General features: G+C 39.9%; 1 protein-coding gene across 6 annotated transcripts; it reads left to right on the plus strand.

Annotated features, from left to right (window-relative positions):
• Positions 1-35098: 35098 nt before the first annotated feature.
• lrrc4ca (leucine rich repeat containing 4C, genome duplicate a) lies at positions 35099-227599 on the plus strand. Of its 6 annotated transcripts, XM_074632285.1 has the most exons (5): positions 35099-35914; positions 98980-99056; positions 156463-156635; positions 204308-204381; positions 224431-227599. In XM_074632285.1, the coding sequence occupies exon 5, from the start codon at positions 224482-224484 to the stop codon at positions 226420-226422; it is 1941 nt and encodes a 646-aa protein (XP_074488386.1). In that variant the 5' UTR covers positions 35099-35914; positions 98980-99056; positions 156463-156635; positions 204308-204381; positions 224431-224481; the 3' UTR covers positions 226423-227599. The 6 variants fall into 6 exon arrangements, with proteins under 6 accessions (XP_074488386.1, XP_074488389.1, XP_074488387.1 ...); XM_074632288.1 differs by lacking the exon at positions 156463-156635; XM_074632286.1 differs by lacking the exon at positions 98980-99056.
• Positions 227600-288358: the final 60759 nt, after the last annotated feature.

Here is a 288358-nt window from a genome sequence, read left to right on the forward strand (position 1 = left end):
CACCATGCTGTGTATGTATTCTCTGTTTCCCTGAAAGTCTTCACTCCTCTGTGAAGCACCGTGGCCTGTGCGTGCCCTCCCAGCAGGTGGGCATGTGTCCTGCCTCTGTTATCTCTGTAGTTATTCATGGCAGCAGGTGCTCCCTCTGACATTTGTGGGACGGGTCTTCAGCCTTTGTCTCCCAAGCCCTCGGGGAGTGCAGCCACCATGACTTTACTGCACCTGAACCCCTGTATACGGCATATGCATTGGTCCATTACTCTCCCACCCTTCCCCCTGGTGTCCCCGCACCAGTGCAGGACACTGATTATGTAAACTGGAGGCCAGGACGATTAGCATGCAGAGAAGCATAGGAGCTCCTTCTGTATTTTCATATGAAAGAAACTTTCTGGAACAAAGTTCAACATCAGAGTGGTAGATTAATGTAATTTCTGCTTTGATGTTTATGCTCAGCATTCCTTAGAGACAAACTGGGCGGTGGTGGAAGAAGGGGCTCCAGAGACGAGCGCTATATGATTTATACCACCACTTAGTACGGCATTTCATTAATACAGCACAACTGACTTGGGACTTTTTGTCCAGACTTTTACCATTAAATAGACACATTGTTTCATATTGCACACCTGTGCATCCAAACCAAGTATAGGAGGGAGTTCTTTTATGTAATGTGCATTATTACTCATAATAATAAAAGAACATTTATACGCACATAGGAATCCCATGAATCCCTTTATGCGTATGCATCACTCTGCCGATGTATGCATGTTTAAGACTAAATGCTTTGATCAGAAGTGCGGTGAGTCATAGTTTATTCAACAGCTGCATACTGCACTTAAAGTGCTCCTTGAATGAACAGTTATTTGGTCAATGCAACAACATCCCTACAGGAGTTGTACTGTTATTGTTCTAACCAATTTACCAAGGTAATTACCTAATTTTAACCTATTTAGAAAGTACTACATGCAAATTAAGAAAAAGCACAGCCAACGTTTCCAATGCAGTCTAATTTTCTACGCACTGCTCTTGCTTTTACTACATCTTTTTTGAATCAGTGTTTGAGTTAGTCAACAATCCACAAATTGTAACACGTAACTTATAAAAACTAAAAACAAATTTTATATCCAAATTTTGTGTGAAACTGTTTTGATATAGGGATTATTAGAATATATTGAGGAGTCCATTTTAAGATTATGATGACTAAAAGTATTTTTCTATAAAAGGCTTTTATTGGGTCCTTCTTCATACGAAGAGACTATTATTGGGTCTTTCGTCCTATGGTGCTCTAACACTTTTCAATGCAATCAGTGCCTTCAGTTGAGCTCTTTGATACCTCAGTGAAATCAGCTGAGGCATCAAGGAGCCTTTGGTATGGCTCTTGTCATAAAGAAGTCATGTGTTGATGGCCTGCAGGGACCAGAATATTAAACTGATTCATGTACTGGTTGAAAGACTCATGCTGATTCCACATCAAATCAAGAGCATCACATGAAAATACCATGCAAAATATGGTATTTGATGTTGTGTTACATAACCGTCTCAAAGCACCTTTAACTGTGAATACTCTTTTTCTGTAACAGCATCTGAATGATATAAAAAAAACAACTTTAATGAGATAAACTAGAAGTGTGAATCTTCACTGGCCTGACGAGTCGATTACGATTCACCTGCCAACGATTCTCGATGCATCTCAATGCATTGCATCCTCAATTTTCATACATAAATATTACATGAACATTACAAAAACAAATTATAAATCCCTCTGCCTTGCATTACAAGCAGGGGTGAAAGTAGTAGTAGTAGTTCTTGTCGGTACTACTAGGCTAGCCCAACCTTCATCGCTTGATATTGTTCTCCCCCCACCCGCAGCTTCATGCATCCCTGAACGCACGATTCAATGCCTGTTTTGTTTAGAAAGAAATTAGAAACACCTGACATCATGTATAGCAAATTATTTATTTAAATTGAGAAAATGCTGCAGAATAATTTGTAACTGTTGACAAAACTTTTCAAGTTTTAAGTTGTTGTTCCGACTTAAGGGGGTATTAATTGTACCAGTCGGGAACTCGTATTTCCGGTTATTTGGACACCACATGAATGCTGCACATATGGCCTATCTCTCAGTGTTAAAGAAAGTGAAACATCATTACCACATGTCAACAAATCAAACTGTGATTAGGGATAATTGATACACCACACAGTTGTACCGGCAGGGAAGCCTACAGTAGTGCACAGATGTCGTTTCCATGGCTGCCACGCATAGCGCAGGATGCTTACTTGCGGAGCACTTGTCTGCATGAGGAGCGCAGTCAGACCTCGTGAATCCAAGCGAGTACGTAGGCTGAGTGTCACTCCCTGTCTGAAAAGACCTTTAATGCGTGTTCAAACAAACAGACAAACCAAACCGAAGTCATAACCTCCTTGGCGGAGGTAACTAACTGTATGTTGACCTAATGTTAGCAGATGTGCACTTCCAGAATGCCTATGGCATGTTACACTGCATGAATTAGCCCACTGCTTACTCATAGCTCCTCTACTCTTACTTGATTTAAGTCACTGCATCTCCCGACAGAACAACACTATGGTTGAATTTCAGTCTGCATGCACGTTTTGTCAGCCTAACATTGTTGAAACGGAGCGGCTAATATTGGTAGTGAAAGTAGAAAGTCTAGAAAGTAACCCGCAAATTGCGAAATCTGATCTGAGATCTAAAAAGAGACTCGCTGCCCAAAGACCCATGCTAACCTTAACTATTCGAGATCAATGCCTAACCTTAACTATTCAAGATCAATGCCTAACCTTAACTATTAGAGGTCAATTCCTAACCTTAACTATTAGAGGTCAATGCCTAACCTTAACGATTAGAGATCAATGCCTAACCTTAACTATTCCAGATCGATGCCTAACCTTAACTATTCCAGATCGATGCCTAACCTTAACTATAAGAGGTCAATGCCTAACCTTAACTATTAGAGATCAATGCCTAACCTTAACTATGAGAGGTCAATGCCTAACCTTAACTATTAGAGATCAATGCCTAACCTTAACTATGAGAGGTCAATGCCTAACCTTAACTATTCCAGATCGATGCCTAACCTTAACTATAAGAGGTCAATGCCTAACCTTAACTATTAGAGGTCAATGCCTAACCTTAACTATTAGAGATCAATGCCTAACCTTAACTATTCCAGATCGTTCGATGCCTAACCTTAACTATAAGAGGTCAATGCCTAACCTTAACTATTAGAGATCAATGCCTAACCTTAACTATTCCAGATCGTTCGATGCCTAACCTTAACTATAAGAGGTCAATGCCTAACCTTAACTATTAGAGGTCAATGCCTAACCTTAACTATTAGAGATCAATGCCTAACCTTAACTATGAGAGGTCAATGCCTAACCTTAACTATTAGAGATCAATGCCTAACCTTAACTATGAGAGGTCAATGCCTAACCTTAACTATTAGAGATCAATGTCTAACCTTAACCATCTCACAAGAGTTTTCCCAACTTCTGGGTTCCCTTCTAGACACTATGAAAGTGCCGAGTGCTGTCTTTCTCTCTCTCTCTCTCTCTCTCACCAACAGAGAGGAGAGGACTGGAGAGGAGTGGAGAGGAGAGGAGAGAAAAAAGTGCGTCAGTAAATGACAGCAAAACACAGTTCTCTCACTGAGCTGAAATGAAACCAAACTCCCAATTATCTTCTGTCACTGCATTGATGCAGAATCTTTCATGTCCACATCACGATGCATCTTAGAATCAAGAAATGTCCACACCTGTAAGATTAATTACCATCTTCTTATATGAGAAAATATTGCTAATTCTGGGCTGTATATGGAACTGGAAACTGGAACATCATTTACATTATACCCAGGCAAACACTAAAGGTTTGATCCTGGTCACTGCTCATGAGCTAAGCTGTCAAACAAAAGGAATAATCACTGTATCGTTTTTTAAGTTGATCTGGCAAACTTCCTAGCAAAGAGTTGCTTATTTACACATCCAGTAGTTTCTGGATTGGGGAAATGTTAGTCCAGTATTGCTCTGTTTTTAGTCTCCACCTAGTCTTGATGAAAATATGTCTCTTTGGCTGCTAAATGCTCCGCTATGTTGACCAGCTAGTCGCAAAGTTTGCCAGTTTCAGCTTTTTTTGCTGAAAACAGCTACCTGCTTCTGCTGAAGTTGATACTCTGAGAGCGGTGACAGTGAATCAAAACAGTGAAGTTGCGGTCCGGACAGCTAAACAATGATCTGCAACTTTGCTGCTCTGTAAAGCCGAGGGGAGCTGCAGATTCGGGAGATAAATCTGTGTAGGTTCATCACTACGATCGACCGTTTTCACATTGTCACATTGTCATTCAGTGAATTGTTATTATAAAAACATCTACTGTATTATAGCCACTTAGAAACTATAGCTACATTATTCACATCAGTGTCCCAATATACATACTGTCAATGCATGCAACAATGGAATAAAAAATGCTTATTAAATGAAAACTTTTACAGGAACAGAAAAAAAATAACTTTAATACATTCGATTCAGTTGTTGCGTGTTAATCTATGTATTGTTAGATGTGTCTTTTTTGACACTTAAAGTAGTTTCTTTAGAGAAACTGCCTCTGTGAAATGAAATGTGGTAAACTGATACCTGCCTATGACTGATAAACTATTTGAACCCATAAACTGTAAGACTGCTATAACAACATTCGGATCCCTGTAAAGATAGTATAGTCACTTCCCGCAGAATCTGAACACAAAACCGGAAAAGGACCAGCCAATGAAGGCTTCACTCTCTCTTGCAGCTTAACTCAGCTTCTTTTCAAACTAACTTATAGTCCTTATCAGCTCTATGCCACCTTCCATCCCTCTTATTCTTTCCCATATCCCTCTTCTCTCTTCCGCTGATCCAGCACCTCAGCACCCCCCCCCCCCACCTCTCGCTCTGCCCGTTCACCTCCATCCCTCCATACCCTGTCCCTCCATCCATGCCAGCTTCTCTGACACCATGCATTACTCTAGCAGCAATGGGCACTGCTGTTGGACGGTTTCCCAGCGCCGGACGTCCTCCAAGGGGAGAGTCAGTGTGTCACAGCAGATTAATGCCTTGCTCGCTGACTGATCAACTCCCGCTGGTCTGGAACCTGAGTGTACTGTGGCGTGGCCCAGATAGGGAGGTGATGCTTTCCCCGACTCATTGCCACTCAGGTGGTCTGGCTCGGGAAACTGTGATCTATACATTTAATCTTCCAGACAGTGTCACGACGGAGCAGCATGATGCTGTTGTGGAAAAAGGCTTTGACAGGCCTCTGCGAGCGGGGGGGAGTAGTGAGTCGGGAGGTAATCAAGCTAAGTGGCTGTTTATGAAGAAAGAAAACGGTGAGGTCACTACTCGTGTGATTTAACTGCAAACGCAACATAAACATTGTGTATGAGCGACTTCTTTTAAAGAAATATATCCTGCCTTTAAGCTCTGTCCTATTTTTATGTGCATGCCTGTCTCACTGTATGAGCAATATGCCTGCATATTTGAAACAATTCATTTTTTATGGCGGCGCTAAGGGGTTTAAGAGAGAGAGGAGAAAGAGAGAGACACACACACACTGAGACATAGATATATGTTTCACCATTCATTAACTCATTAACTCAGCATTATCAACCTGTCTGTCCCATTTAGGATATCATTTCGAAATACAGAAAAATGAACACCTGTGCACGTTTCAATCACTTGTGTGAAATTACCACCTTAGCAGTCCTGTCTCTTCAAGCCCCCTTATTAACCGTAAGAGGAAATGACATGGAAAACATGAAAATCCTCATATCTAAAAAGCTGCTGCAATAATAAAATAATAGGGGGTCATCTATAATCGTCCCTCACCTCAAGATGATGATGTCTTTTCAAACTCAATTACACATTAGCAGGACAATTTCTTCCTTTATCTATCACACTTCATCAACCGGGGCTTGGCTGCGTACTCTATCCTCCTCATTAGCAATCACTCCATCACTCACTAATAATGGCCTATCAACACTGTCGCAATGACCAAAGTTACAGCAGGGGAGAGTGAAATATTAACTTATGATGTTAACCCGGGGTCGTGTTTCAATATTGTAGAATTAGATCAGATTTAGTCACATATCACCATAAATCAAACACAAAAGAGACTTTAAAGCAAAGTAGTTCAAAAAGAGGATAAAAAAAGAAAACATGACATTTTAAAGGCAAGGGGCGATTGGAAGTGTTACAGCAGCCAGGACTCAAGTATTACTGAAAAAAAGGTCACTTCTGAGCATAAGAATGTCAATAAAAAGAATCATTTAAAAGTGGTTTAACACACAGAAACGGCGCAATGACGGGGAAAAAAGGAAATAAACAGGACCCGAGGCAGGCACCTTGGTTTGTGTGCCTCACCATTAGCATAAATGGATGCTGACTGCCTGCAGTCAGGACCAATACACTATCTATAAGGGCTCATTTCTCTCAAATTTACTTTGCCGCCGGTGTGACGGACGGTCGCTAGTCCTAGCAGCCTAAATCAGTTCACTTTCAAATACCTCTTCAGGCGTGCCCGCCGTAGCCAGAGGTGCATGCAATGAGTGTCACATCCCCACCCCCTCTTGTCCTCTCCCATTACCCTCACAGATGCCATGGCAAATGGCTGGCTCGAGGTTACGGGATGCGGGTCTGCTGTTTTATATTCTTGTCAGGATAGTGGGGTATTGGGAGTATTCGTTCAATACAAAGGCCACGTGAGGAAAATGTTTTCTTTGGCTGGTGTAATGACGATTTTAAAATGAGGTGAGAACTATTATCTGTCTCTCTCTGAAACACAGACACTCATGTCGTCCACGTCCACATCTGCCAAGAAAGCACTTAAGCAAAACTGGCATGGTGAGTTTTGATACTACTTGATTATCACTTTGCATAAGTATTGCGTTTTGTACTTAAGGCCCACAACCAATGTCAAATAGACACTTGAGAATCAACAGCCATTACTACGTCTCCTCACGTAAATCTAGTTTTCATCACACCACCGATCTGTCCTAACAGGACGCACCTGTTTTAGAGCAACTTACTGTAATCTGTGCCCTTGATTCGTTCTATGATGGTACAGTAAAATGTGACACCGTCTTGCCGTCGCGCCGTTTTCTTCCACCGACTCATTATCTCTCTGACGAAGTACATATATTTTCTAGCAGATTGGTCTGATGCTCAATAATGCAAATGAGTTCTTTAATCTCAGCCTCCCTTAAACTGATAATTAAATAAATGATTTATAGTTGCATGAGAGGCAATAACACTTTGCATGCAAAATATCACCTGATTGGTCGGATGTGATGTGTTTCCTCAATAGTTTCTATCAAACGGATAAGATTTGAAGCTGCCCTCTATAATTGGATTGAGTTCTGCATCGCAGAGTAGACGTGTGTTTGTTGCTTTCAAATTTTAAAGGGATAGTTTGGGTGTTTTGAAGTGGGGTTGTGTGAGGTACTTATCCATAGTCAGTGTATTACCTACAGTAGATGACAGTCGGCACGCCCCCAGCTTGGAGAAGCAGAATGGAGTTACCGCACGAAAGCTATCTTTAGGATATTTTCACCCGCTTTACCTTGCTGTCAGACAGCCCTTTCTGACGGGGAACTGAAACCGTTATGTCATGTATGCTCTTGCCGAAGCCACCAGACTCCATTGAAAAAAACTATAGTTTATCCTCGCATAGCACGGGGGCTGCTCGTCTACCGCTGCCTTGATCGGTTAGTTTGTTTATGTTATTGTGTGACTTTGGTGAATCCGACCTAACCACAGTCACACAGTAGCACAAACAAACTAACCGATCGAGGCAGCAGTAGACCAGCCACCCCTGTGTTATGCAAGGCAAAATTACCGATTTTTTATTTCAATGGAGTCTAGTTGTTTTGGCGAGAGCATAGACAACTGCTTCAGTTCTTCGTCGGAAACATAGGCTGTATAGCTGTATCACGGCAAGATAAATAAGCAAAAATATTATAGCGTACACTTAAAACTGATATTAATTTCTTTAGGTGAGCCTTTTTTTTAGGTGGCTAAAATACATTTTGCTTCCGTGCGGTAACTCCTGTCTGCTTTTCCAAGCTGACCGTCATCTACTGTAGGTAATACATTGACTATGGATAAATACCTCAACTTCGAAACACCCGAACTATCCTCTGAACAGCAAAATTTGTTTTTTTATTCTTGCTTTACACACACACACACACACACACACACACACACTCTTACCACTACTACTGCATCATGGATCTCCCAAACAGGGAGTTGTCTACTGTTTGAGCTCACCTTGTACTCCATTACGAGGTCGAGGCCCTGCACCTGCTTTTCCAGGTGTGAAGAAAGACCCCGATGATGCACTCTTAATGACTTGCCAGAAGGAGAGGGCACTCCATGCAGCTGCATACTTTACAGCCACGTAAAGGCTGGTCATTACCATCCATCTTTGTATCTGTCAGGATTTAGAGAGCATGCTTGCTGTTAGGCTTTCCTTGTAGAGAAGAGATGTGTAATGAACAAAAAAAAAAGTGCGTTGATCACTGAACATGAGTAATGTCGTCTATGTCCATATGGCCTAAGCTCCAATGAGGCGTGACACGCGGATAAAAATCAATCAATCAGAAATGTTGAAGAATGTGCTGCATGTGTATAGCGTATTAAAATGTTGGTAACCAGTCACTGTATGCAGCAAGGGTCATCTCTGCGGAAGAGTAATTGCTGGATTCTTCCTACCAGACTATGGAAAACAACATTATTGCCAGCCAGTCTTATGCAGATGAGCCCATAAAAAATGCTGCATACAGGCTCGTCATGATTTAGCACCACCGGTGCTACAGGTGCTCCTGCATCAGATATTATACTTTTCAACTGAGTGATACATCAACATGTTAGATTATTATTTATTGTTTGGATCAAAGCATTTTAAAGTGCTCGTGGCACACTCCCCAGGTGTAGACGATGCCAATGAAAATGCCCAGCTCTTCCATCAGTGTTTCTAGACTGTAGGATCAGTTGTGAACAGACTTTCCTCACTGCAACATATGTTCAGTCCGTCCTTCATTCCAGTCGCTGTGGATCTGTTGAACACCCCCTGCCTGACCTTCATGTCCTTTCTGTTCGACTTATCAGCGAACAAAATTTGCTCCGGGCCTGAGACGCCACAGCTTTTCTAAAAGACTGCAGCTATACTAATCCCAAGCAGAAAATCAATTCATGAATTAATTGTTGAGCATGTCTTGCAGATCAATCTTTCACTATTACCACAGCGAGGGAACACTGGAGGCAGCATGTCTATTCGTATCTGCCAGCAGCGAAATTGGAAGGGTTTTAACCTGTTCTCAACTATGGACTAAATCTAATGCTGCTATGATTTGGGTGGCATTTATGTGATATGTGATATGTACTGTAATATCATATATGTACATATCTAATGGGCCTGGTAAAGTTGTTGCGATGGTATCCCATAATGCTCCAAATTTAAGCTAAATTTTTGCTGGAAAAACTGGCATGTTTTGTGTTGTTCATTTATTTCCAATAATAATGATATACATATATTTGCATAAAGCAAGCATATTTGCCCACTCCCATGTTGATAGGAGTATTAAGTACTTGACAAATCTCCCTTTAAGGTACATTTTGAACAGATAAAAATGTCTGATTAATTTGCAATTATTGCTGATTTAGTGTGGACAATCATACGATTAATTGTGATTAAATATTTTCATAGATTGACAGACCTTATATCTATACATACAGCTAGGGTTTCAATTTTTGTTATTTATTTCATTTACATGTTCAATTAAAATAATAATCAAACGTTACTCCACTTGGGCCCAAGCTTATTTTTAACAGTAAAAAAAGGAAGATTAATTAATGATTAAATAAAGGAGTAAAATAAGAAAATTTAAAGCCAGCAACCCTGTGTGTATCAGTCTTTTCTTACCGAGGATAATGTTCCTGTCAGCCTTGCATCGATAGCAGGATTGTGCTTAGCCACAACTTGAAGGTTACATACTCTCTATAATGGGCCAAGTGGGTTCAGAAAAACCTGCTATTCTGTGTCTCTTCAATCCCTTTGTACATCTTTTCACTCTTAAAAGCACATTCAAACGCAAATTTACACGCTCCAGAAACTTCCTGAAACATGTTGTCGAGAGGGTTGTTTTTCCTCAGAGGAAGGAGTTGTACAGTAGATCGGTATATAGTATATATGTGAGAGCTATCCTGCAATCCAGACAGAAAAAAAGCTAAATACTCATCCAAATTAGATATTTCTAATGTAAGTATTTACACATCATGTTTGCCTAAAGAGATGCTAAATTTAATTTTGTCGTTTTGCAGTGTTTTCTTTCTTTAAAAGTTAAATAAAAACCCTCTAAATCATGCAGAAAAAATGCCCTTCTTCTTTTCAAAGTAGAACAATATGTCATTACATTTTGCATTTTAAAGGGGACCTATCATAATGTTTTGCTTTTTTCCCTTTCCTTTAGTGTATTATATATTTTTTTATGGATGTAAAAGTCTGGAAGGTTACAAAGCCCAAAGTCCACACCAAAGGGAGTAACACTCCCCCACAGAAACACTGCTCTTGAACTGCCTGAAACACCTTTCCTTCCATAACGTGGTGATGTCACCAAGTAACACATTTGCATAATACCTGCCTAGCGGCTAGTTTGGCACGCCCTTAAACAAAGCTAGTTAGAGCAGAGCTGGAGCGGAGTGCGAAGAGTTTGGTTCGGTTGACCAATCACAACAGGAGAGCTCAAACAGAGCGTTTCAGACAGAGGGTGAAAAGAGGTGCTGCAGCACAGCCAGTATGAGACAAATAAAGCATTATTTTGAACATTAAAGTAAACTTGTTCTAGTAGAAATCCAAAATGTAAGTATGCACCTGAAAATAAGCATAATAGTTCATCTTTAAAGTTGAAACTACTTCAGCACAATGCTGTTTTCTGATACAGATTTAACTATTTTCTTTTAACTGTCTGTTTTGGTTGGAGATGCATTGACCAATATGCATGGAACTGTGTATATTTTAGTTTCTCTATGTAAAATGTACTTTGGTAAAGCTGCAATTTCTTTGATGCAAGAACTGCGATGTGCACATTCTAATCTATGTTTTTGCCCCGGGATTAGGCTGGAGAAACTGACAAACACTTCAATCTCCCATTTTGAGAGAAGCCATTAACATTGTCTGCCCTACTTTATGGCGATATAAGAGAGAACAAGACCGTGGCATTTCAGAATCTTCTGACATAGTTGTTTTTCTTAATCTTTTTGTTAAGAAACAACATCTTTTGATCATCAACATGCAGGTCAAGAGTTTGGCCTGCATGTAGCCCTGCTCATAGTTACCACAGGGCAGCAGCTTTAAGTTTATAGCAGAAACACTGATCTAACCAACCACAAGCTCTCTCTATTCATCTGTCATTCACACAGCGAGGTCAAAGGATACTTTCTCCTTTCCCAACATATTCCCCTTCCTCTGCTCTGACCTTCAACCCTCCTCTCTCTGTATCACTGTTCACTTGTCTACTTCTCTGACACTCCCAATCTCCTCACACTGCTCATCTCTCCATTTGCACCCTGACCCGTTCTCTTCAGCCCGAGCTCATCTCTGGTGACAGCACCCGATTGACATTAATGACACTACAGAATAGAAAGGTTAATTAAGACCAACTGTTCCCTGCCCATTCCTCAGCACCATCTGCTGTGCAGCTCCAGTCAAACGGATACAGACTCAGAGCTGAACTGACACCGTAACGAGACAAATACTGAAGTGAGGAAATGTTTATTTATTGAGTATCTGCAGATTTTCCAGATCACTTGTAGTACTGTAAACCCCTTTCATAATTACACATAGCGACTATTAATTTTTTCAAACACATACTCGAATTTACAATTTTTTTTTCATAACTTTCTTTTCTTATACAGTTAAAGTTACTAGTTGGTATAAGATAGATACCACCATGAAACTTCCCCAGTTGATTATTTATATTAAGGCAATTATTTTTTGTATCAAATGTTTTCTGAAATGTTATGTTTTAAGGAACAGTGTGTAACATTTCAGGGGATCTATTAGCAGAAATTAAATATAATATTCATAACTATGTTTTCATTAGTGTATAATCACCTGCAACTAAGAATTGTTGTTTTCGTTATGAGCCCTTCATATGTACATAGGGAGCGTGTCCTCTTCACAGAGTCCGCCATTTCCTACAGAAGCCCAGAATGGACAAACCAAACACTGGCTCTATAGAGAGACTTTCACATTTTTACTTTACCTGAAGGCCACTGTAGTTCTCTGACATGCTTGTGAAACTGCGGTAACGTAAAAGCGGAGGGGAACTCAGTTGGTTGCAATCTGCAACCACACCAATAGATGCCGCCAAATCCTACACACTGTAACTTTAAATATGCAAATGAGACATTATCTTATGAAATATGCTTTAATTTGCATAAATTTCGAGGACATTGGATAAAGCCAGGTTCAAAATTATTGTTTCATTTTGTTGACATATTGGAGTCAGAGGTTTTTCTGAGGGATTTTTGGATATCTCCTTTTACCACTTCTTAAATCAGAAAATACTGTCGACGGGCATAAAAAAAATCCATTTTTGCCATGTTTTTAGCAATAAAATGTGATATAAATCAGGCTATGAATGATATATGAACAAATCCCTCTGTAAAAACCTTCAGAAGATAGATTGGAGTGAAACTGGGAAGTTTAGTGTATGTAACTGCTACTGAAGTGGAGATTTACTGGCTGAGAAAAACTTCACTTTTAGAAAACGGCCTTTAAAGATATGGATTGTAAAATCCATACGTTGTGCAAGACACTACAGGTGGACAGGGTAACAAAATATAATTAATAGATATCACCATAAACGTCCTTAGTTGATTACTTACATTAAGACAATTATTTTTATGTTTTCTGAATTGTTTCTCAATCCAATGCTAACTTTTGGAGAATTTCAGAGAAAATCTAGAGACACAAATTGAAAGTATGTAGTAAAATAAACACCTAAATGTGTATTTTGGATTTTTCTTCTTCTGAAAGAAGACATGTTATTGAAGCAAAATAGCCAAAAATCTCAAAATTGACCAGTGCATGAAAAACTATATTTTTGCCTGAGGTGTCCCCCCTTAACGCCATACGTCTTTTGAAAATTACATGCACATTTCTTGTTAAATTCACTATAATTTTACAATATGTATCAGGCTGATTTTGCCACTATATTATGACCTGACAGTTGCATTTTGAATGTGCATGATGTGTTCCAGTAGTAGGAACTGACAGCATCTTTTTCAATTACTCTATATAGCACACTGGTGAAACTGGCCCTATGGTGAGGCAGGAATGTGCACATTACTGATAACCTTGAGGAATATATGAGAGAAACCATTAACTTTAATACAAATCTACTATAGATCAAAGCTTTGTCTATTTGACAAGGAAAGTCATTTACTGCAAGCGAGTAATGTTGACCTTTTTCTAGCTGTAAAGATGAAGGTATTAAAATGGACAAAACGTGTTTGTTACTTAATTTGTGACAAAATATAAATTGCAGTTGGAAGTGAGTAAATATTTGCTGATTCTCTGTCATGACTAAGTAGCTGTCAGGTTACTCAAAGCAGTCCAAACAAGGCTGCAGGTTGCAAAACCTCAGCAAGCTTAGAAGCAACTAAGGTTGCAGTAAAACACATAAACAAAGTGATGACAAACATCTAAAAATTAAGACTGGAGGGGATTTCAAACTCTCTTTATCTTCGCTTTCATTTCCCTCTGTCTTTATCTCCATTGGGATGCTCAGCTTTGATCTTTGAACCTGTAAAATTCACACGCAGAGGCGCTCTTGACAGTAAGAGAAGAGGCAAGTGTTGTGCAAAGGCAAAGTGAGGGGGTGAGTGGAGGATTAGTTATGCAGAACATGGACGTCAAGGGCAGAGGAGGCAGATACAGCTGGAGGCAGCCTATCTGAGAATATGGAACTGCTCCTCAACTGAACAACAATGTTCCAAATGATGAAATGATAGAGCGAACACTTGTAAATGCATCAGGAACAATTCTAGCCCACAGTACATCACAGCTGTGGACATGTTGGAGGCATCTTTTTTGGTCTGTATCAGGGTTCAGAGAAAAGTGCTTTAAAACTTAGAAGGGCACTCAGAGAACGCAGACCTCCACTAGGGCCAAATGCCCTATCTCGCAATGTGAACAGAAGTGAAAAATGATTTCTGTATTAGAAGCTATGATTACTACACACACAGATGGAGCATGACTTCATTCTCTGCTCAGGTAGAAATTACTCCTCTATATCTTTACATAGCAAATATTTGTTTGCTGCTATATTAATGCTCTGATTATCAAATTTTAGCCTTTTAATAAAGCCATTAGTCACAACCTATTTTAAAGGATGCGTTATGAGAGAGTGGTACCAAACATATTTTTTAAGGTTTATCCAAAATACACAAATGAAAGAGTTACTGCTCCAGTGGTGTCATAGTAACACGCAGGACGTACAACAGAATAGGCATGTGATTGGCCACAGCTGGGCGATCACTCAAGAGAACTGCTCTGTGCAGTGGATTGTCAGAGTTGTACTAACAAAATTCAGAAATAAACTTTGTTAAAAAAAAAAGTACGGCTCTACCACTCACACGGATGGTGAAATAAGTCAGCTGCATTTCATTTCAGCTGGTGATTTCCCTGCGTGGAGAAAATGACTGGACTCTTTTTTTAGTTTTTGCTTGCTGTGCTTATATGGATGGTTAAAGTCAACCAGCACATGCTCTATTTAAATTCAGTAGTTATAATTGAACAACAAAAATGAAAAGTCACATTCTTTATCTTGTTCTGCCCCTGAATGCACCCACCTTCAACCAAACAAAAGTCTGTATCCACCCAGAATAGCGTACATCTTCAATAAAGGTCACATTCAAATGACACATTCTGTCAATTCAGTCGGTTGGCTTTTGGCAGCAACTGAGGCATACAGTATAACCGGAAAATCCATTCAGCATGCTGTGCCAGAGAATGCCGCAATGATCACCATAGAGAAGCATCATTGCATGCCTATTCTGCCATGCCTCCACATTGTTTCTTATCCTTTCTTTCTTATTGCCTGAGGATTAAGTGATGCCTTATACCCCATGCCAAGGCCTTTCTCCAAACAAACCATTCACAAACAGAAAAGGCAATCAGGCAAATGCAGTTAGCATACAAAGAGAACTGAATGCACGGTTGTAGACGGTGAAAAGACATTTAAGACTCACTGCGCTTGTTAGAGCGATCCAGGGCATGAATATTCATTTACCCAATTTTCCTACTGTGTGTGTTTTATTCATTTTTCATATTATGTTTGTGTTTTGCCAGACACAATGGAAACACTGCATCTTATTGTCCCACTCTCCTTTTTCGGTGTCATGATTCTATGCGCATTTGGATCTAACATGCACATAAATATTGCACAGTCATGACCTCGACTCCAAATAACATCAACCGGTTTTTCAAGCTTTCTAGCAGCTTTAAAAACAGCAATGCAGTCAGGTTAGAGATCACCCTGTTGTTGTTGTTATTGCTGCTCAAAACTCCAGTAGGAAGGTTTACCACTGTGATGCACTTCCCCAGGTGGGAGATGATGCACCGGTTCTACTATCTCTGAATGCCAGTTGCTGGTATAATGAATGAGGATGTTCTGCAGACGCTCATTGATGCTTCCCTGAGAACAGTCCTCTGATGACTCCCACTGAATTCATTAAGGTAACAAGTGAATCAAATGGAAATGCAGCTGCATTTTTCTTTTATTTTCATCTCATTGTTGCCTCCCTTTTAGATCAGAAATTCTGTTTAACTCACTGCGTCTCCTGGTTTGAGTAATGGCCCAGACACACCAAGCCGACATCAAAGAACTAGCAGCAATGACGGCCGACTTTTGCGTCTGTCTCGCGTCACATTTCTCTTGGCCGACAAGTTGCATTTGAAAACACTGCAAAGACTACAGCCGATGGCCAGTTAGCACGTACGCTCTGAGCCTGCGTGAGAGGAAATAACTCTCCACACCAGCAGGTTGGCAGTAGTCTGTATTCATCATTCAAAAAGGGAAACCAGAAGTCCTATGACAGCAGATATACAAGCCGTAGTTATGATATGTACATGAAATAAAGCAGCGTTTTCTGACCATTTCACTCTCACTCACCACTTAGCTTCATTCCAGATGGCCATGTTGTTGTGAAAATATCCGTCTTGGCTTTACTGATTGGCTTGCCTCCCTCACTTCCGTTTTACTTCTCGTGTACCGATTTGCTTGAGCTGAACAGCCAATCTGAGTGAGTTCACTCCCCGACGGGCTCCGCCTCCGATTCAACATGCTGAATTTGCCGAAAAGCCCCCGACACAGGCAGACTAGGGCTGACGGTGTGAGACCAAAACCAGCAAAAACTAGGCCAACAGACGCTCACCAACGGCCCCAAACTGTCTGATGGCCGACCGACAGCTTGGTGTGTCAGGGCCTTTAACCCGCAGTAGGCAGCAGTATATTTTTGGCATCATTGGGCAAAAATTCCATAATAACCTTTCAGCATATTATAATTCAAGTGTTCTGAGAGATAACTAGACTTCTGCACCTCCTCATGGCTCTGTTTTCAACGGAGGCAGCTGTAAATCACTCGCGAACTCCAATCAAATGGTCAAACTAGGCAGCGCTGATCAAATATGAATCAATATTATGTTACTGTAATGCCTATTTCTCGCCTCAAATGCTTTCAGAAACATCTTGTAGTGTACTGTTTAGCTGTAAAATGAGAAATTTTGCTCCGGCTGGTGGGCGGTGCTTGGTATTTCCCCAACTGATCTGAACATGGCATGAGAAATAGGCATTACAGCAACAGAATATTGATTCATATTTGATCAAGGATGCCTAGTTTGTCCGTTTGATCGGACTTTACGAGTGTGAGACATCAGCTGGACGGCAGGCTCCAGGTCAGCTCTGATTGGTTGTTTTCCTCCGGTCTGTGAAATCTTGCAGATGCCATTAGGAGCACCGGAGGACACCAGAGGAACTTGACTTTTTTCAGATTACCTGTTTCATGCACTACTGTCAGGATATAGTGACCATTTCATAGAAATAACTTTTTTAATCAAATTTGCTCCAATTATACCCACTGCAGCTTTAATACAAACCTGCCACCAGTGTCACCATGGTTTTATTCTGACATTCGTATTAATATAAAGGTTATTCAGTCGCTGATAAAAACTCACTTTTTCCTGAAACATAGACATATCTATAACTAACACAGCGTATTTCACCTCACATGGCAGCCGGCTGCTGCAACACAATTTAAAGCAAAAAGAAGGATGAAAATACTGTGTTGGTTATCAGTAGGTGAAGTTGACATATGTGATGAAAAGAGCCTTTACAAATACACGAGGTTAGAGACACTGGGAGAGAGGTGCCATGTTGAAAATTCATGAGACACCCATCCTGCTATCACAAATGTTCCCCTTGCCCATCCATCCTGCATGCACGCTGTTAGATTATAGAATGGCTTTTATTCTTGCGTTTGTCCATTGACACACGCAAAACACACTCAATCACATATCAAATCCACAGACCGCCACCCCCGGGGGTTTGTGTATTGAGTTGATTGTTGCTAAGCACAGTGGTCATTAGGCGGTCAAACCTCCCACCATCTAGGCAGATAAAAGCTCAGCCATAACCGTCAGACCCATTAACATTCTCTCCTCAGTGTGCTCTCCTAGTGTCTTGTTGGCTTTAATTCATTGTCTTACCTTGATAAACTTGAATTGATTTTAGCGAACCATCTGTGTGGCCGCCCTTTCCAAAGACACATCTTTTAATGTTAACGTCTACAATTCTTTAACTATCACCTGCAGTGAAGTATATAAGACACTGACACGGGAGGGGATGAAAAAAAGACGTAAATGAAGCTAAAATACCAGACTGGCTTTCCTGCAACTAATCCAACAGAATATAAGAATTGAACAGAAATGTATATCTGATAGCCACGGGGCACCAGCAAGGCCTTGGCACCAGACTTGCTTTTGTAGTTGTACACAGTCACTGTCGGCCCAACAGAGATCTGGAATCTGTTGCATTGACAGTATCTGTCCTTGCTGAAGGCAAGAATACACCAAATCCAGACTGCTCAAAAACTGCCAGCTGAGTGATATTTTGGGTTTGAGCGTTTTACTTTGGAAGCTGGGTGAAATGAAAGCCACTCTTATTTCCTTGATGCTTGTCATTAAGCATTACATCCGTGGGATTGGGAGGAATCTGTAGACACTTCGACTGTATACGTTTCAGCACAACTTGGTCGTTGCTTCGATTATTTAAATATGCACATAATTCTGCAATAGCTGTACAATCAAGGCTCTATTTTTGCAAACCCAGCAGGGGTGCAAAGGCAGTTTTGATGCCTTTGTGAAAGTCCATTTTTTGCCCCAATCCTGCTTCTGCTCACTGATGTCGAGCAATTTTAGCAAGAAAGTGCACTGACTCAGACCACCTCATTTTTACAAATGCAAGGGCACTGAGCAATTTCGTTATGCCTTGAGTTGTTGAACACACACACACGCACACACACACACACACCTCTATAACATCAGATAAACCCTTTTTCTTTCACTTTAATAATTTTTTTTCTGTCACACATTTAAATAAACATCTTACTCTTTCACACATTTAAAGCCAGCAATTCTGGAGAAAGATTGTTGATATTTGAACGCAACACCCAAACAAATACCCCACTCCAGATGATTGTCCCTCTTGCTCCTACTCATAGACCATAAGAAGTGGACATAGTCACCGTGACATCACCCATTGGTTTGTGGACTGCCGTTTTGAAGCCTCAAATTTGGCATTTCGGCCGGTCTGGTTATTTGCAACCAGAAGTGACACGAGAGGATGGAGCTAAGTACAACTGAATGCTGGATAAGACATTTCTAGGCAACCAAAAAGGTTATAATTAACTTTAATGCACTGAAAACACACTGTGAAAGGGTTAAAGTTCTACCACGAAAACACAACTCCCAGACCGGAGAACGGCGTGGTAGCGACCTGTCAATCACAAGGTAGCCGTGCACTAAAGCATTTCCTGCTTTGTGGTCTATTTGACTCTAAATGGGACCATAATTTACGAAATGAACATCATGCTGTATTGAAGAAGACTTGAAACTAGCGATTGAGACCATAAACTCATGTTTACAATGTTTACTGAGGTAATAAATCAAGTGAGAAGTAGGGTCATTTTCTCATAGACTTCTATACAATCAGACTTCTTTTTGCAACCAGAGGAGTTGCACCCTGCTGGCTAGAATGCAGGTTTAAGGCCCTTGCGCATTGGCTTCACTTTTCAGAGGTAGCCCACTTCTCCCACTGCCTTTCTCTTACACTATACACCAATGGCCTTTCCCCTGTCCTGGGCATGAGCATGAATGCCCCATGTAGCTGATTGACGAGCCACTTTATTTGTTTCCCTTATACAGAGCCAGGGTTCTGTATGAACAGCAGTTTTTTTTTCACAGAACAGACAACTAGCGGAGTATATTGCATTATAATTGCTGACTGCACCTTTAAGGCAGAGTCCGTGCTAGCTCAGATTAATGGGTTCTTCTTATATCATCCAAAATATATTGTAGGATGCATGATGTTGTTCCCTTTCAGTTGATTAAACACCTGTAGTCATCATACAGCAGCACGATTAACGTGTGCGTTTCATCTGCAGTCTCTAATTTGAAGGATACACTACGTGTAATTATGCACGGGTCAAACAGCTTAATTAATTAGTCAACTCTTCTGATACAGAACAGAGATTTGACAAAACAGGTGCATGACCTTCTCTGATTTTCTGCTGATCACAATAGTTAAACTGTAACACAGATTTCAAATGCACGCACTGAATCATCAGGAGGGAGGGCAGGAGGAAATGTCCTGAGCTCTGTCAAAGACCTTAAGCCATTTATTTTCAAAGTAAAACCTCAAAAAACATTTTCTGTGGTTGAAAGTTATCTGTCTTGTAAACAGGAGTATTATAGGGGACTGTCAGTTTATTCAATCATGTAAGCAGTAGACCTTGGAAATTCTCGCTTTTTGCGGCATGACTGTGTGCATGTAAACATATCCTCATAAGACAGATGGCAATTTTGTTTATCACATTGGTACCCAAAATACAAAAGAGAAAGTAAAAGTAGAAACACATTCTGGCTTTAGTCCCCCAACTTGCAAGAAGTGTTGGTGTACTAGTGTTGGCAACTCCACCCATTTTCAGTATAGAGCAATGGGAAATTGTTTGCTTAAGCTCGGATTTTGTCCAAAATATTCGCACGCAAATTTATAAAATATAATTTTATGGGTTCTTATGATTGCTTGAACACCCCTGCGAAAAATTTGTGCGGGGACAAAAATATTCGGACAGACCTTCATTTCTGCGGAAATATATGTTTGTCAGAATAATGACCGTTTGTTTTTCAGGGTAACGGACAAATGGGCTTTTTTCGGTCCAATTGGATATTTTTCGGACTATTGGTGTTTCAGAATAACAATAGGCCATAACCTTCTCAACACCCAATAATAAACGACAAACACCACAACGACTACCTCAACAACCAAGTAAAGAACAATATATGGCTTGAGATCGGCATATATTATTGGATACGACTAAGATGGTAAGCTGATATCCAGTATTTATCCTTTTTCTAATGCAAATTTACAATATTTTTCTGGGAGAGAGCGACAGTATAGACAGTATTCAGCTAACATTTTAGAAATGTAAAATCTCCTCCAACGTCAACTAACATTGAGCTCTACTAGGATTCCCAATTTACAGATTCATTCACACTCTGTTCCTATTAAATTAATGTCATACTGAAACAGTATTAAGGCAATGCAATGAAAGTATGCACCACAACCAAGCATTCATAAAAACTGACCAACAATTCAACAGCCTATTTTTTTCTTTTTGTGAAGGAAAATAAAAATCTAACTGAGAAATGTCCTGTCGTAGAAAAGCTCGCCAGGAGGTTAGACACACATAAATAGGCAACGAGCCTCATTAGTGCAAATGTAAATAAATAGTGACAGATGATGCAGGCAGAGAGTTGAAGAGGACCACAGGCCTCTGTGTCATGTAAATATCTGCCTTGGCAAAGCCAAGTCTCACTGAGTTAGTATCAGAATTATCTGATAATTGGAGTGATGGGAAATTTCCCACACAGGCCTGCCCATCTGACATTACTTCTCTGACTTTTCAAGTCCATATTACTACAATATTTGCATGCCTACTATATGCCTTAGACTGCTGAAGCCTGGCATGGCAATCCGGCTCAATTCAAGTGGTTATCCCATAGGTTACAGTCCTTTTAGTATAAAAGTCCCTCTTCCTGAGCCATGACAGAGGATATACTGTATATCTTGGTTGTTGCATTAAAGGTGCTAAATTTGAAATTCAGTGCATTAATATAGCAGCAAACAGCTATTTGCAATGTAAACATATAGGCTAGTGGAGTAGTGTCTACCTGAGCAGAGAATGAAGTCGCTCTATCTCTGTGTGTGTTGTAATCCAAGCTTATCCGTGCTTTATGTACATAGCCGGGCCAGCCATGTATGCTTTTAGTGCATGTGAGCGTGGCCCACTGGCTATCTCACGGTCGCCGCTCTGCACTGCGCTGACAGCTGATAATGCCATGCCAACCCACGGCGTCGTTGCAAAAGCGTCATATCCACCCTCCGTTTCCACCTTAGGTAAACACTGTCGGGCACTGCTAAAGTGTCAGAAAGGAGAAAATGAACTGCACCGTTGTCTCGTCCTCCCCGCGACCGGGAGAGAGCGGTCGACACTCGGCAACTCCGGGAGACGGACCCCCAGTCAGCTGGCACAGCGACTTAAATTCAGCCAGCCCAAACACCAGCGCTGGGAGTCACAGCGGGCTGGTGTAATTCTTGAAAAAAAAGAGAGGGAGAGAGAAACAACACAACCATCTGCCTCAGAGGATGCATCATTTGAAGCCTGGGTCACATCTTCTCAATGAATTAAAGCTATTTGAGACTGTTTATAGTTGTAGAAATATTAGATATTCAGGATTAATTTTGAAGAACTGGGCTGTCTGTCAGTCTTTGTGGGAGCCTCCCCTAGGGAACGCTCCCTCTGTTTTGAAGAAAAGAGGCATATGGGAAGGTTCACATTCCAACATCATCATGTATGCAGTTTGCTCCGCCTCACTGATGGTGTTATGCATCAGGAGTCAGCTTACTGTATGTATTGCAGGTGTGCCGTAATACTCAACAGATCTTTCGCGTCTCACACCGGGATTAGAAGTTGTTTTGATTAAGTAAGGTTTAGCTAACTCAAGGGATAATATTCTACAGATGCCCTTTGCTTACTGCTCAAGATTAGAAGTTGAGTGACTTATGGAACATTACAAACACAGCCATAATTTGTTGGCCTCTTGGGGACATCCCTTAGAGCTGCACTGTGCTAAATCTAATTTACATGGCTCGCCGTTGCCCACAGGACTTTGATTGTCTATGTTTCTCCGTATCAGTTTACCATTACATTTGTTTATTCCACTTCCAGAGAACAATCTCCAGCAGTGTGCAATTTAAAGATCCCAGTGATGTTGTATGCGGCAGAAGGACTACAACATTCAACAACCTCATCTTTAACATGAGTGATGTCTCAGCATGGGGAGCTTTAGCAAAGAAAAGTATTTCAGAGTAAAACGGTGTGTGAATTGTTTCATAAAACACATTGCAGATCGTTGTATTGTTTTAATTTCCTTGAAATCACTGAAAACAGTAAGAGGTCCATCCATCCATCTTCAACCGCTTATCCGGGATCGGGTCGCGGGGGCAACAGCTCCAGCAGGGGACCCCAAACTTCCCTTTCCCGGGCCACATTAACCAGCTCTGACTGGGGGATCCCGAGGCGTTCCCAGGCCAGAGTAGAGATATAATCTCTCCATCTAGTCCTGGGTCTTCCCCGTGGTCTCCTCCCAGCTGGTCGTGCCTGGAACACCTCCCAAGGGAGGCGCCCAGGAGGCATCCGTGCTAGATGCCCGAACCACCTCAACTGGCTCCTTTCGACGCAAAGGAGCAAGGACTCTACTCCGAGTCCCTCACGGATGACTGAGCTTCTTACCCTATCTCTAAGGGAGACGCCAGCCACCCTCCTGAGGAAACCCATTTCGGCCGCTTGCACCCGCGACCTCGTTCTTTCGGTCATGACCCAACCCTCATGACCATAGGTGAGAGTAGGAACGAAGATTGAACGGTAGATCGAGAGCTTTGCCTTCCGGCTCAGCTCTCTTTTCGTCACAACGGTGCGGTAAAGCGAATGCAATACCGCCCCTGCTGCTCCGATTCTCCGACCAATCTCACGTTCCATCGTCCCCTCACTCGCGAACAAGACCCTGAGATACTTAAACTCCTTCACTTGGGGTAAGGACTCATTCCCTACCCGGAGTAGGCAAACCACCGGTTTCCTGCTGAGAACCATGGCCTCAGATTTAGAGGTGCTGATTCTCATCCCGACTGCGTCACACTCGGCTGCGAACCGATCCAGTGAGTGCTGGAGGTCGCAGACCGATGATGCCAACAGGACCACATCATCTGCAAAAAGCAGCGATGAGATCCTCAGCACACCGATCTGCAAACCCTCCTCCACCCGACTACGCCTCGATATCCTGTCCATGAATATCACGAACAGGATTGGTGACAAAGCGCAGCCCTGGCGGAGGCCAACCCCCACCGGAAACGAGTCCGACTTATTGCCGAGGATCCGAACACAGCTCTCGCTTTGGGCGTACAGGGATTAGATGGCCCTGAGAAGTGCCCCCCTCACCCCATACTCCCGCAGCACCCCCCACAGTATCTCCCGGGGGACCCGGTCATATGCCTTCTCCAAGTCCACAAAACACATGTAGACTGGATGGGCATACTCCCAGGCCCCCTCCAGGATCCTTGCGAGAGTGAAAAGCTGGTCCGTTGTTCCACGGCCAGGACGGAATCCGCATTGTTCCTCTTCGATCTGAGGTTCGACTATCGGCCGAACCCTCCTTTCCAGCACCTTGGAGTAGACTTTACCAGGGAGGCTGAGCAGTGTGATACCCCTGTAATTGGCACACACTCTCTGGTCCCCCTTTTTGAAAAGGGGAACCACCACCCCGGTCTGCCACTCCTTAGGCACTGTCACCGACTTCCACGCGGTGTTGAAGAGACGTGTCATCCAAGACAGCCCCTCCCCACCCAGAGCCTTCAGCATTTCTGGGCGGATCTCATCAACCCCCGGGGCTTTGCCACTGTGGAGTTGTTTGACTACCTCAGTGACTTCCACCAGGGTAATTGATGATGGTCCCCCATCAGCTTCCAGCTCTGCCTCTACCATAGAGGGCGTATTGGTCGGATTCAGAAGTTCCTCAAAGTGCTCCTTCCACCGCCCGATTACCTCCTCAGTTGAGGTCAACAGTGTCCCATCCTTACTGTACACAGCTTGGATGGTTCCCCGTTTCCCCCTCCTAAGGTGCCGGATGGTTTTCCAGAAGCACTTTGGTGCCGACCGAAAGTCCTTCTCCATGGCTGCTCCGAACTCCTCCCACACCCGCTGCTTTGCCTCCGTCACGGCAGTGGCTGCTGCTCTTCGGGCCCGTCGGTACCCTGCAACTGCCTCCGGAGACCTCCGAGATAACATATCCCGGAAGGCCTCCTTCTTCAGTCGGACGGCTTCCCTGACCACCGGTGTCCACCACGGTGTTCGAGGATTGCCGCCCCTTGAGGCACCTAAGACCTTAAAACCACAGCTCACCGCCGCAGCTTCAGCAATGGAAGCTTTGAACATCGTCCACTCGGGTTCAATGCCCCCAACCTCCACAGGGATGCCAGAAAAGCTCCGCCGGAGGTGTGAGTTGAAGATCTCTCGGACAGGGGCCTCCTCCAGACGTTCCCAGTTCACCCTCACTACGCGTTTGGGCTTACCAGGTCTGTCCAGAGTCTTCCCCCACCCTCTGACCCAACTCACCACCAGATGGTGATCAGTTGACAGCTCCGCCCCTCTCTTCACCCGAGTGTCCAAAACATGCGGCCTCAGATCAGATGATACGATTACAAAATCGATCATCGACCTTCGGCCTAGGGTGCTCTGGTACCACGTACACTTATGAGCATCCTTATGTTCGAACATGGTGTTCGTTATGGACAATCCATGACTAGCACAGAAGTCCAACAACAAACGACCACTCGGGTTTAGATCAGGGAGGCCGTTCCTCCCAATCACGCCACTCCAGGTGTCTCCATCGTTGCCCACGTGCGCGTTGAAGTCTCCCAGGAGAACTATGGGGACAGTAAGAGGTGAGTAAGTAAAAGGTATTAAGGGACTTTTCATTGATAGGAACTAGGGCTGTCAAATAGTCAATCACGATTAATCACATGATGGTCCATAGTTAATCGTGATTAATCGCAAATTAATTGCACATTTTTTTTATCTGTTCAAAATTAACCTTAAAGGGATATTTTACAAGTATTTAATACTCTTATCTACATGGGAGTGGGCAAATATGCTTGCTTTATGAAAATGTATGTATATATAATTATTGGAAATCAATTAACAACACAAAACAATGACAAATATTGTCCAGAAACCCTCACAGGTACTGCATTTAGCATTAAAAAATCATAACATAAAAATAAATCATCATCATAACAAATCATAACGTGGCAAACTCAAGCTGACTTGACTATGATTTGCCCAAAACTGCATGTGATTATCATAAAGTGGGCATGTCTGTAAAGGGGAGACTCGTGGGTACCCATAGAACCCATCTTCACTCACATATCTTGAGGTCAGAGGTCAAGGTACCCCTTTGAAAATGGCCATGCCAGTTTATTCCTCGACAAAATTTAGCATAAGTTTGGAGCGTTTTTTAACCACCTTAGCGACAAGCTAGTATGACATGGTTGATACCAATGGATTCCTTAGGTTTTTCTAGGTTCATATGATGCCAGTATCTTCACTCTAGCTTTAAAACTGAGCCTGCTACAACCTAAAAATCGCACGTTGCATTAATGCATTAAAGAAATTAGTGGTGTTAAAACTCGTCACATTAACTTTGTCAGCCTTAATAGGAACACAATACCAAATGTAAAATGCACAATAGGTTTACATCACCTTATACCTTCCAATGAAATACACATGTAGTTGAAGCACTCTAGTTTTATCTCCTTAAAATAAACTCACATTTAAAGTGCAGGTCCAATTTACAGCAACACAAATTAAGATTTGGAATATACATTTGATATGATTTATTTGGGCACAATAAAATGTGTGGAACTCCCCAATATCTTCTTGCTTCTCTGTATTTAGAGTATATGGAAAGCACTGATTACCTGTACCTGATTACTGGTTTTTGCATTTCATTTGAAAATGTGTAAACGTGTACGCCCTTGCTCTTCATCCGAAGCCGTTCAACTTCTTTCTTCCCTTCTGTGTTAATGATGTATGAACACACTTGTTTCAACTCATGCATGGTCCCCTTCTGTAATGATTGCCTTGTCTGATATGCTTGTTTATACCCCAGATGTTGGAAATATGGAGCTCAGAGGAGCATATCATTTTAAAACCCAGCTGCATTTTTGATCTTCCCCTAATAGAATGGTTCATCTGCTTTAGGAAACAACATCTGCCACAACTCATATCACAATGAGGTGACAGGTGGTGCCACCTAACATTTTTATTTAGATTTTTTGATTGTCAAGGCCGTGCTTATAATCCATTTATTATAACAGTAAAATGCCTTTATAGACTGGGTTGGTTTAGGATAAGGGCCAAATTGCTGGTGGTTCAATGTCAGCTGTTATTAGAAGCTGTGCAGTTTGGAGGAAGGCTGTGTTGTATTGTTGTGCTGTTTATGGCTTTAGTCTGTATAACTAGCACTGCTGTGCTCGACTAGACCTATCTGGCTACTCATATAAACTGCCCCCTTGTTTTTCCAAGTATTATAGTGATTATAGTGTGTGTTTTCTACTTTATATTCATGTTTATGTGCTGTGGATTCATACTCGTGTATTATTTGAATCCGATTCCAGTGCATTCATGTAGTTTCCAACAACTGGCCTCCATTAACAGCTAAAGAGAGTGCTCATATGCAGACTTTGATTTGTGTATCCAATTCATTTTAGCACACTCCCAAAGAGGCCCAACAAACCATCTTCTGTTTAGATAGACTCTGACCTCTATGCCTCTCAAGTCCAAGCACACCACCAGAGCATATCCATCCATACAGCCCGCCTGGTTGTTAATCTCTGTGTAGAAGACAAGGAGGTTATCATCACATGCCATTTGAAGGGACGGGCCCGCTGGCAAATCCCCACCGAGGGCCTTGTTTCGCTCTGTGCACAATCTCCCTGTCACTTACAGGACACAATATGTGATTAATACATTGTCATGCTGTAGCAGTGTGACAATCTTGATGGCTGCACATCCTGGGTCTTTAGGGCATTTGCTATGTTTGGACAACATCAGGAAGGAAGTGACTTTTTTTTCCCTCTCTAAATGTGTGAGAACCGGCGAAGCAGCAAAAACATTACGTTATGTTCTGTTTTGTACTATTCAACCAAGCTTTTTTATTTGACTGTAATAACTGTGACACGGTCAAATGTTGATTGCACTGAATCCTTGCAAAGCACGGAAATCCTATCCAAGACATAATCCCCAATACTGACCATTAAAAATGGGAAGTAATGAGGGTAATTTGTCTGGATTGCAAGATCTTGTGAAAGGCAGCAGCACTTTAGTGTTAATGATCTTAAAACATCTGGCTCTGCATAAGCATCTAGCTTGATCTGTGCTCCTCCTCTACTGGCAGAAAGAGTCTGGATGTGGTTCCTAAAGAACTGCTCTCTTCTGACCTGAATTCTCCTGCTTCTACAGCAGTGGTGTTAGTGGGCCACATTAGCATTTCCACCATTTCTTTGAACCTCTGATGTAATTAATTTAGAAAATGGGGGGACCACTTAAGGGAAAACGTATGTGTCCTACTAATAAGTAATTAGCACAGGGAGAAAATAAACATTTATTCTGCCTACAAAGGGGTTTTAATCATGCTTTGTCTGATGGTAGCATGCTGAAGAACTGCATTTTTCAGTGCCTAGCATGCTATTTGTAGAATCCTTCAGGGGATATGAAAAATACGATTTTAAAAATAGTGTTGTCTCGTAAAAGATAAAAAGCTGTGAGTGGCAGGTGTCCAAGCTTGACTTGTGTGTTTGTGTGTGTTGATTTCAACTTGACTGACTGTGAATAGCATTGCTTGTGTTGTGGGTGTTAAACCTGAAATGGGCAAATAATGTGAATTCGACAACTTTATTCACAATTACATTACATTCCAGTCCCTGACATTTATTCCATTTCTTTCTTGTGGCAATGGGGCAGTAGCACAGCTCCACTTTCTGTGAGGACATATGTGTAAGAAATGCTTAACAGCAATAAGCCACCCAAGCTATTGTTTGAATACAAACAACTGATGGTTTCTATGATGCCATTGATTGAAGGCACAGGTGTAATTAGCCAGAATAAGTGAAAACACCTGATTAGGGGTGGAACAGTATGTGTAGTCGTCGCGAACCGTTCGGTACAAGATGCCCTGTGACCCAAACAGTCAAAATAGTCTATTAAAATGTACTACTCACACACGCGGAATATTAAAAAAAAAAAAAACATTCTGTGAGTGAGAGTTTTGGAAAGTTTTGGCAGTGCTCCAGTTGTTGTCAGCTGAAGCATGCTAGTCACTTTATCCCAGTTACCCGGGTTAATCAAGCTCACTTGACAACGATTTGTGTCAAACTGTATTCTGTCATTGTTGAACTGAAGTCGGGTATATCTGTTGATACACTTCAAACATTCAATTTATGACAACATCAGTAAGCGGGACGAAAAAAAAAAAAGACTAAATAATAAATAAATTCATACATATATATGAAGTGATCAAGTGGCCGCCTCTCTCTCTCATACTGTGTTAGGTAGGTAAGGTTGCTTGTTTTGGGCTCTTTTGGGGAGGAGAGTTGCTTCTTTTGGGCTTGTTTCTATGGACCTGGTTGCTTGTTTCTCTCGTGAGATCTGGCAACACTGTCAGTCTGTTGTGCCCACCCTGTATAGATGAGCACAAGCTGCAGCCCTATTCAGGAATTATCAACAGGTCAGAGCCTTATGATAGATAACTGACATTTATGTTATTCTTTTTATTGACCATATGCCAGTATTTGAGTACCTTAACTTTTACACTAAGAATTATGACCAATAAGCCACTGTGAATGTTTACGCTTTTAAAATAAATGAAACACATCCAAACCGAAAATGTACCAAACTATGACCCAAAACTGAGATACATACTGAACTGTGAACTTTGTATACCCTCCCACCCCTACACCTGAGTGGGTGTGCAGAGCCTTAAATGTACCGGAAGGAAGCGGCGATACAATTCAGTAAAATAAAGTGCATTTCTATCCAACTGTTTTCACGTGCATATTTAATTTATGTATTCAAAAAAAAAACTTGACTGGAAATGCAGAAAATTCTGAAAAAAAAAAACAAACCTTGAAATAATTTGCACTACATTTAGATGGAAAACTGGCTAATGATGGCTTTGAGCCTCAACTGTGCACTTCGATTGACACCTTCATTAGGACAATATTTCTGCTGCTGAAGAATGGGCCTTCATTTTGATTGTTTAGTTGGTCGCACTTAATGTATAGAAGCTGTTTATCTCAAAATAGAAAAGTATGTTTTGTCCATAGCTATGTTTTTTACCCAAGGAGATACTGATCTCATCCATTCTGTTTGTATTTCTATACACATTGGTGGGAAGACGGGACTTACCAAGGGACAATTATTTTGATTTTGGTGGTGGTCAAGGTCTTAGTTTTCTATTGATGGATGTTTCTTGCCAAAATTATATATGATAAATATATTTCAGAGATTCTAAAGCCTAATTGGATATGAAGCATTGTAGAGTTAAATAGAATTGGTTCAAATGAAAATCTAAATAAACTAAGAACAAATGTCTTTTAGCCAACACCAAGCTGGAGAGATGTTCATATGCATTTGCATGTCGGCTTTCAGTACCATAAAATTGTAATGCCATAGATTCTCAAAGGAAGCTGGGATTATTTTTAGTCAGAGTCAAACTTCAGCTGTGATTCCTTGGAGGGGTTCTGATAAATGTGGGTCCAGGTTGGGTTCAGGAATAAATGTCAAGCTGTAACAGATGTGGTTCAATAATATGAGGCTTACATTTACATTTTACATCTGAACCATTTAGCTGATGTTATTTCCAAGGGTAACTCACAAGGAGTGCAACCGCAAGAAAGTTTTAATTCCTACTTAAAGACCCTATTTCCATAATTTTGAACTCAATAAATCCTTCTCAAGTAAATAATCAACATTATGGAGTAATTGCTGTTGTAAATGTGAAATAGTCAGGACTGACAATGGAAAGAAGAAGCCTCAACCGAAAGAGGTCTGCCGTATCCTTATTTTAAGCATGGAATAATTATTACAGGCAAACAAATAAAGAGATAATAAAAAAGTACAATAACTGTATGCTATATTATTTTCTCTAGAAAAGAAAAGCTTGTGTACATGCACAGAGTAATGAACATTTGGGCACATATTTCAGATGCAGAAAGATCCAAGGAAAGGCAGGAAAGGCAGGAATGGTAAAAATATCAGACCTATTCTGGTAATGATTAGCTGCTGCTTGAGAACTGAACAAAGTTTTCTAATTATAGGTTGAATCTCTCTCTTAACATCTTACATCTCTGTCATGTAAAACAACAGTAGAGATGGAATAGTTAGCAGTATCATCAGTCTCAGAAGAACAGACAAATGGATATAATAAATTGACCAATTACATTGCATCTTTTTAATGATAATTCAAGATAACCTGTAAAATAATCTCTCACAATTTAGCAAATACTAGAAGGTGATTTTTGTTACTGTAACAAAGTAATTTATCTGTGTACTTTTTTGAGCATTTTTAAAAATAAGCAATTTTACATGTACTTAATTATTTTATATGTCAAGTGTTGTACTTTGCTTCTTTTGAAGTCATCCATTTCAGAGTAAAAAACGGAAGTCACGATAAACCGTCTGAGAATTGAGCACAATGCAAAACCGCCATCTGTGTATACCCTTTTTCAAATTTATAAGACACATATAAGTCATATCTTTCTCACTGTTTCATTTAAAATCTGGTCATTGCTTGAGGCAAGAGATTCAAATATACAACATACATATATTCATGACAGGCTCATAAAGCTGTTAAAACAAGACTTGTTTCTGTGTAACACAGCAGTAATCTATTAGAAAATAAAAGACAAAAAAGAACTCAGTCCAAGTAAAACACATGTGAGCTTTAGCTATCATGGAAACAAGATAAGATAATCAAAAGCAAAAATGGTCAGAGATGACGAAATCATCCGTGCCCTCTGGAGATGGAAAATGAAATAGCACATAAACACAGCAGCTGGAGGTTATTCTTAACCTGACTTGGGGTTTCTGACTTCTGTGATCTGTCATTTCTGCTGTGCCCCTATCAGTTTCTCAACTCAGATCTGAAATAGTCCTTTAAGCTTGTTACAGCCATTACACAGGAGCTGCCTTGTAGAGGGTACCACACATGAATGTTAATGTTTGAGCTGAGAGGCACTTACATCCTCCACTGGTATCTTTTTGCATTTGCAGGCTTGGCTAGTTAAAAGATTGAGCCAGTGGGTTTCTTACACGTTATTCATATAGAAAATAAATGAGACAACAGAAAATGGCTATTTCTTATTTATATTCTGTGCTTATTCTGTATTACTTTGATAAAAGTAGGGAATGCAAAGTAGGTAGGGAATAGAAGTTTAGTAAGTACAGGATGAAAAACAAACTGCTGTACAGGATTGTATTGGTTTGACAGCTGGATAACAGCAGCTTATAGCCTGGAATATAGTATTTTCTCTCACAAGATTATTGTACATTTTTCGAATATTTTCAGAACGCTGTGTTTTGTGCACTATCGCAGTATCTGCATGGATAAGGCATTTCCGTGTCTAATGCTGGACTTTTTTTATACTACTAGATCTCATGAGCATTCTTGAATCACAACCTTTCCTAGCGCACACACACCCAGCCAGATAGTTGTTACACAAATGGTTGTTTAACATTTTGAGTGCATCCATCTGTCTGTGATACAGTACGGCAGGACTCAGGCCTCAGAGCAGATCCATCAGACAAGGTAAAGTTAACAGGCACTTTGCTAGATAGTCAGTGAGGCTTGGAGTCTGCAGTGGGTAGGCAGGATAAGGCAAACAAAGCCCAGCAGAATCGGCTGGCAGGCAGAGCAATCATCAAATACTAAGAGCGTGTATTAAACCGGCGCTTAGTCCAATGCTGGAGGTAGTGAACTGCTCAAGGAGTGTGCTATTTTCTCTTCTTTCTCACAGACATGTTCAATTGTCAAGCATAGGTGCAATGGCATTTATGATGTCTGGCATTTAATTTACTTATGCCAATAAACGGCCCGGGTATTGTACATGCTGGCTCACTGGCATGACTTACTGACACTTCTAATGTAAATAAGCAACACATCCATCGTTAATGTTATTTGTCACGCCTGTACTTTCCCTGCTATGACAAGTCAAGAGAGATGCCTGTGGCAAATTAGTTCCAATATTGACATTGATGCCACATTGGTAATTACGACTTGGAATCTTGTATTTTGCCCTGATGTATTTCATTTGGAACTAATACAAAAGTGTCAGCTTGGATATTTAAGGTAACTGCCCTAACTTAAATGCTATTTTTACCTATAATATAATGCCTATCATATAATGATAGATAACTATGCATTCAGGGGCAAATGTTTTTAAGGTGGAAAAAGGCAGTCCTGGTGATGTGATTGACGCGGTGTTCGAAGGAGAGGTGGCTGTCGAAAAAGACTCCAAGGTTGCAGATGTGAGGCGAGGGAGACAGAGTAGAGTTGTCGATGGTGAGGCAGAAGTTCTGAGTGGTCTTGGTGAGGAATTTGCGGCCATCAGCGCTAATAGCGACACACAGTTACAGTGAAATTATTAGCGTCTTCAGAAAGCTGGTGGTAACTGAAGCGCATTTATTAGTGGTGTCACATTTAGATTTTCCATTGAGCATGGCAGCATTGAATGATATTTTTTTCTTTTTTGTCCTCTGCTTCAAATCATGCCATCTTCTTTTACCGTCTGAAGGTGTGCGTTTGAAAACACCAGCAGCACCGACTGGGATATTTAATCCCAAATATGGTTTCTCTCCGTCAGGTTTACATTCCTTGCTTCAAGTTTTGAGGAATTTCTCTGCTCCACGTCAGTCAGGACCTGCAGCTCGCGGTCTAAAAATATATTTTTTCTTTTTCTCTCTACAATTGTTCTGCAATTATCATCTACAGTGGTTATTTGAATAAAAACAAACAATTCACATGATTTGGAAATAAATTATTGTATTTTTATTTAACTATTTGCTTTGATTAGAATATTCTTGGCATGCATAGTTTTAATGATGTATTATAAGCTGCTTAGAGCTAGTGTTAGGAAGTTAAACAGATCATGATCCCCTGTCTATTATCTTATTTGGAAAAACATCTCCTTGAAACAACTTTATTTATTCAAGTTTCTCACTAAAAACTACATTTTACAAGATTACATTAGAACACATAATGATACCGTTGTAATTTACCTTCACCCGATATTCATTTTTACTGAATAGAACTTGGCTACATCATAATGTAAACAAACTGAAACATGATACAGCGTGCGTATGGCATTACGTCACTGTGCATTCGGAACTGTTGGAACGCATCGATAAGAGGAATTGATAGTCACAGACGCATGCGATTCGACAACTAAGAACCGATTATCGATTCACATCCCTAGACCATTTTCCCTTTCCTCCAAAGTGGCAGATGGCCTGAATTTACCCAACCCGCATTTGGAGGTTGCTAATTTCTGACCGTGCTTTATCACATGGGTAATTGCAATCAGACGCAAAGAAATAGTAAATTGCACTCAGCTGCAAAACTTAGCGCAATATCTTTTGTGAATCGTACCTTGAGATGGGGCAGTCAGCGGTTGCAAGTGATACGCAATTTATGAGGCTATCAGCAGCCGCAATACATTTTTTGTGAATTCAGTGTATAAATTACACCTGTTGTTAGTTAGCCTGGCCAACGCTATTGCATGAACGAGTGTCGCAACTATGATTACGTTTCCCACCATTATCATCCATCTCTCATGACATGAACGAGGCATCAGCTCCCTACTTTTGTCAGAACACTGTAAAAGATATGCAGCCACCTTTGCTCTCTGTACTCCGTAACAGAACGTGATGACGTTTCCACTTATTGACACTTCCTTACCATGTATGAAAACTTGTATTATTTAAATTGAAAAGCTTTTTTTAGTTCAAATATGTTTGTTTCCTTTGCTGCATTTTCTTTTATGGAATATGGATTCCTTTCATCCATAGTTTCCAAGTCCATTTCCCAGATTAAATATTAATTGAATGTGGCTTTTCAGTATTTTTTCTGTAACAGGGCTGTGTTGATTTTTTTTTTTTTTTCCAGCAGGGACATCGAAGCCACTATTCCAAAAACTATTGGCACTATGCACAGACCCAGAATCAAACTAGGATTTATCAACAGACACAACATTCTTGTTAATTCCTCTTTCTCTGTTTCTTTTTGATAGAAATAGTCTGCAGTCCAGAGTCACAGCAAACACTCACAGACAGCTCAGTCAACGGGAGGTAAAGCAGATCAGCGAGTCAGGGATCTCGAGATCACATCTACTCCATCCATCCACCTTTTTTTACTTTGGCTTAAAAAAAAAAAAAAATCATCAAATTCAAGGAGCACAATCACGTCTTTAAGGAAGACAGCCTATTTGTATTCTAGGCTCCCGCTCTGTCTCCTCACGTGTGACTGAGTGCAAGTGAGCGAAGAAGAAGAGTGAGCAAGGAGGGAGGAGGGCAGAAAGAGGGAGGGAGTGTGTGAGAGAGAGGAAGGATGAATCTATTGCGTTGCAGCAGAGAACTGTGACAGACCAGGCATTTATTTGAGCAGAGACTGCTGCTGTAGCAGGAAGGACGCAGCAGCAACAGCGGCGGCAGCAGCAGCAGCAGCAGCAGCAGCACAGCTCTATCACTCAGTGCCTCCACCACAGCTGGAGACAAGGTGGACACGAAGAGGCGGAGGCACAGGGAATACACACCAGGAGCACAGCAGCTCTCCAATGCCACCGGCAATACGATTCCTGGAATACTACGTTGGCTTTTCCAGCTTTGCCTTGCAGCACATCAGTTTCCTTTTCCTCCTGATGCCCTTCAGTCCATCTATTTCCCTCTCCTCTGTCTTGATTTGAAGGGGTATTCATGCCAAGGGGAAGCGTGGCTTGATTGAGAATCAGCGTCAGTCTCTCTACAGGTCAGACGTTGGTACCAGCAGAAGACTCAAGAGGCGTTCTGCACATTATGCAAATCTCCTGAGCGATCTCCAGGGGTTTCATCACAGCTCTCTGGCTCATCCACTGGAAAGAAGTCAGAGTTTTATGGCTTTGAGAAATACATATGAGAAGTTGTGCTCCAAATAGGCCTCAGCTTTTCTGTTTTTTTTTTCTTTTCTTTTCCTGTATGGCTATTAAGTTTTTTGGTCAATGTGCGGCGGACCCAAAGACAAGAAAAGCAGAAGAGCAAAAGTAAATTTGCTTTGTAAGAGGAAGAAAACGGAAAAAAAAATATTTTTTGCTTCAGGTCCACTGTTGGTGAATCTTGTGTATTCCTTCCAGAGGGACGCCCAGGACTAAGATGTGAAACGCATTGGTGAGTAATGGAAGTTTCAAACTTTCATACAAACACTTCCTGACCTGTTTCTTGCATTAGCACCTCAGATATCAGTGTAAAACAATTTGTAGAGTGTTATTATCTATTCAAAGCCAGGCATTTATTACCCACTTACACTGGACTACATTATTTTTATTCTATTTTATTTAAACAAATGCTATTTTCTTCTGTCATCCTTGCAGCCCAGGCTGCAGGGATTGATGCACTAATATGATATTGACAGGCTAACTGATGCATGGCAAGGCTTCTCCAACAAAATCAACCTGTTGTAATCTCGTTGCTAAGCTACAGTTCCCTTCTGCGACAGTAATCATGCTACCTGTCAGGAATGACATGATTTACCATGAGTGGACATCAGCATAGTTCATTACTCCGGGTCGGAGAGCTTGTGTTGATCAGTTATGTCCAGATACGTGGAGGAAACGTACATTTAGCTTTTGTCCTTCAGAGTTCTCTGATGTTTGTGTGGCTGAGCACATAAATGTATTCCTACGCTGCCAGAGCCGTGCATGGTGAAGCACACGCAACAGTTCAATATAGAACAGATCAAAGTGTATCTGAGTATCTCAGGTTATTCGCTAAATGCAACACAAGGCATGGGTTATGTATTGATGTTGGTCGTGAAAGGCAAATTGTTTGAACACTTGCTGTGTGAATGCCTGGACCTCTGTGTGAGAGATTAACTGCTTGGGTTACAAAATAAATTACTGCTTGTCCCTTTTAGAGAGATGAACATTGTCTCAGCTGGAAACACAGCCTTTTTTTCCCGTGTTATTGGTTTCATGAAAACCCCATGTGATCCATATCCAGTCTACTCAATGTCAATCACAGGTCGCTGCTCGGTCTTGCCTAACCTAACCTAACTGTATCAATCAATCCTCACTGTAATTACACATTACCAAAATTGTGAAGTACTATGCTGAGAATCAAGTACACCATACACTGGTGGCCTGTTGTCCTAGAGGACTGGAGTACTGGTGGTGGGCGGTTTCTATTTACCGCAATCACACTCCTCTGTCACCCACAAGCCTGTTGAGATAAGAGGGAGCATGGCACACGCATTTAGATTACACCATCATCTGTTTGTATGCAATCAAGGCCTCTGAGATGCTGGACAAGTGCTGTACCCCTGAGAGAGCATGTGGTGATGAGCCATGTGTGCACAACCCTTGATGCCACTTGTGATTCTTGAAGCAGCGAGGTGATGATGAAAGGCTGGTAATTGCCGCTGATTAAGATATTAGAAAAAGCATTCACCCATGCATAATGAAATTATATGCGTCATCAAAATCAGAGCAAACATACTTCAATTAGTCCAATTGATAAAGTCCTTCCATCTAGACGGGATCACTTGAAAAAAGTGAGCCGAATTGGATGCATTCACTCGCCGTTCATTACGAGAGGATGTGTGTCGCATTGTGGTAAACAACGCTATGTCTGCCTGAACTGAATACGGGAATGATTGTGGCAGCGCAGCACAATGTTTTAATTGTCACACATGGGTTGTTATTCTCAGTTTTGCACATCAGCCAGTATGTCTCCAACTGCATACTCTACACACTATGGCAACAATAATACAGGATTGCATAATATTGTTTCTATTTTCTTCTTACGAAACCCAAACTGCACTAAACCGGCAGCCCTATGGGGAGCTGAGCATGCCAGCAGTGAACAATAGACTGTCAGCCATTCTTTTGAAGCTTAATCCAGCACAAATCCCACACCAAAAACATTAGTCTCAGTAGCAAGCATATGTGCCATATAATATTGAACAAGGAAAACAATAGGAACAGCATGAAAAACAAGTGGGAAACAGGAGCACACCGGTGGACCTCTAGGGTGAGCCGCAGCTGGCTTTTACCTATATCTACTGATGTGCGATCATGTTACAACACTGAAAACTACAAAACCAAGTACTTCAAGTACATTTGCTGCAGTAGCAGATCAAATGCTGTGTTTTGCTTTAACTTTTTTATACAGACCTACCGTGAGTAATTTATTCTCTTTTTTTAATCAAGTAAAATGAATGAATCAACCCTCATCAGAATGGTTTTACAAAAGCTTTTTTCAAAGAACAAATGCAATGAAATAAATATTTGAAAACAGATGAAAACAAAATGAGACAAGGACATCTTTAATTTAGAGAATCATACAAGTTAATTACAACTTGAGCCTTATTTTCCATAATTTTTTTTGTTTATGAAATCAATGCAATTGCTGAGTACTGGGAACATGCTACAATTAAAGCCAAAGCGGCAAGAATCACGGTTGTTCAAACATGTTGTAAATAAGTCAACAGTTTAGCAAGATTATCTAAAACGTTTTATTTGGAGATAAAACTGGAAGTTCAAAGTTAGAGAAAAAAAAATACTGGGCGCACAACTATGCCGGGTTCAATAGGTCAGAGTTGAACAGGAAGTCCGTGTGTAGATATTACAGTTTGAATAGTAACTTTATTGTTCGTCATTTTATTTTCTCTTCCACATAAGTTCACATAAGTTGGGGTTTGTTTAAAACAGGGCTTCTAAAAAATCAGTCAAAAAATCGGTCAATCAGTCAACTGATTGAACCAATGAAAAATCCGCAACTGTTTTGACAACTGGTTTTTAGTAGTAGTATTTAGTACTGTAGTAGTAGTTTGTGGTTAAGGTTTTTTTTTTTTTTTTAAGAAAGCAACAATTGCAATAGCTTCTCCACTGTGATGATTTGCTGCGTTTCGTTGTTTTATTTCTTTGGGTTTCAGAATGTTTGTTGGACAAAATAAGCAATTTATTGATATCACCACCTTGGGCAAAATTGAGATGAGCATTTTTCACTATTTTCTGACATTTTATAAACCAAACAATGAATCAAGAAAATTATTGTCGGATTAATCAATACTGAAAATAATCATTAGTTGCAGCCCTAGTTGGAGACATGTATCATCATCTGACTGCAGATGTGTTTTGCCTCATCTGTCTACCTGGAAGCAATGTCTCCACGTTCCTAGGAATGATGACAACTATTAATACAATAGAGTGCTACAGGGATGACGTATTTTTGTAGGCCAACCGGGAAGTTAGCATCGCCCTGGGTTCCCTCGACAAAAAGCCAATGGGATTTTTCCATTAGGTTTTGGATTATAGCAGAAAATAAACTCTAACATTTATGATACTTACATGTTGTAGTATGTTCCGTAAAATAATCTCCACGAATGAACAACACTTTTATGATTTTTGTAGCCTAAATGCAATCGGCAGAACTAAAAAGCTAACGTTCGGCTATAAACAAACTACACCACGGTCCCTATTCCGAAAATATGACACAAGTTCTACTAAAACTTAATCGTTACAAGCACAAGATGTGTGTTCAAATGTGTATGTGGATTCATGTATGTCCTACAGTGGAACTTTTCACTCCCTCTTTGCTTCCAGTGATATATTTATGCTCAAGTATGAAATTGATAATAAGGTGAATTGTGTATCTGTGGTGAGGATGTGTAATAAAATCGGCCAGCAGATTTTTGACCTGAACCTACAAGAGTTTCATGACGTGCAATCCACTTAGTAAGTGTCTCCTCAGACCTAGACTAGTGGATGATTGTGTGTACATCTCAGTGCTTATCTATGCACTGCACCCTCCCTGGTGAACAGTAAAGTGGCAGGTATCGCAGGCTGTCAGGGAGCTGGAGACAGACAGCGCGAAAAGAGAACTGACCTCCTCACTCCTCTTTTCCATGCCTTGCTGATGATGTTGCCCTCGCCAGCTTGGCAGTTGTAGTGTGGAACAGGTGCAGAGAAGTTTGAGGAGTTTACGTCGGAAGCTTTGAATGCCTCTGTCACTGCAAAAGCTGGAGAACGTGACCGTTTATGCACTGATATGTCTTTCTGAGAGTTGTGGACCCTGAGATAAAAGGCTCATCGCAAACACACTGACAGTGACAACTCATGTAATGTCATATTGTAATTCATCAAGTTCAGTATGTAGCTGCACAAAGTCAAACAGCCTGTTTGAGGTTCAGCATACTTGCACCTGCTGTATGTGTGACTGTTTTCTGTCAATGATCAAGGTTAGTAGTGTACATTTTCAAGGGAGGGACCTTTGGACTGGCTGAATATCACTCACAGGCTATGTTACAAATTGCATACTTTAGTTTTACTTTTAGTACATACTGCCACTGCCCTTACAAAGGATGTACTGTTGCATACAGTATGCATACAATTGGGACATACTACTTTGTCATAACTTGAACTTTGACCCTCCTGCTCATATATCCGCCGCGCAGAGGATTGTGGGTCAGAATAGCCAGAAAAGCATGCTGGCTTGCATACTGCAAAATGCGACCGGATGCAGTATAACATCCTGGTATTTTTGGCATACTGCATTTGACATACTATGTATTGGGACATACTAAATCTTTTTCCGGAATACTAAATAGTATGTAAGTGTGTATAATTATTTTACTCTCATCACATATACTGTATGCATTTCCATTATCCAGGCAAACTCTGCACTTCCTTCAATAAATTCAAATAAGTTTAAATTACTGCATCTGTCGACAACAGTGACACGAGGGCACAACCCCAAAACTGGTTACTTCCCCACAACATTAAGTGACGGAGTCCTGCTTGGGAGGAGTAAAGGTTATAAACGCCTCTTTAGCCTTGCTAGTGGTATGGCTCTAGGGATGGCAATGTCGGTGTGTCAGTCGGTCAATTGGTCCACCTCTTTGGTGTAAACTGAAACATCGCCTTGACATTTTGCACAGACATCCATGGTCCTCAGAGGACAAATCTGTATGCCTTTTGGTTATCAACTGACTTTTCCTCTACTACCACCATGGGGTGGGTGAGTGAATTGTTTTGACAAGACAAATTACAGCATTAGTTGTTTGTTCAAATGCATAAAATGACCTACTGTATGCTTATGTTTACCTGACAAAGACCACACGTAGCCAGTGAATTATGACTTTTTTCTGTCAGGAGCAAAATTGGAAGTAGCGTTATGTTGTTTGACTCCTGACGGCGTGTACACGCTGGGAAAGTCAGGAGCGCGTGGCGGCTGCGGAACCTGTTGTTTTTTTATTTTGGCTTCCATGTTAACAGGTTAGAGCCACCACACAGCCCGGCTGCGTGTCATCTTCATCTCTTCTAGAGATTCGAGGTCTCGCCTATTTTTAACGATCTGTTCACAGTAACAGCAGACAGTGAAAGTGATCATTTGATAGTATATTCATCATACCAGCAACATTATTAAGGTTTCATTCTCTGTATCCTTAGAATATGTCACACACGGAAAAAAGTAAAGATTTATTTTTAAATCAGCACTTCCTGCTTTCGTTTTAAGATAAAAGCCCTCAAGCATTTTTTTCTGTGGACAGAATTCCTTCATTTGTTAACACAAGGCTTTTTTCTGAAATATTTGCATGACAGTGTTGTAGAACATGCAGTGACTTGCAGAGCTCCATGAATGAATATACAGTAGTATGAGGTTTGAATTGTGGATTATTACTATTATTTACAAATTACCACACGTTTCTTAACCTTTTCTGTCTAAAATAAATATAAATTACATTTATAATGAAATGAAATGGCCACTTTAAAAATTTCATGCAGTAAATCGTCATTCAGCGGTCAAAAACTTCAGTTTCCCTATAACCCTATGTTAAGTGTGTACGTTTCCTAATCCTAAACATACCCTTTGTTTGTCGTAACCACGACCATTCCTTATTCTTAACCATACTGTAGTGGCCATGTGTAGCTACTGTATGTAGAAAGTCAGAATTAAAAAAAAAAGGTTGGCATTGGAAGTTAAACTTTGTAATTGAAGGTAATGTGTGTTTTTTTAATCTAACTAAAACTCAATGGAAACTTTATTTGGAGAAATACAGTTTACCGGACAGCTATGGATTTACAAGCATGGTTAAACTCAGTGATACGAGCCTCTGAAATCCCATCCCATGATGATGATGTTGATCACCTGCTGCCATCCTCTTGCGGTAAAAATATTTTGTACCAGCAGCATTTTCGTCCCCAAAGCAGCCGCAGAAACCCTGTTGCAACCCTCTAACTCAGTTTTCTTCGACAGAAATAATCTTTTCACATATTGGCCAGATTGTTAATTTGAAATCTAAACCAAATGAGACATGTTTAGAATATTAACCTAATAGGACAGGTCCTCCCTATGCTAATGCAGACAAGCCTGAAAAAGGTCTCTTCCCCAGGCATCCTTTGTACCTGCTGCCATCTGGAGTAGACATTTGAGTGTGTGGGCATGTCAGCACAGGTCAGGTCTTCCCTAATTAGTATTTCATCATAATTACACAGAGACCGCGGACTGACAACTCTATTTAAAATGGTGTAATGCTGCAGGTAGATAGTGAACTGAATCAATGGAAATATCACAGTGGGAGATATCACTTAATGCTGGTAACGGCTCACTCTCTGATGTTAAAGACATTTTTTTAAAAGACAGAAAGAAATACAGTGTGGGTGGTGCAAATGAAACATAATGTGAAAAATGAATATATTATAAGAAACTGTGTCATCAGATACTCAAACCTACAATTTTTGTTTATCTTTTGACAGTAGAGTAGAAGCTCTGGGGATGATGAACGCCTTGAAAAATAAATAAAGTGCAGAGAAACATAGAAATGTCGCTTACGATGGCAATACAATACAAGCTTACTTGACAAGTGTGTTAAGACAGCCAGAATAAGCAAGAGGTGTAGCTAGGCCATCACAATTCCCTATTGCATCAATTCTCCTGTTGATTTAGCAGAAAAACACATCTAATGGGGCTTGTATATGGGAATTGTATTATTTTTGAGTAAATTCTACTGATTTGCATATAGAAACTAAAACAAGTGGCTTACCCACAAGCACACTGAATATTTCTCTTTTAAAAATATGCCAAGCAGTGCCAAGATAGACAATTGTATAAAGGCTGTTCATGAAATTGTATTGGAAAAGCAGGTTCACTTCAACAATCTGATTGTCCGTTGAGTATATTCCCAAAAAAAAAGTGAAAAGGTAGCACATCCCAGATTTCCAAGTGAAGGAGGGCACAATACTCACATTTCACTTGTGTATTTGGCTCACATCACAATAGAGATATGCTTAGGCGTTTCGGCACAGAGCCTTCATCAGAGCGTTGTTGTTTATGAAATATTTGACAATGAATCAGTTAATTATTATTACAATGGGCCGTTGGCAAGGGTAAAAGCGAGCTCAAACTCAGAGAGAAAGTACAAGTGGATCTAATTTTGGTAACCAGAGTTGAGCACAATCCTGGCAGAGTGCGGTACAATCTGGAAAACGGGGCTGAAGCAGGATGAATACATTGTCAGTGGGAGGAATATATTATCAGCAGATGAAGTCGGGGCAGGCTTTCATAGTGTCCAATCACATTAACTCCTCTTATCCCCTTTAAAGGCAGCAGACAGTTTCCTAATGGGAAAGGAGCAGAGGCCAGACCAGCTTCTGGAACAAAGGTGATTTAAGTTAAGTGGCAATGTTTGCTACATGAAGGAAGTTAAAGTTTAAAAAAAATAAACTCGCAAACTTTGATCAAACGGTCAAACTAGGCAGCACTGATTAAATATGAATCAATATTCTGTTACTGTAATGTCTATTTCTCACCTCAAATGTTTTCAGAAACATCTTGTTGTGTACTGTTTAGCTGTAAAATGAGAAAGTTTGTGACCCGTCTGCCATGTTGAAATCAGTTGAGGAAATACCAAGCACCGCCCACCAGCCGGAGCAAACTTTCTCAACACTTGAATTAAAATATGCTGAAAGGTTATTATGCAATTTGCCCAATGATGCCAAAAACATTCTGCCTACTGCAGGTTTAAAGGGAAATTCTGATATTTTAAAATTTGTAAAAGTTTGTAAAATTTAATCAAATTTTGAAAACTGGGTCGAACTGCTCGCTTGCTTTTCCTGAATCTTTACAACGGATGTATGAAGTGCAAAATTAATATAACCCTTATGGCCACAATTATGAGAATACGCTTTAAAAATTCAGTGATTCCCCTTTAAACAAATCCAGATGTGTTGATTTTGAGAAATAAAATAACTTTTTCACACATCTCTTTTAGTAAAATTCACAAATTTTGTTTTTGAATTTTACCAAGCGTGTGTTGAATTGCTTGAATCCATTGTGTATTTTGTAATATTCAAGCTATTTTTTAATTCTAATTTGTACATCTGTTTTTTTAGTGCTTTCATACCTTTATCACAATGCATGCATGTGCAGTTACGGTTGGGTAGAAAATGAAGATTACCAAACCAAAACCAACCCCTCGATATACAACCCATAGTGGTTATATTTTATCACTGCTCGGTGAGATAACAAATGAACCAGAGCCTAATTGGACCAAGTGGTGGCATGCCACTGCGGTATTTACAAAACCTCTGGCAGCCTCTCATCTCCTGGCTTTGGCACAGCTACAGTGGGGAATTACAGCCTGCTCTCTCATCTGCAATGTTAAATATGGCCATATATGTTTAGTTGTAATTAATGTGCCTCATTGTGAATTTGTCCTTAAATTGCAAAATAGGTATCCCTTACCACAGCATATCAGCGCAGCCTCATAAACATACTGTATTTCATCCTCCAAAGGAAAGCAAACACAGGCAATTTTCTAAGAATAAAAATATAAAGCATTGCAGTAGGAGTACAGGCAATAACTTTATATTTTAATGCTGTTGACATAGTAATAACTTCTGAAGTTAATAAATACTGTGATATGTGTTATATTGATACAGCGGCTGAATGTCACAAGCACTGCCAGTTTGTCTTATATGAGGGTCAGACTGCCAGCCAACTGCCACCTGTGTACGGTAAGATATTGTAATGAGGCTCAGAAAGTCATTCATTTCTCAGCAGAGGACTGCTAACAGCTTGAAACATATGGAGGGAAAATCGCAAACCAGTGTTGCTGGCAATTCAGCAGTGATTATTAAGGAACACCTGTTTGGCTGGCTGGCAAGGCGACTCAGGGTCCTGCTGAATAGCAGCAGGCTAATGAAGGTCTTCTCAGCTTAATTGTTTGGGCTATAAATAGTGACGGATAGAGGGATAGAGTGTGGCGCCACTCTCATCCATTTTTTTCTTTTTCGCCATACATTCAGTGAATGCGCTATTAAAGGATTGTTGTTGTGAATAGGGCAGAGGAGGCATTTGTGTAATTGCCAACATTAGCAAGTACAAAAGAGTCATTAACAGTAAACTGTGAAATTAAACTTTGGTGAAAGGATACATTCATAGAGTGAGGGTCGCCTTTTTAAGTATGAAGGAGACCAATGATGTCCAATAAACATTTTAGGTGTAAGGTATGTTAAAATGCTATTATAACCTATGAAATTGCATTTGATTATAAAGGTGAACAGCAGCTTTTAGATTGCAGCGAAGGTCCAACAAAGGTCTTTCTCATTAGCAATTCAAATCATGGGCAAAGCGATTTCTTCTTGCGTTGGCCTATACCAGACCTCACATTGCCTTTATGCTCTGACAGAACCTCATTTTAGGGAAAATCAAATGCAGAACACATCAGTAATTGCAACATTACCCACAACCATATCTCCAAAACGACTATTTGACAGAAGAACTCAATGAGAATAAAGCGGGATCATCTGATTTCCAGTTAAACAGCGTTTGAAGCATTGCCACTGCAGCGTGCGCCCTGCTGTTCAGGGGTCACCTTCATTGATGTTGTTCAAATGAGTTTGGCTGGCAGTGTTTTCCAGGTCAACCCTTTGGAGAGAGAAGGCGGGCTGATAACTTTCACAAGCCTTAAAGTTTCACAGCAAGCATGAAAAGAATGACATCATTCAAATGTTGTTTTGAGGAACCAAACAGGGAACAATAAAGCAAAAATTTGTTTAATGAATTTCTGTTTTGTAGTGCTGTGTTCTGAAAATTGAAATGTTCTTAGATCAAAAGTGCCTTTTCTCGACCAAAATAACTTCAAAAATGACTGTTTATCCTTTGAGATCAAATATTTGCTCAAATAGATATCCCCATTATGAATCCATTAATGTACATCCTTTGTTGACAATGTATTACATACATACAAGAGAGTACAAAGACTAAACACTAATGTTTGAAATATTAGGTGATAAAAAGTATGGATCGGATTCACTGCAACTCAAGCAAAAAAATACAAAGTCCATTAAGGCCTCAGTAGCAAGAGCACGCTAATGTCACCTTACCTGTGCTTGAGCTCAGAAGTGAGGCATCCAGCATGGCTCACAGTATCCGGAGCAAGCACCATTATTATAATATACTGTATGCAGGGTCTGCATTTGGATTGGGGCCAATCGCCCACTGATTCACCAGGAACCTCCACCGGTGTCACACATTACTGCACCACAGAGGAATACACGACCACTTTACTAATCATGGTCATCGTCTGCAGATCCCAGATTCTGCATTCATTTACCAGAAAGCAGAAGAGCTTTTACTTGATGAGGTTTGCATTCAGCACATCCTGTTTTTTACTTTTCCAATCGGTATTAAATGAAATATTTAGCTGTAAAAATGAGAGAGTAGGGCTGTCAATCAATTCAAATGTTTATTCATGATTAATCGCATGATTGTCCATGAATAATCGTGATTAATTGCACATTTCGTATTTGTTCAAATTGTACCTTAAAGGTAGATTTGTCAAGTATTTAATACATTTATCAACATGGGAGTGGGCAAATATGTTTCCTTTATGCAAATGTATGTATATATTTATTATTGGAAATCAATCAACAACACAAAACAATGACATATATTGTCCAGAAACCCTCACAGGTAGTGCATTTAGAATAACAAAATATGCTCAAATCATAACATGGCAAACTGCAGCCCATCAGACAACAACAGCTGTCAGTGTGTCAGTGTGCTGACTTGACTATGACTTACCCCAAACTGCATGTGATTACAATAAAGTGGGCATTTCTGTAAAGGGGAGACTCGTGGGTACCCATAGAACCCATTTTCATTCACATATCTTAAGGTCAGAGGTCAAGGGACCCCTTTGAAAATCACCTTGCCAGTTTTTCACCAATGTATTCCTTAGGTTAACTAGTTTCATATGATGCCAGTATCTTCTCTCTAACCTCTGAAAGACTGATTATGCTAATGTTTTAAAGAAATAGTGGCGTTAGAACGAATTTGCGTTAACGCGTTATTGCATTAACTTTCACAGCCCTAAGAGATAGACATTATATCATTAGATGCTGCATGCAACTCAACTAAATGTGTTGAAAGTAAAACATTAAAGCAGCAGTGGATAGGAGCAAAAATTATTTAAAAAAGTTATTTTTATAAAATGGTCACTATATCCTGACAGGTAATCTGAAAAAAAATCATGTGCCTCTCTGTCTTCTGGTGCTCCTAATGGCATCTGCAAGATTTTACGGACCGGAGAAAAAACAAACAATCAGAGCCGAGCTGGAGCCTGCCGTCTCTGAGGTGCTGTCAATCACTCACAAACGCCGATCAACTGGTCAAACTAGGCAGCGCTGATCAAATATGAATCAATATTCTGTTACGGTAATGCCTATTTCTCTCCTTTAAATGTTTTCAGAAACATCTTGTTGTGTACTGTTTAGCTGTAAAATGAGAAAGTTTGTGACCCAGCAGCCATGTTGAGATCTAATGAGAAAATACCAAGCACCGCCCACCAGCCAGAGCACAGCCAATAGGAAAGCTCAATTGGAACGCTCTGTCTGAAATTACCTGTGATTGGTCAAAGTTTTCTGTCACGGGCTAGGCCTGAAAACAGAGCCATGAGGAGTTGCAGAAGTCTAGTTTTCTCTCAGAGAACTTGAATTACAATATGCTGAAAGGTTATTATGGAATTTTTGCCCAATGATGACAAAAGCAGTCGGCCTACTGAAGCTTTAATATATATATATATATATATATTAAATATATATATATATATATATATATATATTGGACAACTTTGGGACCAGCAAATGGCAAAGCAAAACAATTCAACCAAATAATAAAACTGACAATGATTGAGCATTTTTCAATCAAGTAGGGAATTTAATTAGGCAGAGACAATAAGGTCTACATGGTAATTTGTTTACAGGCATTCTCAAATAATCTGCTGCGATAATTAAGCCACTGCTACAATTACAGTGACTTTTCCCACTGCTTTAATTTACAAAAGCTTAAAAGAATGTTTTATAGGGTGTTACACTCTACTATTAGTGTATTTTATGTTTTAGATATCTATGCTTCCTGAAAAGGTGACACCAGTTGAGAATGAAGACCGTGCGAGAGAAGTCTCTGCTGATCTCGGTCTACTTTTGGTTCCAAAATTAAATTGTATGGCAAACTTAAACAACGGAGGAATAGGGCGAACCGTGCTCCATACATTACTGACTTCAGCCATGGCACTCGCCCGCAAGAACCAATTCCAAATTGATTGTTAAAGAAGACAATGCAGATTGTGAATTCTCTGCAGGATACCTATTTAGGCCAAGCTGGCTGTCTCATCAATTGCCTGAAGCGACTGAGCGAATTTGTGTGAACAATGTCGTAATCCTGGTTGGATTTCTTTTTTTTTTCCTTTCATAGTTTCTCCTCACAATCTCTGTTTCTATGGTGGAAGTGGCATTATGCCACAATTAATTAATTAAGGTGGACTACTGTATATGAATGTGTTATCGGAGGCTAACTGAAATTACGGATTCTCAGTGTCAACATTAGAAGGACAGTAGAAAGTAGACTAGTAATGTTTCTTCCTCAGGCCTAAAGCATATCCGTCCTGGTTCAACTGTGGGCTTCTAATGCCCAGTCTGCAGTTTTAGATCACGTTTTATAGACTGTTGTATTAAAATTCCACTCAAATTTGTGCCTTAAAAGTGGATTAGTGTTATCATATACTGTAACTGCAAGCTTCCCGGTGACCTTTATTTACTGTCTTCATCTCTCCCTCCAAATTTCCTATCACTCTCAACTGTTGATTGTCATATAAACAGTGCTTTAGGCTTTCTGTGAGTCACATCAATGGCCGATACCCAAAACCCAGGTATTGCTATCGGGACTGAAACAGACGGATCAGTGCATCCCTATCTTCTACAACTCCTCATTTTTGCTTTGCCCATTGGAGGTATTAAAAAGCTTAATAGCACCCCCATAATACCCACATTTCCTCCTCAGGTCACTGTTGATGTTTTGAACATATTTTCAAGATACAGTTGGGGAATTGAAGCGACTCCTGCATTATGCACTAAAACAAAACCAAGGAGGAAAAGAATGAGAATGAAATAAAGACTCTTCTCCTGTCACTATTACATCTACTAAAATATGAAACACACACACACACAGACAGTGAAGAACATGACTAAAGGATGCTGTGCCTTCTAATGCTGTTTTGTGTTGGACCTGACCCTGAACATTCTCCTACTATCTTCTTCTCGGGCTTTTGGTTTTGTATTATGCATGCATTTTAAACATGCAGGGCTGTGTGAAGCCAGTCTGCATTCCCTTTGATCTCCCCCTCTCTTTTCCTGTCTCCCGGTGCAAGTGTATTAGTATCCTGTAAGAACAGATACGAGGCATAGCCTACACATACTTTGCCGTGTAAATATGTTATGTGTACAATCTTTGGCGAGAACGGCAATGAACAAGTAACAGCAGCTACATTAGAACATTATTAAAAACACAAAAAAAGAAGTCTTAATTTCAGTCAGTGGTATTTTGAAAAGGTTAATGCTTTTGTGAAATCTAATATTTATTTGCAAAATCTAATATTTGTTTTCAAAGGCTCTGAAGCACTGATTATTACTTTTTTTTGTACACACACGACAATGATAATCATGTAGTTAACTCCTGTGGGAGATCGTTTTCACACCTAAGGAAGCTTTAATCGAGCGATAACAATTTTTCTGTATTTCCCTGTATAGAAATAAGAAAAACAAAATCTGAAATCAGCTCTTTTAGAAGAGATGACTAATAGAGAGCAAATGTGTGTGTGTGTGTGCGTTGGCTGTTACCATGTCAAAAAGATGCTAGCAGGCAGTGGGAGTCGGACTCTGATTTAAAAATGGCCTATGCCTCTTCTTCAAGCCCCCCTGTCAAACGCAAGAGTTTCAAAAGTAACAAGAAGAATAGGGAAGCTAAATATTTCTGGCTTCTGTGTGGGAGAGAATAAATACATGGAAAATTGCAAAGTGTGCCACGGGGTATGTTCTGTCACCCGTGGAGGAGTATGTGATGTTAAGCAAAACGCCTCGGGAAACTCAAAACACCAAACTCCAAACATAAGGGTCCAGAGGACTCACGATTTCTGCCACCACAGGCGTCTCCTAATTCCGATGCAGTAATTAGATTTTTTTTTTTTTATTATTTTATGTTTCAAATATAACTTTAGATACACTTTTTTTTAGGTGTGGATGTCATTCTATTTTTAGGTCCAACAGAAAATGTTGCTTTTTGCAACATTGATGTTACTTATAATTCCTATGACTTCTATTTGTCACAGCATTTTTTAATTATTATGAAAATAATTGAGCAGTCCCTGTTGTTTCCTTCACTCTACACAGCAGTTAATGTTTTATTTCTTATATTTGATACAAGGCGGCAAAACTGAATACAATTTTAAGGAGATTAAAATACTTTATTTTTCAGTGTTTCCGCTAAAATTTGGAGGCATGGAAAATTGAAAAATTTGGAAATTATCATTTTGAGAATTCTAAACTTAAAAGAGAGACCAGTCATAAAAAAAGTATGACAAGGTGACATATCATAAAATAAATCATACATAGGGTTTTTAACTTCCACATATAGATACAGGATAGAATAAGTATGCACTTAAATGGACAAATTAAAGAAAAAAAGAAGGCACAAAGATGTACAGTAAGACATAAAAAAAACAAGGTAGCCTACTATGTGTGATGCAGTATAGATAGCATGTGATATTTATGTCAAATATGTACAGTACAGCAGGAGGAGGCAACAGCTTTGGCTTACAGATGGCGATATAAAAGAAACAAGGTGCTGTAGTATCCTCAGAGATGTCTCTTAAATAAACAGAACAGTGCGGTACAGTATGCACATTTCTCTGCGTGTGCATTATACCTTCGGAGTTATTTCATTTCTCTTCTGTTTACGTGTTAATCTGTCTGAATGCATGTGTTGAGGGAAAGAAACAAGGATGCAGAGGGGGGGGGGGGGGGGGGGGGGGGGGGGAGCAGCACATAGCTGCTAAGGCCTTGACTAATGAAGCTTTAATCTGCACCCATTTCCACACTGAATTTACAGCCAGGCCCACTCCAGGGACTCCGAGGGGTTTCACTAACTCAGCCAAAGACGGCCTCCGTGCATCATCACAAACACACAATGTAAAAATAGAAACACTTAATTTGTTTTTAATAGTTTTTTAGTTTGTTTTAGCGAGCTCTTATGTTTCTAATTTGTTACTAATTGCAAATACTGAGTCATTAGATGTATTGACATCAACTGCAAATGCTGGCCTCGTAGACACATTTCACTAGATGTCATTTTCAGACAACATATAACGAGACACGGAGCACAGTGACTGCATCACCTCGTATCATCACCTTAAGAGCATCCAATTAATTTGGTGTGAATATTTCATTGAGTTGTTGAGATGCCAATTGTAGAGATACGTTGTCTATTCGACATTGGTAAAATTGCACCAAACTGCTCTCAAAAAATATCTATTGGTTGATATTTGTAGCCCACCAAAATCATATTTGTACCAATGCTATCCGTAGGTTTGGCAAAATCAGTTCGTTAAGAGTGTCATGAAAATCATGATTCAATCAGACACATCTGAAAGTGTTTTCTGCCCATCCTATAGCGTTTTAAACACATAAATAAATCTACAGTGGGGAAAATCATGAAGTGCTCCACTGAATTAATTAACTATGTTCGTTTCATTCAAGCCATTAATTAAAGTAGCTAAAGGTTGTTGGAGTGCTGAACTGACAGCATCTCTATTGACTTGAAAAGGTTGCAAGGATCTGCTCCATGTATAAGAGTGGAATAATGCAGAGTTTATTTACACTTAACCATCACCCGCGTCCTTCCTCCTCCTCGTCCTCCTCCTCCATCCTTTCTGTCAGTTATGAATGAGCTGGCGTTTGGGAGTCCTGCCACGGAGAGTAAATCAACTTTCTGTAGGTGTTGTTGGGATCACCCACTGCTTGTTGTCCCTGTACCTGTGCAGTTGTCTTTAGTACTCCAGACAGAGCAAGAGTGATTGTGACATCGCTGCTGTCTGCAGGAAAGACCTCAAGGCCAAGTGATGAACGGTTGCTTAAAGTTTGGCTGGCAAGCTTTCTCTCCGTCCGAGATACCGGGCCTATTTTCTTCCAGTTGAGATAGAACTGTATGACTTTGTGACCTGTACCTATTTTTCACCCCATCCTCTGACATCCCAAATAGAGTAATGTGAGGATGAAACACTCTGTCGTCCGATTCTGCCTCCTGGTCTCCGTCCCTGCTTTCCTGCAAATACGGCAGCAGCCACGTCAGTGCAGAAAACTAAGGCTGACAGCAGGTGTTGTGATACTGACCCAGGTACAGAGGTTCGGTGAGGCCTCATGAATAAACCATCTGACGATTAAGGTGAAAAAAAGCAAACGCTACAACTTGGTTTACCCTTCAACTAAGCCGTTGCAAAAATAATTTGGAGAGCCCAAGCCTACAATTCGGGGAAACAGTTCCTCGACTCAGCAACTGGACCCAAAGGGCACACAGTTTTCTCCTAAGAGGAAACAGGGCCAAACATTGCTCCTACCATCACAGAAGCGCAAGCCCAGCTCTGCACTGTCTAATGGAACTTTGGCGAGCACCACAGACAGTTCCCTCACTGCTGACAGCCCCATCGAAGACGTTGGAGAGCTCCACAACTCATGCTTGAGACAGAGTTATCTTCTAAACTTTGGCAAACACTGTTCATTTTTTATTCATCTTTAACATTGTGTTAACTCACACTACACGATCAATTAACCTTTTTTGTCCATTGGCAAATTCCAACAAAGTTTAGTCAAACACAATTACAGTGTCCTCAATGCTGACCAAAAAAGAAAGAAAAGCAGCATTACTTTGTGCAATTCTATAATGAACAGAGAGTAAGAAGAAAAACATATTTAAAAAAATGGAACCACAGATGTCTGGAAGATGAGGACAATATGGTCTGTGTGTTCTGTAACGATGTGCAGTTTCATATCACAGCAGTGTCTGTCAACGTTTTTAGCCACAACATATAAAATACTGCTGCAATAATATTAACAACAGTGTTTAACGGATCTTTTGTTTAAGCCTTGTGGGAAATCTGACGCTGGAACTGCTTAAACTGCAAGTAAACCAACATTTTTGACATGCCAGAACTCCAACCGATTGTTTGAGAGCCAGATTGTTGACCGTTCAGGTGATTAATCAGTCATCATGACCCCCCTCAAACTGCATGCCAAACGTCAACCCATCTGGCAGAAATTACGCCCAATTTTAAAATTAGTCAGGGCGACCAATTTGGAGCTAAAATGAAATTAAACCATTGAATTAGATTATGACTATTCAATTAATTGCCTACTTTTGTTTTGCACAATAGACACCTTTGTCAATGCATATGTATCATTAAGGTACTGAGACAGTAAAGGTCACTGCTTGCTTAATGCCTCCTTTTCTCTCCCACTAGTTTTGCACAATTATGTGTGAACAGAATTTTCTTCTTACTTTTGTTACACGTGTAACAAAAGTAAGAAGAAAATTGTCTGGTTTTCTAAATTGGTGAAGAAAGATGTAGTCTAACGGTGGACAGTATATCTAGTAGGAAGTGTGGACATGTTCTGTAGGGTGACCCTAATTGTTTGATTGTTTTACGATACAGCCGTGTATTGTGTTAGAGTCATTACAGTGAATGCCCCTTTAAACTTGTAGAGACTGTTAGAAGGAAAAGCCTTTGGGAATTAGAATAATGGGTACACACTTTAACCATATCTCCATGACCTGCTGCAGCTGTAGCTGTACAGATGTTGGTTTAGTGTACAACTATTTGTACAGCCCTTATTGATAGGAGTCGGCGGGTCTGTCATGATTGGCTGAAGCAGTACTGGTGTAAATGTCAATGTGCAGGCGTATTTGGAAAGCTTTCCAGAACCAGAGTTACAATCTGTAACTTTCATTAACAAGCAAACAGCACTCGTTATCTGCTGATTGCACATGTTTACTGGCCTTATTTACTATTCATAATTATCATGAAAAAAAGAAAGATGGTCGACGCAGAGGAATGCATGTTGACAAAGACCGACAATACTTTTTGTGTAATGGGGTATATATTCTCAAAAGTGCGGAGCAAGACTTCAGTAGATATTTCCAACAGAAGCATCAGTCAAGGACCATGCAGTGGTTAATGAAACATCTTTTCAAAAGAAACAAAACAAAACAAAACGTGGATTTCAAACAGTTTTAAATTTGAATCTTCAGACAGTATTGTATGCAGTTCACTCGTAGTGCTTTATAATTTCTGCCCTACTTAAATGCAGAGAACAAATTGTGTGTAAAGCTCTTTATTGAGACAGTGTAGTAATCTAAAACCACACTTTTCAGAAACAAAGCACCACATGGATCAGATGTGTAGTTGAGATCAAAATGAAGGCTAAGTTTGAAGATGGGTGTAGTCCGAGGAAGGACGCTTGAAGTAGGGTGTGTTGGAAGTGGAGAAGGGGCCATTGGTTTAACACTTTACACCCCTGGCCCCGATTTGCGGCTGGTGTGATCCCACTGCAAAATGGTCTCTAATTCTTTTTTTTTCTTTCACTGATCTACTGACTCTCTCATGGATATCCTCTGTCCCCATGGCAATACATTTTGATGACACTGAGCCAGCATCAGTCACTTGCCTCTTCTCTAAAACCTTACTGAGCTGAACAGAGTCCTCCATGTTTCTCCTCGCTCACTCAGTCTATACTAGCTATCTGCCCTGCTCATTATTTTGTACATGGCTTATGTGGTATGGAATTCACCCTTTAATGTTGTCCATTGTCAAGGTCATATAAAGCACACACATTGCTCCGAAGCTACTGAATTTTGAATGAAAACTAAATGGGGCCCACATTGGCAAATGAATGGCATACATTTTGTATTTAACTCCGGCGAGCTTAAAGTCCGTCCTCATTAGAGCTGTCACTTTTCCAAAAAGTGTTTTAAAGGAAAACCAGGCTTATATAGAACATGACAGAGGTATGCAGAGTGTTTGGCTGTGTCTTCCAAATTGCATTCATATTTGCATGCAATTATCAATTTATTTGAACTAATTGTAACAAAATAAACTCGGCTGAAAATTTCAACAACCCCTCTCCCCATGCTTTCATCTCATTAAAGGAAAAAAAGAGTCTTGTAATGGATAATGAGATTGTTTCTATGTCCTCTCTTTGAAATAGTTGTTTTTAATGCAAAGATAGGAATAGGGCTGTATAAGTGAGCCCAGAGCTACCTGTATATGGGTCACCATATTCTGTCTTGACTCTCGTGGCCCCAGTTTCATACAGGCAAGACATAAGGCGTGGCTGTGAAATTCACTTTAAAGATATGCAGCGGTGTTTTTTCTTAACCCACACACATAAAGTATTTCAGCGACTTTCCATTTGCCAAAGCGATGCAGGATTTGTGATGTATGTGCTATCCACTGCACACCAGCTCAGACAAGGTCAGCAGTGAATGCCTGCATGTTTTGGCCTTTTTTGTCCCCCCCACTTCAGTTGTCAGAGACACACCTGCATCCAGAATAACACAGCCCCCATTTTATACGTGCAATGTTTGTTCTGCTTTTATGTATGTTATGTGTTTTAATTATATGCCTCAGGCTTAAATAGCAATTTAAGTCATTGGGTAAGTACTCTTTACCATCTGACCACAAAACCCAATGTGTATTAACAGATTTGTAATGCTACCTTTTGTAAGGTTTCCAAAATACTTTTTTAAATATTCTAGGGCTGTCAAACGATTAACATATTTAATCGCAAATAATCGCATTATTGTCCATAGGAAATCGCGATTAATCGCAAATGAATCTCACATTTTTTGATCTGTCCAAAATGTACCTTAAAGGGAGATTTGCCAAGTATTTATTACTCTTAAACCCTCACAGGTACTGCATTTAGCATAGACAATATGCTCAAATCATAACATGGCAAACTCAAGCCGAACAGGCAACAACAGCTGTCAGAGTGTCAGTGTGCTGACTTGACTTTGACTTGCTCCAAACTGCATGTGATTATCATAAAGTAGGCATGTCTGTAAAGGGGAGACTCGTGGGTACCCATAGAACCCATTTGATCTTGAGATCACCTATGGAGCGTTATTTACGACGAGCTAGTATGACGTGGTTGGTATAATGGATTACTTAGATTTTCCAGTTTCATATGATACCAGTATCTTCACTCTAGCTTTAAAACTGAGCTCGCTATATATTAAAAATCGCAAGTTGTGTTAATGCGTTGAAGACACGAAGAAGTGGCGTTAAAACAAAACGTGTTATTATTGCGTTAACTTTGACAGCTCTAAATGTTACCTTTTTGTAAGATTTCCAAAATACTTTTTAAATCTTTACATGATATGTATCAAGAAATCCCTGCTGTAAAGTATAAAGTCTTTAAGGCAAATGTAACTTCCTTCTATTTCCATTCCTTCCCATTGTCCTGTGATATTCTGTGAGGAGTGAGGCGGGGCACCATTTTCACGCCTGGAAGAGACTGACATGAGCAGTGGACCAGTGGGTGATGTTTGGGGAATGCAGCAGCAATATCCAGCCGGCCGAAATGTCAGCAACAGGCAGCAACACAATACCTCCACATACCGGCGCTGATCCCAGTGGGCAATGTAATAGGGCTGTGACATTTAAAAAACAATACCCGAGAATATCGAGCAACCAAGATGCACTGGTTAGATCTGACGTGTAACCGCGGTCACGCTTGTTTCCTTTTGCCATGCAAAATGCTGCAATATGATGGCACTCTAATTATTGCTGCTATGAGCAAGTTCTCAATTAAAGAAAGACACATTTCTGCCTGGTTTGTGTGTGTTTTGCATAGGGACTAAGAGTTTTTGTTCTCCTGTCCGCCTGTAATAAGACACACAAAAGCGCCATCAACAGTGAAGAATGCTCGTATGACAGTGATGAATGGCTTGTTTAAAAGCATGAATAGCTCTTGACTCCACAGAATACTGGCGTGCCCATATAAGGGCCTTGATCATGTGGCATGTAATTGCTTTGGTGAGAGACAGACATAATTGCAGCTAATTATTTTCAGAGTATTGATGAAAACAAGTGTTTCCTGAACAGAGGGAAGCTACCTTTAAACCACTGTGAGAGGGTGTCCTTGCGGTTATGTTTCAAGCTGGTTGGAGAGCAGCTATTCAGCCACCCTTTGTGTTCAAGAGACAGTGAGTTTGGGGCGTACAATGGAGCACGTGCATTTTTATAATTTTGTTTGGAATATGAGAGAGGCAAGCAAAGCATGAAAACCACGACCGCACATGAATATAACCTGGAGTCGCCATTAGCGCCTTTGCTTTCCCCTGCCAACGTTATTGATGGCAGACAGAATATCTCCAAGGCTTCATGCCCCCATGTGTGACAGAATGAGAGAGACTCTGTTGTCTGTGAGAAAATATGCCCATGTTTATCAGTCAGCCAGCTAGCCACAATAAGAGGCATTCTGTTACACACTGTACGTAATTGGCGTGCAGCAATGCCTCCCTCGTCCCAATTGCCTCCACCTGAACTGTCCCCCCCCCTGTTGTCCCTTTTGACAGACGGGGGCTTGACAGATAGATCACAAAGATGCACAATCATTGCATGGTAGGGACCGGGATGGAGTGCGCCCATTATTCTAAAGCAAAGCTGTCTGGCGGGGCAAGGCCTGCGCGCCACATGGTGCCGTGATAGATGGGGACCATTAATCAAGGCAGGACGGGGGCCTGAGATTGATGTGCAGAAATTCAAATGCTCAAGCAGCATTTGGAAGATTAAGGCTGTGTGGGCAAGGTTAAGAGGCTACCTTTTTCTGTTAGCGGAGAAACAGGTGTGGTGGTGGTGGAGCTGCTGCCCGGCAGCGACACGGGATGGGCCTATAGGGGATGCTCTGCCCTGTAAATGTGCTGCTTTTTAATGCTCTTTTCCCATAAGGCTCTCCTATGTTTCATATTGAATCAGATGTCTTTCATTTGTCATTGTCCCAGTCACTTTCTGTCCTTGGCGTTGATGTCGTCTCAGGAGCAAATGGGATTCCTTTGTGATACCGAGCACTGAAATGAACACAGGGGAATACAAAATGTGTTTTTCACACAAGTGTAAATGCATAACTCTCCTCTACACATTGCGCATGCAGATATGAAATAAAGTGTCTGTCATAGCAGGCAATAGGGGATGTTTATTCATTTTAAAAGATCAAAGAGCAACCAGTTTTAACGTATTCCAAATAGCTTTGTTGAATATTTGATTGTGACCTTTTATGTTGCTTGGTAAAATGCACAGCAACATGCTCAAGCTTTCAAAATGCACTAAAAACGTGTAACCGCCATTTCGAACGAACAGACTAATCATTATTACCCTCATTGCTTCTTATCTTGCGTGCAGTTACAGTACTTCCCTCGCAATTCTCCTTTGCCAACAAAGCATCCTGTTCTAAATAGGCTACAGAAATGGATAATGACTACAGTGAACTTGCTAGAAATAGTCGTTTTGCACCCAGTTTTCCTTAGGTTCATTTGTATCTTAGTGGCAAAATACATTAGTGATAGCGACCTTATCTTGCTAGAATTAACAGTAGTATCTGGTCATTATTCAAACACAAGCGGTAGCAAAGAAATTGCACACAGCAACAAAAAAAAAAGAACTGTCAAAGCTCTTGGTGCTTAATAGAGACCCTTATGAGTGATCACAGCTGTCTTCAGATCATGCAGTTATACCACTTCTGTTTAAGTACGTCTGGCAGTATTACTGTATTTTGGCATTGTTTTTCATTTTTGCATCAATGAGTGGATGATTTTACTATGATAACCATAGTCAGATGGTGGGAATAAGTCTGGTAAGTATATCATTAGCTTGATGGCATGCAGATGGGAACAGAATTAGCCAAATGGCCAAGAAAATATAAAAACAGCAAATTGTACAGAAATACAGTCATAATCATTACAAAAGTCACACAATGTTGAGAATCAGTTGGCATCACAGAAAGGATTGGACAGAGTGAAAATATTAAATGGAAGACAGCACGATAAAAGTGAGAGATTCAAAACAATTTCAATTAGACACTAAGCAAAGCCAAACTCTTATTTCAGTAGGTCTGTTTAAGGAGCTTTTATTACCACTTCAACATCATCAAGAAAGCAAGTGTTCTGTCAGCTTAAAATCAGTTTCAAGTCATGCAGTATTTGGCGGCAAAAGCCACAACAGCACTCTTGCCATTAGAAATTTAGTGAGCAATATTATCAGTAAGGAGGTAAATCCATAAAGGCCTTTAAAGATAAAAATGAACCACTGAATAACGAGTGGGCTGAGCAATTCACCCAACAAGTGCAATAGTGAGTGAAGCTTGAAGCGGCAAGAAACCTTGTTCATTGTGTCTTCATTAACTAAAGTGTCCTCCAGATGTACTAAAACACTAGAGGAACACAAGTGCATTGGAAACGTGGCTGTGACCTTATTCAGTTGTAAAATAAATAAGGGAGAAAAAAGTGTTCAAAATGTTATGAAAACTAAGGCTGTCAATCAATTAAAATATGTAATTGTGATTAATCGCATGGTTGTCCATAGTTAATCTTGATCAATCGTGAATTAATCACACATTTTGTATCTTTTCAAAATGTACCTTAAAGGGAGATTTGTCAAGTATTTAATACTCTTATCAACATGGGAGTGGGCAAATATGATTGCTTTATGCAAATGTATGTATATATTTATTATACCCATAGAACCCAGATTCAGGACAAGGATTTCCTTTGAAAATGGTCATGCCAGTTTTTCCTTGCCAAAATGTTGCGTAACTTTGGAGCGTTATTTAGCCTCGGGCTAGTATGTCAAGGTTTGTACCAATAGATTCCTTTGTTTTTGTTAGTTTTATATGATGCCAGTATCTTCACTCTAGCTTTAAAACTGAGCCCACTACAACCTAGAAATTGCCAGTTGCGTTAATACGTTAAAGAAATTAGTGGCCTAATGAAAACGTTAAAAATAAATATTGTTTTTGCTTTGTCACATAATTTTATATATTTAGCTATTACCCTATTGTAAAGTGTGACCATTGATACGTGTTTTAGTAATAAATAGATTGGCACTCGGAGAGCGCAGACCCCCCCCCCCCCCCTCTCTGTTCACCTTGTGCCATCATATACGTGTATTTTTGTTTATGTTGAGATCACCTGTACGTAGCGGAGCATTGTAAAACACTTCATTCAAACTGGACAGAAACAAAATAAAACTCACCTAAACCGTCATCATTACTCTTTCCAAAAATCACCAAGTGTGCTTTGGTCGAACTCAACCGTAATTTCATAGAGTTTAATGTGAACAAATGCTGATTCTACAGTTGTTCCTCCCCAACCCCTCATCTCTCTGAAGGAAAGAGGCGGGGTCACGCGTCATCAACACGTCATCAGTTACACTGCGAATGTGTTATACCCAGAGGTCTTAATGTTGTGGCTGAACGTAATGCTTAAAAACATTCCTGAATCCGGACCATGATCCGGATCGCCACTAAAATCTAATGGATTGTTCATTGGGCCACACCCCACCCCTCCAAAAAACTTCATTCAAATCAATTGCGGACTTTTCGAGTAATCCTCCAAACGGACAAACAACAAACCAACGGCAGTGAAAACATAACCTCCTTCCCTAGGCCTTCGGCCTTGGTGGAGGTAACTTAGCACAGCATGGTAATATTTATTTCTTGTATAGGGGACATTTTCACTTTTCTTCAAATTGAATTGCAAAAACATACATTATTTACTCTCCTATGAAAGATAAATCCTTTGTTCTCCCTTAAAGCTTGACATAATGCAGGGTCACTTAGTTTGGGTTCCACCAGTGTACCACCGCCGGGCCTACTGTAAATTGACTCCACGCCGAGGCTAAGCATCGTGAAGTCGCATCGTAGCAGTAAATGCTACAACACCTTAAGCCAAGTTCCCGTGTCTCGCCACCTGCTGATTAAGTGAAGGGGGTTAGCCCCGAAGTTAGCGACAACTTTGACCGACGCTCACTTTAGGTGGACTGACCTTTAAGATGGACCAGCTATTATGATTTTAGTGATCGAATTTGCACCTTACTGTTAACTGGTTATATGAATAACACTTATCTTTCACCTGTATTTCTTGCATTTGGTTTTTGTATCTTCCTGATAATCTTTAATGTTTAAATGTTGTTTATAATTTGTTTATTTGCCCTCTATGTGTTTACTGCAACTGCTACACAGCGATTTCCCTCGGGATAATTAAAATAATATCTTCCTTATCTTAATGATGTGACCCCCCCAGTGGATTAGTCGCACTTTCTTGAGATGGGCAACAGTGTTCATCAGTTGTTCCGTATTTCCTTTTGAATGACATGACATTTGTTTAAATTGCTGCTGTTAACATTTGAAGGCTCACTGGTCATATTACTTGATGGTTCAGTTCCTACATGTACACCTTTTTTAAAATTAAAAAAAATGAAAGATTCAGCTAAACAACAAAATGCTCCATAAACATTATGTCTACTTGCTCACAGCTTTGTGTTGCGGAACTGGTAAGACAGCTTTCTGTGCCTTTACTTCAGGCACAGTGAGTCATGCTCAAAAATACCTGCAGCATTTTGTGTTACTGCAAATATAGTACTCCAAAGTTTAGTTTTTTTTTATGTCATCTCAGTCTGCTGCACTATTTTTAGTGCTCCATTATATAAGACATGAGGTGTTGCTGTAGGAGTATGTCCTTGCGACATGGACATGTTTGTCAGAATCCATCTGTGCAGAGCAATTTGACAACCACTTTTCTAAACACTAAGGACATAGGAAGTCGGAACAACCAACATCATACAGTAAAAAGGATTGTGAAACAAAACGATGTGTTCTAACTGCTCTGGAGTAAAAAACAAGCCTCCCTCCATTCTGTTCACCTTTTCTTTTCTGGGACATGAGATACATCCTACAATTATAACCCATGACCTAAAAATGTCTATGTGACTATTTGGATCAAACTATTAATTCAGTGCTATCAGGGTGCCATCAAGGTTGAAGGTGGTCCTTAGAGTAAACAGTGAGTGTATAAGGCGTAATGGAAAGAACAGACGTGGATGTAGTGGATCATTACCAGTGCTTTGAATCAAGAAAACGTACAAGTGTTAAAAGGTGCTGTATGTCGAGGTAGATTCATAAAGTGCTCAGCAAACAGGAGAAAGAAAAGTCTCTTATCGTTGATGGCAATTCTGTATTTTTCACTGTGACCTGCGTTCATCAAACATTATTGCATTCTGTGTGAGTGCCAGCCTCAGTCATATTTAAAGTGTGACATCTCATTTTCTCTGCTACTATCTAACATCATGCATCATCTGACAAATCAGCAGAGATGGCCGTGACCATGGTGTTGCCCCGATAATTTTCTGCTGTCAAATGTGTTATTAACATGTTAGTGACACACATGGACACCACAAATTGAGCACTGAGTGTGTTAACAAATTATTGTTACAAAGGTACATGAAATGAGGTAAAAAATATTAGTGGAACTGACAGTAACATCCAAAAGATGTTATGTTTTGGTTTTGTATGCAGTGCATGATAATACATCATCGTTAATTTGTTGTTTATATTTTGTATTATAAATCAAATCTAAAAAGTAGCCTAACTACTATCTATATATCATTATAAACTATTAACTAAAAAAATATAACTAACTAATACAAACTATTAATAACTAACTAATAAACTGTTCATAAGTGTTAATAACTAACTATTATAAACTATTAATAATGATTAATAACTAACTAATAAACTATTCATAACTAAGTAATATAAACTATTAACTACTGTGTAACTACTATTTATCTACTACTAGCCTATCTACTCAAATTATCAAATAGGCTTATATGTATACGGATAAAAGGTACATATTTCTCTCTGAATTGTTGTGTAGTAGAAATATAAAGTAGCAGAAAATGGAAATACTCATGTAACGTACAAACACTTCAAAGTTGGACTCGAGTAAATGTACTAAGTTACTTTCCACTGCTGCTTAATAATGGCAAATGCTGAAATGCAATATAATCGTTGCACAAGATACAGATACAGGTCATACCAGACGAAGTAAGGATGTAGCAGTAAGACCCCTCAGTGTATTTAGGTGAGTGAGGGTATGTTGTATTACTTATAATGTCACCTTTTTGTTTCTAAGAGGAATATTGTGTTAATAATGACAATGATGCTGTATGTAATACCAACAAAGATCAGGTTTAAAACCTCTATGTCTAATATCATGTCATAATGGCATGTACATCATGTGCTTTTAAGAATCTTAAACATAGGCCTATAGCCAAGGCACATACATATTTTACATAATATGTCTGATTACTGTGATTGTCACAGATTTCACTTAGTGCTGTGGATCACCGCTGCGTGCAGCTATCCTGAGTGCTTACTCATTTACTGCCCTGTTGGTTGCCATCTGAAATTAAAAACCTGACCCACCTTCATTTCATAAAGCTGCTCATTATAACCTTTTCTCGCTGGGAGTATGTTATTAGCAAGTAATTAATTGAAGAGAGGATCTCATCTTGGGGTACATCATGTAATGGGAATATGCTTATGACAAACTTGTTTTAGTTTAGGGTAAATCATTATTGAGAGGTAATGCTAAATATGTCTCCCATTTTTTAATAGGGATTGAATTCCAATGAGACATGCAGTGTACCCCTTGGCTGACATTTCCTGGAATAAGAAACAGGGATACCATGTAGCACATATTGACATGTTGTAAAAAAAAGTGACACATTGTAATTTTCAATTCCATTATTCATGATACAATGAGAACATATGCGCACCTCTAGGAGGTAAAAGTATAAATGTGTTAAATGTACTTCAGGAGACTTTAGCTGTGATTCTCATCTGGGCATCCGGCTAAGGCAAGAAATAATACAGTAGAGGCAATAAAGAACAAGATAACTAGGAGAGACAGCTTGTGAATATGATTCAAACCCAGACCAGGGCCATATCCAAGCAGAAAGCAGTCATCTGGCTTTGACAAAATGAAATACATCAAGAAAGCCCTGAAAAATCCAGCTTTATCATTTTTATATTGTTCCCATGACAAGAAAGACCTTCAGCAACTCTAAACCCATCCACAGAAGCATCATCCCTGGCTATCTTTCCCCCAGGGAAGACTTAAGCCATTAGAGGAGAGGGAGGGAGGGGGAAAGATACTGAGAGCTAGATAGAGGAAGAGGTTATGAAGTGAAAGCAGCCAGCACTTCTGATGAATATTTCCAAAGGGAAAGTGCAAGTAGAGGTACAAACATCCATCTCTCACAAAAACAAGCCTGAGGGGATATGGGAAGGATAATGCTGTATTCACCACAATATTTCATATTTTCTGTTTTTATTCACTGATTCGACAAACTATAATCTTAAACATGGAAATAGGATACAAACAATGTGCTCGGCAAGTCTCCTGGTGTAATCAAATCCTTATGTTATAGATCTTACCATATGTAACCAATTGGATAGAGACCGACCGACCCGATCAAGCAAGCGAACGACCAACTGGCCAGAGCGAGCGCCCGCCTGGATAAAGACTGACCGACAAGATCGAGCGAGCAACTGACTGGATAGAGACCGACCGACTGGACAGACTGAGCGACCAACTAGACAGACCGAGCGACCGACTGGACAGAGCGAGCGACCAACTGGACAGACCGACTGCACTGAGCGACCGACTGCATTGAGTGAGCGACCGACTAGATAGAGACCAACCGACTGGATAGAGACCAACCGACTGGACAGAGCGAGTGACCGACTGGACAGAGCGAGTGACTGACGGGGCTGAGCAAGCGATCGACTGGACAGAGCAACTGACCAACTGGACCAAGCAAGCGACCCACTGAACAGAGCGAGCGACCGGCTGGACTGAGCGACCGAACGACTGGACAGAGCAACCGACCGACTGGACCAAGTGACCAACCGACTCGACAGAGAGACCGACTTGATCGGGATTGACCGACTGGATCAGGCGGGCGAGCAACCAACTGGATCAAGTGACCGTCCGACTTGTCCCGTTTTTAATCAGTGCCAGCATTGCAAAGCAGGATTCTTTTTCAGGGATAGTCAAAAGAACTATCCGTAAATACATTTGTGTGTTAAAGAAAGATGTAAGAGCCAAAACATGATGCTGACATACAGAGGTTATGGTGTAATGCACTTTTAGGAACACTAGGTGGCACTGTATTAATTGATTGACCCAGCCACGGGTATATAGGTAAGGAGGTGTGTTGTTGGCGTCAGGGTTTAGGCCGGAAGGGCAGAGGGTTTTTGACCGCAGGGACGCTGAATTGTTTGCCGTGTTGTTGTTGTTTACTCGTTGCTATGGTAACCAGACTTGCTTCTTTAATACACTATCAAGAATAAATGAACGGTTACTCCAAAACAAATGAGCGGTCTGAGGATCAGTTTGTACAGCACAACAGACAACTAAATGTACCATCTACAGCGAAAAGCGCGTCAGTCCAGGGCTAATCACCTCAGTAGCTACAGTATTGGACTTTAGCTCCTACAAAAGAGTTAAAGAAAAGGAGACATTTTGTGTGGTAGATTTGTGTCTTCGAAACTGTTCTTAACAGCGATGATGGTATTTCTTTTTGCTGGTTTTATTACTGGTTTTAGTGTATAATCTTGTTAACTGATAAATTCAGACTCATGGCGTGTGGATGATTGCCTTGCATGGCCTCTTGTTTCTCAGTGGTAAACAGATAGCATAGACCAGTAACACCGGGCTGCGTGTGGTTATTTATGAATATTCTGAATATGCAGACAAATCTCTTCCCACTTATCTGACTCTGGACAGGACGCACAGACTGACAGCGTACATAACATAATATTATACCGATATATGAGAAAAATATCAAACTCACTTTTGAGTAGCTATAAAAAGAAAGTATGTATACAGTATAACAAACTAATGCTGAGATTGAGATTGAAGCTTTTGATGCACCACGAGGTATACAAGCTTTTATGATTTTACACATTACAAGTACTCACAAATGTACTCAAAGCATTTTCCAAAATGTAGGTCGGAGATGACCTCTTTACAAAGGATGACAGTACATTTAACGGCAGTGTACGTCACTGCACAGGATGAGCGGAAACATCACATAATTAGCCCACACCCTCACATAAATGTGTAAGCCTCGTTGTTGTCTTTCTTTATTATTGTGCTAATAGAGTACACACTTGTCTCTGAACTTGTAGGCGCTGCACTCCGCCACAATCGCTCTCTTTTATGCTATCTGTACCATTACAAGATTTAAAAGGATCCCCATTAGCTGATACCAATGGCACCAGCTAGTCTTCCTGGGGTCCGACATCAAGTACATTACATTGATCACATACAGTACATACTATATACTGTACAATATCATATTTGTGTTACGCTAATAACATTTTTCCAAACATATACATTTCACATTCATTCACATCATCCACAACCATTTAGCCTCAAGGCCCATCATCAGGGAAAAAGAACAAAAAAACATACATGACCAACACTGGACTATCGATCAGCTGTGCAAGTAATGTATTCTTAGATGGTATTTGAATGAGGATTTGGCAGCTATTCCAGTGATTGATGGCACGATAAATGACTGTCTTTTTTAAGGCATTCGATTTTGGGTGAGGTGACATGATTTCAATCAGGAAAGACTCGTATGAATTGAATGATGATTTATTACAAAGTGCACAAATTATGAATAGCACATTCTTTGGCGATTTAGACCCGATGTGAAATAATAAAGGGGAAGTGAAGCTGTAGTAGGATGTAGAAATATTCCCCCCGGGCCTAGACACTGGTGGTGGTGGTGGTGAAGACTGATGCAGATCCGATGAATGAAGTGGAGCAGGATTACTCTGATGTGATGAATCTGGAGGTGATGGGGTGGTGGAGGGTCGCGTCCGTTTGCTGAATGCTGACACTGAAACCGCATAGAGGAGAATGTTTTTTTAAACTTTTGACAGCAGCATGTGATTGGTTGAGGGAGATATGGCAAGCTCTGATTGGTCGCTGAAAAGCGAGACGCCCATAATCAGCTGACATATTAATAGCCCATGAGAGAGAGAGACCCAGAATGAATGAGAATGAATGAGCTTGCACCCCTAGTCTTCCTGTCTGAATTTACGCATAAGCTTCATTTGGCCATACACTGGACCGCTTAAGGACGACAGCCCCAGCTATGTTCTGAAGTAGGCCACTGTTCATCAGGCCTTCCTGTGACCCTGTTGTGCTCTCTCAGCACTATCTAGTTAGTCCAAATTTCTTCTCTTTGTTTCACCATTTTCTGCCCACATGTGTAGAAAGTAAACAATGCAGTATCGCAATGAGAAATGGCAAGCAGGGAGAAAGGGAAGGGATGAGACCTCAGAGACTGTAACCCCCTTGCTCCCTCTCTCTCTCTCTTTCTTTCTCTCTCTCTGAGAACAAGTGGACTGCCAAAGGGAGAGAGGTACCAGAAATTGCTTCTGTTGAATGCACTACGCCTTTATTGCTTCCTGTAATTGCTTCTCTGAGAGTTAACTGGTCTTCTTCTCTTGTCCATTTTTTTACTGTTGAAGGATTGTACCCTGCAAACATGGAACAAACCACGCCTGAGTCATGAATCCCATTTGGAAAACAAGCCAGTGTTGAATGCATGCAACATGACCTGATACAGAGTCTGAATGGGCACGTACAGTACAACCAACCTAGATTATAACATTTAAATGGTATATACTTTTTAGATAGACACACAGATTTCTCTCCAAATCCATCATACTTAATGAGTGTATATCAGTAGTTGTCAGTGCTTAATGTGAATAATACTATAATCCTACTTTCACAGATCCATACATCCTCCTCCCCTGGTCTAATCTCTTACTAGCATATTTTAAAATTTCAAGTGTGCAGCTTTGTGCTTAAGAGAGAATACTAGAGCAGATCAGAATAATATGATGGACTAAGTCTAACAGCTTTTGAAAGATACATGAGGTCATGAGTGTGTACTGGTTTGCGTTCTTTATCGGTGTGTGTCTGCGTGGGTGTGTGTGCGTGGTGTGTTGATGGAGCAAAGCACTAACACTGCGAGGGTTAGAAGTTTAATCCCTATTGGGAGCAACGATGCTAATGATGCATGCGCTCGCTGCATGATGAATGCAATGGAACTTAAACACGGGGCGAGCGTGCAGTGGCATATGTTAAATAGCTAATATAAGAGGAAATAGAGGTAAGCCCTCCAAGAATGGCTTCATCCTTGTCTCCAGGTGTTCAATAAGAAGGTTTTGTAGAACACACTGATATCCAGGGATTAGAGATTACTGTCACTACAGTGGATTTCCTTTGGTTTTGATACCAGAGAGGCAGCAGACTATGACTATATGAGGTCAGAGTAGATATGCAGTAAAAAAAAAAAAAAAAAAAAAAAGGGGTTGAGAGTGTCAGAGCAGGGCTCTGTCACAAAGTGTGTGTTTGAGAAGGCCAAAAAAACGTATCGCCAAAAAAAGGTGCACACAAGCAGATGTAATACTAGTTTTTTAAACAGAATACCAAGCCTGTCTTTGGATATGTGGTAAACTTAGCTGGCTATATTCAGCTCCAGCATGTCTAAATATTAGGGATGCACTGATTTATCGGCCGATATTCGCCTGAACTGAAATGCTAAACTGGGTCGCCAAATACTTGGATAGCCTTTAATCTATAGGCGGCCCACCCAAGTTTATGTGTGAGAACCACTGCTTATGTTTTTCTAATTGCTTTTACATATATATTTAATTTATGTTTCGAAACTAATATTTGTGTAGGGTTGTGTAAGTACTGACACATTCTCATTGAGTAGTTGTATAGCAGCTAAAACGGCTTTTGAAGCAGTTATTGAAAAAAGAAAATCATGTGAAAGAAGGTTAGATTAAAGGTTCTTTTTATGATGAAGATACAGTATCTTTGTTTTCCTGGCACAGAAGGGGAATAAATAACAGCAAATACAAAGTAAACAAAAACTTTGGCCAAATTGTTATTTTAAACATCCGTATCGGCCCACCCACAGTGCATCCCTACTAAATATGTAAATATTTATAATAAAATATATATCATACGATATGTATAAATGTAATACCACCTTATTTAATGTTTAAATAGTTCTCCTCATGTGCATTATATGTATAGTAGCCTGTTCTGAAAAGTAAAAAGGTAAAGTCAGATCAAAATGTTGCTACAGCAAAATCATTCTTGTTGACTCCAAGAGAAGTTTTGAGATTCCGACACTGCACATAACCAAAGCTTACCAATTACAGGAGCCTGTAAAAATATCTGCATGCAATACAATTTTAGTAGACGTGCAGAAAAGAGCCTGATTACAACTGCCTTCTTTCTAATCATATTCTATTCGAATCTGCAATATGATCCCAATTAAAATTTCTATCTTTTGTCTTCTTTGGTGTCAGTCCTTCGGTAGAACCCCGGCATTGTCTGAAAAAGTCTTTAAATGCATCCCTCACAAAGAGTGGAGCTTCCAAAAGTGGTTTATGTAGCTGTGGTGAAGTTGGCTGGGGTTGCATTGTAACAATAGCAAAACAATATCAAAACATTTGTGAAAACATGTCAAATTACTCGCACAGCATAATCAAAGTCGGACAGCCTCACTGCTCAACGTATCAGCTACTCAGCATGCAACAGTTGAGGCTGTTTTTATATTAAAGCAGACATCAATACGGTCTCACAAAACATTTGAGTCTTGAGATTAAAGACATAATTAAAGACAAATGCAGACAATGAAGCTACTACAATAATTATAGCCTGAAGCTGATTTCATCCATATTCTTACAGAGTAAACAGAGTTAGCATTGTCATTCAGATATTTATTCATGTATTTACATGAGAAATAATGCCACACCAGTGCCGAAATCCAAACCTGCGTATATATATCTTATATTAGATCAATGGTTTTTTGATATATCATGTATGAATTAATAATTGTGACCTTTAATTACAGTCCTCTAAATTAACTGGCTATCACGATTTAAGCCTCCCTGGAAGCCATCAGCCGATGCACTTGGCATTAACTTCTGTGTGTGAACTTCCTTTCTGCTTTGCAGCTAAATTAATGACAAAGCAGGTTGGTGCTTATAAGGGCATTTATTAATTTATGTTATTTAGCATTATGCGTTGATTAAATGTCTATAAAATATGCATCACTGTACAACCTTGCACAGCTGTATCTAAATGTATTAAATATATATATATTTAAAAAAAACAGTGAAACAAATATTTCAATGTCAACAATATCTATCAAAGCACTTATCCATATGTATTCATGTTAACTTGAAATGCTAGCTGGCATCAGTCATGCCTAGGTGGTTGCCAAGTAGTTGCCACTAAAGATGTATATACAAAAAAGGACTGGCTGTCTGGAAGGGAAGCAGTGCTAGTATTTCATTATGGAAAAGATGCATTAAAAGTGCTGACACTGTATTTGTCAAGAAGCTATAAGTGGTTGAGGGTTCTTAGCCACTGCATTGTACTGGCATGTGTTATCCCCTACTTGTAATGCAAACACTGTGGCTGGGTTAGGAATAATCCGATCAAATAATGTGCTTTTTAAGCATAATCTGTAATTTTTTATTGAGTTCTCTATTTGTCCCTATGAAACTGAGTTACTATAGCATCTCTGTGGTTAATGGAATTAATTTGAACAATCTGAAGCTGTTAACTCAAGTGAGCATATAACTTGGAATAGGGGTACCATACAGTATATGATTGATAATGTTATCATCTGTTATTGGTCTGTGTAAGCATGTAAAAGAAAATGATCCTACTGTATTTTCTGCATATTAAATACCATTGTATTGTTGTCGTTCACAGATATTTTTCCATAGTTTAGTCGCGTGTCAATCAAGCCACATACAAGTCAGTAGAAAATAGGGCAAACATGCTGAAGCACAAAGGTAGCGTGGAAGGAATTTGTTATCCCCTATTGTATTTGTTGGAGTACCCTGCTGTTCACATAACCTAGTTTTTATATTTAAATTAGAAAATAAGATGATATATGCATCATTTGAATATGTGTGTATTCACAGTAGCCTGACTGTACACTTACATTTTCACAACCAGCAGCACTCATATTATCTCAACCCACACAATGTATGTGCTCACCAAGCCTTTTCCCATCTGCTGCACACTGGCACATACCATAGACTGTATATATGAAGTGGACGTATAATCACCGTGACGTCACCCATTGTTTTGTGGACTGAAAGCCTTGAGTTCAGCATTTTGGCCATCGCCATCTTGGTATTTGTCTGTTGCCATGTTGTTTTTTGCAACCAGAAGTGACACGAGTGGGTGGAGCAAAGTACAACCGAAGGCTGAATAAGATGTTTTTAGGCGACCAAAAAGGTTATAATTTACTTTCATGAACTGAAAACTCACCGTGAAAGGATTAAAGTTCTAAGATGAAAACACGGACAACTCCCAGACCTGACAACGTCGTGGTAGCGACCTGTCAATCAAAAGGTAGCCCCGCCCTAAAGCATACCCTGCTTTATGGTCTATTGGACTCTAAATGGGACCATAATTTACTAAATGAACATCATGCTGTATTGAAGAAGACTTGAAACTAGCGATTGAGACCATAAACTCATGTTTACAATGTTTACTGAGGTAATAAATCAAGTGAGAAGTAGGCTCATTTTCTCATAGACTTCTATAGAATCAGATTTCTTTTTGCAACCAGAGGAGTCGCCCCCTGCTGGCTATTAGAAAGAATGCAAGTTTAAGGCACTTCCGCATTGCCTTCACTTCTGTGACCCGGAGGCAGCCCACTGGCACATAGTAGAGAGTAAAGCAGTAATTGCGTAATTTGGACAAGTGGAAAGTTAACTGTATGTTAGATAGCTTAAGTTGGGGGAGACTCCAGTTTGTTTGTGTGGGCTAACTTTTGGTTTTGTTAATGCACACTTCAGACACTTCATGTCTGACAGTAGACAACCTGAAAGAAAGAAGTTGGGATATTGGTGGGGTTTTGTCAGTGATAGGTTGGTTTGTTTGTGTATAATTTTAGCTGTAAATTGTTCGTGGTAGAACTACTTTTGTTATGAGGGGCTGGTTTGACGACCCTCTCTGCGCAGGCCTCTCCTTCTAGGAGCCTGGTGGGTCGAGTCGGGTCCTCAGAGAGGTTCAGCTCACCTGGTCTGGCTACAGTCTTTTGCTCAATACCAATGTCCACATCAAAGTCGGACTCACTGACTTTGAGGTCTGTTCCTGCAAAGTCTGTGAGGGTTTAGGGCTGTCCCTCTGTCAAATCGTCAAGTGCTTGTGGGCTTCTTCGCAGACATTTTTAGCTCTTTATGCACACTTTCAGTAAGTCCGCATTTTCTGCAGACTTTGCCTGAGGGAAATCCCCACAATTCATAGCTTTGTGATGTTAAACACAGGGCTACCAGGGGAAGCCTGGAGGCGTTAAAGAAAAAAAAGTAAACAAAGAGGACTGCACATGGGTGTTCTGCCTGGCATATTCAATTTACACAGAAACACTGCATTTTCATTAAGGATTTAAGATGGAACATGAAAAACTATAGGCTATATTACAAACCTATTTCATTCATCAGCCATTTTTATTTATTTTGCTTAATGATGCTGTTTTGACAAAAACAAATGAATTGATTATTTGACAATTACCTCTCGTCTCGTAAGGTAAGAGCCTCGAAGACGTTCAAATCAGGCAGTATAAAACGTGAAATACTAACCTGCAATCTGCAGGGTAACGAGAGGTAACGAGATATGTCACCGCAAAGTGCTGTCCCATTTATATTCATACCATTTCAAGCCCTTGCCGCCTCTCACACTCAACTATTTACCAGGTGACGTCAGTTAAGACCCCGAGGGTTCAGGGTTTACGGCCTTAAAGGGGGGGCATTGGGATTGGGCCTCTCTCCCCTGGTTTGGTTTTGTTACATTTACTTTATCCTTTCACTATTTTCAGTTTTAGTTATGTAAAATTAACTTCTTTTTCTCAACTCATGTGTGGTCTCCCCTCCAGTTTGTCCAGCCTTGAGCCAGTTTGTGACAAATTAGCATTGTGGTTTCTAACTCCTGGTTGTAGTTTTGGCAGTGATGGAAAAGCTGTGTCTGTGTGCATGTGTGCACATATGAAACACATGTTCATTTGTATTTTTGTGTTGTGTTGGGATCGAGCAGCCCAGATTGGAAACTGCAGCACCCAAATAGTTTCAGCAGGTGGTGTTTGCACGGCGAATACACCATGTCTCTGAGTTCCACTCCCTGTTTGAATGCCTGGAAGCAGCAATCTCCAACCCAAGTCCTCTTCCTACATGCCTATCATTGTTGCTGTCACTCCTGTAGTTGCCTGTCACTGGCTCCTAATTTATTCATCTTCTTTGCCAGGCACACTGCATTTAATTTGTGATGAAGGAACTGGAGCAGGAGACAAAATGTTCCCATATTATGGTTACATAAAGCTGGACCTTTTTTTGTATAATGTATGTATGAAGTGGAGATGCCTCCTGGCTTTGGAGGCGTTTATCAGCAAAAATAAAAATGAGGATAAATCAGTTGTCTACTGTAAATTGCAACACCTTAGATTACACAAGAAAAGCACTGCAGTGCTCATTATACACACTCTCTTTCTCGTTTGCAGAAATTGTTTGTATAATATGTTGTTTTTTAGTGTTGTAAAATTATTAGGCATAATAGTGAAGGACATAACTTGAAGAAATTAACCTTTATATAGATTTACCATTAGCATTTTCAGAAATTTAGTGACAGGGCTGCTGTTGGTTTTGGTGCTCACAGTATTTGTTTTAATGCTACTACAGTGAGAGCTGATAACCAGACGGACCATTTAAGTATGGATGCTGTCTCATAAGTCAGTCTGCTGACATCAACCATTAGATGCAGTCAGATTATTGATTTTTTAACAGTAGATATATTTATTCTGCTCTTTGTTTCAGCACTATAAATCACATTCCAAATGTGTGCATGTGCATTAGCTTCAACAGCATGGGAGTGTTGTACAGTACATAATACTTGTAGATGTCAGGATTTAGATCAGAAACATTTGTTTAGTTAATTTGCTTGTGCAATAATTGATGTTTAATTTGAGGATAACCGCAAACTCCCCAAATTGGCTGATGATTTAGACAGAAATATAACAATCAAATAACATTTTAAGACAAGATTAAGATCCGCATGTGTGTGAGCATTTTGGTATTTGTGCTCAAGGTTACACAAACCCACACTTCTTTGTTGTTCTACAAAATGGTGTATCAAAAGATGAAAAGAAGAAAAAGATGTCCAATAGACATTAGTGTTGTAAGGAAATGTTTAATATTGCAACATTATGTTTTGTGATACTGTATTGATTCTCAAAAACACTATACATTTTTAATTAATAGTGTCATGCAAAGATGAACTCAGTCAATACTTTATTTCATTTACAAAGAGATGCACCCTCTCAGTAAATGCGCCCTCTCAAAGTAGTGCTATGATGTTGGATGTTATGAGGACTGTGATTCATGCAAATGGAGATCCCACTGTTCTGATTGCATAAGAAAAGCTTGTATACATATGATGGTGTGTTCTTTATATTATGAGAGTTTTCCTAAAATTAGATTAAAAATCGCAATATATCGCCTTGCTTACAGTATCGCAATATATTGAATGGTAAACCCCGGTATGATGATATCATATCGCCAGATTCTTGCCAATACACAACCCTGATAGACATCCATCCTTCTCATGTCTTCCTGCTAAAGCAGTGCCTTTAAATACGTGATGTTTTTGCCTAGGATGACTACAAACCAGGATTGAACCGATGTCTTGTCATGAAGCATTAATTGGAGATACATTTTAAAATCTCCCTCAAAAATAAATGATTAATGCAATTTTGCATTTTGCTTAAAAAACGAATACCTTAAATCAGTGAAAGTTTTTGATCAAAATACTTTTTAAATGTATTTCTTAATTACAAATGTTTTCTATCCAACTCACTGAAATTACCTTGGTCAAATAGAGAGCGCAATGCAGGAGGTATTCCAGGCAAAAAGCTGGTAACCTCATGCATGAATTTACTCTACGTTGTCCTTGCATGTCACCCTAATTGAATCTGCTCATGGAGTGTCACCCATCCTCTCCCAATAAAATATTCAACCCTGCACCCAAATGCTCTCATACATACATTTGAAAATCCCAAAGCATTTGAGGAATCTGTCTTTGATTATGCTTCTTGGTGCGGCGGTGTCTCACATATTTATTGCTCACTACCATTAGAAGCTGCATCAGGAAGGCTTAAGATATTCCCACACAATCCCCAGACACCCGGCGGGGCTGATGCAGCACCTGTCGCCAGGATGAAGTGTGTGCACGTTACTTTGATGGGGAAGATGCCGGCAGTGCAGTGTAGCTCTGCATATAACCATTCAAAAGGCGACACTGCTTAGAGATCCATCCAGAAATACTGATATGCTGTCTATTAGAGTCAGCACATATATATATATATATATATATATATATATATATATACACAGTTTCTTGGCATCCCCTGTCAGCATGGGTATTGCTGTCTCTCCTTTGATGATCACTTACTATCATGAGTGCACACATTATTGGACACATGTAGACTGCTTAGCTGTGCGATTGTTTAAAGTATAAATACAACTGCAACCATCAACTACGTACAACCAAGGGGATTTTAAATGTTTGAGACAATTTATACTATGCTCTTTGAGGTGGCTCCAGATTTCATTTTTGACATCAGAGAACCTGCATGAGTGTTGGGATCCGTCAAGAAATGAGCATACATATTATTTTCTTTTTTCAGTTTGACTTTGCACTTATGTTGTTGTTTTTCTCATTTATGAAATGAAAAAATAGGAATCACCAAAGGGAAACATGTTAATGATAAACATGCGGTTTTAGACTCCAGTTATTTCATTTTGTTTCATTTACCCAGGAAGTTCATCAGTAGAGCACATTTCAAACAGACAAGGGACAACAGATACATAATAAATCCAGTTTACGTAGGAATAGCAATTGCACTCTCGCTTTTAATCAGAGCTTTCTCCCTTTTCTCCCAGAGAGACAAAATCATTAAGCTGTAATGTGTTCTGAAGTTTATTCCATAATGCAAGGACGCAAAATAGGAGAGAGCACATGTGCGGCTAGTTTGGCACGCCCTCAAACAAAGCAAGTTAGAGTAGAGCTGGACCGGAGAGTCCGAAGAGTTTGGTTCCGTTGACCAATCACAACAGTGGGCAAGCTGGCCAATTGGAGCAGACTGGATATTAGCAAAATAGAGTGCTCCAAGGATGACATATCTGTGTAGGCCAACCAGGAAGTTAGCATCGCACTGGGTTCCTTCAACAAAAAGCCAGTGGGATTTTTCCATTGGGTTTTGGATTATTGGATAAAATAAGCTCTGTGGCAAACAAACGTTTGATACTTACAGGTTTTGTTTTGAGAGGTAATCTTCACAAATGAACTCCACTTCTATAATTTTTGTAGCGTAAATGCAATCGCAAGAAGTAAAAAGCGAATGTTGGGCCATAAACGAACAACACCACGGTCGCATGAGTATACACAACGAGGCACTAACGGCGGACGAATCGGTGTGATGACGTTTAGTAGTCTCATTTAGCCACTTGTTAGCAACCACCTTTTCTAAGACACATAAAGGCTTCAATATTCACAAGTGGGGTATGTATCAATGTATTTTATGTCGTAGAACTAAACGTTAAAATCTCTTAAGTTTGTGTTAACCACAGACCTTATTTCAGGCATCTAACTATAAACCCATTCAAAAAACATTTGACTTCCAGTCTAGGGAACCGGAAGTGCTAAAATACTACTTAATTTCCAGGTTTTAGGACTCATTCCTGTAGCACTCTATAGACAGCCTCAGATTCAGCACCACCTGTACTGACATACCTTCATCTTTCAGTGCAGGAATAAACACTTTCCTTGCAAACATATTGACAGTGTCTGTCACATCACTGCACATTTCAGGCCCATTTTCCACTTGATGCAGTATGTCTGCAGTTGGTAAGGGGGCAGTGGGTTAGGCCCTCTCAGCTCTGTGTACTGATGTGCACTAAAAAAAGTTGACAAATGGCTTTTGATGGAGGCAGTGAATGGCGGGCTATATTCCCCCGCTGCTCCCTGGAGTGGCCAAGAGAGCATAGCATTAAGTGAGAGCTGTACATCGCTGTCTACAGACTGCTACAAACACTGAAAACATATGAGTATGAAACAGCACCAAATCTCCCTGAGAAAGATTTATTTTATTCACTGTAACCATAGTCACAGACTGAATAATATTTAGCTGTGGATAAGAGTATTTTTCTTGTGGATTTTCAGCCTTGGGTCACTGTAATTGGTGGCTTGTTCGACTCCTTTCTCTTGCTGTCTGATTTCTCATGGTGGAATACACCAGGACCCCCTCCACAGGCTTGTAAGCCACAATCCTCCCTGAGGTAACTTGGGAGCAGTCAAACAAGTCCAAACATTTGTATACACAAGTCCACTGAGAAAAGGAACAAAACACACTGCATTCATTTGAAATGTTTCAATAATAAGAGAGGTGCATTGTTAGTCTGTTATGTTGTCCTACCAACTCATATCTGCAGCACAAGGGAACACTGGTGAACTATGATTTCTGTGCAATGTTGCATGAGGCAATATAAATGAAAACCTTTTTTTTCTTAATCAGCTTCTTATAATGAGCAAAAGGGGTCCTATGTGACACACAATTGTCCTGCCAAAGTTTGTATTGATTATTTCACATGACAGAGTTGTGTATTTGTGCTTTTCTCTGTGCTCTTCTCATTGGTTTTAAGAGGGTGGGAATTTGAAAAAAAAGGTGATGTCATGTAATTCCATTTGAATCAAAATAAAAAAAATGTATTTGCTCGTTTAAGTGATCTATTGTTAGTTGATGGCTCTTATATTCAACATCCTACATGTATGCATATCAGTCATGTGCATACCTCCAATTATTTTATTCTTTACTCGTGTTTAAAGGAATGTTGTGTAACATTTAGGGGAATCTATTGGCAGAAATTGAATAATATTAATTAGGGATGCACCGATTCCGATACCGGATCGGATATCGGGCCAATACTGACTCAAATAGCTGGATCGGGTATCGGTGACAATGGGGTTGATCTATTCAATTCTGTTTATAAACTGTAAAGATTGTAATACTGGATTTGTAATTCCTGTTTAAGTTTGGACCAATTTGTTGCTGCATTAAAACAGTTTACACTTGAATTGCAATTCCTGTTAATTTTGAAGATTGTTTACCAAGTTTCTGGAGTATGATTTATTATTTTATTACAATGCAGTAAATTCACATCTAGGCTATGTAGCCTATTGATTCAGTGCATTTTTTTTTACGAAGATAGGAAAGCAATTTTTAAGTCAGGATGATGTTGCCTTACACAACAAATACTGATCCCAGTTACTTCCACACAGTGAAGCATACAGCTTATTAATTAAACACTGGTATCGGATCGGTACTCTGTATCGGCCGATACCCAAAGCCCAGGTATCGGTATTGGTATTTGGACTGAAAAAGTCGGATTGGTGCATCCCTAATAATAATTATGTTTTATTTTGTGTTTAATAACCTGAAACTGAGAATTGTTATTTTTTCGTTACCTTAGAATGAGCCGTTTATATCTACATACAGAGCGGGTCCTCTTCACAGAGCCAGCCGCCATGTTTCTTCAGTAGCCCACAATGGACAAACCAAGCACTAGCTCTAGATAAAGCCATTTCATTTGGGTTTTCACATTTTCGCGTCAGTCATCACAGTTATCCTACACGCTTGGCACACGGCAGAAGTTTCATCGTTTGTTGCAAGCTGTTTTTGTATTTTTTCAAGTGACTTTTTAACTGCCAGATAGAATTCAGGCTGTTATGAGTGGTCCTGGTCTGGGTCATAGAGAAATATGAGTGTACCTCATTCCTTTCCACCAACACTTATTCCTCCAGAGTACAACATTTCCCTGCTGCAAAACTCCAAACTCTGACAAAAAAAGTGAGATTTAGCTAAAAGAAAGTGGAAAAATGAATGAATCATTTCACTCTTGGCTCCCTTGGACTACTGTGCAGGACTCAGCAGATGTTTGAGAGAGCAGGGAATACATGGAGCAGTGGACACAGATTGTCCCAACAGTCCGTGGGGGAAGGATAAGCCACAGCTGGTGGGGGGATAAAGGCACCGAGCACAAGGTTTTTGAGGCACCTGTACTGAGGTGGAACACGAGACACACAAGCAATGGACACAGAGGAAGTGTATTCAGCCATTTTAGCGAACCTTACTGAGAATATGGATGAACAGTGGAGAAGGGCATTATGCTGCAGAGATGATTTCACAAGTTTCTATGGATGTTTTCATGTTACGTTTCTGCCAAGAAATTGTCTTCTTATTGGAGTATGTTTTAGCCGAGCAGAATTCAAAATAACCAAAGTCAGGGAAAAACTCCCATCCTTCCAAGATTATAGGGTGTGTCTTGACATAATATTGCAAAGATACATGTTTGATCACATTAAGACTAAACCATTATGAAGACTTGACACTTGATGTGGACTCATGACTGGCTTATGACTCTGAACTAGGGCTGGGCGATTTGGACAAAATCAAATATCATTCGACAGTGGTGGGCCCCATTTGTGTGAAAATAAAGTTGAAAATAGAAAAGAGGAAGACACAGAGATACAAGTGACATCATTATGAAAATGTACAAGAATTACTACCCAGCATGGGTTGGTATTTCTAAGTGGAAGCAGTGACCCTCTCACTTAGATGTTAGAAGCATGTTGTTTAGCAGTATGTCTTTATTCACATGGTTTAAAGTGGCAGTAGGCAGTATATTTTTGGCATCATTGGGCAAAAATTCAATAATAACCTTTCAGCATATTGTAATTCAAGTGTTCTGAGAGATAACTAGACTTCTGCACCTCCTCATGGCTCTGTTTTCGGGCTTAGAAAATCTAGGCCGTGACGGGAGACTTTGACCAATCACAGGTCATGTCATTGAGAGAGCATTCCTATTGGCTGTGCTCCTGTCATGTGACCAGAACTTAGCGTTCCTTCACCAGATTTCAGAGCGGCGTCACAAACTTTCCCATTTTACAGCTAAACAGTAAATTACAAGATGATTCTGAAAACATTTGAGGCGAAAAATAGGCATTAACGTAACATAATATTGATTCATATTTGATCAGCGGCCTAGTTTGTCCGTTTGGTCGGAGCTCGCGAGTGGTTGACAGCCGGCTATCATAGACAGCAGCTGGACAGAGGACCTCAGATCAGCTTGTTTTCCTCCGGTATGTGAAATCTTGCAGATGCCATTAGGAGCAACGGAGGACACATGATTTTTTGTCAGGTTACCTGTTTCATGTACTACTGTCACGATATATCATATTTGCTCCAATCTCGCCTACTTCAGCTTTAAGTGCTCTCTTGCCAATTAAGGAAAAAATAATTGAACACATATAACATGTAATGGAGTGCAGGCTGCTGTGGCTTGTTTAGCCCCTGAGACAGTAAATGTGCTATGTGTTAGACAAGCACTTACTTTTGCATCCAATTTTCTGTGTTTGTATGTACTGTACTGTACGCGTTTGTGTACGTGTGTGTGTGTGTGTGTGTGTGTGTGTGTGTGTGTGTGTGTGTGTTAATAAAAGCAAGTATAGGCCTACATTATTTGATAGTATTATGGCTTGGCATGCTCTTGATTATTCTGAAAATTGTTTTTTAGTGTTCACCATTTATTTGTACTTGTTAGTAGTTCAAGCTTATAAACAGAAATATGAGTTACTGTAGCTTAGGACTGAACCCAGCTGTGCTTCTATATACGGTCCATAAATTCTCACAACAAACACAGGCAACCACTGAAGAGATGCAGGGAGCCAGGTGTCATGTTTCTTTGTAAATTGAAATCATGCAGTAACACCTGCGTTTTGGAGTAAAGCAGGGGAAAAAAATGCACTGCGACAAGCCTAGTGTCGACCTGTGGTCAGTAAAGGTTGAAAACAAGCCGCTTCCTGATGAATGGAGATGAAAATCCCTCATACTTCTTTGTATCCATGATGATGTTTTTATATGTTGTGACATGAAGGTCAGGAACTATACAGTGAAGCCTCGAGTAGCGGCTCGCTCAAGAGAGACAACCGAAGCTACCTGCTTTATGAATATGTTTATGGAGTCCTCTCTCTTTAACGTGATGTATTTCTCACTTTCTCTGCCTCAGACAGAAGTGCTGATATCGCCATTATTAATGTCAGTTTTATGCTTCCATCCTTCGCACCCTCCTTCTGCACTGTCGGCTTAGCTCTTGTGTAATTACGCTAATGGAGACTGACACAGGTGTAACATATCAGCATTCTTAGATGAGCCTCTGCTCACCGCTTGTGATTGCCAAAGCATGTGTCATCACAGGCTCACTCCTTGTGTCCTCCTCCTTATCCCTGCCGGTATGTGAAACCTCTTGTGACCATTCTATAATTATCATAATTATAATTACGTATAATTTCTGTGCCCAAACACTTTTGAAACTATACTCTGCACCCTAGTGTTTTGTAACACTCTTCCACAACATGAATAATTGATTCTTTCTAATTATAGCTCTTTTACATTGGTTTACCTTTAACATCGCTCTTTCTGTCTCAAACCTCTTCCACCTCTGTTTTTTTGCTCAATATTGCATAAAGGTACTACTCCATTTTGAGAGTGCCAGCCTCATCTCTGCATAAATCACGGCTTCTACAACTTTGTTGGAGACTTTCAGCCCAAATTGCGCAGAATTAGATGACATAAAGTGGCTATATTTACCCAGAATGCACCAAGTCATTTATTTCTGCCCACAGAATCACTGCACATTCAGAGGAATTAATGCCTTGTGGGATGTGTTTTTTATTTTTATATGTTTGCAAATTGGGAAATCATTCAAGACTTTAATTAAAATACTGATCTTTAATTACAGGTATCAAAGGAATTGGCAAAGTGAGCTGTTTCCAAATGCTTTAACAAACAAACCACTTCATTCAGTAATAGTTTTTTGTTTACTCAAAATACCGAAAGTGAAATGTCCGTAGCCGTGTAATTTTTGGAGTTTCGGGATTTAAATAAGTAATACTTGCCATTTTATACACATTTAATATCTTTGCCAACACCTGGAAACCAAGTGACTCATCACCACAACTAAGTCCGACATCCAAGTCATCTTATGCTGAGCACGTCCCTCACAGTTGAGCTGGCATTTACAAGAACGTCCAGCTTGTGTATTGCACTTACACTGGACCTCGACAAACAACCAGAGACAGACTGCACACACACACACACACAATACCTCAGCAAGGCACAGTAAAGCGGTGAGAGAGCCGTGCAATGGCGATGACTTTCATTTGCATCGAAATACGACTGCGGCTTTGTTTGCCATCTCCATTCTGTGAGTTGCGATAAGCGCGCATAGCTAACAACAGCAGGATTTAGACGTGCCTCTCCTCTCGCATGGATACCAGGCTTCTCACCTGTTTCTGTGTTTGCTTGTTTGTACGTCTTTGTATGGGAAACATTGTAAAACAAAGAAGAGAAGGCAAAGCAGAGTCATTCTCTGTTTGAAATATTCCATAAACCACAAAAGAGCCTATAGAACCAAGTGTAATACAATTTGTCCTTAAGAGGCATCACACATCTTATATTTTATACGAGTTGGAAAGCTTTAGTCAGTTTTTGAAAATAATAGGATAGGATAGGAGGATAAAAACCCTCAGGATGGGATGTTTTACCCCTGTCATTGATAAGAATTATGCAGTAACTCTGTGATAACACCCTGAGATTTTCTTTGTCCTCCATGAGGATATATTAAGAGAGAGCCTTGCAACACAGAGTTTCCCCCTATTTCTCCAATTAAAAGGGATTATTAAGTAGCAGCGATAAATAACTGGCCTGATTGATTCTGGGTCACCACAGGGGTTTGTTACTTTTTTGGACACCCGTGTTGGCAGTCCTCCTGTACTGATTGCAGAGCAGGGAACAAACAGCAGGCTTATACAGTTTAGTTTCACAGTAAGTGTTCCGAAAGGTCTCGGCTGCATTAAGCATATTAACTAATCCTTTTATATACCTGCATTCAGTCTCAAAATAAAGAGAAAAACGGTGAACAATAGAAGCTGAGAGGAACCCAACAGAGAGTTCTCAAGTGTAAAATCAACGCAAATGTCTTTGTGGAGCCCTTAATAAGTTATAACCCTCTTTATAGTAGTAGAAATGTATAATGATATACTTAAATTAATTTGCTGCACTGCAGATGAAACATATCATAATGTGTGCATATTGAATTGCGATTAATCGCAAATGAATCTCACATTTTGTATCTGTTCAAAATGTACCTTAAAGGGAGATTTGTAAAGTATTAATACTCTTATCATCCTATCAACGTGGGAGTGGGAAAATATGCTTGCTTTATGCAAATATATGTATGTATTTATTATTTTAAATCAATTAACGACAGAAAACAATGACAAATATTGTCCAGAAACCCTCACAGTACTGCATTTAGAAATCATAACATGGCAAACTCAAGCCCAACAGGCAACAACAGCTGTCAGTGTGTCAGTGTGCTGACTTGAGTATGACTTGCCCCAAAACAGCATGTGATTGTCATAAAGTGGGCATGTCTGTAAAGGGAAGACTCGTGGGTACCCATAGAACCCATTTTCATTCACATACCTTGAGGTCAGAGTTCAAGGGACCCTTTGAAAATGGTCCATGCCATTTTTTCCTCGCCAAATTTTAGCCTAAGTTTGCAGGGGTTATTTAACCTCCTCCGCAACAAGCTAGTATGACATGGTTGATACCAATGGATTCAGTAGGTTTTCTAGTTTCATATGATGCCAGCATCTTCATTCTTTAAAAATAAGACCACTACAACCTCTGAAAGATCGACTGCGCTAACGTGTTAAAGAAATTAGTGGCATTAAAATGATTTTGCGCTGACCCCGTTAACGTTGATGCGCTGATTTATATACAGATTATATACGGTATATATATATATGTGAAAGAAACACAGTCAACAGGATCTTCTTAGGCAAGTGCAGGCAGTCTTTGAGCTTAAGGTCCATGTACTCTGCCTCCCTTTATGAGGCACTGAGAGGGTTTTGATTTATGTTTAGTTTGGAAATTACAAGATCAACTATAAAATACCACACACAAGTGTTGTGCAGGATTAGAAAGATTTAGCCCGGGAGATTAATGGGACAAGTTATTAGTGACAATCTCTTCTCACCATAAACAACTTGTAACCACAGTGAAATAAATCTTTATTTTGAAGTAATGTTTGGAGAGTTTGTCTCAGTATGTGGGCACTGTAGGTAAGTTATTTCCAATACTTGTTGCACAAAGTTCTGTTCACCTCTGACATTGAGGAATACTTCAGTCATTTGTGTTGTTGGTTTATTGGACCCTGTCTGCATGTAAAGAAAAATAAAGTGAAAGATGTTTTGCCTCAGGTTTTCTCAGCTTGGTCTTAGTTTTTGCAACATTTGTAACTTCATATATCCCTGTACACAATTGCTCATCATAAAAAAAGGCTCACCTTTATTCTTACAGGTACGGTTATGAATATGACTATTAGATGATTTAGTAGTTAAAATAATATCACTATGAATGTGAAATGATAAAAAAAATGTATCCTCACACAACGGTTCGTATGATATCTTATGAAAAGCTGTTCCTCATTTTTTTGTGTTATCCTATGAATTTCCAACACGTGACACACATGTCAATTTCCTCCCCAATCTTTTCAAAATACACTTCCGTAGGTTTAGGCAACAAAACTAATTAGGTTTAGGAAAATATTGCGGTTTGGGTTAAAATAAAATCGGAAAGTGGCACAACTTAAGTATGGACGTTACGTGACAAAAACTACTTAGTTAGGTTTAGGAAAAGATCACGGTTTGGGTTAAAATAACACCAGGAGTTGCGTAACTTAAGTACGGAAGTTACATGACAAATACATCGCTGACATCGTACGAACACTGGTCTCTTGAAAAGTCTGTTGTTTTTTGACCAACCCATCAACCCCGACCTTCTCCCTACATGGCGTTTATCGCTCTTTATACTTCCTGGGTCACAATTACGTGGCTTGAATAAAAATTGATTTTGTGGGATATATACAAATTATAGTGCATTACTTTTTGTATAGCTACGAACAGCCTGAACATACAACTAACTTTACACTTGTCCAAGGTATGCAAATACTGCTTCACACTCAATGTGCCTATGTGCGACAGATGGGAAAAGGATTGGTGAGCACATGCGTTGTGTGGGGTGAGAGAATATGAGTCCTGCTGGTTGTGAATATATAAGTGTACAGGCAGGCTATTGTAAATACACACATATTCAAACATGCTTTCCATAGGTATATGAGAACAGCCTGAATGGTAGTTCCTCTGATTTTTAGACATAAAACATTCTTGAAATTTCCATCAGTAATTCTGTTCTCTTTATAACTACTGTGACAACAAATCTGTTCTAGCCTAACATCCTCATTCTGAGAGGAAGAAAGATGTGACAATGAAACTGTTTGCATTCATAACACCCAGTTATTAATCCTCATTCTCCCTTGTCGTTTGTCTTTCCCTCAATTACTTCATTTTTCAATTTCTCTTCCAGCTGTTTGCATTATTCCCATTTGTGTCACCAGTGATGTGTTCTTCCCTTTTCTCATTCTCAATCTTATCGCTGCTTTTTAGTCGTCTATTTCGTAATTAAAATGTGTCAATTTTTTTGTTAAACATGAGAGGTTAAAAAGACAGTGAGCAAAAATGATGGCTTACAGTTACTCGAAAGAAAACAGATTCAGATCTGTCTTTTGAGGGTTATACTTTTCAAGAAAGAAGGAAGCAATCCTGTTAAACATCTTTTCTGTTTCAATTTTGGTTAGAAAGACAAAAATATTGGCAGCTAAACATCAGTCCTGTAATTGGGCACTTTATTGTGCACCTAACAACACTACAGGGGACTCAATGAGTGAAATCTGAAGAGGAATTAGGGTTCAGGCAGTACAGCATGTTTATGTAGCTCTTTCTTTGTGGTTCCCTCCAAATCTGCTTAGCGCTGCTGTGTACACAAATGCAATGCGAGGAGCTTTGGCAACTGAATTTAATAGATGCACAGAACAACATATCTTTTCATGAAAGTCACATTTAAATAATCTCCTTTATGCCGCGTGTTGTCTTGATATAATGAACTTCCCTTATCATAGCGAGTGTGATATATACAAGAATGTGAACAGAGAAAACATTGTAAAGAAGGGAGAAAACATGTTTTAGTCTATGTCAGATTGCTTGTGTTTGTTTAGAGGCAATAATCCCTGAGATTCCCACCATCCATCAGTTTTCGTGCACTTAATTGTTCCTTCAGGGTCACGTCGGGGGCCGCAGTCTATCCCAGCATGCACGGAGTGAAAGGAATGGGTTCATACGTGGACAGACACATTTTCACTCATACCTACGGGTAAATTCACAGTGGCAACAACCCGCAATTCACCGGGCTTATATGTTTGGGGACTGTGGGGGGAAACCAGAACAGCCGGAGGAAACTCTCCCCTTTTACAGTAACAATAAGAAAGCCTTAGATGGTGCTTCACTCTTATGATAGAGAAAGAGAAAATACTATTACTATAAAGGGTACTCTTTTCATGTCAACACTCATACGAGAGCAATCTGGTGCTTATCTGACCTTAACAGAGGACGCCACACATTTACTACAATGTGTTCAGTGTCAGAGTCAACACATCAGCACCGTCAAGGACTGATGAGTCACCCAGACTATCTCCAAACTCCCATCAACACTTGGGCTTTTTTATTAGTATGTTACCTAAAATGTGATTTATCGAAGAGGAGGGAGTACTTATATTCTATTATATAGAAATGACTTAGAGGAGCCATTTATATAAAAAAGGATGCAAACATTCTAAAAGGCAATTCAAATGATTAACTGACTGTAATGCAATTTATGGCTTAGGGCATTAAATGAAGAACAATGTCTTGTCACATACAGTCTAAGGAAGATAATCACTGTTTGCTGTTTTGATGATGCTGACAATGTGCTCATTCCTCAACAGCACTGGCAGCATTTTCTTGCAGTGCATGGTAAATTGTCTGGGTTATGCCCAAAAATAAATAAACACATCGCAGCCTATTCCTCCAGTACGGTGTCGAGGCCAATTTAATTACAGGCAGGCTTGTCCACTGGAGCCGAGTGTAGCTCTTACCCCTCGTGTCTGGAGGTGAAGTCTATGGAGAGTTGAGCTCATTTTGGTAGGTACCCCTCGGGAGAGCATGTACTGAAAAAGCTTAGCCCGCACTGTCTTTTAAAAGAAGCCCTAAAACTTTAGCAAATAAACAGTTTTCTTCCCTATAGCGCTGTAGTTGATTGAAGCTTTGATTTCTTCCAGAGGACGTATTGGCCTCCAATAAAAGGATTTCAGAAGATAAAAAATATGGAGGGATCGTAGTTGCAAGCTATTATGTTGTGCTGTGTTACATCTATTTTTGAACATGTCAGATGAACAGGTCAGAGAGGATACATTTGAGGGTCGTAGAAGCAGATAATATTGAAGTAAAAGCTTTAGAAATATTCAAGCATGATCAGTCCAAACAACTTTATCATCATATGCACTGCAGACCACAATAACATGGTCCTTAAAGGGCTCAGGTTGAGGAGAAGATGACTGACAACATAACATCTTTGGCACCTAAACTATGGTTTGACTCCCTGGATCCTCATCAGATCCTTTGTGAAAGCACATGGTCAAGAATGTTATGCCGACATTAGATTGGAATATTAGTGCAATATTGACGTTTCAAATGCTCCGCTCATTGAAAACTCTGATGCATAAATCAAGCACTTCCTAAACTATGAGCTAGAGATGCATCGTCAATCAGCAGCCAATCGAAGCCGGTTGGTTTTCAGCAGTCTCGTATATCTGTTTATTTGCTGGTTACACACACATGTGCTCAGAGTTTTTACAGTAATATAAAAAATCCCTAAAATCTAGGAATAATCGTGATAAATAATTGTGATCTCAATATTGATCAAAACAATCGTCATTAGCATTTTGGCCATAATCGTGCAGCCCTAGCCAACATATCCCGCCGTGTTCTCTCAAAGGTAGAAAACGCCACCATTCAACCAACTCCTTCATTCAATCTGTGAGGAGGGTGGATAAATGTGTATTTCTATGTACAGTATGTAGTTTCTACTCACTTGATGTACAGTATGTGTGTTCTTACTTTGTTTCTCCTTTCAACTTTTATACTGCTTTATATAAGAACAGGCTCATTGATGATAGTAAAGTAGCTCTCTAAGTTTCAACACTCATGACTGAAGGATGACCCCGCTACTAGAAAAAAAAAAAAACATTTTGGAGAGTTCCCAAACACAAAATTGTGTTATAAGCCCATATGAGTAACACCTTGACAGTGTTTAAGTTCTTGCATTGTTCCGGTATTGACTGTAGCGTGAATGATGAGTTTAAGATATTTTCTGAAATAAAACTTTCGTACAACTTTTCCCTAATGTGGTCAGTGTGGGCACAGTAAGAAGAGAGGTAGTTTAAATGTGTAGAATAGAATCAAATGCCTTTATTGTCATTGCACAGAGTACAACAAAATTAAATAGCAATCCTGACGGTGCATACACATATATTAATCAGTAATGCAAAATAAAGAAAAGTAATAACATCTATTTCATAAATAGAAAATGTATATTTGCCATGAACTATAAAAACTAAATAAAAGATGTTGCACTTCAGATATTCATTGCCGAGTTGTAAAAAAAAAAAAAGTTGAGCTCTAGTTTTGGTTCAAATGTCTCTGGAATATTTAATCTTAATTTTTTTATTAAAGAAAGTAAGAGTAAACTTTAATTTGTTCCTTTTGAAATTGCTTTATGTTATATCTTACAACATCTACCATACAGTTGAGTTTTCAGTATTGGATTGCATTTTTATATTTTACAGTTAGAGTACTTTTAAGGTGTCTATAATATTGACAAATGAAAGATAATTTCCCTGCTTATGAATTTTGCTGAATATCAAAAATTTATAACTCAATATCACAAAAACGTTCAGTTCACACATGAAAACTTATAAGGTCACAAATAGCACTAACTTCTGAATTGTATTGTGTAGAGCAGGGGTCTCAAACTCGCGGCCCGCGGGCCAATTGCGGGCCGCAAGACGATATTTTGTGGCCCCCACCTTGATATGAAAGTTTAATGTTAGTGCGGCCCGCAAATTTTTTTTTTTTTTATAAAGTTTTTTATAAAGTTTTTTTTGGGGGCATTTTTTCATTTTTATTGACAGGACAGTGGATAGAGTCTTGGAAAGGGGGGAGAGAGAGAGTGGATGCGGAAAGGGCCACAGGCCGGATTCGAACCCGGGCCGCCGCGGTCAGGACCAAGTCTTGTTACATGGGCGCCCGCTCTACCAACTGAGCTAACCAGGCGCCCTCGGCCCGCGAGTTTTATGTGAATGGCAGTTTGCCGTTGAAGGTCCCTTTGTTGCGCGAGCCCGAGCTGAACGAACCTACCAATCACAGTGGGGTATATGGCTCCCGGGGACGGGCAATCGGCCGGGCTTGATGCAAGCAGAGAAACATTTCACAACAACTGTGGCGGCGCCCGTGTAACATCGCATAAGCTTGATTAAAGCTTGATTTATACTTCTGCGTTGAATCGACGCCGTAGCCTGACGTGCACCTCTCCAGAAATGTAACTACACGTCGCGGCGACGCAGACCGCAACAGCTGTGATTGGTCCAGTCTCTCAGCGATGCTGAGCGGCCAGGACCAAGTTCTACTTCTCTCTGCCTCCATCTTTTCAATGTTTGTTCACACAAATCCACTCAGATATATTTTCTCTTTTCGGCGTTGCAGTAATGTCAGTAGAAGTTCTGTGGTTCAACAGTTATTAGCTCCAACTCCGCTCAGTTTCTGTTTGTAGTACAAGAAGAAGAAGGAAACTCATAGAGACGCCGCCGCCAACTAGCGGTTTGGTGGTGTAATTGCAGAGCAACACAAACACAGCAGGCACAACTTTATTGCGGAGTGACACCAAGTGGAATGAATATATATCTTGTCACACAGCCCCAATCATGTCTTTTTCAAAGCCTGCAGTGAAGAGAAAGGTTGGTGACGAGCACAGACAATTTCAGGAAAAGTGGGAGACGCAATAGAGGCCATGTTCAGAAGAACCGTTCATGTTCTTCAATGTTCCATTAATGTTCAGGACAGTTCATGTTCAGAAGAACCCATTCAAGTTAAAGAACTGTTAATAATGACGTTTGAGAAGATTGTTTTTTTTTTTAACAAAGCTTTTTTTGTGGAATACCTGATGCGGCCCAGCCTCACCCAGACTCTGCCTCCAGCGGCCCCCAGGTAAATTGAGTTTGAGACCACTGGTGTAGAGGGAAGGCTGCAGAGTGTTGAATTGTCACGGTAAGACTCTGTTTGCAGGAGATAGCACACACTGTGTATGTGGTTGTTTGCCTCATTGGTAAACGTACTACATTATCAGGTATTGCAGCAGAGTTATTTTTCACAATATCGATAAGAGGAGATTCGGATGCACAAAAGTGGCACATGGCTACATGATGGTGTAACACTCACGGTCACGGTACTGAGTTGTACAAGATGACCGTATTATCAGTGCATATTTAAATGGACTCCACATATGTATTACTACCATGAGGTTGATTTCATGTTTGACATTGGCAACTGTAAGATTCCAAAGCTACAGAACATCTTCAAAAAGGAACAAAGACAAAACAAACTGAGGAGGCAAAATGCTGGACAGATGGAGATGGATATATGGGTCTTATGTCTTCTATTGTTGAAAAAATAAAAGCTTGTCCATATTTATACAATAATGTGTTATGCCCTGCTCTAGTGTTGACAAATCAATGACCTCCAGCCTTAATTACTTTCCAATCTATAAACAAATCCCTTTTAGTTTATTGCAGCAATGGAATATTGGCATTTGCCCGTGTGACCTAATTGATCACAGGGTTGCAAAAATTTCGCAAAGGCTTCAATAAACAATCACAAAAACATGACTTTTATCGGAGAGATGTGACCTCTTAGCTTGATTAATGACTTCATTAGGATTTGGGGCTTTGGAGATGACAATCCCTTCTAATGTACATCATCATTTTCATCATCTGTTCTGATTAAAGTGAGTGTGTTTACCTAGGAATCATTTGTACAGGGAGGTTTTAAATTGTTTGTTGGGTAGGTAGTGATTTACCTCACCCATGCTGTTCCCAAGATGCAACTAGATTAACTGCCTCCTGAGGTTTATTTAAGCGTCTCATTAAAACCTGTTCTCTGTTATTCCTGTAATGCAGGCTTTTAATTTAGTAAATAATACCTTTGTAGTAGCAGTACAACATCATTTATTCATGGATTTGTGTGAGGTCGCAACTCGGGGTGGCAATTTCTGTCCATCTGCAGAATCTGTTACTGTATCTCCTTAACCTACTGTAGAGATTGTTCCACTTGAACCTGACACGGGTGCACAGAGGTGACTTTGACAGAGATATCTCAGAGGTTGGGGAAGAATTGAGGCTGCAGAGAATGAGATGCCAGCTGCAGATTTACACGCCTCCACTGGCTCACTGCACATCATTAAAGCCAGAGGCCGCTCGCAGTGGCTTCATCTCTGTCCCAGCCCACACAGGCTACATCGGGGCCACACACGCTGATTTATCTCAGCTGTCTTTCTGAACGGCTTTTCCCGCCAAGAGAGAGATGGGGGCTGACGAGATTTACGCATGTATATGAGATGAAATTCATTTTGGGAAGAGCACATGTCTCCTCTGACAGAAAATAACCCTTTTTTTGCTCCCGTCTCCCATCCTCTCCACCACTATGTCTCCAACCATTCCCAGAGTGAGAATCCGTGATGGATGTTCATGTGAACAATGTCTCTAAAAATATCGCAGTCACACGAGCATTAACTCTCTCTGTTCTCCATTTTCCCATGATTTCTCTGCTTGTTCTTAGCATAACATATAATGTGCTGTTGGAGCTCATACGCTTTTGGTTTTTGTTACTTGCATGGTAACTAGCTATTGAGTTTGCATGTCACTTTCATATTCTAGAGCCAATGTGACAACAAATGGAATGAAAACAAAGGTTACATGCTGTAACCCTAGTTTTATGAGCATTTTTCCTGCATTTTCCTATGAATATCTAGCAACACATGTCAATTTCCGCTCGTTACGTGCAGTCTTTTTAAAATAAACTACCGTCTTCACAGGGAACAATGTGGTTAGGTTGAGGCAACAAAACTACTTAGTTTGGTTTAGGCAACTAAACTAGTTAGTTAGGTTTAGGAAAAACATGACTTGGTTAGGATAGGGCAACAAAACTACTTGGTTAAGTTGATGCAACAAAACTAGTTAGTTAGGTTTAGGAAAAGATCGACTTGGTTAGGTTTAAGCAACAAAACTACTTTGATTGGCTTGGTTAGGTTGAAGCCACAAAACTACTTAGTTAGGTTTAGGAAAAAATCAACTAGGTTAGGTTTAAGCAACAAAACTACTTTGTTAGGTTTAGGAAAAGATTGGCTTGGTTAGGTTTAAGACAGAACTTACTTTGTTAGGTTGAGGCAACAAAACTACATAGTTACTGTGTATTACATTTTGTAGGTATAGCTACGAACAGTGTATAACAACAACCTGAACGTGAAACCCTCTTTCACGCTCTTGCACACATTTGTATATACTTAGTAGGCCAGCAGTATCACTCTATCTATGGTACCAGCTGTACACTGTACAGCAATCAGGAGCCAAGTCAGCCCCCGCTCGTTAAGAAAAGCAGAGCTAAGATCCTGTGGGACCTGCTGATCCAGACAGATAAGCAAGTACTGGCCAGCCAAGCAGACATTGTGGTAATGGAGAATGAAAAGAAATCAGTGATTATGGAAGCGGCAGTGTGGATTCAACATCAACAAGAAGGAATTTGAGGAGAAATATCAGGGCTTGAAGGAGGAAACGGTGCACAAGTGCTCCCAGTGGTGGTCAAAGCATTCACAACTCCATTCACAGTTTTATAAATATCACATTTCCTCTACTGTACATACCATTGCTGACCATAAGAGATGCTATCAGAAGTTGAAAGTTACTTTTTTATTGATATTATTCTGTGCAGACAAGGTCTAAAATGACTACACCTTGATGGTAATCTCATGGCGAGGGACATGAATCTTTGCGTTGAGAACACACATCCAGACACACCTGGTTGAAAGTGTATTTTTGGCGAAGTCTGTTGCTGACAACCCAAGGCTTTAAGTCCAATATGAATCACCACCGTACCATGGCAGTCTTCATGAGTCATTGGATTTTTGTGGAACTTTTACACTCGATTTCACTACTTCCTTTTACATTTAAGCCCAAACCTTTCACATTTGTCCCAGACATCTCTACTTCTGTATACACAGCTGCCTCTGTTAAAGTACTTTGTATGGTACACTTTGAAAAAATAAAAGAACTTGGTTCTTGCATATAAATTATTTGCATACAAAGCAAGGGGGCATCATTTAAAAATCAACATTGACTCTGTTCATTCAAGGTATACTTCCATAACTTATTATGTCCTATATCACTGTAAGGCATTTGGCATTTAGGTCCAATTAGGTGGATGATTTGACTCCTCTACACCTGAGGGCCAAACAAACTTAACAATGGTGTGGTAAAAGTTTTATTCTAAAATTAGGCTCAAACATTAAATGATTTTGCAAATTAGTTTATTTTCATTCAGTACATACTTCCCTTAGGTGATGTGAGACAATTTGGAGATCCACGCCGACAACAAACAACTACAATATATCTGTTGAAGCAAATGACATAAATGGAAAAGGCTCCCTGACCATCTATTATTATCAGTTAGATGAGTAACAGCTTTCTAACACTTAACTGAGACTGAAATTATTTTTACTCTGACCCATGGGGAACAGGCTTGGCAATTTGATCTTCAAACTCAAAGCAAAGATAACGAGTGTGGGTGTATTTTTTTAATTTAGCTGTAAATCCCACAGGGTGACCATGAAGCATTATTCCATCATAGAAAGATTGCTATTCTATGGCCATTCTCGTCTCTTGCAGACATACTAATCCATGCATTTGTTTCACATAGACTGGATGACTGAAATTTTCCTTTCTTTTTTTTTTCATAGAGCTCCCTAAAAAAAAACAGTGGCTTTAGTGAATTAAAATTCTGCAGCTACACCAACATACCATACATCTGTTCACACAGTCACATTTTAGGGACTCCCCTCCGCATGTGGGGACAAAGAGCAGATGCCCAAAATGTAAATCATTACATTTTAGGCTTCAGATAAAGGGTTAAGGATTAAGGTTAAGGTTGAGTATCTAATGGTTATGGTTAAGGTCAGGGTAAGTCTCAGGGGAATTAATGTAAGTCAATGCGATGTCCTCCATAGTGATGGAAACAAGTTTTTTTTGTGCATGCATATACATATGCTTGCATATGTGGATGGGTGATATGGAAATGGTTTAAAACATCAGACCGCCAATATGTCATTCAGAGTAGGCTCTCACGACCCTCTTTTGGGGGAAACCAATCCTGTGTCCCTTAAGGACAGTAACATAATAAACAGAAGAAATTGAAACATGTCGCCAAATTTCTACTTTAAACAAACCGGTAATAATGCTATGTTGAAGAGTTGCTGTGTAGTTGGTTGCACCAACAATAAATCTCAAAACGCTGATCTCCGAATATTATTAGACATGTGTATAAAACAAACCATTTGTTCTACAATAAATGAATGCATACAAATTTGTCAAAATTACAATCCAAACACACGTCAAATTGCATTGATATAAATTTATATGGGATCTTCGGTTTTCTATCCCCCAAAAGGGGGCGTGGCCTTGACTTTTTGCAAAGTACCCGTATGTGCCGGTCTGATGTATGGCTAACTACAATGCTGTTGTACAATATATACTGTTTATAATTTTATTTCAAGTATAAAAAGGACAGCAACTCTTAAATCTACCTATAATTTCCAAACACCTAGCACTGTGAGGCAAGTCAATCTTTTTTTCTGTTGTGTGCTTACAAGTTTCATATCATTATCCACTTACATTTAGCCATGCCAAATATTTCATCCTCTAATTGTGTAATTGTTCCCCTAATTGCTGTTACTGAAATTCATCTCATTGTGCTCATTTAGTATCTGGGATGAAATGACAGTAAAATGAACAGCCAGGTAAGCAGAGAGGGGCCAGCTGGCACTGCTTTTATGGCAAGGCTTGCCGGCTCTAATGAAAGACAGTGACACGAGTCAAACGCAAGCACTCATACTTCTGACCTTTTCTTAACCTGCTGATGAATGGGACTTTTTTATGTAAATGCGTACGACACAAATATATTTCCTTGAGAAATAGAGATGGGGTGCTTCATGTGGAATCTAACTTACCAAAAACCTTTCAGAATGAGTGCTGCTTAATTTCATTCTTCATCTGTCAAATTGATTTTGAAGTCTGCTCTATTGGGGAGCAGGGTCGAGTATCGCACCAAATCTCCATCTCCAAAAAGCAAGAGCATGCTTAATGTTACTCCTGCTGACATAACCAATTCAAAAAGAACCGCTTTTGAAACAACTCAGACATTGCTTACTAAACTTACAAAAATGTTTGATCTTGTTGTATTTTACTGGTGATTCATGCAACATGCAGTTATAATTTCATGTGTTACTGAGCTTTAGTTTGATTAACCCTAACTAGTAGATACTCACAGGGTCAGAGTTAATCAGGAACGAATCACAAAGAAAGTGGTCAGTGTGTCAATTTAAAGATATTCACAAATAATAAATGATTCATTAATGCAGCTTATCCATGTACAGTAAGTTCTATAGTAACTCATCATTTCCTACTAAATAGTCCTCAATTTTGACTTATGCTGGCATTGCCACATGTTAGTATATGCTAGCAGTGTGACTCTAGGGAGGGCAATGCCACTCCATCGGTCAATCAGTCGGTACACCACTTTGGTCCAGACTGAAATATCTCAATAACTATTGGATGGATTGGCATGACTTTTGATACAAACACCTTCACTTTTCATGTAGCGCCATTATAGGGTGACCATATTTTCAAATCCCCAAATTGGGACACTTAAGTGTACTGCACGTTCATGCACACGCGTTCACGCGTTAATATGCACGCACCATAGGCGTTTTCATCAGGATGGCTAACTTGGCGCACCTGTGGCGCATTTGAGGACGGAGTGGGATCAGAAAGAAGGCATTATTATAGGGGTGTGCTTCAGACGCTGTGAGAATCATGGCTTATCACATTCATTACTTTCTACCCCCTGTTGCCCGTTGATGCGCTGAAGGAACTGTGTAGAATAATTAATCAAAACAACAGGTTAGATGTTCACATAAGCACAGAGGGTTCTGTGGTTCAAAATTGCACAAAATGCAACCAGCGGATCTGTTGTGTCCGTGTGTAATTTTGGCTGGACAGCGCACAACATCACTCTCTATAGAAACTGCAGCGGTGCGCTGTGCTGGCTCTCTGTACTTATCTCGTGCGCACAAATTAATTAACGAGTGAAACATGATAAACGCCTATTTAAGTATTATATTGCTATTTTAACCGGGACATTTGAGTGTTTTACAGATATTTGTCAGGACTCAGGACACGAGCAACACTTCAATGGCGACTCGCAAACAATGTTACTGGCCATAATGGCCGTTGTGTTGCTTTTGTTGCTCGTAGTGTGAACATAGCTTGATTCTTCGTCTTGATAGTGGTTTGCATGTGATTTGGACTAAAACGGTTTGCTTTTGCAGTCTTTATGCAATAAATGTCCCTGGCCAGAATCAGATCCAGGATGTTATGTGTTACATAGAACTCATTTTGAACCACTACCCTACAGGTAAGCGTATATCGTTTTGTTTTAATCCTTACTTAAGGCAGTACATATAGATACGTATATAAGTACAGCAGATATACTATACAGTTTAACTCGATTCAGTCAATATTCCAATAAACCTAATGTCCTTACTGTCTAATGCAATACTCTGTGGTTACTTAGTGAAAACTGGATCTCATAAGAATTCACTTTGTGGCATGCTTCCACTCAACATGTGTCTATGTCTTTGGTTAAGTGGAGTCAAGTAATTAGTTTAAAATGGGCTCAATTGTCAACTTGGATTTCATCATATGAAATTATGATGGACTATTGGATCGTCAGCTCCAGCACTAACCGATGCAGATTCAGTTTCCTGTACTACTGTGACTGTTTTAATGTTTAATCACCACAGACGTGGACACTTCCTATCTTGCAGGCTACTTGTTCAGCAAGGCTAATCACAATACTGCTGTTTCTACATTAATCACTCACAATTACTCTTGATACAGCTGACAAATGACTTTTTTCCCTTACCGCCATGCAGTGACATTCTGCATTCATGGTTGGATAACACTACTCTCAGGGAAGTGTACCATGCATGCAGTCTCTTCCGAGCCACTTTTTTCCTCATCCCTCAATTTCACTTTATCAACTCAAAGTACAAATTGGGGCTTAGTGGCTTGATGCTAAATTGAAATTCATTGAAGCATTTACATGACATTTAGCAATGGTTGCATAATGCAGGAATAATAAAACATGTCAAACCGAGCAGATTCGCTCTCTGCCTTGTGCTATCTCATCATTAAGCCTACGCATGCACTAGCAAGAACATATTTTCAAACACACTATGTTTGTGTGTGTGTGTGTTTATGTTTTTCAGTGTATGAATACAGTGTGTGTGGGTGGCGATGTCCTTCGGAAAATGTTAGAGCTACTGCGATGCACTGCATGCACATACATGGTGATTTTAATGCAGGGTTACTTGACATTTGAGGAAGTTTGAGTTACTCTAACCGTCCTTGCACAGAGCTGGTCGCCACACGATGACTATCGCTGCAGGATCCAGTTCATTTGTATTCCACAGTGCCTATAAAGACTAGACAGCCTTAATAATTATTGCAGATTCGCAACTGGAGATGGTAATCGAGTGAAAAAAAAAATATTGGCTGGTCTCAAAGGCCTGGGACGTCAATAGTTTCCACTGCATGTCTTTAAACATCCTTATTACTGCCAATTTCCAGCCAGACCAACAACAAAACTATCACTGCCTTGATTGCATCCAGGCTTAATGTGGCCAAAGAGTGCCTAATGTCCATCACATTTCAATTGTACTAAACCAATTTGGCCGTAAGAAGTTTCTGTTGTGTTGTGACAAGTCAGCTCTTTAAATGATCCAGACATGAATGTGTGATGATACATATTAAAGCTACGTTTAGATGTAAACCTCATCCAGTCACACAGGGAACAGCTCACCATATAATCATTGCATAGCCTACAGCTATAACGCATACCCCTCTAATGTGGAGAGGATTTACATATCTGATTTACATATCTATAACATCTCTTTATTACATATCTACATTATAATATGATTTCTATCAAATGTTGTCATTTTATTCAGATTTCTCTATGAAGTATTACCCCTTCTCTGTGGGTTTTTAAATTACATTTAAATCCATTTAAAACAGTTACTGTATCTTACATCAATAGATCACTTGTCCCATACATGTTGGGCCATTATAACCTAAGGAATATTGGATATAACTAATTGGTATTTTACAATGACTTACCAGTGTATCTTTACATGCATTTGTTATAGGACTTTTATTTTTTCTGTGTTTTTGTAGGTCCGTGATTTGGAAGGATCAAATGAAAACTGATTTGGGACTATCAATGACAACCACAACATCTGGCGTTTTGAACAGTGAGTTGATCCATCCAGAATGTGTCTCTACTGTCAGAGGCATCACTCTTTTCTCTTCTATTAAGTGCAGTGGATCTATTTTTATGACATCACATTCATTGATATACGCAATTGTGCTTAATGATCCATTTCCTCAGTCAGTAAAGTCAACCTAAGTACACTGCAGTGTTAAAGGAGCAGTGTGTAGCATCTGGCAGCATTTAGTGGTGAGGTTGCAGATTGCAACCAACTGCAACTTCTGCCAAGCGTGTGGGAGAACTACGGTGGCCGACGCGGAAATCTAGATCTCTATCTAGAGCCAGTGTTTGGTTTGTCCTTTCTGGGCTACTGTAGAAACATGGCGGCCGGCACCATGAAGTGGACCCGCTCCCTATAGATATAAACAGCTCATTCTAAGATAACGAAAACACAACGATTCGTAGCTCCAGGTTATTAAACACTAAAGAAAATATACTTATTAATATTATATTCCATTTCTGCCAACAGATCCCCCAAAATGTGACAAACTGTACCTTTAAGGAGTACTAAAACAATTTAATTATTGAATTAATTATTTCAACTCAAATACTGTAGAGCAGGGCAGAAGCAGTTTTTTTATACTAGGTTCTATTTTTGCATTACACCCACTGTTCAGCTTTTTGCTGCTGACAGCGAGACTTTCCTGAGGAGGCGCAGCATGTTTTTTTTGCTCACCTGCTTTGGTTCGGTATTTTGGTGACTGGTTGTAAATATGTCTGAAATACTATAAACCTTCTCTTGACTGATATATGCAGGAATGTGAAATGTAATTATTGTTACCAATCCCTAACACACCCTCCTACAGAGATTGATAATATATTTTTTCTTTATTCCACCCTGTTACCAAATGCACCCGTTGTGTGCACTGCGCCTGCAGCTTCAAAACTGTATTTTGTGCCCTTTTAAGTTGATTTAGATTATTTAGTGTTGAATAATTAAAGGGTATGATTTGATAAGTCATGTCTGATACAGCCCCTAAACTCATCCCACATTGCTTTTCTCATGTATGGCCACAAAATTGCTAACATTTGCCAGTACGTCCATTCCTTATTTAAAGAGTGCAATTACAAAATACTACAGAAGCATTGCATGTATTACATTTTCCATCAGTTCAACAGACATCTACAGCATTGATTAACATATTATTTTGGGAACAGTTTTGTATTCATCATTCATGAGTCATTTCACCTCCCCTTCAAATGGCCTTCAGAGAATACTGAGATACTGAGTATTTGCCACTCATGAATTGTGAATTTCTCTGTTGTGGTGGTTAACCTACAGAGCGAAACAGAACGTAGTGATAGCAGTTTGTACCATTTCAGAAGTCGGCCGTGGACGAGCACACTCGCGCGCGCACAAACATTCATTCAAAGACTCAAAAAGATGCATAAGAAATAGAAAAATGAAAGGACAAAAGGACACATGAAAAACTTCCGTGAAGTCAAAGCAATTTTCACAAAGTGTTCGCAAGGCTTTTCACAGTCCTTTGTGCTACAATTTATGGAAAATTACTACGCATCAGTACGAGAAAAAAAGACGTGGAGAGGATTTGGAAAGGCAGGTGAAAAACAGAGAGATTAAACCTCATATTTCAGCAAAGCAATCCAAAGCCAATATAAAGGGCTCTCCAAGCAGCACGCCTGCAGAGCAAGCAGGTGTTTGTGCTCTTATCAGGCTGGAGTCATGCCATATCAACACACAGACTTTGAAATATGAGATAACATTGCGCGATAACGAACATTTGATGTTGAAATAGACTGATAGATCCACACCGAGTGAAGCAAAGGAAGAGCCTTCAAATTTGCATGTCACATCCTGGAGATTAGGTTTAAGGCCTTCCAACCACCTGTGATAATTCTGTGCTGAAGATGCTGGAGATTGTTATCTCTGGAAGCGGATGCTGCAAGTAGATTGCTGTATGAATTATTTGGATTGGTATACTTCAATTATACATTACAGCATGTCTGCTTGACAAGTCTCCAGTGGAGTGTCTGTTGCGGATTTTCCTGTTTCCTGAATTGTATAGTTGTGACAGTAAAAGCGACAATATAATTACATTTAAGGGTATCAATTAATGATACTAGCTGTAGTTGTAATGCACTGTCTTCAGATTTTTTATTCTATTTTTTGATTATATATACAATATATATATAGTCCAGAAACCCTCACAGGTACTGCGCATAGCATAAAAAAATATGCCGACATCATAACATGGCAAACTCAAGCCCAACAGCCAAAAACAGCTGCCAGTGTGTCAGTGTGCTGCCTTGACTATGACTTGCCCCAAACTGCAAATGATTATCATAAAATGGGCATGTCTGTAAAGAGGAGACTCGTGGGTACCCATAGAACCCAGCGTTATTTAACCTCCTTTGTGACAAGCTAGTATGACATGGTTGGTTCCAATGGATTCCTTAGGTTTTATAGTTTCATATGATGCCACTCCAGCTTTAAAACTGAGCTCGCTACAACCTACAAATTGCAAGTTGCGTTAATACGTTAAAGAAATTTGCGTTTGTTGTTTTTTTTTTTAAAGTAGGGTCATTTTTGTTATAATAAGCAACTTGGCCTAATTATGTAAAACACTACAGAAATATAAATTTGTTTTTAAAAGCAACTTCAGCTTCAATCTATGTTTGCTAACATGTTTCTTGAGTTACCTTTTGGATAAGATATGTGTGTGTGTGACACACACTGTGCACTGTTTTGTTAATGATATGCACATGTTAAGCATCTTATGAAACAGGAAGTCATATAACATGCTGCTGATTCGAACGGAGGAGGATTCTCTAACTCAATTTAGCTCAATTCTGCAACTGTCATTCCACATCTGTTAGACTCTTTCACTCAGTGTGCCTCCGCCTCCACTCTTGTCTCTGTCTCTCTGACTGTGTGCATGCTGTATGAGTGTGTGTGGAGTAAATTGAGCACTCAAATGCCTAGTTTAGATGAAAGGTGGAGAAAAAGTGAGGCCTTTTTTGTTAAAGAACAAGAAAATGAGAATCAGTGATTCATTACAGCTGTTTGATTTGTGTATCCAACTTTTATTTTTGTAGGTTTGCGCATATGGAAGAGACTTTTGCATGAAGTGCTTTAATTATCAATATATATCAGAGGCACAAAACTTCCAAAAAATGCCTCATATTGTGTATAACATATGCGCACATGAGAGGATCCATCCAGGTGTTTAGTGTGTGTGCATGTGTGTGTGAGTGTTAGCTCTGTTCGCTGCAGCTGGCTCATTGCTGTATGCTCCTCTACACTGAGGCACTCGGACAGACCCCTTCAGCATTAATTACTGCGGCCATTAATCAGACTGGCACAAATAGCTGTGTAATCCCTCCACAATGCAGTTTTCTGGAGGGGGCCACCAGTGTTAATTGGATTTGATTGGATACTGGTATGATGCTGCACACAGAACATCTTAAGGTAATAATTAGAAGATAGATGAATTGGTCCTGGCATTGATCCCATAGCGTAGGCCGCACTGCAGCTCTGAGGGCTGTTTAAATGAAGAGCGTAATAAGAGCAGTACTGACTAAGATGTTATCTTTATTTTACTCAAATATAATATATCAATGGTCTTGATGGTATTTTATACAGATAAATATCTGAAGCGAAATATGTAAAAAGAGGCATAATATAAAATACCACTTATTTCTCGAGGTTTTGAAAGCTTTATTGAAATGCTACTTGTAAGAGCTCTATTATCTGGGCTAAACAGGATCTTTAAGGTTATCTTAATACAACAATAGCAAAATAATGGCACACCTTTAACATTTGTTATTATTAGCGTCTTTCTTGTTGTTCCTCAATGCCCTATCCTTTTTACAGACCTGAATTTAGGGCAGACGTGAGAAGCATTCTACACACAGCATGTTACCAGTGTCTGTGTTATTTCAGACAACCAAACCCAGAAATATTCCTGCACTGACATTGCTCTCTGCATAATATAGTACAGCCTACGCTCACAATTTGAGGTTTTACATTGTGACTGCAAAAATACAAATAAAACATTCTTCAGTTTTGTGAAGCATTTAATTTATATTTAATAAATGCCAAAATGTAACACTTTGGCACTATAATTTATTCTCCCTTCTTATTCTTTTATCTGCTGTTTTTCCCACCTCTCTCATCTCAACCAATTTTCAAATTAAGCATCAATCAGATGTCACTCTGTAAAAGCCCAAGAAGTAATTTTCAAAGAAGGTGTTATAAATAAACCCACTCTAAAACGCAAAAGGACATGTGAACACTTGACACTCAACTTACAAAACAGCTTTTCACATGATTTTGTTAGGCTTTTGTTTGTTTTTTTCATCCATAAGAAAAGACCCAACAAAAAAAGAACACCCACATTTACATATACATAAAAAAAGTTGAACCGTGACACCTTCAGGTGGTGGTAGCTATTTTTTTTTAGCTTTTTCCACTGCATGGTACGGCTGTGCTCGACTCGACTCAACTTACATTTGGTACCAGGTCCTTTTCTCTAGCTGTATTTCCACTATGGACAGTACTCCCTCAGTGTTGGTGGGATTCTCAGCTGATCACCGCGGCACATTAAACTGCTGTGACATCATCTTCAACGAGAATCTCGCTGAATCATTTCAACGGCAACTAAACAGAGAAATATCTGCACTTCGCCAATGTATGGCACGTATATACGGCGTAGTGTACGGCCTAGTGTACGGCCTAGTGTACGGCCTAGTGTACGGCGTAGTGTACGGCGTAGTGTACGGCGTAGTGTACGGCGTAGTGTACGGCGTAGTGTCCAGCGTTGTGTACGTCGTAGTGTACGGCGTAGTGTATGGTCTAGCTATGCGAGCTGCCATTTTTTAAAATCTGGGTCGAGTGAATTAGAAATTGTGGTCGCTTATGATGTCAGCTATTTAAAAATTGTGAATTTGTGCAGGATACCCCGTGTCACGCTTCTGACCAATCAGTGATCTACACTGTTTTAACTCCACCTTCTAGTATAGTCTCAGCTTACTGGGAGCCTTGACCGAGGTGGTACCAAAAATGGAGTGGTTCTTTTGGTACCATCCAATCCAACTTTTGCTAATGGAGTGCAAAAATAACTGAACTGAACTAGATTGCTTGGTTGAAACGTGCCATAAAGGAGACCCTCTTTGTACCACATGTATGCTGGGTTTGGCATTTCTTGAGCCAATCTCAATTGAGTTCGGTCGCTTCGCTGGTTCTCTTGGCTGTGGAGTCAGAGCTCATATTCCCACTGCACATCTCTCTCTGCCTCCTGGCAAAAAGAACAAACCATATAAACGGCTGTGCTTTCCTCCAAGAGGCCACTGTCTAAAGTGTCTTTTTTTACCTTTTGTTAACGTCCTTTCAGTCGGTTGCACTTAGCAGCTGAGGCAGTGAATGGGCAGAGATTGGTTAATTGTTGCTTCACCTCTATTGGAGTCACTGCAGGTTTCCTGAAGGGAGAAAAAGCCAAAAGAGCGGACGAGGTCAGGGACAGGACTGGATTTGTATGGGGGCCCATGTAGTGTACAGTTCTGTTGCAGGCTGATTCCATATAGTATTTGTGTCCAGGGTCATAAGTTCATCACATCTCCTGAAGCCAATTTCTTGTAATCAAATCTAGAATGATGAACAAATTAACTCAACGGTAGTGTTTTGACCTCTACTGTAGTAGCGCTATATGGAGCTGTTATTCTATGAGTGGGTCTTCATTTTGTTCATCCTGTGAACTGCACACGAGGGCGCACATGCAAGCATGTGGGTGACATGATACACAGTCCTGCCAATGGTTTCACACCATTCTACTGATCCACAGGTGGCCAAGATATGCAGCCATACACCAGCAAAGGCAGTGAAGAAGAAGATCGTTAGCTAGTAAGAAATGGATGTAAATGATGCTGGATTTAAAACGCTTAAACATTGGTTTTGGAAATGTTATATGAGGAAGAAAACACATTCAACATCTGATTTTAAAGCTCAGGGATACACATAGTCCATTTTGGTGAGTAAGTACACTGTACTGTATATATAGATGGACGACGCGTCTCCAACAAACTCCACAGAGTCCCTTTAGCACATTAATGTGATGTTGCCTTTAAGGTGCTGTTGGACATATACAAATTATGATATAAACAAGGAGACAAATATGGTAATGTTTTTGACATTGGCAGTCTGGGTTTTTCCTTGGAGGAACCTCAATCTAAGGCATGATACATGCATTACGTTAAATTGAACTCTACAATCAAGTTTAATGTGCTCCCATTTTTAATAGAATACCAGTAAACACATTTTTATTTATTTTATTATTTAATATATTTTTACAGGTTGTGAGTCACTCCCAAGATTCACCCCTTGAGTATTGATTGTTGGTGTCACAGAGCTAATTAGCTTTGCATAGCTGGAGGGAAACTCTTAGAAATTAAGATCACAAAGTTGACATATTTGGGTTTTATACCATGACTGATTAATGTTGAGCTTCACAAACACACGTTAAACATTAAAGTAACACTAAGCCATAGTTTTCACTTGTGTGCTGACGTTTATGTGGCAGCCAGGGCAGTACATTTTTAACAAAGGAGAATAATTACATTTAATCTGTGCGGCTGTAGGTGTGCGTGTTGCACAGCAAAGGGAAAAGTACATCTTGTAAAGTGGTCTATGGCTTAAACTTTAGTGAAGCATTTATGAATATCAGCAACCCCCCAGAGACCACCAGACGATGACTAACACGAACAATCCAAAGTTATTATCATCCAGCAGTCACCTTCACCAGACAACTGAGAACTAAACTTGTATTGCATTCAAGACTGTGCAGCTGCTCTACAGAGCTACTCCGCATGTTAGTTGGGAAAAATGCCACATTTTGTCTCAATAAACTGTTCCAATTAATTCACAGGTTCAGTTTACAGTGTTCTGTTTTCTAACTGTGTGATACTGTTGTTCGTGTTCACAGATGATATTTAGATGATCTTTAACAAAGGGGCTCTGATACATTCTCACATGCAGTGATTTTACTTCCCAAAAGTCAAAATATAAGGCTATTTTTGACTCTCCCTAACACATATATCCTATATATACCAATGAGACAGAATTTCTAATTTCTTATCTAGTTTGCAAGGCAATATAGAGTATTTACAATTGTCCTTGAATTCATTTTCACTGTGAAATGTATATTTTCCTCCAATTCCATCCATAATGTACATAAGAACATCATCTTTGTTTTGTAGCAGGAAAGGCATTAATAGTAGCAAAATACGCTATCCTTTTTCCTGCACCACTAAGTCCCCAGTAGCATCAATCAATGTAGAACTCTTTCTCCAACAAACACACTCCCATTAATGCGTATAAACCAAAGTGAGCACACTGTGCGTTGAAACAGTACCAGACCCAGAGAGCTTTAACCTGCTATTGGTCTCCATCTTTCTCTATTGCTCATATCAATTCATTTTGACTGTTTTTTTTTCTTCAGTGTTGTGCAAGAATGTTTGAAGCACATAAAACACTGGGAACAGCACTCCCAAACATGTACAACAAAGAGGACATTCTGCGGGGAGTTGGGATGAGACTGTCTCTCGGGTCATTCTATTATTACATTGGATTAAACTTGTCTTTTTATTTGTTTGTTCTTGTTTTGTGTTAGGGTCTTTGTGTATGTTTGCTCCACCGAACATACATTATCTATTCTATATACAGCATGCGGATAAAAATGCACAAATGCAGTGACTAATTTCTCAAGCAATCCAGATTAAGGCACCATATGAAAAACCCAGTTCAGCCGTTATCTAAAGCACTCCGTGATGTGGAGTGAGGTTATGAATTCAAAGGCTGAAGGCGCTTCAGTTCTACATCAGATTCACAGAGCTGCCTCTGTAGTCCGTTCTTTCATTGTTTTTTTTTTTCCTGCCACCTCCCCACACCATCACAAAGAGCGGTGCACCTGCCACAACAGACTGATTGAACAAGTAGAGAAGTGTGTTAGAGATGCTGAAGGACATGAGCCTCCTACCCTGCTGCACTATCTCCACGTCCTCTGATAGGTGTCGGTGACTGCCAGCAGCTACTGTAAAATGAGAAAGTTTGCGACCCAGCAGCCATGCTGAGATCAGTTGAGGAAATACCAAGCACCGCCCACCAGCCGGAGCAAATTTTCTCATTTTACAGCTTAACAGTACACTACAAGACGTTTCTGAAAACATTTGAGGCGAGAAATAGGCATTACAGTAACAGAATATTGATTTATATTTGATCAGCGTTGCCTAGTTTGACCATTTGATCAGAGTTTGCGAGTGATTGACAGCTGCTCAGAGACGGCAAGGCTCCAGCTTGGCTCTGATTGGTTGTTTTCCGCCAGTCTGTGAAATCTTGCAGATGCCATTAGGAGCACCGGAGGACACAGAGGCACATGATTTTTTTTTTTTAGATTACCTGTCTCATGTACTATTATCAGGATATAGTGACCGTTTTATAAAAATAACTTGTTTTAATCATATTTGCTCAATTTCTACCTACTACTGCTTTAATACTACTGCTGCATTAAGGTGTATTTTTTATTTTACTGCTCTAGATGTTTAAGGTTGTGCTAATTTGAACTCCGTATACTGTTGGGTAGTTTAAGTCGCTGTCCTGTGAGATCTCTAAAAAGTCAACTTTTCATGAGCTCAAACAAACAGCCCTGTTTTCAGCTTTGTGATGATGCATTTTCCAGCTGATCCAAGAGGGTATTTAAATAGTTTATTTAGCTTAGGAAGTTGGAGCATTTTGTCAACACATAAAGGAACACTTCATCCTTGAGTTTATCACAAACATTCAAAATCAACATGTGAAGATACATGGTTTTCACTGGACAGGAAGGAAGGAAGGAAGGAAAAGTAAGTAAAGCTGTCAGATAAATATAGTGGAGTAAAAAGTACCATATTTCCCTCTTAGATGTAGTGGAGTTGAAGTATATATATAAGTAATTAGCATACAATGCAAATACTCAAGTAAAGTACAAGTAGCTTAAATTTGTAATTAGTACTTGAGTAAATTAACTTAGTTACATTCCACCACTGACTAGCAGCTTTGTATGTTTGAAAGATCTTTTACCTCCCTAATATTGAGCTGCGGATTCGTCCTCTCGAGCCCCTTCCACTCATTCCCCTCACTGCTGTGTTTGTGCCACAAAAGGCAATAAAGAACTTTTCTGAGAACGTCTGAAGTTGCCAGCATTCAGAGTTAAATCTCACGTCCGAGCTATATAGAACAAACAACAATAGTGACATGGCCATTACCAAGGGAGTACCAGTGCCACTCTGCAGCGTGTCTGACAGAGTGATCTGGTGGGCCGTGAGGTGCAACTGTTTGTGAGGGTTACCAGTATAGTTTAGGAGTCAAAGTCCATTATATATATATATATATATATACATTTTATATATATGGACCACTGTTAGTGGTGCCAATACTTAGGCCTATTAATATTATGTTCATAAATTGTTATTATAAATTTAACACTGTGATAAACTGATTGTTTTGTCATAACATAAAGAAAAATATAAATAAATCTGGCTATTTACTTGTTTATTTACAGCTGCAAAAAAACTCCTGTATTTTGAAACCTACATGTTGCCAGGTATGCATTACACAAAATTACAATTCCCCCTAAGAAAATATTTGAAATGTGTTTATTAGAAAAACTCAATGAAGAAGACCAATAACAACAATTTTAGCCTTTTTTTTCCACCAGCTCACCATGTTCTTTTCTCCAATAATTACAGTTTATTTTTAAATGAATTGATTACAATTATGACTTGAGAAAACAAAGTGAAAAAAAAGTTGTTGGCCTTTGAAATGGCGAGACATATTAAAATATGTTATTATTATATATACTTAACTTTTTTTTCTTTTTCAAGCCAACCTCCATGGAGTTGCAAGACTTCGCAAGAACACAAAGTTTGGGTTGTTTTCTTTTTTCTTTAGAAACTGGTATTGACTACGGACCTACTCTATATTGAGGATTTTATTATAGCTTTTATTATAGCTTTTATTAACACGATACCTCCAACTTGAGTAGTTTTCATACTTTCCTCTAAAAGGCTTCAAGATGTTCCTCTGTGTAAATAGCCACCTGGAATAAATAGGCTACAAAACAAATCCCAGTTCTATATGAAGGGTTACACATAAGCCCTGTGAATGACAGGTTAAGTGAATATCTTCTGCAGCGTTTGTCTGAAAAGCAATGAAGGTATTGAGAGGGATTGCAGGCTTTCTGTACTGTATATTGCAGTTTCTTGAAAGTAGGATACAAATGAAGAGGTGAGATCCTCTTTTATTATGAAAGGTTTTAATAGGTTTATACCACAAGCAGTTGCGTACTCCTGTGTATGACATATAAAGGGTTTTTATTTTTCAAGAGTATATTGCTTATAGTCACTGTATATTACTATTAGTGTAAACATAAACAGCCTTATATTCAAGGACTTATTGAGCACTTCCGTTTGCCTTGGAAACTTTTGATTGATTTTAAAGTATGTTTCTAAGATGCCATGCATTTTACTTTATGTAAGAAATAAACAATATTGCTTTAATGGTCTTTAATATTACAGTGCAACATAGGAATCAGGTGTTTATATCCATCACTATCACCGCTCCTCTAAATTTGTCATTTCTACCTGATTCAATTTGCACTTTGATTTGAATACTTTGGCTCCAAATCTTTTTTATATTTCCTTTCTTTTAAACAGCCAGGCCAAACACAGCGTCTGCACCGATCTATGTCGTCTTTGTTAAGTAATGCATTTATCTCTATAATGGGAGCAAAGCTTGAGAAGCAGTGTTGTGCCCAATTTTAATACCAATGGCTCAACCGTTTCGTGAGAAATCCCATGGTTATTCATGATACAGAAATCCAGTCTGATGTTAATCCCATTTGTCAATTGCGCTGTTCGTCCCATTGTCTAAAGACTGCATCGTTCAAAAACCTGCATAAATATACTGCTGCTCTATCTTAGGTGTGATTTACTCTCCCATGTCAGCATTAGATCACCCAGGCCTTGGGGGGATCTGATTGAGGTCTGATTGGTTCTTATCTGAGCATGAAAAGCTTCTTCTACATCCTTATCCTTTCATGTAGGCTACAAGGTTTTGCACAATGAGAGAGACATTAATGTCAAACATTAATTTATGAACTTATTTTATTCAGCATTTTTTTTCCTCCAGTATATTTGTCCTAATGCCATAAACAAATAACTGGAAGTGGAGTGCAATTTGTTGGTTTTACGTAGACTAATATGGGAGTATTTCCTCACATGTGATGCCATTTCTTAGAATTTCAAGAGTGTTATGTGCATATGAGAGCAGTGTGCAGACAGTGTTAGTGATGTTGGTGATGTCAAGGGAGAAATTGCTTTTCTGGGACCCCTGCTGCACTTCAAGGGTCTTGCTCAGGGCTTATGTGATGTCTGTTTTGAGAGGATTGCCTCCTGTTTGCCTGGGATTTGGGGAAATCATTCTGTTTTATAAGAGAATTTTACTTTATGTAATTTATTTACAAAAAAAAAACTAAAATAAATGTGCTCATGGCCCTTACTGTTGCCTAATGTAGGTCATATGATAAATACATCAAGGCTGATTTCAGTGTCTGAATTGGGTAATTATAGTTGACTTTTCAGAGGTTAGCCCAAAGGATTCATATTTTAAAGTGACCCAGGTAAAGATATGGACCTTATTTTCTGCGACACAACCTTAAAGGCTTATTTGAATCTAATTAACCCACATAGACTCGTTTTTGTCTATTTTAGGGGGGGACAGGGGATCTTTAGGGGGAGATGCAGGTCAACGGTATGTCACATAGAAATGGTTTACCTGGAGATTAATTTGAGATGCAGCTCAGCACTGTGTTAGGTTGTTCTAGTCATAAATCATAAATTAGAAAAAGATAATTAATTAATTCAAATAAATTGTAAAAGTTTATAAGGGCTTATAACATTATGATAAAATTATGTGATGGCCAATCCCATGCTCTATTTTGTATCATAAGTTGTTGGAGCAATTTTTGGGTTGATACCATTTGCTACACAAATTTGGTGCTAAATTTAACCATTTTTACTAAGAATAGTATTTTTTGGCGATTGGATGGCGAGCACTTGTTATTGTCAGTCTACCTAGGAAAGCCAACCTTCCTCTGAATGCCCTAGGTCTATAGTTTGTGACTGTTAAGTTTCATGATGCTGTGATTATCCTAGAGGTCACCACAGATTGTTTGATACAGTGAGGTCAAGTTTAAAAAAATGGTCCCATTATATAAAATGGCTGCTATGGGCACTAACATCATTGGGCTCATTGGGTCCACGAGAGTTTCAGCTTTACAGTGATACACAATTTATGTAATACCAAGACTGTTTAGGGACCCCAATATGCAGAATATTTAATACACCATTTCAGAATAGGCAAAAATAACACATGTATACTGCATGCAAAAAAACTGCATGGTTTAGCATTTACTAGCATAAAGTGGGCATGTCTGTAAAGGGGAGACTCGTGGGTACCCATAGAACCCATTTTTATTCATATATCTTGAGGTCTGAGGTCAAGGGACCCCTTTGAAAATGGCCACGACAGTTTTTCCCTCAAAATATTTGGAGCATTAAAGTATGTAGCCCCCTTCACAATAAGAAAGCATGACATGGTTGATACCAATGGATTCCTTAGGTTGTTTAGTTTCATAAGATACCAGTATTGTCACCCTGGCTTTAAAAGTCAGCTACAGGGGGTAATCCATATGCAGCAGTGCAATTTTCTGTTAAGGATGATAGTCTAGTGGCATAGCTTGTGTTTGTTTCTGCTGTCTCCGTGACTGAAGATAAAGCAGTGTAAGAAAAGGCTTGTCTCCCCATTGTGACCCACCACTTAGATGTAAACGTATAACTTGTCTTATCTTAGTTGTCAGCTATTATTGCGATTCTGTAACAGTTAAACAATGGTTTCAATAGGTTTTCTGTTTGTTCGTCTCTCTCCCCGTTACCCTCTCCATGTGTAACATACTTAGCCATCCGAATGGCTTCCCCTGTTCATTTTGATGCTAATCCATAATTCTGTTGGATAAGAAAGGCTCTCTGGAGCCCAGATCAAAGGCTCGGCTGTTCTCAGCAGGGCCCAGGTGTTTAGAAGGCACGGCTAAGGCAGGAAGAACACCCATCTCTTTTTCCCATTAAAAAGAGCAATTATGAAAGCCCCTTCCTAGCTTATGGTAGGATGAAACGGTGATCCTCGTTGTGGTTAAACAAATGAATAATGGAGTGCTGATGTTGAACAAGAACGACAGTTTATCAAGATTTGTCTATAGGTGACTGTGGGCCTTGTATTTGTCAGCCGGGCTCATACTGTAGCTTTCTATTAGTTCCTCATTGCAGAAATGTTTGCATTTTAAGGAGCTGGCAGAAGAGCTATATCAGAGATGTACTCATCCTCCAAGTGATTCACTCCAATCTTCTTCACCTACACTAATACATGCAGGACGAAATTGCCTCATGATGTATTCTTCATGTACACCTCTTTCCATTGCATGTCTGTGACCAGTTTTTAATACCACAGGGTGTATTTGTTGAGCATAGATGCAAATGAAAACATACTCTTTCCCCCTTTTACACTGCTGTAATAGAATTCAAGGTTTATTGGGCCGACATATCCCCAACCCCAACTACTTAAGCTAACTCTGAAACTCCTCTTAGTATGAGCTGTAAATCCCAGACAAGATTTGGTATTATAATGCTACAGATCTCTGCAGAGTTATGGTCTGGGCTGGATTTGTGTCGGGGACATTTAGGATATATTTAAGTTTCTTGTGTCCAAGGTTAATTGTATTTCTAAATCAGCAAATGAGGTATTGTTCTGATATTAGATTTACTGAATGGAATATCCTCAGTATCTCCAATGTTAGATAGGCAGCCCTACCGCAATAGACACCTCAGTGTGGGGAATGTACTAATCTCTAATGTCATCAGTCACTGTCTGAAATATTCTTTTCCCGTAGGATATGGATTAAAATTCACACATTGGTTATCCAGCTTAATTTTCTCAGTAGCACCAGCAGGGTTTTAAATTGTTTTAAATCCACCTAATATGTGTGTGATCCGAGCTCTTCTATCCGTTGACTAATATCGAAAAATCAATTCCGAGCAAGAAAAGGCCCTTTAAAATAATGCATTTCATGAAGGAAATATGCATTTTCACATTACAATTCTTGATTTTTGCATATTGTTTTATGAAACGACGAAAACGACACAGCAGAGATTGTCATCCGCAATCTAAGCAGTTTCACACTGTTAAGTTACAAACATCTTTGCTCAAATTGCTTGTTTGCTCAAATTACTATGGTAGCTGTAGCCTCACAGGGGTACTTATCTCTCCTGGAACTGCATATCTGCACATGATTACAGGTTTCAATCACAGTTTACAGATTCACTACCAAACGTGGAAAAAAAAGGAAGCAAAACCGGCGGCACAGCATAAGAATGTATTTGATTCGTTAGTCCCTTCTTGTTGTTGATTAGACATATACAGTATAAAAGCCCATACACATTCTCACTTTTCTATGTTAGCATGATTATGCCCATAGTCCAATGCAGTGTATGTATTTATCCCAGTATATTTTGAAACAGACGGATCTCATGGGAAGGGGTATACATAGCATGACATTACAAGGATATTTCATGTGTCATGAGAACACATTTTAGCCTTTTTGCGTGTCATTTGTCCGACATGCAACAAAACTACGTAAATGTCCGCAGTTAGGTTTAGGCAACAAAACCACTTACCTAGATTTTGGCAACAAAACCACCAGGAAAAACATCATGCTTGGACTTAAAATAAGTATGTAAACAAAGTAAAATACGTACAGAAACAATGTACCAGAAGTACGGAAAACATGTCACTAAAAAACACACCACAAAAGTCATTAACAGAACTTCAACTCAACAGCACTTTGGGACACAAACACCGGTCTTGAACTCCAGTCTCCTGGTTGAATAAGTACATAAACTAAGTGGTTATGTACGGAAACAACGTAACAGAAGTATGAAAAACGTGTCACAAATGTCACTAAAAAACGTGCCACTAGTGTCATTAATGTAACTTCAACTGTTGAAAGTCCTGTGTTTGTTGGACCCATCCACCTCCCCTCCCACCCACTACAGACTGTCTTTCTCACTTTTAATTTTACGTCACTAGCTCTTAGCATATCATATTTAGTCAATTCAGACAACAGGACATGCAAAAGACACACTAAAAGTAAGAACGGCATTCTTATTGCACGCAAACCACTTGTGAATTACCATGTCATTCATAGGCCATGTAGTAAAGTTCCCATGAACTGGGTTTGATTTACATACACACTATTGGAGTGACATGTTGGGGGGGAACGGATCACATTTGAGAGATTTTTTAATGTTGTTGTGAAACCTACAGTAATATAAGCAGAGGTTTAAGTTCAACAATGATATTGAGATCTGATTGAGGAGGAATTGACAAGGGACCTTTAAAGGTAATATTCTACATTGCCACTGTGTTGGGTACAGCCAACTATAGCTTTTGTTTTTCTATGCTCTAATTCATGTGGCATTAATAATCTGCATTATTACAGGGTGAAAACATATAGTGAGTTGTTGTACTGATCATGCGGAAACATGTATTTGAACACACCAATCATGTATGAGTCATGCTGGTTCATTTCTTTTTCTTATTTTAAGCTTATGTAGCCCTGTATATATAGTAGTCTGGGCTGTCTGTTAATTAAGATAAACTCAGTAGGTAAAAGCAATGTGCAGTGTGTGTACATCCGTATTCTGTGTGATTGACTCTTCCTCTTGGTACAGATCAATAGTGATTTCATAACAGACATACTAAAGCATTGACTTTTTAAAAGTCCAGCTGAAATTAAATTGTATGGGGGTTTTTTCTGCTACGCCATAGATCTTCTTTGTCAATCAGAATCCTGCTTTTTTTTAAGGAAAAAAATCCCTACCCAAAAACGGGTACAATTATATATTTTTGTAATATTTGGTGTTGTGATGGTGCCTTGTGTCTGTCAATATACCAGTGAAATTCCTTTTGTTATGTGTCTATGTAGATGGAGAAGTTCTTTGCAAATAACACATCAAAATATTGAATTTTGAACTGTATTTGCATAAAGCAGTGATTGGCAATGACACGTGTGTTTCTTAATCATCATTAAATGTTAATAATTATCATGAACCTCTGACAGTGTAATGCAATCTGATACAACAGCTGCAGTATGCAACAGATCCTACATTTGTGAAGCTTAAAATGTATGGAGTCAGATCAGTCTCAACATTAATGAATGCACACAGAAGGATTCACAAATGTATTTTGTGACTTTTAAATAAATGACTCTTTTTTCAATATACACAAAAAAGTTACTGTTGCATATATATGTAAAAACAAATCCACATATAAAAAAATAAGGTTCACAAATACATGTCTGATGAACACACAAATATTTCTTGTTTTAAGTAAACGTAATAGAAATCCACAAATATGTGTACTTAAAAGTATTTACAATTCTCTTCAAAAACACATTTGGATGTTGTTACATTTATATACAAATGGTTGAACCTGTATTTACAAACTGACTGTCATGTGTGAACTTCACTGCATTTGTGTGTGTTTTTTTGAGACTCCCCTGACATCGCCCGATCTACAAATGCATTTTTTTTCAACAGAGAATTATCTGTAGCCAATTAGATGTCTCCCTTCTTTTGTAAATTGTGTATTGTAAATTCACATATTTAAAGTCAGTGGTGCACACATGGAAGCTGCAGACAAAAACCATAGGGCATAATTTTGATTCAAATTTAAGGCTCATGGTGCTCTTTTCCGATGTGTTCGCATTATTTAACAGTTTTAGGGGCCATAAAATCTGGTCTACAGCATTGCAATTATCACTATTGAGTCTAATTTAATTTATCCAAATCTCCGTCATCTTTCCCAAATTATTGCTCACCTCAGTCGATCTTATTGCATTCATAGATCTGAGCGCAGCCTATTCGGGAGCTGAAATGACTTTTGGTCTCTCTGAGAAGAAGTGATGAAATGTAACAACATTCCCTTTACTTTTCCCTTCACTTCCCAGTTCCTTGTGCCCTCATCCTTGAAGTCATTATTAATCATCCTCCCCTCCTGTGACTCAAAGAGCTTGAATGCAGATTATCACAATGTGCACATTAGAACAGGACCTTCACTTTTCCACTTATCATGGGACATTTGTTGTGATGACAAACCCTAATGCAATGGAAAAAGGTAATTGTTTCCGTTACAGCAGCTTAAATTAACTATGTCAGGCCTCCATTACGTTTAATTTTGGGGTTCTTTGACTTTATTCCTCTTAGAAAATCCCCTTTGAAAGACACAATACTATCAAGTTTTGCATCAAAAGCAGCGCAAGGGTAAATATTGTAATAAATGAACCAACTGAAAATGGCTCAAGGGAGCTACAGTTTATGATTTTCAAATGATTCATTAGACAGTGATTAGAGTAAATATTTGTATCGTTAACTTTGATATTGGTCATTTACTGTGGGCAACTGATTACAGCTCAGTCATGAAAAAGTACAAGTAAGCCAAAACAGACACCCAAAGGAACACTTATTTATTTTAGGAGTTGAAATAATATTGAAGCAGAAAGTACCTGCGTTTGTTATTTTGTCTAGCTTCTTTTAAAGAGGACCTATTATGCCTTTCCCCTTTCCTTTAGTGTGTTATATTGTTTTTTCGTGCATGTAAAAGGTCTGCAAAGTTACAAACCCCAAAGTCCACGCCAAAGGGAGTTACACTCCACCACAGGAACATTGCTCCTGAACTGCCTGAAATGTTTTGATTGAAGTCCTGCCTTTTCTTCCATAACATTGTGATGTCACCAAGTAAAACATTTGCATAATACCTGCCTAGCTGTTAGTTTGGCACGCCCTCAAACAATGCTAGTTAGAGCAGAGTCCGAAGAGTTTGGTTTGGTTGACCAATTACAACAGAGTGGGCCAGCTTACCAATCAGAGCAGACTGGGCTTTTCGGGAAGGCGGGGCAAGAGCTCAAACAGAGCGTTTCAGACAGAGGGTGAAAAGAGGTGCTGCAGCACAGCCGGTAAGAGAAAAGTAAAGCATTTTTTTTAATATTACAGAATGTAAACATGTTCGAGTAGAAACCCAAAATACAAGTATGCACCTGCAAATAAGCATAATAGGTCCTCTTTAAAACATGAATGCATGATTAAATCTGTGTTGTGGATTGCCAATCTACTTGCGTGACTCTCCAATATGAATCCATTAATTGTAATTTACCACTTGCAAAATTCTAAAATGTCAGTGTTCAAGTAAATATTGGGTCAAGTCAGGCTATTTATTTCACCCTTTTTGGATGTAAGCTTCTTCAAAGTTACTTTGTATGGGCACCTGTTTACTGAAACCCAAATCCAGACAGACAGAAGATGAAATCAGCACTCAGTCTGCCAATCATACACAATTAAAGCCAAATGTCGTCTGTTCCCCGCGGGGTGATCTCCTCCATCGGTGAAAGATCGACAAGGCAAAGAGGAAAAAACAGAACGAGCAATTGTTTGGAATTCAAATGCAGCCCTTGGATGGTGCTGGGTAACAAGTTGGCTGTCCATTTGTGTCTCTCTGATGTCATGTCTGACACCTGATGTGAATATTTATGCCCCAAGGTAGCTAATGTGATGTGTGTGTGTTGCTCCACAATACATTTAAAACTGTTCTTTAAGGTATACTTTAATCGCTATACTTTGTATGGATTGAGAAGCATTATACAAGACGGGCATTAAATCGAATCCACCTAAGATAAACCTGAAAAGTTCTTCTTGAAATATATAAACAAAACGATGTGACTTTAAACCAGTAGTGGCATTAAGGCACTTTTTAAAATGTGTAGTTTTGTATAAAGTGTATGTATGAATGGATGGCATGTCAAACAGGTGAAAATATTGAAACATTAAAGAGTGACTAAAATGAGAGGGCTCTGGAAAATATTTACGGATATGAAGCTGGTATTTTTGGAGGCGTGCGTGTCTTTTATATTTGTCCAATGTGAACCTTGTAAAGTTCTCCCTCTCAATAGGAGGTAAATCAACTAGCAATGTGGCAGAGCATTACTATACATCTGTACTGGCCTCCTCTGGAATGTTCTTTCAGTTATAAGCAACACTGTGTTTCAGCCAGTCAAGTCAATTTTATTTGTATAGCCCAAAATCACAAATCACAAATTTCCCTCGGGGGCTTTACAAACTGCACATGATACGACACCCTCTGTCCTTTACAGTACGACCCTCTCGTACTCGACTCAACTGCCTGTTTGTTTGGCCTGTTTGTTCGGCTGAGTTACCACCTTTAGCAAGAACCAGGAAAAGTAGAGACACAGGGCCAGATGTACAACATTTAAATGCTTTTAAGTGGAAACTGCACAAAGTGACTGTAGTGATGGCAAAGTGCTCAGTAGGGACGGCGAAGACTACTGCACGCAGGCCGTGGCTCTGCTAGCGCTCACACAGGGAGTAATTATCCATGAAATTCGTCTGGTTACATTATTCCTGGAATGGGTTCACAGCCTCGTCATACATCCTCCAGGTGTCCATAACAAAACAATACACTTACTAACTTGCACGGCAGCCAAACAAGCATATTTTGTTTTCTGAAATCTGTGCACATTGCTCTTTGTTCTTACTATCCAACAAAAACACTGTAAAACTTAGCATTTTTTGGCTATAATGGGATTCAAAGCGTCCCCAACTGTGGTGTGTAGATTCCTGCTGCTAGTGGCTATAAATACATAGCTCGCAAAAGGAGAAATGGAAGCTGAGGCAGGCCAGTTGTTCAGGCCATGGCAAGCACTTCAGCACAAATAATATCATTTTGTTAAATCTCAACTGCCACACACTCTCTTATACACAAACATGCTGTGTATATAACTGCTTGACAGAAAGGAAAAAAAAAAGTGCGGCACTAACACATTTGTATATGACGCTGACACCACCCGATTACATCTGTACAGACAGTGAAATTGGGCCACTTTTTTTTCTGCATTCCTGTGCCATATCTATTTAAATTAAACTTGTCATGCTGCAAATAAGGTTGTCAAAATACCAGAGTGAACCAGTGATGACTTGACAAGGAAATAAATAAATAATATCTTAGCAGGTTGTGGTCAGCAAAAGCGCCTGCCGCTACCACTCCTGCTACCCTGTCCTAAGCGTCCCAAAAAAAACGTTAATACTTGCATAGACTCAGCAGTGCCAGGCTTAAGTTTTAGGATTACGTTGTCAGAGCCATTTTTTCAGGGATAGTCACGCAAGTAGGTAACCCACGGAGCCAGCATGAAGCTTTATACAGGTGTGAAGAGGCTATGTTATGCGATTAGAGCTGTGATGAGCCACTGGTGATCATCCTCTGGCTCTGGACGGCTGCAAAGTTGTGGCAGCGCTAATTTCCCCTCCTGATTGAGGAGTGGTATCAGAATTGGCAGAGATTCAGGTCTGAAATACGGGGAGTAAAGGAACAGAAAGCACAGCAGACAGCAAACCTTCAGTGAAGCTATTACATTTAAATCTATCAGCTGTTTTGTCCATTTTTCATACGTATAATATGATCTGCCTGAGTATAAAGCGCTGATTTATGAATTATAGTACTTTGGCGAACTTGAACAAAATGGCTTTCCGTCACATTTTCAGTGTGTCTTCAGTTTGAATATGAATTAAACATATTTTGGCGACTTTCACCCCGGCTGGCACAATATTCTGTTCTCATCCTGCCTGCCTGGGCTACAAGATGCAGAGATGTAATGCGGCTCCATAATTCATGGTCCTCCTCCTGTCATCCAACACGACGATGCACTGATTGACTCGTCTTTTGGAATGGAAAAGCAAAAGGCGTTTCATAAAAAAAAAAAAAACAACTCAAGAATAAAAACTTTCCCATTAAAACAAACATTTCTCAGAATATTTTATCTTGTGCCATCCATGGAGGGTAGAGATATAAAAGCCATGAACACAAAGTACGCAAACCACAGAAGTGTAAGATCAGAGCCATCAAAATTATGCAATTAGGGCGGAAGCGACATCTCTCAGCCTCCCTTGACGAATTTTCTTTTTATCAGACAAGCTAAAAGGCTGGAGATTTTTAGACATTCATGAAAAGGCAGCGATAGGCATGGGCGGTTATAGCTACATGCTATCAAAGGATATCTCATGAATCCAGCTGTTTTATTATTATTATTATTATTATTATTATTATTATTATTATTATTATTATTGTTATTGTTATTGTTATACAGAAACAGTTGAGGTAGACAGAGATTTCCCATTACTTACTTTTTTTTTATTTATTTTTTTAGCTTTCTTGCTTTTTCTTGAGTTTCAGACAATACCCCAGCTCCTACAGGATTAAAGGGTCTATTATAGCCTGCAGCCAGATACAATTGTGCCTTAAAAATAATCTCTAGAATATGTAAAATCACTTTCTGAGCTTAAAAACCAGTGCAGCGAGGAGGTTGAAAAGAAAAGGAGGTTATGTAATCACATCTCCAAGTTCGGGTAAAAGTATATGCAGCAAAAATAGAAAAAAAGGCCAGCTAAAGGAGAGAAAGCAATCTAAAGAAGACTAAGTAAAAGTATATTGTACGTAGATTAGGTCCCCCATTTTCACATGGAAGTATAAAACAGCTTTTAGAGCTATAATAAGCTTCAGAAAGAATTAAAGAAAGTGTGATCTGCTGACTTATTTGTCGGTAATTGTTTAGAAATCTAAAATCATTTGCCAGGCATTTTTAAGGTGCAGATGCTTCTCTGATCTCTGTGTCTTTTGAACAGAGAAAAGTGTAGACTGTGTGACAATGATAGATAAATGGAAAGGCCAATGCAGTCCACTGCAAGGGATTAGAAGATAATGGAGATTTTTTTTTTTTCTCAGTGTTACTTAGAAAGGTCTGCTGGTGAATTGGGACATAAACAATCTAAGTACTCTTTTGGTCCCATCCTCCAATGTTTTGAGGCAAAATGGCAGAGCTTATTGTATCGATTGCCACACAGGTTTGAAATGTTTAAATTATTGTTCAGCAGTTACTTATCTTAAAAGAAGACAGCGGAATCAGAACTGCCTGCAGGACTGTCTGAGAAACTGTAGATTTTCTCTAAAATAGTGTGATGGGTCATAAAAGGTATTGGTTTTTAAAGATTATTTTTCTCTAAAACTGTGATAGGAAAGGGGATTAAGGGATGGGCTGGTAGCTACTCACTGAGATTCAAGGGACACGTACTAGATTTGATAAATGTTTGAAGCAAAAAGGTATCCAGCCAGTGTCCAAAAAAGCTAATGATGCAAAGAACATGTTGATGTAAGTCAATAATGCACTGTTGGTGCACTTAAAACTTCAAAAATGTGCACAAATGCCTTTCTGTCTGAATGTATAATGTATATTCCACTGTAATCAGCTCATTAAACTAAATAGATGTGGGCCATCAGGGGCCTGCTACACCTACTATGTTGTAAAAGTGAAAGCAAAATTTAAAAGCGACACGTAAAACTGAATAAAACATTACGTTTTGAACACGAAACAAAACAGCCTGTTTAGATTTAGACATCAAAACCACTGAGTTGGGTTCAGGGAAAAATATTGTGTTTTGGTGATCGACTATGTAAATTGATGATAAAACCTACAAGTGGGTGTAGCAGGCCCATACTGACCCACATCTATGAGGCTTACAACCACTGATTACACCCGTTTAATGACCAGTCTAATCGGCTGCATATTTAGTAGTTGATCTGATTCTTTTGAATGGCAACCAACATATCCCCAAGTATTAGAGCCATATTTGTCATATTTGGGAATGAAAAGTCACAGATGGTTTCAGAAATCATAGATCTTTCCATGGGGAGTAGTAAATATAGAGCGCAAGAGCAATTAAATGTTGAGAACACTGCAGTAAAACTAATGATTTTATTAATTGTATTATTTCTAAAGCCTTTTTAGTCTACAGTATCAGTGCTATGCTGGGAGTTTCTGGATTGGTCAAAATCATAGAAATATAACTCTACCAATAAAACTTGCCAATTTTAGACTAAGCGCCCCTTGTCACCTTTGGTTGTTTACTTTCACCTTAGTGACGGCTGCTACAGAGAAAAAAAAAGCCGTTTCCCCTTTCTCCTTCACAGTGAAAGGGGTCAGAGATGGTTATGGGGTCTGCATTTTCTCTTGCAGTCAGCACTGGTGTTTATACGTTGGCCCGCTGGCACCAAAGCTTCTAACTATCCGACTTTTACCTGAGACAACCTGTGGTTTGTGGCTGTTGTTGTGGCTGTTCTGTGAGACACAGAGTGAGTCAGGCTCAACACAAGGGCTTTGCAAGGCCACTTTCCCACTGGCAGGTCCTGGGGCATAAAGCCACATCACGTCTCTCCTGAGGCTGTGGGGTCTGGAGAAGAAACAAACGCAGGGAACAGGTGTTTTTTAGATCATGGATGCGTGGGTGGGCAATATGGTTGGGATTGTGCTGTTTGCATGATGCTGTTTGTCAGTGTTAGTTGCAAATTGCTGCTGAAGCGCTGCTTGAACCCTGATTGCTTTATCATATCAAAATATGGGTCATTGTTCAGCTATAGTTCTAGTTTGCAGAAATGTTTGTGGTTGCACGAAGCATTAATCTTCTTAGACTTCAGCCTCCGGCCTGAGGGAATTCTCTCAGCGATGTGAGGCGAGAAGGATAGATCGTAATCATCTCTGCACAATTCCTGCATCAGAGGTATGTAGAGAAAACAAAAGGCTGCAGCCAATCACCTCCTCTGCAGACAAGGTGATCGTATGCAGTCCGCATTCCAACAGAGCCAAACTGGCTCCATAAGGGGGTGCCTGGAAGGCATCCTAATCAATGCCTGATTCACCCCAACTGGCTCTTTTCAATGCAAATGAGCCGAGCCTCTTCTCTGAGGTATTTCAGGATGTTTGAGCTCCTCACATTGCTCATAAAGATAAAGGTACACAACCTGTGTAGGAAACTAACTTCACGAGCTTGTGTCCATGTTCTTCACCTTCCATCCGCGGTCTCTATAAGGGAACAAGCTTTTACCCGTTGGTAGGGGAAGGACATACAGATTGTTTGGGGATCATGTGAGCTTTTCCTTTATACTCAGCTCTTTCTTTGCCACTGTGGCCTGGCTTGCATAACTGCAGCTCCTGCACTGATTTACCTGTTGTTGTGCTCCATCTTACTTGTGATACCCAAAGATAATTGTACACCTTCACTAGGGCAGCAACAATCTCCCAACTGGAACCTTGCCCTTAAGCCCCAGACACACCAACCTGACATCAGAGACCTAACCGCAATGGAGGCTGCCTGTTGGGTCGCCTCACGGCACCTTTGTTTTGGCCGACAAGTTGCACTCAAACACACCGCAAAGACTACAGCCGACAGCCAACTACCAGGTATGTTCTGCGCCTGCGTGAGAGGAAATAACTCTCCGTACCAGCAGGTCGCGGTAGTTTATATCCATCCTTCAAAAAGGGAAACCAGAAGACCGAGGACTGCTGATATACAAGCCATTGTTATGATACGTACATGATACAAAGCAGTGTTTGCTGACCATTTTCACACCACTCTCACTTACCACTCTGCGGTTCATTCCAAATGGCCATATCGTGAAAATATCCGTGTATTGGAATAATCAGATGAGATGAAGATGAGAAATGAGAAGAGCCTTCTGTGTTTTTCCTCTTGACTTTACTTGTTGGCTTGTCTGTTACTTTTTTTGTTCACTGATTTGTTTAAGCTGAACCGCAAATCAGAATGATTTTTCTCACCAACGGGCGGTGGCGCCGATTCAACATGCTGAATCGGCCGAAAAACCTGCAACATAGGCACGCTAGAGCAGACGGTGTGGGAAACACTAAAAAACTAGGCCCACAGACGCTCACCGACGGCCCCAAACCGTCTGACAGCCGACCATCGGCTTGGTGTGTCAAGGCCTTTATGCTCAGCTATTTCTTTGCCACTGTGGCCTTGCTTGCATAACTGCAGTTGCTGCACTGATTCTCAGAGTCATTGTTGTGCTCCATCTTACTTGTGATACCCAAAGATAATTGTACACCTTGACTAGGGCAGCAACAAACTCCCAACTGGAACCTTGCCTTTAAATTAAAAGGGCCTGCCCCTTATCCCAACTGCTTCACAAGCGGCTACAAAATGCCCCAGCATGCTAGGACATTGCTCGGCTTACGAAGCCCACAGAATTACTTCAATTGCAAAAAGCAGAGATGCAATCTTGCCACAGCAAAACTGGACAATTTCTAATTCTCGACTGATGCTTGAAAGCCTGCCCATGAAAGTCACAAAGAGAATAGGCGACGAAGCACAACCTTGGCAGAGTTCAACTCCCACTGAGAGCAGGCTTGACCTATATGCCAATGGTGCAGTCGCAGCAAACATTCCCCTATTGTAGCTCCTTGTCACTGCGAGAACCACCAACTTAACCTGCTGTAAGCGATACAATGCATTTGAAAAGCAGAGACAGTGATTGGAGCAGACAGCCGTCTTCCCGTTTTGACACATCAGTCAAGGTATATGCTCTGCATTTAGCTGCCAGGTAGTGATAGGTAGAGAAAAGGGCACCACATCAAAAGTTAAACAGCACACTCAAACACATCTTCACAAACTCAAAATTTCAATTATTATTATGTTTTTTCAAGCTGTTGGATGTAAGCTGTTTTAGAATGTGTTTTATTTTTGAATGGTAATGAACTCACCGATGATAGCTTCTCTTCCACCCACACCCTTTACACTGAAACACATACACAAACATGCTCCAGTAGTAAGGCAATAGTAATTATTGTGAACGTAGTTACAGTAGAGACCCAACCTTTATATTTATATGGAGAGTATTGCTGCTCATTGATTTTCTCTCGTAACAAAAGCCCTGTAAAAGGTGAAAGCAACATATCAGTGATTACTGATTAGGCCGACTCAGATCTGGAGCTCCCCGCTACTGAGAGGCTGTCAGCTTTCCTTCCCCGCTCCATCCTTTCATTCCTGCCTGTCGGCCAGCAGACTGGACAGAAGGTCAGAGAGTTGATCTGTGCCAAAACTCTGAGGATTTTACCCCCCCCTCTCCCCTCCCTCCTTTTCTCTCGTTTTCCCTTTCAGATGTGCAGATTCGGGACCACCTAATGAGAATATGTTACTCCCAGATACCATCTGTTCCGCTTGCACTCTATGTGAGAAAATAAAGAACATGTGACATAATTTCAATGAGACTGATTAATCAAAGTCACGGGGTAGTTGCCCTTTGGAAGAAGTGTGTCACAGTCTGTCTTCGATACGTTTCCTGTGTTCAGTAACGCGTGCGGATGTGGCTCATGAATATGGAAAATTGAACATCTTAAGTTCATTTGCGCGTAATGATAAACAAGCTTGACACTGTTGTGCTTGAAGAGGTTTCCCAGACTCTGACAAGCTGCCTTTAAAAACACACTGTAGAGACCACAACACTCCAAAGTTAAAAGAGATTAGTAAAAAAAAAAAAACTGAAATAATAACTTTATCTTCAAATAGAGAAGGAATATTGTTTAAATAATGAAAGACGTGTATGAAAGGATCAGACCAATAATGCAGGCAGGGTTCTGTTGCTGGCCTCTGTCTTTTGAGCCTGGGCATGCTATAAATATGCAAAACTCTTTCATTTCTTTCCCTTTGTTATCCAGTGATCTCACACAAATATACCTCCCCCCAAACAGACATACACAATAGCCCCTACCATAGCTGGAATCCCTTTATTGAAAACCAACAAAATTGAAACTAGCGAAGAAAGACATGCTTTGGTTGTGCTAGATTGTGTTTTTGCCAACTCAAATCTTTCATTCTTAAGTCTGTGTCCAGTATGTATGATTCATAATGTTATTTATGTGTCCATTCTCTTTCATAAATGTAAATAAAATCCAGTAGACGGTGATTTCTCCATGTGGCCGGCTTCTATTTCCAGCTGCATCTCGGGCAAGCACCCTGCCGTCACTGTCAAGATGGACATTTCGGCCCGCTTGGTGCACACCAGTGTTATTCCAATCAAATCTTGTCCTGTCTGTGGGCATGAACATCCTCTCTTTCCCAAATAAGAAATGACAGCCAGGAGTGCTGCTCTGGTAGGCCAATCAGAGAACAGCTCCGGGATGTTTTACAGTGATTACCAGGACAACCTATGCTGGACCTGAAACAGGCCAGGAGCATCAGAAAGAGAAAGGTAACTTAATAACAGCCAGCTGCAGTCATACCTCCCAGTGCACAGCAGACACAATTGGGAAACAAATTACAGAGCTGAGTTGCTACACCCATGGCTGGTAACTGAGGAACCTGTTGAAAAAAATGTTACAAAGGAAAGACATGAGCACATATTTATGCCGAGGGGTACAGCAGTGGTTAAAGAAATGTTTTCAAGAATTAATTCAATCTTGCCCAAAATCGGGCTGCTATTATTAGTAAAACAACTGTCTTCCAACAACTACAAACTGTCTTACAAAGGTGTTAGCCTACACGCTGAAGCTTTTTCTTGACCAATGCCAGCTGCAGTGACACAGCATTTCAGAAGTCCTGTCCTCACAGTACAGCTTAAACGAAATAGCTGACTCTGATGTTGACTTTCTAGCTTACAAGATGATTAAAATGCAATGTCCTCTAATTTCAATACACCAGACGCACCGTGTAAAGAAGAAACCTTCGGAGTTGTTGGAAAGCATTTTTCTAGGCTAGCACTTTCCCTTCACTTCCTTTTGTTTTAAGATCTAATGAAACTGATATTGATCGTCTCATCTACAGTAAGACAGCAATTAAGTGTATTTCATTAAAAGTCAATGTTGAATGGAAATGGTTGGATGCTTTCCATAAATTGAGCTTTAGGGTTTCACTGTCCACCAGCTACTGGAGCAGCATGCTGCACCGTACACCCTCAAAAACAAAGCTAGTGCGGAGCTGGAGCGGAGTCCAAAGAGTTTGGTTTGGTTGACCAATCATAGCAGTGAGCCAGCTGACCAATCAGAGCAGTCTGGGCTTTTCGGGAGGCCGGGGCAGGTGCTCAAACAGAGCATTTCAGACAGAGGGTGAAAAGAGGTGCTGCAGCATAGCCGGAATGAGAAAAGTAAATTGTTTTTTGAACATTGAAGCATGTAAACATGTTCTAGTAGAAACCCAAAATACAAGTATTCACCTGAAAAAAGGCATAATAGGTCCCCTTTATGTTCAATTTAATGGATGACTTCGAAACTTTTCAACCTGGACCTTATTTTCCGATGTTTGTGTATCTAACTGAATAATAGTGCCAACAATTTCTGAAAAATGGTCCAGAATTGAGGGGGAGCACTGTAGACGGCACCTGCTTATGGACTGCAATGTAATCCTTTTGGGGCAAGCTGGCACCGTCATTTATGTCCACTAAAAGTGCTTGGTTTTGCCATGACAGGCTCTGATTGTTATTATAAGTGTATGACATTATGGGAAGAGTCTCGCTCAAGGAGAAGTCTCGTTGTGAAATCTCACAAGGTGACGTGTTCCTGGAAGACAACAATGGAATAATGGAAAACATCCATGGTGGAAACGCGAGTGTCGGTGTTGTCAGAGTTTGTTGTGTTGTATTACAGAAAGCGTAGCATCTAAAATGTTTTCAATGTCATGGCTGAATAGGCAAATGATTTCAACAACGTGGATAAGGTCTTCGATGGCCACCCGTATTTATTTGAGCCAGAGTATACAGATATTCTGACTTCACAACAAGACTTCTTGAGCGTGACACAATAACAAAAAGACCAGATCAAGCGAAAGGTAAGAGAAATGTGTTATTTCTCTGTATGGTCCTTTCCATAATGTTGTCAGACACTTATAATAATAAGCTGAGCCTGTGAGTGGCAAAAACAAGCACTTTTAGTGGACATAACGTTACATTCACGCTTGCAACTCGTTTTGCAGCTGCCAACTGCAGCATTCTTCCTCCATACTGGACCAATTTCAAACTTGTTGTCCCCTTTAGTCACAAAAACATGGGGAAATAGTCTCCAGTTTTAAAAATGCCAACGTTATCCTTAAAGGCAGAGTTATTTTTCAATATGAATTTTCTTTTTTCAATCTTCAGACAACTACTTCCGCCACTTTTCCTATGTACAAATTAATGTCTTTGAGGAAAGATTGTCCATAAGTGTGCGCCATTATCCCTATTTGTATGATTAATCCTATTCCGCCCTCTCTGGATGACAGCAGGCTTTTCTGCCCATATGGCTGTTTGGAGCAGCTATAAACACTATTGCCCTCATATTTGGTTGGATGGCACCTTGAGCCTTTAGTCTGTCTCTCAAGTCTCTTAGGCCCAAGCCCATATGTTACAATGAATATGTATACAAACTAGTCGCAAATATATATTTTTATTTCCTAAAACTGCAAGAAACATTTGTTTTTATCTCTGAACCCTGCAGTTATCTGTCAGGATATAAAAAAGTAAAGCTAATAAAACCAAAAAAGAAAGATTTTCACAGATTAATGGCGGTACATTACTATCCTGTCACTGTGCTTGGCCAAAGTCACCTGCAGTACTATCCAGTTTATGTTTAAAAGGGTTAAAGTGAATTTAATTTGGTGTAAAATGCCAAGAGCAAGTGCTTTAAAGGGCTGCAGTCACTGAAACTCATGCCATTCATTTGGACTGTCCCATTTTAATTGCCATTTGGATTTGGACTCCATCCCGCAGCAGAGTAAACATCCAACTGTTCCAAGCCAGCGAGCCAGTGTTGACACTGGACAATGTGTGTGGTGTATTTGAGGGAAAAAAACAAAAAACAGCGGAAATATAGACATTCAGAAATAGGCCCTGACACAACATTGCTGATCCACAACACTGAGACTGCTGACACTTTCTTTGCTTGACTAAGCCTTTGGATCTCCTGTTTGTGGTTTTGGCAACATGTCATGTAGTTTCACGAATATGGATTGAACTTGAGTATAGTGACATAGTATTTACAATCGTTGGTGGCATTTCTATTTTAAGATCCCTCCCAAGTAACAAAGGCATTTCTAGTAAGACTAAAAAAACACACTCTGTCAAGCTTCTTCAGTCATTGTTCATTTCAGTGTCAATGTCAGTCTTTCACAGTTCATAATTTTTCCACTTGAAAAACTTTTTTGATGTTAGCAAGTTTATCTGATCGACATAAACCTTTATATGGTAAAAAAAAAAGAAAAAAAAAAAGTAATTTACCAAACTTTACTTTTAACACTTAGATTTCTCAGTATAAGTTGACCCTTTTGCGCCCGCGACAGCCTTGGCCGGAGGCATTATGTTTTTGGATTGTCCGTCCGTCTGACGAATTCTAGTTTATCTTGGTAGAGCAGTGTAACATAACTGTGATTGGCCCCAGTAAAAGTATTTTTTCTTGGGCCCTCGCCCAAAACGCAAGCGCACACATGCATGGACACAAACGACCACAACAGACAATTGCAAAGCACATAATTGCTATGTCACCATAGCAATAGCATAACCTCAGATTGTGCATGTGAGTCAATCCTTTCCAACAAATGTTGCCAGTCTCGTACTCCTTTGACCCACGCACCACTGAAGAAAAGTGCACGTCAGTCTGCAAATAGCCAGCAAGGCTCACAATAGTTTTAAAGACATAGCTTCTTGCTGAAAGATTGGGAAAAAAATGTACGTCTATAGAAGTTATCACAAATAACAGGGAGCAAGGTCAATGGATGAACAAACATTTCCGAGGCATTATGTTTTTGGGTTGGACAAATTCTAGTTTATCTTGGTAGAGCAGCAACAGTAATTGTGATTGGCCCTGGTGCAAGTATTTTTTCTTGGGCCCTCGGCCCAAACGCAAGCGCACGCTCATGTGCCCACACGCATGGACACACACGACCTCTCCAGACAATTGCAAAGCAGATAATTGCTATGTCACCATGGAGAGGCTTACTATGCAACTTTTATCCTGCAAACCAGCCCTTGATCAGCACCACTGACAGCAGCCGAAGCGCCTAATTTAGGCTGTGTCTAGAGGTAACCCACAAGTTGTGAAATTCCCGCTGATGGTTAAGGTTAGGCATTGAACTCGATTGGTTGAGGTTAGGATAGGTCGTCAGGCAGCGAGTTTCACAAGAGTTTTTGCAAGTTTTCACAACTTGTGGGTTACCTTCTAGAAATTACTCCAAATGTATCAACACCAATCTAACAGCCTGCCCTGGACTCAAACCACCACAGCCTGTGTTCTCCAGATATCAAATATCTGGAAAAGCTTTAACCAGCCTACACTAACAAATCATCACAAAGGTAGCTTACACAGTATGTTGATAATAGCCATGAAGAAAGGCACAGCAACTTATTATAGGCCTACACAGTATGAATGAATGGATGACGGCACCTGAAACCAGAATTCCACCAGAATTCATCCTTTATCATTTATCATTAATGGCACAGTGGCCACATGTTATCACAGACACAGATTACAGTAGGTGCACATTTTCCAACATACTGTATGAGAGGTGACAGTTACATTCCTATAAATTGAAATCCCTGATCCTCTAAGAAAACCTGAACTATATTGGTGGCCTTGCACTCAGCAAAGTCATTAACAACACTGCTCAAGTCCAAATTCCTGGCTCTGCTGTTCTCTATTGAGAGTATAGCCAATTCACAGTCTTTCTTGTCCTATTCTGCTCCTTGAATAAGACAGTGATGGTGAGGTATAACAGCAATGCTGTGCAAACATCACTAAATGTTGCTGCCATTGAGCTGTGGTCCACAATAGATGTATCATACCACCTGGTGAGGAAGAGACATTTCTGGGTAATGTAACCATGCTCTGAGAGGTCAGATGAAATGATACCAGAAAGGAGTGACTGTCTCTTAATACATTGGCTGAAAAAGTATAAAGAGCCTCAACATTATCATAAAATTGTCAGATTTAGGTTGTGTGCTGCACATATTTGGCAAGCATTTCCATATCCATGATCCCGGCCAGCACACCTAAATAGACCCCATGTTAGCTGCCCCCAATACTTACTCAGGTCAAATCTGTTACTCTCTCTGCTGTCCAGAATATTCTTTTTTTGCAGCTCACGGATTTTTGATGTGTCCACTGTTTCCTCAAAACCCAAGAAAGCCTTGTTTATCTGGATATCTTTGGCGATTTTGTTTTCATCCCTCTGGATGGTCACATATCTATAAACTTGGCTTAGCTGGTCTCTTTTGGCTATATCTTGAGTGTTAACAAAAAAAAAAACAGAGCATCGTTTATATCTCCTTGAATATCCCTCTGAACTCGCTTTGAAATTATGTAAATTATCTTGTTTTAAACAGCAGGAAGTATTTAACTGAACTTTGTGGTCACTCAATAAGTCCTTTCAGAACCGGATCTTACTTACTGGAACAAGCTAAGCATTGTATTATACTATCATAATTGCAAGTAATTTTAGTGTTATCGTTGAATGGTTAATTTGAAAACTACGTGAAGCGGTCAGTGCGCGAGAGTGCCCACCTATGATATATAGCAAAGCGGAGAAAAAATTGCCTTCCTACACGGGCTCCTGACAGCTTTCACTGCATTTGACTGTAGTGGGTATCTTTTCAAAACTCTTCCTATTTGTCACAGAGATGCTTCATTCACATCCTCTGTTTCAGACATTTGAGTGATTTTGCTGAGATGCAGTTTGCTGTTTTGAAGAGCTGCATTTGCTGTCTCAGTGCAGGAGGAAAGATAAACATCAGCTTGAATGTGAGCTATGTGGCAATCCTGTGGCAATTTGCTTTTTTCTCCTGCATAACTCCTGTCGTGACAAAGAAAAACTTCCATGAATGTTGTGGTAGTTTCACATGATGGACTACAACAGAAGCCGTTTTCACTCTTCATATTGACAAGCTCCTGGCCATGTCCTGCACACCTAAATGATGTACCCAAACAATGACAAGACTCACAGCTGTTGTGATGTGTGTCTGCCATTATGTCTCAGACACATTAGCAGCACTATCACAACATTGTCCGTGGCATTTTTGAATGAGCAGTGCATCAAACAAGGCTTCTTCCTTTGTAAATGTTAAGTCACAAAATAAAAGCAGTGTTACTCCCTGATTGTAATCAGTTACATTATTGACAACAGAAATCCATGTCAGTGGCCTTCCAAACTACAGCCAGGTAGCTCTGAACCTTCTTCAACCTTTCATTCAGTGGCGGACTTGGGCAAAAAAAAGAAAAGAAAAGGGCACCAGCTGCATTCTGCATCATGTTTTTTTCAATTTTAAAGCCACACTAGAGGGCACTTCATCATGTTTTCTAGCATGTAGGTCAGCCTACAGTTTATGGCACTGCATTGTGTTTTCTCAATTTAAAGGCCACAATAGAGGGCATTTCATCACATTTTCTCCACTGGAAGGGCACCCTAGAGGGCACTTCATCACGTTTTCTTCACTGGAAGGGCACCTTAGAGGGCACTTCATCACGTTTTCTCCACTGGAAGGGCACCCTAGAGGGCACTTCATCACATTTTCTCCTCTGGAAGGGCACCCTAGAGGGCACTTCATCATGTTTTATTCACTGGAAGGGCACCCTAGAAGGCATTTCATCACGTTTTCTTCACTGGAAGGGAACCCTAGAGGGTACTTCGTCACGTTTTCTCCACTGGAAGGGCACCCTAGAGGGTACTTCGTCACGTTTTCTCCACTGGAAGGGCACCCTAGAGGGCACTTCATCACGTTTTCTTCACTGGAAGGGCACCTTAGAGGGCACTTCATCACGTTTTCTCCACTGGAAGGGCACCCTAGAGGGCACTTCATCACATTTTCTCCTCTGGAAGGGCACCCTAGAGGGCACTTCATCATGTTTTATTCACTGGAAGGGCACCCTAGAAGGCATTTCATCACGTTTTCTTCACTGGAAGGGAACCCTAGAGGGTACTTCGTCACGTTTTCTCCACTGGAAGGGCACCCTAGAGGGCACTTCATCACGTTTTCTTCCCCGGAAGAGCACCCTAGAAGGCAATTCATCACAATTTCTTCACTGGAAGACATCCTAGGGCACTTTATCATGTTTTATATACCATGGGGGAATCCAAGAGGGTACTTTTGCATTGACTCAAAAAGACTAATAAAAGGTCTAAAAGACATAGACATTGTTTTTTGTTTTTATATATAGTTAAGTTGTTTTTAATTTCTTGCTTCAGTGTGAGGAGACCTAAACTCAAGTTGCATCAAAAGTTTGATTGTACCTCTCTATTGTGTTGGTGTATGACTGTAGTTATTCAGTTCATTTAATCTACTATTTACTGTTGCTTGTTTTAGTTTGTGACCAAGACACTTAAAACATTACAAAAAACTAAAATTGAAAAGTGGAAAATGAAAACTTGAAACAGCATCTTTTACACAGGTGGTGTTCCTGTGGGTCTGCTAATGCAATGGTCTATTTAATGAGTACCACTGCACAGTAATGTCTCTCAGTCTTTAATCTCAGAGAGATTGTCTGGTAAAATGAAAATTACATAATGAGAATAAAACGCTCGCACTTCATTAATAGTACGTATTTTCATGCTACAAATGTTATGTAGAAGCTTTGTTTTGCGAAAAGTTGCAGCATCTGTTGAGGGACTCAGACATTGTTCTCTCTGTAAAGTATTCATCTGGTATCAATATCTTCTTCTGTTGTCACCTTTGAAAACTATATAACAGAATGCACTCCTTAGACATCAAGATGATGTAATCCACTAGCAAGTTTAAAAGTGAAAGAAAGAAGTCATACCGAGATTCCTCGTTTAAAAGGTGGTTTCTCTCATGCATTAATCAGTCTATTTCTGTCTGCTAGTATGTAGTGAAAAACTCTTTAAAGGGTAACTACAGTATATTTCCCCATCTTTTTGTGTCTAACTGACTAATAGGGACAACAATTTCTGAAATTGGTGCAGTATTGAACAAGAGCGCTGCAGACGGCAGCAACTCATGGGCTGCAATGTAATCATATTCGGGCAATTTGGCACCATATTTACATTCACTAAAAGTGTGATTGTTATTATAAGTGTCTTACATTATGGAAAAAGTCTCACTCAAGGAGAAGTCTCGTTTTGAAATCTCGTGAGGTGACATGTTACTTGAAGACAATGGTGGAAACGCGAGTGCTGGCTGGGCACAGTTTTGTGTTGAATGGAATGTTGTGGAAGAATGCTGTAAAGAGTAGGACATATCGCTGCCCAAAATTGTGATTTCAGAACGAGACTTCTCCTTGAGCTGGACTTGGACACAATAATAAAAAGACCGGATCAAGCGAAATGTAAGAACAATTTTTAATTTCTCTGTAGGGTCCTTAGCATAATGTTGTCAGACCCTTATCATAACTATTTGAGCAAGTCAGTGGCAAAAACAAGCACTTTTAGTGAACATAACGTTACATTGATGCTGAAAAAATAGGGTCCAGGTTGAAAAATACCAAAGTTATCCTTTAAGCAAAGTTCAAAAATGTTATCATCTTAGTTGTTGTTTTCAGCATCAACCATTGTTTTAGGAATTTACTTAATGAATCATTGAATGTGCTAATAGTACATCATAATCTTGTGAAAATCAAACATCATCATGTTGTTAAGGGTTTTATTACATATTACATGGAAGGGATAATGTAAAGTGAGCCGGTCATTGTTGTGAAATAAACCCCGACAGGTCTGCTATAAAGAAATAACAGGCCGTAGAATGCCTTGATTGACCAATCAGAATTGAGTATTCAACAAAGCCGTGTTATAAATTCAAATATTCATGGCTCAGAGTCAAGTGTCTCCTATTTGAACTTCTCTGTGCACCGGAGGTTCAGTTTTCTTTCTTTTGTACTGTGTGAGTATATGAACCTGCTGCAGCAGGCACTAGAGTAAAGACAAACAATTTACCTTTTATAGCGTGTCCTCGGCTTTTACTGCTGAGTCTTCCTGGGACAGCTATTGTGAAAAGATAGACACAAAGGCACAAAGAAAAATAGAGTGGAGGAAATGGGTGTTTTTCATTGGGTTGTATTGCACGGTATGGTAACAACCCAGTAAGTAAGCAGTAAGAACAGGCTCACTATGACCTTGTTGAGCCTATATGCTGAGCCCCTGTGGTAGAGCGGGTGGTCCTTTAACTACAAGGTTGGCGGTTCGATCCCCAGCTCCCCCTGTCTGCATGTTGAAGTGTCCTTAAGTAAGAAACTGAACCCCAAGTTGTTCCAGATGGGCAGGCTAGCACCTTATATGGCAGCTCCACCACCATCAGTGTATGAATGTGTGTGTGAATGGGTGAATGAGAGGCAAATTGTAAAGCGCTTCATCCGGTAAGGTAGAAAGGCGAATATAACTGCAGTCCATTTACCATTCATGTCCTTTGCTAATCCAACAAGAAAATCCTTTAAGAATCCAATCAGAATCCAGCCTATACTTCAAAACGTTAAGGTATTTCTTCAGAAAGGAGGATAAAAGATAAAGATTCATGATAATAGTCCAAAGGAATCAGACATCAGGATTTTTTTTATTCCTATAGTATTCAAGGAGACATCCTGGAAAGCTTTCTGTATGCCTTTGAATTAGGAACATATAGTATTTTTGGCACCATTATTCAATGAATGAAATGTAGCACAGAGGAAAGCTCTGTCTCCGTATTAGATATCATGTTCAAGACGCATTCAACGTCCTTTAATTTAACAAACCAATGCTACTCATGACTCCAAAATGTGCAATTACATTCCATACTATCATTAAAGTAGTGTTATAAATCACAGATTGAATCTGATACGGTATTGTGTCCTACATCTCTGCATTGGCTTCCGCTGTCCATTACAGAACAGATCTTCTATTATTCCAACCCACACCCATACACAAGTTCATCTCGCACACAACTTGAATTTTAAAGTAATCATTTAAACAGATGGTGCGACTTGGTTGCAAGGAGAATGCCAAGAAATAGTTTGAACATGCTGGGTTTAACAGACGTCTAATGCGAGCCGCGTTTTCACAGACAGGGAACTGATCATTGAGGCATCTTTTTCTTTTTTTTGTAATGAATTGCATGGTCAAATCGCACAGCCACAAGCCATACCGTTACTCCAGATAACACCTGGCGATAACACGTTTCCATCCCGAGGACATGTGCTGCATGAGATGGGTCATGTTGTCATCATAGCTCAGACTGCTCCCTCCCAATCCAACTTGCTGCTGATGAGAATATGCTCATTTTTGTTGTTGTTTCAATTTCAAAACTGCAGTGATGTAATACATGCATATCATTTCATCATTGCTTGTGCATTATTGTGTTTTATACCATGGTCTGGGTGAATACTCAATTCTGATTGGGTGCAGGGTATCCATTAATTCCTGATAATGGACATCTACTAAGTAGTTCCATTGAAACTGTCTTTTCACCGTTCTAAATGAATTTGCCGGCTACAAACAAATTGGAATATCTCATTTGCAACACCTTCAGTGCCCCATCCTCCGCAATGTTATTGACTTTGAATCTTGCTAGCATAACGTTAGCTTTCTGGCTCATAGCTGAGCCAAAGAGTTCTATTAACTCCAAATGAGCTGAGCGGACTAGAAATATCTCCCATTGCCAAGTCGGATCTGAGGTTTGTCCTAATTACTGGAGCAGTGAACAATGCTTCCATTGCATGAGAACCTTATGGTATGGTAATGATTTTTCAATGTATTAGCAAACCCTCCGTGTTACCAGGGAAACGGAGTGAATGGATTGTGAAAAACTTTACATTTTGGATGCAAAGCTTATGAAAATATAAATTATGGGTCTGGCTGTTTGTCGAACGGTTCTGGCCTCCATGTCGTCAATTATTTCCTGATAATGGACACCTCGTTGGGTATTATCTCTTACTTATGATATGACTTACAATATGAATTTATAGTATAGGAGTTTCAAATTAATGCACAATAGCAATACATTTGCTTGCAACTAATTATATGATTTTACCTTGCCTTCATGCTGTATGAAAGGATCAGGGGACACATAGAGCAAGCTAATTTCCCTTTATGTGCTTTTACTGTATTTTGAGATAGCGAGAGAACCTTTGCTGTCGACCAAAATCAAGTCGTGTCCTCTGTGAATGAGAATGGAGGTAATAATGAAAGAGAGAATAATCCATGCATTAGCTGCAAAACCTGCTTGTCACATTTGAAACATGAAGGTCATTTACTCGAAAGGCCAATATTATAATGGGAGATGAAAATGTTATGAATGCAAGCCCGGCTTGCTTCTTTTGTATGCTTTAGTAAAGAGAGATTTATGCTTCCTCTGAAGCTTCCATGATAGTCATATTTATCTGTTCATGTTCATATACTACAGGATATTTACCTGTGGACTGTATCAAGATTATTATGTATTAATGCCGAACAAATAGATTTTTCCAATTTGTACACAGCACATCTAATTTTGGAAAGCTCAATATCAAGATAATATGGGCGAGAGCCCCGCTTATGTAGCTAACATGACCAAGACCAACCGCTGACCAACATGGCACTCTTATGCAGAGCTGATCAATAGACTGACTCATGCAAACAATTTTCCAGAACACAGATCAAATCTGAAGCTTCTTCAGATGTGCAAGATTAAGGTATTGTTTAAAATCTGAGAAATCTAGAAAAATTTGTGTTCTTTTATAATTTCTTGCACTTTAGTGGAAATAAATATTTAGTTTTAGCTCAGTATAGCAATCATATTTACAATTCCACTATAAACAGTAAACACATTATCCCATTCTTTTATTTGTGTTTGTTTTTGACTCATTAACTGCAAAAGGACTTTGGTTTATTGTTATTTTGATTCACATTACTCCAATTTTTATGCGGTCCAAGTTGCACAAATGCGTTCCACCATTCACAGAAGGCTGGCACACGCTTACAGAACAACAACCAAGTGACAGTCTGAACAGAAACAACTTGTTACAGTTCCAACGTTGTTTGAAATAAATTCAATTTAAAATCTGAAACAGATTGGTGGCAGCTGTTCTATTGTTTGTGGCCAAACAAAATAACAATATATAAAGTAAAGACGTTGAAAATAGAAACCTGAACTCAGAGCCCTTCTGGTTGTGTATTGTTTTGTTAGAGTGTTTCGGTCTCCGTCATTTATCTAGATGGAATGCAAATAAAGCAAGTCCCTATAAGATGGCTGGTTGAAGCGCCACATACTGTAGATACAAGAGAAATGGTGTAGTGGAACAGTCAGCACAGCGGTGAGAAAAGTTTTGTTTATTCCCTCTTCTTGCCAATCATATTAGTGAAAGATGTTCAGCTACTACTTTTTCATGTTTATCTAGCAATGTGGGAATCTCACACATGACTTGCTCTGATCGGAGGGTGGCAGGAAAATGTGCTTACACTGTTGACAACTGTGAGGAGAATACTGACTACCAGATGACATCATATATGAATCTGATTTACCAGAGCATTTGCTACAGTCTTTGCTCTCAGTGTAGGGAAAGCAATGTGATCGTCAGAGGCCTTAGATTAGACCTGGAGCAGAACAAATCTACATTAGCTGTACAGATTTATCTCCAAATGCACATTCATCAAAAACATTATTGGTTTTCTCCAAGGTTAAAAAACAAAAATCTCTGAATTTACAATCTGGAGTTATAAAGATGCCAGGGTCTGAACAGGTACCAAATCTAGCGGCAAATTTGCTGATATCTCTGGAGAATTGGTAGCATCCAGAAGAAGTCATCAATTACTAATCAACTGGAATTAAGAGAGAGAGGCTTTTGGCAATACTGTGCTTTGACTGTAACTGATCAAATAAACTGAGCAACACAAAGAAGTATGTAGATCTTACGCCAAGGCCATACAGCAAAATGTAATTACATCTTATGGGTAACACTTTATAATAACCATCATTAACAAATGGTTAATTGGTAGTTAATTAAATCTAGTTAATAGTTATTTTACTGTTAAAACAACAACAACAAAATTATAATTAATAATGTTTACTAATTATTAGCAATGCTATAATTTATATTATAACATTTTTTAACTATATATATAAATATATGTTAATGATTAAGATATTATTTGTAAACTTTCAAGAAATTGTTTGTAAAACATATATAAACATGACATAGATACATATTTGTTGATTACAGCACACATTATGTACATCACATTATTTGGAGGGCTATTATAAAGTTGCAACTGATTTGAATGTGTTGTTAAATGGTTAATAAATATTTTGTAAAGCATCTATAAACAATAGTTAATACTTTGTCAAAGGTTAATAATTGGTTTCTGGTCCATCTATCTCTGTAATGTTTATCAATGTTTTACAAACAACTTCTTAAAGGTTTACAAATGATTTGGTAATCATTAACAAATACTTAATATAGTATATACAATGTTATAATGTGTACAACAATGAACTGTTTATAAATACTTAATGTAATCAGAATGTAATTGTTATTGTCTGTTATCAGCTATGATACAATATGAAATGTATAAACTTAATTAATTCATCAATAAATGTCATATCACACAAACTAATGATAAAATAATCTAAATTATAGCATTACTAATCATTAGTAAATATTATTAATTATCATTTCATTGTTTGTTAACAGTAAAATAACTAACTATTAAGTTTAATTAACTATCAATTTACCATTTATAAATGTTGGTTATATCAAGTGTTACCGAGTATGAGTGATGACATGTCGAGTTTGAACATGAGCTTAATTTTTATTTTTTCAAGTGGTACTGTCCACTCAAGATAATGAGGGGTTAGCAAAGCTTGAAGACACAGATGCACAAATGGACCCCGAAAGACTGAGTTTATTTGCTATCATGTCAGCATACTCCAAGCAAGTAACAACCCCCAACTGAAGGAAAGAATTTAAGATGAACGAGAGCTGCACGCAGCTATGAAAGGGCCCTCGCCCCTGCTCGCGGGTCGGGGTTGCTGGCGGGACGCCGACCGACGCGAAACCAAAACTCTGACGAGCGCCACGACGCCTGCCGCAAGGCTCTACGACAAGCGGTTCACGAGTTATGAAGGGGGGCGTGGCTAATGTGTAGGGGGCGGGCATAACATTCACCAATGAAACAGGAACTCTCTGCTGAGTTATATGACACTTCCCACAAGACTCTACGACAAACGGATCATGAGTGATGAAAGGGGGCGGGGCTAATGTGTAGGGGGCGGGCATAACCTTCACCAATGAAACATGAACTCTCTGCTGAGTGATATGACACTTCCCACAAGACTCTACTACAAACGGTTCATGAGATATGAAAGGGGGCGGGGCTAATGTGTAGGGGGCGGGCATAACATTCACCAATGAAACAGGCACTCTCTGCTGAGTGATATGACACTTCCCACAAGACTCTACGACAAACGGATCATGAGTTATGAAAGGGGGCGGGGTTAATGTGTAGGGGGCGGGCATAACCTTCACCAATGAAACAGGCACTCTCTGCTGAGTGATATGACACATCCCACAAGACTCTACTACAAACGGTTCATGAGATATGAAAGGGGGCGGGGCTAATGTGTAGGGGGCGGGCATAACATTTACCAATGAAACAGGCACTCTCTGCTGAGTGATATGACACCTCCCGCAAGACTCTACGACAAACGGTTCATGAGTTATGAAAGGGGGCGGGGCTAATGTGTAGGGGGCGGGGCTACCCTTAACGAATAAAACAGGAACTCTCTGCTGAGTGATATGACACCTCCCATAAGCCTGTACGACAAACGGTTCATGAGATATGAAAGGGGGCGGGGCTAACGTCTTAGGGCGGGGCTATGAGTATAATTTTTCATATACATGTCCTCAAGACTGTACCACCATCATACCTGAGAAATCTGGGGCAGATCGGACTATGTACAGTTGAGTTACAATAACTCCCTGTTTCATGGCGAATGGCTCAAAATGGCCGCCACGCCACGGTCCGCTCGTTAAGTGAACACTCACCATTTTAATAACTTTTCATCCTCAAGGTCTTGAGATGGTCCTGACCAAATTTCAAATCGATATGATCAAATCTGTAGGAGGAGTTCGTTAGAGTACGCGGCCAATAAAACGCAAAAATTGGGAAAATCGTACATAAAATCCAATATGGCCGACTTCTGGGTGGGCGGAGCTCATTGAGTATGAGTATATTTTTTCATATACATGTCATCAGTACTGGAGCAACATCATACCTGAGAGATTTGGGGCAGATCGGACTATGTACAGTTGAGTTACAATAACTGGCGAATGGCTCAAAATGGCCGCCACGCCACGGTCCGCTCGTTAAGTGAACGCTCACCATTTTAATAACTTTTCATCCTCGAGGTCTTGAGATGGTCCTGACCAAATTTCAAATCGATATGATCAAATCTGTAGGAGGAGTTCGTTAAAGTACGCGGCCAATAAAACGCAAAAATGACATAAAAATCCAATATGGCCGACTTCTGGGTGGGCGGGGCTAATGAAACCCAATGAGGAATATGTTTCAAATGATGAGTGGGATATGCATACCAAATTTCGTGAATATCGGATCAACTTTGACAAAGTTAAAATTTCAACGCGTTAGGGGGCGCTATAGAGCCGAATAAAAACACACTGAGCCTAATGGCTATGCAGTTACATAAAGTTCACAGGTGTCTATCATTTTGCCAAATTTTATGAGATTCCGAGCACCTAAAGGTATGTTCAAAATCTGAAAGACATAAGGGGGCGCTAGAGAGCCAACATGCCACGCCCAAGCAAAATTTCACCACTAAAATTAAGTAATTACTAGTTTGGATGTGTGTGTAAAGTTTCATAAATTTTTGTGCATCCTAAAGTCTTCAAATATGCGTTCGTAAATTCTAAAATCACGCAGGAAGTCCAACATGGCTGACTTCCTGTTTGCCGAAGAAATCTCAAAATCATTTAATCCAGGTATGAGGGCGCGAGCAACGACATACTTGAATTTCGTGAAGATCGAAGAAACTTTCTCTGAAAAACTGCGTACTCTAGGGGGCGCTATGGAGCCCCCTGGAGACACCCGAGCCCAGTCACTCCAGAACATTGAATTTCCCACCAGTTCTGACGCATACTCCACTTTTCGTGAGTTTTGGGGATGGCTAAGGTCGTCAAAAACGCGATCTAGTGGCAGAAAAAGAATAATAATCTGCAGAAAAACAATAGGTTCCTTGCACTTCGTGCCAGGACACCGTTGGGTCCTGGCACTTTCGTGCTCGGGCCCTAATAAAAGCAGAAGATACAGAGATAGAGAGCGAGTTCCTGCTGTCAGGCACGCACACAATGAAATACCCAGAACACCAGGTACACTATTCTGTTGCCATGTCAATATTTGAACAGGAAGGGCCTCCCTGTAGTTTCAAAAGCCACATGCTGACACACATGGTGATATTGGATGGATTGGTAGTTGGACAATCACCTAACAGCAATGTACTACAAGAGAGACATCTACTGTAATCACTCGGCGGCTCCCCCGCTTCCTTCTTCCGCCATTGTTTGATTCATCCATCCTTCATTGCACTACAAAAATAACCATCTAAAGATGTCACTCTGTCTGTTACTGAGTCCTAACAGATTATTTTGTTCAAACAAGCGCAGATAACTGCTTCCGGGGGGGATAATTTCACCTGCTCCCAATACAAATCAACTTGTTTCAAGGATTTTCTATAGCATCAAGTGTCATTTTCTTCATACCTGTGGAGCCGCATCGTTCTCTCTTCTCTTTAAGATAAATTACGGAAATTTCCACACGATACCAGGACAACAAAGGCAACGACATTACATTGCCATATTCTGTTTTTTGCTTTAAGAAATGTGTGTTTTGAAGCCTGAATTTCAGACCGAGGGGGTTTGTGAAGATGTGTTTATTTAACTCTGTATGAATGGTCCTATACTTTATCCGGGGATCGGCACATTTTCACCAACACATCTCTTGTCAGATCTGACCTGCAGTGAGCGGGAGGGAAAAAAATGTCAGAGTGACATAAGAGGGATAGACCCGATCCCAATGTCCCCCCTAAGGCCTTAAGCCTTGAGTGGTAGCATGCTGCATTCCATTTGAACTGGGAAGTCGGACTTTCCGATTCAGAAATTTCAACTGGAACGCCTCCTGAAGTCGGCTTTCCGACTGGGAAAGCCAGACGAACCTCACCAACCCCGACTTCAAAGGTCAAGATGGCTGCTCCACACATCAACAGTAAAAAAGCTGTAGTAATATACTGTTGATTAGCACTTCTGTCTTATTTGTGTCTCATTAAATCAGTCGTACACACACTGTACAACTTCTATTTGTGGACATATTGCTACGGTGTTTGTATGCGCAAAATACCGGCATAATGCGTCATCAATTGATATTACTTACAATGGTGAAGCTTGCTGGAGCAAACCCCCATTAAGTTTTCCGACTTGTTGTATTGGAACAACTGGAACATGGTTAACTCTGATGTGAAGTCATGCCCAGCTCCAACTTCTAATTTCAGAGAAAATTGGAACGCAGCATAAATACGAAGAGGTTTGCACTTTGGCGCCATCAAGGTGATATTTCACGTTACCTTGATGACGTCAAAAGATGTTATGTACAATTGCGTTTTTTGGGGTTTTTTTACGTTTTTTACTGCCTGATTTTGCCGTCTTCCAGGCTCTTATCTTACAAGATGAGAGTTAATTGTCAAATAATCAATTTACTCAACAGCAAAACGGCATCATTAATAAGCAACCTTAAAACAAATGGTTGATGAATAAACTAGGTGTGTAATATATATGTAACCTATGCTTGCATTTCTCTGATTCCATGTGCTTTTGATGTACCATCTTAAATCCTTAATGTCAATGTAGTGTGTCTGTGTAAATTTAATACGCCAGGATGAACAACCATGTGCCTTCCTCTTTGTTTACCTTTTTTTTTACACTTCCAGGCTTCCCCTGGTAACCCTGTGTTTTAATGTCACAAAGCTATGAATTGTGGGTAATTACCCCAAGCAAAATCTGAAGAAATGCAGACTTTCGGAAAGTGTGCATAAGGGCTTAAAAATGTCTGTGAGAGCCATGAAACATTTGACAGTGGGACAGCCCCTGAACCCTGTGAGTGTGGACATTGGGATTGGGCCGCAGTTAAGTAAGAGAGAGAGAAATTGCTCATTACTAATGGTATGGCCATCGGTCCATACACATAGAAAGGAGACTCTTAAGTGTGTAACGTTCCATAATGTGTAACCTTCCATAATAGACCTTCAATAATAGGTTGAAGGCTTAACATATCAGCAGCACATCCAAGTGCAGCTACATATATAGAAGCTGGTAAACACTATGGAGTGAAACATTGATAGAAATCAAAGCAAAACAATCTGGAAAATCTGAATTCATAACAGTGCTGCTTTCTCTTGTATTATAATACTGACATACTTCTCAAACACAGCCATGCTTTAACCACAATTATACTTAAAATCAAACAGAGAACAAAGCTGTTGTTTTTTTTACTTATTTTGCCTCCAACAACTTTGTTTCTACTTTTATTATTAATTGTATATTATTTCTATTTCATGTGACAGTATCCAGGGGTCAGCTTCCTAATCACTTTACCCAGATGAAAGCAGAGAGTGAAATAGATGATAACATTCATTATCATTCCTTGCTGCACCTCTTCTGTTTGCTGTCTTTTAGCTGCTCTGTTTAGGTATACCTTGGATCCCCTCCAATAGCAAGTCAATCCACACTTTGGCTGAGAGTAGCTTTGCCAGTCGATAGGAAGGCAATGAGTGTTGGTGAAACATGGTAAGAGGGAGGCTCAAAGCGCTTGTTTAATGTTCATCTGTCGGTGTGAGCGGAGCTCTCTCCCTCTCCCCGTGTTCCTGTCTAATTACGTGGGATCTGCAAGCTGCCATTTGGTGGTATCGATTTGTACTACCTGTTACACACAAGGCTCTGGCCCCTCAGGATGATGTCTGTGGAGTGTTTGCCCACAACATGTAGTGATTATCGGCTGGCCAACTTTGTTGTTCAGGATATGAATAAGTGTCTGCACTGGAGGTAAGCCATTATCATCCATGATGTGTCTCTCTGGAGGTTTTGTGCGTGAGCGAAGGAGCGGCGGAGAGAGAGAGAAAGAGAGTCAGTGAAGCACAGAGATTCTACATCAGGTTATTTTCAAAGGGTTTATGTGTTAGGCAGAGACATGAAGGGAGACATTGGTAAGGTGTAATGTAGCACGTAATTCAGCCATATGTTTATATTCACCTTGGGAGATATCAGAGGAACATATGTATTTAGATTCTAAAACTGTAGGAGACGTCCCAAAGGACACAGTCAACGATGTCTAGCCTCTTTAATATGTGCTCTTCAGATATACATGTAATGATAAAATCAAAAAAAGTATTATTGTATGATCGGTATTTCCATGCCTCAAATGTTCTCCAGTGTGTTTAAAGCTCATGGTAGCATCATTTGTTAGATAATTTAAGAAAAATATTAAATCTCAACTCATTATTATTTAATCATTGTTATATGTATAATAACAGACCTAATTTATATTTCATAACAGACATTTTTTATATCAAAATGCCCTTTATTTGGACTCACTTTGAAACTACACATGGGGTTTAGGACATAACGTGAGCTCACTTGATGGCTTCTAGTAAGATTAAGACATTTACATGTTTGATGTTTTTTTTATTTGAATGAAAACATAAAATTTACATATAATGGTAGTCTACATGGAGCTCCCACCAGGCATAGAATCAAATCTAGGCCACAAATTGCAATTTTACAGCTCTTACGGATCGGACCAGAAGAATTATTGGACACACAAACGAGTGAAGATTGAAAAACCTGATACACTGTTTTTCTACTTGGGGAAATTAACCTGCTGATTAAGTGTTCTACCGTAATGTGAGTCTCTAATTTCATTACATCAACTAGAGCACACTCGCTAAACTAAAAGCAGAATATTACCCATGCACATTGGAGATTACTGAGGCTGTGTTGTTATTGCAGGCTGCTGGATTCTGGTACGGGAAGGGCCACGGGGCGTTCTGTTGCAAAGTAATTCAGCTTGTGACTTGGCAAATCTGAGTTCATTGCTTCCCTTTATATAAAAGCCCTGTATGGCTGCGACTGTGGGACAACAGCTAGTATTAAACAAATCTGCTTTCTTAAGTATACAACGCTTATTGAAGCGTGTGTGTGTGTGAGTCAGTGAGAGAACGGGGCAGAGAGAGGAAGAGGCTTGACTCACCTACTGTCAGCCTCCGAGACTGTCTATGTTTATTAATGTTGCCCTCGCATGCATTTCCGGTTGCGTTTAATAGCTTCGAGCCAGGGAATGATGGGAAAAATACATATGACTTTGCTGTATGTTGGATACAGTAGATGTTGTTGAAAATGCACTATGGCATAAATCTGCATTTTTGATTATAGTACTTCATTAATGTTGCACTAGCATTACCCACATAACATTAAACCATTGTACTATATACTATATTATGTGTTTGAATAAAAAAATATGCTGTTTTTCTTAATTAGTACAAAGCGTTCATTAATGTAGCTTAAGCTGTTGAGTGCTTCAGTTATACATGAGGTTTGTCAGCAAGGTCAAACATAAAACACAATAGAACAGCAGAAGATGATGTCCTCTAATTGGTCCTGTCCTGCTACAGCAAGATAAACATTATACAGTATGAGTAAGAGGGTACATGATGCAGAAAATATAAAAAAAATATTGCAGAAATAAGTAGATCAAGTTCCTCAGAGGACACATTTGTTGAATTGGAACAGTTATTGGTTGTAAAACCGCAGTAGTACTCCAGTATGACACAAATCAACAAATATCAATGATGTATACTATTTTGTCCCCAGAGACTGAGATTTGCATCACAACGTTGGTTTCTGTCATAAATGCTATTCATGGTGCTTCTCCTACTACATGCCCCAGGGCAAACACAGGCACTCCCTCAGGAATATGTCTGTATTGTCGTCGGTATTTCCACTGGCGGGTAACCAGGTCAACAACACCGAAATCGCCAGACTAGCTCAAATTATGAGCATCATCCTGCTCACCTACTGTATATGCACTCTATGTAACCTCTGTGCTCTCTCTGCAGAATGCTTAGGCTATGCCTAACATACACTAAAAGACTTTGAAAATAGTTTTAAAAGACTAAAGTCTGACACCCTCTCACTCCACCAGTTTCTCCATGTTTACTTATTTCCCCATTTGCTGATCCTGTTTGGTGCTGGAAAGAGCGCTCCTATTGGTTGTTGACAATGTTTATGTCCGATAATACTAAACTTGTTTGATTTTATCAGAACGTCAAGATGAGAAAAAGACTGACTTAAGACAGCTTGGCTTGAGTTTTATGACCACCTTACACTAAACGATCAAGATCATGGGAGCAACTCAAGCAAAACTCTTGGGATTTTATTCCAACACTGGAAATATGTCTGCGGGAGTGAAATCACTTGAAAAATCATTTGGTGTAAGCTCGGCATTAGTCTTGAAAAATATCTCTCAAGATACAACGCCAGTGTACCTTTGCTTTTTACTAGTTTCAAGTCTACTTTGTTATATACCACTTGCGTATTTATTTAATTGAAGGTTTCAAGATATTCAATGTTGAGTTTCTTGGAGTCTCTGCACGTAGGTTATCCTTGTCTGTGGTTACAAGCTTTCTTTATGTTTAACCATAATTACAGTCCAGTCTTGAATGTGATCACATGTGTGTACACCCGCTTGCATTTAAGTTTAGGAAAGTACTGCAAGCCCTACCTCTGAACAAAGTCACAGAAATGATTCATTAGAGATACTTTCAGTAATTGTAATAGACTGCAGAGGTAGCGTATTCACCTGTCTCATGGGCCACAGAGCTGACACATCTTGGCACTGTAAAAACATAAGAGATGGATGCAAAGTAACAGTAATTTATTTATTTTTTCCCCCCAATGCTTCACACAGACTTGGCAAGGCTAGAGATACTGACTGCGTCATGTGTTTTTGTAATGTTTCCTTTTTTTCAGATGTTTCCAGGGCTTCCCGTAGCTTAATTCGACATAATACCTGGAACATGTTAATGTGGACTTGGCTTACTTCTGTGGTTATTGACTGGACTAAGACAAATTGTGAAATTGATGTGGTGAAAGTGTAGGTCATCGACAGAGACGCTGTCATTGATCAGCTGAAGTGAACAGGATACATGCTCGGATGGCACTTATTCCTCATATGTAAGCAGATCTAGCCTCCGCTCTAAAATAGAGCGTGTGATGATGTTTACGGAGTTGCTACACGGCTGGGCTCTGGACATAGTGCTGGCTTTTTTTTTTATGATTCATTTTACACTTTGCTCCGTGGAGTCACCAGGCCATCAATCTGAAGAGGGAGACAAAGAAAAAGATATCAAAAAAGATGTGTTGTGACACACAGTCCAAAGGGCAATTTAAAAAGAAGGGTTCAGCTATAGATTTTCAGGATGGAAGACCTCCGCACATCATGCACAACTCTTGCAGAAAATATACTTCGCCAAGACTTTATTTTGTTTTGAGACTTTCAGTGTTGCACATTTGTTCTGGAGCCTCTGGTTCAGAACATTGTTGACATTTCTCATAAAACATGGACACAGAATTACTGCACAGTGATTAATGGAATTAAACACGATTACATGTTTGTCTGCAAGTGCCTTGTATTACTGCCAAGTAGAGCTGAAGCGATTAATCGATTAGTAGATCAACAAAAAAAATATTTCAAAATTTCTCAGTTTTATCTTTGGGCTTTGGACTTTCGATTGGACTTTTGGTCAAACAACTACAAATATCATGATCACCTTGGGCATTTTACATTTCAGAGAATAAACTATTAAAATTAATGAATTAATCAATAATGAAAATAAGTAGTAGATGCAGCTCTACTGCCAAGTGTGTTTCAGTGTGTTTTACATTTACAAGAATGTGATTATCACCGGATAAAAGCAATACATCAATTGCTGCAACTTTCATGCAGCTGAAACTCTTCAAGGTGTTCAATCCAGAGCATAAATAAAGCATCAAACAACTATTTGCTATGTAAAGATATAGAGGAGTAATGTCTACCTGAGCAGAGAATGAAGTCCCTCTCCCTCTGTGTGTGTTGTAATCCAAGCTTCTCTGTGCTTTGTCGACAACACCAGGCACCTTTAAGGGATAGCATATAGTTTGTAAGCCATAAACTAATGCTATTTCATTCTGAATTGCAGCATAATACACAAACGGGCTCAACTATTTCCTCTCAAACACCCAGAGCAGAGAGCAGAATTCAGCATAAGCAATCAGCTCTGTTGTGTTCGCTAAAAGAAAATCACGTTGCATTGTGGTTTAAAATGTTTCTGTCTGCAACCCTGTTTGCTGATACTGATATTGACTGACTGAGAGATCTGCACTCATTACTACTCACTCACAAGAGTAAAACCCATACCACTTTAGGTCAAAATATCCAAACTGTCACTCAGGCATCCTAGTGAAAATACTATAAGCTTGAAATGAGAGAAACAATAACCGCTGAACAACAGAGCTGAATTAATCACCAGTGTGTCAAAGTATACTGTGGGATGTGTAAACCTTGATCTTAAACATTGATTTTTTCGGTGTTTTCAGTCTGAGCATGCACCACTTCTCTACTTCTACTTCACTCTGGGGGTAAAGTGGTGGTAAATGGTAAAGAGGCGATTCTATACACAAGTAGCAGCATGCCTGCTGAGAGTGGAAGAAAAGTAAAGCTTATAAAAACAAAACAGTAATGCCCCCTGATCTCACTTATTGTGTTTTGTGGCTTCAATAAGGTGTTGCTGCCGTTGGCTATTACATGTTATTCTGGATGTTAACCCAATTATAAAACAAGCCATGCAAACTCAGATGAAGTGGAAATTGGGTTACTGTAAACCATGAAAATGCTTTAAATTATTCAAATAATAACTTTATTCAGGTTGATTGCGGTAATTGGGTTAGAGTAAATGCAAAGATACGGATTGTTAAGCATGCATGTGTTGTTGTGATGTAATGGTGCAAGATAGATGTTTTCGGTGTTGCTATAGTTGAGGTTTGAGCTGTGCTAGGTCAAAACTAAGGAAAAACATGTTCCACAGAACAATTATCTTGAAATAAAGTAAAATGTACATGGTTACAGATATACTGTGTTTAAATATGGATATAATATTTATTAAAATAAGGCGTGCAGATCAGAAACATTGCATTGCATTTCATTCCCACTCACGTTATACGCTGCACTTAAAGGATAGGTTGACTTTTCTTCAAGTCTGTCTTAAATCAATCCTCACATGCCCATTATGTCAGCTTATCATCATACAGCGGTTCATATGATATCTTACGGAAAGTTATTCCTCATTTTTCATGCGTTCTCCAATGAATGTCGAGCAACAAGTGTCAATTTCCGCACGTTACCGTGCATACTGTCTTTTCAAAATAAATGTCTTTGCAGGAAACAACTTGGTTAGGTTTAGGAAAAGATTGTGGTTTGGATTAAAATAAATATGGAAGTGGCGTTACATAGTTACACAGTACAGAAGTTACACAACAAATAAATCAACATTGATTTATAGTTTCACAGGGGACACAAACAGCGGTTTCCTGTGTGGGATTTTTTCACCAACCCATCCACCCCGACCTCCTCCCTATGATGCGATTTTCGCTCTTTATACATCCCGGTTCACAATTACATGAATTAAATATGCATTGATTTTGTGGAATATATGTGAAAAATTGCAGTGCATAACTTTTCATAGGTATAGATATTAACGATGTATGAGAACAGCCTGTATATGTACTATGAATATGAACCTGCATTTACAATATATAGCGTTTTTCTAGTCTTCAAACCGCTCGAAATGCTTTACACTCCATTTCAACATTCACCCATTCACACACACATTCAGACACTGATGGCCAACCTACCCATCAATATCTAATATAAATACTCATTCACATACCGATGGCACAGCCTTCAGAGCAATTTGGGGTTAAGTGTCTTGCTCAAGGACACTTCAACATGTGACCGGAGGAGGGGTTGGGGATCGAAGCGCCGACCTTCCGATTGGTGGATGACCTGCTCTATCTCTGAGCCACAGCCGCCGTAAATGTGTCCGTCCATATTGGCCACAAATAGATCCTTTTTTTGGACTTTAGCACCATTTTGTTACTGCTCAGTGATATTTAAATGATTTCCATGATGTAGAATGTCAGGATTTGTATGCGTCAAAATACAATTAAAGCATATTGCAGAACAGCAATATCACAGGGGTTACACTTAATTTGCTGGTAGCTCAGTTGGCATTTGGCTTCCAGAACATTATCAGCAGGGCACAGTTTGGGAACTTGAGTTAGGATAGATACTCTTCTGCATGGCAGCCAGTAGTGAGTCTGGGAGGGATTATGGCAAAGGGCAAGGCTTAAATTGCTGGCAGAGAGTTTGGAGAAAAAGCTTATCGCTGGTGTCTGTGGGCTTTTGCACAATGCTATCCACACAGGGTCAGTCTGAGCTCCTCCACTTAGATTAAATACAGAGCAGAAACTAGCCTCCAGTATGCGCTGGTGCTGTTTATTATAGATTACCGAGCCTTATTAATTAAGTAAAACTCAAGCCGTAGAGAACAAGATCATTTGTTCTTATGTGATTTTTATTGGTCTGTCTGATTCTCTCTGATTCTGATCTGTCTTTTTCTTGGTTGCTTTGTAGTCTCTTTTCTCTTCCGTTGTCTCTCTGTGCCTTGTTCAAACAGGCACAATACCAAAATCCACTAACTAGTCATATCAGGTGCATGCAGCCTATAGACTGTATATAAGAAGTGGACGTAGTCACAATGACATCAACCATTGGTTTGTGGACTGCCGTTTTGAAGCCTTGAGTTTGGCATTTTCGCCATCGCTTGGTTATTGGTTGGTTATTTGCAACCAGAAGTGACCCAAGAGGGTGGAGGTGGAGCTGAATAAGACAATTTTAGGCGACCGAAAAGTTCTAATTAACTTTCATGAACTGAAAACACACTGTGAAAGGCTTACAGTTGTAAGACAACTCCCAGATTGGTCAACGTCGTGGTAGCGACCTGTCAATCACAAGGTAGCCCCGCCCTAAAGCATACCCTGCTTCATGGTCTATTTGACTGTAAATGGGACCATAATTTACTAAATGAACATCATGCTGTATTGAAGAAGACTTGAAACTAGCGATTGAGACCATAAACTCATGTTTATAATGTTTACTGAGGTAATAAACCAAGTGAGAAGTAGGCTCATTTTCTCATAGACTTCTATACAATCAGACTTCTTTTTGCAACCAGAGGAGTCGCCCCCTGCTGGCTGTTAGAAAGAATGCAATTTTAAGGCACTTCCGCATTGGTTTCACTTTTCCGGCCCCCGGAGTTGCCCACGTCTTTTGCAATCCAAAACACCAGTCCTGTCATACTGTATATCATATAGTAATGGAAATTGGTGTACTAAGTTTAGTATAGTTTAGTTCAGTGGACTGCAATTTAGAATGATAGAAAGTTGCAGGTCACCTAAAGCCGCTCAAAGTTTTGTTTTGCGCTCTGACTTTGTGTGGTCTGTATTCACTTCCCACTTGTGATTTTTTTTTTTTTTGGCACCGGAATCTGTTTACCCACCCCAATTTCTTCCAAACAGAGTTACAGTATTTTAATATTGTTTTTCATTATTATTATTTATACTGCAAGTGGCAAAGATCAAGTGTTTGTTTTTTGTTTTTTTGCCAGCAGCTCTCTCCGGTGCAGTGGTGCAGCTCGTGAGCTGAAGCTAACAGAGAAATGCCTGAAAGCATTTCATAGGGAACACTATACAAACTGCCCACCACGTTTCTGGTCACAGCCGTTCAATATTGACTCCAGTTCATCTTATGGATTGTCCATTTGCGGGAGTAATGTATACTCAGAATGAAAGGCACACTCGTCTGAAATACTGGATTGTTTATGTTTGTTTTGATTAAGTGTGGACATGTATTGCAAGAAGCTTTGAATATATTGGACTGTAGAAAGGATATCGCTAAATATATATTTCCCTCATATCTGTCTAGCCTGAGATGCAAAAGAATGTTCTCATGACAGAACAATAACGGATCAGTGTAATTGAATTTAATTGTATTGCAAGGAGAATATTGATTTTACAGTGGGTGTTTTTGTGGGTGTTTGTGTGTGAATGACATGCATCAAGTACAACGCTTTACATTGTGCTCAAAGTGAAAAACTAATGATGCAACAAAACCCTTTTTCTTTGAGTGTGAAGCGCATTAATAATGGTTATACATTTAAGTCAAGCACATAAATTAGGCTCAAAATTCGAATTAAAGGAGATAATCAACTATATTTAGTCAATGTGACTAATGACTATCAGAGGATATGACATATTTTTCATCTGTTTCATTAATAAAAGCACTTTTTTTTTTCTCAATCCACAACATACAACATCAGTTTGACCGTGACGACATTACTGTAAAACCACCGAAACTCGAGTTGCAATCTTTTTACATGACAACAGCCATCTGTTATTCTAATTCCAAACCAAATATATATTCTGACGCAGATTGACTGGAATTACTTAACAGGTACCATCCGATTTGCCAGATTTATTTGAATGGTTAAAAAGGTTAAAAAGTAATCACGGCGTGACCGTTTAGTAACTACACCAAGAGCAGAGGTGGCGAATTACTTTCCAGTCATCCACTATGGTTAATGGTCACAGTTTGTCATGCCGTGTCACGTCCGGCTCCATATTCTATTCCTCATCTCACTAATCTCTTTAAAATAGTGTTAGCTTGCCCATTAGACATTACCACAAGCAGCTCTTATGAATGCCATCATTTACCAGTCATTGATTCTTATTGTCCGTAGTTAACCAGACTGTAAAATGACCTTTCATAGGAGAACGGTGATTAAGGTAATCAGGAGTGAACCTAATGGTGTTCAATTATTTCCAACCTTCCAAGGTGATACCTTACAGTAGCCAAATAAAGCTCTGACTGGACTCTTTATCCCCCCTTAAAGTTGCACTTTGCTTCTCCAAGGAAGTTAGGGTATCTGGCATTTATGATTTCAGTCGTTCTTCCTTTACTTTAAGTCCCCCCTGTACAGTATATACAGTATATGAACATGTAAATACTATATTCATGAACATTTGAAAATGTCCTCATACCTGCATATACCTACATTATAGTTTGTTATAAACCAAGTATTAAACTTTTGTATACGGCTTATAAATGATCAGAACTGGAGTCTGCCGTCTCTGAGCAGCTGTCAATCACTTGCAAACTCCAATCAAATGGTCAAACTAGGCAGCGCTGATCAAATATGAATCAATACTCTGTTACTTTAATGTCTATTCCTCTCCTCAGATGTTTTCAGAAACATCTTGTAGTGTACTGTTTAGCTGTAAAATGAGAAAGTTTGTGACCCGGCAGTCATGTTGAGATCAGTTGAGGAAATACCAAGCACCGCCCACCAGCCGGAGCAAACTTTCTAATTTTACAGATCAACAATACAACAGTGTTTCTGAAAACATTTGAGGCGAGAATTAGGCATTACAGTAACAGAAAATGTGGTCATATTTGATCAGTGCTGCCTAGTTTGACCGTTTCATCGGAGTTTGCGAGTGACTGACAGCTGCCTCCGTTGAATGAATAGCAAATAGGAACGCTCTCTCTCTGAAATGACCTGTGATTGGCCAAAGTCTCCCGTCACGTGCTAGATTTTTTCAAGCCTGAAAACAGAGCCATGAGGAGGTGCAGAAGTCTAGTTTTCTCTCACATCACTTGAATTACAATATGCTGAAAGGTTATTATGGAATTTTTGCCCAGTGATGCCAAAAACATTATGCTTACTGTGGGTTAAAAGGGATAGTTTGAGTGTTTTGAAGTGGTGTTGTATGAGGTACTCATCCATAGTTGGTTTATTACTTACAGTAGATAACGGTTGGCACGTCCACAGTTTGGAGAAACAGACAGGAGTACTGGCACAGGAGCAGCCTAAAAGAAAGGCTCACCTAAAAAAAATCTATATCCGTTTAAAGGGGCTCTATGTAAGAATCAGAAATTGCTTGTTAACAGCGACACCTGTGTCCGTTAAGTCAACTAAAGTCAGCATCCTGTTGCTCGCGCTTGTGCTCACTCTACATAGACATGAACGAGCATCGGTCAAAACAGTGAGGCGACACACGTCAGCTAAAATCACAATATCACTATATTTCACCTGCTTGGCAGTAATGTTAGCTGACCAGACGAAGGTCTCTTCATGAATCACTGCTGATCCTAGTGTTAACTTTTCCTGCTTCAGCCTCCCGACCGTGGTCAGGAGGAACAGGGGAGACAGTGGAGTTTTGGTCAGAGACGATAACGTTATTCGCTCCGGAGCCCCGTCACTTCACAAGATACGGGAAACCTCTGTTGGTCTGGAGGAGCTGCAGCAGTTATTTCTGCACAAACGTCCACTGTACATTCACTAGATATTCTCAGAGCTAAACTAACTCTTCTGCAGTGTGTAGTGTGCGCGCATGCACATGAGAGGTGGAGCGAGTGAGAACGAGCGTGGTGCAGAGTACGGCATCGACTCTGGCCCTGGAGACCAAAGCTACATTTGTCGACGGGGAACTGAACTGAAAGTGAAACGTGTCTCTATTGTTTTTGTCAACGGAGTCCGGTGGCTTTGAAGAGAGCATAAATACGTTTCACTTTCAGCTCACTTCCCCATCAGAAAAGGCTGTCTGACAGCAAGATGATGCGGTGAAAGTATTCTAAATATAGCGTACACCTAAATGATATAAATTTTTTTTAGGTGAGACTTTTTTTTAAGTGACTAAAATACATTTTGCTGCCGGCCCTGTCCAGCAAAGCAGTACATTGCTTTGCTCCCGTGCTGGTATACTCCTGCCTGTTTCTCCAAGCAGGGGGCATGTCGACTGTCATCTACTATAAGTAATACACCAACTATGGCTAAGTACGTCATATAACCTCACTTCAAAACACCTGAACTATCCCTTTAAAGTAAAGTGTTACTGACCTGATGTCATTTAAGGACATGCAGCATGATCAGTGTTGTTTTAGTATCTATAAGGAATGCATGTACTGTATGAATTGCATCACATAGGCAAAGTGAAGCCACTGCAAAAAATGACATGTTTCTTTTTTATCCATAACTCACCATGAGCTCTCATGCTCCCACGCATTGTACCGTTTTTGTGATACCAGCCTGAAGAGACACTTAACTTTGAGAGCTAATCAACCTCCATCCCAGCTAAATGTAGGCAGTGTATTTTTTGCCTGAATGCAAACACAGCCAATGAAATGCGCAGTTCCTTATAATGTTTCTTATTGATTATGTGGCTGTTTTCCTCTGTTTATCTGCCCCGTGGCAGGCAGGATGTGAACGGATGGCCCGCTCGATCCCCCATGTGTCTGAGCAGAAAGACAACCACACGGAGGATTAGAGAGAGAGAGAGAGAGAGAGAGAGAGAGAGAGAGAGAGAGAGGAGGATCGGCCGTCACATCCAGATGCTGCAAATCTGCTCCCTGCCTCACATGTGAATAGGTACGCCATTGTCTGGAGCACTGCTTGTTTTGCATGAACAGAGACACAGCCAAGGAGATAAACACGCTGAAACGGAGGTTATAGCAAGTCTAAATCTGCTATGATACAGGATTACAAGGTTTATGTCATGCTTAAAGCTTTATCCTCTGATTGTCAGTCAAGATTTTCTCAGCAGCAAACTTCGTAAGCCTTTAATGGTCGTGCATTAATAGACAATTCTAGCAGGAATATGGGAGTTTGTTAGAAGATGTACGGCATACTGATGCTGAACTATCAGCAGGAAGAGACACGTAGTGAACTGTATGTGGCTGCAGCTCAGAATGGGCTCTTTGTGGGGAGTTTCCTGACTTTATTCAACCATAATTACATGAAATAGGTACGCACCTATTGTACGTTATCCTCTGTGGTTTGTTATGCATAGTGTGATTCTGTGTAGCTTCTGTTCACCTGCAGAAGAAACAGACAGTCATGCTTGGCTTCTTACTTTATTGTGGCGGATCATTTCTACAGAGAATAAACTACTGAGGTTAAATTATTTCTAAAAATATTTCTGTCACTCTGATAAAAGAGTGACATCCATTTGTAAAACTTGACGTGTTTAAGGCATCAACTTTCTTGTCAGTTATCCTTCTCTTCAACTATTTGGATGTGATATTTCACACTGTAATAGATGAGTGAACAGCAGATAAAAAAAAAGACAATATATGAATGTGCAGGGAGCGCTCTATACTTTGAGAAGAGGATATTAAAAATATTCATTGGCGGCCATAAAAAGTATAATGAAAAGATTGAGGAAACCGCTAATGACTAATAAATTCAAGCTTAATTCCTGAAATAAAAAGCGTTTGGGTTGGGATGGCTCCGGCTTCAGCATAATAATCTCTCAAGTGCTCAATACTTTCCTCATTTACAGTAAGTAGCATGAGAAGATGTTTCTATGCAATATGCATTTAATTATGGTGAGGAATGTGGAGCTTCTGGCACATGGTCACATCTTTCATCTTCAGGTTCGTGGCCGAAGGAGTTAACGCGTTGTTTGTGTGATGATTGATATTCCTCTCCTCTAAAAGTCCTACAACTATCAGATTCGGTGGATAGGCTTCACGTGTCTCCTAGAATGTATACTCAGTCAACAAAAAATGCATCAATTGGTCTAATTGTGTGTTGAAATAAGGAACTGAACTGTAACAAAGTACGTATATTGATAAGAAGTGAAAACCAATTGTCGTTCCATTGTAACGATAGTCTGCAATAGGCTGCTGCAGATGTTTTACTAGTAGCCTCTTCTTTGCCGTGGCATGTTGGGGGGGGGGTAACACCAACACAAGGGATGCCAACAAACTGAACAGACTGGTGAGGAAGGCTAGTTCTGTAGTTGGATCCAAACTGGACGATCTGGAGGTGGTGGCAGAGGGGAAGATGAGGAGGAAGCTAGACGTTATCCTGGAAAACCCCTCCCACTCTCTATGATGAGCTAGTCAAGATGAGGAGCACGTTCAGCCACCGTCTCATCCCGCCCTCGGCACAACACAAAGCGCCTGGGTCAGTCCTTCATGCTGGTAGCCATCAGGCTCCACAACCAAAGCTGACCCCCATATGAGAACTATGAGGACTTTAAACACGCATCTGCACTATCTGCAACCACCTTGGACTTGTAACCACTGGCGCACTTTAAACTTACTTTATACTATACATCCTATATACTGCTTTATAGACTGCAAATATGTACATATTAGATTTACTTATTGTACATTCTACATTTATTTATTGACATTGATTCATTTGCTGCTTTGACACCTGAATTTCCCTCCGGGGATTAATAAAGGTTCATCTTATCTTATCTTATCTTATCTTAACATCAGCAACAAAAGCTACGCTTCCGCCATTTTGGACTGAAAGTGACTACCGGACGCCAGTAAAAACGTCCACCTACACAGTGCTGTACAAAAGTAAAACAAAATGATTTATATTCTAATGTAATATTTAATGTCTCTACCGAAATGGCCCGTGTTGAACAATAACAATATTATAAATATGCATACTATTATAACTATTTACTTACTGATTTATTTAATTGTTTATTTAAGTGTAGAGCATAAATAGCCTACAACTAAATTATGTTTATGTCATGCTACTAGCACTCCTAGCTACCATACTTGCCAACCCTCCTGATTTTCCCGGGAGACTCACGTTTTTCATTGCCCTCCCTCGCTTTCCCCCCGGGGTCACACTTCTCCTGTTTTTCTTCCGATTTTGACACCTTTTTTAGTTTTTGTTTTCTCAACCCGTTTCTTGCACTGTACAGTGTGTATAAGCCCTTCTGTTTTTCACTCGGACACATCGATAGAGCTACACCAAATCGTCATTTCCTGGAGGAAGAGAGCTGCTCGCGACCATATCTATGGTCGCGAGCAGCCAAGTTGGGCTGTGGTACCATTGTCGAGTTTTGTCTGAAAGGGCCATCAATGAATGAGAGGTGGAGAGAGAAATGGAGAGCACCAAGAGAAAGAAATACTCAAGCAGGGGCAAAAAATTAATGAATGAATAAAAACTGATGAATATTAGTTTATGCCAGAAATTCACACAAGTTCACGCCAGAGGGGCAAATTATTCAGTTTTCTTTCCTGAGAAATAAAAGTAAAATTTGAAGTAGGCCTATTTAACATTAAAATGCAGTTGCAGTGTACTTATTATTTTGTTATTTCCATTCTTTAAAAGTCACCAGAATGCAGGAAACAAAGTCTCTGAAACTCAACTTTTTCTGGGGGAGGACACCCAGACCCCCGCTATAATTTTGAAATCCTCCCTATTTTTGAGGTGTCGACGTTGGCAAGCATGCTAGCGACTGGCCGATAGCCGGTTGTTTGGGAACAGAGACATTAATACATCCACCACAGTACAGGCTTACAGCATACCACCCATGGGGTTATTATGAGATACTACAAGTGATGAATTACAACCAATATATCCATCATTACAGCCTCATACAGCTAGCAGGAAGCAGAAGCCGGCAGAACTGGATATGTCATACGAGCGTGCAGGGCGGTGCAGTCCTATGGGTCTGATGCACGTTCATTATGTGGAGAAAAATAACTCTGGATTTGGCTATTAGTGAGTTTTACAACTTTAAGCACATAACGATATAAATGAGGGTTATTAAAGTGTTCATACTGGGAAGTTGATTTACCTCAAAATATATATATATGTATATCCTCTGATTTACAGATGTCTTTTTACATCCATGGCAATGGACTCATTGCCGTTTTCAGTCCAAAATGGCGGCAGTACTACCGCAGCGCCATCTAGCGGCTGTAGTCACCACCAGAGTTTTGTCTCTTTGCTTTTATACTCTTTGGCTGTTAGTTGCCTACTTTTCATTTCTGTTTTGATAATTTTCCCAACATATTTTAAATTTTTTATCTGATATATTTTGTGTTTTGCACACACCTTTCTGTAAATGGACTTACAGAACGTGGGGGTTTTATCCGAGAGATTTGAAAAAATAAAATTTTTAGACCATGGTGCACAAGTGAAGTGAGACAAAACTACCAAGCTTGCTAGAGCAACCGACCTTAAAGGTCACATATTATACTCCATTTAAACTAGTTATTATAGGTCTCAGACACCTCCAAACCATGTCTCTGAAGTTTTTTTTTCAAAAAAACAATCAGATCATGCATTCCAGCATGTCTCTATAACCTCTGTTTCAGCCCATTTCCAAAAGTGCTGATTTCTGTGTCTGTAGCCTCTGTCTCCTCCCACTCTGCTCTGATTGGTCAGCGTTTTCTGTCAATCAAACGTCCTCAACAACACAGCGTCACCCTCCCCCTCCCTCCCGGAGAAGCTCTCTCTCTCTCTCTCTCTCTCTAGAGAGAGAGGGAGAGAGGGAGAGACGAGTGGAGAGATATCAGCTAGAATAAAGTTTATAAACCACTTTAAAGTTTATAAACCAGAAACTTCACCCAGCGCACGTTATCGGAGGAATCTGATCAGAAATCGGCGACACATGATGAACATCTGCGGTCCAGATTCCAGGTTTTCCTGACGGTTTCTCTCAGGTAAATAATGCTGTTTATATCTCTGTTAGTTAACTCAGTGTTTACCTCATGCATCAACTCTGTAAACCGTAAACATACACTCTGTTTTACGTCTGTCTTTACAGATCCATCTGTGAGAAATGACCGACAGAATCATCCCAGAGGAGAGCAGACAGCTGAGAGCAGATGGCTCTGTTTACATGGAGATACAGAGCTAACCCGGTAGCATGTAGCTAACCCGTTAGCATGTAGCTACATGCTAACGGGTTAGCTACATGCTACCGCTATGACACGGTGTGTAAACACAGCGACCATCAGGGTGGAAAATAGAAGATCTGAAACAGTAGTCAGTTCATTATTTCTGCTAAAAGATAAATGTATGGAAGATCAGAGTAATGGTATATTATTTACAGTAGTAGCTGTCTCAGTGTTACCATGACTACAGACCACCGGAGCTTAGCTTACCATAGTTTACCAGAGCTGAAGACTTTCTCCTGTACCATGTTAACATAACTAACTAACAGGTGGGATGATTACAAATGCTGTGAATAATTAATATTGTCATCTGTCTACTCAAATAAAGTTTGACTGTGAAACAGAAATGTGTTGTGTTGCTTACAAGTCACTATTTACTACCTATACTCTGCTACATGCATGACATCAAATATATATAATATATAAATATCATCTGTTTAAACAGTGTAATTACATAAAGCCTTTGTGAAAGAACATGTTATATTTAGATGATGGGAGTACATGAAGCCTGTTCTGCTGGTTCTTGCAGACTAACTGTAGGAGCTACTTTGCTCAAGTTAGGTTGAGGAGGAGAGACAGTGACGCGCTGTGGGGCGGGGTCAGCTACTGAAGGTTCTGCTCTGGTTCGACCAGGAAACCCTCACGTGACTTGCATTCTCTAATGACGTCAGAATACAAGGAAAAAAGCGAATTTTTTTTCTGCACCCATTTCCGGACAAACGGAGGAGGAGAAAAAGAGAGAGGATGGTCTTTTATGATACTATGGTGGCCTGTAGACACACTGGGGACAGATATTGATGTTTAAAAGACATGGAAAAGTGCATTTTGCATAATAGGTGACCTTTAAGATACACATTCTGGATGGACCCTAAACTGTACTAAACTGAATTTCATCATGCTCTGTAGAACCCATATCATTTTTTCTCCCCTATCGCCTCTCTCTCCATCAATTTCACACAGTATATTTCAACTGCCTACATCATCTTTGCATCACAAAATTGTGATACTGGCACTTAGTCATGACCCACAAAAGAAGTTGCATGCAGCCTGAAAGGAATACATAATTTCATAATGCCCACACATTTCAGCAACCAAAAGCCTCAAAGTTTGTCAGACCATATTTGGTTGGGCGGCATTTTACCGTATGGCCAAACAGTGGCAAAGTTTCAAATGACGATACGTCTGGCAACATTTCAACAGCAATCCCTCTGAAATGCTCTTACTTTGAGAAATGGGATTCTTCCAAAAACATGAATCAAAACTTTTATTTTCACTGTCGAATTGCTTTGTGTCTTCTTTTTCTCTCTTTTGAGGAATGAGAGTGCAGGCAGGTCAATATGGTGAAAACCACCAAAACTGTCGTCACAAATTATCCTAATTAGCACTGTAAAATCCTTCAAATTAAAACAGGAGGAAGTTGCAATTTAGATTTAAGATCTAAATTTGATTAAAGCAAGAAGCTTGACTTTAATCATTTACAGATTAACTCACAAATCTCCCTTCAGAGATTTGAGAATATATAATTTGTTTTTTTGGCCTTTTTATTTTATTTATCTATTTTTTAGGTGGTATATTCCGAAGGATAGTTAGTTGTTTTTTGCTATTGTGTGCTCATTCTGAGATACAAGCATACAAGCTGATATTTATAAAATTGCCATCCTTTCTGTTGTATTGAACCGAGGCTCATTGAAATTTTAAATACACCACTCTGGCGCAGTGGGAGAGGGCTCTCTCTGCAAATGTGTACCTTATACGTTGGAAGTATGCTTGAATGGATAAGCAAGATTGCCACTGTGAGGTGGTGTGGAGTTATAAAAGACTGGGAGATACTATATTCATGGGTCATCAGGTAATGATTTTGAGTATCGATTTACTCTGAACCAGCCTCTGAGCGGCACAAACTAGTAACCGCTCATTCATTACCCATAATTACTCAATCATTAGTTGCTATTTTTGTGCAGTAAAGGGGTATATCATAATGTGTAGTTACTAGGAATGTCAAAGTTAACAGAGTTAAATTTGTTTTAACACTAATTTCTTTAATGCATTAATGCAACTTTTAGGTTGTAGCGGGCCCGGTTTTGCTAGAGTGAAGCATCATATAAAACCAGAAAACCTAAGGAATCCATTGGTACCAATTGTGTCATACTAGCTTGTCGGCAAGGAGGTTAAATAATGCTCCAAACTTGTGCGAAATTTTAGTGAGGAGAACCTGGCATGGCCATTTTCAAAGTGGTCCCTTGAACTCTGACCTCAAGATATGTGAATGAAAATGGGTTAAATGAGTTCCTCCTTTACAGACATGCCCACTTTATGATAATCACATGCAGTTTGGGGCAAGTCATAGTCAATTAAGCAAACTGACACACTGACCATTTTGCTTTGTCATGATTTGAAATATTTTTGTAATACTAAATGCTATACCTGTGAGGGTTTCTAGACAATATTTGTCATTGTTTTGTGTTAAGTGATTTCCAATAATAAATGTATATATACATGTATATAAAGCAGCATATTTGCCCACTCCCATGTTGATAAGAGTATTAAATACTTGACAAATCTCCCTTTTAGTTACATTTTGAACTTATAAAAGTGATTAATTTGTGATTAATTGCGATTAACTATGGACAATTGCGATTAAATTTTTTTATCGATTGACAGCCCTAGTAGTTACTGAATGGTCCCTCAGTACTTCATGATTATCTGACCATTATTTTGTGCCCCTACACAAAGTAAAGCATCATCATACAAAACGAACAAGTAGATACTGATTTTTTTACTGAAGAAATATAAATAAATAATAGAAATACTCATAAAATAATGTAAAGTACTTTTTTTTCATTGGAAATGGGCTAAACAGGGCGGAAGAGACAGACATCCAGTTGGAAGTGATATCATGTGTGTGCTTGAGTTTTCATGTGTCATTTATGCTAATTTGAGTTTACATGTTAAATGACACCACTGGCAGATGATGATGATGCTCCGTGATATGATAAGTAATATACTGATTATATAATGATAATCAACCAATTCATCCTTCAGTGAGTGTGGACCTTCTCATCTCTTGATACTGCTTTGAGCTGCAGCCAATATCCAATAACTAAGCCAGTCATCCAGTCTCCTTCACCATTATATTATGCAGTTGAAGCGGCTTAGAGAGTGTTATTAGGGTGAAGCATGCTTTGAATTATTTTAATTTACCCCAGATACAGGGGGTGAACGGAGAACCCGAGCCAGAAGTGGCCTAGAATGGAAACTAAGAATTCGTTCTTCAGTCGCGAGCCCTGTGGGCCAAAGGAAGCCTCGGATAAGAAGTACAGTTGGAGATTAGAGTGGATCAAAGTGGAGATTAAACAGGATGGCAAACACATTGATGCACCTAATTATCAAGTCCGTGAAATTTGATGAATTGCTTTTGAATCTCGGAGACGTCGTCGCCGAGGTGTTTGCGCAATTCCTCTCATTGACTCCAAACTAATTCTGCGGTTGTGATTCACGGCGAGTACAGTGGAGACAGGGGAAAAAAGCAAAGAGGGGTATCAAACAGTAGACGGAGAAAGGCAACCCGAGGTGGCACCAAGACTGATGGAAGCAGAGTGGAAACGAGCGACGTGTGTGTGTGTGTGTGTGACACACTCTCAGGCCCTCAGACTCGCTTCTCCGTCTTACCTCTCACAACACACACCTGACTACATTATTGCATCGCCTCTGAGCCCGGCAGGATATCAGCAGTGATGTCTCATAGCCTCCAAAACAACATCATGAATAATGAATGCCAGATCTCAAAATAAATAACACACATTATTAATGTATTCAGAGCCTCCTTTAAAAGGGGCAGCTGTAGGTGCCACAGAACCCCCTCCTCGCTCAGTCTCTGAAGAACATCAGTCGGAGGTTTTTATCAAAATAACAATGAAATTCTAAAAACAACAACTGCTGAGGTACAAATTTTAAAGTGTGAGCAGAATTTCTTAGCGGCTCAATTCGACATTTGTAGATCAGAGCATGCAGCCGAGATTGTATATCCTTTTTGCATACCCCCCTATGTTTGGATATATGTGTAAACGTCTCCACGTTTTTTAATCTGTCAGCTAAACTGAATCTTGGCAGAGCAAATAGCAACGCCGAGTAGCCTCGACTTAAGTGTGGTACTTGTATGTATATTCCTTTTGATCACTGGATGAGACCTACATGGCGTACCCAACATGATTATTACATTATCTAATTGCATCCCAACACATGTTTTATTCAGCCCCTGACAGCATAATACTCTCAGGGAAAAGGAAGAGATAGCTGTGCCTTAAGCCGTCTCTTGAATGGCACTTTTTCCTCTCTTCTATCAAAATACCAGCATTTTTTTCCACCGTGGTTTCCGTGAAGTAATGATAAAGAGTCTTTGCCACTGCTGCAGCGTCTGTAATTCACATTGTTAATGTCAGGCAATATTCACTTTTACGAGGACGTTGAGAGCATAACCAATAATCTATACCGAAGCATTCCCTTAAGTAAGGTTTTTTACTCGCCCTTGCCACTCCAGGAATAACTGGCCCCGTGAGTCTTGTACATGTCTTGCCCTTTCAGGGAACAAGGTCACGTTGTTTACAATGGCAGCACAACGCCTCTTTAACGTTCTCCAAGGACGGAGTGATCTTTACTGGGATGTTTCAATACTCACATCAATAAAAAATCACGTGTCATGTCAGCTGAAAGGATGTCGAATAATGCATTTTACAATTAATTGTGGTGTTTAAGGTGATGGATTCCGGCAACAATATCTCAGCATCCCACAGCTTTGCTTTGAAGTGTTTCCATCAGCCCAGAGTCGACTCTGTGGTCTCGAAAGCTAAATCAAGATAAAGGGTATATGGCCTCCAGTGATGGTTCCCACACAGCAAATAAGACCTGAAGTAAGGAGCGGCCACCAGAGATGCACAGACTTAGAAAAAAGGCTTTAAATCACAACCATTAAGGGCCAGGCTGCCACACGGCAGCATGACACACATTCAAGAACGAGAGCACTCAAAAGTGACCCCGGCAGTTACATATGAATGACATGGAAGTGCCGAGGTTATTAAACACAAACACTGCCCCGCTATCTTGAAGAGCAAAGTGGGTTTAATAGGTTTCATTCCCTCGCTCTGCCAGCCAGAGCAGGAGGAAAAAAGTGAGGCGAGAAGAATGGAGTGGAAAAAATGGAGTTATTTAATGATGTCTCCTTCTACTGGAAAGCAAGAGGGCGGTGCTCTTTACTACCCTGTGCCAGAGACACAGACAGGCAGGTCGACAGTTATGAAGACGGATGAACGATGCAACGCCTTCAGCACAGTAGGGAAATGAGCTCAGATGTTGACAACGGGATGGACAGATCCCTGCTCTGGCATTCAAATGTTTTCTCACATCTAACCATCACATGATCCGTGAACGCATCCTCTTACCAGATGAGACGTGTTCTCTCACTCTAACCCATCTGCATCCTTTTTTTTTTTTCTACCTCTATTATACATGTCGTTGTATAATACCGACTGAGTTTAGCAGAATATGTGAAATGCATACAGCAGGTTGCCTGCATGCAGATAAACGTTTCACAAGCAATAATCTTCCCGAAGACCTGAAGTCTCCTGTGTCAGCCCGCCATGCTTAAAAAAAAAATCTGCAACTGTGTGTTTCATAATTCATAACACACAAGCCAGCGTTTTTATAAATGGGGTCTAAAGTGCTGAAGCCGGGGAAAGATTAGAACCCATATTAAACTGTCTTCTGGATTTTCAGACTTGTCACACACACAGTGCTCCTCTCTCGTGTGCTTTTTCCACATTTATTCCATTCTGCTGTGTGTGACTGTTGTGTGGTTATACTGTTATCTTCCCCATAGATAGACGATTATGTATATAGGCCTGTTTCTCTCCCATTGTGCCCTGCAGCGTTTTTGGAAAATACAAACAAGATATAGTATATATATAATCCTATATAAACAAAACGCAGTCTGTCATGGGAGAGCAATCCTATGCGACAATCAAGCCTGAGGCCACTGATCATCACACAGTAGACAGGCTGAGAGGGGGGGGTCGGTAGGTGGCAGTCGAGTCCTGTTTTGCAAGAGACACATGGGAGGAATCTCTCTCTCTCTCTCTCTCTCTCTCTCTCTCTCTCTCTCTCTCTTTCTGTGTCCCCTGTCTGTGCAAACCTCTCTTTCTCTCCATCTCTCTCAAGCAGAAACTGGTGCGCGCGTAAAAACAATGATTTGCATTTGTTTGCCCCCTATTAAAACTGACCAATGAACGAGAAGGACAAAGGTCAAGAATCAAGTAATTAATGCCAGTCTTCCAGGTGAGATTTGGGCGCATTGGAGGAGCAACTGGAAGTTCCAACGACAGAGCGACTGGAAGAGATGAGAGGAAGGAAACAATATTTCCTGCTCCTGTCCTGCGGCTGACAGTCTCACTTGGAGAGCTTTGTCAGTGGGAGGTAACTTACACGATGCCAAACTCGTGCATTTTTATCATTTCAGTGCTTTGCGACGCGTGTTTTCTTTGGTAAAGCGCATTGAGGTACTGTATAAAAAAGGCGCACCGGTGGATGCAGCTCTTGCGCGCGTATTGGAACAGGGGGGTAATTTTGTGATCCCAGCTTAAAACACACTGCAGTGTGGAAAGAAAAGAGAAGAAGAAGAAGACGGGGGCTTGGACCAGAGTGTGTGTGGATAATAACCTTCTCCTTCCTTACTTACCCCCTCCGTGTGTCTGTGTGTGTGTGTGTGTGTGTGTGTGTCACATCAATGGAAAGGCGAGGCTTGTATTTGCCGAAATGCACGCATAGATAGATGGAACGAGGAGCGCATGCAGGAGTGATGACTGGTGAACTATAACTCTCCATCCATCCAGACGGGCTGTGGGAAAACATGTAAGAATTGAGCCTTTTTTGGTGTACAACAACGATTTCTGATGGGGTTTTAAAGAAAGGCTTCTTCTTGAGGATACCTGCTGGATCTCTTCTTTTTTTCTCTCGATGTTGCCAGATGCCAGATTAACGCATTTTTCTTCCTCTCGGATAATGGAGAAGGCGAAGAGAAGAGAGAGATATTGTGTAATCTCGACAACTTTATCCATCCTCTGATTGCACACAGGATACCTTATTCGCTCTCTTTAAACTGCGGCAGGAGAGGAGGGGAAATAGAAATAAAGCATCTTGGAATCCGCACTGGGTTGTGAGGTGAAATCTAATCAGATTCAGCTGAGGGTTGATGACTAAGAAGAAGAAGTAAAAAAAGGGGACTTGAAGAAGAAAAAGTTCCGTTTTGAAAACGACAGCGAGTTAAAATAACCCCACCTCTATGGATGGATGGATGGATGGATGGATGATGGTCTGTCATCCAGTCTAATGACGCGCTTTTGCAGGATGGATTTACCTGGAAATTGACCACACGAGGTTCTTCGTGCTCTATATGTGTGGTTGAGAGGTTACTTTTTTAACATTTTAGAAAATACAAAACAGTGTTACTTCACATTCATCCCCCCCAACTAACTCATCATTTGGAGAGAAAAGACCTGCATGGGACCACAACAATCGGGAGTTTCAACAATGGCACTTGTGGGTGCCTCTGTGTTCTGTGCTTCCTGAGGAGGAGGAGGAAGAAGAAGAAAAAGAGAGGAAATATCGGATGCATTATTTGAGTCTAATAAGAGCATGTTCATCCGGACTGATGATGTGTGGATTACATACCACGTCGTTTTGAGAGTGGGAACACAATGCGTCTGACGCGAAAACATCACCACGGATTCTGCCAAATCGCCTGAGAATTTGCGGATGTTTTTTCGATGCAGTTTTTGGGGAGGGAGTGGGAGAGGGAGACCCTGCACACCTCGGCGTCTTCGTGAACAAGTAAGTTAGTGTTTGTGGTGTCAAATAAAAAAAAAAAAATTGCCTCACTCATCCCCTATAACATAACTATACCTCCTTCTTCCTCTTGGATGTCCAAAATGTGCTCTCTCTTCAATGTCTCTCTTCTTTTTCTTTTGATGACTGCAGTGATATGAACTAAATCAGAGCACACAGCTTTCATTCCCAAGGCTTTTACCCCTTTGCTGATACTGCATGCGGCCCTCTCTAACTAAACAGATCTCTCTAATCATGCGCTGATTTTTTTGGAAGATAAGGGGAAAAAAAGAGGCGCGCTCTCGCGTGGGGTCTGCTTGCGTTGCTCTGCGCGCCCTTGGAGCTGAGTGCGCATCACGTTTATAGATGTCATGAAGAGGAGTAAAAAAAGAAAGAGTTTCTATAAAACACAGCAAACCAAGTATTTGTAAAAAGAAGTGCCACATTGTAACTGAATGCGCACAAGACATTTCATCCATCCATCCATCCATCCATCCAATCTATACCTGCATGAGGTCAACCTACATTCAGTATCTGGAAATCTGCCATATTTAGCACCAGTATTTATATGCCACAGTGACCTTTGAGGAATAATTCATGGTATATATGAAATATGTAGTATTGGAATTTAAAATTCAAGGGCTAAATCTCCTGCTGATGCCTTAAATTGTCAAACTGGTCCCATCACCCCCTCCTTCTTTTTTCTCATGGCTTCTTACACAGAAAGACTCTTGTTCACTGTGGAAGCCTGGGAGAGGGAGCTGTCCTTCTTGCTGTGGTGCTGAAATTAAAAATCTGTCGTCTTCCTCTCTGCCTCTGCTCAGCTGGAGGAGACATGGCTGTTGTTGTAGTTCACAGCTCTAAAACCTGAGCCACCAGTCTGCTGAATATAATCCTTTTCCCAGTATGCAAGGAAGCAACAGATGACACACTTAAAGGGGTTTGTGCCTGTGATGTACAAGAAGTTAAAAAGCAAGTTGCAGTTCTATCTATCCATCTATCTATCTATCTTTCTTTCTATCTATCCATCTTTATATCTATCTATCTATCTCTAAGGTTAGTGCAAACACGCTGAATCTTTCATATCAGTGCTTTTGAACTCTGTGAGCAGGTGAGCTTTAAAAATAGACGTCTGTCACGTCGGTGATAAACCAGTGTTGGTGGTAAAAGCATAAATAGAGGTGGCTGTCACTCCTCGAGACAAAGAACGAATTGCATCTCTCACCTGTGAAAGTGAGAAACATGGCGGACATTATTCACCGGCTGAAAGAAAAAAAAGCCCTCCACATGATGGAGTGACATCACCTTGGGGAGACAAATTAGACTGCTGATTTTATGTTTTTGCTCTGTCAGAGGCTCCGGCATGATAAATTCCCTCCCTACATATTCCCAAGATTGCAGTTGTTTGTTGGCAACAGGCACACAGAGTGATTCATAGTAATAAGTAGAAAGACTATTACTCCTCCTCCCCCCATTTATAACACTCCTCAAAACCTTCTCATCCCAGTGGAGATCTCCTTGGAGGTGGATGTGGGCTGTAGGTTTGGGATGTCACAGGCTATGTAAAGATCCGGCAAATTGCTTTATAATGGGACTGATTCAATGGGAAACTGTATCTCGATCGGTATTTGTTTATTTCACCATGCTGGAGTGACAGCAGCTATATCCCCAGTGTGTCCCTATTAGTCCTGCTTAACAGTGGGAAATAGCCTCAGAGCAGGTGCAGCCGAGGGACCGAGAGGGACTTCCTGCTGCTCACACAAAGCCAGTCCTCGGCTGATAACGTTGCTACCTTAGATACCTCCAATTTCTCCAGCCATTGTTGTCCAACTTATCTATTGAAAATCATTCCAAGCGGCCGTGTCAGAAAATTAATGAACTTGTCAGCTGGAAAAGGGCACCACTGCAATGAGGTGCCAGGGTCTCGCAAAAGCGACAGGCTGTATACCCGTGTTCCCTTCCCACACTCCCCTTCCCTTTGTCATTTTTTCCCCTCCTCAGCCTGTGACTCAGTTCAGATCAGGGCCGGCACTTTGTGCCATGAAATAAAATGTTCATTTCTCAAATCGGATTAATCTACGCAAAGCCCGGCTTAGGACACCATTAGCATTCATTTCTTTCACTGCCGGGGACGTGTATCAATAATGGAGCTACCCCTCCATTTTTCATCTTCTCTGGGTATAAAATCTCTCAGGGGGGTTTCATTCAACGGGAAAGGGAACGGTTACAGTGATCCGTTATCTACTTCCTCGCCTTTTGTATTGGAGGCCAGCAGTGCGATGCAGGGGGTCTGAAGTGGTAGGCCAGATAGGAGCTGGAAGCCCTGATGCTAGAGGTGAAAGAAGCCTTTGTAGGAAAATGAAGCTGACAGCATCCACACAATGGATTACAGATACTGAGTTCAAACAACATACTTTAAAGAGGAACGACGTCCATTTTTCAGAATGTGTACATGGTATTCCTACGGTCTAAGACAGTCCAAACATATTAGTAAACATGAACAACTCCCTCCAAAATCCAAAAACTAGAGTGCTAAAACTCAAACTTGTGATGTCATATATGGTATAAAGTCTTGAGCTGCTCCATAGACAATGAATGGGGAGATATGTTGTAGATGACACTGAGAGCACCCAGGGGAAAGTTCTGAGTATATGGGTGCATTTTCTGTTTCACAACTGAGAACACTACAGTAGAATAAAGCTCATTTAGGTATAAAAAAGAAAACCAACATCCCGTGGGTCCACAAAATCAGTATCCCAGTCATTGTCTGTGGAGCAGCTCCACACTTTATACTTAAACTTAAGAAAAAACTTTATTAGATTCGTCACATACAGGTACATACATGAAATTTGACCTCTGCATTTAACCTATCGTATGGAGCAGTGAGCTGCTGTAAAGCGCCCGGAGAGAAATTTGGGGTTAAGTATCTCGTTCAAAGGACACTTCGATGTGTAGACAGTAGGTACCGGGGATCGAACCGCCAACCTTGCGGTTGAAGGACAACCACTACCCACCAAATTATAAATATATAAATACTTACAAATACTACACAACTACTTGATGACATTACAAGAGAGTTGAGACTTACTTCTCTGGTTTCTGGCATTGAGAGAGTAGCTCATGTTCACACATATGGATTGCACTTTACTAGACCATGGATATGACATATTGGAATTCATAATTTGGGCAGTGTTCAGCTTTAAATATGATAAGTATTGCGAGTTTGTTCATGAACCCACATTAAAATATTCAGTTTGCTGCATTTAACTTCCTATAATGTAGCCCCGCGGAGCATATTTCTATTGTAATTAGCAAAAGGTTAATGTACACATGAATGTGTCCTTATCACCAGGGATAATTCAAATCCCTTGAACATTTGCAGTGACACCAGGTTCAAGCGCCGGGGCAAATGTTTCAACTCTAGCTCGCTGATAAAGTTCATATAGATTTTGCAAATCAGACAAAACAAATATTATACATCTTGCACCCCAGTTTATGGCAGTCCACATAATTACCACGCGTTAGTCCTTGTCAGCTCTCAGTGGAGAAAACTTGCATGGATTTTGAGGTCAGGGCAGAAGTGATGCGAGTTGAAGCTTTTGCAAAGTGCATCGCCGCTGATGATTGCTGCTTTTATACGCAAGGTCAGTCTCGTGGTGATTAATCATGCATATTTTCAGAGGTAGGGAGGCAGGAAGAGAGTCACCTTAAAGGGAATTGACGTTTAGAAGATGCTGTCATGAGCCGGCAGTGAGTAAGCACTGACACGTTGTTGTGTTGCAAGCCTGCATCACAGGCAGCTATTGTGAATTTGATTAAAAAAAACAACTAAAAAAAGAGTTTCTTTTAAAGTGCACTGCTGGTGGATGACGCACTGCTTTGAAGAGATCGTGTGGTCAGACAGGTTGGCTGTAAGAAATGTGGCAATTTGTCACTGCAATATCACTGTCACACCAGCATCATCACCATACAGTGATGAAGAGGGTGGTGTTTCCATCCCGCTCCACCACTGTGGATGATTGTCTGAACCCAGCGCTGTATGTTGTTCTCGCTTGTATAATATAATGTACTCTATCCACCAGACACAAGCGTGCCTCCCGAGCGCTGCACGCGTACACAGACAGACATGAACGGTATGTGCTGTAGTCCCGCTCATTAGTCATCCTCTCCAGCATGTCTGGCTGAATGTTCTGTCCGGGGAAAGAACAGCTGAGCAGGAGGACGGCCGCAGCACATTCCGCCAGTCGATGGATTAATCAATTGGCGTTCCAGCTCAGCCCATCCATCTCGGGGAATAATCTGGGAGACATCATAAAAGTGCCATTCTGTCATTCTAGAGGCCGGGGAGCATTGCTCCTTTTCTCTCTCTCTCTCTCTCTCTCTCTCTCCCTCTCTCTCTCTCTCTCTCCACTGCTGCTCTTACAGTGGGAACAGGAGTGGATTAAATGGAATATAGTGTCTTCAGCGTGGCAACATCGTGAGGTGTTTGCTTGCTATTTTGAAACGTGGAATGTTTCTTCGCTGCTGTGACTCAGGGCTAAAAAAAGGAATTCTCCATCACTATCTCCCCGTTTCCTTCGCTTCCTGCGTAAAATTCAGCTAAGAGCGCTGACCTGAATTCGGGCTGCATCATTACTCACCACTTGCCTTACATCACCCACCTTGCCAGGCGTGATGATGGTGTCTTTTCGACTTAGTAAGCCCCACCTTTCCTCTCTGCTGCCAGTCTCTCTCTCTTCTTGACCCCACTATACTGGAATGTCACATGGTGCTAAAATGAGAGCGACAGCACCCGAGGTAGGGCCGATGTGACGGCTCCGTTAATAACAGCTTGCATGAGTGCAGCGCAAATACTCTCTCACACACACACACATTAAGTGGAATATGTACATACTGTACGCAGCACAGAGGAGTCATTCTTCCTGCCTTCGGGGCACCTGGGCAGCGTCTGTTTTAAGTGATACTGGCCCCAGCCACCGCATTTATTCCTGCTGCTAAATTAAAAGGTTAAATGGGCTGGGGAAAAGGGTGGTGGGCTATCTCTCACTGCCTTCCTTTATTTTTTTTCCAGATTGTGCCTTCTGGAGGTAAGATATTTAAGTCCTCCTAAGAAAACAAAAAAAAGCAAAGGACAATAAAAAAGAAAATTGAAGGCAGGGTAGGAAAGGAGACCTTCCTCTCAGGCGCCGCCTTCTCAATCTTTTGTTGTTGACAGTGGAATTTAAAGTGAGTGTGCCTCGGCGCTCTAAACACTCAAAGTTAAAAACATTTGAACTGGAGAGATGCCCTTCAAACAGGTTTTTAGTGGTCGCATAGCAACAGAGCCATGACTAGCGCATCCCCAGGCAGCTTATGAGCTGCTAGCTAAAGTAGAGGTTGTCAATGGACACCAGCCTCCAGTAATAAAACCAGTAAGAATCTGGATTTAAACTAATTTTAATTAGGCTATTTTAAAAGGCACAGCTGCAAATGGTGATTATTCTAGGTTCTTCACATGCAACCTGTGTTCTGTCCACCAAATTAGTCACTTTCTCAGTCTGAGAGGGCTTATTGAAGACAAGGACAAGTTGTGTTATAGTAGACACAAACATGCGCGCACAAGAGGAAGTGCTGCTTGCTTTTTATCTTGTTGTTTTTGAGATGAAAAGAAAATGCCCCGTAGCTGTAATGGATACTTGACCTGTTAGAGCTGATGGGCTTCTCCCAGCGGAGAGGAAGCATTTGTTTCATACAGTGTTTTTGTCCATAACAAATTGCTATCGCGTTATCTGCAGGGGGAGTTGCAAGGATTTTGTACCTGGCTCTCCAACAAAGCAGAAATAGCATTTTCACTTAATTTTACAGTACAGTTTCCTTAGGTGAAACCATCAAAATGCAGGACACCTGGAAGTAGGTTGTACTGAAGGGCAAAAAAAAAAAATCAGCCGCAACCTTGCAGCTGCTGCAACGCATGTGAATCGAATTGAGCAAAAAAATTAAATGAAAAATTCAGCTGCCCTTTGAGAACACTTCATAAAAGCTGTAATATTAAAAGCCAATGCGTTTCAGTAAAGCCTTCATCGAGGTTTGACCCTGAACTAGGCTGCACTAACACCATGAAGAGTAGATGTCATCATGCTGTGACTACTGAACAGGCGGCTGCTCATTGATAGGTTAAAGCAGCAGGAGGCGAGATTGGAGCAAATTAAAAAAAAGTTATTTTTATGAAACCGTCATTATGTCCTGACAGTAGTTCATGAGACTGGTAATCTGAAAAAAAATGGTGTGACTCTGTGTCCTCTGTGTCTCCTAATGACATCTGCAAGATTTCACAGACCGGAGGAAAACAACCAATCAGAGCCGAGCTGGAGCCTGCCGTCTCTGAGCGGCTGTCAATCACTCGCAAACTTTGATCAAACGGTCAAACTAGGCAGCGCTGATCAAATATGAATCAATATTCTGTTACTGTAATGACTATTTCTCGCCTCAAATGTTTTCAGAAACGACTTGTAGTGTACTGTTTAGCTGTAAAATGAGAAAGTGTGTGACCCGGCAGCCCTGTTGAGATCAGTTGAGGAAATAACAAGCACCACCCACCAGCCTGAGCAAACTTTCTCATTTTACAGCTAAACAGTACACTACAAGACGTTTCTAAAAACATTTGAGGCAAGAAATAGTCATTACAGTAAAAGAATATTAATTCATATTTGATCAGCGCTGCCTAGTTTGACCATTTGATTGGAGTTTGCAAGTGATTGACAGCTGCCTCTGTTGAATGAACAGCCAATAGGAACGCTCAATAGGAACGCTCTCTCTCTGAAATGACCTGTGATTGGTCAAAGTCTCCCGTCGCGTACTAGAGTTTTTAAGAGCTGAAAACAGAGCCATCAGGAGGTGCGGAAGTCTAGTTTTATCTAAGAACACTTGAATTACAATATGTTGAAAGGTTATTATGGAATTTTTGCCAAATGACGCCAAAATCATTCTGCCTACTGCCACTTTAAGAGAAGAAAGAAAAAGGACATTCCCCATATGTGTGTTTTGTTTTAAAATGAAATCTAAGAAGTTCTGCTTTGATGATGAAACAAGGAGAGAGAATTGTTCATAGATGGGTAAACAATTTAATTAAATCATCTTCATGTCAAGTATAACATGAAATTTTAAATGGCTGGCCTCTATGATTGTGTATGCGAATTCAGTTTTGATTATCACAGTATGCACGTTGCAATAATTTGCTCTAGTGTAGTGCACATAAAACGTCCCGTAAAGTGTTGTCAGGTCAGGAACACAAAGAACTCATAATGAACCCTATTCTGCCACAGTATTATGTGTGTGAAAGCGCATGCGTGTGCCCTCCTAAACCGGTGCCTTCTGCACACCCAGGGGTGCAGAATGAATGTCTGGGATCTGGACATCTGGGTCGAGGCTCGCCGTCTGTCTCCCAGATCTGCCTTTTAACTCATAAACCCAATCAGGCTGGCAATCAGATGGCGGCTCAGCTCGGCATCGCGGCAGGAATCTGGTCATCAGTCAAAGCCCCACAATACAACACAGCGTGGTCACACCCCAGCTAGCAGTCACACATTCACTGTTGACTGTTGAGCTATACAGACATCGTATCTTTGATCATTCCGAGGGGACGGGGGGGGGGAGCCACCCTTTTGTCCACGACCACAGATTCTCACACCTCTAAAAAACACACGCAGTGCGCTAAATCACAAGGATACACACCTACTGTGAAATATTTGACTCACACAGAAACAGAAACACAACAGCATGCTCCAATTTCACTCTGTGCTCACAATTATTTATCTTTTTTCTCTCATGAGCGCATGAGCATGCATGTGTGTACATGACGTGTGCGTGTTTATCTGAGTGTGTATCTGTGTGAGTGTCGGTGTTTTTGTGTATTTTTCTCTCGCTATACCCCATTCACCCTGTTAGTCTCTGACCTTAATGTGTCACTCATCTTGGCACCTGCATGTAGGCAAGCCCGGCCCTACTATGATAGTTTTGATCTGACAAGGATAGACTTACACTTGATTTAATCCAAGTTGTCTCCATGGAGTCTGCTGAGGTACCAGTCTGTTTCACCGCTCAGGTCAAGGCCTTGTGACAGGGGCTGTCAGTCCGCTCCTCCGCTGCATGTGTGAGAGAGGGAAAAGAAATGCTTTTGCGGTCTGAAGAGCTATAGCTGCAGAGAGGCCGAGAGGATGAATTAAGGGAGCTCATGCATGCCTGGTTAATGGGCAATCTCCCTCATACACAACAAGAATTAATCCTGAGCAGATGCCACCTCATATAATGAAACTCTTGCACTTGTTTCCAAACAGGCAGCTTGTCAGGAATCAAGATGAAAAAAACTCTCACACACACACACACACACACACACAAAAAAACTTTATTTTCAGATAAACGGCAATTTAAAGTTTCAATGTCGTGGCTTCTCGGTCTTTAAAATGCACTCAGCTAATAATAAAGCTGCAATAAAAGCCATTATGAATAAAATATAAAACAAACAAACATAATTAAGTCAAATTTACACGTTTTCACACAACAGCAACTGCTGGAGGTTCTCAATCAATGACAAATGTTAATCTGTATGTCAGCGGGTAATATTTCTCATGAATGAAAACAACAAATGAAATTGATGGATATGAGTAGTCTAGAGAGGCAGTGGAGGGGTACCCAATCATGCTTGATGGGAAGAGGGAATAGTGTATGTGAGTGTGTGCGCCTGCAGCCCCATGGCTAGCCTCCTGCAGCCCGTGCCAGACTCCTCAGCATTTGGCTGCAGCCCGTCTGTCACCGAGGAGACAAAATAGTCACACAACATTCAAGGCCTTGTCATATTTCATTTGCTTTTAGTGAATAAATTAACATAGTTTAAGCGTTGGCAGATATGTTTCAGTGGAAACGTACGTAGGTGCGTTGTGTCAAATGTACGTACAAAACTGATCTAAGTATGTAGGGTAATGTTACAGTACATTAAGAATTGAAATGAATTTGTTTTGCATATGAAAGGATTATCTAGTGCTGACTATGCAATACTAGCTGACTGAATTAAAAATAAATGCGCCGTCCTTGACATAATTACAATCTTTTTTGAGGTTGGATTTAAGAGGGAACATGTTTGTTGTAAATTCAAAAATATCTGTCTTACCCAGTCATTTTGTCTTTTATTGAGTTCCAAAAGCCTGATTTTCTAAGAATCTGCCAGTGAGGTAAGATTAGGTCAATAGTTTCCAATATAAATCAACATTTTACAAGGATTTTCTAGACAAGGCAGATTGCTACACTAGCATCAATAAATATCACACTTGCTTCTATAAAAGTCTTGAAACAAGCTGATGGTGCCTTCTTTTAAAAGCAAGTAGCTTGTGTGTTGAATGTTTTAAGAATTCATGTTGGACACACAAGTGGAACACAAGCCAAGCACTCGTCCACATGGCAGAGACCAGGGTTTAATTTCCTCCAGCTTGGCTGTGAATTGTTTTTGCCAATGTTTGTGTGTGGGAAGCCAGTGAGGGATCATGTCGCTGTCCTTGATTTGGGTGACTGCACAAAGAAGGGTCGGATCTTGCGGGGTTAAGGCCTTTTGCACATCAAGTCCGTATTTTTCGTCCGAAATTGTGGCATGTTTAAAAATACACACGACCTCACGTTGTGTCAATCACGTCCGCTATTAAAGTTTTCGGAACAGGTCTGTGTTTTTTTTGCATCCGTCAAAAGACAAAAGAGGGGGTTGTTTGACCACTCAGAGCCACCATCACCCAATGGCATTATAAAAATTCACTTTGTCTCCCAGCACAAAGCATATTACAATAAATAAATAAAAGAAGAGATGCAGAATTTATTGACAGATTGTGGCACGTGGTTGCAGAACACCTTGGAATCAGCGATGGTCGCAAGAATAGAATAATAAAACACATCGGACTCTGAGCGCAAGGTTTCTGTGCGTAACATTTTTATCGGAGGACTTGATGTGCAAATACCTTTAGTGTGAACCTCTGTGATGAAGATGGAGGAATTCATATTTTACTATAAACTTTTCATATTCTTCTTTGCATTTTCAAGCTAATAACTCCAAAACTGATCTGAATTAAAAGGTAAAATGATCAAATTTCAGGTGGCTTGAATCGCTGAAGTCTTATCGCTTATTTAAAGCTAAAACGTCTAAGGTCTGGAGTCTGTCTAGTGTTCTGTGGTGGCTGGATTTTTATATATTTGTAGATTTTCCAGAAAATACGTGCAGTCATTTTGGTGTGCCCCATTGGGTAATCTCTATAAATAAATTCTGTATTCACATGTAGAATCTGTAGGCAAATGAAAAAAACAACGTTTAGGCATCGGAAGCATTCTGGTTTCCGTTTGTAGTCCGAATAGCATTGACCAATCACCAATCAGCAAAATAAGCAGAACTTATCGGCCGAAATGCAATCTCCGAACCCACCGTCGATCGTCTGATGATGAGTTAGCTTTTTATTGGTTTTATTAATGGCTTGTAAACTGGTTACTTGTGAAACAATCCGGTCATACACATCATCTCTCAACTCCAACTTCAGTCTTGCATCTGAAGTTGCCAATCGTACAGTAAACAATGAGCAGCGCACGGAAAAGGAAGTCTTGGCCTGGATATCCGCTGGCTACACCGGAACCCCAGAAATATAGCCCCTTGCCCCCAGAGGCTTGTCCGTCGTCAGACCGATAGCCGATGGGTTCTGAAGTTGCCCATTGCGTGACTGTTTACTTGGTGGCTTGCTGGCTGTGGGAGCATTGCACAAACGAGGCAGATTTCAGAACATTACATAACGTGTAGTTTGTTTATAGTCGAGGATGTCATTCAGTGTCGAAGTCAGTTGATCAGGTGTACTGTTTCTAAATGTTGTTGAGTGAATATTCTTAAGCAGCCATGACCTCTTTATCTAGTCAAGCTATCTGTAGAAGAGTCCTTGATATTTCTTGTAGCTTATGTGATTGCGTGGTTTGATCCTTCGCTGCTCTGGAGTCGGTCGCAGTGATGTAGTGATTATGTATAGTAACAGGGGAACATTCCAGGCTCTATGTTGACTGCTAATTGGGCTCCAGTGTAACGACTGTGTCATATTAATGACCCAGATCCAGCTCATTGTAATATTCATGAGTTGTGAGGATTGCCTTTTCTCTGTGGGCCTGCATGATGCAGAGGTTTAAGTGTGTGTGTGTGTGTGAGAACAATAGTTAGTATGTTGATGTGGCTTTGCGCACGAGTGCAGGGAACAAAGGTTGATCACTGTGTACCGCTCTTCTTCAATTTATCCTTTTGTGTTCCTGAAAAGCAGTTGCAGCGCTTGCAGTCTCGTCTTTGTGATGTGGGTTTCCCCCCTTTTCCCAGTGCCATTGATATGAAAAGGTGTGTGTTGATTTAAATCTGCATCTGATCTGCAGACAAGTGTTGTAGGGTAAACGGCTCTCGTTGAAAAAAGAGACGGGGAAAAACAGACCCGAAACCAGGTGGTCTATGTTAAATCATCTGTTTCAAAAGCAAATCCAGAATGAGCTGTTTTTCGCCGAGGATGACAAAGCCCTCTGGGAGACATGTGTGTTTTTTTAGGCCAGCGTGGACAGGTTAAAAGGGTCTTCTGTGCCTGATGAAACAGGTGGGACCCCGACAGTCACTGGCACGCAATCCTTCCTCTTTCTCCCCCCCCCACCACCAGTGTGCTCTGCATTTGCATAACACTAATCGGAGCATAAAAGAGACTCAGATTCTTTCTGTATTCATTAGCTTCATCGCTAGGTGTTTCTTTATTCTATAAAGGCCCCTATCATGTCCTGGCCATCATATTGCATATTTCTCTGCTCTAAGGCACAATTCTGCTGTGCTATTTCTTTTTTGCGATGCTTGAATTAGAATGTGGAGTTTTGTAGTTAAAAGAGGTCATGTGAATGTGAGGTGTCCCTTACGGCTAAGAAGGCTAAACCACTTCAATATGGAGGCTGGACAGAAACAACTTCTTCCTGTTGTAGCCAGGACGACATCACAATGGACATGACTGATAAGAAAGGACAAGGTCTTTTGAAGGACAAATGAGTGGCACATCCCCAATTGTGGGATGTATAAGTGTGTATTGAGCCAGCCACAAACTTCACTCTGCTCTGGACTTTGGATTCTTCCGTAATTGGAATTCGTATTTTCTTTCATTTCAGCGTTCAGTTTTGAAAGATGAACCTTAATGGCAAATTGTGTTTCCTTGTACGGAATAAAATGATATGAATATATGATATAAATGCATAAAAAAACAGAGGGTGTTACGCTGGCTTTCAAATTAGATTTTAATGAAGAATGAAAGTGAGTCTGTGGAGTCTCTGGCATAACGTCAGATCCAGCACAGTAACTTTTGTGCAGTGATGAGGCATTCATTATAGCCAGTTAGGAATGGCAGCTATCAATCTGTAAATGAGCTGTAGAAGTCATATAAATTATGCTGCAAGTATAGGAAGCACACCCATAAATGTCAAAAATGCAAATAGACTTCAATGGATGGTTAGGCAAACAGGAAAAGTGTAGAGGAGTCTCTTTTTTTTCTTTTCTTTACACCCCAAAAAGCTAGGATTCCTCTATCGTCTCATTTAACGCGACAGTGGAGGATTTCATCATTGTGAGGGAGAAGAGATTCACCGACTTAGGGGAGATTGAGTGCTCTCCGCAGTGAAATAGGGGAACAAATCTTCATAAGACCATTCTTGTACTCATTTGTTCCAACATCAAAGGATCGGCTGCATTGTGATTGCGGCCTCTGTGAAGTGGACCCTAATCCAAATTAATTGATGGAGTAGCTGGAACATACTAACAAGAACCGTATTGTTTTGTATGCTTCAATGAGAAAGTTCAACAGGATTTTAGTTTTTGTCTTGTTTTGTAATATCAAACACTGTTGAGATGATACAGCCTTGTGCCCTTTGGCACACATGGACACATTCATTTCTGTAAAGTATCACCTTGGCACATACATCTATTGGACATACATTTTTAAAGAGGAGATGTGTGTTGTGCATCAATAGTACCGTGGTTACTATGCCTCTGCAATCCTCACGACTGAAAAAAAACAGCACATGTAAGCTTTGCTGGCTAACAATGTTAATTTAGTGGCCTACATATGAGTTTATAGATCCCCACCTCCTCCTGTCCACATGTCAAAGTGTCCTTGGGAAAGACACTGAACCCCAAAATGCTAGTGATGGGAATTACGGCTCTTTGAAGCGAGCTGGATTGTATGGCTTTGTTCCTTTCCCAGAGTGTTTGTCAAGTAAAAAAGTAAATGAAGTGTAATATTCTGCACCGGTCAACAAACAATTCTGCTCCACCCACACCTCTGTGTGTGTGTGTGTGTCTGCTCGTCTCTCTTGCTTTAGACGTAACTCACAAATATGTGGATTAAGTATGTAATTTAAAAAAACACAATCACTGCTCTGTGTCGCTTCTGCCTCCCGCCTGAACCCAGTCGCTGCTGATCTAGGGCAGGCATTTAAATTTGGACAACAATAAGAAGAACTCTTGAGTACGACTTGGTTTCCTTCGTTCGTACCAAAGAGCCTTTCAAAAGAATCAGATCGTTCGCGAACATAGCCTCACTATAAAATAGCTGTGTGTATACGTGTATGTGTGAATGAGCAGCAAATACCTTGTAAAGCACTTAGGATAAAATCTCTGAAAACAGTTTTCAATTCAAATAATAGTGGACATTAAAACTTGGCTGAGTTGCAGCCACAGGTGGCAGTTATGGTACAATGGTAATATTAGTCATAAAGGCAATGAACTGAGCCGTCAGTTACATAGTAATATCTAATTACATTTTGGTAAAATGAGCCAACACGGCTATAGCAGCTATTGAGCAACGGGGTGTTTGATGCCTATTATTATGGGAACTACCACAGAAGAAGTTTTGAGTATTTGCCAGGTGTATATATACTCGCCGGCCACTTTATTAGGTACACCTTGCTAGTACCGGGTGGTCTTCTGCTGCTGTAGCCCATCTGCTTCAAGGTTGGACGTGTTGTGCGTTCAGAGATGGTATTCTGCATACCTTGGTTGTAACGAGTGGTTATTCGAGTTACTGTTGCCTTTCTATCATCTCGAACCACTCTGCCCATTCTCCTCTGACCTCTGACATCAACAAGGCATTTTCGTCCACACAACTGCCGCTCACTGGATATTTTCTCTTTTTCAGACCATTCTCTGTAAACCCTAGAGATGGTTGTGCGTGAAAATCCCAGTAGATCAGCAGTTTTTGAAATACTCAGACCAGCCCGTTTGGCACCAACAACCATGCCACGTTCAAAGTCACTTAAATCCCCTTTCTTCCCCATTCTGATGCTCGGTTTGAACTTCAGCAAGTCGTCTTCACCACGTCTAGATGCCTAAATGCATTGAGTTGCTGCCATGTGATTGGCTGATTAGCTATTTGTGTTAACAAGCAATTGAACAGGTGTGCTTATAAAGTGGCCGGTGAGTGTATGTCTGCCTGTCTTTGGACAGATATTGCCATTGTGATAACGTCGTAATAACGGTCATGTCTAGAAGGTAAGCCCCAAGTTGCGAAACTCCTGCGAGATGGTTAAGGTTAAAACATTGATCTTGAATGGTTAAGGTTAAGCATTGGTCATTGGGCAGTAAGTCTCATGGTCTCTAGTTAAAATTGAATTTATTATTCGTTCTCTCAAAGTCGCATAGTTTTGGTTTTAAAAATGGTGCTCAGGCATGCAACATTACTGTATACGCCCCCCCTTGTAGCAGGCAGACTAGCAAGCCACCTAACAGCCGTTGGGCGTAACATCATTCAGGCTCACTTGAAACGATCTTTGTGTATTGTGTGATGAAAATATTATTTCAGGGGTAAATACCATTTCAAGCACCGTGAAATTAATCAAACAGTATTAAATCCAAAAACTTGGACTGTGCTCAGGCAATTACAGCGTGAGCAAAGACGGAGGAAAAACACATTTAAGAATGAAGGTGCATTAATTACATCTGTGAATGCAAATGTACCCCAATTCACCTTTGAGGAACCAGGTCAGCATATTGTATTTCGGTGCTGAATAGATGCATGAATAGAATTTGCTACAGGCACATCATTATCTACTGAGTTTGATTGTGAAATGTATCACCCATTTATTTTTAATGCCTTCCTCACCTTGAAAATGGGTAACAGGCCAAGAAGAGTGCCGTGTGCTCCAGACGCCATGTGTGCGGATTGCGGTAGCTGTGGCTTTTGGTGTGTCAGACCTGTTCGTGAACTCAGACAGCGAGTTCATGTCCACTTGCCAGATGCCTACTAGCCTGCTGTCGCGTGTGACATTGCAGTCCCGCTTTCTCTAGCTGTGTCTTTGGCTGTCATTCAGTTTAGCGGGATTGGGAAACCTTCTCTCTTTCTCTCTCTACCCAATCAAGGAGGTGTCTGGCATCATGATGCTCCTGCTTGCAGAAATCTAGCATTTTGAATGACAGTCTGGTTGCGGTTTCTATAACGCTGGGTGAAATTTGCAGAAGAAACCACATCTCAGACATTACCCACAGTTTGTCTTAGAATATCCTCAAGGTACAGGAAGAGAAAAATACAGAGGACAAATAAGGAAAGCTTGAGGGAGTGTGTTAAAATGGAGGATTACACTTTGACATACCGTGGGGGTAGCCCTCCCCTTTTTCAGTGCAGCTGAGGTCCAATGTAATTTGCCATGTTTTAAGCTCAATGCCCACGGGCTGTTACAGGATTTAAAGACCTTAAAAAATGTGCTAGACCACATATGCTTATAAATCTGAAAGTAAATACAGGGTGTCGGAGTGTGGGACTGAGAAAAAGATCATATCTTGGCTAGCACACATACGGTAGAGCAGCATTAATACATATACATTTATTATCCCAATTAATGAAGGTAAATGACGATGGGTATTAGAAAAGCATTAAACTGCAGAGTAACAAGTGGGGAAACAAATGACTTATTATTAATTAAAGTCTAATTTATGTTTAATATTTCTACTTTTGAAATAAGCAACAAGTACCAGTACATGTTTTTATTTATTACCATATGAGTAATGAAACACTGTACATAATACATTATGCAGATTATATGTGTTTCAGTACTGTATAACAGCCCAACCCTACCAACAAAATACAGTATATGTGAATATTCTGGTAGCAGGATTTCTTCTTTTAGGAAATCTGGTAATTATTTTAGTGAAAAATTGGTAATCTGAAAAGAATGAGCCGTGCCTGTCATTCAGCAGCTATTGTCAGTTAAGGGACCCTTTAGAAAGGCATTATTATTCCCATGGTGGAACTGCACGGTGTTAAATAGTAGAGGACTGTATTGTACTGGGCATGAACAAGTGGAACTATGTACTATGATTATAAAGCAGCACATTGATGTGAAGCATGTATGCTAAGCCATCTTACAGCGGAAGTAAAAGTTTAAAGAGGACCTGTTATGCTTATTTTCAGGTGCATACTTGTATTTTGGGTTTCTACTAGAACATGTTTGCATGCTTTAATGTTCAAAAAATGCTTTATTTTTCCCATACCGGCTGTGTTGCAGCACCTTTTTTTTGCTCTCCGTCTGAATGGTCTGCTGGCCAACTATGATGTGATTGGTCAACCGAACCAAACTCTTTGGACTCCGCTCCAGCTCCGCTCTAACTGGCTTTGTTTGAGGGCGTGTCAAACTAGCCACTAGGCAGGTATCATGCAAATGTGTTACTTGGTGACATCATCACGTTACAGAAGAAAAGGCAGAACTTCAGGCAGTTCAGGAGAGTAACTTCCTTTGGCGTGGACTTTGGGCTTTGTAACTTTGCAGACCTTTTTACATGCACAAAAACTATATAACATACTAAAGGAAAGGGAAAAAGCACAAAAAGGATCGGTTTCCACATGAATGAGCATCACCATTTTCTGCTGACTTGCATTATTTCAAAAGATGTTCTTGTTATTTTGTCTAGCCCCTGTAGTTCTCTCTCTCTCTCTCTCCAAACTCTCTTATCCTGTCGACTATGTTAAACACCACAGTATCTTCCTCTCCCATCACCACTATCCTGCTTCACATTCTTCCTCTTTCACTAATCTCAATATGCTTTATTCGAAGTAATTGGTTTAGAGAACTGTTTATCCACATCCTCCACATTTCCCAGCCCATGTAATGCCGAATCCGGTAACCTGTGTGCCTTCAATCACTCAGCCATTCCAGGGGAGCGACAATACCTCGACTGATTTCAGCTCCACTGTTCCCTCGGTAATGGGAAAGCTAAAGACGGCTGGCTGCTGGGGCATCGCACAAACAAGGCAGGCCCGGGGAGGGGGAGCAAAAGCTCCTCCAGAAAGCAAGCACATCAGCGCTATTGTTAGCACATAGCGGGAGATTAGCGCTGATGGCTGTATGTGAGCTAGCAGGCTTGGCTGGTGCTCTGTGTCGGATGCTAACCCAGCCCACCCCTGCTGCCACTGCCACCATGTCACAATTAGCCGGAATAGCTGCAGACATGATTGCTCGCCCCGGTTGCGATGCAGTCAATCCATCTCCAATCACTGTGATATCACCACTCTGGAGATCGTTATCAGCATCATGAATACTGCACCCGTTTTTCACCTCGCAGATTACGCACTTTGCCACAATCAGGAGATACACTATCCATTGTTCATTGCTCTGATTTCTGAGGCTAACACTAGTAACGCAGCATAAAAGTGAACTCTGTGCTGTATTTTTACAGAGCAATGTAGAAACTTTAACCTAGGTGCATACCCTACATTTTAAAAGCCTGATTGCATGAACATTGTAGCCACAGACAGGAAGAGCTCAGCTTCAAATGACATGCAGTCTGCCTCTATTATTCCCAGTATGTTCCTGTTTACCCACACACAGTATTTCGGCGCCTCTGACTGATTACGGTGCCTGATTAATTAGCAGACAGATTGCTAAACGGCGGTGAACATGGTTTGATGTGCAGAGGTAAAGAGTAGACTCTCAATGGAATACAATAATGTCCTATATGCCCTCTCTCTCTCTCTTTCCCTTTTCCATCTATTTCTTCTTCTCTTTCTATATTAAGCTCTTCTGGGTTAATCATTCCTAGAGGACGGCGGCACCGCGAAAAAGCGACACACACAGCTGTGTGCAGTCGGGTTCTTTTGCGCCCACTTCCAGTGATTACAGACCCTTTAAAGGATAACCACAGATCTTACAGCCGCACTGTCTTCAGCGTTGTGCACTTCAAGAGAGGTGAAGTTTTAACGCTCTGTCCTGGCCTCCTCTCATTTCCACAGAACCGATTCACTTGACCCTATTCTTCATTTTATCCTTATATTTGCCTGTCCTTTCGCTTTGGCACCACAAGAGGGTTTTCTAATCCTCTAGCTTATTATATGGCATCCCTTCACCTCTCCTAACACAACAACCTTATTTTTGCTCTACTGTGCTGTGGGCCCCGGTGGGAGGCAAGTGCTCTAATTCATTTGTTTGCATATGGGGGATATGTCCAGCTCTGATGGATGGCTTTGGCTCTTGCAGTCCCTCAGTAGCTCGGGGTTTACAATAGAATTTGCTTTGAGTCTCTCAAAGGACCGCATCCTCAATAGAGAGAGATAAATAAAACACCCCCACACACATACAGTACGTACAACACACTGACATTCAATTCCCCTACTCTAACCACAGAGAGATGCACACACACACCCGTGATTACACATGTCTACATACGTATAATCACACATGCGCATACAGAGATGCATTATTCACCAGTGCCTACACAAGCAGAACATGAATAAAATAATCGAAAGCTGCATAAAAAATTTAAGAAAAAAAAAAAAGCGGTGGTGATGTATAAGTGCATTAAAGTCTTCTGATGTCCTCACATGAAATCAGCGGTTGCCAGTAATTGCTCTGTCTGCTCCATGTCCAAATTAGTCTGCATGGTGACTCTCTTAATCAATGTGGTTGCAAACTGTGATGTGATGTGACTGCTAACATGGCGTCCCTCTCTCTCTCACTCACACACACACACACACACACTCGCGGGTCTCCAGCTAAAGTTAAATGTCTGCCAGCTGAGCGTGTCCCTCAGTCAGGCTTTTGTTCGTCTCCAGCTGAAGCCCTGTTATTTGTCCGCCAGTAATTTGTCAGGAACGAAGGTTTAGGGTTGCCAAATTTGTCAGAGGTTCTATATAAAGGCACACGCTTTGGATTTTTTTTTTTATCATCCTACATTTTACAGCACTTGTATTTTTGAAAGAAGGTCAAGAAATGCAAATGATTCGAGTATCTGGTGCGGAGATCTGAAAGCGCTCTAGAATCTATAATGCTGTCCATTTCGTAACCAGTCACAGGTATACTGTGTGTGTGTGTGGTGGTGCCTGTTGTGTCTCTCCACACATGCAGTATGAAAGAATTCATGACTGGCTGAAGTCACACTCTCTGATGCTGCTGTGTTGCAGACGTAGTTTCCGAGCGCTGTCTACAGCTTGTAGCACTGAGTGCTCTCCGGCATCATCCGTAATGGGATGTGTGTTCGAGTTCAAACAGCAACAGCGCCATGTCTCATGAGCAAATCTGAAACAAAGCTGTGTACTCCGCCGTTGGATCCATGCTTTTTGATGCCAAATTAAATGCACAAGCCCTTGAGACATTTCTGCGTCTGTGAAACCGCGGAGGCCAAGACGACTGTGACTCGGCAGGGTGAACGGCAGGCATGTGGCAGGGGATTTGTACTTCTTCGGTTCATTTCGTCCCTCCTCTCCTCTTTTCTCTCTCTTTCTTTATCTCTCTCTCTCTCTCTCTCTCTCTCTCTCTCTCTCTCTCTTCCTGAGTCATTCTCAAAATAGAGCTACAAACCTGAGTACCATTTCTTGGTCAGGGAGCACTAGTAGTATTGTGGGAGAGCATTCGCGCACTTGTTCTATTATTAAATCCCGGTTATGTAAACCACCAGGAGACGACACCGACGAATAATGATTCACCATAATTCAATTGTATAACAGGCCTACTTCGACAAGGAAATCAGAGGAGGTGCGTGAGTGTGCGAATGTGTAAGGGGAGGGCTGCATTGGTTGATTCATTTCCTGCTCATTGAAACAGCTTCTTTAGTCACTGTGTGTTTCAATGGTAACATGTTTTCTAAAGTGATATAAGTGTCTAAGTGGCTGGTAGTGGGATTGTAAGCATCTTATTATCAAAATTGAGTCATCCAGGCATTATTTGTGACCAAAATGGATGTCAGCTTGGTACTACTTCTTACCTAATCACAATCTATATCAGAGCTGGCCCTAGGCATACGCGGTATAGGTGAATACTATGTGACCGAGCAGACGCCTCTGCTCCATGGGCCCAATGGATGCGGAAGATCGCCGGAAGTTCCTGGTACTTTTTTAGTCGGGAGTCGAGCCATTTTGGCATCATGCGCCACTGATTAGCTTTCATAGGAATGAACGGGACCCCGCCTCCAACGCTGTATCCAGTTCTCTTAATACATCCATGAGTAGAATGATAATGGGTGCAGCCAGACCTATCTCCACAGCGCTAATAGCGCTGTATTTTATTGTATTAGTATCTTTAAACTGCCCCAATGCACCATCTGCTGTTGTGGAGGACGAATTACTCAAGACATTCATGAGAAAAATCTTCAGTGCAATCACGGCGGAATCATTTTGGCAAAAGTCATGTGATATTTTTCTCTTTGTAGGATATATTTTTTTGTACTTTTAGGATATATTTTTGTACTTGTAATATATATATTGTTTGTACTTGTATGGTCTACTTTTTTGTACTTGTAAGACATATTTGTTTCTAACGCATTATAAATATGATGTGTATTTGTTTGATAGGTATGTTTTGTACTGCAAACATTTGTAAAACAGTTTTTTTTGGTTTGTTAAGTTTTGTCAGGATATTAGCTCAATATATTTCAGCAATCTTATCTGTTGACCTGTTGACCTACTTTATCCTCTCATCTCACTCCCCCTTCAATTTGGTTGCTGTTATTTTGCTTGATGTCCTTGATATCTTCAAGTGCTCCATATTGATGAAGACAAATACTTTTAATCATAGAGTATCTAGATTCATTTTAGAATCCAACATCAGTGCATGCGCCTTGATAGTCTGTGTACAATCTTGTGTTATCAGACGTGACAAATAATAGATTTACATGAACATCCTTGAAGACCTGTTATTTAGTGGAACTGAGCTGTTACACATTCATATGCCTTGTGAAAGAGAGCCTAAAAATCTATAACCTTTGCTTTTATTGTGATTTATAACATAGTGCTTTGAGATGCCTTCAGCCATTTTACCTTTTCAGTTTTTCTCAGCTCTCTATTTACCCTTTACTGTAGCAGGAAAGATGAGTGGATTTAAACAAAAGGCTCCATGCAGACCTTCCACATGTATTTTAGTACAGGTCAGAATTTAAACTCAAAATGGAGAAATAAAACCCTGGCGAACGGTAGTAACATTTTACACAGGTCACGTCGTGCCATGCCATCTGACCTGGCAGTCCTCCCAAAAAAAGAAATAGAGGGGAATCACAGCTGCTGTCTCACACTTTCTCTCCCTTTCTGTGTCTCGCTCGTTCTCAGACAGGCGTTACCCCATCTATCCAATCCACATGGGGGGAAGCACAGTCTTAGTTATCATGTTTAATTTGTTTCCCACTGTGTCTCTAGTGTTCGCAGCTGAATTATCAAAGCGGTTGGATCTCCTCTGTTCCATACAGCGTGTCTGATAGCCAAGTGAGAAAAAGAACGTATGAAGAGGAGGACTTTTTATTATCTAATGCATTGTTAAATAATTACTCAAGGCTTTGGGCTGTCAAAGTTAACGCGATAATAACGGGTTAACGCATATTCGTTTTAACGCCACTAATTTCTTTAACGCATTAATGCAATCGATCTTTCGGAGATTGTAACGGGCACAGTTTTTCAAGCTAGAGAGAACATACTGGTATCATATGAAACTAGAAAACCTAGAAGAATTGTTGGCAACCTGTTACCAACCATGTCATATAGCTTGCCAGGAAGGAGACTAAATAATACTCCAAACTTGCGCTAAATTTTTGCAACATGTCTACTTTATGATAATCACATGCAGTTTGGGGCAAGTCATAGTCAAGTCAGCACACTGACACACTGACAGCTGTTGTTGCCTGTTGGGCTTGAGTTTGCCATGTTATAATTTGAGCATTTTTTTATGCTAAATGCAGTACCTGTGAGATCCTGTGTGTCATTGTTTTGTATTATTCATTTATTTTCAGTAATAATAATACATACATTTGCATAATGCAAGCATATTTGCCCACTCCCATGTTGATAAAAGTATTAAATACTTGACATCTCCCTTTAAGGTACATTTTGAACAGATAAAAAATATGCGGTGATGAATCACGATTAAATATTTGAATCGATTGACAGCCCTAGTTTGAATATCACTTCATAAAAGAGGTATGATTTCTTCTTTTAAGCATGTTGTGTATAATTAGAGGTTGTTTGTAGGGACAAATGCTTTGACACCTGACCGGATAGGTTTGATCATTAAACGGGAGACTGATTTTGTGAAATGTATATCTCTGACCAGATCCAATCAGTGGCCCCAGAGCCAGCACATATAAAGCGTGAGAGCACACGGTGAACCAGAGTGAGCAGTGACCCATGCTGAGGATCTGCTTTGATAATTAAAGTTCATTGCTTCTCCATTGCGCTTTTTTCTTTATTTATAGCGTAATTTAATTTGGCATGGGGGGGTGGGGACAAAAAAATAAAGTGCACTTTAGAGTCTAATTGATGCTGGTTTCTCCTTAGTCCTGCATCCTCAGCATTCTTCCCCTCCAACCAATGAAGTTAACTAGGCGCGGGATGGAGTGCAGAGGAAGATAGAGGGGAGGGAGGAAAGCGAAGGGAAGGGCAGGCGAAGGGAAGAAGAAGAAAATAAGGAGGTTATCGCGTAGGGGGTGCAAATTTGATTTCTTCTACATCCATTGTCGGCTCGTGGCTTTGAGAGGCGGCGGAAGCCGAGTCCGTTTTCTCGTTACTGTTGTGAGGGAGATTAGCAGAGGCTGGGCTTGTTTCTATTTGAGGAATAATGAAGACTGTGTCCCTATTCAAAGCCTTCTCTACTCTTGCAGCAGGTCTTCTATTAGTCTCGTACATGCACTCTGTCTCTCTCCCTCCATAGAAATGTAAAAGCGTGTGATGGTTTACTCATCCTGTTTTTATCCGTCGTATAAAATACGATATGCCAGAGTGGGTTTGTGTAGTGGCACGGCAGTCAGAATGTGGAAGAAAGTCGCATGGAAATGGCAAACATCCTGGAGTATCACGCTCTCGCCAGGTGAAAAATTCTTACAGAGGAGCTTTGCTGCGGAGGAGCACTTTACTGTACTGTAGCAACAATGTCATCCTAATTATGTGCTTGCTGAAAACCTGCTCTGACACAAGGCCCAGATCCCTCCCTAGATGGTAGAAAGGGGAAGGGATTGCCTCACATCGGTCTGAAAGTATGAGTTCCCTTGCATACTTTCTGCAGCACTCTTATTTTTAGTATCTTGACTTTTGTAAGCTATGGGGAACCTCCCAAATGACCTGAATGTAAGGATGCATTTGACACCTTTGTTCATTAAGAGAAATAGGGAGTAGAAAGGAAGCCTTTCATGGGCTCCCATGACAACACAAAGATGCCTGGAAAGGCCATGGAGAGGCGGCCTTACAGAGATTATGTAGCCCCACTTCTCTGCCTCCCAATAATTCACTCTGGTCCTGGTGGAGTAAAGGTGTCAGCCAAGACATTCACACCACCGGTTCATCCGAACAGTGAAATAGAATGATGAAAGGAAAACACCAGAGGGGATGGGGGGAGGACAAGTGGCTTTTTTAATGACTCTGGTGTGTGATGGGAATGCTGTTAATGAGGAGGGCTGGGATAAGAAGCGTTGCTTCCCACATTGAGATAGACAAGCCTGGGAGGAGCCTGAAGAACAACTGCGGCTCGGCTCGCTCGACGCAGCTACAGCTGAGCAAAGACGAGCGCAGCTCTGCAGACCACAGGAGTGTGGGATGAATAGAGTTTGACTGTGAGGCAGGCAAAGATGGCATCGAGAATGAGCGGCTCCCCTTTTTCTTCTCCTCTTCCCCCATCTCCCAGAGAGACAGTGGCAGCTCTCTGGTGAAGATCAGAAAGGTGGGAGATGGAAAGTGAGCGGGAGTGGGAGAAAGAGGGAGAAGAGAGAGACAGTAGCCCCGGGAGGGTACATCTCCAGTCAGTAATTCCGCTGGGGCTCTCCCCACCGCTCTTCAGTTTCCATCTCCAGATGAAAAATAAATAACCTCTTCAGACGGCCTCCCTCTCCTCTGAGAGAGAAAGAGAGCTTTCCCCAAGAGCGGTGTTCACTTTCCATGCAGTTATCTCTCTGTCTTCCCTCTTTAACTCGGTCTTTCTTCACACACTGTCACATGTCCGTATGTATTTTAGATGTAGATGACCACAGCATGTTCATGTTGCTTAAGGAAACACTATTTGAAATATTAATTGTACTGAATGTTCCCGCGCTAACTACAGCAGTGAGCATGAATTATTCACTGTGTACATACAGTATTAGAAACCATCTCCAATTGCAAACCAGTGCAATACTGTATTATATTTGAAATATTCTCACATGTAAGTCCGTTCATCAACACAAGAGAGAGGGTTTTGCCAACAAATAAAGTGACCACAACTTAAGAACATGACTTAACACTCACCCTGCATCATCCTTCCTGTATTTATTCCTGCCCACTTAAGCACATTCAGCTTCATGATGACTCACACATTGAAGTATTAGATGCATCCTCCTACCTCCTCCCCTATGAGTCCTGTCCGCTTCAAGCCTGTGTGTTATCGGCTTGTGTCAAGGTGCATAGTACAATACGGAATAAGTAACATTTACTTATCTCTTCCGCAATGGAGCATTTGCTCCCTGTTCAAGCACGACTGGCAGAGCATGGCAGCTGGTGCTGCCAGGCACTGAAAGCTAAAGGCTAGTCTGGCTCGAGATTGTTCTGGAAGGCGCTGTAAGGCTGATGGCCTCGTCAAGAGAGAGAGACTCATGGCCGATTGTGCATGACGAGGGCTCCCTGCTATCTGATGCTTCTATCTGGGCTTTCATGCAAAAAAGCAGAGTAGAGGAAATGTGTATGTCTGGTTTTGATTGTCCACTTTGTACTTGTACACAAATGCATAATACATCCAGCATTATTATTAATTCAGCAATGATTTTGCTACGCTTGCCGGCACATGTCATGCTCTTGTAATACGCATGTTAAACATCTCTTACGAACATTTTCCTCTTCTACACTTTACATGTCTTGCATAGCGGTGGCGGCTGGTGACTCAAAAATTGGGGAGGATGGGAGGAAAACCAACCCATGATGTCATGTTATTTTATTTAGTTATTTCTCTTATTTTGCACATGCACTTTCATTTTATGTATGGGCTCAGTGCTGCTTGATATATGTGCTGTCATATTCCTAATTTGTGTTTGTCATATAAGGGGGGCATACATGGGATATTGAGTTTAAAATTTTTATTCTGTAAATCTTTTAATCCGGAAAACACTTTGCGCTTAAGTTTGACAAATGTTATATAAATTATTATTATTACTGCACTAGTTAGCTACTTATCTCTTATCTCTTCTTATCTCTTTCTTATTTAAAATGAAACATTAACAAGTAAAACAATGGATTACGAGATTTAAAAACAATCACTGCAGCATCAGGATGAGAATGAACCTTGTGTGTGTAACGTGTTACTAGAAGCCTGTCTGTAAACTGCTGCCCGTACAGCAGTCCGTTACCCACACCAGGATCCAGAGCAGCATGGGCGTCGGGCCGCCACACGTCACTGTGGGTCCAGCTCTCCATCCACTCCTCCTGCCGCGCGCCCCAGGCAGCATCGACCCTCGCTCAGCTGCCCGGGCTGTCCCATGGCGCAATATGATGGCGTGCAGCGGTCTGACACGCTGCACTCCCGGACTGGATCTCGTTATGGGCGACAGACTGCTGCACCGGGTCCTTCAGGGCTGCTACAACAAGATAACTGTTTCGTTTGATAACACAAAAAAGGCCTAAATAAAAAAGCATTTGTTTTGTTATGTGTTTAAAAGTAGTTCACAATGTACACGTTATAATTCATTTCCTAATATGCTGCTGTCTGATACTTTACTGCCAGTTCATCATTTACAATACAATGGTGGAGATGGAAGATGACATTTGGACATTATCATTGGACCAACACGATGTCCATCTTGTATTCTGCTGGTAGTTGATTGGTAACAAGCCAAGGGAGGATGACCTCCGTTGGAGCGTCATTTTACGTGTTTTGGCCAATCACAGATAAGCATGAAAAAAATTAAATACATTGAATCGATAGAAGAGTTCCCGCCTCAAGGGAGGACAACACCAGCCCGTCCTCCCTTGCCCCAAACACCACTTTCTTGTCTGCCCTGCAGGTGTCGCCGTTGAAGCATTTTAATTAGAATTTAAATAATGTTTTTTTTTCCAAAGAAGAGATAAAAAACTATTTTATAAATGATACTAAGATTTGGTAATGATTAATTTCAATCAATTACTCTTTTTTATATTTTGATCTCCCTCTTGCCTCTCAAAAATAGAGGAGGAGCAACCTCCTCTGCCTCTATGGACCAGCCTCCACTGCTGCATAGTCATCACAACAGTTTTATAATTTGGCTCCGGGAAGATGCACATTTACACATATTCTAATATAAAGATGTTCACTTCCTGTCTTCTTCTCTCTTTCTATTTCTCTATTCCACTGCCTGCCTTTAAGACGATAATGTTCAGCATTATAATCTGGCCTTCATATTACATCCTCTCTCTGGTAGCATGTCAGCATTTTCCTTTCTTAACTCTACTATCAACTTCAACTCCTGACACCTGTAATGAACGCTCTGCTTAGTGCTGATATCGCACTGTAAATCCGCTTAGGATCCCGAGCATTGAGCCCAACGGGGAACGGGATTGCTGCACCTCCTGTACATTATGCTCACTCTCTTGCATGGTGTGGAGCAGTAGCCTAACGACAAGCCTTTTGCATGATTTCGCACATCACAATGAAATGTGTCCACGTGGATTTTTCGGAAAGCTGGGTGAAGAATTGTCTTAGTATGTGGAAACAGACATGCATGCAGAGAGGGTGTTATGCTGGCTTGCCTGTGAACTGTGTTGCAATGGGGGATTTGAGGCTGAGAAAAAGAGAAAGGTTAGATTTTTCAAAGCAAAATTGTGGCGTTTATTGCAAAAACAAATATATGTTCATCTACACTCATGCATGCATACTGTATAGACAATGGTGTAGACACAAATGAACACACCCGTACACACATAAAACATATACTGACGTCTCACGCCCTGCAGCCGTCTCTGGAGTATGCTCATTACACCATGCTATTTGAAAATAGTTGATAAAGGAAAATGTAATATAATGTAAAGTTTCCCCTCAGGGTAGTGGGACAGGAAATGTCATGGGATCATTAAAATCAAATAGGTTTATCTTCCTTGTAATCATGAATATATTAAGAAATTATAAGATTTCTTATTTGCAATGTTAACACATCGTGGCACAAGAGGTAATGTTATGGGATCACTTAAAGGTCACCTATTATGCAAAATGCACTTTTCCATGTCTTTTAAACATCAATATCTGTCCCTAGTGTGTCTACAAGTCACCATAGTATCATAAAGAATCCTCTCTCTTTTTCTCCTGCTCCGTTTGTCCGGAAATGGGTGTCGAAAAACGCTGCGCAGCTTTTCCTTCTCTTCTGACGTCATTAGAGAAATGCAAGCCACGTGAGGGTTTCCTGCTCGAACCAGAGCAGAACCTTCAGTAGCTGACCCCGCCCCACAGCGCGTCACTGTCTCTCCTCCTCAACCGAACTTGAGCAAAGTAGCTCCTACTGTTAGTCTGCAAGAACCAGCAGAACAGGCTTCATGTACTCCCATCATCTAAATATAACATGTTCTTTCACAAAGGCTTTATGTAATTACACTGTTTAAACAGATGATATTTATATATTATATATATTTGATGTCATGCATGTAGCAGAGTACAGGTAGTAAATAGTGACTTGTAAGCAACACAACACATTTCTGTTTCACAGTCAAACTTTATTTGAGTAGACAGATGACAATATTAATTATTCACAGCATTTGTAATCATCTCACCTGTTAGTTAGTTATGTTAACATGGTGCAGGAGAAAGTCTTCAGCTCTGGTAAACTATGGTAAGCTAAGCTCCGGTGGTCTGTAGTCATGGTAACACAGAGACAGCTACTACTGTAAATAATATACCATTACTCTGATCTTCCATACATTTATCTTTTAGCAGAAATAATGAACTGACTACTGTTTCACATCTTCTATTTTCCACCCTGATGGTCGCTGTGTTTACACACCGTGTCATAGCGGTAGCATGTAGCTAACCCGTTAGCATGTAGCTACATGCTAACGGGTTAGCTACATGCTACCGGGTTAGCTTTGTATCTCCATGTAAACAGAGCTATCTGCTCTCAGCTGTCTGCTTTCAGCTGTCTGCTCTCCTCTGGGATGATTCTGTCGGTCATTTCTCACAGATGGATCTGTAAAGACAGACGTAAAGCAGAGTGTATGTTTACGGTTTACAGAGTTGATGCATGAGGTAAACACTGAGCTAACTAACAGAGCTATAAACAGCATTATTTACCTGAGAGAAACCGTCAGGAGAACCTGGAATCTGGACCGCAGATGTTCATCATTTGTCGCCGATTTCTGATCAGATTCCTCCGGTAACGTGCGCTGGGTGAAGTTTCTGGTTTATAAACTTTAAAGTGGTTTATAAACTTTATTCTAGCTGCTATCTCTCCACTCGTCTCTCTCTCTCTCTCTCTCTCTCAGAGAGAGCTTATCCGGGAGGGAGGGGGAGATAGTGACGCTGTGTTGTTGAGGACGTTTGATTGACAGAAAACGCTGACCAATCAGAGCAGAGTGGGAGGAGACAGGCTGTGAATCAGGGTTTTTCAGACAGAGGCTGAATTAGGCTCTGAGGCAGGCAGACTCAGGCTGCAGTATGAGAAGAATAAAGGTTTTTTTGAACATTGCAGCATGTAAAAATGTTCTAGTGCAACATTAAAATACATCTATGAACCTGGAAATGAGCATAATATGAGACCTTTAAGTCAAAAGGGTTCATCCTCTGGAGAGCACAGATGTGCAAAGTAAATGTTGCAATCTGCATATTAGAAATAAACAGATGCTGTCAGTCAGTTAAGCTCTGTTTAGTCAGGAAGTCACAGTGAGATCAGAATACAAAAGAGACCCGAGAACATGATTTATGCTCTGGAAACCACAATTATTCAAAGCAGAATAATTTATTTTTTATGTCTAAAGTTTAAAGTTGAGAGTGTAATGGATTGTAGAACCAGATAACATCTCATGAAAATAATATAAAAACGGAACGAGTACATCCTCCGCTGCTCATAAATTCACTTAGTAAATTTCATGGCATTTTGTGGATTATATTTTGGCATTTGTTGGGAACAGCTAGACACATTAGCTTGATGTTAATGCTAGAAGAAAGGTCATAGGGTCACCAAAAAAAGGAGGGTTCATCCTTTATGTGCTCATAAGTTTCTTGGAGCAAGTCATTCAGCATGAAAAAAGCATAAAAAACGACAATCGACCAAGAACCAAAACGACTGATTAGTCAACTAATCGACTAAGAGGTGGCACCCCTGCTGAACATCGTACATTTGCACATACCACCCAAATTGCAACTATACAAAACTGGTTGAAAATCATCAAAGTTTCCCTTTAGAGATCCAGATTTTCAGTGTTTTTTGTTTTTTTTATAGCGTAGTTAGACACAGGCTTTTAATCATAAAAACAGATTAATGTGTCTACCAAGAAGTCCGTTCCTGCATCTATTTAATTCCTGGAGTAAAATCCAAATTAGTAAAATCTGAAGAGAGAACAGAAGGCGAAAATTAGAAAATACCTTTCTAATTTGTCAGTTTGCCCCGTTCCTTTGATGGTGCAGCACGATAGCCACTTCAGCTCCTGCTCTCATCTCTTCCTGGAGACCGACACACCTCGTGACTCACCATGATGTCCCTCACACCAGGAAATTTAATCATAATGATAATCAAAAGAAATATTCCAACGCCCTCCCTAATCCTTTCCTTTTTTCCCCTCTCGGTATGTCTCTCACCTTCCTTGCTCACATATCACACTCATTCGCCCCAAAGATTTCTATATACCACTTTGCCGTTTCATCTTGATTTGTATTCTCCTTTTCTCTCGCTCAGAGCTTTCATTTCTCAGCCTTACCTTACAATTTATTCTCTGCCCTCTCCTCTTACCTCACTACATTTATCTTATTCCGAGTCTTTTAAGAGTGATCATGTTTCCTTTTTTGGTCAATTTTAGTCTTAAACCGCACACACAGTTATTCTTCCCAATTGTACAATCTCAGGTTGCCTTCGCATTGATTTGCATTACATATTCTTATTGGCTTAGTGTGTTCTGCCACCTGTATCACCCTGATGTGGCATGGCATCCGTTCTCATGCATTTTTCTTCAGAGGCTTCTGCCAGCCTTTCATATGAGAGTCAGACATTTCGAGGGGAGAGATTTCATATTGGTAATTTACTCCTCTCTCTCTCTCTGGGGCTAACCATGGAGTCTGTGTCTTTCATCTTCCCTGCTTCTCCTCAAACTACCTTTTGCCTGACTTTTGCCTCTGCTTTTTGAGTGTTGGCATTGTCCCTGTTTGCCTCCCTCTGAATATTTCCCTCTATGTGCCACCCTTAACGGCTTCTTCTCCATGTAAGCGTCGTCATGTAGCTCTCTTATCCCTAATGACAGGGTCTTCATGAAAACAGATCGCAATGTCTTCGAAAGAAGAACATTTTTGACGGGGGGCCGAACCAATTACCTCTCCCGTCACGAACAACCGACAGCTGGTGGAAACATATGACAGGAGGGTGACTATGGATCCATTTCACATGCAGATGAGGAGAAGGAACATTTCCTTGTCAAAAATTATTAATCAAAGAGACAAGACTAGCCGGAGTGAAACCAAGAGCCAAAGGAATCTTCTATGCACAGTAAAACCCCCCCTTTGTGTCTTGTGTTACTCTATTTCCCTTCCATATCCCTGTCAGCCGTTCTTCCTCCCTGCAGAACATATCTCATCCCTCCCTTCCTGCTTGAACTCTCTTTGGACTCCAAATGCTAATTCAGTCAGGCACTTAATCAGACATATTAATTCCATATCTCCCCTGATTGCACTAATTCCACTCTGCGATGAGTTTCTCTGCAGCAGAATTTTGAACAGCGGTGCTAACCGAGGTCGGTAAAAGCATGTCTTTAAAACATGTGTTGACAACAAATGTACGGCAAGGATGATATGTTCGGGCACGACGCTACATGCGGCAGTCCGTGTTGTATAATGTTTTTCTGTTATCCCTTCAGCCCTACAGCCATTTCAATTCCATTGGACTTGTAGACAAGCCATGTTTTGTGTCATCCTGGGAAGAAGTACACAAAGCCGTCCTATTAAAATAAATAGACCTCAGCTTGCACCAGTTTGCCAATTACAAATAAGGAAAATCTGGCAACAGTGTCCACTGCTTCTGAATCAGTTTGGTTAAACAACACAGTATGGCGGCATATTTGTCTGTAGTTGTCAGTGATTATTGACAGTAAATCCATGATACAGTGCAGACACATGCATTCCTGTACAAACACACGCACAAGCACAAGCACACAGAGATACACAGAATGTGCCTGAAAAAGCCTGCGAGCTCTCATATTGTCTACTGACGAATGGTGTACAATAGCTGAGACGTGTATTAATTAAAATCATATTAAAGTACTGATTTAGCCGCATTCTAATTTAATTAAGTCACAGATCATGTAATTGAGAGAATTACAAAATTGCATTCTTTGTTCCAGATAATTGTATTCCATCCTAATGCCTGCTTTAAAGTCCGTTAATTAGTTTTATCTCGTCACCATCGTCTGCGTAAGACATTTTTTTTTTTAAATGGAAAATATGGCTTGGAATCTCTGTATCATGTCAAAACAAACCTTGGAAATTTCATGGATCTTTTTAAACTTATTGATATGATCTCTCTGCCTTTTCCAGCACACTCAGTTGGGATAGAGCCATTCTGTATGTAACTTAACAACAACAGTGTGTATTTTAACATTCGACTCATCTATCTATCTATCTATCTATCCTTCTATTTCCCTTACCGTCTCGTGGCCACTTAGCAATCTGGCCTGGCGAGGGTCTTCTACCAGACACAGATGGATTTACCACTAGATAATGACAAATGGCAGGCGCAGCTGAGCTGATTTCAGCACTTACTGCTCCTTTGGGAGCCTGTACTCACCACACTGCAAACCACACTGACCACCCCCCACCCAAGATCTTAATTGAACGAGTGGCTGTGCAGCCAATTGATTCATCCTGACATGCATTTCTGGTCATTTCCAGTGGGTGATGTAGTGTGACCTGCAGGTCAAAATATGCTGCGATCTGGAGCAGAAGGCGTCGACATTAGTCTTGATTTGTTGGACTACTACTCTTCCAGAGTAGGACTTTATCTCTGTGAGTTCATGGTAGATAAAGAGTGAACAAAAAAAAAAATGGTTGAGCAGATCTTTGATGTCCTGCAGACCCCTAACGATACGACTAGAAGTTTATTGGACTGACTGATGCCGAAGATGTGATGAGATAATAAATGCTGCTCTGGTGTTCGTGCAAAATAGGGGGTGGCAATAATATGTGTCTGGGAAGGTAATTGCTGCAACGTAGGTGCTATGATTTTCATTTCAATTTATTTTAACTATACTGTTTGTGATGTTTAATGTTTGTGATTCAGAGTTTCAAAAGGCACCACGCTCTGCCCCACGTAGAGGATAGCTAGGATAAATCTGCTGCCTGTTCTCATTGGATGTGATTTTTTTTTTTTTAATTGGTGGCAGTTACATGAAAGTCATATGTTGGTTGGACTGATGCAGCCTGATTTCTCCCTTTATCTGGGATAAATGGCACGCCTGCTATTGAATTGTGTGGTTTCCACTTGGAAAAAAACGCCTACCCAAAAATGAATCAGGAATAGCTCCTCAACCATAAGGCTTATATGCATATATCTGGTATTTTTTTAAAGGTAAGAAGCTAAGAAATATGAGTAAATTGTAAGTAAACTATTATCATAGAGATTACAATGGAGATGCAATAAAGGAAAAAAGTATAGTATAAAAAAAGTATAAAATCGAAATTTCAAAGGCAATATCGCCATTAAAACCAAGATCCCATAGACAATGATGCAACTGAAAGTCTTCTCCTACACTAAGTCTACAACTGTAACTATACATTTTATGAAAATACATAAAAATACAACATTTATGATACAGTTGAAACAAGTCATATTAATGTTAATAATTTTTTAGATAAATTGTAATGCTTGCGGTTCACTCTAAAAGTTATTACACTACCTGCTTCACTTAACACTGTAGTTAAATTAAATAAAATGCTGCAATATAGAAAGAGTATAAGGAAGCAAATCATACTTTGTCTCCTATCTGTCCTTATCCTACAAAGACCCAACCACCATTGAAGCAGCAGCTGTCTCTGACAGACCAGACTGCCTGCATGTTTAAGGTTTGAGCACAGCTTTTTATTCTTAATTAGAAAGAGCATACATCTTTTAGACACATTCTGACTCGAGACAAGCTTTGAAAAATGCAATGATGCAGTGTTTTGTCAAAGGAGGAGGAAAGCCAGGGGGTGTTTTGTGTGTGTGCGTGTGTGTGTGTGTGTACGTGTGCGTGTGTGTGTAATATTGATGTTGTTGATAATAACAACAATGATAATGATTACAGCGGCTAAGCCCATATCTATCATCGCTATCTGTGGGCATAATTTGTCATTCTTAGTGAAGTTTCAGCCAGAAAGAATTTCTTCCTCAACTTACTGTGCTGCACTTCATGTTGTTTTACAAATCGTATCAGTTATGTCACTCATAAGGTCGTGTGAATGTGTTGTTCCTGTACAGCTTGTGAATAATTTAGTCTTATTTCTTTCTTTCATTGTACCATTATGTTTCCATGCATGTATACCATAGTAAAAGACTGTAGAGCTTGAGACTGGAGACTGGCAAGACATATCAGTCTGGTGATATTCCATATTTTCCACAATGTCAAAAAATCTCATGGAAAGACAAAAAAACAACAATGAATTGATCCTAGCCAAAGCCTCATATAGCTTTTGCCCAAGCGGCAACCTCCAGTGCTGATGAATGAAGCCAATGTGAAAATGCCAAAAACTGACACATTCTGATGAAGACTTGTTGAGTCGAAACCCGTTGGTGGGTGTTATCCATGTCTTAATAAAGGATTTTAAAATTCCCAATCAGAGTGCCTCAGGTGTTTCCCAGACTGCCATCCTATACCAAGGACTTCCTTTCAAAGTAAACTTGCCAGTTTTTTTATTGTTATTTGCCAAAAACTGCAGTTCCTCTAATGGCCAGTTGAAGCTGGCTCCAAAAGGGAGTCAATCCCCATAGACCCCCATGTTAAAATGCCCGACTTTAGAGCAGAAATAAACATGTTTACAGCCATAGCTAATACCCCCGTTCATCACAACTGTACAGGGGGTGAATTTTTATAACTCACCCGTTTAAATTATATTAAGGCTTAAAGTTAGGCATAATTAAGAGCGTGGCCACTCACTCTGAGTGGGTGCTGTACCAGGTCGCTGTCTGCTCTGCTGCGTCACCCAGGCGTGAAAAAAGTACTCCCTGACAGCAGTGCTGCATAAATGAGACTGAGACGGCAAAACCCTTATCTTAAAACAAAGGTTGGGGTCACGATAGACCCACACAATAATGTTCCCGTGGATCAAACACGCGCTTATTTGCACTCGCAGTTCCTGCTCTGCACTAATGGATGGCGGGCGAGATGGAGCGCTTTATCTCCGTTTGCTTTTGTCCCCCATAATTTATTCAGCAGGGTCTGTCCTCGGTGTTGTGTGTGTACTTGTCTCTGTGTGTACAGGCTACACGTGTGTGTGTTTGTGAGGTGTTATGGCTTTGACTGTCCCCTTGTCCCTGGGGATTGAGCTCTTCTGACTAACAGTGGCGTACTGTAGAGCTCCTCGTGTTAGATAGAGGTTCTCAAAGGCACTAAAATATCAGCATCAGCAGAGTGCTGAGGAAGCGGTTGAAAGGAAAAACAAAACAAGATGACTCAATGATTATTTAGAGACAGTAAAGAGAATTTTGAATTAGATGTACTCTAACCTGGGGGTTTAAAAAATTGCATTTTTTGGTAGTCGAGTCGATACATCATAATCTTTCCAAAACAGTGCATTATTCATGGGCTGTATTCCATGGAGCCCATGAAACGGAGTAGCCACAGACTGTATCACTGTAAATCTGTTTTTAAAGTATTCTTACAGTTTGCCTTCTTGTATTTTCAGGGACAGCTTTACGGTGGATTGGAAGATAACATGAGGATGACCAGAACCCCTTGGAGCTGTGATTGAATTGGCAGGTAAGAACTGAATTAGATCAAATCAGAAACTCAAAGATTGAAAAACAAAACGTGTTTTGTGCTTGTTTGTCATGTCATAAATGTATGTGTTCAATCTAAACTCTAAATATGAGCTTACTCTATTTCATACCTTTGATCAAATCATATTCAGCCATTAAAAAAAAAAAAAAGCTGCAGAGGAAGAAAGTAACTACTTCGGTGTGGATACACCTGGCTTTTTCCCACTCGCCCTGAATAAATCACTCTTATTTCCTCAGCAAACTACACTTCTTAAAGTGTGGGAACACAACACAGTCCAAAGGTGTCTAATTCTGGGTGGATTGGAAACTATAAATCACCAGCGTGTTTCTCTGTCTTCTGCTCCATGTATGCTGGGATTAGCTTCCAGCCCCCTGTGATCATGAAAAGGGATTTAGTGGGGAAAGTAAATGAATGGCCGAATGAATGGGTTGCACACTATTTCAATTTCTCTCCCAATTTATTTGAGCTATTTCACAACTGAGCAATTGAATACTTTCCCAGATACATTATGCACCTTTAAATCATCATATGTTTGCTCAATGATAGTCAGGTGTCAAAAAAACATCCACATCTTACATTGTGTAAAACATTACACAATTGTATATTGTAAATTAAATGACAATGAAATGTCATCCCAGAAGAACAAGGATTGTGTTATTGAGTGATTGGGCTTTACTTTAAAGGACCAGTGTGTAACAATTAGGGGGATCTATTGGCAGAAAGGGAATATCATATTAAAAAGTATGTTTTCTTTAGTATAATCACCTGAAAATAAGAATTGTCGTGTTTTCCTTACCTTGAAATGAGCCATTTATATCTACATAGGGAGGGGGTCCTCTTCACGGAGTCCGCAATGTTGCACTGCCATGTTTCCACAGTAGCCCAGAACAGACAAACCAAACACTGTCAACTTTTCTTGCTTGGGCCGGAGTCAATAACGTAACTCGCTCCTGTTGCCGCTGCTGTCTCTCTCTCTTGCTTCACCACTCACTTCATTGCATTGGCTGTTCTCCAAATGACCTACACAACTCTTACAACAAATTGCTCTAGAGAGGGCCATTCCCATTTTCGCGTCAGCCACCATAGTTCTTCTACACACTTGGCACACGGGAGAGGCTTCAGTTGGTTGCAATCTCCAACTTCACCGCTAGATACCGCCAGATCCTACACACTGCCCCTTTAAGAGGAGAACACCTCTTGTTCTTTCAGGAACACCTTGCAAGTCTGCATTATTGAACATGTATGTTCAATCCATAAAAACTGAATAATTTGTAGATCTGTTGAGTGTTTAGCAGGTTGTCTATGGGAATAGTCATTTTTGGAAAATGAGGACATTATGAGGGAATGCTATTTGTTATTATGTATCCAAGGCCAGAATACTGTGTATAGTAACTTTGTGAGAGACAGTAAAAGTTTTTGTTGAGCCTGTGTCATGACTCTGTTGATTAAAGCTTTAATAGGCAGAATGTTTTTGGCACCATTTGGCAAAAAATCCATAATAACCTTTCAGCAAATTGTAATTCAAGTGTTCTGAGAGATAACTAGACTTCTGCACCTCCTCATGGCTCTGTTTTCAGGCTTAAAAAATCTAGCCTGTGACGGGAGACTTTGGCCAATCACAGGTCATTTCTGAGAGAGAGAGCGTTCCTATTGAGCGTCCCTATTGGCTGTGCTCCAGCTGGTGAGCGGTGCTTGGTAGTTCCTCAACTGATCTCAACATGGTTGGAGGGTCACAAACTTTCTCATTTTACAGCTAAACAGTACACTACAAGATGTTTTTGAAAACATTTGAAACGAGAAATAAGCCTTACAGTAACAGAATATTGATAGATATTTGATCAGCGCTGCCTCCGGTCTGTGAAACCTTACAGATGCCATTAGGAGTACCGGAGGACACCGGAGGACACAGATTGCACATGATTTTTTTTCAGATTACCTGTCTCATGCACTACTGTCAGGATATAGTGACGTTTTATAAAAATAACTTTTTTTAGCTATCATTTTAAGTTCTAACACTGCGTGTAGCAGATGCACACTGTAGTCGCCCACATGTGGTGCAGAGTTATGCTTACAGCCCATAAACCTCCAGCTGTAGTTTTGGCAATGCTGAGTGCAATGGACTCACAAAGATACAATTTAAAACCAATAAATGTATTACTGTTATTTCTGGTTGTGAACTATGAAACGCCAAATGAATATCAGCTCTGTGACTGAAGGATTAAAGTGTTTAGAAACTATTTGATTCATAGGTCTTATACAATGGTTTCACCCAATCACAGCACTGCACTGAATGAGAAATGACACGTGGCTGCTTTGACGCATGAGTAAGTCTGTGGAGGAAATGTATGATAAAAAGTTACCGAAGTGGAAAAATAAGAAGAACTTTATGATTCTCAGCAGTGTTTCTGTGCTGGTACCTCTGCTCTCACTGTCAGAAGTCTATTTTCACAAGACATTTCACCTTTGTGCCAGGCAGTTTTTTTTTGTCTTTTTTTTTTTTTACAAAGAGGTGCTTTTGGACTGCACACAGAAATACGCCTCTGGTGTGAACAACCCTGCTGCATGCATGTAACTTCCACTGCACGTCTGCTCCACTTTCGGTGTGAACTACTGTCGCAGTGTCTGGGAGCATTTACTTGCAACCACTGTTCCTCTAGGCTGATGATGCTGTTTGTCTGTGTTGGCCATATGTTGTCATAATTTCTGCGTCTGTTATCCCTGCCATAGTAAATCACTCTGGAGTTTTTACAGCCGATGCAGAAGCGAATCAGGCACTTACTGTCTGGCCTCTTTCATGGTCTCTCAGTTTAGTCACGTTGCTGTGGAAACTTGCATATCCAAGTGATGATTGTCAGACCTCTTTAAAAGCTTGATGGCATTCATCTTATTTGATATGACTTGCATGAGTAGTTGTTTTTGTGATTCACTTACTTCAAAGATCCTTTTCATGTGGTGTTTCTCTTATTTTATCCACCCTTTATATCTGTCGCAGTAGGGCGGGAGATTGTGTTTCTTCATGGAAATTATATTGAATTGGTGCAGTTGAATCAATTCACGTGTTTCTTATTTCCTCTAAAAATGTCACATTTGTTGTTGTTCCCAAGCGTGTGTATTCACATGTTATTGAATGAAAAAACATCATGATTCACAGGACTATCACAACTATTATTTTACAATTCTTAGTCTGAGCTTCACTGTTCTTAGCTTTAATATTGGCATCATTCAATTAGAAAATGGACGACGCGTCTTCACTTCCTCCCACTGTACAGAAGTGAAGCCCAAATATCACGGATACGGGAGCTGCCATCTTGAGATTTTGACGTCATTTGGAGCCAGAGTCTGCACTGTAGTGATCTGGAGGTGGAGCCACGGTATCGAGGTCCCGCCAACACACCCATCCGAGCCAATCACGAGCCGAGCACAGCCGGAGCTTGTTAGTGATTAAAGAATCACGGCTGTCAATCATGATGTCTCACCCCCTCTTTATAGCATCAAAAAACATCAATTAAAACCAAACTTATCGGAAAAATTAACACTTGAAAATACATACGGCATGATAAGAACTACCTAAAATGTCAGAAACCAACTTTGGGAAAAATGTATTTGACGATTACTTTGACTTTTTTAGTTTGGTCCATGTACCATCCGCTAACATGGATGAGGCGGGATTTATGACCTATACTGCAGCCAGCCACCAGGGAGCGATCAAGAAGTTTTGGCTTCACTTTTTGGGAGCTGTCATGTCGTCCATATTTATATACAGTCTATGGTTCTAACTCACACAGGCTTCGCCCTATACTGGACTCTATGGGTAATACTCTCCTCCAATCCAAAGCAAGTATTCGCCCACTGAAAATTTGCATACCTGTAGCCCGCCAATCAGGACATGCCTACTCGAATACGTGCGGACCCAACAGTATGTAAAGGCAGCACACGCCGATTTGCCCACTGAATGTGGTGTGCAGTGTGTCTACTGCTTATCTTTTTGGTCCATGCAGGGTTATGCCATGGCTCTACTCAGTTCAATTGCGTACTAACTGTGTTGGCTTGGGCCCCCTATGCTGTAGCAGCCTAGGTTATAAAGAAGGATGTGGGCCGCAGCGACTAACCTCTAGGTGATCAGTATCAGTGCGGTTGGGTTGATGTTATGTTGCGGCAGGGCGTGCCTTCATCGGGCTCCAACCACTGTACCCATAGAATCCAGAAGAGGGAGGAGCCTGTGTGAGTTACGAACAAAGAACAAAGGTTACGATATTGTAACCCTAGTTCTATAAGCACAGGCGTAGCCCTTTACCAAGGGGGCCCTGATGCTCCTACGCCGCTCGCTGAGGAGAATGAAGGATAGCAGACAGCAGTGCTGCCTGTGGGGTCAGCAAGTATTCAGGTAGGCACGTCCTGATTGGCGAATGTGGGCGAATGCATGCTTGTGATTGGAGGAGAGTATTACCCATAGAGTCCATTAGAGGGCTCCACCTATTCTTATAGAACTAGGGTTAGAAAATCATAACCTTTGTTTTGTAATGTAATATCCTACAATTCTTTACAACTGCAGAAAGTTATAATGTCATTAAGTGAAATGACCGTCACTTTCCCTTCTCTCCCCCTATTCAATCTGTGAATTAGCCTTTGAAATGTGGTTGTGAGCATCTCCAAACTAGGATAGAGTGTGTGTATGAATATGAAGCAGATTTTTGTAAAGGGAGAAGGTTAACAAATAGGGCCTGGTATGAAAGAGCGAGGACACTCTTCCGTTTAACTCATTTATCGTTTCATTAATATACTGTCAAGTATTATCCCAATCTTTTTGTGTCAGAATATATCAAAATATAAAGTTAATTTAATACAAATGTAGGTGGTATGTTGAAGTCATAAAAGAAATGCAATCGTTTGACTGGTCAGAAACATTTTAACGGCAGCAAAAACTGAGATCCGAAATTCAGAGCTGAGGAGTTGCCAGGTGTCTGTTCTTTCTTGGGTGTATCTAATCAATAAGAGAAACAACAGTGGTGTTATTGTGAACTAAACAAGGGTTCTTAGTCTTCCACTGTTAACTGCAATTTTGATACAAATCCTACAATCTTCCAGCATGACAAAATACTAAGTATAAACTTCCTAAACCCTGAATAGGCACACAATCTATTTGTTGGCATTTTTAGTGACACATACACACACATACACACACACACACACATACAGTATGTATTTCTTATCTCATGAAATAATAGTTTCCCCCTCAAGCATCCATTTATATTCAGGTAAATCAAGATGGGTGATAGAGATCAATTTGTTAGAAAGAATTATGTATTGTAATGACGTGTTTCCAAACCACCAGAGGTCCCCCCACTCTCATTGTTACCATTATAACAATGGTTATTGTTACCACACTTATTTTTCATCTTACAGTTGTTTAGCCAACATTACGTTAGCAGCTGACCTTCATACCAACTGATGTTACATGTATACCGACACATCAATCAAGGAGACATTACAAGCATGTGTCCTTGAACATGTCAACGCTAAACAGAAGTTCAAATCAGTCATATGGGCAGAGAAGGAGAGCAGTGTAGTGTTTGTAAGTATACAAAAGGATTATAAGTGTACAAGAATTATATCCCGATGAAAATAATTCACGTATTCAATCTTACAGATGTTATTATATTACACTTTATAATATTACACTGTAGCCTCCGGTTTTGCCTCGGGTTTGTAGATATCATCTCTATCTCCCTCTTATCTCACGTGTTCTCTCAAGCTCCAGGCTCAATCACAGACTGCACTGTCTGGATGTCCAGGTTCGTGGCCTCAAAACGACCTCTGACGACTCGGTCACACTCGAACTGACGCACGCTAACCCTGACCGCAACCGGACAACGGAGCGACAGCAGTATAACAGACAGACTCCTTTATCCCACGTCCCTGAAGAGTAGTAGTTAGCGGCCATTTTCTGCCCACACAGCCTCTCTGAAATGCTCACAGGGTGAAGCATGATTTTATCAATACCTCTCGTCACCCGCAAGCCCCCACCGTCAACACGCTGCTCACTGTGAAACAAAAAGGCTGTCACGTACACAGCTTGTAAAGATTTTCACATGCTAAAAGCACACACCACAGACACATTCTCACATGGATAAACACCTTCTGCTGAAAATCTGTGCAGTTGGTACAAATCCTGTTTTTCCTTCAGGAATATTGAGAATCGAAATACTGGGCAGGAAGGAATAAAGCAGATTAAAATCACAATCATTTTTATCAGTTATCATAATAGTCCCCATGGTTGTTCTTCTGTGGATACTTGTGCTATACTCTATGTATGTGTGAACTTTTGCATTTATGTATTTTGACCAAAAATTACGTTCCCATACAACAAAACTACATTGTAAATTACGTTTCGAGGGAAACCTATTTTGCCGGGGATTATGTTTTTTTTTACGTAACAGTGTGTAATGATAGTCCGCAGAACTCCGCATAGGAAGGAGGTCGGGGTGATGGATGGGTCAACAAACACAGGACTTTCACCCAGGAGACCGCTGTTTGTGTCCCATGTGAAGCTAAAGGTCAGCATTCACTTATTTTATGTAACAAACGTAGTCATTTCAAACCAAAACATTAAACCTTACTAAGTAGTTTTGTTGCGTCTTTTGTTTTGTTTTGTTTAGGGATGCTCATTTTGAAAAATGTTCTCAACCGATAACGACCCTCGTTAACCAATTATTAACCGTTAACCGACAAGATTTGTGCCTCGTACCAGCTGCAGGAGCAACACAGATATTCGTTGACGGGAGTCTCCAGTTCACCCGTTCAGGAGCGTTAACTTATCAGCTACGATGCTGCATGTAGTGTCGCAGACATGCAGCCACTTTCCCAGTAAAAGTCGCCACCGCACATTTAGTTTAGTTGAGCAGGTTTTCAGCTGTGTGTCTGCCCGGCGTAGCGACATTCTGTCTGCCCAGCATAACTTTAGCGAGAGGCCAACAAACAATGTGTATTTGTGCTACGTTAGCAGCTCTAGCATCGCCGGAGGCTCACTGCCGCACACGTAGTCTGTGTAACTTTAGCGAGTTTCCAACAACCGTGTGTGTGTTGGCGGTGAGTGTGAGGTTGTTGGTGGCGTTATAGCTGTGAACGTAGGTGTAGCAGTGTGTGTACAGTTTATTTGTCGGTGAATAAATGCTACGAAACTACAACTCCTCCGCTCCGTTCAAGCAAGCCAGAGACCGGAGCCAACTTCCTGTATCCTGCAACTCCGGCTGTGCCTCTTAAGGTGGGCTGTTAAGGTGGACCAGCTTTCTTCCTTAAAGAGATGAGCCGCTCAGCTTTTGAGTTAATTATAAACATTTCTTTTAACCGTTTTAACTGATAGCGTTAATCAGTTAAATGCTTAATGTCGGTTAACGGTTAACCGGTTAATTATGGACATCCCTAGTTTTGTTTCAATTTACACCATTAACACTCAAACTGTGACCATAACCCGTACTTATTTGAGAATGCAGTTTATTGTATGGGAACATAATTTGATAGGATACAGGGTAGATGCGTGCATTTCCATACTTATCTAAGTGTGTGTGTGTGTGTGTGCGTGTGTGTGTGTGTGTGCTTACTGTGTTTGTAAAGTGAAAGTGAAACTTAACATTGTGAATGCAAAGACAAACAACAGGCTGGTTTCACACAGGACCCAAACAGTGGTCTCCTGGATGAAAGCCCTGAGTTTGTTGGACCCATCCACCAGCCCTCACGTCCACCCTGTGTGTGTTTTTTTGCTCTTTAAACTACGTCACCACACTCCCCAACCACTTTCTCTGAGTGTTTAATATTGACGTGATTAGGTTTACATTGTAGTTACTTGAAAGCTCGGTGCATCTCATACAGATGCTAAAAGGTGCCTCATGCGCCAGTATCACACGATGCGGGGCGTGACAAAGCGCTGGTATTTGACGCCCTGGGAATGAGAGTAGACCGATGTGTGTACCAGCTCATGCAGATGCACATTATGTATCTTTCAATGCCAGCGGGCCCTAATCAAGCTCCTGGTCGATCCCTTCTGTCCGAAGAGGCCAATTGAAATTACTGCGGCTCATTTATCAGGAAAATGTGTCGCTCGGGGGGGTCATCTTCTGACTGAGGGGGAGGCCAATTGCTCTGTCTCTGTGTAGAAGTGGTCCACACCTGAATAACAAGTGTGATGCCCTGTAGTAATGATACACCATCCTCATCACACTTTGGTGACACACCATCCTCTCCAGAAAATACTGGGATGTTGACTCACAAGTAAAGCATCATCACCAACAATGGCCTCATTCAAAAATAGAGAAAGATGCGTCATTGTAACCCGCGACATACTGTATGGTTTCATAAAGAAGCACTGGGGGAACTTGAGGAGAGAGAAACTGACGGGTAACACTTTATTTATGAGGTGGCAAAAAGTTGTTATTCAAAACTAAAACTTGTAGAGCCAATGGCAAGTTTGCAGCCAACTATGATCCGGTATGCAACTTATACAAGTGTAATGTGGAAACTTGAAAATTGGACTTTTCCATATGAGACATATTTTGTCTAGTAGTTAAACTGCAGAATTTTTACATATTCATAGATTCTTGAATTTTCATTGAGGGAGAAGGAGAAGATTTTTAGAATTTTTAACCAGGTAATTAAACGTTTTTGTGGAAAATAAAACACATCAGACTCAAATTATTATTCCAAGCAGAATCTTAATATGTCTTCAAACATGCCTGGAGGGGATCTTTAATTAATTTAATGGTTCCCGTTCCTTAGATTTTGTTCAACAAAAACATTTGAGTTTCCCAGCTGCATGTGACCATCAAAGCTTGCAAAAGAGGGTTCCCCTTTTGTTATGGTGAAAATGACTTGCAAATAAAGGTCCATTCAGGTAATATTAATATTCCAAGGGGAAGCAGACTAATTCAGCCCTTCATACCGTATAGTATGTGACCCTTGTTTCCACTTTTGGTTCTCAGTATAACAGACAGTTGCAGAGTATCGCAGGTTCAGAACTAAACTACAAAAAAAAAAAAAATCTGCTTCTATACACCCTGTGCAATGCCTGTCGGCACCTGTGTCCGATCAGACTTGACTTACTCACGTTGTTACCTCCTATTTAGGTCCATGGTTGTACGTCACTTTGGACAAAAGGGTCTGCTAAATGAAATTGTAGAATTGTAGAACTACACAAAGATTTTTGTTTCTGAGTAATGGCCAAATGGATCCCTCCTCCTCATTTGTCTCCAAGTGATTTATGGATTTGTGTTTTCAACCCTTGAGAACCAAATAAGTTAATTTAAGGTTTTTGAATTAACACAGTTAAGTCCAATAAACAGTTGGATAAACACAGCAGTCTGTAGAAAATGAGCTTATTGTCTGAGTACAGTGGTAATTAAAAGTAAGACTGCTTGGAGGCGTCCGGTGGCCATGTGGTTAAAATGCATGCCATATAACCACAAAATTCCCAGTTAAATTCTGACTGCTTTATTCCTCTATCTCTTTCTGTCTATATACACCAAAATAAAGACAGGAAAATAAAGGCAAAAGGTCACCTTCTGATCTAAAACTTTTTTTTTTTTCCTGAAGGCTGTCTCTGAATGCCAGTTCATATACTTTTAGAGTAAGAACTGTGAGGTGATAGTGTTAGCTGGCGACACATAAAATCTTTAACAGGCAGACTAGCTGAGACAAAATGCTTGCTTGTAGCAGACGTCACAGCGGCTCATTAGATTAACTTGCGTCTTCCTCTACTAATGCCTATTTCTTTTCTTTTTTTGCCCTTCATTGTATATGTTTTCAATTAGGACTGTGTGCTGATGTTAATGAGCTGGCAAAGCCCTTTTCTGCTTCTTCTGTGGTCACACAAAATGCAAATTGAGAGGAAGCAAATTACATCAAACATAGCACCTGGAGGACAGAACCTCAGAGGTACATATACATATACAAAGCGCGCGTGGACTGGATTTATGTTATTGGAGGACCAAGGAGTTCATCAAGACTCATTCGAAAATTCACACACATATGGGATTAAAATTGTTGATTTGCGCAGGTATAGTTGAATTTGCCCAACACGGTTAAGCTTCTAGCTTCATTTGTACAGTAACTTCCTAATACATTTCCAAGCGCTGATTGCCGGTTAAATCGGTGTTTGTTAGATGAATCAAATTCATTTTACCATATTGTTATGGATGAGACAGACAAGCTGTGAGTGGAAGTATGTCAGGCTGTGGGCAGGGGAGCAGCTGTCAGTTTGTCTCACTTGGCTAGTTAGCACCAATTCAAAGTACTCGGCTTGTCTGTCTCACTTGGCTAGTTAAAACAAAAGACACTGAAAAAGAGCTACAGTACGACCATTTTCAGTTTTTTCTTTTCTCTCGACAATCCTGAACACTTTATTTTATAGTGGCTCAGAATCAGTACATTGATCTGTATCTTAAGCTGTGGAAAAGAAGGGTACAGCTGTATATAATTCATACAGCCACACGTTATGGGATTACAGAGTGTACAAATATTGTACTTACATGGATAAAACTGTGCAATGTACAAAATAGATACACATCTGATGTGCATATGTGATGGACTACAATAACAATATTTTGAGTTTTACAGTGAAGCCAAAACTGACACTTGCAGTTATAGGGTTAACAGTAGGTTGTGGTAGCAAAAACTGATACTACAGTGAGCTCTGACAACACTGTTAAGACATGTCTATAATAAGTATGTTCATTGATTCAACTATGAAACTCTACTGAAAGTCAGATACCATAATAGTCAGATACAAACTGGACAGTGCAAAAATAAAGAGAAAACAGAACAACTCATCAAAATTGCCAGATAATCTCAGCTGCACACTGGTCGAACAGCTTGTGAATGCAGAAAACAATAATCACGAATGGCTCTAAAAGGTTGCAATATTGCTGTTAATAAAGCTGAAATATTTTTTTTTCATATTTGTGGAGTATCAGAAATTGAACTTTCTAAATGTAAATGAGGAAACATTTATACGAATTAGGGCTGTCAAAGTTAACGCGATAATAACGCGTTAATGCCACTTCGTTTTAACGCCACTAATTTCTTTAATGCAACCGATATTCCGGAGATTGTAGCGGGCTCAGTTTTAAAGCTAGTGAAAAAAAGAGAAAATAAAAATAAAATCCATTGATACCAACCATGTCATACTAGTTTGTCACGAAGGAGGCTAAATAACGCTCCAAACTTTTGGTGAGGAAAAGCTGTCATGGCCATTTTCAAAGGGATTCCTTGACCTCTGACCTCAAGATATGTGAATGAAAATGGGTTCTATGGATACCCACCAGTCTCCCCTTTACAGACATGCCCACTTTATGATAATAACATGTAGTTTGGAGCAAGTCATAGTCAAGTCAGCACACTGACACACTGTGCCTGTTGTGCTTAAGTTTGCCATTTTGTTATACCAAATGCAGTACCTGTGAGGGTTTCTGGACAATATTTGTCATTGTTTTGTGTTGTTAATTGATTTATAATAATAAATATATAGAGTACATACATTTGAATAATATCATATCATCAATCATATTTGTCCACTCCCATGTTGATAAGAGTATTCAATACTTGGCAAATCTCCCTTTAAGGTACATTTTGAACAAATACCAAATGTGCGATTAATTTGCAGTTAATTGTGATGAATAATGGACAAACAGTAATATGACATTTTGTGTACCTATACTATACAGTATATATTATGTAGTAGTAGTATGTAGATATACAAGAGGCATGGAAAAGACAAGTATATCTCTTCACTCACACGCAGTGTAATGCCAGTATGCAGCTTTATGCATCGATTGGTTGGAAACCACAGTCAAAGTTGACCAAAATAACTGTTAGTAAATAGTCCGGCTAATTAGTGCATATTCAGTTATCATCGTCAGATTATATACAGCTTGCTAAGCAAGTTTGCTGATGTGTTTACGTGTGTAGGTGGTTGGTGCTATGTGAATGGGATCAAAAGGTTCTCTGCAGATGAAACACTTAGTTAAATATTAATAGTTTGTGTGTATGTGAAAAGAGCTTAACACATGCTTTTTCTTGAGAAAGGCTCGTTCTAGCCCCCTACTCCTGTTGCTTACCGCTGTGTATTAATTACTGAAATGAGAGTTCCGCAGGAGGTAATTTGAAATAAATTACTTGCACAACTGGTCAGTATGTTGCAGGCTTTAAATGAACTTATTATGAAGTATCATAGAGACAAATAAATAAAAGACCAATAAACAAAAGAGACGGTATCATAAATACAGACAAATTAATTACAGAGAAATACTCTCTTTTATTAGCCTCGTAGAAGTTATATTTCTTACCGTTTTAGCTTTTAATGAAGACAAACAATCTGTGACATTTATGCATGATCGTGATGATATTGCCAATTAGATTAGAAGGCGGGAGAAAATGTGTCATCTAGAAGACAAAACAATAAATTCATTAAAAATATATTAAATTGCAAATATAGAAGTAGAGCTGTTGAGTCATACTGAGTGACTCGCTGAAAAGCGTCAAAATATGAACACAACTGTCTCAGCAGATATACATCAGTCCCTGATGCTGGCTTAAGGGGGAAGATGTGTCCTGTTTTCACCCCAGTGAACTCCTAATACACTGGTTGAGATAAACAGTGACAAAACACTGTATGCAAACTATGACTGCATCGCGAAAATATCCCCATGTGACCGTCATCCAATTTATTCAGTGCACTAGTCACGGTATGTTCTGCATGTTTATGTTGTGAGGCTGGAAAGAAGGAAAAGCTTGCATGCATGCGGTGGGTATCCCTCCCACACTGGAATCCATAAAGAATTCTGGTTTATATTTGGAGCTGTTGCAAGATTGCTGGCATTATCAAGAAGTGACCTGATTTGATTTATATCTCATTAATCTCTCTCTTTCTCTCTCTTGCTCGTTCTCTCTCTCTGTCTCCATAGCATACATGCCAACCTTGCTCTATCACACACATCTCTCACTCTACAGTCTCTCATCATTCTTCACCCTCCATGCCATGCAGCATGAAAGCCAAATCTTCTGACTGTCGCTCCTCACTAAAAAGTTCATAATCAGTGGGCACTCAAGCATTAAGTGAGCGCAGAAAGCCTCAGGTCGAGTCCCCTCTCACTTTTCTCACCTTTCAAATGAAGATATGAATGTGTCTGTGAAGACCGAAGATAGGAAATGTATTTTGACCACGTAAAGAGAGCAGCAGAAAATCACTCAGGGCTTTTTTTTGCCAGGCAGTGGCATCACCAGACCTATTTTAAGGGGCTTTAGCCCCAGAAGAATTTCCTGTAGCGCCTCTAAATAATGCATTCTGCCTTTTTCTGGCTGATTTATAATGCAAAAATACGATACAGACTCCAGAATTACTGTACTCGTGAAAATGACTAGTACTCAGTGGAAATTGCTGTGCAGCACGGTACACTGTTGAAGTCCATCTACGGAGTTCTAAGCTGTGCATTCAGCCACAAAAAAATTCAAGTACAGTATGATGAAACATGGGATTTATACAAGCATAATATACATTTAGAATATAAATAGTGTAGAGACACACAAGCTGAATAGATGTCCACTACTTGTGAATTTATTAGGTGATTAACTCACAGGTCCTTCCCAGTGCAGTTAGTCTAATCGTAGACAATAAGACCAGCCAATTTTATGCAAATAAACTTTGTGAAATAGGTTCAGTTCAAGTGTCAAAATCATTATTGCCATGAAAAATGACACTATATTTTTTATTCGTTCTCTAAACGAAACACATTTCTCAGATGATTTACAGAACATCAAAAGTGAGGCTTTGTTGCTCAGGGAAAAATCTAAATATGTGTTATTTGATGTTAGATGCAGCCGGTGTTAAGACTGGAAGGTGTGGTCATTGTACTCAGTGTATACATTCTCCTGATGAGAAGGATAGCTCGGTAATATCAGCAAGACAGCCATTGTATTTATGTACTACGAGTATTGATTAGTTGTGTCATGCCAGGAGATGAGTCTCTTGTTTCCATGGCTGGCAAAGTTAATTCCCATTGGTTACCTTTAAGTGGTCTGATGGCAGATCCTCAGGGAGGGTTTGTGGGAAAAGGAGTGAAGAGCTGGATGCTGTAATCACACCCTGATGTAAGGAGTAATGTGCCATGCATGCTTCTATACAGGCTCATTTGTTAATGTTTTCTTTGCAGTGAATTGATTCATACCAGGCTGCACTGTTACTGCATTATAAAAATGCTCTTTGTTGCCAACAGAGACAAAGATTTGGTATTGTTTATCTACCCTCACTATTCTTACAATACAATTCTTATAAACTTCTGCTTAAGTACCATCATATAATTTACCAAAAGAAAGTGAACCATTCTTTTTGTAGGCAGTTATTGTATTGTGTAATAACCTAACACTCAATTGAAAGTGAGTTTATAGAGGGGTCATTTAAAGACTCTTTTTAAAACTATGAGTCTTTGTGTCTCAATTTACATGCGTTCATACTATTTTTTATGGATTTTTATGCTGATGACACACAGGTTTACCTCACTGTTAAAGGGATAGTTTTGGTGTTTTGAAGTGGGGTTGTATGAGTTACTAATCCATAGTCAGTGTATAGTAGATGACGGTCGGCATGCCGCCAGTTTGGAGAGACAGAGAGGATGCAAAAGCACAGTAGCAAAGCAATGTACTGCTGTGGACGGGGGCAGCAGCAAAAATGTATTATAGCCACTTACTGTAAAAGAAAGGCCCATCTAAAGAAAAAGTGTCTGGTGGCTTTGAAGAGAACATAAGTTCCACTTTCAGTTCAGTTACCTGTTGGAAAGGGCTGTCTGACGGCAAGATGAAGCAGTGAAAATATTCTAAATATAGCGTACACTTAAACAGATATTTATTTTTTTAGGTGGCTTTTCTTTTATGTGGCAAAAATTGGTTTTGCTGCTGTCCCTGTCCAAAGCAGTATATTGCTTCGGTTCCGTGCGGTAACTCCTGCCTGCCTCTCCAAACTGTGGGCGTGCAAACCATCATCTACTGTAGGTCATACACTGACTATGGGAAGTACTTCATACAACCCTGCTTCAAAACACCCTAAATATCCCTTTAAATAGAAAACATAACATAACATGTTCTCAGGAAGCAGTATTTAAGTTGTTGAATTTGGCAACCTAGTCACTAATAACAAGTCAGAGTAACTTTTGGAAAACTTGAAGGCAATCCATGCTACCATATAGTCAAGTACTAATATGGCATCCATATTGTAATATGTATGGTAACTCCAACTAAATGAGTGTCATGATTAATATAATCTATATGGATCATTATGAACTGACATTATGGCACCTTTTGATGTGACATGTGTAAATATGTAATGCATCTACGCTGCTAAACAGCTGCATGTAGCCACGTACAGAGTTTATTAGTATGGCTGGCCTTAGTGTGAACTGTTTCCATTTCGTAAACCAGAAATTAATTCAGAAATGTTGCAGATCTTGCTCTTCAATTGTCTGCCGTCCTGCTAATCTGGGTCATGCCAGACAAAGAGACAGCTGGCAGTTCATAATCTGTTGGGACAAAAGTTTGAAAATGCTTTCTTTTCTTAATCTCATTTTCCTCATCTCTTTTCATCTAATTCCTTCACTGCACTCCGTAAATCCAATTTTGCTGCTTTCATTGTCAGTGTGAGGACACATTGTTTTGCTTTGTAAATCAACTTCATCTTTTCTGCTGCCATCATTTGGATTGCTGATTCATTGTTTATCTCTTTTCAAGGTCTGAATTCTTGAAAAGGAGGATGAGTAAATAGTGGTATAAGATACCGGGATTCCTTATCCGAGGGATCAAAAATCCAGACTGTGCAGCATATTTTCTAGTTAGTTATTGATGGAATTTCACCTTGAAAAAGCATTGTACTTGTCTGAATAATAAGCAAGTATGTGTTCTCTTTTATTATAACTCACTTCTGAGGAGGTCAGTAGAAGATGCAAACAAACCTCATATTGTAGCCTGGATTGTACTAGAGCTGCAACAATGAATCGATTAAAGTGGCAGTAGGCAGTATAATTGTGGCATCATTGGGCAAAAATTCCATAATAACCTTTCAGCATATTTTAATTCAAGTTTTCTGAGAGATAACTAGACTTCTGCACCTCCTCGTGGCTCTGTTTTCAGGCTTTAAAAAATCTTGCCTGTGACGGAAGCCTTTGACCAATCACAGGTCATTTCATAGATAGATCGTTCTTATTGGCTGTGCTCTGGTCATCTGACCGGAACTTGCCGTTCCTTCAAGAGATTTCACAATGGCTGCCGTATCACAAACTCTCTCATTTTACAGCTAAACCGTGCACTACAAGATGATTCTGAAAACATTTGAGGCGAGAAATAGGCATTAACGTAACATAATATTGATTCGTATTTGATCAGCGCGGCCTAGTTTGACCATTTGGTCAGAGTTCGCGAGTGAAGGAGATCCAGAGGACACAAAGGCACAGGATTTTTTTCAGGTTACCTGTTTCATGTTCTACTGTCAGGATACAGCGACTGTTTTATAAAAATACTTTTTTTAATCAAATTTGCTCTAATCTCGCCTACTTCAGCTTTAATCGATTAGTTAACTATTCAATTAATTGCCAACTATTTTGATAATTGATTAATCAGTTTGAGCAATTTTTTTAAGAAAAATAAAATTCTCTGATTCCAGCTTCTTAAATGTGAATATTGTTCTGGTTTCTTTACTCCTGTATGACAGTAACCTGAATATCTTTGAGTTGAGGACAAATCAAGATATTTCAGGACGTCATCTTGGGCTTTGGAAAGCACTGATTGACATTTTTCACAATTTTCTGACATTTTATAGACCAAACAACTTGTCAATTAATCAAGAAAATAATTGACAGATTAATCCTAGATGGTACCATAGTCAATTGTTTAATGCAAGATTTTAATTTCTAGCAAATTAAAGCTGCCATGTAGAAATGTGATTATCAGCCTGGTGTGTGATCCCTGTCACATTTGCCTGGACCCCTGCATGGAAAGACATTCTTTCTCCACCCTCAGGCTTTTGCTGCTTGGAATTTAAATTTTGTAATTGAAGAATTAATGGAGTCAGTAATCAACCAATTAATCAGTAGTTACAGTAATAGCCTGCTCTTTCCTAAGTGTAGAGCTTTCTGTTGCAGAATAGGCACGGTGTTGAACATACTGTATAGAAGCAGAAAATATTGTAATCCCACAACAGCATTCATGCGGTTGATATATTTTATTATGTTCAGAAATCAGCTGTCATAGACTGCCATATTTCACTGTTAAACAGTCTCTAAGTGTTTCCAAATTCACCTTTGAGCTGTCTTATGTTCATGCATGTCTTCATTTGCAGTATTTGAAAGATCAACGCTTAAAAGAACAAGTATTCTGATCTATTTACAGCAACCCTTATCCTTTTTTTTAAAATACCATACACCATTTTTTTAATTTTAGAATTTTGTTCATTTTTGTCCTAAACTCACAGTGTCAGTGACAATTGACTCAGTGACAATAAATAACAATGTTTATTTTTGATTATCTTATTTAAATCTGACAGCTGTTTCACTTTATTCATCAGACACATCCCAAGAGAGCCCTTGCCTCTTAGAGCTCATATGATTACTCTGTTTCTAGATTAAACCCTATTTGTGTGACAGTCAGACAGATTTACTGTAGCTATTTGTAGCTCAACAACACATCACTGTCAGTCCACTGCAGGTTGTCTAGGTCTCTAGCACTTTCTGTGAGTGAAGTTCACTTTATTTTTCTTCATGTTCACATTGATTTTCTGAACGTGCTCCAGTTTCCTCCCACATTCAAAAACATTCAGGTCAGGTAGATTAGAGGCTCTATAAATGTTTCTCTTTATATGTGTTAGCTCCGTGACTCACTTCCGACCTGTGTTTCCCCGTCTTTCACTTCCAGCTTTCTGTGACAATGATGAAAAATAATATGTCAAAATAAATTCTGGCAGCCATACGACAAGCAAAACATTGTTGAGTCATAAAATAGAGAGGATCTACAGTTCCCATGCCCATCGCAGCATTCACTGTAATAACTGTATATGCATTACTTAGGGAACACTGCAGCTATAAGACAGGCTTCGTCCAGAAACGCATACTATGCAGTACATACCCAATAGGTGTACTATCATTCAATATACTTTTGTGTGAATAATCTGTAGTATGTGCCTTTTCGGACGCACCGAGCAGTAATTTACATTGTCCGTTCCTTAGAGCCTCCTTGCTGGTTAGAGACATGTAACCATGGTAACCCGTGCCAACCTCAAGCAACGATTTGTGAGAATCAAAATCTGAATTCATTTAAAATATATATTACTCCTAGCAAAGTGAAATGTTATACTTACATTTAAATGTAAGTGTTATTGATGTAACAGAGCCATGTGTCAACATATGTTATGAACGTTGTCGTCACTACCCCATTGCATTTTTACATGATATTTTTGCCGCCGTAGTGTCCAGCGTTGCATACTGTAATATTTGACTGGAAATAGTATGCAGTTTGCATACTATTGATTTCATAATAAAGTTTCGGACACACTAAAAAATCTCACATACTTTTTTAATATTTCTGAATAGCATGTTTGTATGGAATTTCGAATGTTCCCATAGTCTTTAATAACAATAAATTGGTGAACATATAGTTCAATCACTCCCTTTACCTTTCAAGTTTCTTTATGAGGTCACGCAGGGGTGTCATACCTGAACACTGAAGCTAATGTAATTAGCATGTTAGTAGCTATCTCTTAATGGATCTGTAGCAGGGCCAGATTTTGATATTTACTACTTCAACCCCTCTATAAATTCCCAATTCTTCTTGGCTGTCTCTACATGTCTCTCAGCCAAAAGAGGTATCGTCTGGGATTTTAATTCAATCAGAAGCACCGGCTCAATAATTTAGATATACAATATGGTATGGACTTCACTTAGTAATGATTTATGACTGATAAAGACTACTTTGCTGTCTTTATGAATTCAATTATGGCATCACGATCAGTCTATGGATATCTTTATTATGTATTCAGGTCACTTTTAAAACTTAAATTCCAGTTAATGACTAAGTTTTTGCTTTCCAGGTGAAAGTTTTTCTTTTTAGCTTTACTTCCACAAGTTGCAGTGTTTCTTTGCTGTCTTGCTTGTCATTTATACTGTATGAATTGCACATTTTTCAACCAGTATTCACTGTGCAACCATGAAAATTGCTGGTATTATCCAGTTGAAAAACAGGGACATAACATACACCGAATCAATTAAATAGACATCTGTCATTTAGTCACACTCCATAGCTGCCACAGCGTCATCTCTCTTGCACACAGCACATCTTAATCAAAGAATAGGTTGTTTGTGTTTCCACGGTTTCCTTTGGCGTAATACATAAAGAGTTACGCAAACAAATTCCCCGGTACCATGTTGGCTTGCTTGTTTGAAATTCCAGTCACATACGTGCCTTTGAGGAACTGCGAGTTTAATCAGACGTTTCCAGATATCTCGACTCGATTGAAGGACTGGTGGGTGGCGAGCTTCCTTATTATTTATGTCTCTCGAGTCTCAAATATAAATCACACACAACACAGCAGTCAGAGCTGCTTTTCTTCCCTCCTCCCGCAGAGATACAGCACAGAAGTTGCCGGCTTCATTGTGATTTTATTTTATGTGACTGAGATTGAGAGCGCATGGAGGACAGTGCAGCCAGAAAGAGAGATGGATATGAGGCACTCTATCAAGGTTGCAAGGGTGTGTGTGTGTGTGTGTGTGTGTGTGTGTGTGTGTGTGTGTGGATCTGATTATTAGTGGCTGCAACAGATACACAAACCAACAAAGGATAATTTTAGGTGTAAACCTTCAAAATTGAGTTTTTCTGGATTTCTAATTTGCTATGTTGTCATTGTCATTGAGTATTTCAGTGGTAATTATTATAAGTGACATAATGAGAATCTCAAACAGGGTCAATTATCTAATGCATCTCTTCTCTCTTCTCTCTCTCATTTCATTCCAGTGAGCCCAAATCCTCATTCCAAAGAGTGGAAGACCAGTCAATGAATTATGAATGTTAAACAAGATGACCTCCTCTCAGCAGCAGCAGATGATGCGAGGTCCTAGGTGGAACCGGGCCTTGTCCGACCCTTTGTTTGTGCTGCTTCTGGCCCTCCAGCTGCTGGTGGTGGCAGGGCTGGTACGTGCTCAGACGTGCCCCTCTGTCTGCTCCTGTAGTAACCAGTTCAGCAAAGTCATCTGCACCCGGCGAGGCCTGCGGGATGTCCCCGACGGCATCTCTACCAACACGCGCTACCTGAACTTGCAAGAAAATCTAATTCAGGTCATAAAGGTGGACAGCTTCAAGCACCTGAGGCATCTGGAGATCCTGCAGCTGAGCAAAAACCACATTCGCAAAATTGAGCTGGGGGCCTTCAATGGACTGGCCAGCCTCAATACCCTGGAGCTTTTTGATAACCGCCTCACCACTATCCCAAACGGGGCATTTGAGTACCTGTCCAAACTAAAGGAGCTTTGGCTGAGGAATAACCCCATAGAGAGCATTCCCTCCTATGCTTTCAACAGAGTGCCCTCATTACGGCGGTTGGACCTTGGGGAGCTCAAACGGCTCTCCTACATATCAGAGGGGGCCTTTGAAGGGCTGAGCAATCTGCGCTACTTAAATCTGGGAATGTGCAATCTGAAAGAAATTCCTAACCTTATTCCCCTGGTGAAGCTGGATGAACTGGAGATGTCGGGGAACCAGCTGGCTGTCATCCGACCCGGCTCTTTTAAAGGGCTCATCCATTTGCAGAAGCTATGGATGATGCATGCCCAGATCCAGATCATAGAAAGGAACTCTTTTGATGACCTGCAGTCGCTAGTGGAGCTCAATCTAGCCCATAACAACCTTACCCTCTTGCCCCATGATCTCTTCACTCCTTTACATCACCTGGAGAGGGTGCACTTGCATCACAACCCGTGGAATTGTAACTGTGACATCCTCTGGCTAGCCTGGTGGCTTAAGGAGATGGTACCAGCAAACACCAGCTGCTGCGCCCGCTGCAGTTCACCAACCCACCACAAGGGACGATACATTGGCGAGCTGGACCAGAACTACTTTCACTGTTATGCTCCTGTTATTGTGGAGCCTCCTGCAGACTTAAATGTGACAGAAGGAAGCGCTGCAGAGTTGAAATGCAGAGCCAGCTCCTTGACCTCGGTGAGCTGGATTACACCCAACGGTTCCGTCATGACACACGGCGCTTACAAGATCAGAATCTCCGTGCTGAATGACGGCACTCTGAACTTCACCAATGTTACCATGCAGGACACGGGCACATACACGTGTATGGTCAGTAATTCCGCAGGTAACACGACGGCGTCTGCCATGCTCAACGTGTCCTCTACGGAGAACAGCAGCTTCAGCTACTTCACCACAGTGACGGTGGAGACCATAGAAACGCCGCATAACGAAGGCTTCACCACCGCCGTGCAACAAAAGGTGGGTCCCACGCCCTCCGCTGGCACGTGGGAGACCGTTTCACCCACCTCTACAACTACCACCACAGTCCGGACGACTACTCCCGCCACAGAGAAGACGTACACAATCCCCGTCACAGAGCTGGGCGGGGAGGGCTCGCTGAACGGCTTGGACGAGGTCATGAAGACGACCAAGATCATCATCGGCTGCTTTGTTGCAATCACGCTCATGGCAGCGGTCATGCTGATCATCTTCTACAAGATGCGCAAACAGCACCACCAGCAGAACCACCACGCACCCACGCGCACCATTGAGATCATCAATGTGGATGAGGACTGTGTAACGGGAGGCCCGGGCATGGAGGGCCACCTGACCTTGCCTCCTCTTGAGCACGAGCACCTCAACCACTATAACACCTACAAGACTGCATACAACCATGCCTCCACTATCAACTCCATACACAGCTCAGCGCACGAACCTTTGTTAATCCGGGCCAGCTCAAAAGACAATGTACAAGAGACCCAAATCTAATGCTTTTTTTTTTTTTCAAAATGAGACATTATAAAGCTGATGGAATTACATAAAGACATTAATGACAGGACATTACTGACAATTGGTTGTGAGAACTGTGGCTCAAACATGGAGAAACAGACTCGTGTGTTTGGCAAATCAGTGGCTGGTGATGTTTATTCAATGACTTTGGGAATTAGGGTATGTCTACTGTTTCAAAAAGTGTCTTTACAAAACAGAAGTTATTTATTTAAGAAAAAACTATCGTGGTTAAATCAAGAAAAAACTGTATTCTGCAATTATTTTTTCAGCATTTAATTCATGTTTATTTTTTTTTATTTTTCTCCTTCCTCTCATTTCACGGGATTGGTTTACTAATATGCTTTCAAACTCTGTTTGAAGACATCTGTTGAAGAAAAACTCCTGAAGCGAATTGTTGTTCTTTTTTGGTAAACTGCCGTCTTTGGATCAGACGAGATAGTAACCTCATTTCCCCCCATGTATCAAAGGAATCTAGAGCACATTAGTGATCTTCTCCAGCTGTGGATTAAGTGATGAAATCTTTTGTGACCATCTGTAACTGAGATGAATTGGACACTTGTTCATTATTTTACAGTGAGTGACAGAACTGTCAGTGACAAAATTTGATCATAATTCACTGTTTAATTATATCTGTCACATACATATTAGGCACTCTCTGCTCTTGTCATCAATAGACTGAAGATTTAAATGGGGGGAATGTGTCCTGCTGTTGTAAACGTTGAGGCTCACTATTAGAAGTGCATTTTAGTTAAATTAAATTCTATTGATTAACTATGAAAAAAATTACATTTGTCTTTGTGTTCCTAATGTATATGCAAAATCGTATCCCTAATCTCCACTTCGGACGTCATTGAGACGTCTTCTGATTATTATAGAGAACATTCCATTAATTGCATTAAGACCAATTTAGATTCTGAGGGTCGTGATATAGGAGCAGCTTTAATGGCTACTTTAGAATCTGCAAAAATTGTGATTGAAAAAGTAGGGGAGTCTTGTGAAGAATGTAGATGATCTTAAATTAAGGCAAAAGTCCTCTGCCTCCAAATGTTTCCAATGTATCATGACCTCACCTTTACCTTACGGTGCTTTGTGGAGTGGCATATGAAGGTGATCGCTTTGAAGCCACCTTTTTTTTTCTTCATGCTGGGACCCCTTACCTCATCTGCAAAACTGCAGGACTGAGTGCTGTCAGAAGCAGACTGATGAGCTGAAGAAAGAGCTTAAACCCTTTATACAGCTGTCTGAGCACATTGCCTGTCATCTGTGTGCCACGTTTCCACATGGGCAGTGCCTGGCAGCCCCAGATTCACACCCTAACCCCTGCCAACCACAGGACTTGGCCCTGGGCGGCAGGGGCTTATGCTGCGAGAGGCTTTAGGGGTGAATGTGTGGGATCGGGCATCAACCAGATGTTTGGGTTGCACCTGCCTCTCCTCCCTCTCCCTTTTGCGACAACACAATTTCCATTTTAATTGATGTGCCCATGGGCTTTGGATGAACAGAGCTCTGCAGGCGCCCACACCCTGGAAGCCATTTCAAAGTCCCCACCGTGAAAAATGGCGGCAGGCACCATAAATGCAGAGGTTAGGAGGCAGACGTTTGTCAGATCCAACACTTAAGGACATGCTCCAGGGTTATTTTTAGGAAATAAGGGCAGTTTTTGCCCCCCCGAATAGTAATATATATATAAAAAGGTAAGGCCACTGTCATGCTTAATTCAGTTTTGTGTTTTCATTATATCAAGGTGTTACAGTAAGGAAGTAGAGAAGGGCTCATAAAAAGTTACAGATAGTGGCATGCACTTTCTGTGGAGTCACCATGCTCTCCACTAACATTATAGCTGGAAGTGGTAATCCCCCCGCCAAAATGCACAGTATGTTGTGAGTTCAAACACTCCTCCTCTATAGGCTTGAAAGGTATCTATGAAATGTGTATGATTTGCCATTTCACAAAGATCAGATGCTGTGATCAGCTTTGGATTAATGGTTGGCATCAACATCTCTGCTGTCCATCTTTTCAGTCACATTTCACCATTTGGTTAAAACACAATACTGTCAAGCATAACAAGCTGTAATGTCCGTATAGGTCCATTCATGTTACAGCACCCATCTCCTGCCCTTCCATTGATTAAAACCAATCTGAACTATACTAGTTCACCTTACTCTGAACTATCTTAAACCAAGCATGAGTACAGCGGAGTATACATTTGATAAGAGTTCCCTATCCCACATTCGAGAGTAAAAAGAAACAAACAAAATGACATAACTATAAACCTTTTACAGCCACCTTTAAAGCCTACAGTACATGGAGTGAGTGCTTTCTACTCAAAAAGACTGAGTTTTCACCTAAAAGACAAATAGGCTACTTTGCATAGCTTAATGCATCAGCATTTTTCAAGTAGGGAGAATAAATGAGATACAGTTGCAGTACCTCATGACAAGGATATGAAAAGAGAATTAAATTAGACAACAAGATAATAATCTAAAGCCCTATTCCCACAAGACTAATATTACCTGGGGTCCTCTTGTGATATGTAATACAATAATTGCATAGATTATATATGTTAATAATCTATGATCCGTTAAGTAAAAACTCTGCAGCAAATTACCTTCCATATTTCACTTAATTCAGAGGTTTGATAATACTGGTCAGGATTATGGAGGCTGTAGTGGAAATTATGAATGGGAGCTTTGATACCATGGGGTGCAGATGCACAGGGTTATTGTATCTAGTCAGTGTGGAGACACACTGTACTATACGTTTCAAAATAATTTGATAATCTAGATAATTCTGTAGATTTTTTTCAGTAAATTGATTTATTCACTCACAACATGAGGTCCCCAGATAATTTTAGTCCAGACGTGATGAGATAATTGATTACCCGATATCGTGCTTTTTTTCCGTCACCCCCTGACACTATTTATCCCATAATTGCACTTCTGTGGAGTTTGGCACATTTGTAAACCATAGAATGACATGGGTGTGAGTCATTTAGTCTGTGTTTGAGTTCCTAGTGATGGGATGTGGATCACAATTCTACTCAGTTTACGTAAGAGAGTGTTAACCATCCTCCCTTTTTGCCTTTAGTTGGAGGTAAATCGTCTGAAAATTTAAATGGTAAATTTGTTGCATTTTAGTCGAGCTGTCTCATGTATGTAAGATATCTAAATATTTTTGGTCAATATTCTTTTTTTTCCACATTCTTTTTCTTTTTTTTCTGAGAGGGAATGCTGTTCTAGTGGTAGATTTATATAAAAATACATTTTGAGAATAAAACAAAAACAAAAATTTTTAAATTTTGATTTTACATGTGCCAACAACCTGTTCTAAAAGTGAAAAAGAGAAACATGCTGTAAAAGAATAAGAGATTGATTTTCATGTAAGCATTCTTTCATGACCTTTAAAAGATATGGAGATCGATTATAGAGACCAGAGTTTGTAGTTCATACACAAAATATGGTTAAAATAAACTATTGTTGTTTTTCTGTATTGTCTGATTCTTGCTTTCATCCTGTGCCACAAGACGACTGATAGAGATATAACAGTATCGGAAGCCTCATACTTTAAACTACAAAGCTATAGTACAGTTTATTGCTTTTTTCCCTTCCATTCACTATCAGTAATGCCGCTATCTATCAAAATGATAACTCAAACTTTGAAACCTGTAATTTGTTCATTTCAGTTGACTATATTATCAAATTGGATTATGGTGATTAATTTATGACTATTTCCATTCATCATCCAAATTAGGAAAAAATGAAGATCTCTGAGGGCTTGATTCCATCTTCTACCTATTTTCAATACATGGCTGTCATGTTTTACAATAGTATTTATTTAGATTCATGGTGACAAATGCAGTCATAATGCTTTCTTAACATGGATATAGCCGTACAATCTAAAGTGTTGTTACATGGCATCAGTGTAAAACCAGAATCAGTTCAGCAAGTACAAGGAAATTGCAGGCATTCGTCTTCGTACCACTGCTGCAGGGATGTACTGACATGCATAACCATGCAGGACCTTATGATGCCGAGTATACAAGACAATTTATAACATGGTGGTACATACAGTACATTCACTGTAGTATTCTGTGATATTATTAATTTTAAAAAACCTAAGTCAGTGCTCTGACTGTCTTACAGCTTAATTTACGTGATAATGATAGTACTTGGTTTGTAGTTTGTACTTAGTATCAGGGCCGGCTCTAGCCCTTTTGGTGCCCTAGGCGAAATCTGGATTTGGAGCTCCCCCCTCCCCCCCAGACAGCGCCGCTCTAAGGTTAGGGTGTTAGGCTCTTAACCCCTAGCCCTGTAAACCGCAACACACATCAAACTGGTTTTAAGATGAAAATTAAGATTTTTATTTTCATAAATAACTGTATTTATTGTAATATAAATAAACATTGGTCCCTGATATTGTTGGCTTGAAAGTGTTTAGTCAGTTTCACTACAATTTACACTTTTATTAACAAAAACGTGTGGCCAAGCAAATTAAAAACTGTGAGGAAGAGAGTTACAGGGATAAAAAGTGTATTTCTTTATTTTTTTATTTTTTACCTCAATGCAGAAAATGAGGAAGAGCGCCCACCAGTTGTTTTTTTTAAGATTATTATTATTATTATTATTATTTTTGATTTTATTTATTTTTTACAAGCGACCGCCTATGGCCTATGTCTTGAGCTGGCCCTGCTTAGTATTGAAACTATACCTTGTGCACTGTTCATAACATTATATTTTTATTTATTTAAAAATGGCTTGGAGAACATGTGTATTAGTGATAACAGAGATATTGAAAACAATTGGGTTTTCTGTGCTATATTACGATTACATTACACACAATACTGATAATAAGCACAACCGCTGTTTACATGGAAACCTCCCTTTTGAGGATGTATTCTTAATGTATTCTAAACATTTGATTTTTTTGACCATTGTAATAGTCAGAATATGTTACTAATTACATTTAAGATGAGATGATCGGTACTTTTTGTCAGTTTGAATCCTATAATAACTGTTCAAATGAAACATTATCAACATATTTTTGATACCTAAGTCACAATAACAACAACAATATAGAGTCGCATCTTGTATCTGATGCCTTTACTCAAGCACTCAAAGTACACTTAATGACACTATTAGTGATGTCGTTTTTAAAATCCAATCATTATGCTACTGTGTTAGCTTATGGAGAGCTAATAAAACTGTATTAGTAAAACTTGATGTGATTGGGATCTTATCCTGAGCAGATTCCAGCGCAAGACAAACAAGATGATTGCAATTTTTAATTAATTTCTCCATCATTAGCATTCATGAGCTAATTGTTCCACTTGGTAATTAGCCAAATGACATAAGATTGTGATTGTGATCAAATGTACAAGCCAACAGTAAACATTTGGACCCAAGAGTGATGATATTCCCTTTGGGCCAATCAGTAGCAAGTAAAAGATAAGTAATGGTTGAAGCGATGGATTGATCAACGTATTGCAAAATGCCTAACAGTCAGAGAAAATAATAAATGATAGTGAGAGACAATAAAGCAACATTAAAGCTTGTACCAATATATTTTAAAAATTGATGACTTTTTCTTGCACCAGTGTCACAAAGACAGCTCACTAATCACTCTCCTCCGTCTTGAGAGCAGACCAGTATTATGTGTGAGGCAGTGATATCAAACTGTCATATGATACTGCAGGCTGTTACAGCTAAGCTACCAAAGTGAAGTTGTAAAGCAGATCTTCTCTTGATATTTCCTAAATGATGTGTTATTATTCCAGACCTGAAGCAGATTCAACTGAGGCTTCATGCTGCATATCATCTGGACTGACAGTCTATTTGTTTACCTTAAACTTGAAGTCTCCTTATTATTATTATTTTCTTCCATCCAAGCAACATGTGTTGTTCCCACACATAAATTTGGTCACGCTCAAGGCGATGATAATGAAGCAGTGAGGAGCACAAAGGACCTTATATCACATTCTTTATGTGGAGCACAAAGGATGCGATATAAAATCTTGCCATTATAGAGATCCAGAAGAATTTAGATCCTGAGCTTACAGCAACACCAATAAATATATCTATATTAACAAAAAATCAGATGTGATGTAAAAGGGTTGTCCCTGCAGATTCGAATTCCTGCCGACAACAATTGTTTTCATGTTCTGTCTGCTGAGTTGTCAGAGCGTGATCATTAGAAACAGCTCAGCTGCTTGTAATGCCTCCCGACAAATTCCCATGACGACTCCCATGGCAGCCATCCGAGTTGTGAAATGATCAACAACCATTTTTATAATTGATTCAATATTTGCCGGTTCAAGCTTCTGAACTGTGAGGATTCGCTGCTTCTTTTTGTTTAATTTTATTATAAATTCAATATTTGGGGTTTTTGGATTGAGACAGAACATAACAAGCAATTTTGATTCATCGCCTTCTGTTCTTGAAACTTGTGATGAGCATTTTCTACCATTTTCTGAATTTTTCATTGAAAACAACTCATTGACTTGTCAAAAAAAATAATCGACAGAGTAATAAATAATGAAAATAATTGTTATTGACAGCCCTACGTGTGACTTGTTTATTCTAGATAACTACCGTTTTAAGTTTGCAGTTTTCTAAAAACCCAGATCTACTGAGAATCTCAATAAACACATCTACTCTGCTGTTCAAAAGGTTCTAGTCAGGAATACTGATACTAATTAGGCTACTTACTTGCAAGTTAAGTCACATATTGTCAATTCTGTTCTCATGTTTTATATGCTCTACTGCCTTCAAACTTAAATACACAGGGGATATACTGTAGCACTGTGGTCAGTGTATCTTTTGGTCATTTTATTTTCCTTTCACAAACGGATATTAAAAAACAAAAAAATGAGAGGTTATTTGATTTTCGTTTTAAAATACAAAAATGAATATTGAAATACAAGAAGTTTTTCTTTACCGGGGTCAAAAAGGGGATGAACTTAACTTAAAAAAAAATTATAATAATTTTCTATTTCTAAATGCAAAAAATAAAATCATTAGAAGACAGAAACGAAAAAAAACGCCCCGTTTTTTCATGTTATCGACCGGAAGTTGCCATTTACAAAGTAAAAGCGCGTATGAGGATGGTGATGTGTATGAGAGAGTAAAAGAAGCACGGTGCTGCTGTGTGTAACTAAAGGTGATGGACATGGATCGGTACGTTCTTTTTTGAAACAATAAAAGAGTGTGTCTCAGGGGAGAAGACATGTCATGTCACAGCACCGTCCTCAAATGCGCTCTTGTCCAAATTTTGTTTTTAAAAGTCATACTATAGTTATTCCAAAAAAAATTCATACTAAAATATGTAAAAAAAAAAAAAAAAACTCATAGTATATATAAAAAAGTCATGGTATAGTATGTTGAAAAGATAAAAAATCCATAGTATAGTATGTCGAAAAAAATTCAAAAAGGTCATAGTAAGGTATGTCTACATGTTTTTTTTTTAAAAAGTCTTAGTATAGTATGTCGAAAAAAGTTCTAGTATAGTATTTAAAAAAATATCTAAAAGTCATAGTATAGTAGTGTATGGCGGAAAAAAGTCATAGTATTGTATGTCGAAAAAAAATTATAATATAGTATGTCGAAAAAATAAGAAATTATAGTATAATATCTCGAAAAAATAAAAAAGTCATAGTACAGTATGTTGAAAAAAAAAAAAAAAAACATAATATAGTATGTTGAAAAAATAAAAAAGTCATAGTATAGTATATAGAAAAATATAAATTGTCATAGTATAGTATGTCAGAAAAAGTCACAGTATAGTTTGTCAAAAAAGCTAAAAAGTCATAGTATAGTATCTCGAAGAAAAGTCATAGTATAGTGTGTCAAAAAAATAAAAGGAAAAGAAACCAAAAGCCATGACACAGTTACGGGGTGAAAAGAGATCTGCCAACTACAGACTGCTGCATACTCAGGCTTATATGCATGGAGCACGCCGGGTCCAGGTATGTCCCATGCCACTGATTAGACTCCTCAGGTCTGCAGTCCAGGAGATAGAAAGCACAGACAAAGCAGAGGATCCAAACAGAGGGGCCGTCACAACTGGAACAGGAGAGCAACACGGTGGTCAAGTCCTTCAGGGGTCGAGTCCTTCGGTCCCATCTGTACGAAAAGAAAGTAAAACAAAATACTTTGTAAATTTATTATGGTAAAATTTTGGTTTGATAATACTGGGCCTCATTCACCAACAGTTCTTAAAAGTGTTCTTCTTAAAACCCATTTACGCAGTTTTCATGAAGATTCTGACATTAACCAATGTTTAATTTGGGATTTGTTCTAAGGCAAAACCAGAATAAATAAATAAATAAATAGATATGGCAGATTTAATGGATTTAAGAGGTGCAGAAGTATAAGAATGTAACATCTATAAATGACCTCTGGAAAAGCAGTTGCAAACAGAAACGTTTTAAACCTCAATTTAAAAAGAAAAACAGGGTTTTTATCCATCCCATTTTGTTTACTGTAACATAATTTGTTTCAACCCTATATAACATAGCAACAAGATGCACAACAGCTCTTCTTGTTGAACTAATTTAAAAGTGTTTTCTTTAAGTAACTATTCCTTCCAAAGGGGTGAGCTCATCCAACCCCTTCACGTCTGTTGCGCATTTGTGTCATCCGGTCATAAACAAGCTAAAGCATGCAGTCTACTCCTTGAGGAAACATTGCATTACAATGTATAATGCCAACTGGTCTGCTCTTTCAAGTGTGTGACAGGTTAGTTTTCACAATAGGCGCCTATTCAAAACACAGCCCAGGGCCTGTTCCACTGGCTCCTCACTAATGCACCATTAAACTCCTCATTTTCTTATTTATTCTGCTCCTGAGGCTCGGGGAAATTAATGGGTGTGTAATGCCAGCGCAGTGGTTTGGTATGCTAGTGTTTTTATTATGTGTATAATATTTGACATTATATAGAAAACTGCGAAGAAACACTATGCCACTGAGAGAAAAGGTTGAGAAGTAGTTAGTTATTAAGTTAGTTATTGTCTCTATTTACATCATGGTTAGACTTGTGCATTCTAGCAATGTATTTCACACAAACATTATAGTTCAGGGATGTGACTATAAAATACATTTAAAAAACATGTTCTCAAAAAAAAATACTTTTTTTCTATTTTATAGTTACAGATTATTTAGAGAGGGCAACATATATAAAACCCTGTACATTCCTATCTGTAGTTTAGTATGCTGGAGATGAGAACACCAGTTTAAAGCAGGTCACACAGTTTCCGGCTGTGGCACTTGAGTTGAATTGGAACATATTCAGGGGTTTCATTTGAAAATATTTAAAGATCACTGCCAAAAGCTGCCTAACTGCTTCTCCCGCAGTTGTACTCAAACCGCTGCCCCAAAGTCAGAATGCATATTTTTCAGACACAAAGGGCAAAAGTAGTCTCCTTTAGCAATGGCAGACTATCTATGCTGTCTAGCAAGTGCTGGCAGGAGAGGCAGAACATGTTCCTTTTGCAAAGAGGTTGCACAGATTCCTGAGCAGCTGTACATGCCTGGTAGCCTTTAACCTATACGGTCAGACATCCTGTCTTATCAGTTGAGACTGTCCAACATATTCAAGAATGATGAAATCAAGTTTATAAGCACCAAGGAGAAGATACATATGAAAGTTTAGACCCAAAGATATAATTAGAGTGAAAATCACCTAAAATAGGAAATAAGGCAGCTTGTATGGACTGAGAGCTCACAGGAGACCAGAATAATTCATAAGTTTTCGGGTAAGCTTTTTTTTATACAGAGACGAGCTCTAGATTCATAAACGTATAAGCCAAAACCTAAAAAGAGAGATAGAAAAAGAGGCATTTTTGTATGTTTAATTTATTTGATGATGTGCCCTTATTCAGCTGCCCTGGGACTTCAAGCAGCCAGACGCCCCGAGACGACAGTTCCTGTTTCGAGGTCAGTAACTGCCCTTTATCCTTCAGATATGGCATCATGGCAGACAAGCTCAAAATGAGATCAAAGAAAAGTGTGTTCTCTATCATGAGAGAGAAATAACACAATTAGAATATACTGTATTTTTTTATTTTTTTATTTATTTGCACATATATAAAACTGCAAAGAATCCAGTCAATGAAAAAAAAAAAAAAGAAATGTGTCAGGAGAGGTCAAGAAGCCACAGGCTTATACAAAGGACCTCCCCCCAACCCCAGGAGAAACAAAAATAATAACAAAAAAGGAAGAAAGATCTAAACTAACATAATTTTAGAAATACAAAAAAAGTTAAACAACAACAAAAAAATACACAAAATGTGCAGAAAAACCCTAACCAAATAGTGGAAAACAATCCAATAAAAACAATGAAATACATAGAAAAGAAACAGTACATAAAAAAAGAAAATATATCTAAACATATCAAAAGATAATTAGACATCATTAATTAAATGTGATGATAATTTCCTTTTAAAATGCTCTAAGGATAACGAGATCTTGATAACATGTATTTTTGGTGTTCCATATTTGTACACCAAGATATCTGAGGGAGTACTGGCCATGTTTTGTTTTGTAAAAAGGCAGGAGAAGATGATTAACCAGTCTAGTATTATGTGAATGAATTTGAGAATAAGATTTAAAGAAGTTGCTAAACGATGATGGTAAAGAAGAAGGCAAGAACATATATTTATATATAAACATATACTGTATGTTACACAATGCATTGTGAACCAGTGTATTTGACCTATGATAATATGAACATATCAGATCGATGAATGGACAGTACCTGAGAAACAGCCAGTCAGTGAAAATACAAGAAAAACATGAGGTTTTGAGAGAGTATGGAGCTGGATGGGTGGAAAGTGAGGCTGTCTTTGTACAAATCCAGATAGAGAGTTTTTTGCAGATCAAATGTTAAGCACGTTCTGTATTGTACCGATGACATCTCCCACATACTGTAGAAACGGTCACCACTTAAGGAGAGGGAGAGCTCTATACTCGTGGATTTCCAGGCCTACATCATCAGATAAGACCTGAGAAGGATGCAATCTGGAGTGGAATCTGGAAGCTGGATGCCGGCAGCCAGCTCTACTTCCTGGCAGCGAGGGATCCACCACTGCAATGAGACCAGGGCAAGAGGTGTGGCATCGCATCAAAGAAGAGCAGACAAGGCATATTTGCGAGCAGGTTATCCACTTCCTTTGCCTCGCTCTTTAAGTCACACGAAGAAAGTTATGATATGACGGCTATTTATAGAGCCTGTACCGTGTAAGGTTGTTGGGTTCATTGTGACTGAGCTAGTACATGATCATTTCAGTTTCTAACTGCTCCACAGGGGGTGTGTGGGCAAGTCTGTGATATAAGACATGTGGAATATGTTAATACAGTATATATATATATTCCTTCATTCACAGAACAAGTCTAATGAGGTAGTAGCCATCACCATCAATGTCCAATTTTCAGTTAAAAAAAAAGCATTGGTGTAGAGAAGTTTTTCAAAACCATATCAAATCATACAGTAATGTTATGGTTCAGATATGAAACACTATTGTAGATCTAAAACTGTCAAGGAATCTTTCAGTAACACAGCGGACTGACATTAGTAAAACCAAATTAGGGTTTAATACATCGCTATACACGGCAGTCATGGGATCAAAATAACTTTGCTTTCACGGCTGATGATACGTTTTGAATTTGCGGTAAATTAGATTAAATGTAAAGTAAAGTAAATGCATAACTTGTTCTATTCGAGAAGATTCAAGCTCAGGATGTAAGAAGTCTACCTGATTGCTTCGTAAGAGTTTGAGGGTTATGCCAAGTAATCTTTACCACCAGGACCTGGAAAATTCCCTGTTCCATGACTGCATGCATGGATATATGCAATTCCAAATTAACATGAAGCAATAGTGACTGAAATATGAAATATAATCCTCTTTACACTACAGAGGTTCAGTTGCTCCATTTGACCATGGGTAACTCCAAAATATCCCATCCCATAACATTTATATGCCAATTTAAAATCCCCAAATAACAAGACAATTGAATGCAAATAAATTACTAAATCATCTTTGTTTTTCCCCTAAAATAAAGCATTTTAAAGATTTTAGATTATATTAATCTAGAATTACCACTACTTCATCATTTTATCCTATTAGACATTTCTGTGTAATTGTCATAATTAGCATATTAATTCTGGAGTTATGCTCAAAAGTGTGTTTTGTGAGGTCTCAGTGACTTTGACCTTTGACCACCAAAATCTAATCAGTTCAACATTGAGTCCAAGTGGCCGTTCGTGCCAAATTTGAAGACATTATCTCATGGCGCTCCTGAGACATTGCATTCACAAGAATGGGATGGACGTGGGGATGGACGTGAGGTCACAGTCACCTTTGACCACCAAAATCAATCACTTCATCCTTGAGTCCAAGTGGACGTTGGTGCCAAATTTGAAGAAATTCGATCAATGCGTACCCGAGATATCAAGAGAATAGGATGTACGTGAGATTGCAGTGACCTTGACATTTGACCACCAACATCTAATAAACTCATCCTTGAGTACAACAGGACATTTGTGCCAAATTTGAAGAAATTCCCTCCAGGCATTTCTGAGAAGTCACGTTCACGAGAATAGACGGACGGACGGACGGACGGTTGGACAACCTGAAAACATAATGCCTCTGTCCACCAATGTCACGGCACGGAGGCATAAAAAAGGGAAATGTTAAAGTACTGTGTGGTCCTGAGATGACTTTTATTTCAAGCTCATTGCCACAGGGTGTCTGACATACAGGGGAGCAAAGTGAGGGCAGAACTGCTTGGGTGGCTCTCTTGTCCCACGCAAAACCCCACATTACGACACCATAGGGCAACAGGTGTAATTACAGCCACAGTGTAATTCACCAAGTTCAGCAGTATATAGCACGAACACTAGGATGTTTGTGCCCAGCGTACCAGCATAGCAGGCAAAGCTGAGGTCCATACAACAACTTTTTAGTAGCTTAAGACATTGCGGCCAGTGCAGGCACTTTAAATGTCTGACGGCAGCTTCTGTCCTATAACCGGGACACATCTGTTAGAGGATAATGGAGTAGCAGAGTCACAGTGCAGCCACTGTCATCCTCCTGTTCTCGAGGAGTGCTCAAGAGCATGCAGGATCTAAAAAAGCCCCACTCCATCATGAAGCTTTCCTTCCCTATAAGGAGAGTTACTTCCTGAGGGTGTGTTCACCACGTTTGAACTCGCCAGCAATGCAGCAAAGCAACCAAACAGCTGCATATATACGTTAAGACGTGGGCAACCAGCCATGTAAACATGAACCCTTTGTCTCTCAGTTTCTCTTATACGTCCTCGTATGCACATGTATACACAAAACACGGTGGTAATGGCCGGGCTTTGTTCTGTGTGGGCGATCACTGGAGGCGGCGACGGCTGCTGCAGTGCTTTGTGTCTGTGTTCCCGTGGAAACTGTGATAGTAGGATGCACTGACTGACCCTGTTTAGCATGCCAAGAGTTAGTCATGCACAAAACCCCTTACTTTAAAATTTGCACCTCTCACAACCTTTTACTTCAGTACTCCAACTCCATTTTTCGGATTTTTTTTTTTTAATTAATTTAATCAAATCAAAATTATTCATAGCAACTTCCAGACAAAATTGCTGTAACGTAAAAATGTACATGTGAAACAATAAATGAAACATAAATTATATATTTCAATTAAAAGTTTAAAAAAGGAAATCAATCAAACGATAATTAAAAACTTAAATAGAGATAGTAAAGTAAAGGAAATAGATTATTTAGAGTTGGTCTGATTGATTTTATATACAATAAATTATAAGTGTCTCAGCCAGGGAACAACTACGCAGTTCTAAAGTCGACTGGAAGTTTTTCAGACGTAGTGCCACTTCAAGCAGCCTGTTCTACCACAGCCAAATTTCATGTTGTTTTCTTCATTTTTTGAGGGTTTGGGGAATTCACTTTTGTTACTGAATTGTGTGTTTCTCTCTCCCTCTCTGTCTCACTCCCACTGGGAACTCCCTTAAACACCCACAGGTTTCTTTTTATATTGAGAACAATATTAACATAAAAACTTTTAATTTCCATTTGACATGGGTCTCTTGCCTATAGGCATACACATCTTTGTAAGGACAATGCCTTTAAACCACAATTAAAGGAGCAGTGTGTAGGATCTGGCGGTATCTAATGGTGAGGTCACAGATTGCAACCATCCGAAGCATCTCCCGCGACCTAGTCTCACTCCCAACTTGTCAAATACCGCCGATTGGGCAGCGCCCCTCGGCATCGGAAACCGACTCCCTTTCGGCACCCTTTCGCGACAGTATGTGATGAACTGGGCAATCGACTAACTCCAATGTAAAACCACCCGTCTGTTGCGGGTGGGCGGGAGTGGTGGTGGATGGGTCAAACAAACACAAGACTTTCAACCAGGAGACCAGTGTTCGTGTCCCGTGTGAAACAAAAAGGAACATGACTTATTTTGTCACGTCAGTCGTCAGTCACGTGACTCGTCGGTATCGTCAGCCCTGTGAGTCGTTAGTCACATGACTCATTAATATCGTCAGTCCCGTGAGTCGATATGTCAATGAAGTTAAGGTCAACCACGACCATTTCCTAACACTAATTCAGTGGTTGTGTTGCTAATCCTAACTTCTTGTGAGAACGGAAGTTTATTTTGAAAGGACACTGGTGTATATTGACACACCGTCACTGACACGTCCAAAAGTAACGCAAGGGGGGTACCGGTTGCATCGGCCTCTGATGCTGAGGGGCACTGACTAAGGGGCGGTATTTGACGAGTTGGGAGTGAGAATGTCTTGTTTCCCATGTGCCAAGCGTGTAGCAGAACTACGGTGGCCGACGCAAAAACGCAAATGGTCGTCTCAAACCAAGAGAGAGAGAGCAGTTACGACGGGAGCGAGTAACGTTATTGACTCTGGGCCCAAGCAGAAAAAGTTAACAGTGTTTGGTTTGTCTGTTCTGGGCTTCTGTAGAAACATGGCAGACAGCTCCATGATGAGACATAAACGGCTCAAAACAACAACTCGTATTTTCAGGTGATTACACACTAAAGAAAAACATACTTATTGATATTATATCTCATTTCTGCCAATACATCCCCCTAATTGTTACACACTGTTCCTTTAACAATCTTCACCAGGATTACCATTAAATACATCCATCATAAATAGACCTGTAATGTTATCTGCTGGCTATAGTGTAAAGATAGTGGAGCATAGGGCTGTGCCTGCCATGAGATTGAAATGCTCAGCTCATATGCCCAGTGATTACTAGCTGTGATCTGCTTTGGGAGCCACAGTGCAGCCAGAGTGTGAGCGCAGTGAAGCAACTGTAGAGCGGGTTTACTTTGTGCTCTTCTTCTGGTCAATATACAATCATGCTAATGCTTTTGTGGATAAATTGCAGTTATCTTACAGTAATTAAGTCTGCTGGTGATGAAGGCATGCAGTCATTCAGAGTCTGCTCGTAGGGAAAATTGTGTACTCTGGCAACATTCCTAAAATTGATAAAAGTGATGCTATCTCTTATGTGTACATCAAGACTCATCAGAATCTACTCCAAGGCTCCAAGCATTGGTTCCAAATGCTGTTGACGGATATTTCTTACTGTACCTTGCGGCTATAAAAATAATTAGCGTCTTGCTTCTGTGCAGCTCACACGCCTTCTGTGACATTCACAAGTTGATGTGATCAATGCAGTGAACCACTTAGGGTTGACATCTTTAGGTGGTATGGAAATGCACAGCTGCATGTCATCTGTATAGCAGTGAAAATCAATGCTCTGGTCCCAGTGAGGGAGCTATAAGACACCGCTGTCACTAATCAGGTGATTATAAGTTTGCAGGTGGTATCTTTGTTCTATCACTTACGTGCATAATAAATCTCGGGTAACTACTTCATGCCTGAATCATTCCCTGGCCATTTCCTGCAGATATGTGTGTCTAAAAATCCAGTATTTATTTAACAAAGTGGACTTTATGATGATGCAGACAGTGGTTATGAATTCTGTTGAGGCCCTTTACAACAACGTTCACAGTTTTGCAAAATATGTCAATTTTCAAAGTGAGCTGTTTTTCAATCCGGGATGGAGTTCACACTGAATTTAGAATTTATAGGGTCTCTTGAGGTAATTTTCAGGTGCTGTGGGGAAACCTTGAGTAATTGATAGTCATGTAGTGTAAATGGGTCATTGCAGGAAAGGAATGGTCAATACATTGAAATAGAAACCATCTGTTTCTGTCAGGTGGGTATTAAACATATTGAAGTAAAGCTAAATCAGATTATTCATTTTCTGAATTTCTGACTGCACCATGACCTTGAATACAACCACTGAATGCTGGGGAGCATTGATCAAAGCCAAAGCTATGAGGAAGAACTGCTTGTGGCAAATTGTCATTCAAGCTTTTGCACAATAACGTCATACACAAATTCATATACTTCAAATTACTATTATACACTACTATTACTAAATCTATATTTTTCTGCAATAAAATGATGGCTAAATGTGTGCCACAGTAGCACAGCTATAAGAGGTTCTAGCAAAGTCATTGATACCATACATTTAACGCCCTCCTTCTCTGGTTAAGTGTGTAATATGTGTCCTCAGCCTGGGAGTTCCATGAAGACTAAGCCATTTATTCTTCATCGCTGCTTGCAAATGTGCATTCAAAACATAACTTAAATGGTTAGTTGGTGTTTGAGCATGAAACTCTACAAACAAAATTAAAAACCATTATTCTTGTAAAGTGACAGAGGAAGAATGACAGTTTGAACTAACTAGCTTACACTATCCATCAACTGACACAAATACTTTCACGGATGGACTGCTAGTGAGGCAAAACTTAACTGGCCATCCTACTCTCTCGCCCTTACAGATCATTCAATGGTTGCAATGATCAGGAATCAGATAAATGAGTTGCATTCCCAGACATGCTTATAGGGTATTGGATGAGTGAGTTGGCATCTTTTTTGTCCAATATAATCATTCCATTTACTTTGTGTGCAGCATCTTAATGCATTTTCGCCTTTTTTCAGTGTCTATTGGTTGTTTTATTAGATAATCATAAAATATGTAGCGCTGTGTTTAGCATTTTGTCCTCTTTCTAGTATGGTAGAAAATATGCAGTCTCTAGTAGACCCCATTAACGTGACTGAAAAATATGAATTAATTAGTCATCGACATCTTTTTAGTAATGCACACCAACAATAATGACCATTTTACATTGATGAATTATTCAAGTGTAATAAATTCAACTTAAATGGTTCTCAATATGTGTGCATAATGCTCTTGCATAATGATACACATTGAATGATTTGATGCCGTTGGAGCTTATTGCCAATGCAAGACTAAGGTGGAATACTAACAAAGAGATTGTATTGACTTTTTGGCCCATGATGATGACTGGCAAATGAGATGCTTGAAATTTCCAAGAGCCATTGTCCTGGATCTCTGTGAATTGGCTCTGGAGATGAAATATCAGGTGCAACCGAATGACACGCTCTCTCTCATTCGAAGAGTCTTACAAATGTGTTTTCTGGCAGCTAGGACAGTTAAAAGAAAAAAAAAAAAAAGTCGATAACCCATATCTCATGCCATTCCCTAATCCTAAATGTATAGCTCTTCTGGCATGTTGCCCTTATTAGATGGCTGAGTGAGAGGTGATGTCAGGGAATGACAGATATAGGCCGAAGAATGTGTTTCAATTAATCACATGGGGGTTGGTCAACATATAAATGCAATCCAGTGACGCAATCAACCTCATTCATGTTGCAATGTGGGCACTGCAGGAGATGTAATGTTAGCAGTAGCTAAGTAGGTTAAAAATTGAGTTGGTGTCTCAAAACACTGCAGGGAAGAAACTTGTTTAAGTTTATGTGCACCCGAAACAAGCTGTAAAAACAACATTGACATATTGTCAGCTTTTAAGTTGAGATGATGAACATGTTAGGAAACAGTTGCCTATTTACGCGCAGATTCATAACATTAACATTTATTTGGAGTTATGTTTCTGGGCACTTAATGGATATTCACTTTCCTTTTAGCTCTATTTTGGTTTCTGACAAAAATATCTGTCTCCTTAGCTGCTGAAGGCTCAACTGTGTTTAGCAGCTAGTCGCTAACTATATGCAGTTTGGTGTGGGGCAAGTCCCTTACAGTGGTATTTTATAACTTTCTGGAAACAGCTGTGGCTGAGAGTGAACCAAAACAGTGAAATTGTGGGCCAGAAAACCAAAACAATGACCTCAAAGGAAAATTAAGAATGCACCAATACTAATACCGAAAAACAATCTGATTCTGACTCAAATAGCTGGATCAGGTATCATGACAATGGGGTCAATCTGTTTAATTCGAATATATGTTTATTGGGATTTTAATTCCTATTCAAAGGGACTATTTGTAACTTTCAGTAATGTTTCTTAACAGCGACACCTGTGGCCGTGAAATCAACGAAAGTCAGCGTCGGGCTCGTGCTTGCTCGCTCTAAATAGACATGAACGAGCATCGCTCAAAACCGTGAGGCGACACACCTCAGCTAAAACCACAATATCACTCTATATTTCACCTGCTTGGCAGTAATGTTAGCTGACCAGACGAAGGTCTCTCCATGAATCACTGCTGATACTGTGTTTGCTTCTCCTGCCTCAGCGCAGGCTTCAGCAGCGGGGCGCCGCAGCGAGAAACTCGTCTCCCTCCGCCCGCAGCCGGAGTGAGCACGGATACACCGGCACCCGGTCGGTAATGACACAACAAGGTTTCTCTCTGCAAAAATGATGTGCCTCTGTGTCCTCCAATGCTCCTAATGGCTTCTGTAAGATTTCACAGACCGGAGAAAAACAACATCTACACTGTCCTTCTCTCCAATATGACTTACTGTATATTTAAGATGTACCACTGCAACAATAAGGACTATTGCATTAATCTTTAGTTTGGTAATTTTATGGAAATCAAATAGGTAGTCACACACAAAAAGAAACATTTCCAGTGAACCTAATCTAGGAGGCAATGACGTTTCCTCCAAAACACATTTGGAAAACCAAATTAGTATATACACATATTTTGTAAAAAATAGGGTTGCCTATCCGTCCTCTATTGGCTTCTATTGACTGTTTGTATCTAAATTGAATCATTGGTATCAGTTTACCGAGCAACTAACAGTACAGCACCCCTACACCTTCAAACCATTATTCAATCCCAAACTCCAGCTCATCTCCTTTCCCCTCGCTCCATGTGAACAACACTATTCTCCTCCCAAATGAAGAATCTCTATACCTCCGCAGAAGCTTCATCTCCATAATCTCCATAATTGCATTACATTATGCACTGATTTGGATTTTATTACATTTCAATATTATATTGCATTTAATTCTGTTACACTTATTGATTAAGAACAGTAACTATATTATAGTTTTACACAATGGGTATCTAAATCTGCCATGCAGAGTGCACTCTGTATATCTTACATTAAAACTCAATCACTTGATAAAGTACATTAGGCACTTGAACTATGCATGAGCTCAGTTCATCACTGAGTGGTTATGAACATATAAATTACATTTGTTTAGCTCTAAAACAAAGCTCTTTTATAGTCTACAAAGTGTTGGATAACCGTGAGTCTGCTGCGTTTGAAGGTCGGGTCTTAAGGGGGCACAATCCTCCTAACTGTGCCAATTCATTAATCTAAGGCTCAATGCAGGAACAAAGTGTATCTGTATGATGAATGTCCAGATCAAAGGCTTTTGCCAAAGGAATGAAATTAAACTGAAATAAACCTCTAACTCTTCTTATTTAATCTTCTTATGTTGTGTATGCGATTGCTTTACACACACTCAATTCACAGAACTTACAGTATGAACCAGCTCTGAACATGCTTTTCCCCAACATCTTAATCCAACGTCTCTTTTAGGCTGGAGGTGCTTCCGGCTGGAGCCAGCAAAGAAATGCAATTTAATAGGAATGGCATCTCTGTTATCTACGGATGATAGTTTAACTCTAGGCCAAACCTATAGATGGGTCACAAATTCAAGGAAAAACCTGAATAAATGAGTGGAGAAACGATTACCAATGCTTCCATACTGGGCATGTGGGGTCACTGAATGGTTTGGTAAGTGATCAAGTGATGTGAATCACATGCTTTGACCTTCACAGTCACATCACAACCCAATTAAACATTTCCCTACATCATCATCAAAACAATAAAATGGTATTGATAATATTGCTTTGAAGAATGGCATCCATCCCTCCAGTAGAAATAATTTATTCCAAGGAGCACTGACGCTGTTCTGGCAGCTTGTGGTGTCCCAACACCGTACTACGTCACTTATGTGTTTTTATCATATTTTATTTGTCACCCATCTGTAGGTCAGACCCAGAGTTACACTGTCATCTGTAAGCAGGAGAGATGCAAACACTATGTCACCAACCCAGACACCTTCCAGTCCTTCTTCAAAAACTGGAACGGTAATAAGGCACACTCCTGTCAGACTCCATGTCTTACAGTAACTTATATAAAGGACCTTGGCATAGGCTTCCTCTGGCAAAGCAGTGTTATTACACAGAAGATGGAACTAACCTCTGGGCCGTATTTTATAAATATTGGAAGAATTTTTGTTGGTTTAGAGACACCGTTTCTGACATAAAACAACACATAATAGATATGGCAACATGTGACAGCTACCTCGCTGAACTTCTGCGTATCTCACGCGTATGATGTCCACACCAGCAGCGTTTCTGCTGTAGCGCTGCTGCTGCTAGCCTTTTTCTTTCTACATTGAGTTTGCCTTTCATAATGGCTATTTCACTTCATTATAAATGTAATTTATATTTATTTTAGACTGAAAAAGGTTAAGAAGCGTGTGCTCATTTGTAAATAATAGTAAAAATCCACAATTAAAACCCGGTACTTCATTCATTCATGGAGCCGTGCAAGTCACTGCAATTCCTACAACACTGTCATGTAACTATTTCAAAATAAAAAGCCTTGTGTTCGCAAATGAAGGAATTCTATCCACAGAAAAAAAAATGCTTGAATGCTTTTATTTTGAAAGCGGGAAGTGTTGATTTAAAAATAAATCTTTACTTTTTTCATGTCTGTGACATATTCTGGAGATATCTAGATAATGAAACTGTAGTAATGTTGCTGGTATGATGTCAATGTACAGTCAAAAGAACATTTTCACCGTTTGTTGTCGCACGGCTCGCGGTAAAAACCTTGAATCTCTAGAAGAGACGCAGCTGACACGCAGCTGAGCCTGCTACGCTGCTCATGCGGGCAGTGTGGCTGCTCTAACCTCTGAACATAGGCGCCGAAATAAAAAAACAACAGGTTTCGCTGACGTTCCCCAGTGTGTCCTGGCCGTATTGAGCTTACTGACCTCAGCCATGGAGATGGACTTTGAGGTCGGAATCTAGGATCACAACATCCTGTTCAAAGGACTTTTCACTCAGATTCAGAAAGGCTCTCCAGCAAACCCAAGCAAGATACTTAGTGTTAAGTAACAATTCGATTATAGACTGTAACCCTCGAACAGCAAAGACCTTTGTTGGTGTCTGAGATTGTAATCAAATTAGCATTTCAGTAAAGGTATTAGTTAGCAATGTACATTTCAGGGTATAAAGTAATATCTCCCTCATTAATCTAAAATGCAAACCTTAATTAGGCAAATGCAATCTACATTACCGTTGCCCTTTTAACTTGAGCACAAATCATTACATATTATTACATAAAACTGTGCTTTGTTGGCTCTCGCCACACACTGCTACTTCCAACACGGAAAATTGGCCTAATTCTGATCTGCGATATAGATTAGCTGGCTAATAATGTAATGTGGTTGTAAAATGTTTTTTTTTCACAGTGAAAAGTGCATGAATCAGTAATGAAGCACAACACTGCGTGTGTGTGCCCGAACCCATTAACACAATGTCTGCCTCCCACATAAACTGGAAATAATCATACATTATTTTAATGTATTTCCAGCTTTACAGTAATGTTCGACTTGAGAAGAGTTAAGAAGGTCCTGCTTATCTGTAGCTGCTCTCACAAACTGAGTAGATTTAATAGTATGAAATGCATCACACTATGTGCTAATTATGAAAGCAAAATAATGTCTTCTTCTCTTTTTACACAGTTCTGTAAGAATTCATATTCTGATTTTAATATGCTGTTTCATTTTTCTGATTCTGATTGGTGGTGAAGCTGTCATGTAAGGCTTGATTAAAAAGCTTGTGTTGGCACTTCAGCCTGGACAGGGTAGTTATTGCAAGACAATATGAGTAATTATACATTCCACAGCCGTGATTTCTATGATTTAATGAGATACATCTATTCCAGTAATACACCTACTTGATCACAAAACATCGCATTGCTCCCACAGCACTTCAGACTGCTCACACAGGTACGATATTAATTTCTTGGGAAACCATAATGTTTTGCCGTAACTGTAGTTTGCAACATAATCGGAAGAGAGTCTGGTAAGAAATCCTTGTTAGCTGCAGCAGGGTTTTTTTTTTTCAACAAAAGGATCCATACATTTTTATAATACAACCCATAGAGACTTACTGTACAATAAATGTAATAACACATTGTATCATACAACAAAAATCGAAACACACAGACAGAACAAGCTCCCAAAAATGTTACAGTCAATGCACTCCCAAATGTAATGTGCGAGTAGCACATAACTTTTTCTCTGCACTAGTGCACTTCCATAATAAGTAAACTACAACTTTAAAACTCAGGAAAGAATAAAAAAAATGCTCAAAATACAAAACTCCTGAAAAGGTTGCATTACTGACTAGGGATGCTAATTTTGAATAGATTTTTCTGACCAATAGCCGACACTCATTAATCGACAAGATGAGTGCGTTGCATGCAGAGGTGCTGTGGTTGGAGTAACTAACAAGTTGCCCATTTGCAATGATGACCCAATGCACAAACAGCTTAAATCCATCATTTATCACCAGCTGCAGTGTATGTGCAAAACTGGCAATGAAGTCCCCAGTTCATCCGTCCAGGAGAGTTAGCAGCCACAATACTGTGTGTATTGTCGTGGACACATGCAGCCACGTTCTCAGTAAAAGTCTCCACCACATAAATTAGTGTAGCTGCAAGGTTGTCTGCCTGGTGATTAAAGTGAAGCGGGTTAGCCCCAAAGCCAGCAACACATCCGGTTCATGCTCACTGAAGGTGGGCTGTTAAAGTGGATCAGCTATTCTCCCTTTTCTGAGTTTTGCTCAGCTTTTTATTATTTTTTTTAGATTTCTTTTAACCGTTTAACTGATAGCATTAAATGGTCAAAATTCCTATTGTCAGTTAAAGGGTTAATTATTAACATCCCTATTACTGACAAGTACACACTACAGTGAAATTGGTGTATATCATGGATGTGCAAAGAAAGCACAATCATTTTTTGTCCTTTGACTCTAAGACATGCAGCCTATCATAAACACCAAACACTACTAAAAAGATTGCATGGGTTCAGCAGGAACATGAACTGCCGATTCCATTCCTACCTTTGCCCTACCTAATGGGTTTAACTGGTGCAGGAAAGCTGCTTTAAATGGAGTCACTACATCAACGTTAATTGTGTTTGCCATGATAGTATCCTATGAGGAGAATGTTTCTGACAGTTTTCCACAGGACTTCTACCTGTAACTAATCCCATCTAGGCAAACCAGTAGAGCTGTTTCACAATCAGGTTTGACACTTTAATGCTGTGAGGGTATTATTATAGGAAATATCCTTCTAGTGGCAAACTGCTTTTTACCCAAGATCTTAAGCAATTTGTTAAAACTTCCTCCTCATAGTACGTGCTTCCCTTCAGTTTGCTTGTTTGCTGTGTTGCAATTTCAATTTAGAGGCCGAGCAGATGTACAGATGGGTGACAGTATTTTACTATAGGTGGATAATATTTGCCGTACAGGTTTGTGTAGAAGATGCTGTTAATGAAAACACAAATGGCCTGGGATTCTACCAGCAACACTGACTTGGCAGTCATGACTCATGACAGATGTCTAGGTGCTGGCTGCAGGAGTGCTAATACAATACAATACAATACACAGAATATGCTAAAGTGAGTAAAAATACTTTTCATAATGCATTTGTCATGCTACACAGTGAATATGGCTGTTATGGATGCTCACTATGGGATCTTGTACTGATAGCTTATGGTAGAGACCATGGCATTGTCCGAGCAAAACTAATTAACTGATGCATTCCATTTCATCAGGGTCTAGGGATCCATCCATCACACTCAGGGGGACAAACAAAATACAGTACTCATGTAAATTAAAGTCCCGGAGAGCCTCTGGCTCAGAATAGATCATTTTCATTCACTTATTAATTTATTTCTTCACAACTCTTTATTGGTGAGCCAACAGCTCGACCACAACGAGCTCAAGGGGAAACGCCGGGGTCGTGTCTGTGAGAGGTTTTTCCTTATATTCTTCCTGAAACCAAGGGAGAGTGTCACAAACAGCATGATGTGTGAGTCTGCGGAGACAGTTGTGTAAGGATGGTCATTATCATTAATTAGCTTTATGAAGGACGCTTTGACTTGGTCTGTGCTGCGTTGAAGCTGCCGATTGAGGACATCTGAAACGGCAGCTCAGTGAAGTCTGTACTCTGGTAGTCACTTTATCCTTTACCTTTAGAAAATAAAAATGTATTCCGTGTTTACAAGGTTCTCACTTCACCCTGGTTGTTTCTTCAGTCAAAAACAGGATTTGCATGTTTTAGGAAGCAGAGATGAAAAATGTGGATTATACTGAGTTAAGCCTATTAATGTTGAAAGCTATAGATTTGTAATAAGATGGATGGGCTAAGCTTTACCTTCAGCCTGTTTATATGAGATTGTAATGGTAATCTAAACAAGACACTTCAGGTGATTAGGAGCATAAACTAAGCATCGATTCATACAAAATGCCTTGCAACCATAGAAAATCCTGCAGTATACCTCCAGCTTGTGAAATGTAAATATGATGAGGGGATCTCACTGGGTGGTTTAGATTCACTACTCATATTGGTTCATGGTTTAAAATATTTAGATAGGTCTTAGTTTCTTAATATCTGAAATATGTTTGGTGGTTCAGCAGTTATGATTGTTGCTGTGTGTCAAAAAAGGTCTTAAGTTTAAATCCTGGTCCTGCTTTTATGAAAAATTAATGTTCTCCTCATAGTCAGGTGAATTTCCTCTGGGTGCTGTGATTATCTCCCGTGTTCCAAAATCATGTCAGGTGTATTACGTTGCCCTAAATTACACATACGTGTTAGCCCTGCAATAGACTGAGAGTAGGGTCAAGATGTTTATATGCATTTCAGTCAATGCACACAGCAAAAGTAGAGAGCTACTAACTAGTTGGCAGTCGCAAAGGGTTGAGGCATGTTATTAAAAGAAACACAACTCATAATGTGTTTTGCTAATTTTTTTTACATCAACTTATTCATTGTAAAATTATGTTATTATTGTTAGTTTGCTGGTTATCAATACACAGTAAAATGTGTCAAAAGTTGGGTAAGCACACCTATGGAAACCCAGTATCTATGTTAAATGATGTTTTGACCTATCATTTAGCCCCAGCTGTGCCGCCTTAAATCTACTGAGCCCTCTGACAGGCGACATAATTCTCTAGCCCTGAGCTAACATACCTTTAAGCTGCCTTTGAATCCTACACTCTCACCCAAGAATAGAGCAGATACTTGGAGGTTTGATCCGGTCTCATTGACTACGTTTACATGCACACTAATATTCCACTATTATTCAGAACATGACAATTTTCCGAATTTGATACGGGTCATGTAAACAGCAAATTCCGTTTGGATATTCTGGATCAAGCCTTATTCCAAATGGAGCATTTTTCGATTAAAACATCTGGGATATGCCGATATTATTCTGGTTTTAGGAGCATTCTTTGGGCATGTATACAGCACATTTTGGAAAATGCGTCTCATTTGGGGTTTTTAAGGCCGTTTGCGACAGACGGCCTCTTGCCTGTTTACTGCCAGCTATGTGCGTTGTACACTGGTTGTACACAAACCAACTAGCCGACAGTTTGCAGTGATGCATGCCCAAAAGAAAAGCCCACATTTCTGGTCGGAAGGAGAAAAACACCTGCTTCTATATCAACAGGTTTTTGGATATGCGCAATATCACAACGCTGACCTTTTCAAGAAGGAGGTTGAAGGAATGAAAGAGGGAGACTGTGTTTGCACGGTCTAACAAGTATGCCACCGGTCATGTTAATCGGAGTATGCACGGCTGGATGTAAACAGGAATATTAGTGGAACATTCATTTTCACATGTAAATAGCTAATTAAGAATATTGTCTTTTTTGGAATAAAGGCAAAAAACGGAATATTCTTTGGATGTAAACGTAGTCACTGTATCTGCTTAGACTAAACTACCTTTGGCTAGTCCCACTGGCTTGATAGGCAGCATCATATTATTGGCAAATCTAAAGAATCATCAGGTGGGCACCCTCTAAATAACTTAAAGGGGAACCATTCCCATTTTCAAAATTCATACATGTTATTCGTATGATCAAAGACAAAATATCAGTAAATATTAACTCTTCTCTCCCAAATCCAAAAACTAGAGAGCTGAAACAAAAATTTGTGATGTCATAGGATATAAAGTGTGGAACTGATCCATAAACGATGAATGGGGAGAGATGTTATAGATGACACTGAGAGCACCCAGAGGAATGCTCTGAGTATATGAGAACATTTTCTGTTTCACATCTTACAACATTACAGTAGAATAAAGCTCATTTGGTTATAAAAAAAATAGAACAAACATTTTGTGAGCTACAAAATCAGCCTCCCATTCATTGTCTATGGAGCAGCTCCAGACTTTGTACCCTATGACATCACAAGTTTGAGACTTACTTCTCTGGTTGCTGGATGTAAGCGAGAGCAGCCCATGTCCACATAATGATACATGATCGCACATTTTGGTTGAACTTTCCTAGTTCATGGAAATAACATTTTAAATTCTTAATTTAGGTGGTGTTCCCCTTTAAATTAACTAGCATGTTGCTATCACTGGCAGCATATTGCTCAATCCATAAAGCAACAAACTGAACAATCATCCTCAATTACCCTATCTTAGCAAGCGACAAAGATTAATGTATGAGGGAAATATATAAGAAAAAACTAGACGTGTCTAAAACTAATAGGATTAAGTAATAAAATGACAGACTTGTAAAACGGCATTGGACTTCTGTAGCTATGCAGCACTACTGTAGGTGTTCTTGCTGAGACAGCCGCAAAGCATGGCAGCCAAGAAGAGGATGTAAAGTTGAAGATGCTATTCTTCTCCCACCTTTTCAACAAAGAGCGGTATACTGGCGGATTTAGGGGAGGGTTAATGCAGAGAGTTTCAGAAATCCTACGACAGATGCCATCGAAGAAGTGCGACGCTTCTTGGCAGAACCTCTCTTCTCCATACATGCGGACCTCTTGGTGAAAATCACAGCAGATGGTATATATGAGACTTACACAAAACCAGATTGTGCATTATAGCTACGTCTGTAGCATCAGGTTTTGTATTCCGAAGAAAAAGAAAAATATACATATACTCCATTTGCAATTATTTGCAAAAAGCAGGAACACACTTTGCTCTACAGACAGACTTGTTTTTAAAGCAGAGCCAAAGCCATAGTTATATGTTTGTATATCATTGTGATGGATCAAAAATACAGCTTCTCTGTCGGAGCAGTGAGGGTATATCGCTGAATTTATGTATCTCTCTTGTATGTTTTCATAGATTGTGTCTCCTTTTTATGTTGATGCAGTCCATTCATTCACAGATGCAACTAAGTATATACATTTCTTGTATCACAAAACATGTACACATATATAAGACCCATCACGTCTGTTTGCCCCTGATGAAGGCCTGAGCTGAGACCGTGGGCTCTGATTCAGCTTGATGTTGCTTGTGTCTGTTTGCTACAGTCATAAGGCCACCAACGCCAGCACAAATCAATCGTCTACAAATCTATCATCGTTGTGGTGCTTCAACTGTTTCACCCACAATACGACAAATAAGCAATGACGTGGGTGGAACTGTAGTGCAGTGAGGCACTGCCGCCTCACAGCAAGAGGGTAGCAGGTTCAAACCCAGCTTGGGGCCCTATTGTGTGGAGATTCCTCCGGGTTCTCCGGCTTCCTCCCACAGTCCGAAGACATGCAGGTTAGGTTGATTGTTGACTTTCAATTGCCCGTAGGTGTTAATGTGAGCGTGAATGTTTGTCTCTCTCTATGTGAACCCCGCCTTTGCCCAATGTCTGCTGGGATCGCCTCCAGTCCCCACGCAACCCCGAATGGGATAAGCGGTTCCAGATAATGGATGGATGGTACAAAACTGTATTTTGGTAAGCTCTGTTCTTGTCTTGTAGTTTTTAAATTGTATTTAAAAGTGACTAGATATTACACTTCATAATTAAAAGATACATTTTACACAAGTTACACAAGAGAGAACACAAAATATGAGGGAATAATAGATCGTTCAAGGCCACAACATTTAAAATATCAAAAAGATAATGGAAAATATTTTAGACAAAAGTGTAATATCATAATTAAATTATGATATTCACTTCAGTTCATTACATGTACTGTATTCTTTGCTTCTTTTCAGTAAAATGTTGCCATGTTACTCCAGCAAATGAACACCAGAGCTGGCACTCAAAAGAGCTGCCTTGGGCAGAGAAATACATCCAAGAAGAGGTATTAACCTAGCAGAATGTTTCTTCAGCTGTCTGCCTGTCTGATATGACTAAATCCCTGTATTTTCCCTTTGGAGTGAGACGCTGTGTGAAAGTATAAACACATGAACACAGTAGGCTTGTAACTTAGACAAGACACAGACAGGCAGTCAAACATTCACACAACATGCCTACATATTCATACCTTTAACCAGGCATTTCATGTATGGTGGCCCTTCTGAGTCAACACTTTCCCTTTGAGAACAGATAAAGGCAATGTGTTATCTATATTATATACTGTATGTGTAATGTGTTGTACTTATAATGTTGATGTGTTATGTGTTACCTACTTAACTCCTTAAACCTCTGACGGCTCGCCGCTGGGCCCGGTTGCTATTCTGTCTTTCAGAGGCTGAGAGTAAAGATACTGGTATCATATGAAACTAAAAAACCTAAGGAATCTATTGGTACCAACCATGTCATGCTAGCTTGTCAGCAAGCACGCTAAATAACACTACAAAGTTACGCTACATTTTGGAATTGAAAAACTGGCATGGCAATTTTCAAAGGGGTCCATTGACTGCTGACCTCAAGATATGTGAATGAAAATGGGTTCTATGGGTACCCACGAGTCTCCTCTTTACAGACATGCCCACTTTATGATAATCACATGCAGTTTGGGACAAAAACCATGCCGTTTTTTTGTGTGTTATTTTGGCCTATTCTAAAATAATGTGTTCCTAAACAGTCTTGGAATAAATTGGGTGTCACTGTAAAGCTGAGACTATTGTGGATCCAATGAGCCCAATTGTCTTCATGTGTGATGATGTTAGTCTCCAAAGTAGCCACTTCATTTTAGAGAGACCATTTTTTGAAACTTGACCTCACTGTATAAAATGACCTGTGGTGACCTCTAGGATAATCACAGCCTCATGAAACTTTACAGCCACAAACTAGAGACCTAGGGCATTCAGAGGATGTAAGGTTTTCCAATGTATATTGACAATAAGGGGGTTTCTGAGCAGTTTACAGAACAGAAGTGCTTGCCATCCAATTGCCGGAATAAAAAAAAATGGTTAAATTTAGCAACCAAATCTGTGTAACAAATGGTAACTAACCCAAACATTTATGGGACATAATAGAGGATGGGAATGGCCATCACAAAGTTATATCATCATGTTGTACGCTCTTATACACTTTCACAATTTATTTTAATTGATTAATTCATTTATGAATTCATATTTATTTCATATTAATGACACACAGTCCTCAGCTGCATTGCAAATTAATCTTCAGGTTCTCAGGTTTCAGATGATGTACACCACTTCTATGTGACATACTGCTGACTTTTTTTGTGTAGGTAAAGCATACGGTTAATGCTTCCCATCCGTCTTTGTCTAACTCTTTGCTTACACAATGCACTGTTCCCATAATATACAAGACACTGATATATAATCTGTTTTAAAAAAGAATGTAGTAGTATTTATGCCATCTGGTCGCGTACAGTTTTTGACTATTTTTAGTTGATCAGAGGGCGCACTTATAGCACAAGTTTGTTACCAGCCACGACAGCGACGCTGGTATTGTTTTCACCTTGTGAGTCTGTGTGGGTGTCATCATGGCAAAATGTGATCCTGGGTCACCTACTGTAGCTGGAAGTACCACAGAGGCAGTTTTGAGTACTTTGCCAGGCGTTTATTTTTCTCTGTCTGTGGACAGATTTTTTCACCGCAATAGCACCACAACCGTGCAAGATGTAGTCACGAAACTTTACGGGAGTGTAGCTGTGTAGAGATCAAAATGAAGGCAGAGTTCGAAGATGGGTGTGGTCTGAGCAAGGGGGGCAAAGAGTCCATTGGCCCCTGACTTTACGGCCCTGGTTCGATCTGGTGTTGTGTCTGGTGTGATCCCATCACAAGACGGTCTCTAGTAAATTGTATTATTATTTATAAGTGCAACTGCAAGATTTGAAATAAAATCCCCTATGATGGGCTTGAACATGATATGTTATCATGGCTTTTGCAGGAATGCTGTAAAGGGCTTTTCCATGCATGCAGGGTTTGACTGCACCAACACCAGCCTTTATCTCTACACTTTCACAGATCTATGCATTTAAAAGGATTTTGTCTAGGGCAATTATTACTGGTGGAGGCAAATGCTAGGAAGAGAGATGAAGTGGAACAGAAACTTCAGACAACATTGCCCAGAAGGAGTAAGCTGGAGGGGGAGATTTGACTGCAGAGAAAAGCGTAGAGAGGAAACGAAAGAGAGTTTTTTTAGCTGAGACCAGCAGCCAGCATAAGTCACTCTGTCATTTGGTCAGGGGGTCCTGAGAATTCTGAAGCACTTTATTGAACATGGCATTATGAGACACAGCTGCAAGACTCTATAAGCCTTGTGGTTGCCTCGTTTTATGTTTTCCTTCTGAAGCTAAAGCATCGCTCTCACATTCCAGCGACCCGGGGTTTTCATCTTAATTCAGTGCAGGGCAGAGCAAAGCAGACGCACTGGACTAATTCACGATAAGCTGCAACCAGGCTATCACACATGACACACCTCTTTTTAATTATTTTGTGATTGATGGAAAGGGCACATAACAATCACAAGCAGCACAAAGCTTAACAGAGTCACAGAATGGGTTGTAATTTATTTAGTAAAGTAGGAAATGCCTATCAAGTTCTTTTTTGTTATCTAAACTGTGGAATTTGATGTATGATTTAGTCGAACAGCTCATAGGTGAATGATTGAACCAATGATCTGGACAGAACGCCTGTGTCAGGTATATTTTTATATGGTACAGTAAAAATAACATCACTGAAACCAAAAAAAGTACATTTTAGAGATAAAGTTACAGAGTGTGTGCATCTAAGGGGTGATTTAGAAAGATATGATCCATGGTGGTTAATTGCTTGATTGATTAATTGATAAACATTAACGACACAGAGGATTTATGTGCACACTAAAGGACCGTGGATATCGACTATGTAATGTAATTGTAATATAAATCAGCCCACTGTGTGACAAAGCATCTAAACAAATGAGTGACAGACATTCATCATGAGACTGTGTCACCTTTTGATCTACCTTGCAACCTCATGTCTTTAAATGGTAAATTAATGTATTATCTCATATTGTTTTAATTGCTACAGTTTTAAATTGTTTATGTGCATGAGCCTCTCACAATCACTCATGTTGGACCTGTGGACATAAACCAACATCATACTGCCCTTAGTCTGCCATTGGTAATATCCTACAGCAGGGGTCGGCAACCTATGACACACAGGCCAGCGTGGGCACGGAAAGCCATTTGCCAGTGGCAGGTGAAAAAGAAAAATACTATACTGCAATATTGACACATGTCCTTGAGCTGCCACACAACAGTGCAGGTGCCATGAACAATAACCACCTGGCAAATAGGAGAACATTTTTAAAGTAAGCACGAGAAAAACTTGCTGAAAGCTTTGAGGTATCAGTAGAGCAGAATATGCTCAGCACGTTTAAAACACTGCGTACCAAAATCAGGCTACAGAGGGCAGCTATAAAATTTTGTAGTGCATAGCTAAACGTGGGAAAACCATTTGCAGACAGAGAAGACATGAAGGAGGCTTTTCTCAACAGCTTCCCTCAAGTTATGTTTGCTGGACTGTTGAATAAAGACCATAATAATAACCAGGATTAAAGACTTGCCGGTGTCTGCAAGAACTGTTGAGAGACGCATTCCTGAAATAGCAGGAAATGTACACATCCAGTGAACTGTTGCACGGATAAATGCACCGGTGTTCAGTGCGGCTGTGGATGAAAGCGTGTGTGGACATCAAGGACATCCCACGCCTCGCAGTTGGCTGATAACAGACCAGTCGGAGGCATATGTGCAGCTGCAAGTATCAACATACCGACTAGACATAGGGCAACTGAGCAGTGAAAGTAAGCGACAGGGGCCGCACTAATTGGTGCACCCAGTTTACATTTAACTTATCATTAGTAGCCCACATCGCAACATGGTTTTTCATGCGCAAATGATTAACTGACAGAGGAGAGATCCTGCACAAATAATAGGCATACAACTATATTATTATAAACAAGGTCAAACTACCAATGATAACTATCATAATTGAATTGAATTAGGGCTGTCAAAGTAAACTCAAATTTGTTTTAACGCCACTAATTTCTTTAGCGCATTAACGCAATCGATCTTTCTGAGGTTTTCAGAGGAAAAACTGTCATGGCCATTTTCAGAGGTGTCCCTTGACCTCTGACCTCAAGATATGTAAATGAAAATGGGTTCTATGGGTACCCACGAGTCTCCCCTTTACGGACATAGTTAAGTCATAGGCAAGTCAGCACACTGAAATACTGACAGCTCATGTTGCCTGTTGGGTTTGAGTTTGCCATGTTATTATTTGAGCATATTTTCTATGCTAAATGCAGTACCTGTGATGGTTTCTGGACAATTTTTGGAAACATTTTTTGTTGTTAATTGATTTCAAGTAATAAATATATACATACATTTGAATAAAACAAGCATATTTGCCCACTCCCATGTTGATAAGCGTATTAAATACTTGATAAATCTCCCTTTAAGGTACATTTTGAACAGATAAAGAAATTTGCAATTAATTTGTGATTAATCATGATTAATCATTGACAATGATGTGATTAATCGCAATTAAATATTCTAATCGATTGACAGCCCTAAATTAAATACATTGGCATAGAAATACGTTGCTGACCTTGTTTTATAGTGTCCAAGGAGCCTTGGAGTCATTACAAAAAGCCATTATGCACCTGCAGTACAGCAGTATACTCTGGAACATATCATGTTGACTGATGGCATATACCAGTTGATATTTATGAGCTGGTGTGTGCATTTGTATTACCATATGACAATATGTAAACCTACATGTAGCATGACGCTTGGCTCCACTTTTCTCTTTATCTTTCTCATCTCCCAACCTTTTTCAACAGAAATAGAAAAACTAATACGACAAGAAGAGCTTGAAATGTAATGAAACAGCTAAGACACTAATCAAACACCCTTTTCAATTTCTAGTATTTACTTTATTAAATCTCACTCTGTTTGTATGACAAATAAGCACCCTTACTTCATTGTTGGCATCTAGAAGCATTTCACAACCCAGAAATCTGTCTGAATGCCTTGTAATATATTCATAATATTTTGCTTTTAAACTGAAACAAATATGTATTTATAATGCTTTATAATGCCTGCTTAGAGGTGCGAACAATGTTCAAAATCAGATCATATAATGAAAACAATGTAACCTTTTCATGGTGCCACCAAGCAGGGGACATCCATGGTTGTTATTATCTTTCAGGTGAAAACTGTAACTGTTCATGCCGAAGTAATCGACTGTTCTATCAAGAACTTCTGCCGCTTCTATTCTCTGAGAACGTACTCCAACTTTGTGCTCTGTTGACTCCTGGAAACGCAGTGCCATCGGTCTCAGACCTGGTCACAGAGAGCCTGACAATCTTTAACGGGAACTCGGATTGAGAGAAGTAAAGCACTTCACTTTTTTTCCCTCCTGTTAGAGCACAAAGCTTTGAGACTGCACTGAACCTGCCCTTTTTCTATTGCCTAGCAACCCGAACAACCTCAGCCGTATGGTCAGTGCTGCCTGTGTGTGGATATCCAAAGTACCAAACTATTTTTCACTGTGAGTCGTTCTGGATCAAGTCTTCAAAAGAGTACGTTGTCTTCCTAAATGCAGTTCCGCCTACACGGTTGAGTGAGGGATCTGTAGGGCTGCCTCCGCCCGACTGCAGCCCACACCCTGCTGTCAAAATCACTGCGCTACCATCAACCACACAGGTGGATCACAGATGGACGCATGAGGGCTTTGAGAGACTCCAGACAGACCACAGGTTTTGCCCTGCTGTCACCTGTCATCACCAGCTCAACAGGTACCATCTATTTTCTCATGTGCTAATAGATAAATGTTGAAGTTATTACTGCAAAACTGTCTTTACACCTTGGGCTACTAATTATGTATATCATATGAAAGCATTTAGTCTGTATCTTTTTCACTTGTCTGATTTATCTCCTGATAAATCAAAGTTAGTTCAGTCTCTGATGGCAGTATCAGTGGTCAGTATCATTAATCATGGACCATGGAACACATCTGAACATCATCTATGGCTGCAGGATTTTGAAAAAATATCTAATTGCGATTATTTTGACTGCCATTGCAATTGCAATATGATATGCAATATGACAAACATTGCCCCTTTAAAAAATTGCCTGAAATTTCCTCCTCATTCTGTGATTTGAAAATTGCGGTAGGCCAAGTTGAAATTTCGATCAAATTTCAATTAGGGATGTTAATAATTAACTGTTTAACCTTTAACCGACATTAAGAATTTTAACCGATTAATGCTATCAGCAACGCTTCAGCTGTGAAAGTAGCACAAACACACTCACGGTTTGTCAGATACTCGCTATCGTTACGCCGCAGACAAACAGCTGACAACCTGCTCAACTAAACTAAATGATGTGGTGGAGTCTTACTGGGAAAATGGCTGCATGTCTCCGCAACAAAACACGCAGCACCGTGGCTGCTAACGCTCCCGGACGGGTGAACTGGGGACTCAGTTGCCTGTCGTGCTCATACACTGCAGCTGGCACACCCTGCATGCGACGCACTAATCTTGTCGGTTAACGGTTAATTATTGGTTAACGAAGGGTCGGTTATCAGTTTAAATCTTTTTTCAAAATTATCATCCTTAATTTCAATTAATTGTGCAGCCCAAACATCATCCATCTGAACCATCTGAATGCAATTTCAAGGCATGGGGGGCATATGTATTGAAACAGACATAGACATTCATTACTGATGTAAGATCATTGAGTAACATTACAGAACACTTTTGCGGTCTATGTCACTCACTCACTATATAATATAGTTGTTCTTGTGTTATTTAACAACTTAAGATCCCACTGACATTCTAAACACAGTTTCTCACAAAAAAATGTGAAATCAAATAAATAAAACATGATCATTAACTATCCTAAAGCATATCAGAAGATGTCAATACCCCTAAATTAAAAATGATGATTCCTGCAATTTACCCCGCTGATGTTCTTTTGCTCAGCTTTCCGCATTGCTGCTTGCAGCTATATATTTAGCATAAAATGAATACTCATGGTTCATAATGGATCAAATAGTATCTTAAGTTTATAAAGTATGAATGTATTGACAAAGCATAATTTTTCTGTTTTTATATTCCAGGGCATTAAATTAAATGTAAAATATATTGACTGTAAGCATTCTGCTTGTTGCAGTGGTGAACAGTTCAATAGAAAACACGTTATAACTAATCACTTGAAGCTTTGATAGTGGTTGGACATTGATCAACTTTTGCATTAGCCCCATTAAATGTAATTATTTTTCAAATGCAGAGAATTATAGGTAGATATCATATTATTGCCTAGTTGACCTCAGCTGTTTATACTCATATTATATCTATGTCTGTATTAGAAAATGATTGTTAAAATATATTAATTTCCAGATTATCAGTGTCTATGTGTGTATGTACACGTCTGTTTATCTATCTTAATGTGATGTTTTGTGTGGCCAAAACAAGAGACAATTAAGTCATCAAGAGCTTCCTCCTACAATGTCAGTCTTAGATGTGTTGAAATCTGATGTGTGGTGTTAAGAGGGAGTCTTAAATCCTTCATGTTAACATTTGGGGAGGCAGGATTACTCAAACATCTTTCAAGTGTGTGGGCCCAGCTTGTTCATCATTTGTCTCCATTTTTTTTGTATGTCAGTCCTTTCTACCAGTAATGCAAGGTTGAGGGGCCATTTAATCACTACTTGCCACTGGTTTCTTCCTGTCTCCTTTCTTCACTGTCCCCTTATTTTTGGTGAATACCCTCCATTCTCATTACTGTCATCCCAGAGTCTCATTGCTCAGAGAAGACAAGAATGTGGCTGACAACAAGTGACAACAACTGCAAATTAACCCGTGTCTATGTAACACGTCATTTTAATTTTTTTCATTTAGAACATTTGAAAATATAAAGCTGGGGTTGGTAGTCTTCAAAAATATTTGTTGTTATATTTTTTGAAATTCTCTTTATATCCCGACAGCAATCAATAAATCAAATGCTCTGACAAAAAAAAAAAAAGAAACCGGTATCTGTGGCTGTCGCAGGACAGTAATAAACCTGTCAAATCATTTAATTTGGCCCGAAGATGGAGCTACAGTAGATAAAGAGTCAGGAGGTCAAAATTCATCCTCCGGGGACCATGAATGTGTGTACCAAGTTTCATAGCAAACCGTCCAATATATATATATATATATATATATACTGTATATATATATATTAAGGTGGTGTTAGGGGAAAAGTTAGGGGTTCACCAAAGTCATTAGGATTCATCCTCTTGGTACCATGAATGTCTGTACAAAATGTCATAGCACACCATGTAATAGTTGTCAAGATATTTCAGTCACATAGCGATCCCTAGCGCTAATGCTGCTGGCGAAAGAAAACATTTATAATATTGGTTCCTTCAAAACAGGTTAACAGCACATATTCAGAGCACTGTCAAGATGGATCAGCAGCAAATATTAAAAACACAACAACTGAGTCCTCTTTATGACAAAAGTAATGACTACAAAATAGCATTCCCAGTAATTTGTTAGTTTGTTTATTGGGATTTAAGACAGATTATTGGCTTGGAAATGGATTTCAGGCAAGATGAACTAGCATTGCTGGTTGGCAGACAGAGTCAGTGTGCTGTCGCTACACTCTGTCCTGTTCCATTAGAAAAGCCAAGTCAGATGGTGATCTGTTTGCTGTTTTCTTTTCTTTTTTTCTCCAGCTTGATAAACGTGAGGCGGCTTGTTTGGTGGCACTTTCACCAATTCAAGCTTTCTTTCTCAATGTCTGAGGCAGCAGCAAAGATAGCTATTGAGGACAGTTTATTCAAGTTATAAGGGATCAGATATAGCTGGAGACATGTTGCTGTGCCCGGGAAAAAATATCAGTCCAGTTCTCAACCTTGGTGATTTCAGCGTTTTGTGGCTCCAACTTAATGGTAGCCATAGATTCCACTTATCCTTCAATGGCGAAAATAACTATGGGGAATTTGTATCTTTTTTTTCTTTTCTTTTTTTAAATATGTAGAAATGTTGAATCAAACCACAATTTTCCAAAATAGTATTTATGGAGTATTAATAGTCCAGCCTTTTATTCATACAGTGTTGCTGAGTCACCTCCACCTCAGAGGACAGTCGATGTGTCTGAGAGTCACACCCCTTTACCGGCAGAGCTCTCTGACAGACAAACGTTTTGTTTTTTTGGGAAATTCACAAGATGACAATACTTATGTGTTTTGTTTCCAGCATGTGTCATTTTTGTTTCAGTCCTACTTTAATAGATGCAATTATGAGACTGCAAACACGAAGAAACTAGAATTGCCGCCTTCCACTTGTATGTCTCTGCCAACCAGTCAAGTTGCAGTTTACATCCATGTCTGTTCACTTCATCATTTTATCCTATTAGACGTTTGTGTGAATTTGTCATAATTCACATATGAATTTTTTAATCATGGCAGGAAATGTGTTTTGTGAGTTCACAGTGACCTTGACCTTTGACCACAAAATTCTAATCAGTTCATCCTTGAGTCCAGGTGGACGTTTGTGTTAAATTTGAAGAAATTCCCTGAGATATCGCATTCACGAGAATTGATCGGACGGATGGACAACCTGAAATCATAATGCCTCTGGTCAGGGCTATCGCCGGCATAGAGGAATAAAAAGTTGACAGTTTATGTCCCTGATGATCAGATGCTCTTGCTGTGTCACAACCCAGGCGCTTAATCCTCCAACAGACACAGCACACAGGATTGAGCCCTTATTTGGTTCCTTTGGACCAAAACAAAGTGAGTTAAAGGGACTATTTGTAACTTTCAGAATTGCTTGTTAACAGCGACACCTGTGGTCGTTAAGTCAACGAAGGTCAGCTTCGAGCTCGTGCTTGTGCTCGCTCTAAATAGACATGAACGAGCATCGCTCAAAACAGTGAGGCAACACACGTCAGCTAAAACCACAATATCACTCTATATTTCAGCTGCTTGGCAGTAATGTTAGCCGACCAGACGGAGGTCTCTCCATGAATCAATGCTGATCCTAGTGTTGGCTTTTCCTACAAAGCGGGTCGGTGCCGGGGCTGAAACAGGAAGAGAAACGTTGTTGCCTCCCGACTGCGCCCGCAGGGAGACACCGGCACCCGTTCGGAGACAATAATGTTTCTCGCTGCGGAGCCCCGTCACTTCACAAGACATGGGAAACCTCTGTTGGTCTGGAGGAGCTGCAGCATTTATTTCTGCAAAAACGTCAACTGTATATTCACTAGATATTCTCAGAGCTACGAAGTCTTTTGCAGTGTGGAGTGAGCGCGCGTTCACGTCTAGAGGTGAAGCGAGACAACGAGAACACGCGCGGTGTGTGAGTGAAGGCAAGCAGGCAGAGGAGGAGAGACAGCGGCAACACGCGAGCGCGCATATGCGAGCGTGCATGGGATCTCGACCCGGTAAATTTATACGTGTAAAAAATTACAAACAGTCCCTTTAAGGTTGTCTTTTGTCAATATTTAAATTTAAATATATCCATGTTTATCATTAGAGAGTTTCCATAAATTGGCTGTAAACTGCCAGTTAATCTCAGTTTACAGACAGTATGAAAAAGTTTGGACTTTTGGACGACTGGCAGACTACATTTATGCTCCCTGAGATTAGCAGCATATCCAGGCTACTAACAAAAACAAACATTAAAGCATGCCTGGCTACCTTTATTTACATCCCACTTTTTCATTAGTTTAGTTCATATGATATAGTTACTGATGACAGATTACCATCTGAATGCAAACATGTGGCAAATACAACGTGCTTGTGTGGTATTTCCAAACTTTTTTTGATAGTGGAAGAATCCAATCAGTGACAATAGATTGTAGGATACTGAAGGCTGCAAAAGGATAAACTGACTGTGTCCTCCAAATTCTGGCAAAAGAAGGCTATATTTCTCAGCAGCCTTTGAAATGGGACTGGCCTTGTCAGCCCCTTGTGACATATTCAGTCTACAAATGTGGACTTCAGAGGATCCAGCCCCACAGCCATCGATACTGTCCTCCCCAGAGAGGACATCAGTGAATTCCTGCAGTGGTGCATGGTGGTCCATTTGCTCACATGCCTGTTCTGCCATGCTGGCACTTATATTTTTCTGATCTACAGAGGCAACCTGAAATGAGAAGAATGGATCTGCTAATCCATGACTCCACCATTTCTGGTCTGATTCCACTCTTGTTAGGCACACAGCTATGACTGTGTGCTCTAGGGTGTGGGATGCAATGCAATGCACAGCACTTTGTAAGGGCGAAAAGTAAGAAAAAGACAAAAAAAAGAGTTAGAAAGACAAATAACTTGAAAGATAAGAAGTGGGACAGTCCTTGTTCAGTCTGCCATTGATTGTTCCTCATTTTTGTCAAAGTAATTGGCAAAAATCACTTCAGGCAGTAATTGACAGTTTACTAATGGGATATAAGAATTAGCAATATCATACATTAGTCTGATCAAATAAAGTACATTAGTCTGAAATATCTCATTGTGACTTTGCTATTGCTTTGTGCAAATATTTATAGAAAATGCTCTGTGATGTTGGTGGATCCTGTTGGGTCTCTAAACTATGGTGTACGGTCATAGACCTGCTCTACATATAAAGCGTCTTGAGATAACTTCTGTTGTGATTTGACGCTATACAAAAATAAATTGATTTGATTTGATTTGATGTAAATTTGCTTATAAAACAGACAATCCGAGCCTCAGCAGGCAAATGTCTAACACAGCTCTTGTCAGAATCAATGCAGAAGCTGCCCTTTCTCAATCCCCCACAGGTGTCCCATGATTCAATGGCCTTCTCTTAAAGCTGTGCAGCGTATTGGCAGACCTGATACAGAGTGTACTCACAGCCATGGCGCACCACTAGCAATGACCTTAATCTGTATGCATTGAAGCATCCTACTGTAGTTCTTCGCAGATAAATACCAGTTGTTGAAACGAGTCGCTTTATGGCATCTGATTTTGAGAGGCAGACACAGAGGCAACAGGAGGGTCTGGTTAAAAGAATGCTCCCGTATCTATTTTTGTGTCTGTGTATGACAGAGCGATCTGGATTTATTTATGGAAGCAAAGAAATAGCGTTTTATCATTTGTTTCAACCAAGAAAATACTGTGCAGGCTTTCCAGGCTTTACCCTGGAATGTATTGAAATTAGGGCTGTCAAAGTTAGCGCGATGATAACGCGTTAACGCAAATTTGTTTTAACGCCACTCATTTCTTTAATGCATTACCGCAACTTGTGACTTTTAGGTTGTAGCGGGCTCAGTTTTATAGCTGGAGTGAATATACTGGCAGCATATGAAACTAGAAAACCTAAGGAATGCATTGGTACCCATTGGTTGATGCTAAATTTTGGTGAGGAAAAACTGGCATGACCATTTTCAAAGGGGTCCCTTGACCTCTGACCTCAAGATATGTGAATGAAAATGGGTTCTATGGGTCCCCACGAGTCTCCCCTTTACAGACATGCCCACTTTATGATAATCACATGCAGTTTTGGGCAAGTCATAGTCAAGTCACACTGACACACTGATAGCTGTTGTTGCCTGTTGGGCTGCAGTTTGCCATGTTATGATTTGAGCATATTTTTTTATGCTAAATGCAGTACCTGTGAGGGTTTCTGGACATAATTTGTCATTGTTTTGTGTTGTTAATTGATTTCCAATAATAAATATATACATACATTTGAAAAAAAAAAGCATATTTTCCCACTCCGATGTTGATAAGATTATTAAATACTTGACATATCTCCCTTTTAAGGTACATTTTGAATGGATGAAAAATGTGCAATCAATTTGCGATTTATTGCAATTAACTATTGACAATTATGCAATTAATTGCGATTATTTTAATTGATTGACAGCCCAAATTTAAATGCATAACATACTGTATTTGCAAGTTTGTTGGTCTAACATTAACACAAACATCAGTGTGCTAAACGTCTCACAATGATTAATGGCTCCTTTTCTTGGTTGACAACAACAAGGTGTGATTATGCCTGGGGTGAGTGCTACAGAATGGGAGGGGATTGATTTGATAGGTACATTTTGGCTTTTGATAAACAGGAGAGTATTCCTTCATCTTCATCTCTAATACACACAGAAGCTGATGACTGATGTCAAGGGCTCCACAACAATAACACCACTTGAATCGTGTGATTATTTCATTAAGTGCAGTATCTCAATTCAAAGGTAGATAAAAGAAAATAATTGTGACAAGTGACATGGAGGGCTGTTGTGAGGTAAATGCTTTTGAAAGAAAAATCATCGTATTGAAAGGAATAATGCATGTAATCCACTGACATAACGATTAGGGAGTAACCCTGGACTCCAGAAGGTCAAACCTTGAACAATGTCTTTACTTAAGCCTTTGATTACCTGGCAGTTAGATTAATGACTTACTGACTCATGCTTGAAACACACAACCTTGATATAATTCAAATCCATGAGATGTTAGAAAGTAGTTCAGTTTAGCTACAGTTCTATAAGTATATGAAATATAAAAATGTAAAATACTATTCATGCAGTCAAACAATTATTATTGTGACTTGCTTTAAACCATTAATTAAACTATTTGCAATTTATTTTCGTCCTTGAACGTTACTTGGTGACAATTCTCAAAGTAACTATAGTAAGCTAAAAGTTACATAACGTTAGCCTGTTTCACAATTAATTGTGTGTATTCCGTAAGAATACGTATTTGAATTGGCAGGCTAATAATAAGCAAAAGGATAACGCTAAGTTAAGAGCAGATATCTGCAAAAACAGCTGAATCATGCGATCACAATGTTAAAATAAACATTTCAGCTCATTTTCCAACACCACGGACACCAATAACTTCATAAGCCAAAAAACATGGCAACAACAAGCGTATCCCAGGCGTGTGCATCACTTTTTTGTGTCCCCTGGGAAACAGTTCCAGTTGTCGCGTGACCTACTTGCAATGCGTTTCTGTATTTGGTTGTGCTTTCTGTATTTGCAGAGTGTTGAGCCTTTAGGTCACCGTACAACTCCCATGTTGCATGCGGCCAGGGACCCACACTTGTAACGTACAGTGGCAACTATGGTCTCATATTTCATATAATCTGCACTCTCTCATGTGTCGCTTAACTGTTATGAGCCTGTGGCCTGTTGCCACCCGCTCAATATGGCTGACCGTCTGAGTGATTGGCCCATTTATTCCCGCGATGTGCATCGATTTTCGTCCTGACACAGCTGCAACCCCTCGTCTTGGAGCCCTACCTTGGACATATCCCTTTAATAGTGCTCTCTCATGTCACATTTGTGAATGGATGGGATCCATAATAGTAACATGTCAATGCTACTTTAACAGATGCCCCCTCTCATGTGGAACTTCCCAACATTACATTTGGGGACTGGTGTAGATGCAGTGAAAATATACGTATCAGTGAATCTCTGATCCGTTTTGACCCGGTCTTGGAGATCTACCTGCATCTCTCTCCATTGTGTATGCCACGTTATGTCACAGGTCTGATATTACAAACAGAGGAGCTTCACAGGTAGAACTATATCTCGCTGTCATCTGTCTAATGCATTGCATATAAATCACAATCTGGACAGCTGAGTAGTTAGTTATACTCACATTAGTGTGACACCCAATGTGGACAGCTGATGCATGATTTGGTCTTATACTTGACAGCATCTATTATAAAGGGTGAAGCCTATGATAAAGCAAGATCCTGTTGTAATAGCAATTATTGCAACCCTTGCAAAAAAAAAAAAAAAAAAATGCATATTGGAAAAATTGGCAAAATGTACCATGTAAACTCAGTAAGGTGACAGTGAAGGACACAAGGCATTCCCTCATCCTTTACTACAAGGCAGAAATTAATGTTAGAGAGGGAAGCGACAGGTAACTAAGCCAACTCAATATCCTGCGACTTTATTAATCGCTTTCATAATCAACTGTGAAACAACTGATATTGTTTCCATCTGGTGTTTCATGTTGATTGAACTTGACAACCATCCATCAGTCTTATCAAAACCCATAAAGTGTGAAACATGTAATAACTCCAGCCTTGCAAAGGAACTTCTTTGTCAAGATCTGCTCATAAAAAGGAGGAGGTTAGAGAAGAATCACCAAAACACCTGTAAGATGACATTCAGGCTGCAATTGACCGCTATTTACCAAATAGATGTACAGAGAGATCTCAAAATACTCAGCTTGGAATGGGTGTACATCCATACAGTACGAGGCAATGCTGGATTTCACAAAAAAAAGAGACATTTGTGGCTTTTTATTAAAAATGAGATCTGATATGGTTGATGGCTGTGTCAGCATTTGGTGTTAATACCGGTAAGTATAACTTCATGGTCACACTGTACCATGTTTGAAATTAATATGTATGTTATGCCACAAAAAAATGGTTCCAGGTACATTACAGTTACTTAGGCTTAGATCCGGGACTGCACACTCCCAGATCTCAATATAGTAAAAATGGACGTTTACAACTTAATATGCTTTGCAGTAAATGTGTGACTTGTTTCCAATAGCATGGACCAACGCCCCTATGGAACATTTCTTGTTAAATCTTGTTAATTAAGAAGTACTACTCCCTAGGTCTATCCAATGAAGTGGCCATTTCAAGTGTATTTTTCTTACTTTGATGGAGAGAAAACATAAAACAATGCATTAAGTGTAAATAAAATTCTACTGTTGATTTGTAATAAAAATTCAGTTGAACAAAATTGCTAAAAATGTGTTAATACCCATAAAAACAGTGCAAAATGTACTATACATTTTGTACATTCAGGCCTACATGTAATCACTCTACGATTATTCCAGTGGCTGGGTCTAGAAACGAGTAGAATGAGAAATGAAGCTGACTTTTATCGTTGTCATCAGAGCCAACTCTGGCCTCCCTGGGGCCCGAAACAAACTCTTGCTCTCTGTCATGGTCTTGACAGCATTTGGAATGGCACTTTGACATGGGTGTCCAGGGCCCTTGAGTAGTGTGGGAAGCCCATGCGACTATCATGGTGTGCACACATAAGGCATCAAAGAAATAAGATGAACACATGGCTCAACTCTCAGGAGAGTATCTTCCCACATGATGGTTATCATAATGTACATGATAGGATGGGGAAACACATGCATGACCATAGCACTTGAATGTCAGGTAGGCTGTAGTGGAGACCCACATAACACACCAATCGGCTGGAAATCTGTGTCCTCTGGCAATCCAGCCACTTGACAAAGATGTGTTAGAGAAGACAAGCAGACAGTGACAGCATACGTTAAAGGGGCTAAATTCGATAGCCAGAGCATTAATATAGCATCAAACAACATATAGAGGAGCAATGTCTACCTGAGCAGAGAATGAAGTCGCTCTCCCTCCATGTGTGTTGTAATCAGAGATTCTCTTTGCTTTGTTGACCAAGGGTGCTTTGGCCGCGCATGCTTTTAGTGCATGTTCGTGCATATGATCGTGCCCTACTGGCTAGCTCATGGCCACTGCTCTGCACTGCTCTCATTTTGTGGTTATAGCTAATAACGCCGCCACGCCTGATGGCATCGTCACGGAGGTGTAGCATCCATCCTTCAGTTCCCCCTCAGATAAACACTGTTATCTCCGTCAGCACTTTTGCCATTGTTTGCACTGTTAGCACCGTTAGTTCCGAGCCGCTGGCTCGCCGTCGCAATGTTGAGAGATGTTGAGATGTAATAGAAATACTCCCAATCCCATATTGATGCAACATGTGTCAAGGGTATTGGGCTATCAAACTACCTCAAAGATGTGCAAAATGACTAAAAATAGATGCAAAATGACCCCAAAGACACGCACAATTTAAATTTGAGTCTCAACACCGTTTTACTCATTTTACAGACGTGCCCCCCCCCTCCTTAAAACTGTACCCTAGTCTGCCCCTCTACATTTAAATGTTTCTGAACTTGTCCCAGGCTCCATAGAGTAAGTAGGAAAGCCTATAGAGCCTGTTGGAGTGCACTGCCTCTGCTCATAGAACAAGGGTTAACATGCATAACCTTCATAACCTTCTCTATTTAACCTAATTAAGCGCAGAACAGCACGCTGGTCAGGAAATATGGCAGTTATCACAGGGACCATACACACTGAGTAGCTGAACGTTTTAGTCCGAAAAAATAAATGATTTAGAAAATCCTCTCTCTCGCATGGTGAATGAAAGTTATTAAAAACTGAGTGGCTCTGGTTCACTCACATGTGAAGCTCATTTACATGAACAAAAACACTTATTTAACCATTTCACTGGTTCTTCCTTACAAGAAATACTGAACAGGAATAGGACCCACTGAGAACAATGTACAGGGGGTGGAGAGAAGAGCATGAATACCTGTACAATACATAGCCTAATGCAGTCTAATCCAACAGTGAACAGTTTACAATATAATGGATAGTCATTGTAGAACACCACAAACTACAGCCTTAAGAATTTTCATTTCATTTCATGTATCACTAAGGCCAGGGCTAAATGGGATGACTGCTGTCCACTCCGTACTTACAATGACCTACATACAGTAGTACTTACTAACTGAAAGGTGTGCATTGCCTTTAAAAATGTTCTCAGGTAATACAGACATGCCGAAAATACTCCAACTCAAAGAACTATGTAGTTTGAAAGTACCAGACAAGAATATGTTGCTTTCCTGAGGATCTCTTTGCTGTGCTTCAATCCTTTTAACAACAGTGCTGTTTTATCATTATTGTTTTTTTCTGATTGACAGTAAACTCACACTGGAGAATTTGAGATGATAAGAGGCCAAGCTGACAGCCCGACAGGCACATCAGTGTCAGGTCTAAGCCAGCTCTGCCTTGCTATACCCAGCCAAGGGCCTTTACCTGATCCGCCTGTCGGGAGATTCAAAGGTACAGTATGCACACCAAGTGGCCAAGATGAGCTTGATTCACAAATGTAGAGCTTGCTGACTGTGCTCTTTTTCAAGTTACTTGTAAAGCACAGATTTTGTTCCACCAGATGGGTTGTGTAAATCCTTTTTTCTACAATATGAGAATTGTATCATTCAAATAGGGAAGAAACTTGTATTCCATGCATTGCAGCGACTTGAGTGAAGTTGTCACACACTTATAATAATAAGTATGCAAGTAAGAGGTAGCAGGTGAGCATTATTTGTATTGCATCTATACTGTACGCCAAAAAGTGAAACTCGCTGCGAAAAAGTATTTAGTTAAATTTACCTCTTTTTGTCTTTAGCTATGGTACCAGCGTGGCTCTGGTAAATGGACTCAGTCTTATATAGCGCTTTTCTAATCTTCCGACCACTCAAAGCACTTTACACTACATATCAGCATTCACCCATTCATACACTGATGACAGAGGCTACTAAGGTGCCAACTTTGCCCATCAGGATCTTATCTAAATACTCATTCATACACCGATGGCTATGCCTTCGGGAGCAATTTGGGGTTAAGTGTCTTGCTCAAGGACACATCGACATGTGACCAGGAGCAGCCGGGGATCGAACCACCGACCTTCCGATTGGTGGACAACCTGCTCTACCCTCTGAGCCACAGCCGCCCTTGGCAATGTTAGTCGGTTGGTCAGACTGTCTGTGGGTCAGTTGGTCCACCACTTTGCTCCAGACTGAAATATTTCTGGGCTGTCAAAATGAACTTCATAATAACACGTTAACTCAAATTTGAATGTTACTAATTTCTTTAATGTGTTAACGAGACTTGTGATTTTTAGGTTGTAGCAGTTCTAGGTTCTAGCTTGTTGCGAAGGAGACTAAATAATGCTCCAAACTTAAGCTAAATTTTGGCGATGACCTCTGACCTCAAGATATGTGAATGAAAATGGGTTCTATGGGTACCCACGAGTCTCCCCTTTACAAACATGCCCACTTTATGATAATCACATGCAGTTTCGGGCAAGTCATAGTCAAGTCAGCACACTGACAACTGCTGTTGCCTGTTGGGCTGCAGTTTGCCATGTTATGATTTGAGCATATTTTTATGCTAAATGCAGTACCTGTGAGGGTTTCTGGACAATATTTGGATTTGTTTTGTATTGTTAATTGATTTCCATATATAATATATACATACATTTGCAAAAAGCAAGCATATTTGCCAACCCCCATGTTGATTGAAGACTATTAAATACTTAAAAATAAAAATGTGCGATTAATTTGTGATTAATCACGATTAACTCTGGACAATCATGCGATTAATCATGATTAAATATTTTAATTGATTCTAGCGCCACCATGAGGTTGACATTTTTGTTTTTTAGTAAAATATTTCTTCATATACAAGATGAATTAGCAAAAAAAACATTAAAGTTCCCAACAGTCTTAATTTTATTGACTTTTCATCTGGTTCCATCATCAGTTCAACATTTCAGTTTGTCCAATACTGATGTTAACCACCAAATACCTTAAACTTAATAACATCCCCATTAACCCTCAATTGTACTTTGTGTTTGGTGCTACTTTGTGTAAGTGAAATTAATAATTAAGGATAAAAAAATCTAAACATGTTGATCACTCAATTTACAGCTTCCTTACACAACGATATAGTTCTGCCACACACATCTCTTAACACGTTCATACTCAAAATATGATATAGGTTGCCAAAGACTTTTATTCTGACACCACCGATAATTACACTTTCTTATTATTTGTCTCTGCTTTCATTTCGCTCTTTCATATCGTTTTGCCTTTGATCAAATTGTTTCTTATCCATGAGTAGTTGTTTAACTCTGCTTCGTCAAGTGCTGTGTAAAGTTGTCACTCCATGTATACTACACTATAAAAAAACATGCCTTTAAACTTCACATTCACTATGGAAGCTATGACCTTTGTCTGACGCACGTCCTTTGATGCCAGCATCCATACCGTTGATTATAAGGCCGTTTGATTGAAGGGTAAAAGCACCACACTTATTGTCTTGAATCATAAATGACCCTGAGTCCCCATACCTTAAACGGTAAGTGGTAAATTGTAATGCATGTGACAAATAATATGATTGACAGCATCCATGAATACAGTATTTTTCATAAAGAAAAAATATTTGAATGAATAATGTATGAATCTGTTAAATCACTTGAACATTAATGACTTTTTTTCAGAGCACCTATATTGAGTACTTCCTTTTCAGAACCTTTTGCTGATAGCATTGCGTTATTAATTTTTCATAGCTTATTGAAGACCGATTAGGAAGAGGGTGGTCCCAGCACCCTGGGAATTCTCACTGGGGATCCATGTCCTTGGTATTAATATAACACTGAGTCAACAACTCTGAAAGACTCTGCAGATCCAAGATATCAATATTGATGTATACATTATTATAGTTTTAAGTTGTTTCTTAATATTGCAAATGGTAAAAGAAATAATCCAGCTTGAAATAATGTTATTTCTAGTTCAAGTTCAAAAGTGCTTTTGAGGATATTAAATCAGATACAATGATTTTGATTAATTTGTAAAAGGAAGATTGACCAAATAGTCATCATCAAGAGCGAGCAAATTCCAAAGATAATGTAATGTTTTGTGACAAAATAAAACATGCAAATCTTTTCAACTCAAATTGCTCAGACAATTATGATGTAAATACAGTATAACGGTGTCATTTAAATATAGATTTTAAATGATCTTATTTAACTATGCATGTGGTGTCCAACACAGGCGCAGTTTGCATTGGTTCAGGAGGCCCACTGAACCCTCTAGTGGCTCCATCCCAAAATGCATATAGGGTTATCTCTATTTTTTTATAATAACACAGAACTAATAATTTATTATAAAGATGAATAACATTGACCTTGTTGTGTCTTCTCATTGACAGAATAAGAAGCCAACAAGATAAGAAGATAGATTTGCGGTCTACTTATTGATTTATAATAACATCGGACGCTCTCTGTCCACACCGCAACTGTCATTATGGACTTTCTGTTACGTTATGGAAAAAAATAACATAGCTATTTGCTGTGCGCTCGTGATCAGATTAGAGACGTAACCACTTAAAAGATGCGTTATACATGCTATCTTTCAATGTTTGTACTTTTTAACCTGTAGGTAGGACACGTTGTTATATATAGGCGACACACTAGAACTCTCTGTGTTGTACACATTACGTTCCCTCTAGATTTTTTTGTGAACCCCAAATCTTAAAGGTCAAACAACGCCTATGGTGTCCAAACGTTATACTCCAGTTTATTACTCCTGCCGTTGAGTGAGCTGGAGAAGAGTATGTTGTTATTCATGAGGCTGCCAGGTAGCGCTAAACACCTATTTTTCGGTTATTTGAAACACGATAAAACCCTAACAGGACTAGAAGAAAACTTATTTTAATAGTATTCTTTAATGAAGCATCAAATCAATATGATTAAGTACTGTCTAAATAATTGCTTTTTCTAATTCAATTTTCTGTCGGAGCCACATTGTTACAATCTAGATTGGAAGACGGCTCTATTAGGCGTCAGCTGCTGGCTCTGTCAGCACAACACAAAAGTGAGTGCAGTGTCAGCAAGACAATAATGTCATTGCTGCTGGTTAACAGTATCAGTGATTGATTTTCTCAGTTCCTCAGCTGGGTCTGGAATTAGACTATAAGGCATATACGACTTTACGTGCTTTCCATCAGCCAGACACTTCTTTCATTTTCACGATTGGAAACTGTTCAACATATTTTTTATTTTTTTTTAAACTTGATCTCATAAGAATGTAGATTTGTAAGGACTTGTAATGAAAGACAGAGGCTGAAGGACAGCGCATCAAAGAATCACTGAGGAAGAATGTGTTGCATGACGTTCAGTCGAGAGTGGAAAGGGTATCAATGTCTCGTGTATCTTGCCTTTACAAGGACAAACCACTTAGCTGTCAAATTAATGTTTTACACCCATTAGATGGATGTAAAAAACACTGTATTTCTACTCTTATTCATTCTCACTGAGTTGTAATCCTATCCTCTAAACCTCTCTGTTGGACATCCGCTCCTCACCACTTTGAATCAATCAACTGACTGCATGATGGGTGGTCACAACTGCCAGTTCTCTGCAGGGATCTGAGTCTCAGGGCTTAATTGGTATTGTGGCAGCAGTTTGCTGTCCCTCTCATCTCTGGAAAAAAATGTTAAGGCTGTAGGCATAGGGAATTTATGGTTTGATAATGATCTCATTTATCCTCATATTATATATTTAAGTTTATATACTTGTGTATTGTAGCGTTTAGTGTATTTTCTGCGCTGTAGTATTTATTTCAACACTTCATAAATACTACATCTACAGCATCCTGTGCACAAAACATCATCAAACATTGATGCTTCCTGTTTGCAATTTTATTTTTTAAACCATCTTTTCACTTGTTGTGCAGACACGGGGGACTGTTTGGCATATTTCAGCGGCTCAGACAGATGCTGCTTTTTTTTGTTTTTTTTAAACCGCTGACTTACTGCAAAATGGGGGTGGAGGCAGGAAAGAGAGAGGAAGGTGACTTAGAGCAAAGAATTAAAAAAAAGGATTCAGACAGGGATTCTCTCTGAACGTGCGAACACTCATGGTGGTCAAAGTAAATCTACCACTGTTGTTCCCACAAATTAATCAATTAATCATCAACAGAGCAGTCAGATTAAGATTAGGGCAAAGGTTAAATCAGTATTAAGATCTGTGGGAGAAAGATGCTTTATTGTTTTTCCTTTCACTAATCCACTGCGTGACCCGATGTGACTCTTGCTTCATTACATCCCTCAGTCCTTTCTCTTGTGCTCAGAAGAGCGAAAGCTCTCCTCCAACGTTTACCAGAGAAAGGACGATTTCTCTCCCCTGGCCTGATGATGTAGTCGTGTCTGTGCCATGAGTGTGGCTGGAATTTTAATGCGGCCCTTTTTTGCACATCAGGTTAGAACGGCATACTGTGTAGAGTTATGAGCTTCTGCTGTCAGGTGGAACATTTGATGATAAAATGAGCTGCATTAACCCTGACGAGTAGAGTATTTAACCTAGTCTGTACGTATTCAATGAATGTATGTAAAATATAAATAACTCAGAAAATAGCATACATATTGACAAATAATTGTTTATAACTCAAATTGCACAACTTGCTTGCCAGTCATCTGAAATATTTATTTGGAAATTAAAGGAAAAATTTGACCTTTTGAGAAATACAATCATTCGCTTTCTTGTAGAGAGTTCGATGAGAATATTGATATGACTCTCATTAATGTGCGCTAACTATGGGGCTGTGAGTTAATTAGCTTAGTTTAGCATAAAGACTGGAAGCAGGGGAAATGCTAGCCTAACCTACAAACACCTCTAAGGGTCACTGGTTGACATGTTACATTTTTATTCGTTCAATCAGTGCACAAACTGAAATGTTCAAACGACAAGTTATGGATCTATGGGGAGCTACATGCTTTAACTATCTATCGGCCGGACTACTGACTTGCGGTTGCCTGGCAACCTCGTGGTGATGATGAGATTCCATTTAGGGAATCTCATCATCATCACGTCTTTGAGAGGCAAAACGTGACACTGACACGCTATCCTCTAGTGGACAGGCGGGTCTATTACACGCTTTGGCATGATATTGGTTTGAAAAGGGGAAGCAGCATGGCGGGACCACACGCACACACTAGACGCCGACGCTGATATGTTAAGCTAGATATATGCTCGCAGTAGTGTCCCTGACGGTAGGGTGCGCCGGCAAGTGAGTCCGCAACTTGCCGTAAGTCGGCTTATATGGAAGTGTTCTCTTACATCCATGAAGGTACACATAAAAACGGCCGCTGCTCTGACCATCCTGCTAGGTTGATTTGAATGGGAATGTTATTCTACTCCTACTCTATTTCTAGTTTCCCCCTTCTTCCAGTCTTCATGCTAGACTAAGCTAATCGCCTGTTGGCTCTAGCTCCACATTTAATGAACAAGACTTCTTGGGATGAAAGCAATTATCCATATTTCCCCAAATGTTGTATTATATGTAGTCCACAGTTCACAAGACTGTATGTGTTTGCTACTACATACATTTCTAAAACCAGTGAATATTGCTTTTATGACCAGAGCCACAGCTACTGTTGTGGACACTGAGGTCATGTCTTGGTATGTGTTTTGTGAGAATTTCAGCCAATTGAAATGCAGTTTACATATATGATAGAAAGGTGGATGGTGGGCATTTTAGGGGAATACCATTATCTATTAAATTCAACAGTGTTCATTTTGAGTCCACAATCAAAACGACTGGGGCACAAAGTGCAATATTTTGCGTATAATTATATAGTTTCAACACACTAAGTGCAAAGAATTCAAAACTTTTGAAAAGTCCTTCTTTTTAAAGTAGGAAAATAATTGCAAGGCATAAACATACAGCACAATCTGCAACAAAATGCAGCCGTGGACTACAAACACTACCTGTTGTCAATGGTAATTGAAGTATTCATGTCTGACGCTTTTTCCAAGCCGTTACTTATCAGATGACACACAAAAAGCTTTGGCTCCCTTCAGCCCAAATGAATTACTGCCGTATTATGTTTTTGCATTGCTTAATGTTTCAAAGTCATTATCAGTCATCATCTGCCCAGGGATAATTTTGATGTATGACAGTAATTATCACAAATTACTTGTTCATATTGATTTGTGTATTCATTTTTAATGTGACAGCAGTTCTGGCAACATTTGATAAATATGGAATGTGCACATTGAAGGCATTCATGGAAAAGATGCAGATCTCCATCAAAGCACAAACAAACACACTCGCAAGACAAATGAGGATATCCAAACACAACATTAATCACTGCTGCATCCTTTATGTCCTGTCAACGTCACAGCACATATTGCTGCTATATTCTCTTTCCACATGTCATTTCTATGCAGCCAGGAGCTAGCCCCTCAATTTCAGTTTTTATCTCACAATGGAATGATTTTCATCCCAGTACCCACACAGAGGTAATTTCCTTTTGGTCTGAGCCACTCACTCAAGACAAGCTTTGCGAAAACAAAAGCCGTCGCAGGGCCCGATTTCAAACTGAAAGCACACCTCTCCGCCACCCAAATGACACCTTGGGGGAAGGTTGTTGAGATGAAGAAAAGGCAGCCCCTTGTGTCTCATCATGACAGCACCCATGACCCATGACTGTCTGTGACATTTAGGTCTGTGGTTCCCTAGGTAGATCATTTCCAGCCAGCCTGAGGTTAGCCTTAGGGCACATTTGTCTAGCTCTACTGGCCAGTTGGTTCTACAAGCACTTGGCTTTCGAGCAAAGCAATGAATGCCGTGTTTCAGTTCCCTTCAGTGTCTCTCAATATTTTTCTCATTTCACAATCAAGGATACCAAATTGAATCTGTTACAACTGGTTGTAAAAAAAGAAATAGTAGATATTATAGAGTTAGCTCCAGATAGTGAACATGATTTGAATACAGATTTCAGGCATTAAGGTTTCTTGGAGAAAAACCCTGAATGTTCTCACCTGGGCGAACCCTTAAGCAATTACATGCATTTTAATGTCTAAGTGGCAGTAATTTATTTTAAAGGATTACCAATCAGTTGGCGTTCATGCTTATTTTGTTCTTAGTCTCACATGCTTGAGATTATTACTCTGGTGAAGCAAGAAAGAAAACTCAAAATTGATGTGCGCTTTGAACTTGCTTTGCATTGTCAGACACCGAGGGCTTTTAAGTAGTTTTAGAAAACAATCATCATCTTGTTTCAGTTAGAAAACCTGAAATGGGAATTCTCTGAGGACATCTTTTTAAAAACCAGTTCGTTTTGGAAGTGATTCAGCTCATAAGATGATGATGTAACACCTTTCGAGTCTCCTGCTGAGAGACAAATAGCGATTGTCACCATTTATGCCCTGTCAGCGTGTCTGTTAAATAGGACACAGCCGCCTGGGGGGGTCAAACCTCTTTGTCTTTACTAATGTGAGCAACTGCTCAGTGGGACTGTTTGGATTGAAGACAGTGATGAAGGTTTTGTCGCACGATAAAAGCTGCTCTAAACTGGAACATATTTCAGAGGTATAAATCACAGAGATACAGACAGTCAAGCATCTAATCGGCGTGGGGTAAGAGGGCCAAATTTATGATATATGGAAATTTCTCCCCCACCAAATATTTGTCAAATTCGAATGCCTCCAAAAGCTAAAAGAAAGCTCCCCTAAATATACAGTATTAAACCGACTCCAAAACACACTGGATGGTCTCTGAACTCCTCCTGTTTTCTGTTTGTTTACATGTCAACCAGCATCAGGGGACACAACAGCTGTGAGCACAGCTTGTGAGCATGTGCTAAAGTTTTGAATATTTAAAACTAGGGTTGGTAGTGTTCTTCAAAAATGTTTTTTGTTATATTTGTTGAAATTCTCTTTACATCCCGACAGCAATCAATAAATCAAATGCTCTGGGGAAAAAGTCGCAGGACTGTAATATTCCTGACTGATCATTTAATTCGGCCCGTGCCGATAACTAACAATAGCTATGTTCATTGTTTACATTGCTGACGTTCATGATGATACATTTGGGGTTGTGGCTTTGGAGGGAGCAGGCCAGCTGTGGGAGCCAAGTTTCGCATACACATTTTAGTACAGTCTGTATTTTATGTAGGTGATATAAATAAGTGATTTCATTGAATAAGTTAATTAATAGTAATTAATATGTTAAAAGGTTAAAAGTCATTTAATGATGATTTGATTTAATTCATCTTGATGTAATGTCTTTATGTGTTACTTTGTAAAGGCAACACTATATAAGCTTTCTGTTGGACCGGTATGTAGGTTACTGTCGCTTTAAGAGAAATAGGCTTCTTGTGCTCATTGAGGTAAAAACAGTGGTTTTGTTCAGTTGAGGCTCAAGTTAAGGACTGAGCCACACGGTTTTCTTACCGTAGTATAGATTGCTAATTAGGAGAACTTAGCTTTGAATACTTCTGTAAGAAGATACTACAAAACTGTGCAATAAAGATTTTAGTTTTATCCTTTTTTACATCGGAGTCCTGTGAAAGTTTTTCCTTCTCAAATAAATATACAGGAGTAAATCCAAAGCGATCGTTGAGCTTCAATCCCCCACACCTGCCATTAGGAATTATGGGCAGGGGGACAGACTTTCCAAATTGGGCCCCTCATCCACCCCGAATCCAGGTCGCCCAGTTTCATATGATACCAGTATCTTCACTCTAGCTTTAAAACTGAACCTGCTACAGCAGGTTTTATAGTCTGCCTATAGCTCCTCATCTTTGTACATCCAGCTTTGCCTGTCATACCTGATGCTTCTCCAGAAATTTGTTCATAGCCTCTCTGATCCTTTCATTGTTTTGTTCTCTCTGTATTTTTTGATCTCCCGATCAGGGCTTTCCACAAGGATATGGAGTAGCAAGCCAGTGGGAAACAGTAGCCATCTAGGGAGGTCCGGAGGCATGCCAAAAGTCCATATTTATTGACACCTTCACTGTAAGATTTATCAAAACATATCAAACCACCACAATGATGGTTAATGTATAAATGCACTCTTATTCAATGGAAATAAACACGGTTATTTTAAGGGTCCCAGGTCTTATTTAGCCCGTGTATTGATTTTAAATTAAACTATTTATAAAAGTAACCTATGACAAAAAGAACTCTGAAATACCAAAACATGTGAATCACTTGACTCAAATCATATGAATCTAGTTAATCAACTCAACTTCTGTCATCTTCGTCCTCATTTTCATCTTCACTATCATCACACTTCATCATATACAGTAGGAAGTTCGGTGCGGTTCACACCAGTGGTGTCAAGTGTCAACTCTCTGCTGTGTGAGGTAGAATAGTGCAAAACTATAAAACTAGTTATTTCTGATATTATGAGTTACAAGTTACAAGTTATATAAGTCAGCATAAAATAAGACTTTACACAGAGAGACAAGACACATTGTTTGCTGCAGTATTTTCAGCGCAATTGCATTACAAAGTACAAACGTGGTACAAGCGTGGTGATAAGCGATAGCAGATGAGACAACAAAATGAGCAACAAAAACAGCAAAAGAGATTGATTTCAAATGCCACACTTTTTTTTTCTTCTTTTTAATGAGGGCATAAAATCTTGTTACATGATGATCCCAGAGCTATATAGGGTCTTTATTCACCCAATAATATCTTGGGCTTGTCTGGCCTGTGCTTCAGTGCCTTCCTCCCCAGGGGAATTTCACACTGGCTGGAGCCCTGGCTGTAATGAGGTGGTAGCAGTATCTGCAGGAGAGAAATGCCATGAACCTGCAGAGTCCGCTCTAATAAAACACCCGACAAGATCTTGGCCTAGGTAAACAGGGGCGGGTTGTTAACTGGCTGACTGACCAACATATTCTGTCATATTTGATAGATATACTCAAACAGGAAAAAAAAAAATCATTGATAACTTGTGTGCAGCATTTTGCTCTACTCAACTCGTTTTGCTCTCACATTCACAGCCTCACTGTGTGTCTGACAAAGACGTTAAGTTGCACAATTAGATTGTTTAACTTAATTCACACAAAGAAAAAAACAAAATACATCCTGCAATTCATTGTACCCTGACAATCAGCAACAGTTTTTAGAATTATTTTACGTAAACTGAAATATGTTTAGAGTAAATTATAGTGACGTGAAATTGAAAATATGTTGCTATGAAAATAAACCTGCAATAAGATGTAAAACCTTTCTGTTTTGCTATAGCCAATTTGGATTAAATTGTTAAAAATAAAAAAAATAAACACATATTATTCAACATCTTTTTAATGTTGTTAGATATCCATGCTGTCTAACTACCTTTGTTTCGTCTGTCTGCTCCACAGAATATTCACCAGTCAATGCTTTTGCTGGCTTCGGTGCAGAGGAGGGTTTGTTTGTTTTTAGCTCTGCCTAGCACGAGTGGGCGGTGAGTTGATGGCTGCACAGTGCTTATGTGAGTATATACCATGATCCACTAAAAGACAGCATGAGATATATTATATCTAAATTTCCAAACGAATAAATGCAAAAAGTAATACCACTTGTAAAGTATACATGTCTATTTTTTGTTAAAGATTTTTAGCTGCTAATGTTAGCTCCAAAGGTTTATACGTAGAAAGGTCATGTTTTAGAAACGTACAACTATTACACATGCTCCAGGCACAACGTTTAACCATGACTAGCTTGAAATCCACAAAACCAGACAAAAAAAGAAGAAAATCTTAAACAATTGCATGAGAGTCTATGGAGCAGAGCCGAATAGTTGCATTACACTGTAATTTTCCGGCTGTAATCAAAAACATTACCAAACCTTAGTCTTGTTTGTTTTTTTCTCCCATGCTCTCGCCCTCTTTTTCAAAGTACTGTAAGGCAAATTTAGATTGTCTTTCCACAGTCTACACAAAATTCCCCCATAAAGACAAGGAAACAACATGCAGTTTTGGAAATTTGATAATTTTGTGAATAGGAAATGATGAAACGTCTAATTTGAATAAACATTCAAGCCCTTGAGTCAACACTTCGTTCAACAAGCAAAACTGTCAGTGTTAATTTAACACTGAAAAAAACACTTTACCAGTGTTCATACTTCTCAGTTAATTTAACTCTGGTAGACAGTTTTTAACAGATGCCCCACAGCCAAACTATGTCTGAACAAACAACTGCAACCAACAATTCAGAATAGATGATTTTAGAACAAATCTCCCAAGATCCTTTCTTTCCCTATTTGTTTACAAGTATCCAGATACCTCCTACTGACCCCTTTCTTATTCCAAACCGCACACAGCATGATGCAAACGCGACCATCCAGGGCAGGGATACATTAAAATGAGTGATGAGCCGTGCCTGCTGCCTCCATCAGATACTTTGCATGGCGGAGTTCAATGTTTGTTTCTTGAGACACACAGTTTATCTCTTTTTATGGCTCTTTATAAACTTTATATGCAGGCTTTTAACGTGCCTTTTTTATAAACTCCCCAAAAAGGCTGTTTTACCGGCCTTTTTACTGACTAGCATCCTTCTGGTCAATCTGCTATTCACCATGTGTGCTTGTGCCTGCAGTTGTTACTCTAACTCTTAACTAATTTACATATTACGGTCTCATTCAGGTTTATCCCTTGTACTTTTTTATTAAACATAATTTGAGAATAACATTTTTATTAACAAGAAAAATAACCTTTTTGCGCTCAACGGCTGTTTGACGACTTTGACGAACGACTGCACAACAGTGTAATATAATATGATGTAATAGAGTACAGACAACATTATTCTCCTGTGGTATATATATGGAGCATTTAGAGGTCTTATGTTTTATGTTCTAAAAAAAAAAATCAATACTGAAAATGAAAGGAAAATGCCTCCAGCAGGGCCACCTATTGACATGTCTTCTCATGTTGTCACATTATGATGAAGCAGAAAACAGATCTGTTGTAGGAAGAAAAAAAGAATTGGACATTATTGAATAGACTTGCATTTTTTTTTTCTCTCTCTCTCTCTCTCTCAAGAGGACAGACCCTGGGCACATTGTGAGGCTTGGTTATATTCGGTAGATTCCTCGGGGAGGCCGTGTCTATATAATAGACTATCAGCCACAGCTTTAGGGCATAGGCTATCAGCAATCAGCCCTGCTGAATCACATTTTAGCTTAAGAAAATGGGACATATTGACATGCTGTATGCTGCTGAGAAAGAAAATGTACTTAAACTGTCAATGACTAGTACAAGTCCTGATTAGAGGACTGTGTGCCTTGCAACAAAGGCTGCAACATGGTTGTTATAAAATAAGTAACTTGCTACTCTGGCGCTTTCTTTTAATGTATTGTAATGTTTTGTCAACCCAAAGCATCACTATGGAAATATCTCTACAACATCTATCAGTTGCACATTATACATCTGCTGCTTGATGATGACAGTGGAAGGTATCCAGTAACTATAACAGTAAAGGCCATAAATGCAATAAGAATGAGTTTTGATGCTGCTGACGGGGGATGTGAAGCCTAAAGGGATTAGCTGAGGCGAGTTCTGAATGTTGCTGCCAAATACAAAACCATATTGAACATGAAATTATCTTATCAGATCCAATTAACTGTTGCAACTGTGGATAAAATGCATAAAACACTACCAGTGGCTGGCTAAAAATAAATCATACATGCATGACGCACAACATAAGATCTTGTGACATTTGTTAAATACTCGAATATGTCTTAAATATTAAATATGAGAGAGAGAGAGAGAGAGAGAGAGAGAGAGAATATATATATTTATTTATCATGGTCTTGTTAAAGGAACAGTGTCTAATATTTAGGGGGATCTATTGGCAGAAATGGAATAAAATAATAAGTATGTTTTCTTTAGTGTATAATCACCTGAAAATACTAGTCGTTGTGTTTTTGTTACTTTAGACCAGGGGTCTCAAACTCGCGGCCCGCGGGCCAATTGCGGCCCGCAAGACGATATTTTGTGGCCCCCACCTTGATATGAAAGTTTAATGTTAGTGCGGCCCGCAAATTTTTTTTTTTTTTATAAAGTTTTTTATAAAGTTTTTTTTGGGGGCATTTTTTCATTTTTATTGACAGGACAGTGGATAGAGTCTTGGAAAGGGGGGAGAGAGAGAGTGGATGCGGAAAGGGCCACAGGCCGGATTCGAACCCGGGCCGCCGCGGTCAGGACCAAGTCTTGTTACATGGGCGCCCGCTCTACCAACTGAGCTAACCAGGCGCCCTCAGCCCGCGAGTTTTATGTGAATGGCAGTTTGCCGTGGAAGGTCCCTTTGTTGCGCGAGCCCGAGCTGAACGAACCTACCAATCACAGTGGGGTATATGGCTCCCGGGGACGGGCAATCGGCCGGGCTTGATGCAAGCAGAGAAACATTTCACAACAACTGTGGCGGCGCCCGTGTAACATCGCATAAACTAGATTAAAGCTTGATTTATACTTCTGCGTTGAATCGACGCCGTAGCCTGACGTGCACCTCTCCAGAAATGTAACTACACGTCGCGGCGACGCAGACCGCAACAGCTGTGATTGGTCCAGTCTCTCAGCGATGCTGAGCGGCCAGGACCAAGTTCTACTTCTCTCTGCCTCCATCTTTTCAATGTTTGTTCACACAAATCCACTCAGATATATTTTCTCTTTTCGGCGTTGCAGTAATATCAGTAAAAGTTCTGTGGTTCAACAGTTATTAGCTCCAACTCCCTCAGTTTCTGTTTGTAGTACAAGAAGAAGAAGGAAACTCATAGAGACGCCGCCGCCAACTAGCGGTTTGGTGGTGTAATTGCAGAGCAACACAAACACAGCAGGCACAACTTTATTGCGGAGTGACACCAAGTGGAATGAATATATATCTTGTCACACAGCCCCAATCATGTCTTTTTCAAAGCCTGCAGTGAAGAGAAAGGTTGGTGACGAGCACAGACAATTTCAGGAAAAGTGGGAGACGCAATAGAGGCCATGTTCAGAAGAACCGTTCATGTTCTTCAATGTTCCATTAATGTTCAGGACAGTTCATGTTCAGAAGAACCCATTCAAGTTAAAGAACTGTTAATAATGACGTTTGAGAAGATTGTTGTTTTTTTTAACAAAGCTTTTTTTGTGGAATACCTGCCTCACCCAGACTCTGCCTCCAGCGGCCCCCAGGTAAATTGAGTTTGAGACCACTGCTTTAGACTGAGCTGTTTATATCTACATAGGGAGCAGGTCCTCTTCACAGAGCCAGCCGCCATGTTTCTACAGGAGCCTAGAGTGGATAAACCAAACACTAGTTCTAGATAGGGCCATTCGCGTTTTCACATCGGCCACCGTAGTTCTCCTACACACTTGGCAACATGGGACAAATTTCAGTTGGTTTCAATCTACATCACTGCTAAATGCCACCAAATCCTACACACTGCACCTTTAAGCTCATTATTAATGTGTAATGCTATAAAAGTCAAATTAAAACCTGCATTAATTGTGGCCCGTTTGGGGGGAGCAAAACCAACTATTAACAAAAGCTTCGCATATTTTCCCCTAATAAAATTGATGTGGTGTGATGTTAGCAAACAGTGGCTTATTTATATACAATAATTACATTTATAGAGCAGACACTGAGCAAAATTAACATTCATTTGGAGTCACATTTATTCTGTCCACCTGTAAAATGTACTGTAAGTTCATTATTCACTCTCTTTCTAGCTCT

Source organism: Sebastes fasciatus, chromosome 4, assembly GCF_043250625.1.
Source record: "Sebastes fasciatus isolate fSebFas1 chromosome 4, fSebFas1.pri, whole genome shotgun sequence".
NCBI lineage: Eukaryota > Metazoa > Chordata > Actinopteri > Perciformes > Sebastidae > Sebastes > Sebastes fasciatus.

What these genes read in the sequence shown, in the direction of transcription:
- lrrc4ca (XM_074632285.1), top strand. Translation starts at nt 224,482, where the DNA reads ATGTTAAACAAGATGACCTCCTCTCAGCAGCAGCAGATGATGCGAGGT.